This window comes from Giraffa tippelskirchi, chromosome 7, assembly GCF_054371585.1.
Source record: "Giraffa tippelskirchi isolate mGirTip1 chromosome 7, T2T-mGirTip1v1.2.pri, whole genome shotgun sequence".
Classification (NCBI taxonomy): Eukaryota; Metazoa; Chordata; class Mammalia; order Artiodactyla; family Giraffidae; genus Giraffa; species Giraffa tippelskirchi.
This window is the reverse complement of record NC_137281.1, coordinates 148,804,508-149,088,089: the sequence shown is the minus strand read 5'-3', so window position 1 is coordinate 149,088,089 and position 283,582 is coordinate 148,804,508. Positions and strand designations below refer to the sequence as shown.

The 283,582-nt window shown below is 46.6% G+C and overlaps 2 protein-coding genes and 1 pseudogene across 9 annotated transcripts; 2 read left to right on the top strand and 1 right to left on the bottom strand.

Moving 5' to 3' along the window:
- Positions 1 to 23,902: 23,902 nt before the first annotated feature.
- Positions 23,903 to 61,267, top strand: LOC145513864 (cyclin-dependent kinase 1-like; annotated as a pseudogene).
- Positions 61,268 to 151,336: 90,069 nt separating this feature from the next.
- On the bottom strand, positions 151,337 to 279,758 carry ADCK1 (aarF domain containing kinase 1). 6 transcript variants are annotated; one of them, XM_081510587.1, is made up of 12 exons: positions 279,177 to 279,451; positions 261,860 to 262,005; positions 255,818 to 255,901; positions 229,047 to 229,311; positions 225,841 to 226,044; positions 193,527 to 193,685; positions 181,948 to 182,106; positions 174,336 to 174,452; positions 159,618 to 159,767; positions 157,984 to 158,181; positions 153,586 to 153,779; positions 151,337 to 152,091 (listed from the first exon to the last, which is right to left on the bottom strand). In XM_081510587.1, exons 5-12 carry the CDS (start codon positions 225,883 to 225,885, stop codon positions 151,920 to 151,922), a joined length of 1,194 nt encoding a protein of 397 aa, XP_081366713.1. In that variant the 5' UTR covers positions 225,886 to 226,044; positions 229,047 to 229,311; positions 255,818 to 255,901; positions 261,860 to 262,005; positions 279,177 to 279,451; the 3' UTR covers positions 151,337 to 151,919. The 6 variants fall into 6 exon arrangements, with proteins under 6 accessions (XP_081366713.1, XP_081366707.1, XP_081366708.1 ...); XM_081510581.1 differs by lacking the exons at positions 229,047 to 229,311; positions 279,177 to 279,451 and adding an exon at positions 279,650 to 279,758; XM_081510582.1 differs by lacking the exon at positions 229,047 to 229,311 and having other exon boundaries at positions 279,177 to 279,494.
- LOC145513643 (uncharacterized) lies at positions 156,681 to 181,340 on the top strand. Of its 3 annotated transcripts, XM_081510588.1 has the most exons (9): positions 156,681 to 158,988; positions 161,749 to 161,829; positions 165,830 to 166,138; positions 167,198 to 167,429; positions 167,538 to 168,573; positions 174,249 to 174,471; positions 176,562 to 176,712; positions 177,456 to 177,624; positions 180,789 to 181,008. In XM_081510588.1, exons 7-9 carry the CDS (start codon positions 176,602 to 176,604, stop codon positions 180,995 to 180,997), a joined length of 489 nt encoding a protein of 162 aa, XP_081366714.1. In that variant the 5' UTR covers positions 156,681 to 158,988; positions 161,749 to 161,829; positions 165,830 to 166,138; positions 167,198 to 167,429; positions 167,538 to 168,573; positions 174,249 to 174,471; positions 176,562 to 176,601; the 3' UTR covers positions 180,998 to 181,008. The 3 variants fall into 3 exon arrangements, with proteins under 3 accessions (XP_081366714.1, XP_081366716.1, XP_081366715.1); XM_081510590.1 differs by lacking the exons at positions 156,681 to 158,988; positions 161,749 to 161,829; positions 165,830 to 166,138; positions 167,198 to 167,429; positions 167,538 to 168,573 and adding an exon at positions 170,622 to 171,685 and having other exon boundaries at positions 179,396 to 181,340; XM_081510589.1 differs by lacking the exons at positions 156,681 to 158,988; positions 161,749 to 161,829; positions 165,830 to 166,138; positions 167,198 to 167,429; positions 167,538 to 168,573 and adding an exon at positions 175,248 to 175,387.
- Positions 279,759 to 283,582: the final 3,824 nt, after the last annotated feature.

The window sequence follows — 283,582 nt, the reverse complement described above, 5'->3', positions numbered from 1 at the left end:
AGTATATACCAAGCAGAGTGGAAGATGTCTTTTCTAACTATGCTTGAAAATCCAGAAGGCATTTTTCAATAAATAAATATGACTATATAAATTTTTAATAAAAATAACTTCATCATGGCAAAAAAACCATCATGAAGAGTTAAAAGACACACAGCAAATACAAACATACATACATACATCCATATATATATATATATACATACACACACATACATCCATATATATATATAGTTTTCACTCATGTCATAGGTGGACCCTATCTTCCTAATAGTGAACTGTCAGAATCTGTAAGAAAAAGAGTGGATAAAAATAAAGGTCCACATAGTCAATGCTATGGTTTTTCCAGTGGGCATGTATGGATGTGAGAGTTGGACCGTGAAGAAAGCTGAGCACCGAAGAACTGATGCTTTTGAACTGTGGTGTTGGAGAAGACTCTTGAGAGTCCCTTGGACTGCAAGGAGATCCAACCAGTCCATCCTAAAGGAATTCAGTCCCGAATATTCGTTGGAAGGACTGATGCTAAAACTGAAGCTCCAAAACTTTGGCCACCTGATGCGAAGAACTGACTCCTTAGAAAAGACCCTGATGCTAGGAAAGATTGAAGGCAGGAGGAGAAGGGGATGACAGAGGATGAGATAGTTGGATGGCATCACCGACTCAATGGACATGAGTTTGAGCAAGCTGTGGGAGTTAGTGATGGACAGGGAAGCCTGGCGTGCTGCAGTCCATGGGGTCTCAAAAGGCGGACATGACTGAGTGACTCAACTGAAGAATAAAGACCACTGAAAAATGAGGAAAAAGTATTAGAGTTCCAAGAAAATATAATGACTATTAAATATATGAAAAGATGCTCAATCTCCGTTATAGTAAGAGAAAAGCAAATTAAAATATACTACAATGCCATTTTTCACTCATCAGATTGGCAGAACTCCAACAGTTTGATTATATACTTTGGTGATGAAGCCATAGAGAAACAGACACTCTCTTACTTTCTAGTAATTAATAGGAACTCATACAACCCCAGTGGAGGACAACTGAGTGAAAAATCCATCAAAATTATAAATGAATGAGCCTTATAGTTCTGCAGTTCCATTTCTGGGAACTTACTCTATAAATATGCTGACATGTGCAAAACGACACATATACAAGGTCATTCATCAACACAACCCTGAAGTAATAGCAAAGATCAGATGAACCTATTTGCAGGGCAGTAATAGAAATGTAGAGAACAGACTTGGGGACGTAGGATGGGGCAGAGGGAAGGGGAGGGTGGGATGAACTGAGAGAGTAGCATTGACGTATACCCACTACCACGTGTAAAACAGACCGCTAGTGGGAAGCTGCTGTGTAACACAGGGCGCTCACCCCGGTGCTCTGTGATGACCCGGAGGGCTGGGATGGGGGAGGGTGTGGGAGGCAGGCTCAAGGGGGAGGGGATACAGGTACACTTACGGCTGATTCTCCTGATTGTGCAGCAGAAACTGACAACACTGTAGCACAATTATACTCCAATTAAAGAATAAATAAAAGAGAAACGGGTAATCTGAATAGCTCTGTATATTACATAAATTGAATATGTAGTGAAAAATCTTTCCCCAAAGAAACCTTCAGGCCCAGATGGCTTCATTGGTAAACTGGACCAAGCACTTAGAAAACAAATACTATAATTATATACAAACCTTCCAGGAAATGGAAGAGGAACAAATAACTTCCTGTCTCTTCCTATCTTTCTCTTTTATTAGGCCAGCAGTATCCAGAAATCAAAATCAGATAAATACATTGTAAGAAAACTAGAAACTAATACCCTCTCATAAATGTAAGTGGAAAAATTCTAAACAAAATTTTAACAAATTTGAATCCAACAATATAATAAAAAGATAATATATCATAACTAAGTAAGATTTATCCCAGGAATGCAGGGTTGGTTTAATATTCCAAAAAATAAATGAAATTCATCAGATTAATAAACTAAAAAAGAAAACTATATGATCATCTCATTAGACACAGAAGCATTTGGTAAAATCCAACACCTATTCCTGATTTAAAAGAATAAAGCTCTCAGCAAAGTAGGAATAGAGGAGAATCTCCTCAACCTGATAGAGGACATCTATAAAAAACTCAAACTAGTATCATACTTAGGGCTTCCCTGGTGGTTCGGTGGTAAAGAACCCGCCTGCCAATGCAGGAGATGAGTTAGATCCCTGGGTCAGGAAGATTACCTGGAGAAGGAAATGGCAACCTGCTCCAGTATTCTTGCCTAGGAAATTCCATGGAAAGAGGAGCCTGGTGGGCTACAGTCCATGGGGTCACAAAAGAGTCAAACACAGCTTTGCAACTAAACAGCATCATGCTTAATAGTAGAAGACTGAAAGCTTTTCTACCAAGGTCAGGAAAAAGAAAAAGATGTCCCGTTTTAGCATGTTTTTTAACATTTTACTGGAGGTCCTAGCCAATGCAACCAGGCAAAAATAATAATAATAAAGGGCCTTTCTCAACTACTAAGGAAGAAGTCAAACTTATGCACAGAGAACATAGTTGGTGATACAGAAAATTCAAAGGAATCTACATGAACCAATAATCAATGTTACACAATACACCCATGAAATATATACACACTAAATATATAAAAGTCAATTGTATTTCTATATACTAGCAACGAATAATCAAATGTTGACTTTTATTTTTTTAAGAAAATGTTTAGGGAAGAAAAAAATCTGTGGCCCTCCCAGATAATTTTGGCTTCCCAGGTGACACAGTGGTAAAGAATCTGCCTGCTATGCAGGAAATGCAAGAGACACAGGTTTGATCCCTAGGTCAGGAAGATCCCCTAGAGGAGGAAATGGCAACCCACTCTAGTATTCTTGCCTGAAAACTTCCATGGACAGAGGAGCCTGGTGGGCTACAGTTCATGGGGTCGCAAAGAGATGGACACAACTGAGCATGCACATACAGAGCAGATAATTTTACAAAGCTCTCAAAGTCTTTAACAACAACAACAACAAAAACTGAATAAACATGGAATTTCAGGCAGGCTTCACAAGGGCAATGTTCTGGGGCACCTTTTTGCACCCTCCCTATCAAACAGCCCGGCTGGGCAGAGCCTAAGATGCAAGTTCTGATGCTGGAGTAATCTTCTAAGATCACCAAGGTGAGTCAAGGGGCACAGATTCTGGTCTCAGTAAAGTCCCTAGCTCACATATGAACTCACACATGGTTCTGTCTACAAAAATGACGTGACCTCTGCCCTCCCTCTTCCAGTTGCACTGAAAATGGCCATTCAGTGTGAAAGAATGCTAGGAAGGTAAACAAAGAAAATAAAGACCAAGTCCCAGGGTCAGGGTCAAGGTCAACTCTGCACAGTCTCTCTCAGTTGTCTCATTGTCAAATAGGAAAGTGCCTTAAGCCATGGAGAAAAGAGACTGAGGATCAAGACAGGATCTGTCCCAGAGGTCCTGGGCCAATAAGTTCCAAGAGCAGACACCACACGGAAAAGCCTGGAGAATCCAAAGAGCCGCGTCTGTTCATGGGAGAGGAAGGAGAGAGGTATGCGACCCTGTCACCTTCCAGAAGGCCCTATGTTAGTCTGCCACAGCAAAGCACCACAGACTGGGTGGCTTAAACATTTATTTTCTCCCAATTCTGGAGGCTGGGTGTCTAAGATCAAAGTGTTAGTAGAGTTGGTTTTTCTTCTAGCCGTTTTCCTTGACTTGCAGATGGCCATCTTCTCCATGTGTCTTCATGGAGTCTTCCGTCTGTGTCTTAATAAGGGCACCCATCATATGGGATTGGGGTCCACCCATATGACCTAGTTTTAATTAAATTCCCTCTCTAAAGATCTTACCTCCAAATACAGTCCCATTCTGAGATACTGAGGGTTAGGATTTCAACATGAACTTAGGGGTGACACCAGTTAGCACAGAACAACTCACATTCTTCCTCTGCCTGCCTCCACCCCCTCCCATAAATTTCCAACGGCTGAAAGATCCCGAACCCCTGCCGGTTCTTATCACCCTCACAGATCAGGTCAGAGGGAACCAGAGCTGCTCTCACACACACCATCATTCACTCCATCCAAAGCCCAAAAAGCCATTTCTTCTTCCATTCACGTAGGGATTCCTAGCCACTTACTACCAGAGGTTTCCATACACATGGGACCCTAAGAGTGGTAACCTAAGCCCCAAGCTGACCTTCCCCCTCCCTTCACATTCCAGTAAAGCACTCCTCTTTCCCTCCCCCCTGCCCTGTTCATTTCAGGATTATCACATTCAGAGAGCCAACATGACCTATTTAGGCTCTGACCCACTTACAACAGAAATACCAATCACAAACACTATCCAGGAGGAAAAAAAAAAAAAGATGACCACAAATTTAACTGATTGCAAATAAGAGGGAATGATGGAGAAGCCGCCTTCACCAATTTACCTACTGCTGATGCTACTGTAAATGTCCCGAAGGCGAGTTATTAAGGAAATTTGGACCACGCCCAGTAGCCCCTTTGGCATCAGAGCACTCTGTAGGTTTTCCAGCCTTACAAGTGTCCTAGAAATCAATGAAGTAGGTCTGTTTACTTTGTTTGGCTCAAAGATGGGACGAGCATCTCCAAGTGTCTGGAGGAAATGATTTCCTGCCAAGGGATGGGACAACCCACTGCACAAGTGTGAAAATCAGGGAATCAAGATGGATACTGGATCAGACTTTCCCATTCACTCCGAACCAAGAATGAGGGGGGATTAGTCTAGTGACCTTTGAAACAGGGGCTTTTGTAGTAAAGACATATGAGGTAGCTGCCTGACTCACAACAACAGCTTATTTCCTTTTCTCTGGTCCATTTCCCAAGGGTAGCTGTGTCTCTGCTCTGTGACTCCGAACCTTATCAGTTCCAAGAAAGACACCTGATCCAAGCCTGAGCCAATCAGATTCTCTCACATAGGAATTTGAGACTTAAGGAGCTTTGCTGTCTCAGGCTCCTGGGAAGGGGCCAACTGGGAACTCTAGGCAGGCCTGTCTCCTGCTCTTCCTGAGGCCTGGCTAGTCTCTTCTGCAGATTCTGACACCACCTTAGAATTAATTACCCATCTGGCTTATATTCGCCAGGGTCAGTTTCTACTAACTGCAATCAAAAGAATCACCAAATGATAAATTTTCTTTTTATTCATCTTTTAGTCCCAAGACCTACCACAAAATTTCACCACATGGTAGATACTCAATAACTTTGTTTTAAATTTATGAAAGTCCAATTTCCCTCTGCCACTCTACATGAGATAAGATTAAGAACAATGACAGAATGTCCTGTGGTGTGTGGGAAAGGATTCTTGGGTGCCAACCTTTCCTGAAACAACAAATTATATAAAGACTCTGCTTCTGGTTTTCCCTGAAAGGGGGAGACATGCTAAAATTTTCTAGTGGATTTTGCATAGCAAAAGAAACCATCAACAAAATGAAAAACACCCACAGAATGAGAGAAAATATTTGCAAACAAACCACAAGGGATTGATCTCCAAAATATACAAAAAGCTCATGCAACTCAATATCAAAAAAAACAAAGAACCGAATCAAAAAATGGGCAGATCAAAACAGACATTTCTCCAAAGAAGATACACAGATGGCCAGGAGGCACATGCAAGATGCTCAGCATCACTGATTATCATAGAAATGCAAATCAAAACTATGAGGTATCACCTTACACCAGTTAGAATGGCCATCATCAAAAATCTACAAACAATAAGTGCTGGAGAGGTTGTGGAGAAAAGGGAACCCTCCTACACTGTTGGTGGAAATGTAAATTGGTACACCCACTATGGAGAATGGTATAGAGATTCCTTTCAAAACTAAAAACAGACCTAGTATATGATCCACCCATCCTACTCCTGGGCATATATCTGGAGAAAATCACAATTTGAAAAGATACACGCACCCCAATGTTCACTGCAGCCCTATTTACAAAAGCCAGGACATGGCAAGTGAAAGAAAGCAAAAGGGACATCGCTCAGTCCTGTCCTACTCTGCGACCCCATGGACTGTAGCCTACCAGGCTTCTCCGTCCATGGGATTTTCCAGGCAAGAGTACAGGAGTGGGTTGTCATTCCCTTCTCTGGGGATCTTTCCGACCCAGAGATCAAACCTGGGTCTCCTGCATTGCAGGCAGACGCTTTACCCTCTAAGCCACCAGAAAAGCACCAGGACACGGAAGCAACCTACATGTCCACTGACAGAAGAACAGATGAAGATGTAGTACACATATATAATGGAATATTACTGAGACATAGAAAAGAATGAAACAATGCCATTTGCAGTGACATGAATGAACCTAGAGAGTGTCATACTAAGTGAAGTAAGTCAGACAGAGAAAGACAAGTATCATATGATATCGCTTATATGCAGAATCTAAAGAAATGGTACAAATGAACCTATTTACAAAATAGAAGTTGAGTCACAGATGCAGAAAACAAACTTGTGGTTAAGGGGTGGGTAGGGGGGATAAACCGGGAGATTGGGATTGACATATACACACTACTATTTATAGAATAGATAACTAATAAGAAACTACTGAATACAACAGGGAATTCTATTCAATACTGTATAATGACCTATATGGGAATAAAACCTAAAAAAGAGTGGATATATGTGTATGTTTAACTGACTCACTTTGCTGTACAGCAGAAACTAATTCAATATTGTAAATCAGCTCTACTCCAATAATAAAAACAAAAAACCAAAAAGAGCAGCATGACCCTTTTCCCTCTGCAGAGAAGTTTGCAAAGATTGCATTACCTGGGATTAGTGAGGTCATCCTGAAGAATTCTTCATAAATGTCAAAGTCTTGAAAAGAAAATACAATTTTCTTGTGGAAACAATTACCTGATGCCAGATGCCCAGGAAGTCAGAGAAGGGAAGTACTGGCTCCTAATCTCCGCTGACTTGTGGGCGGAATTCTCAGTGCTGGCAAGAGCAGGCTGGAGGTGACGGACACTTCTCTGTCTTGCTGGGATCTGCTTACACCAGGTGAAAATTCATGCCTGGGCATGAAGGGGGTCCTTACATTTACAGCACTGGGGGTCCTTACTTACTTTGGGTCCTTACATTTATACCTCTCTCCACACGCCTTCCATCCATTTGCAAGGCCTGGTCTAGGACTTGGGATATTCACCCAACCACTCATACTTTAATATTCCCTGAGCCCCTGGCTGGGCCTTAGACCCTACATCTAGGTGACTGTGCCAGGATCAGCAACGTTGTGAGTAGGACAACCTTCTAGGGTCACTCCAGGCCCTCCACTCACCCCTAGATTTCTAGGACACCCTTCTAAATAATCTCTCAGACCCCAGCCTTTTGCTTCTATAGTCCAACTGCACTGCAGCAATACTAGCTTCTCAAGATGCCAACTTAACCATGTTACTTTTCTATTCAAAACCTTCAATAAAGCCCAGACTCTTTGCTTAAGATTCAACAACACCCACAACCTGAACCCAGTCTATTTTTTAAACTTTTATCTTGAATCTTCCAAATTTATCTCCTGCATGAAACCTCTACTCTCACACAAGCAGCCTGCCCACCCGCCGCCCTGCTGAGCAGATGGGCACAAGCCTGGAGTTTCTAGAAGCCATGTTGCCAACATGTGGGGAAAAAGAAGCCCACACAGAGAAAGCGGGACTAAGAGATGGAGAGAAAGATTCCTGATGACATTGCTCGAGAACCAAGATTGGCCTCAAGCTACTTCTACCTCTGGAGGTTTTGGCTATAACATTTTTTTTTTTTTTTTTTTTTTGGCTTTTGCTTAAACCTTTTTTTCCATTCACAAACAAAAGGGAATACCTCCCCACACCCCTCATGGCCCATTTTTAATCCCTGACTCCTCTTCAAGGTCCTCTAGGATGTGGCCACGGCTCTTATCTCTAACTCTTATTATGTTATGTCTATTATTCACGGGAGCCATTCTGTATCCAGCCTAGTGACAGGTATTTCTTGATTCTTGAAACAGATGAAGTGCTCTTACTATCACCAGTTCCTTTCCATGGCCCCCTTCCACCCCAGCTTGCTGAAACCAACCCATGGTTCAGCAGTCAGAGGCACAAGCTAAGGCAGCCCTGGGAAACCCAGGAGGAGCAAATACTGTCCAATCCTCCTGAGCTGATGACCCAGCCTCACATTCAGACCCACTCCGGCTGAGTCTTGGATTCCAGCAGCCAGTACGGCCAAGTTGTCGGCCCACAGGGACCAGCCGGCAGGAAGAAGGTGAAAGAAGGCTTCAGAGGAGGGAGAGAGAAAGGAGAGGTCAAAGTCAGAGGAAGAGAAATCCACGTTCTCACCTAGGCTGAGACTATCTGCTCGTGGGCAGAGCCATGAGCTGAAGCCAAGGAAGATGCCACCCTGGAGTGTAACCTGCAGACCAGCTGGTATCTGGACCATCTGAGGATGCTCTGCGTCTTCTGCTTGTGGTGCCGTTTCTCCACTTAACCCTGAAGCGCTTCTGAGACCAACCTGCAAGGGGGCCTTCAGAGGGCTGACCGTCTCACAGGGGCAGGTCCCCCCAGGGAAGTGGTCGGCTGTCAGCACAAGTCTGTTCCACACCCTCTCACCTTCCCCTTCTTCAGCAAAGCCCAGAGTCTCACTGCCCAGAGAGGTGGGGTGACTTGATGCAGCCATGGTCGGTCACTTCAGGAGCCAAAGACAGACTCCTGGGAGGCCCAGCATCGCCCATATTTCTCCCAGGCCTGTGTCTCTCCACCATGGCTGCCACTCAGAACCCATTCAAAGACAGAACAATTTTTCCTCCAGTGAGAGAATTTGTAGTGTGAACAAGGTGCCTTGGGTAGGAGCCGCAGGTGACCAGGCTCCCTTCCTCCGTTAGCTTGGCAAGGATTGAAACGGTGTTTCCTGACAGCCATCCAAAGAGCTCCAGAGTTGCAGGGAGGTATCTCAGGGCCTCTACAGAGGGCAGAAAGGAAACGGAAAGTCAGAACGCAGGTGTCTAGTCCCACATCAGCCTCAGCTGCCGTACCGATAGTTCTCTATCATTGTTTCTAGATTTGGAGTATGATATTTTTGTTGGGTTGTTTTCATCTTGCTTTTTTACTATTTCAACATTTTTAAGTGTACAGTTCAGTGGCATTAATGTGAGTACACTCACGTTTGTGCAAACATCATTCCCTTCCTTCCTTCCCCAGAACTTTTCATCTTACAAAATTAAAACTCTGTCATGTTAAACAGTAATGACCCATTTCCTTCTCCCTCCAGCTCCCAGCACCCAATATTCTTCTTTCCGTCTCTAATAATTTGATGACTCAAGGTCAAACTCAAGGTCACTTCATACAAATGGAATCATACAGTATTTGTCTTTTTGTGACTGGCTTATTTTACTTAGCACAATGTCTTCAAGGTTCATCCATGTTGTGCCAGGTGTCAGGTTTTCCTCTATTTTTAAAAATGAATAATATTCTGCTGTATGGATATGCTGTATTTTGTTTATCCAGTCATCCATTGATGGTCACTTAGGTTGTTTCTATGTCTTAGCCATTGTGAATAATGTTGCTGTGAACATGGATGTACAAGTATTCATGTCTCCACTTGCCATTCTTGGGGACATATATGCAGAAGTGGCACTGCTGGATCTAATGGTTGTTCTATGTTTAATTTTTTGAGGAACTGCCATACAATGCCTCAGGGGGTAAAGAATTAGCCTGCAATGCAGGAGACACAGGTTCAGTCCCTGGGTTGGGAAGATCCCTTGGAGAAGGAAATGGCAACCCACTCCAGTATTCTTGCCTGGAAAATCCCACAGACAGAGGAGCCTGGCGGGCTATGGTCCATGGGGTTGCAAAGAGTTGGACATGACTGAGCACATAAATGCATACTGGTTTTCACAGCAGCTACACCATTTTACATTCCCACCAACAGGGTACAAGGGTTCCAATTTCTCTACATCCTCACCAACACAATTCTTTGACACCAGCTGAGTGTCCTCTGGAATTCCAGTTGAGCTATTTCAAATCCTAAAAGATGATGCTGTGAAAGTGCTGAACTCAATATGCCAGCAAATCTGGAAAACTCAGCAGTGGCCACAGGACTGGAAAAGGTCAGTTTTCATCCCAATCCCAAAGAAAGGCAATGCCAAAGAATGCTCAGACTACCGCACAATTGCACTCATCTCACATGCTAGTAAAGTAATGCTCAAAATTCTCCAAGCCAGGCTTCAGCAATACATGAAACGTGAACTTCCAGATGTTCAAGATGGTTTTAGAAAAGGCAGAGGAACCAGAGATCAAATTGCCAATATCCACTGGATCATCGAAAAAGCAAGAGAGTTCCAGAAAAACATCTATTTCTGCTTGACTGACTATGCCAAAGCCTTTGACTGTGTGGATCACAATAAACTGTGGAAAATTCTGAAACAGATGGGAATACCAGACCATCTGACCTGTCTCTTGAGAAACCTGTATGCAGGTCAGGAAGCAACAGTTAGAACTGGACATGGAACAACACACTGGTTCCAAATAGGAAAAGGAGTATGTCAAGGCTTTATATGGTCACCCTGCTTATTTAACTTATATGCAGAGTACATCATGAGAAACGCTGGGCTGGAAGAAACACAAGCTGGAGTCAAGATTGCCGGGAGAAATATCAATAACCTCAGATATGCAGATGACACCACCCTTATGGCAGAAAGTGAAGAAGAACTAAAGAGCCTCTTGATGAAAGTACAAGAGGAGAGTGAAAAAGTTGGCTTAAAGCTCAACATTCAGAAAACTAAGATCATGGCATCTGGTCCCATCACTTCATGGCAAATAGATGGGGAAACAGTGAAAACAGTGTCAGACTTTATTTTTGGGGGCTCCAGAATCACTGCTGATGGTGACTGCAGCCATGAAATTAAAAGACGCTTACTCCTTAGAAGGAAAGTTATGGCCAACCTAGATAGCATATTTAAAAGCAGAGACATTACTTTGCCAACAAAGGTCCGTCTAGCCAAGGCTATGGTTTTTCCAGTGGTCATGTATGGATGTGAGAGTTGGATGGTGAAGAAAGCTGAGCGCCACAGAATTGATGCTTTTGAACTGTGGTGTTGGAGAAGACTCTTGAGAGTCCCTTGGACTGCAAGGAGATCCAACCAGTCCATCCTAAAGGAGATCAGTCCTGGGTGTTCATTGGAAGGACTGATGTTGAAGCTGAAACTGCAATACTTTGGCCACCTCATACGAAGAGTTGACTCATTGGAAAAGACCCTGATGCTGGGAAGGATTGGGGGCAGGAGGAGAAGGGGAAGACAGAGGATGAGATGGTTGGATGGCATCACTGACTCGATGGACATGGGTTTGGGTAAACTCCAGGAGTTGGTGATGGACACGGAGGCCTGGTGTGCTGCAGTTCATGGGGTCACAAAGAGTCGGACACGACTGAGCGACTGTACTGAACTGAACTGAGTGTCCTCTCATTTGACTCTATTCTGACACATCTACCAAGAGATAGCATCAGATACCACAGGTTAAGTGCTCTGTCTTACAAAACTGTTCCCCCTCTCCCAATTTCAGACACGAGTTGCAAGCCCAGTTGTCACCTGTAATTCTGACCAATCTGCTATGGATTGAAAGTGTCCAGGACCTCCTCCTTCAGCATGATTAATTTTCTAGAGTGGCTCACATTACTTACTAGGTTATCAGTTTATTATGAAAGGATGTAACTCAAACAGTCAGACGGAGCAGGTGCTTTGGACAAGGTTCTGGGAAAGGGCACAGAGCTTCCACGCCCCTCCAGGCCCACTGTGCTCCCAGCAAATCCACAGTTCACCAACCCAGAAACTCCCCAAACCCCATACTTTTGGTTTTTACAGGATCTTCCCAGGTGACACTAGTGGTAAAGAACCTGCCTGCCCAATGAAGGAGATATAAGAGACATGGGTTTGATCTCTGGGTCGGGAAGATCCCCTGGAGGAGGGCATGGCCATTCACTCCAGTATTCTTGCTTGGAGAATCCCATGGACAGAGAAGCTACAGTCCATAGGGTTGCAAAGAGTCAGACGCAACTGAAGTGACTTCGCACGCACACATTACTTAGGTATGGTTGATTAAGTCATTGGCCATTGATGATTAACTTGACCTCCAGCCCCTCTCCCCTCCCAGAGGTCAGGAAGTAAGACTGAAAGTCCCACACGTCCAATCACATGTCTGGGTCCCCTGGCAACAGCCCCCATTATGTTACCTAGGAGCTTTCCAAAAGTCGCTCCATTAACATAACAAAAGACACCTTTCCAGCTCTCATCACACAGGAAATTCCAAGGGTTTTAGGAACTCTCTGCCGGAAATGGGACAAAGATCAAATACATATTTCTTGTTATAAACAACAATATCACAGGTCTGTAGTATTAGCATCCCCCACAGATGAAGGAGCAAACCAGAACCTAGAGAAGTAACTTGCCCAGCCCACACAGCTGTAAGTGGGAGCACCAGAGCCAGGATTTAAGTCCAAAAGTCTGGCTCTAGAGAATCTGTGCTCTTAACCACCAAGCAAGGCCAAAATTGATGTCCCATTTACAGACGAGGAAGCCCAAGACCCACATCACAGTGGCATGGCTGGATAGTAGCAAATCTAGGTCTTCTAAGGTCAGGTTACTCTCACCACTCCATCTGATTGCCAAATTCCCAAAGTATATTTGAACAAAAATGAGGACAATGAGGATCCAACTGCCTTATTCCTAGGACCCAGTTCTCACTCAAGATAACTCATCTCTATCCTCCACTCTCCAATCTTAAGTCCTCTGCTCTTTAAATAGAGTGAAATAAATTAACTACATTGAAGGGTTTTCTCCCTCTCCTTCTCCCAACCACATCGACTCAGTCTTCAGTCTGCCACCATAAATCACCGGCAATTCAAAAAATGGTTTCTGAGAAAATGGGCCTTCGTGGCTTGATGGATGTGTAAATTTCCGTCTCCTCCATACATGTCTCACTTTTCAAAGGGAAAAAAACCTTTATTGGCGTTAGCACATTTATGAGTTTAAATAAAAACAAATACATCTCTATTGACTGTAGTTATTATCCTTGGTTTCATGCAATGTAAGTACTTCAAATAAAAATAGATTGGTCAGAGTGAGTATGCATCAGGTCCAATAATGATGCAGCCTGTTTCCGTAGCGTATGTGTTTCACTTAATGTTCCCTCGGCTTGCAGGAGAGGAAGCATGTTGCTGCATGGAGCTTTTAGGCTCCATTTTCTGTCTAAATGCTCTGGGTAGGTGTGTGAATGTTTATTAGTGTCATGAAATACATCTGGCAGGCAAAGCCTGGCCTTTGCAGAAGAGACCAAAGTGCAATTGCTGAGGATGGGCCAGACCAGGCAGCAAGTGCAAACCCTGTGACATGTGAGCCCAGCACCAACCCATCAAGTGTGTGCGCAGTACCGACTGCTTGCCTGTCACTCAAGCAAGGGCCAACCTAGAACTGAATATTTAGAATTACTTTTTTTAAGCATGTCTCCTGTATGGGGTTGTAGCTCATGAAAGGGAGGACATCTCTCTGTTTTGATCATCACAAATTCCCCTAGTCAGGTGAAAGGCATCAGACTATCTGGATTCAAATTTCAGTTCCATCATTTAAGCAGTAAGCAAACATTTATGGAGCACCAGCTGTATACCAGAACTTTTTCTAGCTGCTGAGGCTACAGCAGTCTGTTTCTATGAAGCTTACAGGGGAGGTTTAACCTTGAGTAAGACATACCTGTTGAACTTCAGATTCTTCATCAGTAAGATAAGGATAATAGCACCTGCTTTGTGGGGTTGTTGTAAAATTTAAATCTGACCTGTTTAGCACAGGATCTGGCACATAAAGGGCTGAATGTCGGCTCCCAGCATTATCATTGTCAGTCAGGACACCTTGTATGCAGCACTTGAAATCCTTTTGGCCTTTCTTCTTGTTCTAGCCCCGATTGCAGCCAACAGTTCAGTGTGGCTTCTGACAGGCTCCTATGGATACAGCCTGACAGTCCGTTCACCTTAGGCCCATGTCTGACTCCTCACTTCCCACCCTAAGGCTCCTCTGCTCTTGCCAAGCCTTGGCCCCCATGTAAAGCAATCTGGAACTACAGTGGAGCTAGCGTGTTGGGGAGAACCTTAAGCTGTGGTGTTGTGGGTTGAATTCCATCCCACAAAAAGCTATACTGAAGTCTTAACCACTGTGACCTAAGAAATACATGTGCCCTGTCACACAGCTCCTAACCCCCTTGGAATCTTCTGAAGTCTTAAGTGTCTTTTTGTGTGCTAATAGGATAACTGATGGGCTGGGGTCTTCTGGATAGCCTCAGGATAGGGCCTGATTGTCAGGGGAACCAACTCGGTGATTATAGGGTTGGAACTTTCAGCTGCACCCACTCACCCTCCAGATCTCCAGGGAGAGGGAGTGAGGCTAATGATTGAGTTAAGTCACTGATAGCCAATGGTTTAATCAATCATGCCTAAGTAAGGAAGCCTCCATAAAGATCCCCAAAGTACTGGCTTCCAAGTTGGTGAACTCGTGAAGGTTCCAGGAGGGTGGCATGCCTAGAGATGGCATGAAAACACTGCACCCCCTCCCCCATAACTTACCCCATGCATCTCTTCCATCTGGCTGGCTGTTCCTGAGTACTGTTCTTTTATAGTCAACTGGTAATCTAGTAAGTAATCTGCTTTGCTGAGTTCTTTGAGCCACTCTAGTTCATTATTGAGCCTGAGGAAGGAGCTGTAGGGACCTCCAATTCATAGCTGGCCCATCAGAAGTACAGGTGAGAACCTGGACTTGTGATTGGCATCTGAAGTGGCAGCAGTCTTGCAGGACTGAACCCTTATGTGGGATCCAATGCTATCTGCAGGTAGTGTCAGAATTGGGTTAAACTGAGGACACCCAGAATTGCTTGGTGTGAGAACAAAACACCAAATATTTAGTGTCAGAAGTGAAGTACTGAGAGTAGCACTGTGAGTCCTGGGAGAAACAGAGTTTTCTCCCTTTCACTCCAGTATCTATAAATACTACCTTATTTGAAACAGGATCTTTGCAGATGTAACCAAGTTAGGATAAAGACATACTTAATTAGAGTGGTTCCCATGTTCAATGACAAGAGTCCTTATAAGGAAAAAAGGACTTGGAGATAGAGAGGGAAGAAGGCCGTGTGAAATAGCAGAAATTAGAATGAAGCAGCTACAAGCCAAGGAAAGCTAAGGATGTCAGCAACCACTAGAGGCTAAGAAGAAGCAAGGAAAGATGCTTCCCTGGAGCCTTCAGATGGAGAATTGCTCTTGTCAACTAGTTGACTTCAGACTTTTAGCTTCAAAACTGTGAGAGGATAAATTTCTGTTTTTTGTGGTAATTTGTCATGGCAGCCCAAGAAAACTAATACACATGGAATATAGAAGTGGATGGATACATGCTTCTTCCTTGCCCACCCTGGACAGATGGTCCTGGCATATGTTTCACATGGTTTCTCAGATGTCCTGTGTTGTCTATCACCCAGATACTCATAGCTATAACCAACTCAGTAATGACTCGTGTTGGGACTCTCCCACCTCCCCTGTTTTGCTCTTCCTGTTCCTTGCTCCTGCCCTCTGGGATCACTCCTCAATAAAGGACTCCCACATAAGCTATTTGCCTCAGGTTCTGCTTTCTAGGAAACCCAGGCTAAGGCAGCTGGTACCTGGAAGGCGCATGGTTGGCATTCAATGAATGTGTATTGATTGAATACATGAATGAAGATATATAAGAAATCCTGCCCTCAGCACTTCCTAAGTGGCTCAGTGGTCAAGAATCCTCCTGCAAAGCAGGCGACTCAGGTTCAACCCTTGTGTTGGGATGATCCCTTGGAGAAGGAAACGGCAACCCGCTCCAGTATTCTTGCCTGGGAAATCCCACGGTCAGAGGAGCCTAGTGGGCTCAAAAGAGTTGAACATGACTTAGTGACTAAACAACAAATCCCGCCCTCAAGAGGCTTTCAATTAAATTATCAAGAGGAAACACACACACACAAACACAATAAAGAGAAATAAATTGTAGAGGCATTTGGAGGACAAAGGAGAACTTGAAATCCCCAGCTGCCTGACGGAGCACAGGTGGTGGGCAGGGCAGCCATTTCTAACACTTTCTACAGCTTGGAGCCCTGATGCCGTCACACAAGTATCAGTCAGGGTTCTTGACTGCAAGCAACAGAATCCACTCTGATTAATTTAAGAATAGCAATTTGGTAAAGGATACTAGAGAGCTCATGGAATTTCCAAGAGGACCAATCTCTGAAGAACAGTATCTAATCACATCATAAGTGTTTCTCTGGGAAATAAAAAAGCCAGGAGAAAAATAACAGCCACAAATCAGATTCTATTGGCTGTAACCTGGAAAATCCAGGAAATCCACAGGGTGGCGTAGGCCTTGGGGAGATCATTCTAATCCAGGGGTTAGCCAAGAAGAGAGAAATGAACCATCCAAACCCCACCACCTGAGAGACCTGTCTTAAAACTCCAGGCCCTCAGGGTAAGCTGATTGCAATCTCTTTTCCAGGGCTTTCTGATGTTACTAAAACATTTGAAGCTTTCATATGTGGTAAGTAGCTAAACCAAGATTGCAGTCGGGGTCCTAGATGCTCAAACCCTTGATGTGGTTTGTGAACGAGCAGAGGCAGCATTGCTAAGCTTGTTACAAATGCAAAATGTGGGGCTCCAACCCGGAGTGGCTGAGTCAAAACCCAAGGAAGGCTTCATAGGATCTCCGGCTGATCTCTGCATATATCAAAATTTGAGACGCACTCATCTGGTTCCTTCCCTTAATTCTGATGGTTCTCAAATCTAGCTATATAATCATTAGGTAACCCCCAACCACCAGAACTTTTAAAAATGTAGATTCCCAGGCTCCACCCCAGATGAGCCTATCGAACAGGCCTGGAGGGGGCCCAGGTTACTGTGTTTTTTTTTAATTTCCTCGGAGGTTCTTTTGATCACCTAAGTTTGGGAACTGCCACTCTCCGGTAGACAGCTCTTGTCCGTCAGTATCCACCCTTTCAATCAGCACGGTGGCAATCTCAGGAAGACCAGGAAGCCACCACTCTTGGGAGTCACCTGGCGAACCTAACAAACATGCAGAATGCTGGTCCCACCCCAAAGATTCAGGTTTCAAAGAGTCTCAACAGAGTCATCATAAGACTGTTACTCTATAAGGAGCATATGAAAAGCCATTTTCCTCTCACTATAAATATAAATGATATGTACCTATGTGAGTGTGAACTGACTTGTGGTTCATGTGTTGACATAGCTGTATTTTCTAGACACTTAATTAAACATTTATTAATTTTGATTTTGCAATTTTCTTTCTATATATTGTGGCCAATACTTTTTTTTTTCCTCTTTGGGGTTCAAATGTTTGCAAAAGGCCCTGAAGAGCTTATGTTTTTCCACCATGTGCTATGCCTAAAGTGATGAAAGTATACAAAGATGATGAGTCTAGGAAGGGCTCAGGACTCTGCTTTTTTAACAAGAATGCCAGGGTGACACTAGAGGTGGTCCTCAGACCACACCTTGACCACTGGCCTTCAGAGGAGGGAGGGTGATCCCCAGGGCAAGTCTGCATTACCACTAATTGAGAAGGGAAGGCCATCTGGGCTGGTGGGGAGGAGGGATGGCAAGAGCTTTGCTGCCCATGAGGAATACCCCCATGACTCCAGAGAAGCCTCCAGGCCAGGGCATGTCCCCATAAAGGTCACCTAATACAAAGCACAAGGCATGCAGGAGATGCTTCAACTTCCAGTGCTATTCAGCATGGCTCAGACTGTCCCCAGGACCATAACTGAGCCCCTACCCCAGAAAAAAACCCAGCTGAATTGAAAGGATCACAAAAGTATGACAAAGTACGCAAGAGGACAGTTGTAGGAAACAGGATTATTGAGTTGGAAAAGAGAAGGCCAGATGACCCATGACAGTCTCCAAGCAAATGATAAATAATCATGTGGGCATGAAGCCTTCCCACCTGAGCTGGGGCATCTGAGCCTGGCACAGAGCCCAGTGGGGCAGGCCTGCCAGAGCCTCTCTGTGGGGTCTGCGGAGCTTTCTGGAAAATCTTAAAATCCACAGAAGCCCAGGATCAGGAAGAAGGGATGAATCTAGTCTGGCTCTCAGACCTAGTCTCAGCCAGTCCTCCAAGGGACCAAGTCTCAAGTCCAGGGATGGCGGCAAGGATGCCAGAAATAAAAAAGTGAAGAGAGACATCTCAAGAAAAGAGCTGAGATGCAGAATGGCTTTAGGACACTACCTCCCAGCTGAGGGTGACCCCAAAATTACATTCAAAGAAATTCTCGGCTCTTACCCTACTCCCACCAAGGCATGCTTCAGCAGAGAGGGGACAGCCTTGATGACTCAAGGACTTTCAGAGAAAGGACAGACAGCCCTGGAGAGAGGCCTTGGGAAGGCGGTGGCATCCACGGGCAAACAGTGGAGGGAGCCTGGCAAGGGAAGAGCCTGTGGACTCGGGGAAACCAGAGCAACAGCCACAGAGCGCTGAGACTGCAGACCAGCTCTGAAGCCACAGCTCGAGACCCCTGCCCCCAGATACTCCCAGACGCGTCAAGCACGGAGGGACTCTGCAGGGCTGAGGTTCCGGGTAACAGGTAAAATCAAGCAGCAGGAAGGGAAACGGGTCATGGCCATCCACGTGACCTTCTAGCACTCTCATACCCTTAAGGCCTGGGAAATAGGCCACCAGGGTTAACAGTGAGTGGTAGTGACCAGATGGCCATCACCAGATCAACCAGGGAGCTTAAAGCCACTGACCTTGATCTTTTCCTGAATGGCAGATGCCCTGGGTACCTCAAAGAGTCTGTAGATGTGAACAAAATCAAGGGAGAAAAGAAGCAATCAACACACACCCTACTGGCAACTACAGATGCAGCTGGGTGATTAATTCAACTTATCCTTCCCACACATCCCAAAACAGGCATTGTTATCCTCGCCCTCAAGGTTGGAAACAGGCATAGAGAGATTTCATCTCTTGCTCAAGGTCACACAGCCAGCACACACAGGAGCTTGTGTTTGAACCCACTTTGGTTCAACTCCAGAGCACAGGTTCTTATCCCTTGTGCTGTCTACGCAGCACTGGAGGCAGACTAATGAAAAAGACGGAAGCAGGTCCTGCTGTGAACACCTAGTGTCTGAGACTAAAAGGAACTGTGTCCATAAAGCCCTCATAATATGGTACCAGGAGAAACTCATCCTCTGTTCCACCGCTGACACTGAGTGGCACAGAGATCAGGAGACAAACACCTTCTACGCTCCACTTTCTACCCACGGCCTACTCAGCTCCCAAGGAGAGCCACTGCCTACATCCCTCTGCCAGACCCTGCCCCAGGGGACCCATGAGCCCCAGCATCCAATGGGCCGGTTATGCCAGCTGCCGAGAGGGTAAGAGGCAGGGCCTTCAATGACACCAGACACTGTGCCCTCCACCTGGCACCCTTCAGCAGCTGCTCTCCACTCCCACGGCACGTACACTACTACTGATCCCATGCTTGGCTTCTGCAGTCACCCTGGCTTCAGGACTGCAGGGCCCAGCAGCCATGGGAACAGATGTTCCCCTCGCACATGGCTAGACTTGGATCTCGGCAGTGATGGACAAGCATCATTGACCAGGTGGACGGGCAGCTGCAGAGAGTGAGAAGGCGGCCCCAGCTCCCACCCCGAGCCCATCTCCATTGGCAGCCAGTTGCTGCCTCCCCTCCAAGGGAAGACAAGGTGGGGGCACCTCAGACAGCTGTGCGTGCCCGGCCCGCCCCCTCCTCCCGGTTCCCCTGCAGAGCTCCCACAGAGCAGCAGAGGCATGGCCTCTCCCCAGCACTGCTGGGCATGTCCCTGTTGTTTTTCCCGCCCCCCCCCCCCCCCGCTCACCGAACATCTCCAAGTGCTTATTGTGCAGGGTCAGAGTGACCCTCTACTACTGCACGGTCAGCACTGTTGTGTGGATTTATACTTGTGGTTTCAAGAAAGATAAGGAGCACGTTGCCAAAAGGGCACGGAGAAAGACGCTGCAGCACGTGCAGTGATCCTCCCCGAATGGAAGGACTACACCTGATTTTTATTTTCTTTCTTTCTATATGTACTGTATTTTCCTTGTGCTACTTACAATGCTTTTTTGATTCATGTCAAGCTAATTGACATCTCATGGCTGTGGGTCCTCCTTTGGATGTTGAGAACGAGGTCCCCTCAGTGGGTCGTTCGTAATGACAAACCCTATGTGCCAGGGATGACCTGGGGAGGGTGGTACCATTGGGCCTGAAGCAAGACTTAATTAGAAGGTAACAGAAGAGAGTATAAGACAGGACAGACTCGGAGAGCCATGAGGACAAGCTGGCTGGGGTAGGGTTAGAATCTGCATGTGCTATTTGGGGTCTTAAATGCATTTTTTCCTTTGGCTTCCTCTGAATGCACTCAAAATCTGGAATCTCTGCATCTTTGGGCTGCATCAAAAAGGACTAAGGAAGATGTTTGCCTGCACTGGGACCTAAGCTTTAAAGGGGGGAATAGCACATCCCTGGGATCAGTGTTTCAGTGACCACAGGGAACCCCTGCCCCACCAAAGACAACTGAAATTCGGGGAGCCCTTGAGTTGCACCATCCTTCCTTACCTGCAAGGCCCTCCTGACAATGCTGACATTTTTGCTTTTGTATAAGGATTATGAAACTAGGATGGTTTTAATACGGAATGTGATTCATTCATGTGACTACACATATACATGCTCCCCACCGCCTCCATCCCCAAGCCCCGAAACACACACACACTCACAAGCTTCATTCAATCCAGCTGACCATTCTCTCCTCCTCAGAAATATTCTTCAGTCATCAAAAGGCAGGGCTCACTCAGTGAACCCCTCCAGGGGGCATCCTCCACCCGGCTGTCTGTGAATGGCACCTCTTCGACTACCACAGACCTGAGGTTGCACTCCACAACGTGTCACCTGGTTTTGTTATTGGCACACAGCCCCGTCCATTCATCTACGAGTATCAGCTTTCACACCACAATAGCAGAGGTGAGTATTTGCAACAGAGATTGTAATGCCTGCAAAGCCAAAAATAGCCTCTGGCCCTTTTACAAGTGTGCTGTCTGTTGCCATAGACCAAGATGTACATGGTGCTTCCTGGAGTCACGTGCTGAGCACCCCTAAGAGAGATCTGGGCAGGGGCTACCCAGGACAGAGCCAGGCTCAGATGGAACACTCACAGTTCAGGACCGCCCAAAAACCCTCCCATCACATCTACCCACATGCTCAGCACCCTTATTGGGGCTACCAGAGGCAGTGATCTTGACAGAGAAAACTCGGGAGTGTGGAGTCAGGCTGACTTGGGAATCATAAAGCAAGGCTTCTGGGATTATATTGCCTCATCTGCAAAATGCTGTTCATGATATAGAATTTCTCTAATGGGAACACCATGAGAATCAAATTAGGAATTGCATGTTACATGTTGAGCATTATACCTGCCACACAGCAAGCCTTCAACAAGTGTCAGCTCCTAGCTAAGGCGGTGGTGGAAGAATCAGTAAGAGTTGCATCATCAGCCTACAGGGTTCACTCTAGTGAAAGCACCATCCGCTTCCTACACTGCCAAAAATGTGGACATGAAAGGCAAGACCCCAGAAGGATGCCACTCACAGCCTAGCACCTGGAACCCACAGAGGGCTTGCAAGCTTCCTTCGGCTGCTGGATGCTTGCAGCAAGGTGTTAATTCTCTGGAATGATTCCAATAGGAGATTCTCTCAGGAACATCAGGTCTCCTAATTGCATAGCACACATGCTTGCACACATGCATACAAAACAAGGACGATTTAAGACGTCTTCAAATTCCTTATGTGGTCATTATGAATGGACGGGCCAGAATTATACCTCATTTTGCTATTTCCTAATGTCTTAGGAAATAAGCTTTAATTTTTTTTTTTAATTTTAATTGAGTGTGTTTGTAGACTGGCCCATATGTGGGGAGCCAAGATACCGGCCACAAATTGGCAGACACCTCATCCTTCAGACTCTACTAGGACCTCTAGGGCAAATAACCCCACAGGAGGAGACGGGCTGCTCTAAAGAGGCAGGGGGGTGACTAGAATGCAGCAAGAAACACAGGTCCTGGAGATGCCCAGATCAGAGAAGTTCCTAAATCCTTTTCTCCGTGTGAAGCTTTACAGAGTTACCTACTTTTCTGCAAACCTTCCCCTTTCTTCAATGCCACTTTCATTTTGCTCATTAGCTATGAACACAGTTTTTTCCTCTGCTAATCTCCCCTTTTAAAAAAAGAGTTATTGGCCAAACAACCCTGTGTATCACTTTAATCCAACTGAGAGCTGGGAAACAGAACTCTGACACTACGTTTTCTCAGGTCTGAGAAACTCTAAGTCATAAAAGTCATCACTGATTTAATAACAGTTCTTGGTGGAGGAGAGGAGCAAAACAACATACCTAAAGTGTACATACGGACTGCCAGACATGACATGATTTCAGATACTTTAAAATGGGGGGGGGGAGTCTTATAATAGAGGAGAAACTGAGAAAAAAATCTTAACACCCATAATAGTTACCATTTATTCAATCCCCAGGTTGGGAAGATCCCCTGGAGAAGGGAATGGCTACCCAGTCCAGTGTTCTGGCCTGGAGAATCCCATGGACTGTATAGTCTATGGAGTCGCAAAGAGTCAGACACAACTGAGTGGCTTTCAGTTCCACTTTCATTAAGCAGCTACTATATTTCAAGGACTGTACAAGGTTCTTTTCCTGCTAACTCATTGAATCCTTACCCCTTTGTAAAATAGATATTGCTATCCCATTTTACTAGTGGTAAAGAATCTGCCTGCCAGTGCAGGAGACATAAGAGACACAGGTTCGAACCCTGAGTTGGGAAGATTCCCTGGAGGAGGCCATGGCAACCCACTCCAGTATACTTGCCTGGAGAATCCCATGGACAGAGGAGCCTGGTGGGCTACAGTCCTTAGGGTTGCAAGGAGCTGGACACAACTGAAGTAACCTGGCACATCCCATTTTACAGATAAAGAAACAAACTTAAGGAGCCTCAATTCCTAGAACAACTGAGCCCCAAAATAGGCAACCCAGAGCAGCACACTCTTTTCCACCTCTCACCACTCCAAGAATTGGCTCTGGAGTTTTCCCAGAGACCTCAGCCGGAAACCAAATCCCTGAAGCAACACAAGCCTACCCTCTTCTTCCGAAAGGAGGAGGCCACAGAGAGCAGACACTGGCTGATGCTTGTGCTGTCCCTCCTCCAAGCATGCCAAAGTCCCCCTATTCAAGAAGACAGCCACAAAAATGATGATCATGGACACTAGATGGAAAAGGATTGAGAAGGGCAGGTGTCAGCCAGTCACAGTAAGATGGAGGGAAGGGGGTCACAGTTCCCTCCCTTACATGTGATGGCAGGACACGGACACACACACACACACCCACACACACCCACCCACACACACCCACCCCCACACCCCCACACCCCCACACCCCCACCCACACACCCACCCACACACACACACACACCCACCCACACACACACACACCCACACACACACACACACACACCCACCCACACACACACACAGACACACACAGACACACACACACACACACACAGACACACACACACACAGACACACACACACAGACACACACACACACACACAGACACACACACACACACACACACACACACACTCCCACCCCCAGGGGAATGCCCTCCCCCTTCTCTGCAAGCTCCCTCTAGTCTCTTGCCTTCCACCAAGGCAACCTCCCGCATAATCCTCCGGAGCAGGGTGGCAGGTCGAGCTGGAAATTAGCTTCAGTTGGTCTCCTAATTGCAGATTATCAAGCAGGTATCGGATCAATCCAGCCACAGGCAGGCAGTGACAGGATCGATCCCAGCAGGGCCCATGTCAGTAGCTTTTTCTGTGCACAGCCTGCAGGCAGTGCTGGAAGACCTGTGGCAGCAGGGTAAGGCCAGTGCTTGAAGGAGGCTTCTGGTTGCCCCTAAGTAACTGAAACAGAAGCCCCTGGGACTCGCCCTGTCCTCCGACTGCCTGCCTTCTGCCCCCTAACTGTCCCAGGGTGGGAGGCCTGACAGGGGTAGGACCATCCCCTGGCCCTTGGCCCTGTTCTTGTGCACATTATCATCCTGATTTCCCAGATGAGAAGGAAGTTATCCGCCCAGGGTACACAGGAAGTGGCAGAGCTTAAACTCAAACCCAGGTCTGCCCAACTCCTAGCCTCTTGCAGTTTAAAGATCACTGATCAAATGACTGTGTGCTGCTATGCACCAAGCCCAGGGTGAGTAGACGTGGGAACAAGAAAATGGATCAAATAGGGTGTTTATCACTAAGAAGCCTCAATCCACTTCTCTACTTCTTCCCACACCTGTCTGTATAACACGAGTCACTGGAAGAGAGTATTTTTAACGATTCCTGACCACTCTCCAGAATATTCCATCTCTGTAGGTTTAAGGAAGTAAAGTGAAATGAATTCACTCAGTCGTGTCCAACTCTTTGCGACCTCATGGACGGTAGCCTACCAGGATCCTCCATCCATGGGATTTTCAAGGCAAGAGTACTGGAGTGGGTTGCCATTTCCTTCTCCAGGGGACCTTCCCAACCCAGGGAATGAACCCAGGTCTCCCACATTGTAGGCAGACACTGTACTGCCTTTACGGTCTGTCATAGCAAACACCCTCTTCCAACAACACAAGAGAAGACTCTATACATGGACATCACCAGATAATCAACATCGAAATTAGATTGATTATATTCTTTGCAGCCAAAGATGAAGAAACTCTATACAGTCAGCAAGGACAAGACTGGGAGCTGACTGTGGCTCAGATCATGAACTCCTTATTGCCAAATTCAGACTTAAATTGAAGAAAGTGGGAACAACCACTAGACCATTCAGGTATGACCTAAATCAAATCCCTTACAATTATACAGTGGAAGTGAGAAATAGATTTAAGGGACTAGATCTGATAGAGTGCCTGAAGAGCTATGGACAGAGGTTCATGACATTGTACAGGAGACAGGGATCAAGACCATCCCAAGAAAAAGAAATGACAAAAAAAAAGCAAAATGGCTGTCTGAGGAGGCCTTACAAATAGCTGAGAAAAGAAGAGAAGCGAAAAGCAAAGGAGAAAAGGAAAGATATTCCCATCTGAATGCAGAGTTCCAAAGAATAGCAAGGAGAGACAAGAAAGCCTTCCTCAGTGATCAATGCAAAGAAATAGAGGAAAACAATAGAATGACAAAGACTAGAGATCTCTTCGAGAAAATTAGAGATACCAAGGGAACATTTCATGCAAAGATGGGCTCGATAAAGGACAGAAATGGTATGGATCTAACAGAAGCAGAAGATATTAAGAAGAGGTGGCAAGAATACACAGAAGAACTATACAAAAAAGATCTTCATGACCTAGATAATCACGATGGTGTGATCACTCAGCTAGAGCCAGACATCCTGGAATGCGAAGTCAAGTGGGCCTTAGGAAGCATCACTATGAATAAAGCTAGTGGAGGTGATGGAATTCCAGTTGAGCTATTTCAAATCCTAAAAGATGATGCTGTGAAAGTGCTGAACTCAATATGTCAGCAAATTTGGAAAACTCAGCAGTGGCTACAGGACTGGAAAAGGTCAGTTTTCATTCCAATCCCAAAGAAAGGCAACGCCAAAGAATGCTCAAACTACTGCACAATTGCACTCATCTCACACGCTAGTAAAGTAATGCTCAAAATTCTCTAAGCCAGGCTTCAACAATACGTGAACTGTGAACTTCCAGATGTTCAAGCTGGATTTAGAAAAGGCAGAGGAACCAGACATCAAATTGCCAACATCTGCTGGATCATCGAAATAGCAAGAGAGTTCCAGAAAAACATCTATTTCTGCTTGACTGACTATGCCAAAGCCTTTGACTGTGTGGATCACAATAAACTGTGGAAAATTCTGAAAGAGATGGGAATACCAGACCACCTGACCTGCCTCTTGAGAAACCTGTATGCAGGTCAGGAAGTAACAATTAGAACTGGACATGGAACAACAGACTGGTTCCAAATAGGAAAAGGAGTATGTCAAGGCTTTATATGGTCACCCTGCTTATTTAACTTATATGCAGACTACACCATGAGAAACTCTGGGCTGGATGAAGCACAGGCTGGAATCAAGATTGCCGGGAGAAATATCAATAACCTCAGATATGCAGATGACACCACCCTTATGGCAGAAAGTGAAGAAGAACTAAAGAGCCTCTTGATGAAAGTGCAAGAGGAGAGTGAAAAAGTTGGCTGAAAGCTCAACATTCAGAAAACTAAGATCATGGCATCTGGTCCCATCACTTTCTGGGAAATAGATGGGGAAACAGTGGAAACAGTGGCTGACTTTATTTTGGGGGGCTCCAAAATCACTGCCGATGGTGACTGCAGTCATGAAATTAAAAGACGCTTACTCCTTGGAAGGAAAGTTATGACCAACTTAGACAGCATATTAAAAAGCAGAGACATTACTTTGCCAGCAAAGGTCCATCTAGTCAAGGCTATGGTTTTTCCAGTAGTGATGTATGGATGTGAGAGTTGGACTATAAAGAAAGCTGAGTGCAGAAGAATTCATGCTTTTGAACTGTGGTATTGAAAAAGACTCTTGAGAGTCCCTTGGACTGCAAGGAGATCCAACCAGTCCATCCTAAAGGAAATCAGTCCTGGGTGTTCATTGGAAGGACTGATGTTGAAGCTGAAACTCCAATATTTTGGCCACCTGATGCAAAGAGCTGACTCATTTGAAAAGACCCTGATGTTGGGAAAGACTGAAGGCAGGATGAGAAGGGACGACAGAGGATGAGATGGTTGGATGGCATCACCGACTCAATGGACATGAGTTTCGGTAAACTCCGGGAGTTGGTGATGGACAGGGAGGCCTGGCGTGCTGCAGTTCATGGGGTCGCAAAGAGTCGGACACGAGTGAGCGACTGAACTGAACTGAACTTTACTGTCTGAGCCACCAGGGAAGTCCAGGTTTAAGGTTTAAGGAAGCACCCAGGAAATCATTGCTTTTTAAAGACTTCCCAGGATGGAAGTGGATAAGTTGAAAGAAAATGGTTAAACAATCCACCTGCCAATGCTGGAGACATGGGTTCGATCCCTGGTCCGGGAAGATCCCACATGCCACGGAGCAACTAAATCTACTCACCACAACGATTGAGCCTGTGCCCTGGATCCCGGGAGCTGCAATTACTGAGCCCACGTGCTGCACCTCCTGAAGCCCGCACACCCTAGAGCCCGTGCTCCACAAGAAAAGCCACTGCAACGAGAAGCCCACACACCATAACTAAAGAGAAGCCCCTGCTCGCCGCAACCAGAGAAAAACCCTCACAGCAACAAAGACCCAGCAGAGCCAAAAATAAAAATAAGTTAAAAAAAAAAAAAGGCAGAGTTGGAAATTTTTGTTTCTTACTAATACACGGAAACATATATTTAAATAATGAGATTGTATGGGTGACATTTACTTTGGGGGGGGTGTCAACAGTTATCAAATTAAAATTTTTCTAATTAAGCAAAAGCATCCCCTGGTGATTCTGAAAGTGCAGCCACGTTTGGGAATCGACACTCCAGAGTGCTGCCTCCAGCATTGCTGGGGTTGCCGCCCTCTTTGATAAGAGATGGAGTGGAGCAGGAGCAATGCAGCTGATAAGCACATTCACACTAAGATTCTAGAGGCTTAGTAAGACACCACTCTCCCAAGACACCTCCATTTTAAAATAAAACCTTACAAAGAAAGCACTGTTCACCCTCAAAAAATAAATCCCTAATGGTAAAATACAGGCACCATGGAGCTGTTACGAAGCGGGAGAGTCTCCCGACGTCTTCAAATAGCACAGCAGCTGCGTGCAAGAAAGAATCAGGGCCTAAACGAGCTCCATGAGGCCTCGTCCAGAGCTGAGGGAGGTGCCAGATGCTTCATCACTGACACAAGATGCTGTTTATGCCTCAGCTTCATCAAGTTGCAGGGAGGGTAAGGCCTAGTGATTTATAGGCCAACCACCTGGTGGCAGCTGGGCTGTCTGAGACTGCTAGCCAGCTCAGGGCTGCCTCAACCAAAACACTTGTTCATCCTCAGATCAACCAGCCAAGCCCGGAGCCCTCCACTGGGAGCAGGGCACCACGCTGGGAACAGCCAGAGCCCCCTTGAGGCCTTCCATTCGTCAAGGAGATTGAGCTTCCACCCTGCACCCAACCCAAGGCTTGGACCTAGAGATTGCAAAGAAAAAGGCAACCACCCCTATGTCAGGGGCCCTGTGATCTGGCTGGAAAGAGAAGATAAACCCATATGTCAAAGGTGAAAGCAAGACAGGGGATGGTGACCAGGCTGAGGGATTTCTGGAAACCATAACTTTCCAGGGAGGATGGAATAATTTAGCAGCAAATAGCCTAGATGACGGCTAACACCTACAGAGGCGTTGTTCTAAGCACTTCATATGCATGAATTTAATCCTCAAAGCAACCCTAGAAATATGGGCATTGTGCAAAGAAACTCGGAGAAGGCAATGGCAACCCACTCCAGTACTCTTGCCTGGAAAATTCCATGGACACAGGAGCCTGGTAGGCTGCAGTCCATGGGGTCGCGGAGAGTCAGACACGACTGAGCAACTTCACTTTCACTTTTCACTTTCATGCATTGGAGAAGGTAATGGCAACCCACTCCAGTGTTCTTGCCTGGAGAATCCCAGGGACAGCGGAGCCTGGTGGGTCACACAGAGTTGGACAAGACTGAAGTGACTTAGCAGCAGTAGCAGCAGCAGCAAAGAAACTGCACCACAGAGATGTTAACTGACCCACTCAAGTCACACAGCTACCAAGCGCTGTAGCTGAAATGGAACTCAAGTGGTACTGCAGAGCTGTGGTATGCTGGTAAGTCCCTAACAGCTGGCTTTCCTGGGGGTGGAGGACCGTTATATATGCTGATTTTCGTGGTGTAAATGCCCCCACCACGGCCGACTTCAAGCTACCTGAGTGATGTCATTGAGCACGGAGCTGGGAAGAGATGGGCAGTAGCACACCACTGTATGGTCTTGGTACCATACAAGTTCAACAGACACAACTTCAAGAGCATAGTAAGTCAGGTGTAGTAAAATAAAGTGATGAGTTCTTACCTTTAGTTTTAATAAATCTGTAAGCCATTGAATTTAGTTTTTAATCATGACTTTAATAATTGCTTCACAAAACTCCTAAAATTTGGAAATTGGCTATCACAAGCTGGTGCACACTGACTCAACCACACTACTGATCCAGAGTTACAACATTATACAAGACCAAGAAATGCAAGACGGCACTATCACTGTTTTAAGGGGATTTTACATGGAATATGAATGAGTCATTATACAGCAACTTCCCACTAGCTATCTATTTTACGTATGGAAATGTATACATTTTAATGATGCTCTGTGACAACCTAGAGGGGTGGGATGGGGTGGGAAGGAAGTCTAAGAGGAAGGAGGACATACATATACTCATGGCTGACTCACATTGTTGTATGGCAGAACCCAACACAACACTGTAAAGCAATTATCTGCCAATTAAAATTTTTAAAAATTAAAAAAAGAATGAGCAGTATGTGGAAGACTAGATTTAAAGTCATAAGGAAACTTTTAAACAGACAAAAGTGTCCAAAGGTAGAATTGACTTCCTAGGTTAGTACTGAATTCCTGCTCACCAGAGAAATCCCACAAAGGCTAGATAAGCACCTGACAACAGGATAGAGCGTAAGCTCCAGGTCACCGTTAGATTTAGTACTTTCCAAACTGTAGCGTGAAACTTCATATTGTGATATTGAGTCATAAAAGTGAATTTCGTGAGTTGTAGGGTCAGTATTTCTTAATGAAATAAAATAGAAAATATAGGCATATTAAGTGTAATTTGACCTTGTATAACATTTGTTATACATTTGTTTATTTAATACGTGTGTGCATATGTACTAACAAGTATATGCATATATACTGGGACATGTAAAAAACATAAAATTTTCAATTGTTAGTCGTGATCAAAGAAGTTTGAAAAGTATTGGAATAAATGATAAGGTCCCTCCTAATCTTAAGAGCCTATGATTTCATGTCTTATCAACTATTATCTGACAGGCACCTCCTGTCTCCCCAAAAAGTCAAGAATGGGGGGTGGGGACTGATCACACACATTTCCAGCCCCCTGGCCCTATATCTGACCCACTAAATGTCCTTAAAGACACAGTCAGTGAAGGGGACAGTGACAGAAATGAGCATTAAAAACGTTTCCTTCCAGGGGCAGGAACTCAGTTCAGTTCAGTCAGTTGAGTCGCTCAGTCGTGTCCGACTCTTTGCGACCCCAGGGACTGCAGTACGCCAGGCTTCCCTGTCGAGGGGCAGGAGCTCAGTCACATGCAATTCACTCAGGAAGAATTAAGCCTAAAATGGTACTTTTCAGGACTTCCCTGGTGGTCCAGTGATTAAGAATCCGTCTGCCAATTCATGGAACATAGGTTCGATCCCTGGTCCAGGAGGATCCCTCGTGCCACAGGGCGACTACTCAGCCAGCACTCTAGAGCCCGAGTGCTACAATTACTGAAGGCAGCACACCCAGGAGCTCACGCCCCACAACACAACGAGAGAAGCCTCTGCAGTGAGAAGCCCATGTGCACAGCTGGAGAGGAGCCCCGCCCCGACTCGCCACAACTAGGGAACAGCACTTGCAGGGCAATGAGGACCCCGTGCAACCAGTAAATAAATAAACACATTTTACAAAATTATACTTTTCTATGGCAATCTCTCCCCAGAACTGCCCCTCTAGTGGTAAAAGTGCCCTGCAGAGCCCATTCTGACCAAGGCAAGCTCCACCAGAATTTACGGGTGGAGACAGGCAGGGGAGTGACTTGAGGACAGAGATGAACAAGAGCCTTGTGTGGAATGTTTGCCTGGAGCTCCTGCTGCAGGAAGAAGGGTAAACTCATGCCCAGGGTTGAGGAAAGAAGGGTGGCCAGGAGTGAGGAAGTAACAGAGAGCTGAAGGAGAGGAGAAAGCAGCAGACAAGACTGTGGTTTAGTCAAGAAAAGCCTCATGGTGACGGAAGACAACAGTGCCCAGGATTTGGGTACTTGCAACAAACTGCTTGCTTTATGTCCGTTTTCTCTCTCTAAATTCTAAATTCTCTAAGTACTAGATTCACTGGCTGGTCTGTCCCTGTCACCTCTTCAGAAAGCAATAAATTATTTGTTCACTCAACAGACAGATGAGTTTATGAAGGTGAGACCTACTATAACAGAGTCCTGCCACATATTCTACGGAGAAGGCAATGGCACCCCACTCCAGTACTCTTGCCTGGAAAATCCCATGGACAGAGGAGCCTGGTAGGCTACAGTCCATGGGGTTGCTAAGAGTCAGACACGACTGAGCGACTTCACTTCCACTTTTCCCTTTCATGCACCGGAGAAGGAAATGGCAACCCACTCCAGTGTTCTTGCCTGGAGCATCCCAGGGACGGGGGAGCCTGGTGGGCTGCCGTCTATGGGGCCGCACAGAGTCGCACACGACTGAAGCGACTTAGCAGCAGCCACATATTCTAAACAGGACTGCCTCCCATTTTGAAAATCGTTAACAGGTTTCAGCTCCTTATAACCCTAGTGCTGAGCAAGGACCAGAATTCAGTTGACAAATGTTTCTGAGACCCAACTTACGTCCCAGCTGCATTTTTACGTGGCCACATATTACCAGCCACGCCCAGGTCTTGGTAGGATGGCCATGGGCTTCTCCTCTATTTACAAAACTGAATCCAACAGGCCAGTTTGCTCAAACACAAAGGAGAACACTCACCTCCCAATCTATGTAGAGAATTGATGGTAGAACTTTGAGGGCAGGAGGGAGTGTGTTTCACCTTTCCCATCCCTGCTCTCCCAGCTCCCAGGCAAGTGCTAAATGAGACAGAAAGCACTGGCTATCAGGGCAAGAGCTGAGTTAAAGATACTTTGCGAAAAGGTGCTAGAAGGCAGATCAAGGAGCACCACACACACACACGCATCCTGCCCGAAGAGAATTTTCAGAGGACAACTGGGAGGCACTGGCTGCAGGAGGTAGAACAGAGCAAATCTCCCCAACCCAAGGCTCGAGAGGCCGTGCGGCTCCGCAGGAAGAAGGCAGGTTTGGAAGTCAAAGAAGCCAGTTCTCAGCTTTTGACTTTGTCCATCACTGACTCGATGGACATGAGTTTGAGCAAGCTCCGGGAGCTGGTGATGGACAGGGAGGCCTGGCGTGCTGCAGTCCACGGGGTTGCAAAGAGTTGGACACGACTGAGCGCCTGAACTGAAATGAACTGGGAAAGTTCCTGACCTTCCCTGAGACTTGATTTCGCTGCCTGTAAAACAGAGCTCTCATCATCTACCATCCAGAACATTTTAAAGAGTCTTGAATATAAGTGCCAAACATATAGCAGACATGCAACACTAGTTGATACGAACATCGAGAACGGGGTGGCAGCTGTGTGCTTCACTCCCAGCCACATCCACACTGAAGAGCCTCTCAGAGCCTCTCAGGGCAAGTTGCTGGGTAACCAGGCTCAGTGACACATACACTGACATGGCTTTTTCTGAACCCCAAATACCTAAGATTATTCCCCATCTTGCTCCATATCTCAGAATCAAGGCAAAAGTGAAACTAATAAAAAAAAATGGAGAAATGTCTAGTCTCACCAGGTTTACATGCTTTTATGTATGTAATGTTCTGTCTACTTATATTAAAATTATTTTTAAAAAACCCTTATGGAGATAAGGTTGGAGATCAACAAAAAGTAGAATTGAGAAAAAAATACTTGTCCCATAAAGAATTACCTAGAAAAAGTGAGTTCAGCAAAACTGCAAGATCAATACACGAAAATCAATTGTATTTCTATATACTTGCAATGAACAATCTAAAACTGAAATAAAGAACAACTTGATTTATTAACAAGAGCAAAGAGAATTAAACACCTTGGTATAAAGTTAACAAAAGAAGTGCAAACTTATATTCTGAAAACTACAAAACACTGTTGAAATCGAAGACATAAAAAATAGAAAACCATCCCATGTTCATGGATCAGAAGATTAATATTGGTAAGATGGCAGTACACCTCAAAAGTATGTATTGATTTTATATATCAAAATCCCTACTGCCTTTTGCAGAAATTTACAAACTCATCCTAAAATTCATATGGAAATTCAAGGGATCCATAATAGCCAAAATAATCTTGCAAAAGAACTAAGTTGAAGGACTTATACTTCCCAATTTCAAAAGTTATTTCAAAACTACAGTAATCAAGACAGTATGGCACTGCCATAACCATAAATATATAGATCAATGAAATAAAAATGAGTCCCAGAATTCAGTTTTTTATGTCAAGCATATAAGCTTGCAATGAATGTTAATTATTTAGAAGTTCTCTTCCCACCATCAACCTTGGGTACTTAGGTCCTTACGTGAAATTCTTCCAATGCACTCAGCCAGGGCAACTTTATTAAAAATGAAACTGAAATTCCCTCATCAATTCAAAGTGATTTGATATTCTTCTTATGAAATGGAAAAGCAGCAAGGAAATCAAATAGAGCAAAACACATCCCTGAACAGGCACCTGAGCCAGTGCTGTGAGGGGCCGCACTAACTTCCGCCACACAAAAGAAGTGAGGTGCAAGCCAACCCACTGTTCTGAATCACCCAACATTGTTTCTAGGACTCAGGTCAAAAGTCTGGACCTCCTAAAACCCAGAAACACAGCCCCCAAGTTTATGCTTCTAAATCAATTAGTAAACTTCAGCCACGAGAGAAGCAATATGACTAACAGTGGCTTAAACTATAGAGACAAATATTACTTCCTAGATAAGAAGTAGAGGTAGGTGGTCCCAGGGTAAGGATCCCAGTTTGTCCATATCTTTGGGACCTAGTTCCATCAATAATCCTCTGCCATTCTTCTTATATTAATATTGCATTCCCCTCATAACTGTATCATGGCTGTCATATTCCAACCATCTTATCATCACACAGTGGTATCCAAAACACTATTCAAGAAAGAGAGCAGCAGCATAAACAGCTCATACAACTCAACGTTAAAAAAAAAAGTCTGATCAAAAAATGGACAGAATTAATTTTTTCAAAGAGGAAATGCAGATGGAAAACAGGCATATGAAAAGATGCCCAATGTCACTAATTATCAGGGAAATGCAAATCAAAACCACAATGAAATATCACCTCACAACTGTCAGAATGGATATCATCAAAAAGAATGCAAATAACAAATGTTGACAAGGATGTGGATAAAAGGGAACCCTTGTACATTGTTGGTGGGAAGATAAACTAGGACAGCCATTATGAAAAACAATACAGATGTTTCTCAAAACACTAAAATCAGAAATACCATATGACCCAGCAATTTCACTCATGGGTATATTTCCCCCAAAACCCAAAACCCACTAATTTGAAATATTACATGCACCCCAATGTTCACAGTAGCATTATTTACAATTGTCAAGATATGGAAGCAACCTAAGTGTCCCTCAACAGATGACTGGATAAAAAAAAGATGTGATACAAACCCACACACAATGGACTACTACTCAGCCATGAAAAAAAGAATGAAATTTTGCCATTTGTAGCAACACAGATAGACTTGGAGGGTATTATGCTAAATGAAATAAGTTGCTTACATGTGGAATTTTTTAAATGCAACAAACATTTAACAATAAAGTGGATTTAACAATAAAAGAAGCAGACTCACAGGTATAAAAAACAAACCAGTGTCCATGGATACTTCGTACTAAGTGGGGAATATAGCCAATATTTTGAAATAATTATAAATGCACAATAATCTTTACAATATATACAAAATAATTTCTTTTAAAAAGAGAGCAGCACAAATGGCTTTTTCTTTCCATACTTCTCACTTGTCAGGAAGGAAACATCTTTCCCAGAAGCCCTCAAAAGTCTTACTGTTGCGGCTCATTGGCCAAAACTTAGTCACAGTCACATTAGACCATCAGATGAGGAGAACTGAAATTAACCTTCCCTGATCCCATGTTAAGCCCCTTCTCAGATTTACTTGGCCTGGCTTGCTCCAGGAGAAGGCTCAAATCACCACTATCTTCAACTCATCTCCTGACATGACCGCACCAGTTCAGCCTCCCTGAAGGTGAGGGCTGGGCTTTGCTGTGGCCCCCACCAGACCCACCAGCAGCCCTGGCTCCCAGGACTGGCCCCTAGGGGACCACGGAGACCGGTGCCACTGTTTATGTTTGTGTACAATGTGATGACATCAGAGGTTTCTCTTGCTACGGGCCATGAGCAAAAAGAACTTGAAAGCACCTGCGTTTTCTCACCTTCCTCACCCAAATGAGCCGTGGAGACATATACCGAAAAAGGTTCCAGACCACCCACGGGTGGTACACAGGGAGAGAGAGACAGGCAGGCAGCTATGGGTCTCTCCCCACACATGTACGTTCATGTAATTACAGACTTCCTTCACAGAGCGTTAAGTTCACTGAGAAAAATTGATCCGTTCTCTTGTTTCTTGCTTGTTTTTAAACCCTCTTGACCTGTCTCAGCAGGCAGTCCCTGGCCCTTGCAGCCTCCGTGGAGAAGTATGGAGGGGGGTTACAAAGCCTGGCTGGCAGCCAAGGTCAAGTCCCGCTTACAAATCACACTCTGGCTGGGCTTGAGGCAAATTTCCACCTGGTACTCAGAGAACCAAAGCCTTTAGATTAATCCTGGATCTGTCAGCTTCCATCATGTTCACGCAGGAAAGGTGGCAGCCAGGAGGGGGGCCGTGAACCAGGTTCTAATTCGACTCACACTTGCCCTTTTTTCTGCCCCACTGTCTGCCCTTTCCCACATGCCTGGTTCCCACATGCACATTTCTTGACTCTTGGGATGCCCTTCCCCACTTCTCTGGTCTCGTCTGGTCTCTCTAGCAATCTCCCTGCTCTGCAGTTCCCAGCTGGGTGGGAGCCTGAGCTCGGGGGTCTACCAGCTGGGGGCACAAGCCCGGGGTGCACTGCTGCTGGTTGGGTTTCCTAGACAGAGTCGCTTGGCCTCCCTCTGACTTGGCTTCCCTTACGTAGAAACCAGGATGATAATGCCTCCCTCCCAGGGCTGCTGTGAAGATGACAAGGAACACTGATGGGTAACGTGTTCCCAGCACTTACCGAGGGCAGTCACCCTTCTCGATTTACAGGTTATCCCCACCGACATGGAAAAGGCTTAAAGCAGTATCTGGGATATGTAGGGGCACAGTGAGAGCTAGCCATGGCTATGATAGTGTAATTAGAGGTCCCACTCCCTCTCCCCACCCCACCCCATGGGCACTTGGGGATCACTCATTCATTCAACAGTCAACTGGTGCTCTTCCACTCTTAGGGTGGCCCAGAACTGAATGCGGGAAACATGGCACCATACCAGAGTTTGCAGACTAGCCAAGGGTCCCCCTTCTCTTGCTGGGCTCACTGACGACTGTTAAGGCCTCATCAGAAATAGAGCATACTGATGATGGAGCTGTATCATTACTCAGATGACAGTATTTTGAAAACTGACTCTCCAAATAAGCAGCAGCACAGGCCACTCTCCACGGAGCTGGCAACAAATCCTGTTGGGGGCACCCCGGACCTGTGGGAGGCACAGCGTGGGATTCTTCATCCGTATCCACCACACAGAGCCTCTCTCCTATATCTCAAGTAGAGAAGAAGAAACAAAACCCACGGGGAGAGGGGGTCCTGGGCAGGACAGACAACACTGGGCTAGAAGGCGAAAGAGCCCGAGTGAGAACTCACTGCCACTTCCCTGTGGCTTCATAAGAGGCCCTCCAGGTCTCTGTGTGCTAATCCCTAAAATGGGTACAGCAATCTCCCTGACCTCTCTCCTGAAACACTGTAAATGTTCAATGAAACATCAGGTAAAGAAAGGCTATGAAATGCCCAGTGTGCAGTGTCCATAAAAGGGATGAGCATTATTCATGTTGCTTTTCAACACAAGGCAGGTGAGTTGAGAACAGAGATTGCAGATCATGGCCCCATCCAGCTCTCAGCTGTGTTAGGCTTGGCTGTTCTCTGGGTGGTGTGTTTTTTAAATGTGGGTTTGTTGCCAGCATTTAAAATCCAGCACATTTCACATAAAAATCCAGACTTCACTCACTCACCTTAGTAGCCTGGGCCCTGTGTTTGAGATTCCACTGGCAGGACCTCAAGCTCTGAAGACGAGCAGGTAGTGGTAGTGGTTTGGTGGTTTAGTCGCTCAGTCGCGTCCGACCCTTCGTGATCCCAAGGACTGTAGCCCGCCATGGGGTCCTCTGTCCATGGGCTTTCCCAGGCAAGAATACGAGAGTGGGTTGCCATTTCCTTCTCCAGGGGATCTTCCTAACCTAGGATTCGAACCCACGCCTCTTGCATTGCAGGCGGATTCTTCACCGCTGAGTCACCAGGGAATCCCTAAGATAAGCAGAATGAAAGCTAATTTCAGCTAAGTCACTTTACATCTCACGTGACCCAGAGAATTCCTTCACCATTCTAAGTCTCAGTTTCCTATTCTGTTAAACAAGCATTCATTTACTCAACAAATATTTCTTGAGCACCTATCCTGGGTCAGGCAATTCAGCAAACAAGATAGATGAAGCAGACACTTCAGTTCAGTTACGTTCGATTCTTTGCAACCCCATGGACTGCAGCATGCCAGGCTTCCCTATCCATCACCAATTCCTGGAGCTTGCTCAAACTCACATCCATTGAGTTGGTGATGCCATCCAACCATCTCATCCTCTGTCGTCCCCTTCTCCTCCCGCCTTCAATCTTTCTCAGTGTCAGTGTCTTTTCTAATGAGTCAGTTCTTCACATCAGGTGGCCAAAGCAGACACTAAAAACAAGTGAAAAAATAATAATTATAAGATAACTGTCTGATTATGATCAGCGCTAGGAAAGAAGTAAAAACACGGTGAGGTTCTAGAGGATGGCTGATGGGGGTTCAGGTGTAGGCCCCTTTAGCTAAGGTGCCCAGGAAAGGTCTTACCAAGGAACTGGAGGAAAATGACTGCACTCGCCCCCAGTTTGGGGGGATTAAATATGAGGCACTTAAACGCCTTGTGAGAACACTGCTAGTGGAGTGGAGTGGGGTGGGGTGGGGTGGGGTGGGGTGGGGCGGGGCGGGGCAGAGGGGGGGTTGGTGGGGCAACCCTGTTTGCCCAAGCTGGGTCTGCTAAGAAGGAAGGAAGGGAGGATGGGGGAGGGGCAGCTCCCAGAAGCAGGTGGGACTTGGGCCTCCCCGCCCCCACCCACCAGCCCCTCTCTTCCAGGCTCCTTTCAAAGCCTCTGCAATTATCCCATCTATAAATACAGCCTGCCAGCAGAGAGGGGCAGAGACACAGGTGGGAGGAATTAACCCTTGAGTGGGCCTCCCCCAACTCTCATCCCCTGCCAGGTTTCTCCTCCCCCGCATCCTCCCCTCCACCCCAGAACCCCTTCCCACCAGCAGCTGAATCAATGTTTGCCTTGAACACGCAGTCGCCTCACTGTGAGCGTGAGGGATTTAGAGGAGGCAGCGGGCAACAACCTATTCCAGGTGGTATTTATCCTCCAAGCCTGCAGGGCTCAGTATCAGCTCGTCCACCAACCCCCTGCTCCTCCTTCCAGACACCCAGCGCAGGGCCTCGCTAGCAACCTCTTTCAAAGGGCACGTCTGTCTCCAGCCTCTCTCTCCCCTAGGATGGGGAACTGGTTGCTGCAGGCCTAGGATTGAGTTACACTGAAAGCAAGTCTGTGTTTCAATAAAAAGCCACGATTAGACTTTTTATTTGTCCACAGGGACCCATGAGGTGCCCCTTCGCCCCGGCTCCCAGCTCACTGGCCTTCTCTGGGCATCACAGCTTCCTTCTACCTCAGGGCACTTCTGTTCCCAACGTCAGCAAAAGCAGCCCACTGTGTCCAGGGAACGCCTCCTCATCTGTCAGATCACAGAAGCCCACCTGGGTACCCCAAACTCTAGCAAACTCCCTTATACAGCTTGATGTGCCTTATGGCTCTCTGTCCGTTCCCCTCTATCCTGTCTGGAGAGTTATGTATCTGCTGACACTCACTGTTGTATGCCTACACCAAGCACAATCCCTAGAACCTGGCTGGTACTTAAATATTGATGAACGAGGAAGTCAGTGATTGAATGAATGAATGAATGCTCAGTTAGTGGGTTAACACCACGGGATGTGCAGAACCACCAGAAAACTCCTCTAGGATGTAAGCAGGGGTAGTGCCTGTCTGTTCAATACTGCCCTCGGCTCCTTGCCTAGTGCCCGGCCCATGTTACTTGCTCAGTGAACCCCTGGTGATGGAGGAGAGTCAATGAGAGTTCCTGCTGCCAAGGAGCCCCTGTTTAGGTGTGACCAGCCCAGTGAAGGGCTTCTCAGCAACACCGCAGCACAGTTCAGAAACTTCCTTTTGGCAGCAAAGCTACAATAATCATTAGAAAGCAAGTTGTAAAGCTGGTATTTTAGAAAACCACCCAATTAATTTTAACTGTCGATAAGAAGGGAATCCACAGGTAAGTTATGATCTGCATGGGGAATGACGTTAGCAATCAGGAAGTGGTGTGATGGAAGAAGATGGCTAGTGTTGGCCAGAACAGTCAAGGCAGGACTAGCCATGGGCCTGAGTTGTATGGGGTGGCGGGGGGAGTGGGGGGTGGGGGGGGTCATTAATCTAGTTAACAAGTCTTAAAAATGAGAAAACACAAGCAAAGCTCCAAGAGCATTTCCTGTTCCAAGGGAGGGACCTGAGTCGCTCCCATAGACCCAATGGCCATCAGCTATTAACTTATATGAAGAAGCTGATGACTGTGGGCATATCACAGTAGAGGAGATAAGATCCCAGCTCTCCTGGAAATCTCATTCTAGCAGAAGGACAAGTAAATCAATTAACTTCAGAAGAGGAGAATCCTTTTAAAGAAAACAATTGCAGAGGCCAGCGTTATATAGGGCGGTCAGGAAATCCTCTGTGAGCAGGTGAGGCGAGCATGGAAGCAAGGATGAGGCAGCCATTGAAGAGCCAGGTGGGATTTGGGGGGGCAGTGAGGGGATGGGGGGGCCGTTAGGACAAGGAACTAGCCGGGCTACTCATGCAAAGGCACCGGCTATCTGGAAGAGTGAGATGGACTCTAGAAACACAAAGACCAGAATGACGGACTTGGTCGAGAGCATGATGTAAAGAAGGCCCCTTTACAATTTCTGTTACAGACCGAAGGTTTGTGCCACCCACCACCCCCCAGGTGGTTACCATAGTGGGGCTTCCCATGGCAGAGCGAACTGAGGGAAAGGTGGGTACAATTCCACCGCTTTCTTCATTGCTTCAAGCTTTTTAAGAACTTTCAACATGCTAATGGCTCTTCAAGACAGGGATGTGGATACAGTGTTTTCCAAGCTTATTTGACAAGGGAGGAAAAGCCCCTCAAAGAACTGTGCTTTGAGGAAGCCTCTTCTGAAAGGGCTGCACTAGACACTGGAAGGACATCATTCCTGGCCCTCCTGTAGAAAGCCAAGCTACTCATGAGCTTCTGAACCAAAATCTGACAAAATCCCCTCTCTGGGAGGGATCAGACACAGAAGGGAAGGAATAAAGGTTGTCCTCGATAAACCTAGCTCCTCAGCCCTCCTTCCAGCAGCCCCCACCTCCGCCCCAATTCTACATCTTCAGCTAGCTCACTCACCTTCCCATTCAGAAAGAACTTCTGTTGTTCCAGGCCTGGGCAAGGCCACAGTCACAGAGCTTCAGTCCCAGCTGCCCCATCTCCTTTGGCCTTTTTCTTCCCTGTGTGGTTACTTGGCTCCCCAACCATTGAATTCTGCTTCCTCTGATGCTTCCCTGGTGACTCAGACGGTAACAAATCTGTCTACAATGCAGGAGACCAGGGTTAGATCCCTAGGTCCAGAAGATCCCCTAGAGAAGAGAATGGCTATCCACTCCAGTATTCTTGCCTGGAGAATTCCATGGACAGAGGAGCCTGGTGGGCTACAGTCCTTTGGATCGCAAAGAGTCAGACATGACTGAGCGACTAACACTTTCACTACTTTCATACACCCTACACTCACCTCTGTGGCTTCCCCAGTGTTACACACTCCCTCGCTCCTGCATCCATCAGACATTCCTAGTAGCCACCAGCCAGATCAAACAGCCCTTGTCTGGAAACACTCTGATGTCAGCACACACAGCTGCTCCCTGTTGGAGGATGGAGGTGGGTCCTCAAGCCTCAACCAATGGGCTGCTCACATCAATTACAGAGACACCAACCAGTTTCCAATAAGATCCATTAGTAAAAGGGAGATGTACTTCCACTGGGCAGAAAAGTTATCAGTTTCAGCTGAAAAATTTGGCAGGTCTTGGATAAGTTAGTGGCTAAGCTGTAGACCTCTGCTTTATTGTCCAAGGAATTACCCACCACAACCACCAACCATATACTTTACTTGTCATTTACAACTTTTGTGCCATTAGGGTGGAGTGGTCAGTTTCAACAAACAAATAAGGAACAAAATCAGAGGGCATTTACTCCTGGGCAAGAAGGAACAAGACAATGGTCATGAAGCTTCCACTGTGGCTCAGACAGCAAAGAGTCTGCCTGCAAAGCAGGAGACCCTGGTTCAGTCCCTTGGTCAGGAAGATCTCCTGGAGAAGGAAATAGCAATCCACTCCAGTATTCTTGCCTGGAAAATCCCATGGGTGGAGGAATCTGGTGGGTTCCATGGGGTCGCAAAGAGTCGAGCATGACTGAGCGACTTCACTTTCACTTCTCACTTTCAAGAAGGAACAACAAGGCCTAGAGTTACTCTCACACCTTAAGCAACTTGGAAAACCAGACAAAACGTAGGAACAGAAGTTTTAGAGATTAGATAACAGGCAGCACAGGACTGTGATCACTGAGCAAAGAAAAACAAGCCAGATGAGCCCTCCTGTCACACCAGTCTACTTTACCATGTAGAGGGAGTTTCTGACCACAACAAAAGGAGGGGCTGCACAAACAGAGCCTGGCAGTCTCTCTCGCTGAGCTGGGGAGCCAGAAATCAAAGCTCAAGGACCCCATGGTGGCTATAATTTGTGGGGTAGAGAACCAGAGAGGAGACACTGATGAAAACTCTTCTCGAGTAATTTGCAGAGCGCCAGTATGCACCTCTATGAGAAGGAACTACCTGAGACTTGGGGAAAGACGTTCTGAAGATGTGAAGGCAAGATAATTCCTCCCAAAACTGAAAGAGTTCAGGTTCCAACCAGCCAGAGTTCAAAATGACACTCCAGGTCTCCAAGTATCAATGTCAATTGTGATCCTGTGTCAACCATCCTTCACAAGTTTAGGCCATTCTCCTTTCCCCGTGTAGTTACCTGAGTAAACAGCTGTGATGATCATCCTGCTGATTCGTTATGCAGTTCGAGTAGCATCCTTGTCAGCGGCCCTTAGAGATGCCACATTCAATTAACCATCCCTCAGCTCCACAGCTGAGGACCCCTCTGACTGCCCACGACCTTTCTGCGCACTATAGCAATTGTGTCCACCTGGCTTCTGATGGGGAGCCCTGTCACCTGGGTTCTATTGCATCAGGTTCCTATCTTCCCCATTGCTCTCATTGATCCCTATTCTGTGAAACATCTCCTGCCACCTATCCTTGGTCTCTGGAGGAGAGCCACCTCAATGATGAAGGTGTTTCTCTTAACACATTTCTATACTTCTTCCATAAATCCTCAGGGTCTTCCATGGATCGTTCATCCTTTGTGGGTTTTCCTGGCTTTAATAGTATATCCACTCTACCATGCTTATTTCTCTCAACATTTGGACCCTTCCTCCCACCAAGCACCAGAGAAATCCAGGCATCTCTTAATGTGGGCCAACACTTTTCCCAACCTTCTGGACCTATCTTAGCAGTGTACCCTAGGCATAGGACATACTCCCAAAGTGATAAAATCTCCATCAACCAACTCTACCTTCTGCCCCACCTGATCAAGCATCTCAACACTCAGCCCCAGGCATGCTCTCTTGGCTCTCATTGGAATATATTATTTGGGTCGTGCAGACTCCTTGAAATGGCCCCTTTCTTTTCTACCAGGCTCAATTTGTCCCTAACCAGGTATTGTGATTGTACCCTAATTTTTGGCCCAGTGACCAGGATAAGAGTTGGGGCATTCTTGGGCAGGCACACACCATCTTGCAGAAATCTTTGCAATGTCTTCAAGGAAAGGGGAGTGCTAACCCTTAACAGGGAGAAAAAGGTCATTCCTGCAGACTCAGAGGGTATGGGGAAATCTGTGATTCAAGATTTTCACGTATTAGACATCAATCAGAAGTCCCCATTCCATGTGTCATGGTCCCATTCTTTCCTAACCTTGATTAGACTCGACCTAAGCACTTGTGTGGGCTTCCCTTGTGGCTCAGGTGGTAAAGAATCCACCTGTAATTCGGGAGACCTGGGTTAGATCCCTGTGTTGGGAAGATCCCCTGGAGAAGGGAAGGGCTACCCACTCCAGTAAGATCCCCTGGAGAAGGGAAAGGCTACCCACTCCAGTATTCCGGCCTGGAGAATTCCAGGAACTGCCGAGTCCACGGGGTTGCAAAGAGTCGGACACTACTGAGCGACTTTCACTTTCAAGCACTTGTGTATGTTGGTTATTTAACTTTCTTTGAAGTCACTACTCCTTTCTAATGATTAAGTCCTGAGCCTGGGCCTCAGATTTCCCTGTTCTCCTTCTGCTGATGATGAGAACCTCTTTACAAAGCCACAAGGAAGTCCTCTTGTCGTCACACTTAGCTTTACAGTTGTAATCAATCACTCTCAACTCTTCAATATCTTCTTCCAAAGCGTTATTTGAGCTTAGCAACATCTATCCAATTTCACTGGCCTCATGGCTACTATTTATCCCTTATTTCTCAAATGCTGATACACTGCACCAGCTAACCCATCTTTTCCACTGGATATACCTCCCAAATCTCCACCAGTTAAAGCTTGTACTGCCGCACCTACCATGAGTAACACGGCCCTTGCAGCCAGCCAGGCAGGGAGTGGTGATTCAGCTCCTAAATCCCGTCCTAGAATCCCCTACCCCAGTCTATGCCAGGCAGCTACAGACATGGGTCAGGTTCATTATGGAGGACTCTAAGAGTCAACAACACCCGTGGAGGGGAAGAAAGGGGGAGGAAACACCAGGTGAGCCTCCACTGACCCTCAGAGGAGTTTTGAAGCTGAGATGACGCCTCCAGCTTCAAACTCACCCTGAGATGGAGGAAGGGCTTTGTACCCTGGCTTCCATCTGTCATTGGATGTAAGCACCCCCAGAAATGAGTGTAACCTTGAGCTGGGTGGGCCTTGGTAACTGAGGTCATCCTGTGTCCGGGGAGGAGGGGCATCCCTGACAGCCAAAGGCACTCAGCCACAGTGTTCCTAGCAGGTGGGGAATCAGCCCTTCATTCCTAAGGGGAGATCTGATGGTGCATCCAGCATCCACCACCCCTCCCAGATAAACTACCTATCCCCAAGTCCTGGCTTCAAACTCTGCTCTCAGGGAAACTGAAATGAAAACAACACGGACCAACTCGGATGTCTGGTTCACTCTTAAGGGAGGAGAGAGTCCCATGGTCCACTATATTGGTATTTAGGAAAAGAAGAAAAGGCGTGCTTCTCTATGAGACATGGGGTCTTCCCAGTCTCTGGAAATAACTAAGTGAAGCCTCGGAGATTTTCTTCCCTAGTTCTTTTCCAGGAAAGTCCTTTATTTCACCCACACTGGACCTACTATTCATGGAGGACTTTCTGGGACTCCAAACAACATCAATCTGTGAATGAAGCTCCGAGCATTCAGGAGCTACATTGCCAAGGCCGGGTGGAAAGCTCTGGGCTAAAGGTGAGAACAGAGCAAGACCTGGCTGGTGTTCAGGCCAGGATAGAGGTCTAGGCTTGGAGCAGAGCCACCCGCAGGAGGGCAAGTTCAGCCCAGCTGTGCCCAATTGCCCTTTCCTCCTCTTCCCGCAGCACATCTTTCCAGAGCACAATCTATCTCCAATCAACCTAAGAGCATGGGGAGAACTCTTCACACTTTCAGCGGCTGGTAGAAACTGGGAGGACTGGTTACATTGCAAGCCCAAGGTAGGCCTGGGAGGAAATCAGACTGGTGTGATGTGATGAGGCACATTCTCAGGGCTGGCCTCATTTACAGCACCATTCTAGCCAAAGCCCTGTTCCACTGGCTGTCTCAGCCCCACCCAGCAACCTCAGCCAGAGCCTCCAGCATCCATAGGTCAGCATCTACACAGACCCAGCCTCCCTTCTCCCTAGCATGGACTCTAATCTACCCTCCTTTTCTGAAAACATCCCCTCTTTATTAAAGAACAGAAAGTTTGGATGAGTGAGGCGTGGTGTAAGAACCAATACTGTTGGCATCAGACTGACAAAGATTCAATCTCTGCTCTTGGTTCTTAGGCAACTTCTGCATGCCTTGCTTTTCTCATTTGTAGATTGTGACTACTGCTTCCTAACTTATAAGGTGCTGTGAGGATTAAATGAGATCATATATTTGAACTTTGCCCAAGATGCTTAATGAAATCTACTTACTACCCCTCCCCCTCCATAGCTGATTTTGATTGCCCTAAACTATACAAAGAGCTTCCTTGGTGGCTTAATTGGTAAAGAATCCACCTGCAATGTAGGGGACCTGAGTTTGATCTCTGGATTTGGAAGATTCCCTGGAGAAGAGAATGGCAACCCACTCCAGGATTCTTGCCTGGAGAATTCCACGGACAGAAAAGCCTGGCGGGCTACAGTCCATGGGATCACAAAGAGTTGGACATGACTGAGCAACTAACACTTCACTTCATACAAAGAGCTACTGAGATACTACACATGACACATGACAAAGAATTTACAATCTGTACGCTCCACAAAGGCAAGAACCTTGTCTATTTTATTCATCAATATATACCCAGACTCTGGCTCAATGCCTAGCACATGTAGGTACTCAGAAATATTTGTTGATTAAATAATGAATGAATTGTGTAAACCGAATCTTAATATCTTAAAAAAGTATCTGTGTAGACCAGGAATGACAAATCATTTACTCATTGCCCACACCAACTGACATGTAGTTAACACCCACAGCAGTGTGTTGAGAAAGAGTCTGAAGACATGTCTGTCTTGGCAGCAGAGAGAGATGTGATCAGTTAGCAGTATCTGCCAAAAGTATGAACGAGGATCAAGCATCACTTGTGCCTATATTTACCCTTCTGGGTTCAAACTAATGTGTCAAGCAGCAAAGGCCTGATGTAGAGGACATGGAGTCCACAAGTTAGGGGGGAAAGACATACTCCAAGCAGTCTTTTCCTCCAGCCACTGTCCCAAAATAAACTTTTCTGCTCACCCCTCATCAGCAGAGGTACAAACAGAAATCCAGAAGCAATGCTGAGGGACAGCACAGACCGAAAAAGTTCAATGAGGCCCAGTGACCAGACTCCCCATTAATTCCCTCTAAGCCACGTCATTCAGAGAAGGCAATGGTAGCCCACTCCAGTACTCTTGCCTGGAGGATCCCATGGACGGAGGAGCCTGGTGGGCTGCAGTCCATGGGGTCGCGAGGAGTTGGACACGACTGAGCGACTTCACTTTCACTTTTCACTTTCATGCATTGGAGAGGGCAATGGCAACCCACTCCAGTGTTCTTGCCTGGAGAATCCCAGGGACGGCGGAGCCTGATGGGCTGCCATCTGTGGGGTCGCATAGAGTTGGACACGACTGAAGCGACTTAGCAGCAGCAGCAGCACCCACGTCATTTCCCTTTCAGGCCACTCAATTCTTCATCCACTTCCTCCTGCTTCACTTTTGGTAAGTGGCCACCCCTCCCTCATCCTCAGCCTCCAGGTTTCCTGAGTTGCAGCTCTCACTAAAGATAGATTTGTCCCATCTCTCTCAAGATCACTGCTTGGGAGAAGCGGAGAGAAGAGTAATTAGCAAATTCAGCATTCCAGTAACCCTTCTACAGGGAAGGATAATCATTTGTTAGCTTACGTAAATCCTCACGCCCGCCTTGATTAGCTGTCGGAGGTGGAGGAAGAAATGAGAATGGGCTCACTCACTGCGCCTGGGAGGCAAACAAGGGTCGAAATAATTTTTTTTCTTTTAAAACTAAAGACTCCTCCCAAGGAAGGGGAGCCTAACTTCCCACTCCATAAGTGTGGGCTGTCCATAGTGTGACTACTTTCTAAAGAGTACAGTATAAAAGGGACAAAAACACCAATAAAAACTTTACATTGGAGAAACCTGACAAACGCTGTCTTAGCCAGGTGGTCAAAGTCAGCATCATCAGTGGAAAGTCACATTGAGACTACGTGATAAGAGGGCACTTCATCTCTATGGTCTTCCTCCCCAACACCCATGACCCTCAGTTTGATCGTAAGAAACACATCAAGCAAAGCCCAACTGAGGGACAGGCTACAAAACGCCCGACCAGTGCGCCTCCGAACTGTCAAGGTCATCAAAAGCAACGAAAGTCTGAGAAATCATCACAACCAAGGGGAACCTAAATGTAGTGTGATATTCTAGATGAGATCCTGGAACAGAAAAAGAATATTAGGTAAAAACTAAGGAAATCTGAATAAAGCACAGACTCTAGTCAATAAGAACGTATCAGTGTTGATTCATCAATTGTAATAAATGTGCCATACAAACATAAAATGTTAATACCAAAGCAAACTGGATAGAGGGCATATGAAGATACTCTGTATTATCTTCTCAATTTTCTGTACATCTAACATTACTCTAAAATAAAGCTTTTTTTCTTCATGGACAGCAAGGGTCTTAATGGTCATCTCTAGGAGAGCCCAGGCAGGCGTTTCTGGTAGCACTTCTGGCAATAGGGATGGTCCACATTCTCCCTCCTCCTGGAATGACTTTTTCTCACTGGCCTCCCAACTGGCCTCTTCTTTTCCCATACTATTGGCCTGAGGTCTCTGAAACCCATAGAAAAGTCTGGAGTCTAGACTGTCTTCTCCAGCACAGCTCTCAGATGTCTCAGAGTTTTGCTTTATCAAACCTAAAGAGACCGGTAAACATGTTCCAGTCCCAAACCTTCCCTTTTAAGACAAAGAAACTCAGACCCAGCAGACAGGTCCAAACAGCCTCCCAGAGTTCCAGAGTTCTGAGGTCTTAAATTGCAGGAGGCCAGCAGAAATTCTGAAGGTCTGAAACCAAAGGAGAGGTAACGAGATAAGAGAAGGACGCCTACAACACAAGCCAGGGGAGAGACAGGTGAAGGGAGGGAAAAGGAGGCTCCTAAGAGCGAGGGGGAGAAGAAACAATTACCCTGGAAGAACAACTTTGGCTCCCAGGCACTGCTCATGATCACGAAATGCTACTGATAACGCCACATTTATTTCCTTTTTCTTCTTAATCCCACTAAATCAGAGAGGTTCATTTTTTTTTCTTTTGGCCACACTGTGTGCCCTGGGGGATCTTTGTTCCCCAACCAAGGATCAAACTTGGGCCCTCGACAATGAAAGCATGGAGTCCTAACCACTGGACCACCAGGGAATTCCCTAGAGTTTCTAAACTATAGCACTGTTGAAATTTGTGACCAGTCAAGTCTTCAGTGGGGGAAGAGGAACACCATGTGTATTTAGCAGCATCCCTGGCCTCTACCATATGCCAGAACTACTTGCCAATAGCACCCTTCCCCAGTTCTAAGAAACAAAAATGTCTCCAGATCTTGCCAAATGTCCCATAGGGGCAAAACCACCCCCAATTGTGAACCATTGCCCTAAATGTCCTTTGGCGTCCATCACCATCCCATGCTACCGTAAACCCCAAGTAAGCCATTACCCTGCAAAACGAAGACATAACCTCTTCTGGGTATTAATGCTTGGGCTTCAAGCTGCTTTCTAACAGAGCTTCACTGCTTACTGTCAGGTTGTTTGACTTCTAATCACTCCTGAGGGCCCATCTCAAACCTCACCATCTCCCGCCATGAAGTCTTCCTGTCAATTTGAGTCATCTGTGAGCTACCCCCTTCCTGCGCTATCCTACCACTCATGATACAGTACCATACAGTAGTGGTACGTGACTGACTTCAATTGAAGATCTACACATATTTCACCTTGCACTGTCCCATAATTCTTTATGAGTGTGCAAACATTGATTGAGTGTGTATGATATGTCAGACACATGCTGTGCAGTGGGATGTAAGAGACATAAGGGCATGATCTTTACCTTTAAAAAGAACACAGTCTCATGGAAAAGGCAGACCCAGATTTACAGTCCTATCGAGCTGTTTGTCTCATCTCTCCTACGGGATCCCTGAGGGCGAAGGCAAAAGTCCAGTCTTTCTTTTGTGTCCAGCACAAAGCTGAGCACACAGTGGATGCCCAGGAGACTGCACTGGACTTGAATCAGCACAGAAGAAGAGCTCCTGCGAGGCTCGGTCTCCACAAAGGCAACTGCCATGCTTCCAGGACTCCACCAGGCAGCTTCTCTTATGAGGTGATGGTCAAAGTAAAGGGCATTCGTCTTTATTTGGACAAATTAAAAGATAACAACCATACATAAGTTACCCTGCCTCTCTTTTTTTAACTTTCACTCCATAAAATCCAAAAATCCATAACCACTGTTTGAATAGTGAAAGTATAGGAAGGGAAAGGAGTGGGGGCAAGAAACACATTTAAACAGGAAGTGATGAAGACTTTGTAAAAATAACTATCAGAGACAAATAGGCTAGGGGATACTTGGAAAATGTGAACATGTACAAAATCAGTAAATCTTGCGTCTGCATTAGTAAGTCTTTGGGTGGGAATATACTAAGGCTCTCACATTTTTGAAAGGTAACGAAAAACAGAGCAACAGAAAGAGTGTGAGAAGGCAGGTGGAGGTTTTCACCCTCCTAAGCCAGAAATAAACAAGAGCCCCAAATGTCCACGATTTAAGAGAGGTAGCTTTCAGTTACAGTTGCCCAGTCGTGTCCGACTCTTTGTGACCCCATGGACTGCAGCACGCCAGGCTTCCCTGTCCATCACCAACTCCTGGAGCTTACTCAAATTCATGTCCATCAAGTCGGTGATGCCATCCAATCATCTCATCCTCTGTCGTCCCCTTCTCCTCCTGCCTTCAATCTTTCCCAGCATCAGGGTCTTTTCCAATGAGTCAGTTCTTTGCATCAGGTGGCCAAAGTATTGGAGCTTCAGCTTCAGCATCAGTCCTTCTAATGAATATTCAGGACTGATTTCCTTTAGGATGGACTAGTTTGATCTCCTTGCAGTTTAGCATTTCAGAGAAACAATGGAAGAGAGTTTGACATGTTAAAACAATAAAGATGAATCAAGGTCACCTGAACAGCAAGATGAGCAGAGATGCAGCTACCAGTTTGAATCAAGAGATAGAACTCACTGTATCAATGCTCAGAAATGCTCAGTAAATAGCACCAGCGATTGTTAGTACTATTACTGACACATTGAGTTCCCCTTGACCATGCAGCCTCTTTCCTCTCCTTTGACTTGAACTAGTAGCACATGTGGTATTTACACAGAAGCCTTGAAAAGAACCAAGATGATGTCTAGAAAAGTTTCCCAAGGATTCTGTCCTTACTGTTAACCTGGGAAAACAGAGAGTGACCAGAGACAGTGAGCATGGACCAGGGTAGCGAGTGATGCTCAGGCCCACGCTTTTTGGGAGGGCTGTCTAGAGTGTACATAGTTCTAAACCCACATCAGGACACTTTCCACCCCGTCTCTCCTTCCAGCACTCTGCAGCTCATCCCACCGCATCCCGAGCCATTAATAATTTGGGGTTTTGCTTTTTTTTTAATCCAGAAACTATATAGAAACCTTTCCACACTTTTCATCTGATTTGTTCATGCAGATTGTAGTTCTATTAAAAAATCCCTTATTTTACTTTATAGATATTTGTTGCACAGGTAGACTGCTGCATTTAGAAATTTCTATTTCAGTTCATTAAAAACTGCAAAACTAATCTGTTTCATGTACCAAACTGATTTAAAACAAATCTACCTGATTATGGTGGGGGGGAGGGGGCAGGGTGGGAATGGATCTCTTTATTATTAGTAACTGTCAAAAAAACACTTGCTTTCAAGTAAACATTGATGCGTGTGTGCATGCTAAGCCACTTCAGTTGTGTCCAACTTTTTGGAACCTTATGGACTGTAGCCCACCAGACTCCTCTGTCCATGAGATTCTCCAGGCACAAATACTAGAATGGGTTGCCATGCCCTCCTCCAGCGAATCTTCTCAACCCAGTGATCAAACCCATGTCTGTTATGTCTCCTGTCTTGGCAGGTGGGTTCTTTACCACTGGCGCCACCTGGGAAGCCCGAAACATTGGTAGAGTCTAACAAAGTTTCAGTCAAACTAATCATTCATGCATTTGTTCGTTCATTCAAATATATGCATAGAGCACTTGCTATGTGCCCCACCTCTGCTAGCACTGAGAATACAATGCATTTAATAGTCACAATAGCACAGTTTTGGTACTCTAAGTTCCTTACATACACAAATATATTAGCCCTTGAAACAAGCCTGTGAGTTAGGTTCCATTGTCATGAATATCTTGGTCAGATAAGTAACCTGCTCAATGTCACAAAGCTAGTATCTGGTAGCACTGGAATTTGAACCATCCAGTCTAGCTGCAGAATCTCTGCTCTTATCCACCAAGCAATAGGGCCCAAGGCCTTGCCCTATCGTTTCCAACAATATCTTTGTTGCAGCAATGAATTGTATTAACCCAAGGCCACAACAGATTGGACCTGTGTCACTAATTCCCCTGGTCTGAACTGTTTTGCTGGCTAATCAAATGGAGGCTTATACTTTGGCTTCCTGAGAAGTCTGCCATAAGGGACAGAACACACTGTCCAGAGTACCCACTCCTCTTGGCATTTCTTGTCACACAAATCAATGGACTGTCATTCTCTCAATTATGTGCACTCATGTCAATGAGCTTCACCGGCTGACAGGTCAGTATCTGGGGCTGCAAGTCTGAGAGTCAGTCTAGGCCACAGAGACTTCAACAAGGAAATGTACCTCGAATAGCTGTGTGCCCTTGGCCAAGTTACCTTTCTGTGCCTCAGTTTCCATAACTATGCAATATGGATGATAACGGTATCTCATAAAATTGTTGTAAGGATTTAATGAAATAGTAAATGTAAGATGTTTAGCAAATGCCTAGTATTTAGTAAAAAAAAAAAAATTATGTAGTATTTAGTAAGTGCTCATTAAATGTTTGCTAACTGTTATTTATTTAGCACTTACTAGTATCAAATTTTTCAACCAATGTGAGAAAGAACACGTAAGCAAGATCATGCCTATACAATGCTATGCCAGGCTAGAGGAGTTCAGGGAAGAGGCACTTAAGTTAACCAGCAAATTTCAGAGAAAAAGCATTATTTTGAGATGAATCTTGAGGATTGAACCAATAGGTGAAGAATGTAGGAAAGAAAATCCCATCCAGACAGAGTGAACGACTTAGCAGAGACACAGAGGACCTTCATGTGCAAAGTATACGCCAATAAATCAAAACGTGTAACACAATTTCCCCTGATGCAGGTGTACCTACATACAAATATCAGCAAAGAAATCTCCAACAAAAATTCCTGCAGCACAAGTTTTTCCAAAGTTGTTGTAGGAGCTGAAACATATATGCAATCTGCATTTCATATATACTCACTTCTTGGCAAGTGAATGGTGACCCACTCCAGTATTCTTGCCTGGAGAATCCCATGGACAGAGCTACAATCCATGGAGTCGCAAAGAGTCAGACACAACTGAAGCGACTTAGCAGGCAAGTGACAACCTCAGTCCTAAAAGAAACTTAAGGGGGGAAGCATCAGTCCCTACATACATTAGAAATGGGAATCTCTCCCAGAGACTGGACAGGCCTTAGAGAAGTGGGCCCTCTCCCCCCGACACCTGGGAACTTGTTAGAAATGAAGATTCTCGGCCTCACCCACACCTACAGAATCAGAAATTCTAGAGGTGGGGCCCAGCCACCTGGGTTTGAGAACCACTGCTTTAGAGAAATTTGCCAAGAAGGAGACACAGATAAAAGCAACAGCAGTCCAAGCAACAGCTCCTGTGAAAAGCTGGGATCCCTGTTCCCAGAACCAGGCTCAACTGAAAGTGGCTAAACAGCTCAGGCTCTCTACACCCATTGCCCGGGTATGAACCCCAGTTTTGGTGCCCGATGGCTGCTACTTCCCCTCACCACTGCATCCTCATTTGCAAAATAGAGATAATGATTCCTGCCTCTGAAGATGGTTCTCAGACTCGCTAAGACTTATGAGGCACTGCATAGAGCAGATCATTGAGTGGGAGGCAGAATGCCTAAAGGGAACTCAAGCAAACTCAGCCTCTCCAAGAGTGACAGCATCTCTATGAGCTCTGACAGCCTTTGGAACAGCAGTCTTCAAGTTGGGGTGCACAGGCTCTTGGTTTGGGGACACGGATAGACTGATGAAGATCCATTTTCAAATCCCCAGTTTTCCTACAGACTCTACTAAACTTGATCTGCCTGCAACTGGGGCATCAAGCAAGTTCTCCTCCCAGCGAGACAAAGGGCTCCCTCATCCCAAATCTTACTATGATGTATCCTGGAGCACAAACCTCCAAACAGGGTTAGGAAATAGAAATACTGAGGTTGTAAATGTCTCTAATAAGCAGAGAAAATCCATTTGCAAGAAAACAGCTCAAATGACTGCTTGCAAGTTATTTTCCAAGTCAGGTGTTTTCCACATAATCGAAGGAGGACTTAATTGAGCTGTCAGCTGATAGATCATTAAAAATAATTTTTGATGACAGGCCAGTATGTGATTTTTGACATACAACTTGGAAGCAGTTCAAATAATTCAAAGGTAATAATATTCCTTATGTTCATATTTACTATGTGAACGTGTTCACCACTTTCATCTTTTTTTTAATTGAAATATAACATTACACTAGTTTCAGGTGTATAATGTAATGATTCAATACTTGTAAATATTACAAAACGATGACCACAATAAGTCTACTTATCATTTGTCCACACTTATGTCTTAATAAACAAAAATAGGCTTGCAATTAATGCCAAACTGTTTCATTCAAGCAATAAGTAATATTAATACATAGATACATGATACAAGTTTTTAAAATCCCATCCATCTCACAGCAGATACATTTGCAATGAATTTCACTTCTGTGTTTAATAGTTCCATATCAAAAGGTATAATATATTTATATTGCTTTTCTCAATTATATAGTATAATAATTTCAATGATAATTCAATCCAGAAGAAATGTTTTAGTACTTAAAGCCTTTTAGGCACATGAAATGTTTTAAATTGCTGTTTCAACTTACGTGTATGTTTTTGTTGCAAAGAAGCATGATACAGAATCAACAAAGCAAACTTTCAAGCCTAAAAATACATTACATTAGAATAAAATTCTGTGAGGAAACCAGAATGAAAATGTGAGTTCAAGGAGAAAAAGAAAAGATATAAAATTTTCTGTCTACTAAAGGAAAACTCATTTGCAAATTTTAAAACAGAAGACAGTAGCATCAAGTCAGTATGGTATTTAGACTGGAAATTTTCAAAAGAGCAATATAAAGGGTTATTTTAAAATTTCAGTATTAACTGTGTGTGTGTGTTAGTCCCTCAGTCGTGTCCGACTCTTTGTGACCCTGTGGACTGTAGCCCGCCAGGCTCCTTTGTCCATGGGATTCTCCAGGCAAGACTACTGGAGTGGGTTGCCATTTCCTTCTCCTCAGTATTAACTACTTGCCAAAAATTATATTCTTCGTAATTTTTTATGTAACTTTATAACAAAAACTGCAAATATCAGGTTAAAAATGTACAAGGAGGTACACTGTCTCTCAAAATGTTTTCAGGGGCTATGCAGGGAAAAAAATGTGAAGACTTCTGCTCTGGAAAATCACCTCTTTATTATGTTCCTCTTTTTTTAACAGGTAAACGCATTAAATAGAAATGGCATTCTTAGTGCTATGTTGGATGCTAAGAAGCATTCCAGAGAAGTAATCATCATTATCTCTGCTTTCAGTAACTCACTACCTAGTTGAACCAACCAGAAAAAATAATGCAAAGCAATTGAGGTATGTGGCAGACACCGGCCTTGCCCACGTGGTGCTCGTGGTCTCTGGTGTCCTTGCTAAGCAAATCCAGACTGTGTTTAGGACAGCAATATGCCAGATAAATGCTCATTTTTTTTCAGCCTCCCTTCCCATCAGAGTGGCCATGTGACAAAATTATAACTGGTGAGACATATGTAAGGACCTGAGGGTTTCTGGGAAAGCTTTTGCTTTCCTAATAAAACCACATAGATGAGGCAAGCTTTGCCTGTCCTTTCTTCTTCCTAACTTGAATGCTGATGCAATGCCTGTAGCTACAGCATTTATGCCAAAACTATGAGGCAACAAGCATGAGGACAAAAGGTAACATTAAGGATGGCAATATGAACGTATGGAAAGATCCTGGGTCCCTAATGGCATAGCTGAGCAATGAACTAACACCAACAAGGGCTTACCTCTGGATCTCTCACTTCATTAAACACAGGTATACACATAATTCAATTGCTGTAAATCAGCGCTAGATGGATGTCCCAGTTACTTGTACTATGTAACAAGCTACTCTAAAACTTAGTGACATTAAAAAAAGCCATTTTATTAAGGTCACAGACTGCAGGTCAGGAATTCACACAGGGTCCATCTCTACTCTGTGGTATCTGGGGCCTCTATTGAGAAGGCTCAACCAGGTAAGTGACTCAAACACCCAGGAACTAGAAAAACTGGACCTGCGGAATCCAATTCCAAGAGTACCTCTTCATTCACATGTCTGGTACTCAAGCTGGAAGGACCAAAGACTAGACTCACGTGGGACTGTTGACCAAGTGCCAGCACACGTGGCCTCACCATAAGGTTTAGGTTTTTCACAGTACCATGGCTGTGCTCTAAGAGCAGGCATTCCAAGAGGCCTATGTAGAAGTTTCATGGATTTTTATGATTCAGCCTCATGAAGGAATCAGTGTCATTACTTCATTATTCCATTGGTCAAAGCAGTTAACAGATTCAAGGAGAGGGGACAGAGATGCTAGATCTCAATTGGAAGTGTATCAAAGAACTTGAAACCTTTTTTTTTTTTTACACACCACATTGGTTGAGGTGTTTTCCTTGTGCCTTAAAGCATTTCTAAACTGATACAGTGGAAAAGAAAACAACATAGATGCAAAGTTGAACAGTTCAGTTCAGTTTATTTGCTCAGTCTTGTCCGACTCCTTGCGACCCCATGGACTGCAGCCCGACAGGCCTCCCTGTCCATCGTCGCTCTGTCGTGTCCAGCTCTTTGCAACCCTGTGGACTGCAGCCTCCAGGCTCCTCTGAATCCCCAGGATTCTCCAGGCAAGAATATTGGAGTGGGTAAGCCATGCTTTTCTCCAGGGGATCTTCCCAACCCAGGAATTGAACCCAGGTCTTCTGCATTGCAGGCAGATTCTTTACCACCTGAGCCAGCAGGAAAGCCCAGTAAATGCTATGCATATGTTTATTCATTCACTGAACTTACCCATGTGTGAAAATTGAATGAGTATCTACCACAAAATTGGCGCAGAATTAGAATTCCCCAAACATAAATCAGAGCCCCAAAACCTCCCTTAAGGACTCAGCAACCTTTACTCACATTTATGTAGTGCAGAGCTTATATGACTTGGACCAATTTTTCTGGAGGGAAACTAAAACAGACTTGAGAATATCTTCCAATGTCCAGGCTAATGTCAAGCCTTTTCTCTGCAAAGTCCATCCCCATCATTGCTGCCAATTTGGAAAAATCTATAGCATTTCTCATGAGAGGCCAACCATTCCAATCTGGGATAAGTTTTATAAATATTAGATCTGAGTTGATTTATTTTATCTCTAACTGCATTGGGCCACAATCCTTCTGAATGGATAAAGTCAGACCTTCTATTTTTTAGCAGCTGGCTCATTCAGTCCATCTCCTTACTATAAATACCTGAGTGCACTTGTTTTAAAGTAGAACTCTTCTGTCATCTGATTGTCCCAGTCTCGATTAGAGGGGGATCAAGGAGAGAGAATGAAAAATGAGACAGAGGACAGAGAGAGATTGCACTGCTATACTCTGCTCAGCAGTCATTTTCACAGTCTCCAAGACCCACAGCTGCCCAGATGCAGGAGAAAGCGGAGAGGTTCTAGCCTTTCTCTGCATGTTGACCTTGTGAAGTCGATAGCTGTTTGGGACTTGATGGAGCCACCCAGACTCTCTTCTATCATTTTATCCACTGAAAGTATCCTTTTCAGAATCCCATGTCTCAGTCTCCCTACTCATAACATACGGACACTAACCCCAGCCTCTGAAGTAGGCCAACAGAGGCCTTTTCTGGTCTTAATGCCCTTGAGTGAAAATAAATTATCATAATATCTCATACGCATCTCCCTGGAGTCTTGAAGAAGGGGACACTGAACTCTCAACAAATACTGATCAAACTCTTACTGACCTCAAAGCACTGAAGGGACTTAGGCAAGAGTCAGAATAAGGAGTGGCTCTGCCAGGCACCAGTACATAAGGAAAGGTATGCTAAAACATCACCAGATGCTGGTATGTCACTGGAAATTAAGGAGAAGGAGGAAAACTGCAATTTCAAAACTCTTCTCAGGAAAATAAAAGATGTGTTTAAAGAAATAATGTAAAATGATCCTGAAGTTGTGGCTAAGATCCCTAAAGGCCATGATTTCAATAGTAAATATTTGTCATTTAAGGTAGCTAATATCTTAATATTCTCCCTATTTTGAGGTTTCTACCAGAAGCCCTCCTTCTCCATTCTTTTTTTCACTATCCCAGTTTTTAACTCCTCTTCCAAATTAAAGTTGAACAAACATTTTGATTGAACAAATATATTGATTCAAGGGGACAGGAAATTATCAGCAGTTTACCAAAATTCCCACATGTCTCAGTCTGGACACTTCCCTCAAGGATCTCAAACAGTTATGAAAACCCATTTATCCAAGTGTGAAGCACCAAGGAAGCACTGTGATCCCAAAAGCAGCCAATGCGAGCAGAGTCTCCTGGCTTCTCTCAGATGAAATGCAAATGTGCCTCAAACAATAGAAAAACTGGCTTAAAACTGAATATTAAAAAAAACTAAGATCATGGCATCCAGTCCCATTGCTTCATGGCAAATAGAGGAGGAAAAGGTGGTAGTAGTGACAGATTTCCTCTTCTTCAGCTCTAAAATCACTGCGGATGGTGACTGCAGCCATGAAATCAGAAGACATTTGCTTCTTGGCAGGAAAGCTATGACAAACCTCGACAGTGTGCTGAAAAGCAGGCTTTGCCAACAAAGGTCCACATGGTCAAGGCTATGGTCTTCCCAGTGGTCATGTACTGTGAGAGCTGGACTGTAAAGAAGCACTGAAGAACTGATGCCTTCCAACTGCTGGAGAAGACTCCTGAGAGTCCCCTGGACAGAAAGGAGATCAAACCAGTCAATCTTAAGGGAAATAAACCCTGAATACTCATTGGAAGGACTGATGCTGAAGTTGAAACTCCAATATTTGGGTCATCTGATATGAACAGCTGACTCATCGGAAGAGTCCCTGATGCTGGGAAAGATTGATGGCAGAAGGAGAAGAGGGCATCTGAGGATGAGATGGCTGGATGGCATCACCGATGCAATGGAAATAGACTTGGGCAAACTTTAGGAGATGGTGAAGGACAGAGAGGCCTTGTGTGCTGCAGTCCATGGGGTCACAAAGAGTCAGACACGACTGGGCGACTGAACAACAACAACAATCCATCAAATATTTTCAAAAACAATTTATACATGATAATCAAGTGGATTTTATCTCAGGAATGCAAGGTTGGTTTAACATTCAAATATCAGTCAGTGCAATTCAACATGTTAACAAAACAAAAAAGAAAGAACACAATTATCTCAATGGACCCAGAAAGATTAGTAGAAAATTATTCACAATAAAAGATCTCAAGGCTCTTGGAGTTGAGAAAAAGTGACACAGACATGGTAACTGTGTCACTGCCTCCACCACTCTTCTGACACCCTCAACCCTACTGTCCCCCACCACAGAACACTAATCCGGGATCTACCATTCCTATTGAGTAGTCATAGATGAATATTCCAAAACAGAGAAAGTTGGAGAAGGTATCTGTGGAGTTATATGTAAGGGTAAACTACAGATCAAGTGGTAACTATGAAGAAAATCAGACTAGAAAGTAAAGAGGAAGTGTTCCCAATTTGCAATTCAGGAAATGTCTCTTTTAGAACACTGTCACCCAAATACAGTCCACCTTCAAATGTGGTTATGCAGGAATCCAGGTTACATCTCATCTCTGACTTTTAAACTCTATCCCTCCAAGCCTCTTCATGGATTCTCCACTTATTAAGAGTTATCTGCACCAAACCCTACAATGGACTGTGTGTTGTCAGCCTAGGAGAATTCTTCACAGAGATTTAAAGCCTCAAAACCTACTGATAATAAAGGAACATTTAAACTAGTTGATTTTGGTTTTGCCAGAGCTTCTGGAATGCCTATTAGAATATATACACATGAGGTAGTAATACTCTGGTATAGACCTCCAGCACTACTGAAGTCAGCTCACCGCTCAACTCCAGTTGACATTTGGAGTACAGACACCATATAGAGTTAACAACAAAGAAGCCACTTTTCCATGTGAATTCAGAAGTTGATCAACTCTTCAAAATATTCAGAGCTTTGGGCACCTCAATATGAAGTGTGGCCAGAGCAACTTATAAGAATATATGACTATAAGACTGTAAGAATACATTTCTCAAGTGAAAACCAGGAAGCCTACCATCCCATGTCAAAAACTTGGTTGAAAATGGCTTGGATTTGCTTTCAAAAATGTTAATTTATAATCCCATCAAACAATGACTGGCAAAATAAAACTGAGCTGCCCATACTTTAATGGTTTAGATAATCAGATTAAGAAGATGTATTATAGCATTCTGACAAAAAGTTTTCCACATACTGTATTAAGAACAGATGGTTTTATTTTTACTGTTAACTCTATTATTACTTCGTGTATTTTTCTTTTCTTTGTGGTAAAGCTTAAGCTGTACTTCATCTTCTAATTTCAAGTATAAGTTAAAATGTAAATATTGTTCTATATGAATTTAAATCCTGTATATGTGTGTAGGTCTCACTGTAACAACTACTTTTTACCATAATAAAACTATAAATCTAGTATTGATAACAAAAAAAATGAGAGAAAAAATTTTAAACTTCTCAGTAAATTAAGAACAGAAGGAAACTTCCTCAGCCCGATAAATGACATCTCAGAAAAACCTACAGCTAACATTATGCTTATGGTGAGTGACTAAACGACTTTCCTCTTAAGATCAAAACAAGGCAAGAATATCTGTTCTCACCATTTTATTCAACGTTATACTAAAAGTCCTATCAATAAGGTAGTAGAATAAATAAAAAGTATCCAGATTTAAAAAGGAGAAAAACTGTCTTTGCCACAGATGACAGGATTGCTTATGTAGAAAATTCTAAAATATCTGCCAAAGAGCTAATTTTTAGAAAGGATGCAGAAAACAAGGTCTATCTTTACACATGTGTGTATGTGCATATATACCTATATACGTGTTGTATGTATATATACATATAAGAATTTCTAAATGGTAGAAACAAAGCGTTAGAAATTGAAATAAAATAGATGTCATTTTTTTTTTAACTACTGTAGTAGTTCTCAATTGCTACATAATGTATTATCAAGTTAGCAGCTTGAAACAACAAACATCTATTATCACACAGTTTCTACGAGTCTGGAACCTGGGAGAAGATTCAACAGGTCGCCTGGCTCAGGATTTCTCAGAAGGTCGCTGCCAAGATGTTGGCCAGGGCTGCTGACATATGAAGACTCGACTGGGTCTGGAGGATCCACTTTCAGGATCACTCATTCACGGCTTGTTAGTGTAGGCCTCAGCTCCTCGTTTATGATGGCATCTGCTCTTCACCCCATTGGACCATCAAGTAGAGCCGTTCTCATATTTCGAGAGCAAGCAATCCAAGAGAGAGCAAGGAAGAAGCCATGTTGCCTTTTTACTGCCTACTCTCAGAAGTGGCGTTCCATCACTTTGCCGTATCCTGTTAGTCACACAGACCTGGTACAATGTATGTGTGTTATAGGGGCATGAATGCCAGCAGAGAAGGAGCACTGAGGGCCAACCTGGAGGCTGGCTGCCACAAACACTACTTGTGACAGCATCAAAAAATATAAAACACTGTGAATAAATTTAACAAAATATATGCTAAACCTCCACACTGAACATGATAAAATACTGAAAAAATTAAGACCTAAATGAAGGAAGTATATACAACATTTACAGATTGTCAGATATAGATACAATATTATTAAGATGTTTAGTATTTTCCAATTTATTGGGATTCAATGTAATCTTGAGGGTTTTTTAATAGAAATTGATGAACTGATAACAAAATTTGTATGTAAATGTTAAGAATTTAAAATAGCCAAAACAACTTTGAAAAAGAAGACCAAAGTTGGAGGACTTACCCTATCTCCTACACTACATCCAGAAACAGTGTAAGAACCACACTTGGCTCTTACACTACTTTTGGATTTATCATAAAACTACAATAATAAAGACAGTGTGCTATTAACAGAGGATAGATGTATAAATGGGTGGAACAGAATAAAGGGTTCAGAAATAGACCAAATCATATGTGATCAACTAATTTTTGACAAAACTGCCAAAGTAATCCAATGGGAAAGGATTTTAAACAATTGTTGCTAGGACAATTGAATATCCCAGGAATAAGTAAACTTTGAACATTGCCTTACACTATAAACAAAAATTAACTTAAAATGATCATTGATCAAAACTTCATTGATGATTAAAGAATATACTATGAAGAAAGATAGTCTCTTCAGTAAGAGGTGCTGGGGAAACTGGACAGTTACATGTAGAAGAATGAAAATACAACATTCTATAACAGCATGTATGAAAATAAACTCAAAACGGATTAAAGACCTAAGTGTAAGACCAGGCACTATAATAAAAACTTCGTAGAGGAAAATATAGGCAGAGTACTCTTTGACATAACTTGCAGGAATATTTTTTGGATCTGTCTCCTAAAGTAAGAAGAAACAAAAGCAAAAATGAATAAATGGGATCTAATTGAACTTAAAAGCTGTTGAAAACCACTGATAAAACAAAAAGATGGCCTACTAACTGGGAGAAAATATTTGCAAATTATATGACCAATAAGGGATTAATATGCAATATATACAAACAACTCATACAACTCAAAAAAAAACCAATTAAAGAATGGGCAGAAAAACTGAATAGACATTTTTCCAAAGAGGAAATGCAGACAGCCAAGAAAAGATGCTCAACATTGCTAATCACCAGAGAAATGCAAATCAAAACCATAGTAAGATATCACCTCACACCTGTCAGAATGGTTATCATCAAAAGGAACACAAATAACAAATGTTGGTGAGAATGTGGAGAAAAGGGAATCCTTGTACACGGTTGGTGGAAAAGTAAGTTTGTGCAGCCACTGGTGAAAACAATACGGAGGCTTCTTAAAAAACTAAAAACAGAACTATCATATGATCCAGCAATCCCACTCCTGGGTATATTAATATATCCAAAAACCCACTAATTTGAAAAGATACATGCCCCTCAATGTCCATAGTAGCATTACTTACAATTGCCAAGATTAGGAAGCAATCTATGTGTCCATCAACAGATGAATGGATAAAGAAGATACAAGATAAACACTCACACACACAATGGTATATGACTCAGCACCCAAGTCCTTGTCTGAGGCTTTCTTTCAAAGAAACCCAAATCAAGACATATATACACTTTGTTTTTTCAACTTAATATATTTTGTAGGCTGCACCATATTAGCCCATGTGATCTGCCATGTTGCATCTCATATATATTCCACTGTTTGGATGTACCACAGTTTTTATAATCATGCCCCCATCAGTGGTATCTCAGGTTGTTTATAGTCTCTTGCTATTATATACAGTGTTTTTCAAAACATCCTTTTTCATGTATCTTTGTAAGTTAAATCTCTAGAGATGGAATGGATAAAGCAAAGGGTGCGTGGCAGGTCTTATCCAAGAAGCGTCCCTAATATGATTCACTTATAAAATCTTATCTGTACACATAGCTTTTCAGTCACAAATCCAGGGTGTAATGATGCACAACTCTCCCTATCAGAGTTGATGCAAGACTGTACTCCTACATCCTAAAGCCCCCTCTGCTCAACTCTCTAGCCCCCTCTTCCTTGGAGCAACCTGTCCTCTCACTGTGAACAGTCAGGAGGAGGCCTGAGACAGAAAGAGGAAGAACATAAGCCAAAACACAGAGAAATGGAATCAGAGGGAAAATATACATAAAACTACTCATCAATTGCCAGGAAATTTAGAAAGAACTCTCTTATTCCTGGGCTTCCCCAGTGGCTCAGTGGTAAAGAATTTGCTTGCAATGCAGAAACCACAGGAGACATGGGTTTGATCCCTGGGTCGGGAAGATCCCCTGGAAGAAGGCATGGCAACCCACTCCAGTAGCCTTGCCTGGAGAATCCCATGGACAGAGGAGCCTGGCAGGCTACAGTCCATAGGGTCACAAAGAGTTGGACACAACTGAAGCGACTTAGCACACACACACTCTTATTCCCAGAAGAGCACTGGACTAGCAGTCGGGGAGCTCTAGATACTCTCAGCCAAAGCAAGTGGTGTCCTTGAATAAGGTAGTCTCCATTTGCCTCAATTTCCTCATTTTTAAAATGAAGAGGTAGGCCTGAAAAATTATTTCTGGAGCCTTCCTCATCCTGATATTCGGATTTCTACAGTCAGGGCAGCTTGTAGAAATGGCTACCATATATACCAAGGTGTCAACCCAGCCATCATCTGTTTAAAACTCCTCTCTGAGCCACAGGCAGACAATAGGAAATACAGGCACACCTCAGAGATAGTGCGGGTTTGGCCCCAGAACACCACAGCACAGCTAATATCACAACAAAGTGAGTCACACAAAGTTTTTTATTTCCCAGTGCATATGAAAGTTATGTTTACACTGTACTGTAGTCTATGAAGTGTGCAATAGCATTATGTCTAAAAAAGCTATGTACATACCTTAATTAAAAAATACTGTCTTGCTAAAGAATGCTAAACATGATCTGAGCCTTCAGCGACTTCTAATCTTTTTTGCAATAGTAACAGCAAAGATCACTGATCACAGAGCACAATAACAAATATAGCAATAATGAAGAAGTTTGAAATATTGTGAGAATTGCCAAAATGTGCACAGAGTCAGGAAGTGAGCAAAAAATGGCACCAACAGACTTGCCTGATTCAGGGTTGCCATAAACCTTCAATTTGTAAACAAATAAAACACTTCACCTGCAAATAAATACCAGTAAAACGGCATGTGCCTACACTGTGTGAGCTGTCTCCCACTTTATATCACAACCAAAATGCAAATTCCTCAAAAACAAATGCAAATATCCCTAAGAATAGGGCACTTTTTTGCTTATAACCATCCATAGGAGCAGATTTACGCAGAGCACACTTTGGGAACAATGTTTTAACCCCCATGAGCAGCTGGAGCTCAGGCTTTAGAGTCAGAAGGACCCGAACTCAAATCCTAGCTCCTCCATATGTTAGCTACATGTCCCTGACTAGTTCTGTTCGGAATGAGGCAAATAATGCCACTTTTTCGGGGTGCTGTGAGAACTAGAAGAGATGTTAAATAGTAAACTTGTACCTAAGGCTGAGTGTTAGATTCCAAATTTGTGGTAAGAGAAAGCTAAAGCCCAGGTGAAGTGATTGACCGGCATGTGGGGGCCATGTTAGCCTTTATCACACACAGAGACACACACTAGTACACACTTTTAAGAGCTATATATTGAGTTAACACTTGCTATAAACTGAATGCTTGTCCCCCTCCCCATTCATATATTAAATCCTATGCCCCAGTGTGATGCTATTAAGAGATGGGGCTGATTGTGGGTGGCCACAGCCTGCAACGGCTTGAATCAGTGTTGCAGTTTCGGGCCAGAAACTGAAGTCAGGCCACCACAGTGAGAGCACTGAATCCTATCCACTAGGTCAGTGGCCAGTGACAAGGCCTTGCCCATTGACTTTGTATAAATGAATTTCCACAAAGAGATGGGAAGTAGTGAAAATAATCAAGTGTTTGTTAGGAGGAAAAATTTATGTGTGAATAGATACCCACAGGCGGCCTCACGCTCTCATGGTAGTTTGAATCACTTACATGGGCAATTCTTCTGGGCTTCCTCTGGCCAATCATCTTGTCTTGTGGGCTCTGAGTCCATATTTAATTTATCCCAAGGTCCTCCCCTGTGTGTATATGCATCTCTTAGCCAAAAAGGATTCTAATTAAGAGGCCTATAGTAGTAGACATCACCTACTCCAGGGTGGTGCTCCCTCCCTTTTTGACCCCCAAGGACCCTTTCTGTGCATGTGAAGTTGGGAAGGTCTCCTTTATCTCAAGAATGATAAATACATGGTCTATTCATCTCTCATCTGGGCAGTGCTCAACTCCTCTTCACTCTTGCTATTATCTTCATCTTGGAGTATCTGTGCACAGGGGCCCACCCCCAGCTGCTCAGCCTGGGGCCCACCATCTCCTGCTTCAAGGCTTTTAGAAGGTGATGGGTCATGAGGATGGAGCCCTCATGAACCGGGTTAGTGCCCTTATTAAAGAGGCTCCAGAGAGCTCCGTATCCCAGCTGCCATGTGAGAATGCAATAGGAAGATGGTCACCTATGAATCAGGAAGCAGGTTCTCATCAGACACCAAATCTTCCAGAACCTTGTTCTTGGCCTTCCCATTCTCCAGAACTGTGAGAAATTAGTTTTTGTGTACAAAGAACCTAGTCTGTGGTATTTTTGTCATAGTCCAAACAGACTAAGATAATACTAATCAGTTCAGTTGCTCAGTCATTTCCAACTCTTTGTGACCCCATGAACTGCAGCACGCCAGGCTTCCCTGTGCATCACCAACTCCCAGAGCTTGCTCAAACTCATGTCCATCGAGTCAGTGATGCCATCCAACCATCTAATCCTCTATCGTCCCCTTCTCCTCCTGCCTTCAATCTTTCCCAGCATCAGGGTCTTGCTATATGCTAATCTTTCACCATTATTTAATAACTTTATCTCACAAATTTAACAACTAAATTCTGTTGCTATGATTATTTAGGGTATTTTCCATTTCTATTTGTAAGAATGAATTATCTCTATACACTCATTTTTGACAGCCTCACTTAATAGATCCTAAATAGATGTCAGACAACCAGAAGCCTAAAGAGTAATTGCACAAGACACAAGTAAGCCCCAAGTTCATCTAAAAAGTATTTGCTGAGCTTCTAGAAGCCAAGCACTGTCTAGGCACACTTCCATATCTTCCAACACTTACAGTGGTACCCCAAAAGGGTACGTGTGCTCCTCTTTTTATACAGAGGATATGGCTTTGTCCTATAAACTAGACTATCAAATAGGAGATAAGACAAGAGCTGAGGTTTAGATATTACTGCATCTGTCTCAATGGGCCAGAAAGCAAGAAGAAACTTCAGAGAAATAAAAGGAGAGGACAGAGCAATCTGGAATACAAAGGACCCCAAACTGAATATGGTATATCCTATTTCCTCCAGTCATCAGAACATGAGAGTCCGGCCACCTGGATGCAGTTTCAACATAATTTATTCAACTTGTCAACTATTTACTGAGCATCAATTACAGCCAATTATAACTCAGCTGTCATTCACTGAAGCAGATTAGAGTAAGGGTTAGGAGTGTAGGCCCTGTCTTTAAAAGACTAAGGTCAATCTATAGGGAACAATCTGCAGGATAATAAGAAACTAAAATAAGGTGCAAAACTGTAGCAAAAAGAGGAGAGGGTATATGCTTGTTTATGCACTGAATATGTCTGGAAGGAATCATAAATCCTGGTGAAAGCAGCACTCCTTCTGGCCATGGTGCAGTAGTAGGAACCAGATTTACCCTCTTTCCTTATTCCTTTTTTTTTTTTTAATGACAAAAGGAAATAACAGTTTAAGACATTGTGCATCAGACAATGCTGGAAGAGTTGCTGATGGCTAAGAGAAGGGAAGCCTGGCATGCTGCAGTCCATGGAGTCACAAAGAGTTGGACACGACTGAGCGACTAAACAATAAGAGAAGGAAAAGGAAGGAAGTGGCCATACAATTGCCCCAGCTTACTGCTAGGTGGTCCTTTCCAGGTGGAACCTGGTGGCCTCCCTGAGTTAAGGAGGCAGAAATTGTATCAGGGTGTCCACATCAGCTGGATTGACAGGGCAAGGTGTCAGAGAAGAGAGAGCTCCTGCAACTTGCAGAGGGATTCCCTCTAGTTACTGCCTGAGAACTGGTCAGTACATGTGTGAGAAGCTACTAGAGGCTGAGAAAGGACCAAGGCAAAGCAGTAAGTCCAGCAGTTTCTCAACTTCACACCAGCTGGAACTAGTCTGTGTTCCTGCCAGCCCAAACAGAAAGACCTCATAATAAACTGAGCATGGGGTAAAATCCTTTGAAGCGGGAACATAGTAGATCCAGACACAGACTCTTCTGGATCAGCATAATAAAGCATAGAAGTGATGAAACCTCCTGGAGGAATCATTGCAGGGAAGAAAAGGGGAGTTGAGGACCAGGGTCAGGGCTTGAAGTATAGCTTCCTGTTCACTGTACACCTTTTTTCACTGTTTGGAATTTTTACTGTGTACATAAATTCCTTTTAAAAAGCTTGTTTTATAAGAGGGCAGGCTCTGGAGTCAGACTGTTTGAGAATCTGGCCCCATCTCTTGTAAGCTGGTTAAACTCAGGCAAATCACTGAAACACCCCAAGCCTCGGGTTTCTCAAGGATGACATGAATTTTGTCCTTTTGTTTCAGGTGACCATGACCATCCCTCAGTTCCAGAGATGGGCATAATATTATGATCTTAGGTGGTGGGGTCTCTGGGGTGATTAGATCATGAGGGTGGAGCCCTCAGGAATGCAGTTAGTACCCTCATGTAAGAGCACCTAGATTTGAAAAAAAAAAAATGAAAAAGAAGAGATACATGTATATGTATAACTGAATCACTTTGCTGCAAACCTGAAACTAACACTACATTGTTAATAAACTATTCCAATATAAAATAAAAAGTTAAAAAAGTAAATCCAGTTTGTTAATGAAATTTGATTTGTTAATGAAATCTATGTTAGTTTAAATCTACCTTTAGCTGAATTATTACTAATCATAGTTTTTTTTATTTCTGTAAAGCATTAGGTCATATATATTATTAAGACTGGATTTACTATAAACAAACCAAATACAAATTAGCTGATGATTAAAAAAGAAAGAGATGCTGGAGAGTTCCATCATCCCTTCTGCCATGTATGATTATAACAAAAGATGAGCATCTAGGAAGTATAGGTACAGAATCTACCAGTACACTGATCTTGAACTTCTAGCCTCCAGAACTATAAGAAATAAATTTCTGTTATTTCTAACCAATCACCACATTTCATGCCCCTGGGATAGCAAGTAATCAAATTGGTCTAATGACAGTAGTGTCCAGACTTTCACTGAAAATGCTGGGAAAGAGATGCCATAAATTTCAGGATTTTTCAGGGTTGCAAAGCTCCTGATGGTTATTTTCAGGGCACTAGCTTGAGAATGAAACCAAGACAGAAGAAAACAAAGCCGAGAGCTGGAGAGAGATATTGTCCTGGTGGTGTCATTTGAGTACAGGGACCCAGTGATGCCTAACGTCAATTTCTGTCACTTGCAATCAGAAGGCTCCTGACAAATTCAGTAGGGATCATTATTCAATTAATTCAACAAGCACTGAGCCCAGATGAGGTGCCAGAAACTGTGCCAAGAGCTAGACATTTGAACATGAGATCCTTGTCTTTAATAAGTTTATGGTCTAATGGAGGAGACAGACATGGAAATTGACAAATTGCTAGGATAGAGATATTCCCAGGGTGCTGTAGGTGAGGCATCTAGACCATCCTGGGAGGAGGGGTTAGACATCCAGAAAGATTCTGTGAGGAGTGATCCCTAAATGAAGGCTCAGTGGATGCCAAAGAAGTGGTCATAAGAAAAAAGGGAGTAAGAGCATTCTAGACCAAGAGGGAAGTGAAAGCAGATGTGTTCAGACATGAGGGGTCAGTGGAGACAGACAAGACTAGAGAAATAAGCAGGAAAAAAATCATGAAGCACATTATACATCATACTCTATGAGTTTGGATTTTGTTGTATCCTCATCATTGTGGTATGTCATTTGAAAACTTAAAACGGGAGATATATGATCAGATTTTTGTGTGGAAAATCGATTAGAAGGCAAGACAGATAAGGAAAATCAATTAAAAGAATGAGGGAGTAATCCATGCTGGATATGCTGAGGGCCTGAGTTAAGAAAACAACAAAATTCTGTAAAGCTATTATCCTTCAATTTAAAAAATTAATTAATTAAAAAAAGAAATTATGAGAAGGGATGGAGAGCAGTGAAAGAATGAATTTGAGCAGTTTTACAGAGAAAGAATTGACTGGACTTGATGCTGAAGGATAATGTATTTCAGTGTGGAACATTAAAATAGAAATAATAGTTAACAATTTTATAACACTTACTCCCCACCAAGTCCTATTCTAGGTACTTTACACAAATTAACTCACTCAATACTATTAAGATTTCTCATTTGAACATTTTAGGCATTTGAACATGAGAACCTTGTTTTTAATGTTTATGGTCTAGTGGAGGAGACAGACAAGAAAAATGATAAATTTCTAGGACAGAGATATTCCCAGGGTGCTGTAGGTGAGGCATCTAGACCATCCTGGGAGGAGGGGATTAGACATCCAGAAAGACTCTGTGAGGAGTGATCCCTAAACGAAGGAACTGGGTCCCTGAGAAGTAAAATAACACCTAAGCTTACACTCTCGCAAGTGGTGTAACTGCAACCCCAACAGGGGCAATGTAGGACCACACCTGTGCTATTGACCATGCAAACGCACGTTGTTTAATATGTAAGAAAAAAGTAAGAGGAGCTGGCCAAGAAAATAAAAACAAATAACTAGGGAGACAGAGGGAAGCCTGGAGAGCTCACTGTCACAGAAATAAGGAGGTGAATGCCTGTTTCTTACCTCAGTGGTCACTAAATACCCATCACACAGTTGGAGGACCACAGTCTGGGCTTAGCCAAGAAAAGATGAGAGGCAATTCCACACATACTGTCTCCTTTATTTTTCACAGTTCTGTAAAATAGGTGTTTTCATAGCCCCAAATTCTAGATGTGGAAACTGAGGGGACTCCACGAGGTCACTCAGCTGGTAACGGACCCAGCCACTTCTCAGACCTGGCCACCATCTGCAGGCTGGGCTGGGTCCACCAGAGCGCTGTCCAGGTGCCCAGGGCGGTATCAGGGCGGGAGGGGAGCACACGAGCATGGTCACATCCCTGCTCCCAGTGGGTCTGTAATCTCATTGCTCAGACGAGGCTATAACAAACGAAAACATAAATATCATCTGAAGGCAGCACAGAGGTGTGTGCCTGGCTAAATGACACAGACTCTGGGCACCTAGGGCCTCCCTGGTGGCTCAGCTGGTAAAGAATCCGCCCACAGTGTGGGAGACCTAGGTTCAGTCCCTGGGTTGGGAAGATCCCCCGGAGAAGGGAAAGGCTACCCGCTCCAGTACTCTGGCCTGGAGAATTCCGTGGACTGTATAGTCCAGGGGGTCACAAAGAGCTGGACATGCCTGACTCGCACTGGGCACCGAGAGCAGGCAAGGAGGCCTCAGAGAGCTGATGGACTTGGGCTGAGTGTTGAAGGAGAGGCTGGGAGGATATGGGGCATTCCGGGGACGGGGCCCTCAGCTGGGCGCTCTCAGGGAGCAGCAGGCGTCTGAGGTTTCCCCCGGCCACATCCCTGCTCCATTCTTCCACTGTCCTTTGAAGCTTCCTCCCCACTGGGAATCCATGTGGTGTGAACAGGCCTGACCACACTGCTCCCTCAGACGCCAGTCTGCTCAGTCACTGGGCCTCATTTCTCTCAGCAGTCTGGACCCCATCCAGCCCGATGATCTCAGGTGTGTGCTGGGACTTTGGGAGGAAGAAACTCTCTCCCTAAGACAGCTGGCTCTAGGAATGATGTCAGCTTGGGGGTGCGGGGGGCCACATTGTAGAGAGGTCTGCCTAGACACACACTGAGAAAGACAGGAGAGAGAAAGATCTGACGATAACATTTGGGCTCCTGGATCCAGCCGTGCCTGACAGTAAACTAGTAAATTCCCTATGTTGTTTATGCCAGTTTGCCTTGAGGTTTCTGTCGCTGGAAGGTGAAAGGGGTCTGAATGACACAGACCCCCAGAGGTGACAAACTCCAGGAATCCAAAGTCGGGGTCTGTCCACGTTCTCTGAAGAACAGGAGTTGGACAGGAAGTATAGTAAGTTAAGTCAATAAAAGAGACAAGGCCCATGGGCCTCTGTAGAGGAGTGAGATCACTATAGACTTCACAGAAATGGCTTTAGTTTCAAATGTGTCTCAAAAGGTGGATAATGTTTCACCACCTGGCATTTGGGGGAGTGCAGCACAGGCGGAAAGGGACGATCTCACAGGAGAAGGCAGAGAAAGAGAAGAATGCAGCATATGTTTAGGATGTATCAAAAGGTCAGATTTGGCTAAGGGATGAAGACTTGAGGAGCATTCCAAGAAGTCAGGTTGCAAAGGTGCGGTTGAAAACCCCAAGTGCCCAGAGGTGTGTTTTGGGGGTTGACTAGGGACATAGACTGCAAGGAGATCCAACCAGTCCATCCTAGAGGAAATCAGTCCTGAATATTCACTGGAAGGACTGATGCTGAAGCTGAAACTCCAGTACTTTGCCCACCTGATGTAAAGAACTGACTCCTTGGAAAAGACCCTGATGCTTGGTAAGATGGAAGGCAGGAGGAGAAGGGGATGACAGAGGATGAGATGGTTGGATGGCATCACCAACTTGATGGACATGAGTTTGAGTAAACTCTGGGAGTTGGTGATGGACAGGAAGGTCTGGCATGCTGCAGTCCATGGGGTCTCAAGGAGTCGGACACGACTGAGCGACTGAACTGAACTGGGGACATAGATATGACAGTTTCATGGGATGGGAGACAAGTTTCCTCCTCCAAGGTCTCTAGAAACGTGTGGACCCCAAGGAAACCAGAGAGACTCTCAGGATGTCATAGAGCGGGTAAAGAGCTCAGTGTCCAGGTAAGAGAGGAAAGAGGGGATTTTGTTCTCTGGCCCCGCTCTGTCTTCTGTCTGGGCCCAGATCCCCACTCCCTGCTCCGGCTGAGCCTGGGACAGGAGATGCGATGCATCCTCGCACAGGCACTGTTCCAGGAGGGGCTTCCCAGCTGGGCACCTCCAAGCACCCGGGCCCTGGGGAGGGGGAGCGGTCTGAGTGTCATGGGCTGTGGGGGGGGGCTCCCCTTGGCCTCCCCTGTGGTGCCTCGCAGAGCCTCTCAGCACCTCTCAGCAGCCGCTGCGCTGCGGGGAGAGGGGATATGTCCCCACTGCTTGAGTTAATTACAGTAATTATACCTGCTCTCTCTTCGGCTCTGGTTCCCTTTGTTCCCCGTTTCCTGCCCGCTCATTTGCAAATCTAATCGCTCTGTGGATTGATTTTTTTTTTTAAGAGAGAACGGGATAAAGAGACAAAGATAGGGTGCAGAGAATGTGGGAGAGAAAAAGTGGGGGTGGGAGTGTGCTGAGAAGTGGGGGGAGGGAGGAGGGGAGCGAGAGAGGTGGGCAAAGTGGATACAAGCATCAGAGGAGGGAAAGGATTAAGAGCACCTTGCTCAGGTGAGGAGGTTCAAGGAGCTGTGGGCAAGGGTTGGGTACTGAGGATGCATGTGTTCTTGCTTAGCCCTGTCTGACTCTGCGACCGCATGGACTGTAGCCCACCAGCTCCTCCGTCCATGGGATTTCCCAGACAAAGAATACAGGAGTGGGTTGTCATTTTCTTCTCCAGGGGATCTTCCCTACCCTGAGATGGAACCTGCATCTCCTATTGCCTCCTGCATTGGCAGGAGGATTCTTTACCATTGAGCCACCTGGGAGGCCTAGTGTAAAAGGGTGTTCTAGCAACAGTCCCAGCGGAAGGTACCAGCCAAACAGCCGGCATCAACTGTCAGATATCAGAGTGAGGAAACCTTCAGATAGTTCTAAGCCCAGATGTTGAGTCACCCCCAGCCTCTGAGTCTTCTGGTTGAGACCCCCACATTGTGGAACAGAAAGAAACCATCTCTACTTGTGCCCTGTTCAAATTCCTGATAGTCTGTGAGCAGTTATTTTATGCCACTAAGTTTTGGGGTAGTTTGTTGCATGGCAATGGATAGTCAGAACAGAGGGTGTCCAGAAGCTGGAGCAGATAGTTCCCAGGTGAAGTTAGCTTCAGTTAAGGAAGCAACCAGGTATCCCAAGAACAGAGTTAATGCCCTGAATCCAGGTCCTCAGCTATTACTTGGATTCACCCTCAGCACTTCTCAAAAGAGAAGGTCAGAGTTCAGGTAAAGCAAGAAGGCAGAAGTGGGAATGGGAGTGTGTGTCAGCCCCCCACAACGGATCAGACGATGTTTACTAAGTACCTACCATGAGTCAGACACAGAACAGCGTCCCCGCCCCACGGGAGCACAGTATAATTGGGGAGACAGACACATCCACACTCAGAAGTAATTATAATGCAAAGTTAAGTTGCTATTAAAAATAAAAGTACTCTGGGAGACTTTGGAAACAGGGATGTCAGCCTTAAATGTTTCATATTCTAGGATGGCTCCTGTTTTCTCACAGTATAAGTGATATGCACCTCCTGGCTCTCAGCTCTTGGAATCCAAATCTCTTAGTCCAATCCTTGTAATTGAAGGCCTATTGTACACCCTTGCTTAGAAAAGTCAAGGGCTTCATAAATGCCTTTTCATATTTTATATAACCCTGCGGAAGCAGATGTTATTTGTTCCTCAAAATCCACTCTCCTGTTCTCCAGAATAATATGACCTGTGATATTTCCCGGTTAATAGTCACTTGGAATGAGGAATATGTTTCTAGGCCTCCCCCTCCTTGAAGCTATATGTGGCTAAGTGACAACAGGATGTACAGTAGGTGGTGTATGAAACTTCTGAGTTATATCCTTAAAAGGAGAAGACATGCCCTTCTTAGCGCCATTTCTGCCTCCTTCTTAGCTGGAATGAAGATGTGGCATTGAGCCATTTTAGATGATGAGTGAAATGCCTTAGAAATGTCAGAACCCAGGTTCTTTGTACCTTGGAACCCCGTTTTAGCTGTGGTCTGCCTAGCAGACCCTGGCAAATAAACCTTAGCCTTGTTTAAGGAAGTACTATTTGAAGGGTCTGTTACTAAATCAAACCCTAGCCCAAAAGTCCATTAACTTAAACTATTAGCTCTTGACTTCTGTGCACACACACACACACACTTGGCCCAGTCCCCCAGTAGATACTCAAGAATTAGTTGAAGAATTTGTTGTTCGATAAGATCAACTGTGAGCTTCCCTGGTAGCTCAGTAGTAAAGAATCTGCCTGCCAATGCAGGAAACATGGATTTGGTCCCTGGGTCAGGAAGATCACCTGGAGAAGGAAATGGCAACCCACTCCAGTATTCTTGCCTGGGAAATCTCACGGACAGAGGAGCTAGCAGGCTACAGTCCACGGGGTCACAAAGAGTCAGACATGACTTAGCCACTGGACAACAAGACCAATTGTTCATTACTGGCCCCCTGCTGCCAGGGGGTACTATCTCAAAAGAGTGCAAGAGCACACTTCCCCCTGGACTCTGATGCCCCTGAGAGTACCTTGCAGTCTGCCGAGTGATATGCAAGCAGTACTTTCCTAGAGACCATTTTGCTCAAAGATTTGCTGAAAGGGGTTTTGAACTGTTTATCACTTAAAAGGTTTTGTCATATGCACAAGACAGAAGCAGCAAAACTCCACTTTCCTGTGTTAGCCCACCTTGTACTTTTCATGAATACTAGGAAAGCAGGTAATGTTTGCGTGCAGCGAGTGATTGAAAAAGTTGTTCTTTGTGTCATCAAGGAAACCTCAGTGGTATCCAAGTAGAATGGGGTATTTAGGGAGGGAAGATTAAGTCAGCCTTTCCCTAAGCATGTTGCTGGATATTACACGGGGAAAACAAAGAAAAGGTTTCACGGTCAAATGAGTTTGGGAAAAGCCAGATTAAAACAAAAAGATGACTGCTATGGGATTTCTCGTGGTTTTCAATCTGGTGACTCACATAATGAGTCTCCAACAGGCGGATACAGCACGCAGAGGTACACACAGTGCACCTTCTCATGGACAGTTCACTGTGGGGCATCTCCCAGAACTCACTTGCTGAGTTATGTAATGTGACTCTCATTGTTGGTTATGTCTGCCAAAGTCAAGGAGTGGGAAGGTGATTCTAGCCTATTAAATGCTGGAGAGAGTAATGTGCCAAACCAACCCTCTGCTATTTTGTCATTTCCCTTTCCACCCCCACTTCCTTTCTGTGATGCTTAGTTTTGTATGTCGGCGTGGCTTGGCCATAGCACCCAGTTATCCAATCAAACCCCAATCTAGGTGTGATGTCCAAGGTGTTATGTAGATCTAGTTAATATTTACAGTCAGATGACTTTAAGGAAAGATATTACCTGGGCCTCATCCAACCGGTTGAGAGGCCTTGAGAGCAAACCTGAAGTTTTCTGGAGGAAAAAGAAACTCAGCCTGTAAACTGCAGCAGCAACTCCTGTCCAACAGTTTTCCAGACTCCCAGCCTGCTCAGCATTTATAGACTTGTAAATTTTGGACTTGCCTGCAATCAAATAAGCCAACTGAGCCACACCAACTATTTTCACTTGCCAGAGCAAGCCAAAGCTAACCCCCACATACTGTTGGAGTAAATTCCTCAATAAAACAAAGTTCCAAAAATTCTGGAATTTTTCATGTATCTTTTCCAAGCATAATATTATGAAATTTGAGCTGAAACTTGGAACTGGGATAGATAGAAAAAAACCAAAAATTTGAAACATTAACTTGATAATCAGATATTCAGAACATTCCAAAAATCATCCAAGGTGGTAACTGACATGGTATTGTCCTTTAGGCTGCCACTGATGACCTTGACACTGACAGTGAGTCATAATCAACAATCCGTCTTAAAAGTGTAAAATTTACTTAGGTTCATTATATGGATTCCATATATAGGCTCTTCATATGGTTTTTTTTGTTGTTGTCAAAACTCAATTATGAAATAAATGAATCTAAACTTTGATGTTTCTTGTGTGAGAAACCCCGTGCAATGATTGCACATAACCTTCTCTCTTGCAGCAACATTCAAAAACTAGAAGCAAGCTCTGAAAGAAAATCTAAGTTTCTACACCAAAAGAAGAGGAATGCTAACAAGGATCAATATAATGAAAAGCAAAATCAAATTAGCAAATCTAAACATTGAAGTCCTTTGTGAGGTCAAGTTCAGAATTGTCTGTGAAAGTGAAGTGCATGTAATGACAGAAAGTGTGGTTCAACCTTGCTCTCTATATTTTTGTCCAAAGCTGTGTATAAATAAGCAATCAAGCTAAAAGGGGTGTTCTTATTAAACTCATTCATACAGGCAGATGTTAATAAACTCAAAAGCATACATGAACAGTTTGGTCAAGACAGTGGAAATAACTGAGATCTCTTTGCCTTAGAAGTCAAAGTATTTTTTCTGATTGTAAAAACAGTGCAGACTTCTGGGTGGAATCACCTGAGTGAGAATACAGAATCTCTCTCTTCAAATACTCAATGAAATAAAGCAAAAGAGTGAAACAAGCCAGCAAAAAGTCATGAGCAGCAACCACTGAAGAAGAGTTGAAACTTATACCATAGAATTCCAAAATGATAGCCAAGAAAAGAAACACGATATTCTGGTGTGATCAGAATGACTGCTTACATCACTTTTTACAAGAGTAGAATGTAGGAACATATTGAGTCCAAAGATTCCTGAGAATTCTCACAAATACTCTATAATTTGAGGAGATGTGACCTGAGAGAATAAGCAGACAGATCTGGGAAGAGCTGTGGGAAAATTCCAGTGAACAGCAGCCCTTCCATCCACGAGGCCTCTGCAGAGGCAGGAATGGCCACTGGAAGAGAGACAACAGGAAAAAGAAAGATTATAAACCCAATCTAACAGTCAAGGGAAAAAAAGTAACTTAAGGAATAGAACAGAGCTCCCCATGGGAGTTTTAGTCTATAAAACTCAATAGAAATATAAAATCAACAAATAGTGCATGATAGAATAATGAAATGAAATTACAAGGAATTTCACAAAGCTGAGGAGACAAATTGTGAACCAAAATAAACTTTCTACAAATCTAACAGATAAATTAGAAAGAGCTGCATGAAATGAAACAGACTCAGCTGACAAACAGAACTATATGTTTGGGGGAAGACTGGATGTAATCACAGTGAATGAGGAGAAAACAAAACAGAGATTAAAGAAATTAGGGAACTACAGGTGTAGAGGACAAAGATTGACAAGTGTAAGAATAATTGGTGCCCCTAGGTTTTAAAAAATAGGAATCAAGAAATATCCTGAAACATAATACAGGAAAATTTCATTGAAATGAAGGCAGAATCAGCCATTCAAAACGATACATATATCATAAAATATCAAGAATAATTATTTCAGAATAATAGACATCAAGATGTAGCCTATTTATACTATTGAACATCCAAGAAAATAATAATCAAAATAAATAAATCACAATAGACATCAAGAAGACACATCCTAGTTAAATTATTGGACCTCAGAGATAAAAATAAACAGAATAAGCAAGAAGGAAAACATCATATGCATACAATTATTATTCAAATAAACTTGATATGGCATTTAAAATTTTTTTAAATCTCTCTTTATTTTCAATTAAAAAAAAGAGGAGAAAACATCAGGCTGGTTTCAGACTTCTCATAGCCACACTCAAAGCCAGAAGACAGTAAGATGTCCACAAATGTCTACTCATGCATGTGAGCTCTTTGGTCCGCATAGACTGTAGCCCATCAGACTCCTCTATCCATGGAATTTTCTAGGCAAGAATACTAGAGTGGGTGGCCATTTCCTCCTCCAGGGGATTTTCCCAACCCAGCGTCTCCTGCACCTCCTGCATTGGCAGGCAGATTCTTGACCGCTGGGCCCTGGGAAGCCCACAGAGTTCTAAAGGAAAGCAAGTTTGACATAACTACAAATTACACAGATTGTTGCAGAAACATAAGGTTATAGTCAACTGTTCTCAAACATGATAAAACAGAGTCAAGCATTTCAACACCTTCTTTTAAAAACTACTCAATGAAGTAAGAAAGCCAGGGCAGTGAGTGTGTTAGAGGAAACCCTCAGGAAAACACCCTTAAAGGAGCCTTCAATCTCCGGCCCACGTGCCCATGTGGAGGTTTTCCCTACCCTGGAGGAAAAATGAGACTGATAAACCTGAGCCTTGTTTGCAGGCCCTGGGTTTCAGGTGCATCTGCGTGGCAGCAAAATGAGAGCATCTGCAAAGCCTGTAACTGATGTCTCTTTGTTTGGAATCTGGCTCATCTGGTCACTGTCATATCACTTTCTAACACAAAACAAGGCAAAATGAAGCTGTTGTTGGGTTTCACTCTGGGCCCACAATTTCTGCCCTAAAGAAAGTGACTAAAATCGTGGATGACCCTTCCTTTGGTGGGGACAGCTTCACTGCAAACCCTGCTGTCTGCTCCCAGACACTGCATGACCAACCCTAGCTCTGGAGTCCAGGACCTTTCAGACAGCTCTAGAAACAAGGCTGGAAGCAGGGTGGCTGGCAGCGTCTAGACACTGTCTGGGTGCTGCGTTTGATCAGGAACAAAGGCCATGTGAAGTTCTTTTCTCCATCTGTCTCTTGAAGAGCTAAAATTGCCACCTCACTGCAAGATAAAAAAGAATTACAGCACGTCTGGCCCAATAGACAGGCACTGCAAGCTAAGACACCCCTAGGTACCCTGAGTGTGGGGACAGGCCCCCCGAGTGTGCTCCTAGGACAAAACGGCATGCACATGACAGCTCAGTTCTCTCTGATGCAATCTGCTGCTCCCTGCCAGATGAGAGAGTGGGTGGCAGGGACCCGAGTGGAGAGGCAGTGTAGCAGGATGGTCAGGATGAGGACTTGGCACCAGAGGGCCTGGATTTTAATCGCCTCTGCAACTTTCTGCATAACTTATGGCAATTTCCTTTCATCTGTGCCTCAGTTTCCCCATCTGTAAAATGAGACCAACTGCAGTCCCTACTTCATAAGGCAGTTATGAGGATTAAATGTTAATACATGGAGTGTACTTAGAAAAGCACCTGGCATGTTATAAGCTCTGTATTAACTATGAGTAGCTCCAAACCTTTGGCCACCTGATGCGAAGAACTGACTCATTGGAAAAGACCCTGATGCTGGGAAAGATTGAAGGCGGGACGAGAAGGGGATGAGAGAGGACAAGATGGTTGGATGGCATCACTGACTCAATGGACATGAGTTTGAGCAAACTATGGGAGATGGTGAAGGACAGGGAAGCCTGGTGTGCTGCAGTCCATGGGATCGCAAAGTCGGACACGACTGAGCGACTGAACAACAACAAGTAATTCTGGGCAAGAGTAATCTTGAAGTGTTTATACACACACACACACACACACACACACACACAGACCAATGTCATCCAGGGCAAGGAGGCATCTCTGTCCAGGAGCTGGAAGCAAGCAAACTTTCCCTCTTAAGAATTCCTCTGAGAAAATAAAATTCAGGTGCAGGAGGCTAGGGTTTCCTCCTGGCTTCTGAGACCAACATATGCCCCCTACGTGGTTCAGTATGAGTCAGGACTTCATCTTCTCTCTTAAGGTCTGGTTGATATCAGGTATCATCCATTTTAACTAGCGCTTTCAGTTCAGTTCGGTCGCTCAGTCATGTCCGACTCTTTGCGACCCCATGGACTGCAGCATGCCAGTCCTCCCTGTCCATCACCAATTCCCGGAGCCTGCTCAAACTCATTTCCATTGAGTCAGTGATGCCATCCAACCATCTCATCCTCTGTCATCCCCTTCTCCTCCTGCCCTCAATCTTTCCTAGCATCAGGATCTTTTCAAATGAGTCAGTTCTTTGCATCAGGTGGCCAAAGTATTGGAGTTTCAGCTTCAACATCAGTCCTTCCAATGAACACCCAGGACTGATCTCCTTTAGGATGGACTGGCTGGATCTCCTTGCAGTCCAAGGGACTTTCAAGAGTCTTCTCCAACACCACAGTTCAAAAGCATCAATTCTTTGGTGCTCAGCTTTCTTTATAGTCCAACCCTCACATCCATCCATGACTACTGGAAAAACCATAGCCTTGACTAGACAGACCTTTTTTGGCAAAGTAATGTCTTTGCTTTTTAGCATGCTGTCTAGGTTGGTCATAGCTTTTCTTCCAAGGAGCAAATGTCTTAATTTCATGGCTGCAGTCACCATCTGCAGTGATTTTGGAGCCCCCCAAAATAAAGGGTTTTATCACTTGCAAATGGACTTCCTCCATCCATTCCAGATGGTCCTCATCCCAGGGGTGTAGATAAAGTACAGTTATTCCCATTTCCAGATGGGAAAACTGAGGTTCAGAGCAGTCAGGTGACTTTCCCAACTTCACAGAGCTTAAATAGATAAGTTAAAGTAAAAATGTTAGGGGCTCGATGGTGTCTGACTCTTTGCAACCCTATGGACTGTAGCCTACCAGGCTCTTCTGTCCATGGAATTCTCCAGGCAAGAATACTGGTATGGGTAGCCATTCCCTTCTCCAGGGTATCTTCCTGACCCAGGGATAGAACCTGTGTCTCCTGCATTGCAAGTGGATAATTTTACCATCTGAGCCACGAGGAAAGCCCAAAGCTCGGATGCAAATCCATTCTTTTGCCTCCAAATCAATGACCCTGTCCATGTGTATATGTCACTATCTCTCATTGTCTTAATCTTTGTTTTTTTCTTTCTGATGTCTGTTTGACTGTCTCTTTTCCCTTTTTTCTCCTCTGATTTTCATTTTTCCAATCCCTTTCTTCTTGCTTCCCAGTTCAGATCTTAGATTCTCCACAATCCATCTAAAACAAAAGAAAGGACTTGGGGCAAACAGCAACCCAAAGGACAAGCCTAACCAGGGACTGGGTTCTGTGTGCAGAAATGCAGGACAAGTTTGCTCCTCCTGGAATTAGAGCAGAGGGCTGCTTGTAACACGGAGAGAGAGAAGAAACCACTGCAAAAAGCAGCCCCTCACCACCCTGTCCTCTTTTCCATTTCCGTTCTACCCTCATCACAGTCCTCTATTCTGATCATTCTCTAAGAACCGACCGCTCATTCCAAGGGGAAAGAACCCCAAAGAAAAGAGGTGTTAGTGGCACCTCTAAAGGGAAAGAGCTGCAGGCCATACCCTGGACAGAGAAGTGGCTCTGACCCTGCAGAAAAGAAGCCCCACACAGTATCCTGCATCCAGGGAACTGTTGTCTGTTCAGAAGAGGGAAACAAGGGCCACTGCGTCTCAGCGCCTCTGAAACGACAGCCCAAGCAAAGCTCTTCTTTTTCCCTCCCCACAGTAAAGACCAACTACTACCAACTGGGCAGAGACAGGGCGCCACCTCCTGGCCAGACACAAGTTTAGGACCAATACAGGTGGTTGACAAGGAAGTCACACCTCCTGAAGGACATTAGCACAGTCTTCAGTGTCTTATATGACGGTCACCCACGGCCCCTTCGAGGCTTTGGAAATTAGCAGCCTCTCTTGAACCACAGCATAAGGTTGCTGCCTCCTCCACAATTAGGGTCAGCAAGATCACCATCCTTTGTATGGACAGGTTTAGCTGGAAATTATCTAAATAATGTCTTGAACTTGCTGTTATTTTTTTTTAATAACTGAGAAAGGAAATGAATAAAGAACAGATACTAGTAAGAAGGTAAAGTTCTCATAAACTCAGGGCAATAGAGAAAAGGTGAATCATTAGCCTTGACTGGCCACCCAAGTCTGTGTTCAGTCACGGAGGGAAAAATTGAAATGAAAGGCATTCTGAGGGACTTAAAACAGAGCAGCAAAGATTATGGCTAAAAAACAAGATGAAATTAGGGATGATATAGTTTGATAAGAATATCTTTGATAACATCTAAATCTATTCTGGCTTTCAGACATTCTGCTTCAATATGTGTTCAAGAGTATATTATAACAAAAGGAAACAGCAGTGTCCTCCTGGCTCATAGAGAAGAGTATGTGGGAACCATTTAGACCCTGTTTTCTCCAGTGTCAGCACCACGTGACAACATCAAAACAGCAAGACCAGAAAGGAGCTACTGGTAACATGGTGTGTGGAGACAATTGTGGGGACCAAGGACCCGAATTCAAATCCTAGCTCTCTTACTTGAAAGCTCTATGGCTTTAGGGAAGTCGGAATATACCTCCCTGGTCTCAATTTTCCATTTGTGAAGTGGGATGATGACAATTTCTGCCAAACCTACCTCTCAGAGATGATGTAAAGCTCAAATGAGATAAAGTTTTAAAAAAAACAATAGAGACAGAAACTAACATTTAATGTGTATACGCTGCAGTGGGATAAGTACCTTACATACCTTGTTTCATTTAACCATGTTATTATTACCTGAAGTTTACAAATTAGAACATTTGTAGAGGTTACCTCAATTCTCCAAAGGTCTCATAGGTTATCAGTGGTAGATAGAATTCAAATTTAGGAGCACCTGACTTTTCAATGCAGTATTTTATAAACTATGAAGTGCTAGACAAAAGGAGAAGGGGTGGCAGAGAATAAGATGGTTAGATAGCATCGCTGAATCAGTGGACATGAATTTGAGCAAGCTCTGAGAGATAGTGGAGAATAGAGGAGCTTGGTGTACTGCAGTCCATGGGATTGCAAAGAGTTGGACACAACTTAGCGACTGAACAACAACAGCTAGTGGCCAAGTGAGCAACTTCCCTCTAAGGGAATTTCCAACAGGGAAGTGGAGAAGCCTATGGTTCTGGAAGCAGACACATCTTCATAGTTAGTTCCTGAAGACAAATCATTTAAGGCTCTGGAACTTACTGTTGATATTCTGGACTGCCATGGCTATTTTTCCCTCAGTGTCCCCTTTTTCCCCATCAGAGACGGAATGCCAGCTTGGAAGGACTGGTACTGAGTCCCAGGGTAGAATTCTGTATGTTCTATTATGCATTCCTGCCAATCCTTGAATTCCTTCCCAGGACTACAACTGCCTTTCTCTACCGCTATCTGCTAGTCCCAAGTTTTAACCTGTTCCCCATCCTCTCCATCTCAACACCTTGTGTCATGAAATAGTATTAATAAAATCTTCCATGTAGACACCAAAATCAAATCCAGTATTTGGCACACAATAGGGATTCAGTGAGTCCCACACAGTCTGGCATACAGTAGGGGCTCTTGAGAGTCCCTTGGACTGCAAGAAGATCAAACTAGTCAATCCTAAAGGAAATCAGTCCTGAATATTCATTGGAAGGACTGATGCTGAAGCTGAAGCTCCAACACTTTGGCCACCTGATGCAAAGAACTGACTCCTTAGAAAAGACCCTGATGCTAGGAAAGATTGAAGGCAGGAGGAGAAGGGGACAACAGGACGAGATAATTGGATGGCATCACTGACTCAATGGACATGAGTTTTAGCAGGCTCTGGGCATTGGTGATGGACAGGGAAGCCTGGCATGCTGCAGTCCATGGGGTTGCAAAGAGTCAGATATGACTGAGCAACTGAACTGAACTGAACTGAGGGACTCAGTGAACATTTGTAGAGTTCATGCACTGAACAACATTGATGAGCATCATCAATGTGTCAGGATCTGGGGATACTGCAGTGAACAAATAGATGAAAGGCAGAGAGAGATGAAGGATACGTATCTTACATAGTGATGAGCACTAATAAGAAAGGTAAGCAGGACAGGAGGTAGTACATGATGAGTGATGAGGTGGACAGGTCTGTTTTAGATAGAATGATCAGGACAGGCTTCTCTGAGGAACAGACATTAGAGGCCAGATCAGATTGAAGCAAGAGCTTAAGACATGTCTTCATCTGGAGAGAAAGCATTCCAGGCAGAGGGAATGCCAAATGCAAAGGCCCTGGGGCACATCCAAACTTGGGAATTTGAGCCCAGACAAGGCCAAGGACACCAGAGTAAAATGAGTAAAGAGAAAGATAGTAAAAGAAGAGGTTGGAGAGACAGACCAAGTAGGGTTGTATAGCACCTGAAGGCCCTGGAAAGGACTGTATTTTGGCTTGGGCCAAAGTTGCTGAGAATTGTTCAGATTCAGATATGTTTTGAAGGTAAGCTCACAGATTTTGATGAGAGTGTGTAAAGACAGGAAAAAGACAAGAGATTCCCAGTGGTTTTGTCTGAACGAGTAGGAGTGCCGTTATAAGGATGGGAAAAACATGAGAAGAAGCAGGTTGCTGGGGACAAGACAACAGTACAGTTTTGGACGAGGAATCATAAGATCCCAGTGGAAATGTTCAGCAGCCAATTGGATATAAGAATGTGAAGTTCAGGATAAAAGTTTAAGGCCAGAGATGCAACTGCATATAGGAATATTAAAGCCATGGAAATGGATGAGATTTCCCAGGGTATGAGTATTTATAGGAAGACAACAGGATAACTGATTTGACTGTATTCTCCTCCTTTACCTCCACATTCAGTAGACTCCCACTTCATATTTCATTATCTCTCAAATGTGGACCCTCCTGTCCACTCTCTCAGTAAAAAATTTGCATCTTTACCTGATGCAGCTGCTGCTACTGCTGCTAAGCCGCTTCAGTCGTGTCCGACTCTGTGCGACCCCATAGACGGCAGCCCACCAGGCTCCACCGTCCCTGGGATTCTCCAGGCAAGAATACTGGAGTGAGTTGCCATTTCCTTCTCCAGTGCATGAAAGGGAAAAGTGAAAGTGAAGTCGCTCAGTTGTATCCGACTCTTAGTGACCCCATGGGCTGCAGCCTACCAGGCTCCTCCGTCCATGGGATTTTCCAGGCAAGAGTACTGGAGTGGGATGCCATTGCCTTCTCCGGCATCTTTACCTAGACCTCTGCAATTGGTTTCAACTGGCCTTGCTACCTCTAAGATCACTTCATTAGGTCATTCTTCATATAGTCACCAGGGGGATCTTTGTCAAACAAATCTGGTTTTGCCACTCCTGCTTTAAAATCCTGATACAAACTCTGTAACAAATGGATTAGTCTGACATACCTGAACCCCATAACCGAAGTTAACCTCACTAACTAATGATTCACTGGGAAACACACGACACCACCCATGAAGCCTTCTTGCCAAAAGAAAGTGAACCTGAGTCTGATCCAGCCTCTAGCTCCAGCTACCAGTTTACAGGCAAAGCTGGGGTTTCGAGGAGCTTGCTAAAGGGCACCACAAAGAATGAAACAATCAGCCAAATCCAAACTTTAGGGGCACCGCAGGAAAAAACTCAGTTCCCTAACAATGTTTTTAATTACAAAAAGATTTTTTAAGTCAAGAGGTGGATGGGTGGAGAACAAATACAGAGTAAGAGAGGCTGAAGAAACAAGTCATCTATATGCTGCATGCGGACTTTGTTTGGATTCTAACTCAAACAAACCAACTGAAAAAAACATTTTTTGAGAAAAATAAGGGAAAACTGAAAGGGGACTAGATTTTAAATTATATTAACAATTTTTTATTTTGTTGAGTGTGCAAATTACATTTTAGTTTTATTTTTTTAAAAAAAGAAGCTGTTGTGCTCTTGTGGTTATATATTCTCCTAAAGAAATTATTTTGAAGGCAAAAGGAGAAGGGGCCAGCAGAGTACGAGAGAGTTAGACAACATCACCGACTCAGCGGACATGAATTTGAGCCAAATATAGGAAATAGTGGAGGACGGAGCCTGACGTGCTGCAGTCCATGGGGTCGCAAAGACGTTTGCGACGTGACCGAACAACAACAACAAGGAAATGATACTGAAGTATGTATGGGTACTGCATCTGCTTCAGATATTCCAGCAATTAAAAAAGAAACTGGAAGTAATCAATAGAAAAAGTCATTGGTTATTAAAGCTGGGTTATAGGTATGAAAGACTTCCTTTATACTCATCACTACTTTTATGTGTGAGACTTTTCCATTATAAAAAGTAAAAAAAAGAAAAAAACCTTAAAATGTGTAGCAAGTTAAGCATTAGGTTGGCCTTACATATCTTCATTTCTTTGTTCTTTCTCTCACCCTCATGACATATTCCGTTCCAGATACACCAAAACCCTTGGTTATCTAATAAAATACACTCACAGCTTATTAACATATTTTATCAAGATCTTAATACTGATCTTGGTTTCCTTAAAGTCACAAATAGCCACAATGTCCACAACCAACCTGAGTGTATTGCTAGTAATGGTCTACAAGAGAGCGGCATTTCTTTTGAGTTGCAAATGTTATTGGAACACTACAGATTCCCATTTTCCTGAACACCTTTCCAATTCTCTTTAATCCCCCCAAACCTTTTCTTATATTGTTTGCTCTTTCTGGGGGGCCCTTCCCCACTTCACTACCTGGAAAACTCCTCCAGTGTTCCTCTCAAGTGCTAGCTCCCCTCTGAACCCTTCCTGGCCCTCAGTGGACCCCCTCCCCTTGTCCCCTGCCTCCCTTTCTAAGCAGTCTGTTGCTCTCTCCTCTGCTCCCCCGGTTCCTTGCACAGACTTCATCATCACTCTAGGCTGTAATTGTCGGCTGCCTCCACCGCTAAATGGAGAACTCCCTGGTGTGTTTTCTCCACAAGCATATTACCCAACTTAGCACACAGTAGGTACTCAATAAATTCTTGAAGGAAAAATGACGAAGGGAAGGAGCAAAGGCGGGAGGTGGGGGTGGGTGGGTAGGGGAAGGGAAGGATGCTTTTATTCTCTCACTTCTAATTGCAGAAAGATTCCCAAGATGTATGTGTCCCCAGAGAGCCCGGGAGCATTTTATCCCCCACTGCCCACATCAAGAATCTCAAAGAACCTACCACCTACCCAGCTCATGTCCCATCAAAACAGACAAGCCTCTAGGCAGGCGTAAACCTCCTTTCTGGATCCTCTACTCATCTGCCGCCTCTAATTCCAAAATCAACAATGACAAAATGGACAGAATTCAATCTCCAGACTTCTGAAGACCTTTGCCTTCTCAGCCCATACCCTGTAGACCACAAGGAGGATGGGCATAGCCATGTTTTTCTCCGGGCCCCTCCTGATAGTTCCCACTTGGGAAGGCCTCCAGCAAGATGCTTTGGTGTCTTGCAGGACCTAAGGTCCTGATAGAAGCAGGAAACACAGTTACAGCCACTCTCTCCAGCCCATTACCGGCTCAGGCACTGTAATAGCTCTCAGCAAAAATTACCTCTTCATCATGATGAAGACAGAAACAGCAGCCACAAATGAATGCCAACTTCTGCAGCACAAGGCTGCCGAGTTAACCCTTGGGAGCCCACAGACCCTGACCCAGAACTCTAACAGCTAGAAAAGCCCTGGGTCCCGAAAGGTGCTGGTATCCCTACCCCAGAGGATGCCCCCACAGCCCTCACAGGACAGCTGTGCCCCTTCACTTAGGTCACCACCTCTGGAATCCCTTCTAAAGCCACTCCTCCTTGGGTCAACTCCATGACCACAGGCTGAAGTTTTAGTCTTGCACTTACAGTATAATTAGGACCTAAAGCTATGACAAACCTAAACAGCATATTTAAAAGCAGAGACATTACTTTGCTGACAAAGGTCCGTATAGTCAAAGCTATGGTTTTTCCAGTAGTCACGTATGGATGTGAGAGTTGGACCATAAAGAAGGCTGAGCACCGAAGAATTGATACTTTTGAACCGTGGTGTTGGAGAAGATGCTTGAGAACCCCTTGGACTGCAAGGAGATCCAACTAGTCCATCCTAAAGGAAATCGGTCCTGAGTGTTCATTGAAGGACTGATGTTGAAGCTGAAGCTCTAAAACTTTGGCCACCCGATGCAAAGAATTGACTCATTTGAAAAGACCCTGATGCTGGGAAAGATTGATGGCAGGAGGAGAAGGGGATGACAGAGGATGACATGGTTGAATGGCATTACCAACTCAATGGACATGAGTTTCAGCAAGCTCCAGGAGTTGGTGATGGGCAGGGAAGCCTGGCATGCTGCAGTCCATGGGGTCACAGAGTCGGAAACAACTAAGCAACTGAACAACAACAACAATCTACTTGGCATGCCCCACCTCCTTCCCCAGAATCAAAGCATGGCCCCTGTGCCCAGCTAGATTTTGTCCCAGGAAAGACATTCCCCTGCATTTGGGTTTATGGGACAAACATGAAATTAATCTGATACATAAAGAGCAGAAACAATGTTAGTGGGGCTCTTCAAACTGGAAGATTTTTGCTCAAGTTGCAAGAGAAGAGGAAAGATGCCCAAAGGTCCCAAAGTTTGTGTTGAAATACCTAGTGACCTCCATCACACCATCCCCAGTCCCATGCATGTTCTAGAATCCCCAGCTAAGAGAGGCAATATAGATGAGTGGTTAACAGACTGCTACTGCTGCTACTGCTAAGTCACCTCAGTCGTGTCCAACTCTTAGTGACCCCATGGACTGCAGCCTACCAGGCTCCTCCATCCATGGGATTTTCCAGGCAAGAGTACTGGAGTGGGGTGCCATTGCCTTCTCCAGTGGTTAACAGAAGGTCTTTGGAATCAGCAAAGTGAAAGTGAAAATCCCTCAGTCGTGTCCAACTCTTTGCAATCCCATGGGCTATACAGTCCATGGAAATTTCCAGGCCAGAATACTGGAGTGGGTAGCCTTTCCCTTCTCTAGGGGATCTTCCCAACCCAGGCATCAAACCCACATGCAGGCGGTCTCCCACATTGCAGGCGGATTCTTTACCGCTGAGCCACCAGGGAAGCTCTGGAATAAGGCAAACCCAGTTCCAAATGCTGACTCCATCTCTTATTAGCTATGTGGTTTGGGAGAAGGGCTTTACACATGGCACAGTGGTAAAGAATCTGTCTGCCAGTGCAGAAGACACAGGAGACACAAGTTTGATCCCTGGGTCAGGAAGATCACCTGGAAAAGGAGATGACCACCCACTCCAGTGTACTTGCCTGGAAATCCCATGGACAGAGGAGCCTGGCAGGCTACAATCCATAGATCACAGAGAACTGGACACAACTGAGCAACTGAGCATGCATGCATGCTTGGGAGAAACTTCTCCAAGCCTGATTACTCACCTATCAAGTCTCTCTCTTTTTAGCCTCCCTCACCAAGAGTGGTAAATGATACAACATATAAATCACCCAGGGCCTTTTGTAGTAGCTGTTATGGCTCTTGCCCCTAATGAGTGGTTTTTGTGATCAGTCCAGAGGAAAAATAAAAGCTGAGCCTTACTGAGAGCTTGCATTAATAACAGCGCTGATCTGTGCCAGGCACTGTTCAGATGCTATACATACACTATATTAACTCATATAATCCTCATAACAATCTTAAAAGTATTAAGCCTCCAATTTTATAGATGACAAAACCAAGGCACCATGATGCTAAATATTCTGCCCTGATTCAAACAGCTATTAACTAATGGAATCAGGATTCAAATTCAGGTCACCTGACTTCAAAATCCAGCTCTTCATGGCCATACCACTCCCTCTGTTAGAATACACCAGCAACCTGTGTTTTCACAGTCATGTGGATATACATACGATACTTCTATTCCACTGTCACGAGAAGCCCCTGCACCACAACTAGAGAGTAGCTCCTGCCCACCCCAACCTCAGAAAGCCTGAGTGCAGCAATGAAGACCCAGCACAGCCAAAAATAAAAGTTGATTAATTAATTACTTTTTAAAATAAAAATGGTTAATTATATCTTATATGAGGGCTTCCCAGGTGGCACAGTGGTAAAGAATCCACCTGCCAATGCAGGAGATGCCAGAGACATGGGTTTGATCCCTGGGTCAGGAAGATTCCCCAGGAGTAGGAAACGGCAACCCACTCCAGTGTTCTTGCCTGGGAAATCCCACGGACAGAGGAGCCTGGTGCGCTACAGCCCATGGGGTCACAAAGAGTCAGACATGACTGAGCACGCACACAAACGTTATATGAATTTCACCTCAACTTTTTAGAAAGAAAAGACATAAAGCCTCCATAGACCCACCCTGAGGAGTTGCCCATACTACTGTGAGCTGTTGAAGACAGACAGCCCATCCTATGTCTCATCCCTGCCACAGGGTCTGGGGCAAGAGACAAAGAGCACAGCCCTGGGGCGGGAGAGACAGGATAGGGCAAAGTCTGCTGTTTGCTAGCCCACAATCTGACAATGTCCGAGAGACAGGTTCAGAGACCCTCGGGAGGGTGTTTTCAAGGGCTCCCTTCTGGATATGATCACCATCAACTGGAAACTGTGTGTGCGCAGTTGTGTCTGACTCTTTGTGACCCCATGGACTATAGCCCACCAGGTTCCTCTGTCCATGGGATTTTCTAGGCAAGAATACTGGAGGGGGTTGCTATGTCCTCCTCCAGGGCATCTTCCCCACCCAGGGATTGAACCCGGGTCTCTTGCATCTCCTGCACTGGCAGGTGGATTCTTTACCACCGAGCCACCTGGGAAGCCTGATGATCACCATAGCCGATTGGAAACAGTAGGTGGGGGGAAGAACAGGGCCAGGGACAAAGCGTTCTAAGTGTCCCAGCTCAATGCAGACTTTGCTCATGTCCTAAAATCAAGCAGGTGTCACCTACCTTGTGAAGAATCATGCCCCCGCCACAAGTCACATTCCTATGGGCCCAACACACCAGAAAGGAGAAGGGATTCCACCCAAGACATTTCAAAAGGATGCACTTCTCTGAATCTGTCCTGCCTTCCTTTCTTCACTCCTCTGATCTGAGAGACCCCAGCCCAGTGGGGACATGCCAACTTCTCCAAAGCCAGGAGTTTATGCAACATGAAGACAAGGGTCTCCATTTCTCTTTCTGAGGACCTTCCAGAATGTTCTGTCATCACTGGCAAAGCCTATCGACAATTCCCGGGAAATAAAAATAGAATCTGATAATAAAAAAGTCTAACCTTTTTTTCTCTTGGTGCTTAGCCTAGTTCCATTTGCTCACAGGGTGCCGCGTGCAGAGGCCTCCAACCCCACTTTTCAAACCAGAGTTCCCAGGGCCCAGCAGACACCTCAGCTCGGTGGGCCGTGTGCAGAAGCGCTGCTCACAACACTGTGATTCAAGATGGCGGTGGCGGGCCGTGTGCAGAAGCGCTGCTCACACCACTGTGATTCAAGATGGCGGTGGCGGGCTGTGCACTGACACTCTGCACCCGGGACCCCCGGGAGCCACGAGCAGGCGGGTATAGCTGCAGTTATACTGCATAGCTGCGGCTGCCTCGCAAGAACTCCATTTCCTTCCCTGCTGCCAAGATCCCTATAAAGTAGCACCACTCGTGGCCTGGCTCCTGGGGAAAAGGGAGAGCAAGTGCTCTATTTATTTTATTTTACTTTTTTGGCCATGCCACGTCGTACCCCTTGCAATGTAAGCACAGAGTCTTAACTACTGGACCACCAAGGAAGAATCAAGTTTACCTTTGCTTCTCAACCAAACTGAGTCTCACTCTGTTGGCCTGAGTGACCCCAGGCAGAAGCACCCTTGTCTGGGACCTACTTGGGGCATCCCCTAGAGTCCAATGTACACCAATGTCCTCTCCTCTTTAGATGCTGTTTAAGCTAGGGAGTTGGGGAAAGCAAGAAGGATGATTATAGAGCCTAGGGACCTAGACGTCTATAGTGGATACTTGCTGGTAGTCCACAGTTGAACCACCGAGCTCCTCTTTTTTCCTCCCACCTTCAGTCCACAGGACCTAGTGGACTCCCAGCAGCCAACTTTATTCAATGTAACTCAGCTACCCTGGCCACAGTAGACTGAACCAAGAGTGAGCACCTGACTTAAGCTAGCCAATCAGAGACCTCTCCTTAAGAAATCTAGAACTAGGACCTTGAGAAAGAATTGCGTCTCTCCATGATGCTGTGGGTATATGTAGAAATGTGAGAATGGAGGGAGAGCCGTGTTTCACAGCCTGTGATCTGCTCTGTGGTCAGCTACTGCTGAAAGAATCCCCGGTGGTCTACACCTCCTGGCATTCATGTCCATATATAATCCCCTCCCCTTGATTGTGGGCTGGACCTAATGACTTGCTTCTTACAGACAGACTATGGGAAAAGTGATGTCACTTCTTGAGATTAAGTTATAAAAAGCTACAATTTCCATATTGCTCCCTTTCTCTCCGGCTCTTCACACTTGCTTGCTCTGATAATAAGCGCCACTTATTATGAGCTGCCCTACACAGCACACATGGCCAGGAGTCAAGGACTGTTTCCTGCCACCAGCTAGCAAGGAGCTGAGGGCCAACAACTGTCTAGGAACTGATTCCTACCTACAGCCATGTGCTGAGTTTAGATCCTTCCCTAGTTGAGCCTTGAGGTGACCACAACTCTGACTAGCATCTTTGATTACAGCCTATGAGAAGAAGAAGAAGACCCAGCTAAGCTCCACCAGGATGCCTAACCTGAAAACTGTTGATAAAATAAATGATGTTTTAAGGCATTAAGTTTTGGGGTAATCGGTTACACGGCAACAGATAACTAATGCATGGTCTGACAAGGAGAAAGGAAAGGCAAGCTGAAGAAAGAAAGAAAGAAGCAGATAAACATAGAGAAGGAGAAATGACAGAGGGAAACTTGGCAGTCAGAGATCCCCACGGATTGGAATCGATGTGGGGAAACCCACCAGAAGCAATTGCTATTATTCGGGCAAGAGATGAAGGTGGTTTACAGTGCGTGCTAAGTCACTTCAGTCATGGCTGACTCTTTGCAACCTTATAGACCGTAGCCTGCCAGGCTCCTCTGTCCATGGTATTCTCCAGTCAAGAATACTGGAGTGGGTTGCCATGCCCTCCTCCAGGGGATCTTCCTGACCCAGGGGTCGAACCCACGTCTCTTACATTTCCTGCATTGACAGGCAGATTATTTACCTTCCTAGTAAAGGAAGCCGTAGTTTACAGTAAGGAGGATGCGATATCCCTTTCTGTGATGGAAAAGAGACGAAGGGAGAAAAATGATCAGGGAGAAAATCCATAGATGAGTTTTATTTTAACATGTGGCTGGTTAACAGCTCCTGACATAACTGAACTCTGCAAATGCGTATTGAGCTGTGTTGGGGCTCTTCCAGCGCTGCAAAGATGAGGAAGATGAGTTCCTTGTCCCCAAGGTGCTCACAATTTAGGGGAAGAAAATAAGATGATCCAATATATGAAGTGCTACTTTTGGCCTGTGAGCAGAGAGTTATATGTTGAAGAGAAAAGGGAATGATTAACCATGTCTGAGAAGACAGAGAGGCTTCTCAGAGGGGACATCAACATGGGCCTGATGACACCTATAGGAAAATGCATTTCTGTGCAGTAACAGGACATAAAAAGAATTCAAAGGAATAAAATGAATACGTTTCTAGGTTCCTGGTACTCTTCCTTGTCTTGAGGGCATAATGAAACAAGTCCTTCTTCCAGTTAGAGGAACATAGGGACTTAGATCAAACGATTGAAGGGAGATTGTGTGAGGCAATCTGGATGGTTCCTCTGCCTCACAGATGGTAGCCTCTGCCCACTTCGAAAAAAATGGATCAAGGCATGAGCTTTTATGGAAAAACAGTAGGCTTGACTGAGTCACAGCTATGAGTGGAGGCTCTGGAGACAGACAGACTTAACTGCTCCCAGCATATCCAGAACCTGCCCTGTATCAGCTATGAGACCTTGGCCAAGTTACTTAACCTCTTTCACTAAGCCTCATTTTCCTCTGTGTGAAGTAATGCGTGCATGTTAAGTTGGTGCAGTTGTGTCTGACTCTTTGCAACCCTGTGGACTGTAGCCCACCACGCTTCTCTATCCATGGGGATTCTCCAGGCAAGAATACTAGAGTGGGTTGCCATGCCCTCCTCCAGGGGATCTTCCTGACCCAGGGGTCAAACCCACATCTCTTAAGTTTTCCGCATTGGTAGGCAAGTTTTTTACCACTATAATGATTCGATTAAATAATATTCCAATGCTTCTCAATGAGGATCCACAAATACATTTTCTGAGTCTAAAGAATTTTCTAAAACTACATTTTTTAATGTGCAAGTTCTCAATTGGGTAGTAAGAGTAAAATTATAATATTAATATATTCCAGATCATCTGGTTGATTACCTCATAACTAAATCCTGCTGGGAAAGTTCAGTATCAAACTTTTTGATGCCATTTGCACAAATGTTGGCACCAGTGACCTCTTGGGCTGGTAACAAATAAGAGAGATACAGACCAACAGAGACAGAGACACTTAATATGTAAATGTTGCTTTGAGTTGAAGATGGGCCAAACAACGTCACATCACCCTGTACAAAAGGAAGCTTCAGAGTGGTACAGTGGTTAAATAGAGAAATTAGTGAGAGAACTGAGTCATGACCCAGCACGAGGGAGCAGTGATGTGACTAAAGAACCTGCACCACAGTCATCCACCACAATTCACAGTACGAACAGCTATTTAGTTTCAACAAACATCATCATCTGTTACATTAAACAAATGATACTGGTTTACATTGTTTTGAGTTGTACTTTTGTTTGCATTTAATTTATAAATTTCATTTTGTTTTATAGTTGTTTAAACATTGTAAGCATAAGAATCTGAGGCTTAGTTGTCTTCAACACATATTTATAGAACAAAATGATAAAAGCAACTTAAATCAACTCAAGGAATCCAAGAAACAGTATTTTTCCTTTAAAGGGAGGCCTTTAAATCGAGGCCTCGATTAGTTCATTGGTAGAATAGATAATACATAGGAAAGCATCAACCAACTGACAGATGAATAAATTTATTCAAAATGAAGAACAAAGATAAATAAAGTGAAAAAAAATGAACAGAGCCCTTTGTGTTAATAGAATCCCAGAGAGAAAAAATAGTATGTTGCTGAAATTTTTTTGAAGAAATAATGGCTGAAAACCCCTCAACCTGGAAAAAAAAAATTAACATACAAAGTCAAGAAGCTCAGCAAATTCAAAAAAGGATAAACCCAAAGAAATCTATGCCCAAGTGCATCAGAATCAAATTGCTGTAATACAAAATACAAGTCTTGAAGGCAATCAGAGAAAAACAACACAGTACCTACAGGAGAAGAGTCATTCAATGACTGTGGATTTGTCTTGAGAAACCATGGAAACCAGAAGGAAGCGGCACACCATTTTTAAGGTGCTGAAAATAAAGCACTATCAACTGGGATTTCACACTCATCAAAAATTATTCTTCAGAATTTAAGATAAAGACCTCCTCAGATGAAGAGAAACTAAGATGCCAACTGATACGCTCCAGAAGAATTGTTAAAGGATATTTCTCAGACAGAGGAAAGTAATACCAGAAGAAAAATTTGGAACATCAGAATGAAGGAAGAGCCTCCAAAAGGGTAAATATCTGGTTAGGTATAACAAGCTATTCTTCATCTCTTAAGTTCTTTAAAATATATTTGATGACTAAAAGCAGAATTGTAACACCATCTGGTAAAGCTTTTAGTGTATGCAGATATATTACATAAGAGAATCACAACCTAAAATCAGGAGACTAGAGGGACTGATGTGGCAAGATTCTTCCATTCCACCTGAAGTGGGAAAATGTTGACTCTAAGTAGTTTGTGAAAAGTTAAGACTGTATATTGTAATCCCTAAAGCAACCACTAAAAATAAAGTACAAAGAGATAGACTCAAAAATAAAGAAATGTAAGTGAAACACTAAAAATTATTTAAATTGTCTAAATAGAAAAAAGAAATAAACATACAAATTCAAGAAGTTCAGTAAATCCAAAAAAGGATAAACCCAGAGAAATCCATGCCCAAATGCATCAAAATCAAATTGCTGTAAACTAAATACAAAATAGAAGTCCAAAATAAAATAAAATAGAAAAAGGAATCAGAGGAACAAAAAGGCAGTACAATCTAGAAAACAAATAATAAGATGGTAGACCTAAATCAAAACTTACCAATAATACATTAAGTAAAAATGATCTAAACATACCAATTAAAACACAAATATTGTCAGAATACATTTTTAAACTCATAACACAACTATGTGCTATCTACAAGAAACTTATTAAAAATAAAAAGAAGAGGAAAGACATACAATGCAAACACTATAAAAAGATCATAGTATTATATCAATATCAGACAAAAAATATTTCAGAGATGAGAAAATTACTGAGAGTCATCCACCAGAAGAAATAGCAATTTTAAGTGTGTATCTAACAAGAGAGCTTCAAAACACATGAAGCCAAAACTGATAAGAACTGAAAGGAGAAGTAGGCAACTCTACAATTATAGCTGGAGACTTCAACACTCTTAATACCAGTAAACAGAAAACCAACAAGAATATAGAAGAACTAAACAACATCATCAGGCTAGATCTACAATAATTGACATTTACACATCACTTCACCCCACAATAGAAGAATATTCATCCTTCTCAATATAGCACTCCACTCAAGAATAGCAGAATACACATCCTTGGAACATTCACAAAGATAGACCACATCATGGGTGATGAAATACACCAGCAAATCTAAAAGAACTGAAACTATTTAAATGATGTTCTCTGACCATAAAGAATTAAATAGATTAGGAACAGAAAAATTACAGGGAAATCTCCAAATACTTGGAAATTAAACAATAAACTTGTAAATAATCCATAGGCCAAAGAAGAGTCTCAAGGGAAATTAGAAAGTATTTTTAACTAAATAAAAATGTAAACACAACACATCAAAATTTGTGAGATATAGCTTAAGGCCATAGTTCTAGAGAAATTTATAGCATTAAGTGATTATATTAGAAAACAGTCAATGTTTCAAGTCAATCATCTAAGTTTCTACTCTAAGAAATTAGAAGAACAAAATAAACAGAGCAAGCAAAAGAAAAGAAACAATAAAGATTGAAGAAATGGGTGAAATTGAAAACAGAAAAAAATAAAGGAAATTAATACAAAGAAAAGCTGGTTATATGAAAAGATGAATAAAATTGAAAATTTTCTAGAAAAAAAAAGAGAATACAAATTATCAATATAGAAATTTAAAAAGGGGCTATCACTATAAACCCCACAGACATTAAAATGATAGTAAGGGAACAGTATTAACAATTATCCACATATAAATTTGACAACTTAGATAAAATAACCAATTCTTCAAAAACCACAAACTACTCAGACTCTCCCAAGACGAAATAAATAACCCAAATAGAACTACAACTATTAAAGAATTTATAATATTTAAAATCTTTCCCCCCAAATAACCCACAGGATTAGATTATTTCACTGGCAAATTCTACCATTTAAAGAAGAAATAATCCAATTCTAGACAATCTCTTCCAGAAAATAGGAGGGAACACTATGTCTCAATTTATGAAGTTAGCATTAACCTGACACCAAAGTACTCCCTGCCTCAAAAAAAAAGAGAAAAGAAGGAAAGAAGAAGAGAAGAAAAAAGAAAATTGGAAACAATATCTCTCATAAACACAGACACAAAATTCTCAAAATATATTAGCAAATTAAGTTCAGGAGAATATAGAAAGAATAATACACTACAAACAAGTGAAGTTTATCCTGGAAATTCAAAGATGGATTGATATTTAAAGTCAATCCATGCAATCCCCTAAATCAACATTCTAAGAAGAAAAACCTCATGATCATACCAACTGATGCAGAAAAGCAGTGGACAAAATTCAGTATATAATCTTTTTTTTTTTTTTAATCCCAGCAAACTAGGAATATAAGGGAACCTTCTCAGCCTAACAAAGGACATCTACAAAAAAACCTACAGCCTATAGCTAACATCATAATTCATGGTGAAAGACTGAATTCTTCTCCTTTAAAGAAGAAGATATACTCTCACCAGTCCAATCAACATCTTACTGGAAATTGTAGTCAGTGTAACTAGGGAAGGAAAAGAAATAAAATACAGATTGAAAAGGAAAAAATAAAAATGTCTTTCTTCACAAACAACAAAATTTTCTAATTATACCATCCTGAGAAATCAATAACAATAACAAAATGCCTAGAAACAATAAGTAAGTTTAAGAAAGTCACAGGTCACCAGGTCAACAACAAAAAAATCAGTCAGAGTTTTAGACGCTGAAGGCGGGAGGAGAAGGGGACGACAGAGGATGAGATGGTTGGATGGCATCACCCGCTCGATGGACATGAGTTTGAGCAAGCTCCGGGAGTTGGTGATGGACAGAGAGGCCTGGTGTGCTGCAGTTCATGGGGTTGCAAACAGTCGGACACGACTGAGTGACTGAACTGAACTAAAAAATACATACCATTTTCATATTTCAAGAAACATGAAATACTTAGGCATAAATCTTAAAAAATATACAAAGGATATGTGTGCTGAAAAAACTACAAAGTGCGCTGATGAAAGAATTCAAATTTGGCCTAAATAAATGGCAAGCATGGGGTCGCAAAGAGTTGGACACGACTGAACAACTGAACTGACTGAAATGGCAAGATATACCATACTCATGGACTGGGAAATTCAATGCAGTAAAGATATTCATTTTTTCCAGATAGATCTATAGATTCATATAATTTCAGTCAAAGTTCCAGCAGGATTTTTTCTATAGACTTGGGCAAGCTAACTTTAAAATTTATATGGAAAAGCAAAGAAACTAGAATAGTGCTATGGACTGAATGATTGTGTACTCCTAAAATTCATGTGCTGAAACCCTAATCCTCAATGCGATGGTATTTGGAGATGGAGATTTCGGGAGGTATTAGGTCATGAGAGTGGAGCCCCGATAATGGAATTACTGCCCTTACAGGAAGAGATAAGAGAGAGCTTGCTTCCTCTCTTTCTTTCTTCCATGTGAAGAATATAGCAAGAAGGCAATCAACTATGAACCAAGAGGGGGGCTCTCACCAGGACCCAGCCATGTTGATTCCCTGATCTCAAACTTCCAACCTCCAGAACTGAAAATTAAATGTTTGTTGTTTACGCCATTCACTCTATGGTATTGTTATAGCAGCCCAAACTAAGGAAGACAAATAAATAAATCAATTTTGGAAAATGAAGAGTAAGATTGGAGAAGTCACACTACCTGAATTTTGATAAAGTTACAGCAGTCAAGACATAGAATTAGCAAAGAAATAGACATACATATCAATGAATTAGAACAGAGTCCAGAAACAGTCCCACAGAAACATGGCAAACTCATTTTTTTAAACAAAGTGCAAAAGCCATTCAGTGGGGAAAGGACAGTGTTTTCAGCAAACAGTACTGCAACAATCATGTAAAACACAACCACGCTAAAAAAAAAAAAAAAAAATTCACACCATATGAAAAAATTAACTGGATCATATATCTAAATATAAAACTACAGTGCTCACTTCAGCAGGACATATACTAAAATTGGAACAATACAGGGAAAATTAGCATGTTTGACTTAGTATGAATAGAATGCTAGATTTCTAATTAAAAATAGATGTGCAACAAGCAACAAAGGCTTACTGTATAGCACACGGAACTATGGTCAATATCTTGTAATAACATATGATGGAAAATAATTTCAAAAATAATATATGTGTATGTGTATAACTGAATCACCTTGCTGTGCACCTGAAACATTGTAAGTCAACTACAATAAAATATATCTATATTTAAAAAGAAAAAATAAAATAAAACTACAAAACTTCACCAAAGGCATAGGTAAAAATCTTTGAGATCGGAAGTTAGGCACAACATTCTTAGATATGACACCAAAAGTATAAATGCATAAAAGAAAGAAATTGAAAATCAGATTTCTTCAAAACTAGAAACTCTGGTCTGCAAAAGACACAATCAAAAGAATGAAAAGACAAACTAGAGACTAGAAGAAAATATTTCCAAATCATATATCCAACAAAGGACTTATATCCAAAATAAGCAAAAAATTCTCACAACACAACAATCAGAAGACAAATAACACAATCTAAAAAATGGGCCAAGGGCTGAAATAAACACTTCATTTAAGAGGATATATGGATGTCAAAGAACTATTTAGCGTTATTAGCCATTGTGTGCCTGCGTGCATGCCTGCTAAGTCGCTTCAGTCATGTCCAACCCTTTGCAGCTCTGTGGACTGTAGCATGCCAGGCTCCTCTGTCCATGGGATTCTCCAGGCACAAATACTAGAGTGGGTTGCCATGTCCTTCTCCAGGGGATCTTCCCGACCCAAGGATCGAACCCATTTCAATTGCATCTCCTGCATTCGCAGGCAGATTCTTTACCACTAGCACCATCTGGGAAGCCTGCTCTTTGGTGGCAGGACCCCGAATAGGTGTCTCCACATTTTCTTGGCCTCTTGGTAGTAAAATGACTGTCAAAGCCACATCATTAGTCAATGAATTTCCACTGTAGGAAGCAGGAGGGCAGTATGAACAGGGAGATCCCGCCCACCCACCAGCTTCACATCGAGAAGAAAGCAGGTGTCAGACAGAATAGAGAGATACTCTTTGTCTGCCTTCTCATATCAGGGAGTGAAAATGCCAGAACTATCCCCAACATGTTCCCTTTTCATCTCATTGGCCAGAACTGATCACTTGTTCGCTCTAAGATCAGGACCTGGGCCCACTTCCCCAGAGATCACGGGAACTGGTACCTGCACAAACTTAATATTCCCCTGGCAAAGAAGAAAATGAGGCAGTAAACACTGTCTGTTATGGTTCTGCCCAAGGTCACCCAGCTGATAAGTGCAGAAGCCAGATTTCAAGCCCAAAACTGTCTGGCAGCCAGGCCAGTGCTCTCAGTCTCTGTTCGTAGCTCTTTGGGATGCAGGTGATGTTGTGATCCGTTCCCTCCCTCTCTAAGGCAGCGTGCCAGGAGGGCTAGTAGAGATTGCGCTGCTAATGACAATGCAAGCCTTAGAGGAGAGGACAGAGCAGGGCGCTCACAGTGGACCAGCGTCCGGGTCACCCTGAACCTGCTCACCTGGCGCAGGGGGAAGCATGCTGTGAAATCTCCATCTTCCTGAGACTCTGTCTCCCTTGGCCTCTCTCCACTGGCCTCCATCTTCGTCTTTGAACAGGCCCTTAGAGACTATAAAAGGGAAACAGAGCTGGGTAAGGGAGCTGAGTTGTAAAAGTCTGCCTCTCTGCCTTGCCCCCTGACCCAGCCACTCTGGGTTGCTCCCTTGGCCCTGTTCATTCTGCTCCCTGCTGGTTTCCTCAGGGTCCCTGATATCCAAAATAACTCCAAAGTCACCATATGTGACTCTACTGCAAGCATACCCTCCCTTAAAGTGAGGGCTGCAAACTGTATTTCAATGAGAAAATAAATTAGCAAGTAATAAATTGTCCCTCCTATCTCTGTATTCCTAGTGGGCCTTGAAATTAGCCAGAACTAAATGTCACAGTAATTTCACTGTCAGGAGCCAGCACTAAGGGTGACATCATAGCATCGCCCAGGACTGGAATCCACTAGCCTGGGTGGGAGGTAGGCCAGCATGAGGCCCTGAAGTGGACCAGTGGGGAAAGGGAAGTGGACATTCTTCGTGAACAGGTCCCATGCCATGTCCTGTTGTGTTTTTTCCTGGGCTGTCTTCCAAGAGGAGAGAGCTGGGTCTCTAAAAAGTTAAAGGTATTATGGTTTCGGGTGCTGGCGTGAATAGATTTGCCCACACCAGTTATGTTCCCAACACTCTGCTTGTACCTCCAGCCCCGTTTCAGGAGGCCTTGTAGGCAAAGAGCATCTTGTGTCTAAGTGATGGTCCCTCTGTTCCCAAAGAATTTCTGCTACAGTATTGAGTGGGACAAGGAAGGATTACCAAATCCGAGGATTATCTGAGCAATAAAGATATACTGCCATAGGCCTTTTCATTTGGAACTCAGTCCTGGTCAATATCAACATCTTACGGCAAGTCGATAAATCCCGGTATCAACCGCAGTAGAAGACATGTCAGTGCCTGCTGCTGGCAACTTAGTTTATGGTGAATCAAGACCTCGAACGAGGCTTTAAATTTGCTGATGCCTTTTTCTGTGGGGTTTGTCGCGGCTCATCCAGCCAGATCGATTCGATGCGTTGTGCTGGGGAAGAGGAAACGGTTTGTGGCTCTCGGAGTATTAGCAAGTTCATTTCACGCTGATGCTGTGACAGAGGCCAGGGGAGGGCTTACAGAGTCTGGCATTCATCAAGCCGGCTGGTCTCACCCACGATATCCCTCAGGCTTGCAGCAGAGAGATAGGGAAGGGAGGGGCTGACGGCTGGCAGTTTATGGGAAAACCGTGGCTTTCTTTGAGAGGGGGGGTGTGGAGTGAACAGGGGACGGGGTCCGGAGGCTCCCGTGACTCCCCCAGCCAGGAGAGGACTGGAGCTAGTTGGGACGAAGGGCATGTTTTCCTTCCCAGAGAGTTTGGGGCAGACTGACTGCAAAGATGGCCCTAATTCTCCATCTTCCCACATCCCTTGCAACGTGACTTGGTAGTTCCCCTCATCAAGAAGTTAAATCTCCAACAAGGACCTACAGTGTAGCACATGGAACTCTGCTTAAGGTTATGTGGCAGCCTGGATGGGAGGGGAGTTAGAATGGATAATGTGTATATGCACAGCTGAGTCCCTTCACTGTTCACCTGAAACTGTTACAACATTGTTCATCAGCTATTTATCAGCTGTTGTTGCTGTTGTTGTTCAGTCGCTAAGTAGTGTCCAGCTCTTTGCAACTTCATGGAATATAGCATCCCAGGCTCCTCTGTCCTCCACTATCTCCCGGAGTTTGCTCAGATTGAGTCAGTGATGCTATGAAACCATCTTATCCTCTGCCGCCCCCTTCTCCTTTTACTTTCAATCTTTCCCAGCATCAGGGTCTTTTCCAATGATGCGAAGTTAGCTCTTCACAAAATCAGGTGGCCAAAGTATTGGAGCTTCAGCAACAGTCCTTCCAATGAATATTCAGAGTTGACTTCCTGTAGGATTGACTGGTTTGATTTCCTCTTTTTTGTTCAGTCACTAATCGGCTATATCCCAATACAAAATGAAAAGTTTTTTTAAAAAAGAAAAAGTTAAATCCATTTCCCTGTTCTTTGAATCTAGGCTGCCTTGTAACTTACTCTGATCGATAGAATGTGGGCCACAACATCTCAGCTCCAGGATAGGCCTCAAGAGGCCTCTCTCCTCCCCTCTCCCCCAGGAGAAGATCAGCTAGTCTTCTGGAGGTGGGGAGAGAGAGCAGGTGGAGAAGAGCCAAGTCTCCCCAGCTGAGGTCATTCTGGACCAATCAGCCTCTAGTCAACCTGACCACAGATGCTGAGCCCAGTTGAGCCCAGCCCAGATCAGCAGAGCTGTGCAGCCGATCCATAAAACTAAATGGTTTATAAGCAATGATAAACGATTATTGTTTTAAGTCAGCAAGGTTTGGGGGGTGGGATGGTTTTTTATGTAGCATTACTATGTCAATAGGTAACTGATACAGAGTTCATCCAATGGTTTTAGTAACCAACCAAAGTAACACCCAGGGGAAATCACCCCAGGCCCTGAACTTCGGGGTTCCTGACTCTCTGTGGACCAGAGTTCTACCAATTGGTACTAAAAACCTGAAGCATGTACACTCTACACCTGCAACAAAAACTCCACACAGCCAGTCCATGCCTTCCTCAAACAGACTGCCAGCAAAAGACCATACACATTTCCCCAGTTCAACTCAAGGCCTAGGGTGAAAGGTAACGATTTCTAAGACAACCAGGCCAGCTTTAGCTCCAGGACTCTAGACAACACTGCTTTTTTTTCTAGAATGGATAGACAAATACCATCTGGCCTCCACCTCCCCAGTCTGCCTCCCTGAGTCACTGAACTATTTTGTGTAAGTGGCAAGGGTCATGATTGGCTAAAAAAATGGGGGTACTTGCATTTCTACTGCTCCTATAAATAAGTGATCAGAAATGTAGTGTCTTCAACAATACAAATATGTTGTCTGACTGTTCTGGAGGTCAGAAGTCTGATATGGGCCTCAGGAAGCTACAATGTGGTGTGGTGTGGCGTCAGGGCTGCCTTCCTTTCTGGAAGTTCTAGGGGGAAATCTGTTCCTTACTTTCCCAGATTCTAGAGGTTGCCCTTACTCCTTGGCTCATGGCCTCTTCCTTCATCTTCAAAGTCAGCAACAATGGATGGAGTCCTTCTCATGTCACAGCTCTCTGACCCACTCTCCTCCCTGCTGGTTCTACTTTTAAGGACTTGGTTTATTAAACTGGACCCAATCAGAATGAAGTCATATATCGTATGATTCCATTTATACAAAATGTGCAGAACAGGCACATAATCCAAGGTAATAACTATCCCAAAACACAAGAGTCAGACACAATTTAGGGACTCAATCACCAACCACCAATCATATCTTCCAACTCCCATTGTAGAGTAACATAGTTACAGTGTCCAGAGATTAGGACTTGGACATCTTATTCTGCCTATCACAATTTCACTGTAACTTTGTATAACAAAGATTGAAAGATAGGAAGCTTGTGTTTTTTCAGACATCTCCATAGAACTGCTTGTTAGAAAAGAGAGGAGAGATTGAAACGAACAAGGATCAACAACACCCCGTAACTCGTCCCCAAAGTTGCAGGGCATCCCTCCCACCATTAAACAGTGGTCTTACTACTGAGGAAGCAGGATCTGGCTCCCTGTTCAAAGGCAGGATTAGACAGCCTTAGCCCACAAGGAACACAGATCTTCGTGATGTTGTAACCCCACACAGAACTGGCTGGAACTGTTGACGCCCCTTGTGGCAATTTCAAGGAGGCCATTCAGGAGCCACGGCAGACTATGCAACCAACAAGGTTTTTCCCCATTTATTGAACTCTGTGCTAAGAGCTGAGGGGTTGCAGGGGAGATGGAGAGGGTGCAACGAATGCAGAGAGTAGCAGGGAAACATACACACTACCATATGTAAAACAGAGCCAGTGGAAATTTGCTGTATGACTCAGGGAGCTCAGACCAGGCTCTGTGACAGCCTAGAGGGGTGGGATGGGGTAGAAGGTGGGAGTGAAGTTCAAGGGAGACGGGACATCAGTATACTTATGGTTGATGCATGTTGATGTATGGCAGAAACCAACATAGTATTGTAAAGCAATAATCCTTCAATTAAAAATAAATAAATGTTTAAAAACGAGTTGAGGGGTTGCAGAGATGGATCTGAAGAGATTCTGCGTGCAAAGTAACTACAGACTAGAGATTATACAGAACAGGTATTTAGTTCCCCAACCAGGGATCAAATCCTGCCCTCTGCAGTGGAAGCATAGATTTAACCACTGGACACCAGAGAAATACCAGAACAAACATTTAAACACATGACTGTTTCAGTTTTAAAAAAAGAGAAACACATCACAAGAAACAAAGACATAAAATGTGATGGAAGATCAGAGCAAGAGAAGACGGGAAGAGTACAGATAGGGAGAGGAAGAAAAAAGAATCATCTGAAAAGGCTTTTTGAAAGAATTTAAGGAAACATAAATCCAAGTTATAAACTTTATAGTTCAAGTTTTTTTGAAAAGGGAAAAACAGTAAATCTTTTAGGCTTTGTGGGTCATATGGTCCCTGTTAGAACTATTCAACTCTTTTGATGTAGTGCAAAACAGCTAAGTAAGTGTGTGAGCATGGCTGGGTTCCAATGAAACTTTATAGAAAGAGGTGGGCCAAATCTGTCAGATCCCCATTTTAAGCCATGTTGTAGGTATCCACTTGCATAATCATGAAAGGATTTGTAGACGATGCAATAATTCTTTGGTCAAGCTTTGGTGAATGGATAGAACTTGAATAGGAAGGAAGGACAACTCAGAAGAAAGTAAAATTAACAATTTTTATGGGATGTTGAAGAGACCAAGTCTTCAAGAGTTTGAAATAGAGGATTTGGTATCGGAGAAATACTTGAAACACAGCTAGTTTGAGTAGGGGTATTTTATGGAAAGGGCTTTGACTGGTGGCTCAGTGGTAAAGAATCTGCCACCAGTGCAGGAGATGCGGGTTTGATCCCTGTGTCAGGAAGATCCCCTGGAGAAGGAAATAGCAACTCACTCTAGTATTCTTGCCTGGGAAATCCCATGGACAAAGGAGCCTGGTGGGCTACAGTCCATGGGGTTGCAAAAGAGTGGGACATGCTGCTGCTGCTGCTAAGTCGCTTCAGTCGTGTCCGACTCTGTGTGACCCCATAGACGGCAGCCCACCAGGCTCCCCCATCCCTGAGATTCTCCAGGCAAGAACACTGGAGTGGGTTGCCATTTTCTTCTCCAATGCATGAAAGTGAAAAGTGAAAGTGAAGTCGCTCAGTCATGTCCGACTCTTCGCGACCCCATGGACTGCAGCCTACCAGGCTCCTCCGTCCATGGGATTTTCCAGGCAAGAGTACTGGAGTGGGTTGCCATTGCCTTCTCCAAGTGGGACATGACTTAGTGACTAAAAAACAAGGCTAGATTTTATGGGGAACCTTGATAGGCAAGTAATAAAGTTTTGATGTAAGATGAGAATTAGGGAACCGTTGACAGGTTCTGAGCTGGAAATCATGGCATGCACATATTTTTCAAATCACTGAGTCAGTTCAAGGATTGGCATCTAGGGCCATGCAAGCAGGCAAACCAGAGGTCCTGAAGATTGTCTCCACAGGGTTAAAAGCTAACCCTCTATTCCCCAGCCAACAATGGTCATGATGCTACCTGCTTCCACACACAACTGGAGCTGGTCTGCACCTCACACAGAGCTGGGCCCAGATTCCCAGAAGATTCAAAGCGCCTGTTAGGGACTGGCTTGGTTTCCCCAAAGCCTTGGGTGCTTTTGCCTTCCTGTCCTCTGCCAAGGGGACTGTTCCTCCATCTTTTCCCCTGCTGTCTGCTCTGCCTCGTGCATCCCAAGTCCCTCTTGCTGCTGGGAATCACATGTTATCACAAATGAGTTACCAAAGGCTCCAACAAGCTGCTTGTCGCTATCCCCAGCAGGAGAAAAGCAGCCACGACCTGGAGCCGGGACCTTGTTAGAGTCTGTAATGAGTGGACAGGAAAGTATTTCTCCCTGATTAGAATCCCGAATGAGCTGCTGACAACGGTGAGCAAAGAAAGGCCAGATTCCAGCTCTTTTCCCCCAGCACCTCCTTACCTCTCCCTGCTCTCAAGCAGAGCTCCAGGCAGGAAAGGGTTTTTTGCCAGCAGTTAAAACCATAAAGAACAAACACAAAGCAGCCCCAGATCCCCCTGTCCATGCCTCTTCTCCCTCACCCAGGAGGCTACCTCCCTCTTACTCATTTTTTCCATGCACCCTGATCTCTGCCACCTACTAACATCCTAACGATGCCACCTGAACCATACATAATTGGTCACAGGTGCCCCATGAGGCCTGGCAAGAGCCTCACTCAGAAAGAAATAGAAATGCAGGAGAATACAGCATCTGATCAGCCACTGGAAACATGAGGCCACAGACCAAATTCCCACTGCGACCAGAGTCAAGTCTCCAATGCAAAGAATTTTGCTCATGTTCAATTCAGAAAATTTTCTGATATCCCCATCTTCTTCTAGTTGACTGATTTTAGAAAGCATCCGGATTAGTTCCACAGTCAATTGATTCACCACAATGATGACTTTTTAGAAGGAAAATAAAAACTCAGAACATATTTGGGGGGTAGTTCACGGTTCAATAAAAACATAATATTTGGGTTCAGCTTGGGACTCAGGTTGTGCTTATGGTCAAGTCCCTGTGTCAGACGGACTTGAATTTTTAAAGCTTACGAGATATTTATGTAGCCCTGGGTTATGAATTCAAAGGAAGAGAAGATATTTTGCAGTAGTAAGAAAAGAAAGTATTCCAGGATTTGGTGAAATCCCCATGGGGGTACCTGTGCATCCTCTGTTGGATAAAGGCCAGTCTGGCCCCTCTGCTAGGCACCTGGCATTGAAGTGGGGCACCTCCCACTTCATTTCTAAGGGACCCCATCACTACCAAGGTCCCTTTGTTGTGTCCACAAGAGGAGCAGGCTTTGACTGTGGTTAGCTCTAAACCACTAAACATGAGAACTTTCAGCTCCTATTAAGCAAATCAACCCTGAATATTCATTGGAAGGACTGATGCTGAAGTTGAAGCTCCAATACTTTGGCCACCTGATGCAAACAGCTGACTCATTGGAAAAGATTCTGATGCTGGGAAAGACTGAACGCAAAAGGAGAAGAGGGTGACAGAGGATGAGATGGTTGAATGGTGTCATTGACGCAATGGACATGAGTCTGAGCAAACTCCAGGAGACAGTGAAGGACAGGGAAGCCTGACGTGCTACCGTTCATGGGATCACAAAGAGTAGGACACAACTTAGCGACTGAACAACAACAAGCAAATCAGAACAAAGCAGTGATGGTCAACGTTGGCTGTACATTGTTATCTCCCAGGGAACTTTTAAAAATGAGGATATCAGCATCCACCCTCAGAAATGCTGATTTAATTGGTCTGGGGTGTGGTTTGGGTGTTGGGACTTTTAAGTGTACATTCAGAGCTGAGGGCTACTAGTATAGAGTAACGCTTCTCAGACTTCAATGTATATATGGATAGCCTGGGTTCCTATTAAAATGCATGTTTTTATTCAATAGGTCTTGGATAGACCCAAGATTCTGCCTTTCCAACAAGCTCCCAGAGGATGCCCATGCTGGTCTTTGGACCACTTTGACTAGAAACGATCTAGCTTATCACCCTGAAGTGTTGTTCTATTTATTGGATGATATATTTGCCAGAACTCTATCAACCACAATCAGTAGAAATCCAGCTCAAATTGGAATAATCAGAAGAAGGAATTTATTGGTACATATAAATGGGGAAATCTGAGAGTGGGGCTGGCTTTGGGCTTGGATATTTAGGCAGGAGTTCAAATTATGTCACTAGGACCTTCTGTTTCTATTTTTGCTTTCCCCGGAGTGCAGGTTCTCTCCATGTGGCATCAAAGATGTTCCCAACAGTTCCAGACTTACCTCACCCACACAGCTAGCGAAACCAGAGAAAGGAGCCTGTCTCCCTCACCATCCGAACAGGCCCCTGAAAATGACTCGTAAGTCCCAGCTTAGGTCATATTCCCACTGCTGGGCAGGAACAGGCGGAGCTCCATAGTGAGCAGCCTTACCTGAAACACAGCTATTGAGGAGTGACAGTTTCCCAAGGGAGACAGGCAGAGCAAACCACACAGGAGCTCAGGAAGAGGACCACAGAACAGATTTTGCTTTAGAGACAGAAATAACATTCCAAGCACATGTTGAATCCCTCCATTTTACAGATGAGAACACTGAGGCTCCATGTGACTGAGTAACTAGTGCAAGAGCACTCAGGCAAAGACTAGCAGAGCCACAACCTAAATTCAGGTTTTCCTTTCTGGCAATAACCAGGAAGCCAACCCGACCTGTCAGAAACAGAGGGACTGGTCCCTGACTAACTCATTGTTGGGTTTGTTTTGTTTCCAGGCTGGATGCTACATGCCCCACTGGCCAGAGTCAGGGCAGAGAGATCTCCACTCTCCGGGGGCCTCGGGGTCCAGGGGTGCAGCTGCACTGGCTGGGACGCTGCGTCCTAGGACAGTGGGGTGATCTGGGCTGGCTCCCCGAGCCCTCGCCTGCCCGCCAGTCCACCAGCCGCCGCAACCCTGGCAGAGGAGGCTGCACCCGCTCTCCTGGCCCTAATGATCCGTGACTGCAGCCAGACTCCCAGGGACACTCGACCTTCCTTTGCAAACACAAGGGCCTGGGGAGGGAGGGAGAGGGCAGCAGGCAGAGAGGGCCTGCCTGGGGGCCTCCCCCATCTGTGGCCCCCAGCAGCCAGCCAGGTGATGCCCCCCACAGGCCCCTTCCCAGTGAGGCAACTGAGGAAGGGGACAGCAGGGTCGCATGCAGGAGGGGACACACACATACCGAGTCTCGGCTGTGCCTCAGGCCCAGCCACTGTTCTGCCAACCCACCCTGCTCCCCACGTGAACGACTGGGCCCCAGGCTGCACCCGCTGTTCCAGGTGGAAGGAGATGGAGGCAGCCAAGACTCGCCAACCTCCAACCATCACTGCCTGTCTCACCAATCCCCAGCTCAGAAACCACCAGGCTGCCAGCCAACAAGAAAACAGCAGGTCCCATGGCAAACTTCTCATGGTTGTGGGGCTGCCCCTACCTCCTACAGAAAAGCTGGGAGTTGTGGTCCAGAGATGGGGCGGCTGGCAGCTCTGGTGGAGGTTTGGGGCTTTGTGGTGCAGGGAGAGGCTGCCCAGCCCCCAAACCGTCAGGTCAGGTTACCTTTACTCTCCAGGTTCCATCACCTCCAGCCCGACCTTCACCCTCCCTGGCCAGCCATCATTCAAAACTCACCCTGTGTGGTTTTCTGCTCTGCACTTCTCACTGCCCAGTGTTATATGTTGTCTCTCCCTCACCTGGGCCCCTTGCACTGCTTGCCATATATGCAACACCTACAACCATCCCTGGCCTGCAAAAGTCTCAATAACGGCAACGGATGCTGTGTTAGCAATGGCCTCTGCTGAAGACAGCTGCCTGGGCCAAAGTCATGCAGGCCCTTCCCAGGTTGGCCCACATCCCTGGACTGAGGGAGGCCAAGCATCGAGGCCTGACCCCGGACCCCTCTGAAGCTCCAGCGCACCCTGTGAGGGATCTTCGGTCCTGCTCCAGAGCCCCCTGTGGGGTTGGCTGAGGCTGTGTGGTTTTCCTCTCCCCTCTCCTGCAGCTGTTCCCTCCTTTCCCCAGGTGTTCGTGCAAGAATGCTCCTTAATATTCACGCTCGATAAACTCAGCCTCAGAGACCACTTCGCAGGAAGCCAGAGCACTGCAGCACATACGTGTGGAATGAAAGAGAGAGTTCGACTCTTTACTATTGTCACTGTCACATCTCCAAAGTTCCTCAAATCTGCCTACATCTCTCCCCATCCAATGCCACCACTGTAATTAAAGCCACCACTCTCTCTTGTTCAGAGATGCTGCAAAGCCCACCCCGGATCCTCTAGCCTCCTCTAAATTCAGCCGCCCAGAGCAGGGCAGCCTGGACTGTTACAGACCTGATGGCCCCCAGGGACACTCCGTAAGAGGCACAGATGACCACCCATCCCCTCCCCAGGGAGGACCATGCTGAGGCATATTCCTTGAGATTCTCAGAGGTCCCCCATTGAAATTCAGCACCCCTTCCCTTTCACTCTCCCACCGTTTATTTATTTTTCTCTCTTTTCATCTCAGTTCTCCCATCCCTTTACTTGTGCTCCCCAGCAGAAACTAGCAGCACCTAGATCTTGTTCTCAGCACCTGCTTTGGTGGGGAATCCAAACTAATGAGCCTCCTACCTGGTTCCTGGACTTCTGCTTTAGAAGCTGCTTCGAGCTTTTAAAGACAGCGCTGCAGAGAACAGGCCTTCCAGTTTCCTCCAGGCCACAGGGACTTTGCTGTGTGACCGGTCTACTCTTTAACTCAGCGGCTCATGGTTGAGTGCCTACTGCTTCACACACTAGGATACACGGCAAACCAAAGCCGGAAATCCTTCCCTCCTGGAGCTGGCATCCGGCCCCCACCTGCCCCAGTCCCTTCTCCTCCCCAATACAGGTGCTACTTCTCCTGCCTCGCTCCTACTTACCACTGAGGTCTCAGCTCAAAGGTCTCTGAGATCTGACCTGCCTGCGTCCTTCCCCGTCTAATTCCCTCCTGAGAACTGCCCTCCCAGATCTGTCCCATTCCCCTTACCCCTGTCATCAGACCCATCTCCTCCACCCTCATACCCACGAGCACCAGACGATGCCCGCTTCACTCTCACGGTAGTTGAGTCCCTTCACACTGGGCCCGGCACCTAGGGAATGAATGGATGAACAAACGGATGACCTAGTGGCTCCATTCTTGCAAGCGCAGGGCAGGAAGAGACGTGAGAGGTTCATCCTCATGGATGGACAAGGAGAAGCAGATAAGGAGAAAACTGTCACCAATACCGGTGACTGAGATGACCACAAATTTTGGTGTCCTAGACCACTGAGTGACAGCAAGAATGCCCCTGGGACCCAGAGACAGTGACGAGCAGGAGAAACAGTGAGATGCAGAAAGGCCAGGCCACCACCAGAAACCATTTCTTCCTCTTTCACCATCTCCCAGCCATAGAATGTCATCAATGGAAGGTGTCTCAGAAACCACTGATTCTCTCATTTTACAGGTAAGAAAACCTCAGAGAGGTGCTTGGCCTAGAAAACCAAGGCTCAGAGAGGTGCTTGGCCTAGGGAAGGATCCACAATTAGTGACAAGCCTCCAGAGAAAGAGCTCACTGCTCTTGCTTGTTGAAATCTGAGCCTCAGTCTGGCCCATCCCAGGCTGCAGGCACTGCTTCCCGCATCACTGCCCTCTACGGTGAGCAGCTCATTGTCCTGCGAAAGACAGCTTCCGGGTATCAGTGAGCATGGACGTGTAGGGTGGTCAGACCCCTCTCCTTCTGGCCTGGCACTCCCACCTTCCCGTCTCTCACTAAAGGACTGCTCTGGGGAGATCCCCCAGTCTCCCACTTTCTAGAACCTGGGCTTTAGATTCCAATAGCCTATCTCAGGGTTGACCTCTCACCTTATTCCTGCATGTTCAGGACTCCAAGAAGCTCATCATCCACAGGATACTCCAGGCATCTTGATGCTACTCAGATGGGAAAGGCACGTAAAGGCAAGCTCCCCCGATTGACAGCATACTAGACCCTGCTAGCTCATTCTGGTTTTTGTCCTAGTGAGAAGCTGAATGATAGACTGTGAATGATGACTACGAAGTGTCCCAATCAAACTGTTTTTATACCGTCTTTAGTCTGTCAAAAGAATGAGCAAATATAGAGAAAAAATAATAGCTCACGTTTACTGAAGGCTTATTATGTGCCGAGAGCTATGTTAAGAATGATATTGGTTTTGATTCAGCACATCTATCCCTTGTGGCTCAGCTGGTAAAGAATCCGCCTGCAATGAGGGAGACCTGGGTTCCATCCCTGGGCTGGGAAGATGCCCTGGAGAAGGGAAAGGCTACCCACTCCAGATTATGGCCCGGAGAATTCCGTGGACTGTGTAGTCCATGGGGTTGCAAAGAGTCAGACACGACTGAGTGACTTTCACTTCCACTTTCACTTTATAAGGTAGAAGCTTTTATTATCAATCCAATTACTTATGAAGAAACTGAGGCTCAGTAAGGTTAAGTGACTTGCCCAAGGCCACACAGCTAATAAGTGATAAAACTAGAGTTCAAGCCCAGTGCATCGAATCCCCAACCATCCACGTCCTCCCTCTTCCAAAGCACTCATTCTTTCCTGGAGATCAGTGTGGTCCTAAACATCAAGAGGGGGGCCAGCATGAGCCAGGCACCATCACTTTGGAGAAAAGCATCCCAGAGCCAAGCAATTATCAAAGGACAATAAGGGCTGATGGCACACAGCTCAGGAGAAATGGTGACTATTGCCACAAGGACTCAGAATCAGCACCCTCAGATGGCCCCGTGCTTGCCTCTGAGCCTTGTTTTAGGGTCCAAAGCAAAATTCTGAGGCTTTGGAGCACTCAGGCCCCTTATCTACCCCGCACTCCTTCTAACAGCCCTATCCCACGTCCCCCAAACACACCACACACACAGACACACACACAGACACAACTCCATATCACACCTGGTCAGACTCCATCACTACACAGAGACATAGCGTGTCAGCGATATGTTATCCTTTGAGAATATTTGCAGTTTTAAAGCAGATTTAGGAAGAGGCAATAGAAAGGACTTTCCTGGTAGTCCAGTGGCTAAGATTCCATGCTCCCAATGCAGTGGACCCAGGTTCAATCCCCGGTCAGGGAACTAGATCCAACATGCTGCAACTAAGACCCAGCACAACAAATCAATTTTTGAAAAAAGAAAGAAAGAAAAAAGCAGTACTGAAACAAAGGAATAGTCCATTCTCTGGCTTACAGTGTCTCAATCAGCTGTAAGGCAGTGCCTTACTAATAACAGTGAGTCTACTAAAATTTGTGACTGAGCTACTTCTTGGAAAATTACCTTCCTTAAAACAACATCACAGTCCCTTGAATTCGATATGCATCCTCAAGGAGAAGAGAGAAGATGGCATGGCAGATAGTTCACTGGTAACTGCATAACTCACAACCCATTTTGAACAAGGCACAATCCAAGTGAATAATTAGGACTTGTGCATTCTTTGTAGTTGCAGCATTTAGCAATTATTAGAGCACTTTACTTTCTCCCATCCAAATTTTTTTAAGACTTTATCAAAACCTGAGGAGCCAGGAGAGTATATTCCCCTGATGTGGGAAGAGATGCTGTAAAGAAACTACAGGGAGAGGAGGGAGGGCGTCGAGATCCAGAGGAGGCCCAGGCAGCTTGGAAAGCATGCCCTGTCTTCATTCAGGAAGCCCCCAAACCCTGCCTCCTCCATGCAGTCTTCCTCCACCAGGGTGAGAGAGCTCTCCTGCCCTACACCAGGGCCAGGTAAACCACCTGTCTTAATCTTCACGGCTGACATATGAAATGCCACAGACTACGTGGCTTACACAACAGGAGTTTCTCTCTCACCGTCATAGAGGCTGAGAAGTCCAAGGTCAAGGGGCCGGCAGATTGGCTTTCTGGGGAGAGCTCACTTCCTGGCTCGAAACCAGCCATCTTCTTGCTGTGTCCTCATAGGGTCTTTCCTCAATGTGTGCAAGCTTCTTCTTCATAGAGGCCACCAATGCCATCATGGGATCTTCCCCGTAGCTCAGATAGTAAAGAATCTACCTGCAATGCAGGAGACACGGGTTCGATCCCTGGGTCAGGAAGATCCTCTAGAGAAGGAAATGGCAATATGCTCCAGTATTCTTGCCTGGCGAATCCCATGGACAGAGGAGCCTGGCAGGCTATAGTTAGTCCATGGGGTCACGAAGAGTTGGACATGACTGAGCGACTAACATTGCTATTACTAATCCCATTAGGAGGGTCCTACCCTCACAATCTAAACTAGCCCTAATTATCCCCCAATGCTCTGTCTTCAAATACCATCCCACTGTGGGCTAGGAGCTTCAACATGTGAATTTGAGGGAGATACAACCATTGAATGATGAGAATGTTCAATAAAAGAGATTGGTCCTCAGATGACTGATGCAAAAACTGAATCATTGAGGCTTAAAGACTTAAATATAAGACATGACACCATAAATTTCTAGAAGAGAACATAAGCAAAACATTTTCTGACATAAATTGTGCCAATGTTTTCTTAGCTCAGTCTCCTAAGGCAATAGAAATAAAAACAAAAACAAACAAAGGGACCTAATCAAACTTATAAACTTTTGCACAGCAAAGAAAACCATAAACAAAACTAAAAGACAGCCTGCAGACTGGGAGAAAATATTTGCAAATGATGCAACCAACAAGGGCTTAATTTGCAAAATATACAAACAGTTCATACAAATCAATAACAAAACCACAAACAAGCCAATTGGAAAACAGGCAGAAGACTTAAACAGACATTTCTCCAAAGACATACAGATGACTAAAAGGCATATGAATGAAAAGATATTCAACATTACTAATTATTAGGGAAATGCAAATTCAAACTACAGTGAGATATCACCTTACACCAATCAGAATGGCCATCAACAAAAAGTCTGCAAACAATAAATGCTGGAGAGGTTATGGAGAAAAGGGAACCCTCTTATACTATTGGTGGGAATGTATATTGGTACAACCATTTGGAGAATAGTATGCAGGTTACTTAAGAAACTAAAAATAAAGTTACTGCTATGATCCAGTAACCCCACTCCTGGGCATGTATCCATAGGAGAACATGGTTTGAAAGGATGCATGCACCCCAGTGTTCATTGCAACACTGTTTACAATAGCCAAGGCATGGAAGCAACTTCAATGTCCATCTGCAGATGAATAGATAAAGAAGACGTGGCCCATACATACAAATGGAACATTCAGTTCAGTTCAGTTGCTCAGTTGTGTCCGACTCTTTGCGACCCCATGAATGGCAGCACGCCAGGCCTCCCTGTCCATCACCAACTCCCGGAGTTTACCCAAACCCATGTCCATCGAGTCGGTGATGCCATCCAGCCATCTCATCTTCTGTCGTCCCCTTCTCCTCCTGCCCCCAATCCTACCCAGCATCAGGGTCTTTTCCAATGAGTCAACTCTTCGCATGAGGTGGCCAAAGTATTGGAGTTTCAGCTTCAACATCAGTCCTGATAATCTCCAGGTCCATTCATGTTGCAGCAAATGGCCTTATTTCATTCTTATTACCCAGCCATTAAAAAGAATGAAATAAGGCCATTTGCTGCAACATGAATGGACCTGGAGATTATCAGACTAAATGATGTAAGTCAGACAGAGAAAGACAAATGTCCTATGATAGTGCTTATGTGCATAATCTAAAAAAAAGAAGAATGATACAAATGAAATTATTTACAAACAGAAACAAATTCACTGAGTTAGAGAACAAACTTATGGTTATCAGGGGGAAGGGTGAGGGGAAGGGATAGTTTGGGAGTTTGGGATTGACACATACACACTGCTCTATTTAAAATAGATAACCAGCAAGGACCTACTGTATAGCACAGAAAACTCTGCTTAATACTCTGCAATAACCTAAATGGGTAAAGAATTTGAAAGAGAATAGATAACATGTATTTGTGTAACTGAATCACTTTGCTGTACACCTGAAACTAACACAACACTGTGAATCAGCTATACTCCTGGAGGGAGAATGGAGAAAAGGGAGCCTTCCTACACAGGGGACTATACTCAGTATCCTGTGATAAATCATAACGGAAAAGAGTATGAAAAAGAATATACATATATATATATATATATATATCCTCACAGTCCAGAAAGACTAGGCAGGTTGCAAACATAATATAGTAAGTATAATGCAGTAAGTTCTACAGAGTTGAACCATGACATGTGCATATAACATTTGTGCATGCAATAATACAGCAAGAAAAGACAAAATCATCAGAGAAATAACACAACGGTTCACCCATCCACCATTCCTCCCACTAAGCAATGCCCCAGCATCAGCACAAAACGATAAAGAAAAGCGATCAGACCTTCAGTTTGCACCATTCTCTCTTGCCTTTCTCGATGTGATCATTGCCCACCTCACTGACGTACATTTCTCACTAAAAACATTTTTCTTCATTCACGTTCCCTAAACTGAACCCAACTACTTCATCTGGGTCATCAGCCAGAGAGGTGGGATCAGTTTCATCACTAGCCAGGTTGAGGTACTTAAGGACTCTGATGTATTTCATGGATGGGTTGACCAGACAATTTAGCACCCAAACCAGGACAGAGTGAAATGAGATGATATTTGTAATTACACCAGAACTAGAGACATAAACTGGGGCTGTCCTGGGCAAGCCAGGCATATCACATTTCTATTTATTGGTGACTTATGGAATTTTTATTTATTTTTTTAATCTGAGTTTTTTAAATAAACATTTTGTTATACAGGTGTCAATTACAAGAATGTTTTCCAGTTCTTATTTTAATTTTATTTTTTAATAAATTAAAAGTTCACAATTATTCAAAAGAAACAGGAAAAAGTCTCTCCCTCTCCTCAGCCACTCAGTTGCCCCCAGAGACAACCTATGGTGTACTTTTTTAACACAAATAATACCATGGTACTCACATTTTCCTGCACTTACTTTTTCTCTTAGCAATATACATCAGACCCATGGCTGATTCATGTCAATGTATGGCAAAAACCACTACAATATTGTAAAGTAATTCACCTCTAATTAAAATAAATTAATTTAAAATATATATATATGTCAGAGAGAATTCATACCAGTATGAATTCCTCCTAATATACAATGCTTATTATTTCACTGTATGGATGTACATAATTTATTCAACCAGTCTCCATTGATGAGCATATAGATTGTTTCTCATCTTTTGCTGTAATTAATGACCTTGGCCATACATCCTTTTGCAAATGAGCCAGTGTATCTGTAGGATAAATTCCTTGAAGTGAAACTGCTGAGTCAAAGGGCATATCAGTTAAGATTCTGTTTGGTTGCTCGTAACAGAAAAGCCAAAACAACAGTCACTTAAACAAGACAAATATTTATTTCTCCCTTAAATAAAGACAGTCTGGACATGGGACATCCAGAGCTGTCGTGGGCTTCTAAGTGTCACAGAGACCAGGATTCTATCATTTTGCTCTGCCATCTCCTGCCTAAAGCTTATACAATTGTGGAGGCCTTCTTTAAGTGACAGAACACAAAATTGCAAACAGTTATTTAGAATGAGGGGGGAAAATCATAATGCACTGTAGCTTTTTAAAAGCTAAAATAACACACACATCACTGTATCCAGGAAAAATATAATTATTCAACTTCCCAAGATACCTTTGTAAGTTTTTTCCAACTTTTTGTGCTATACAATCTTTGATCACTTTTCCATAAGATACAATTTTGTAATATCTTATGGAAAATAAATAAAAAGATAACTGAATTTTTCTTTCAGCATGGTTCATTAAAATTTTATTTCTATTGCTGATAGTTGATATGCATAAATATATGAGATACACTATTTGTAGTACTACTGAGGGTTTTGCCCTCCAAATGGAATGCTGATAAACTCTATGATTTGTAATGCCCATCAAAAAATATCTGATATGTTCATAAATGTGTCAGCTCAGTTATTGAGCATGTTCTTGATAGGAGAAAGCCTCCATTTTACTAGGCATCAGTGAGTACCAAATTCTCCACTTACAATTTTATACATCTGGTAAGTGGAAGAATATTACACAGACTAGCTTCTGGCTTTGTACATTTCAGCCTTTTTTTCTCCTCCACCGTGGAATGCTTCTGAATTCACAATGTGATGTGACCTCTGGCCCTGCCCCTTGGAATCATAAAGCCAGGGAGTCGTCACAGTGAGCAGTAGGGGTCTTCATGGAAGCCTTTCCTACAACAGAACAACTTGCAAATGAATGCAAACCACCAAAATGGATCTCATTAAACACCACCTAAATGTTTTCCTTGGTGGCATCAGTGGTAAAGAATTGCCTACAATGCTATTCAATCCCGAGTTCAGTCTCTGGGTCAGGAAGATCCCCTGGAGAAGGAAATGGCAACCCATTCCAGTATTCTTCCCTAGGAAATTCCATGGACAGAGGAGCCTGGTGGGTGACAGTCTATAGTATGGCAAAAGAATCAGACACGACTTAGTGACTAAACACCCACACAAATGTATCCCCAGTTCAACTTCCTCTTAGCCGGATCCCCAGACTTCCCACGGCCATTCCAATATCATCCAACACAAGGGAAAGCGTGACACAAGGAAAATCAGAGTCGAGTTAGACAGCAGTCTCAACTATTTACAGTTGAAATAACTGATTTCTGAAAAGACGGTTACAAAAGCACCTTGGAAGATGCCTGTGCTAACGAAGGGCTCTGAGGCTTAAGTTCCATTACCTGCATGGTAAGAGGTCCCTGGCTGACAGGGTTCTAGACTCGTGTGATTAATTACACACCCATGATTCAGAAGATGAAAGACAGGCCTTCTTCCTTTGCCAGTGGCAGTTGCTGAAGCACCAGTTTCGGTGACAGGAATTTTTGTGATGGCCGTTAGGCTCTATATTCTATGATTTATCACTGTGTAGACCAGGCTGTGCGGGGCAGCTATGTGGATCCAGCAGCAGCTTTCTCCTGTTTCTTCCTTGCTTGTTTCAATGTAATTTCAATTCCCATTTCAAACATGCAGAAAGGAAAAGAATATAACAAACATCCATGTACCATCCACCTAGTTTCAATCATCATTCTTATTTTGCCATTTTTTTTGACCTGTGTCATTTGTTACTAAACTGAAAACATCATGATACTTTACCCCTGAATATTTCAACATATATCTCCAAAGAGCAGGGATAATTCTCCAATTAATAATACCACTATTATATGAAACAAAAACAGCAATAATCCCCTAATATCACCTAAAACTCACTTCATATTCAAATATCTATAATTATCCTAAAAAAATTTTGTACCTGTTTCTTTGAAACCAGAATCTAATAATGTTTCATGCAAAAAAATTGTTTATTATGGCTCTTAAGTTTTATCTTATCTAGGACAATTCCCTCTCATGACACTGACTGTATAAAGAGGTCAGGCCAGCTGTCATGTAGACTGTCCCAATTCTAAATATGTCTATTTTCTTGTGCTTTCATTTAATTATCCCTAGAATTTCCCATGAAATAAGATAGAGCTAAAGGCTTGGGTTTTTTAAAGCCATATTATTGAGGTATAATTTATATACGGTAGGCATCATATTTTTTAATTTACAGTTCTATGTGTTTTGACAAATGCAAACAGTAATGTAATCTAAAAGCTTGGTTTGATTCAGATTTAACACGATTGGTCAAAATAAAGGGATGCTTTGAACTTGCTGTTAAACTTTATATCACATCTACAGGCAAATGATGTCTAGTTGTCCCACAGTTCCTATAACTTTCCTATAACTTTCTGTACATAGGGCTCTGAGGCTTAAGTTCCATTACCTTCATGGTAAGAGGTCCCTGGCCGACAGGGGACTAGATTCGTGTGGTTAATTACACACCCATGACTCAGAAGATGGAAGACAGGCTTTCTTCCTTTGCCAGTGGCAGTTGCTGAAGCACCAGTTTCGGTGACAGGAATTTTTGTGATGGCCGTTAGGCTCTATATTCTATGATTTATCACTGTGTAGACCAGGCTGTGCGGGGCAGCTATGTGGATCCTATAACTTTCTGTACATCTATGTCCATTAGTAAAAGCTAATGGAAAACTACAATAATACAAGGAGAAGCACCAAGAGGGCACATTCTTCAGGAAAGAAGGCTTGGGTCATTCTACCAGATGGAGAATTCTGAACAGCTAGATGCTGTCTGACAACAAAAGGAGGAAGGGACAGGTAGCAGAAGGAAGCTGCAATCATCAACAGAGGCTGGTTGCAAAAATGTAGCAAATAAGCATATATTCTTCCTTGCTTTGTTAGCTATTTCCTTCTTTCTTTCCCCTATTATTATATACAAGGAATATTACTGGTAGCTAATCTTATAGTCTTTAGAATAGCAAATCTTATCACATTTAGAATATCCCATTTGATATTCTAAAGACTATAAGCAAGATTATTCACTATTCTGGTGACAGAACTGGAAGGGAGAAAAACCAGTCAGACAGGGACACAATGACTGATGAGTCTTTGGGTCTTTCCTCTTGGGGGAGAGCGTGGCTCTCTTCTCATTTGCATTATTTTATGTAACTCTGCTTTCTTTTAGATGGAAGCATGTTGTCCTTATTAATGCTGTTGGAAATTTAAATATGGACAAAGGGTGTTTATGGATGCGGAGAAGCCAGAGAGCTGGACCATATTAGATACTGTCAACTGGGACTCAGCATCTCTTTCTATTCCCCCCTCCCCATCCTCTCCCACGGGAAACATGATATAGCTCACAGGGACTAGAAACTCAAGAACTACATTTCCCAGACTTCTTTCCCAACCGGGCTATGAATACAGTTAGTTTTTGCCAGTGTGAGGTGCAAAAGACTGAAGGGGGCTAGAAGCCATTCACACAAGCTTTGGCCACTGTGAGTTTTTGTAGTAGCCAGTCCACCAGTGACTTCAGACTGCAAAGCAGCTTTGACTTTATAGTTTCCAAGAGGCAGCAACAGCTTTTCAGACCTCTTGATCACAGCTTTGGGCAATGTGATCAAAAGGAAAAAGAAAAAAAAACAGTGGCACAATCCTACAATCCTAACTTTTGCTATTTAAATCCCACCAGTGGTTATTACCATCATCTAAGTCCCTGTATTAAATCCCTTTCTGCCTGAAATACATAAGATGGTTTCTGATTCCCTGAACTGACCTCTGATATATTCTTCCAGAGTTTGTACCAATTTGAATTCTTATCAGCAAAGTTGAAGAATGTTTGTTTACCCTGGACCCTAAGTAATCCAGTGAATTATTAAACTTTTTATTATTATTATTAGTCTTTTGGCTAATCTGACAGCTCAAAAAAAGATATCTTAATGTAGTTTTAGTTTGCATTTTATTTATTATCAGCGAGGGTGAACATCTTTCCACTTATTTAGAAATGGTGTGAACCTCTTTCTGTGCACTGTGCACTAGCTGGCTATGTCACCTAGTTGCAACCAGAAGGCTTGGATCCCAGGTGATGTCAGGTCACCAAAGACTTCCACGTTGCCAAATCCAATGAATAATCTTTGATCATTTTATTTGTATTACAGAAGCATTTAACAAAGATGGCCAGGGCTCTTCTCTGAGATGCTTGTTGTGCTTGACTGCCGGGGCCCATAGTCCCCTAATTTTCCTTTTGTATGTTCCATCTCATCTCCCCATCTCTGTAGCACTAGATTGCCTCAGTCCTTGGGCTGCCTCCACCGACACCTATTCATGTGCGATCTCCCCTAGTCTCAGGGCTTTCAATCATTTCTACACTGAGGGTCCCAAATTTGTGTCTCCAGCTCCACCCCCTCCCTTATTCAAAATCTCCACCTGGATGTTTAACAATCTCCTCAAACTAACCATGTCCAGATCAAACTCAATCCCTTCCTCCCTCAAAAAATAAATAAATAAAATCTCCTGCCATGGTCTTCTCTATCTCAGTTAACACCTTTGTGCCAGTTGCCCGGGGCCAAAAAACCTAGCAATTGTTCTTGACTCCTCTGTCTCAGCACCCCTCATCTAATCCTTGGCAAACTGTCAGCTCTATTTTATTTGTTGTTGTTATTTTGCTTGTTTGTTGCTTTAATTTTTGTTGGAATATAGTTGCTTTACGATGTTGTGTTAGTTTCTATTACACAGCAAAATGAATCAGCTATATGTATACATATATCCCCTCCCTTTTTGGACTTCCTTCCCATTCAGGTCACCACAGTGCATTAAGCAGAATTCCCTGTGCTATACAGTATGTTTTCATTAGTTATCGATTTTACACATAGTATCAGTAGTGTATATGTATCAATTCCAATTATCAGCAATACTTTAAAAATTCATCTAGAACATCATATCCACAGTCCCTGGCTTATCGGAGTGTCCTCCAAATGACTTCCTTGCTCCCTACCAGCTACTGGTGGCATACCTGCCAGAATGATTCCATTAAAACATACCTCATATAGTCATTCCAATCAAAACACTCCATTGGATTCCCATATTTCTCTAAGTAACAATCAGCTCTGACAACAGTCTACAAAGCCCTTTCGACCTGCCTTCTCGGCCAGTCCTTCTCCAGTCTTATCTCTTCTACTTCCCTTTCATACATCCTACTCAGCCATACAGGTCTCCTTGTACTTTAAGTACACCAAGCACATTCCGGCCTTTGGGATTTTGTACTTGCTGGTCCCTCAGCGTGGAGTAATCTCCTAGAGAGCCAAGCTGCTGGGCCCTTGTCTTCTCGGTGTTCAAAGGCCATCTCATCAAGGAGGCCTTTCCTATTTAAATAGTAGCTTCTACCCTCTCTCCAGAATTCTCTCTCCAGAATTCTATCTCCTTTTCGTGCTTTCTTGTCACAGCATGTATCATGATTTGAGATCCTGTTCACCACCACCACTAGGATTACAAGCTCCGTGAGGATAAAAGAGTTGGAGCTTTTTTGAAAAAAATGTGAAAGTGTTAGTCACACAGTCGTGTCTGACTCGTTGTGATGCCGTGGACTATAGCCCACAAGGCTCCTCTGTTCATGGAATTCTCCAGGCAAGAGTACTAGAGTGTGTAGCCATTCAGTTCTCCAGGAGATCTTCTCAACTCAGGGACTGAACCAGGGTCTTCTGCATTGCAGGCAGATTCTCTACCATCTGAGCCACCAGGGAAGCCCAGCTGTTTTATTTATTGCTAAATCCCTAGCATGTAGAACAGTTCTTGGCACATAACAGGCACTAAGTAAATAATTATATGAATGAATGAAGCTAATATAAGACCTATGAGATTTTTGTGTAAACGGGACTGGGAGATATAAATTTGGGGAGCAATGAAAGTGGATGAAATTACTTAAAGGAAGTAAAGCTATAGATGGGAAACTGGGTCACAAGTCTTGTTCAGAGTTAAGTATCTAATGCACATATATATGGAATCTAGAAAAATGGTACTGACAAACCTATTTGCAGGGCAGGAATAGAGATGCAGACATAGAGAACAGACTTGTGGACACATTGAGGGAAGGAGAGCGTGGGAGGAATTGAGAGAGTAGCATTGACATATACACACTACCATGTGTAAAAAAATAGCTAGTGGAAAGCTGCTGTACAGCACAGGACGCTCACCTTGGTTATCTGTGATAGCCTAGAGCGTTGGAAGGGAGACCGAGCAGGAAGGGGATATATGTATACATACAGCTGAATCACATTGTTATACAGCAGAAACTAACACAAGATTGTAAAGCAATTATCAGTTCAATTCAGTCGCTCAGTCATGTCTGACTCTTTACAACCCCATGGACTGCAGCACGCCAGGCCTCCCTGTCTATCACCAACTCCCAGAGTTTACCCAAACTGATGTCCATTGAGTCAGTGATGCCATCCAACCATCTCATCCTCTGTTGTCGCCTTCTCCATCCGCCTTCAATCTTTCCCAGCATCAGGGTCTTTTCAAATGAGTCAGCTCTTCGCATCAGGTGGCCAAAATAGTGGAGTTTCAGTTTCAACATCAGTCCTTCCAATGAATACTCAGGACTGATCTCCTTTAGGACGGACTGGTTGGATCTCCTTGCAGCCTTCAAGAGTCTTCTCCAACACCACAGTTCAAAAGCTTCAATTCTTCGGCACTCAGCTTTCTTTATAGTCCAACTGTCACATCCATACATGACCACTGGAAAAACCATGGCCTTGACTAGATGGACATTTGTTGGCAAAGTAATGTCTCTGCTTTTTAATATATCTAGGTTGGTCATAACTTTCCTTTCAAGGAGTAAGCGTCTTTTAATTTCATGGCTGCAATCACCATTTGCAGTGATTTTGGAGCCCCAAAAAATAAAGTCTGACACTGTTTCCACTGTTTCTCCATCTATTTGCCATGAAGTGGTGGGATTGGATGCCATGATCTTAATTTTCTGAATGTTGAGCTTTAAGCCAACTTTTTCACTCTCCTCTTTCACTTTCATCAAGAGGCTTTTTAGTTCCTCTTCACTTTCTGCCATAAGGGTGGTGTCATCTGCATATCTGAGGTTATTGATATTTCTCCCGGCAATCTTGATTCCAGCTTGTGCTTCTTCCAGCCCAGCGTTTCTCATGATGTACTCTGCATATAAGTTAAATAAGCAGGGTGACAATATACAGCCTTGACGTACTCCTTTTCCTATTTGGAACCAGTGTGTTGTTCCATGCCCAGTTCTAACTGTTGCTTCCTGACCTGCATACAGGTTTTTCAAGAGACAGGTCAGGTGGTCTGGTATTCCCATCTCTTTCAGAATTTTCCACAGTTTATTGTGATTCACACAAAGACTTTGGAGTAGTCACTAAAGCAGAAATAGACTGTTTTTCTGGAACTCTCTTGCTTTTTTGATGATCCAGCAGATGTTGGCAATTTGATCTCTGGTTCCTCTGCCTTTTCTAAATCCAGCTTGAACATCTGGAAGTTCGCAGTTCACATATTGCTGAAGCCTGGCTTGGAGAATTTTGAGCATTACTTTACTAGCGTGTGAGATGAGTGCATTAGTAGTTTGAGCATTCTTTGGCATTGCCTTTCTTTGGGATTGGGATGAAAACTGACCTTTTCCAGTCCTGTGGCCACTGCTGAGTTTTAAAAATTTGCTGGCATATTGAGTGCAGCACTTTCACAGCATCATCTTTCAGGATTTGAAATAGCTCAACTGGAATTCCATCACCTCCACTAGCTTTGTTCATAGTGATGCTTTCTAAGGCCATTTGACTTCACAGTCCAGGATGTCTAGCTCTAGGTGAGTGATCACACTATCGTGATTATCTGGGTCATGAAGATCTTTTTTGTACAGTTCTTCTGTGTATTCTTGCCACCTCTTCTTAATATCTTCAGCTTCTGTTAGGTCCATACCATTTCAGGAGAAAAGGAAAGATATTCCCATTTGAATGCAGAGTTCCAAAGAATAGTAAGGAGAGATAAGAAAGCCTTCCTCAGTGATCAATGCAAAGAAATAGAGGAAAACAACAGAATGGGAAAGACTAGAGATCTCTTCAAGAAAATTAGAGATACCAAGGGAACATTTCATGCAAAGATGATTGGTGCCTCTTAGACAGACTTTAACTTATATGCAGAGTACATCATGAGATACGCTGGGCTGGAGGAAGCACAAGCTGGAATCAAGACTGCCGGGAGAAATATCAATAACCTCAGATATGCAGATGACACCACCCTTATGGCAGAAAGTGAAGAAGAACTAAAGAGCTTCTTGATGAAAGTGAAAGAGGAGAGTGAAAAAGTTGGCTTAAAGCTCAACATTCAGAAAACTAAGATCATGGCATCCAGTCCCATCATTTCATGGCAAATAGATGGAGAAACAGTAGCAGGCTTTATTTTTTTGGGCTCCAAAATCACTGCAAATGGTGATTGCAGCCATGAAATTAAAAGATGCTTGCTTCTTGGAAGGAAAGTTATGATCAACCTAGACAGCATATTAAAAAGCAGAGACATTACTTTGTCAACAAAGGTCCATCTAGTCAAGGTTATGGTTTTTCCAGTAGTCATGTACGGATGTGAGAGTTGGACTATAAAGAAAGCTGAGCACCAAAGAATTGATGCTTTTGAACTGTGGTGTTGGAGAAGACTCTTGAGAGTCCCTTGGACTGCAAGGAGATCCAACCAGTCCATCCTAAAGAAGATCAGCCCTGGGTGTTCATTGGAAGGACTGATGTTGAAGCTGAAACCCCAATACTTTGGCCACTTGATGCGAAGAGCTGACTCATTTGAAAAGACCCTGATGCTGGGAAAGATTGAAGGCGGGCGGAGAAGGCGATAACAGAGGATGAGATGGTTGGATGGCATCACTGACTCAATGGACATGAGTTTGAGTAAACTCCGGGAGTTGGTGATGGACAGGGAGGCCTGGCGTGCTACAGTCCATAGGGTCACAAAGAGTCGGACACGACTGAGCGACTGAACTGAATTGAACTGAGACAGACTTCTTCTGATGGAATCAAAAGCTCTAAGAAGGTAACTACGACCTACAGCTTGGAAAGGGGCATGAAGAAAAGGACTGGGCAACTGAAATGCACTCCCTCTACATTTTAGTTTACATTCTTGTAAACTATAAAGTCGCCTCCACCTTGGAGGCGTGTGTTTACAGAGTTCTTCTTCCTTTCATTACTATAATGATAAGCAAAAACAGAAACTCCACAACATGTCAAGGGAGTGGCTAGGAATAAAACTTAATTCCTGAAAACCTGGACAATAGAAGCCGTGATCCTAAAAAGGAGGTGTTCTTAGGCACATACACAGATCTATAAATAACTGGAAGTTTGTGTTGACTTCACCACATACCTGCCCACTTCCTGTGCTTATGTGTACATGTCTGTACACACAGTCTCATGTGAACATCTAAGGGTACATGTGTATCGATATATACCCCCAGGAGCAGCCAGATCTATATTTATATATTAGAGCCTGGCTCTTTAAAATGGGGGATAATGATGCTGAAAATTTTCTAAGCTTTCCAAAGACATAAATGACCAAACTGCCTCCTGACTCCTGAATTACATTACCCAGAAAGAACTTAATAACATGTTATTATCGCTTCTCCTCACTGACAGGATTTCAGGGCTGAAAAGACAAACAAGAAGTACGCTCGTAATCACCAGCACATTCACCTCGGCCAAGCCACGGCCACTGCTAATTCCAGGTAGGTGCTGTGGGGTGGAAGAAAGCCTGGGGCCGATAATGTGATTCGGTGCTCGGTAACTGTCACAGTTCAGTGGGACTGTCACCATCGGAGAGAGGGCTACGGGGGGGAGCTCATGGAGCCAACAGAGAACCCCACGGGTGAAGGGCAGAGGAGAGAGGATGCTTCATGGAAACCAAAGCAGAATTTCTCGGTTCGACTGGCACCATGGAGGTGAAATTTCTTGTAAACTATAAAGTGCTCCACAAATGTGATTGTGAACGGGAAGGGCTATCGTTAATGTGTCCGCTTTGAGTCATCAAGGCTGCCGTGTACAGCAGTACAGGCCGTGCGTTGCTCCGTTTCCGAGAATGCTGTGTGTTTGCGTGAATGGTGTCCCCTGGAGTTGTACATTGTTGGCAGCTCTGTTGGTGGAAGTGGGGCCACAGTGGTTGACAAAGAGCAGAATGAGGGAGGGGGCGCTGGGCAAGGCTTGAGCCCCAGTGATGCCCAATCCAGAAAGGAGCTCAACAATTCAAACAGCAAATTGCCAATGATTAGGGAAATTTGCTGCTGGGTAATTAAAAGGTGATTATAAATAAGATGCTTGAGGGCAGGAGCCACATCTTACTCACTTAGCATCCTGAGTCTTACAACGTGTTTGGTATAAAATAAGTGTTCAGAAAATGTGTGTCAAATATAAGAATGGATGGATAATGAATGAATGAAAGATGAAAACTCATCAGGGTCAGCTCCTGGGGAGAACTGGTCACAGTGCTTGCGAAAAGCATGCTTAGTTCATCAGATATGCCTGTACTCTCTGCCCCATGGCTCCTTGCCCATGAATCGGGTTATGACAAGCCTTTTGCGAAGTGCCATGGGCATGTCATGAGTTCAGCAAGGGTTTGTTCAAGATTTATGCACTGCCTCACCCAATGCTGAGTGCCGTGGGCCTATGTAGTGGTGATGACAGTGGACCCAGCAAACAAGGCACGATCCCTGCCATCAGGGATCTTATGATTTAGATGGTTTGGCCAGACATAAGGCTGTGGAGTAGTGAAATAACGCTATCAGGTGACATGAGCCCAAGGAACAGCAAAGATGGTAAGTATTAGAGAAGTTCTGGAAAGAAAGCACAGATTTCTGCTCTATCCCTTGCTTATGAGAAATGTACTTAACCTATTCTGAGCCTCCCTCTTCCAGTTGCAAGAATGGGGTAATCAGGCCTGCCATGCCAGGTCCTTAAACAGAAGATTAAAACAGATAATGTAAATACTTACAGTGCATTGCACAGTGCCTGGCACATGGTAGAAATTTCCAGGATGTTGGTTCTTATATAAGGACTCTCCAGTCACAAGGGACAGAATCCCAGATGATCCCAACTTAAGAAACAAACAAACATAAAAACTGTATGGGGAGGGGATTTTTTGATGTGTATATTTAACCCCAAAGTGCAGCAGCACGTAGGCTTCGGGCAGAGTGGGATCCAGGAGCTCAATCAATGTCACTAGTGCTCTGCCTGCATTTTCATTTCTCATGCAAGCCTTCTCTAGTGCTTTTCTAGGGTAAGAACAGCTGCCAGCAGCTGGAGTCCAGCTTAGCCTCAGAAAGAAGAACTCTCCCCCAAGAAATTAGGAATAGAAAAGTCTCAGGGAGCACTCGACTGGTCCAGCACAGCCCATCCAACCATTTCTTATCCGATGGCTGTGGCCAGAGTAATGAGATGATCTGATTAGGGAGGCCTGAGTTGTGTTCCCACTCCTAAGTTTATGGGGACAGGAGGCATGGAGGATGTTCAGTTCTATCCAAACCTTGTGGAATGACTTCCTGAGTGGAAAAGTGCTACCTATTTCTTCTACATACTCAGGAAGAAATAAAAGATACAGCTGCATGTTTCTAGAAAAAAAATAGGAGAGCTAGTATTTCTTGATGGAAGCAAAAAAAAAAAAAAAACAGATTTCTACTGGATTACTATGCAAATACGTGGAAGTGTGTAAATTCCCTTCATCCCTGGACTCAGAACTGGTACTTGCCAGCCAGGCGAGGGTGAGGGAGCTGGGACTTTGTGACCCCTGGTGAGCAGACACAGTGCTATGGTTATCCCCGCCCCCCTTAAAAGCAGGAAAGCCCTCTTGAGTGGGATCAGGAGAGGTTGGGGGAGGTCAAAAGCTGAGCTTTGGTTTGCAGGGAGACAGTGGCATGGAAGGGGGAGGGAGGCAGTTACTGAGCCCACCTGGCTGACCTCCTGGTCCTCACAGCCCCTTCTGCAGGAGCCAGGGACCGGCTGCGGAGTCAGCGTGGATTGTGGATGTGAGTAAATATTCCAGACAGGGTGCGCGGAGCGGGGGCCTCCTGGAGCCCTTGGAGCTGCCTGTGGTTAGGGCAGCACAGAGGGTTGGTCCCCCAACCATGATCAGCAGGAGGGGGCCAGGCGGCCCCACAGCCTCTGCCCAGACCAATCAGCCACTCTGAAATGCCGCAAAGCCTCCTTCCCTAATGTTCTGTTCCATTTTCTTGTCTTGAAAAATAAACAAAGCGTGGGGAGGGGGGATTGTTTACTTAACATCCTGTAACCGTGGCCTTGAGTAACCAAGCATTTAATGTCAGAGAGTGGGAGGGAGGGAAGGGGGGAGAGAGCGGGAGACAGACAGAGACATAGAGAAAGAACACAAGCATCGGCGTTATGCCATCACGCTCATCATTGTAAATCATTTATCATGCGTTTGTTTGCCAGTGCATATTTTTCTAAATTCAATTTAGGACGGGAGTCAGAGCAGGCCCCAGAGTCGGAATGCACCAGTTCACATCCCAGCCTCCTCTGTAAAATGCTGTAGTCGTGACAATGAGAGTAAGGGACGTTATAGTCACAGAGAGCTCCCGGCATATAGAGACTATTATCATCATTGACTTTATGGTGCCTTAGGCAGGATCTGCCCTCAGCAAGGTCCCCACCTTCTTTGAGTTGATATCAACTGGAATGCAGAAACACATTTTGGAGTTTCTACTTATTATATCATCTTCCAGGCTGAAAGAGACATTCTGTGATAGACTGAATTCTAAGAGGGCCCCCAATATTCCTACCCTTCCAATGCCCACACACCACCCCATACACTGTGTATAATCCCCTCCCTTTAAATGTGGGTGAGACTGATTACGATGAGATGTCACTATGTAGTTTGGGGGCATATGACTTGGAAAAGGTGGGAAGGATTTCGCAGCATCCTTGAATTGGAGGTAACCAAAACGGAGCTTGTCCTGGGTGGGCCTGGCTTAATCAGGTGAGCCCTTAAAAGCAGGAGTAGGTCCTTCCTGAAGTTAGAGAGACACTCTCTTGCTGGCCCTAAAGAAGTAAAGCCTTCTTGTGAACTGCCTATAGAGAGGGCAGCCTGCAAGAGTTGAGGGCCTCAATCCTACAACCACAAGGACTTGACTTTTGCCAACAACCTCAAGGAACCTGGAAGAGAGACTCAAGCCTCAGGAAAGAACACAGCCAGGCTGACTCAGTGTTCAGCCTTGATCACAACCTTGCAGAGGACCCAGCTAAGCTGTGGGACTTCTGACCTACAGAAATGAGAGAAAGCTGTGTGCTGTTGGAAGTGACTAAGTCTGTGATATTGTTACACAGCAATAGAAAACTAACACACAGTCTGTGTCTACTTAAAGCCTTGTGGAATTCTGTTTTAAAATGGGGTGTGCCTGAGTGCATGTGAGAGAGAGAAAAAGAAAAAGAATGATTTAAAACATGGTCGCATTATTTTTGTGTTATAATTGGCACTATGGAGTATCATTCAATCTACAATATTTACTGAGTATCTACTTACTTATGCAAGGCAATGGACCAAGAACTTAATCAGGATCAGAAACCAAAACAGGAAATTTGTTACTGCTGCTTCCTAAGAGAATTAAAGGGGAAATGCTTCATGTTGAAATGTAAGTCTCCTTAAACCACTCTTATCAGAGCTTATGCTTGACAAGGATGAGTTTCTTTGAGATAGTGAATGAACAATAAAATTACTAGCAGTAGTAATAATAATAATGAGTGCTTAGTCATTCAGTCATGTCTAACTCTTTGCCACCCCCATGGACTGTAGCCCGCCAGGGTCCTCTGTCCATGGGGATTCACCAGGCAAGAATAGTGGAGTGAGTTGCCATGCCCTCCTCCAGGGGATCTTCCCAACCCAGGGATCGAACCCAGGTCTCCTGCATTGCAGGCAGATTCTTTACCGTCTGAGCCACCAGGGAAGCCCAGTAATAATAATAATAGGTAATGTTATTAAGTGTCTAGTATGCCCCAAGACACCCCAGTATTCTGGCCTGGAGAACCCCATGGACTATCCATGGGGTTGCAAAGAGTCGGACATGGCTGAGTGACTTTCACTTTCACATGATGCCTCAAGCCTCTTCCATTTCAATCCTCATAACACTAAGAGGTAAGAAGTTGATATCTTTATTATGTTTATGTTATAGAGGAATATACAGAGGAATAGGAAGGTAAATGACTGGCCCAAGGACTCACACAGCTGGTAGAAAACAGCGCCAAAATTAACCCAGCTCTGTCTGGCAAATCCACACAAACAAACTCTTGTTGATCCACTACTATCCTGTGGGATCATCAATGGTCCTTTTTGCTTCTTACCTCCTTCGCCACCCACCTTCCAAAGGACTCCCCTCTCTTCCATTTTACTGAGACACTGGTAGACCCTCATGTCTGTCTCCCTAGATTTCTTCTAGAGACAGCAGAGAACAAGAAGAAAACTTAGTTACCCAGTAAACACACCCTCGGCATAGCTGGAAGACAGAGAATGCCTAAACTTCAAAATCACTGCAAGTTAAAAAAAAGAAAACAAAATTCCCAGTGAGTGATCTTTCATATTCCTGCTTTACCTCCGCCAGGCTCTGCTGTGCTCCGCTGAGCTCAGAAAAGCCTGCAGGCAGAACTTCTCAGGGAGAAAGAGGGCCAAAGGGAGGCAGAGGCATCCTTGGGCAGTGGGGCAGGCCTGCAAGCCAGAAAAGAACTCAGAGATCAGAAGAATCTCCTGACCTAGTCTTCACCAAATGGAAGACTCAGTGTATGGAGGCAAATTAAGATGGTGCACTCTTCAGTGATGGCGCTCTCCCCAACCCTGTTCATTCCCGTTCACCTCCCCTTTCCCACCCCCACGGTCAGGCAGCAATCAGGATTCTCTGTTTTCTGCCAGGGAAGATGCAAGGCTGCAAAATGGCAAGGGGACGGGTGCCTTTAGGGGGCTTTTGAGTCAAAAAGCCAGCTATTTGGATTTTCCCTTAGGGAATGGAGTAGACCATAGCAAAGGATTTGGGGGAAAACAGTAAGACAAAGAGGAAAGATTCTCTCTTCCCCCTGCGCCCTCCACCACTTCCCCCAATCCAACCCCAAGGACAAAAATTCGTTTTCCCTGAGGTGGTGAGAAGGGAGGCAGGAGAAAATGATGAGAGCTGAGGCCGCACTGGGTCCCAGGGAAGGACCCTACCTCCTGTTCCTTGCTCCCGATTTAGGCCTCAGGATTCCAGAGAGGGTGGGGGGTGGAGGTCGGTCAGAGGATACCTGTGAGCATTTTCCAGGTAGAGCTGCCTCCAAACTGGAGGCAAGGCCCCAGAAAAGAAGCAGAAAAGGAGCAGTCACGTGGTGTCTCTAGTTATGGTCTCAGGGCTTCCTTGTGGCCTAGCACAGCGGTCCGGGGATTGCTACACCCAGAAGTCCTGACAAAGTTGCCCTGAGGGGGATGGAGCAGAGAGGGATGAGGGTCATCATTCTGCCAAACATGGTGTTTGAGGTTCACAAGATAGATGTCTCCAGGAATGGTAAAGTGAAAGTCACTCAGTCATGTCTGACTCTTTGCAACCCCATGGAATAGTCCATGGAAATTCTCCAGGCCAGAATTCTGGAGTGGGTAGTCCTTCCCTTCTCCAGGGGATCTTCCTAACCCAGGTTTCTCACACTGCAGGTGGATTCTTTACCCATTGAGGCACCAGGGAAGGCCAAGGTAAGCAGTGATTTAAACTGGCTGAGGAGCATCGGTCCAGCCCATTGGTCCAGCCCAGAGATACCTGCACAGCCAGACAGCTTCAGGGGCAAGTAGGCCCCTCTGGATGCGTTGGTGGCCCTATGGAAACCCTCAGGAAGGGGAGAAATAACTACAATAAAACCTTTCCCTCCTGGCTTAACGGGTTCGAGCCTGAAGTGGGGAAATCCAGTGGCCTTCCTGACCCCAGCCTCCTTGTGAGAGACACAGAACGTGGATCTAGAGCACTATTTGGGGAGCCAAAGCAGGGAGGAGGGGCAGGCAGAGGCTGAGCCAGGAGGAGAAGGGGGTCCCAGGGCTCAGGGATTCTCAGGCTGATGAGACATCATCAGACCTGCTGCAATGACAATAGACATGATTACTGCTCTTCCTCTTTGAGAAATAGCCAATGGACAACACCCTTTTCCCCTTTGATTGCCCAGTAGCTAGACTGGGCACTATTGGAAGCTAAGGAGGGGTGGAGGTCAAGGAGAAATGCAGAGGTGAGTAGGAGATGGACGTGAAGAACTCGGGGAGTGGGGCGCTTTCCATTCACCCTGCTGGTTCCCAGAGGGCCCTCCAACTCAGGTTCCCAAGTGGACCAGGCTACCCACATCCCTAGTGAAGCAGGTGTACAATCACCCTGAGGCCGGGGCACAGCTGGTCCCTAGCATCCCCTGGAACAGAGCCCCACACAAGCTGCTCCACGTGGGGTACTGATCACATCGTAAGACCATGTGCTTGTTTGCATGCCTGCCTCTCCCACCCCAAGGGATATCTTTTTCCTCTGTCTCTCCCTTTTCTAGAAAATCCAGCTCCTCCAAAGTGGACAGGAAGTATTTAGTGAATAAGTCACTTCACAAATGCCTAAACAATTTCTGGGACACCATCTTCGTTACCACCTCTGAACTCACCTGGTGAGCTACTTAATACAACCACTGCTGCTGCTGCTGCTGCTCCTAAGTCGCTTCAGGCATGTCCGACTCTGTGCGACCCCAAAGACGGCAGCCCACCAGGCTCCGCTGTCCATGGGATTTTCCAGGCAAGAGTACTGGAGTGGGGTGCCATTGCCTTCTCCGAATACAACCACTACCAGGAACAATAAGAACAGATGCCCTGCCCCATAAAGAAAAAAAAAAAAACACAACAGAAATGAGAATTTGCTGTGTAAAACAGGGAGCTCAACCCAATGTTCTGTGACAACCTAGAGGGGTGGGATGGGGTGGGATGGGGTGGGAGATGGGAGGGGGGTTCAGGAGGGAAGGGCCATGTGTATTCCTGTGGCTGATTCGTGTTGATGTGTGGCAGAGGCCAACACCATACTGTAGAACAATTGTCTTCCAATAATTGTATTTTGTTCTACACTTCTAGATATTGTACAATTAAAATTTTTGATAATATTAAAAAACACACACACAGTGGAAAAGGGGGAAGTAACCTTGGTGCCATTTGACAGCATTTGTCCTACTCTGGAGACCCCTGACTGCAAACAGCTGTTTCATAACTTTGCCTTGGCTTCTCCCTGAAAGGAATGACAGCACTTGAAAGAAGGGGGATCTGGTGATTCTAGCACCTTGTGACTCAACGTGTGGCCCCTAGGCTGGAGGGATCAGCATCACCAGGGGGGCTTGTTGGAGCTGTAGGATTTCAGGCCCCACCAGACCTGCTGAATCAGAGTCTGTATTTAACAAGAATACAGATTCCAGTTTGAGTAGCAAGGCCTTCAGTTATAGAGAGAGACAGGGTTAGGACTGGGGAGACCAGTGAGGTGATGCAACTAATTATGATTCAACAGTCAAAAGAAAACCCCAGAGACCGAGTACAACGTGTGACATTTGGTGCCAAAACCAGCCTGCCTGATCCCAGAGCAGCCCTCATGAGATTTTTAGCATATAAACATTCAAAAGTGAACTAGAAGGCCAGGGGAACGTACCCACTTGCCACTTTCCCAGCAAAGCCTTGGCCACTACTCAGTGTCCCCAGGAGGCTTGTTTCAACTATCCTAACCTCCCCTCTAGCCCCCTGCTTCTCAGGAGAAATTGACCATTTCCTACTTTATTCCCAGCACAAAGTAGGCGCTCAATAATTGTGTGCAGAATAATGAAAGTGTTGTGCTAGCAGGCTTGGATCAATTAGTGACTGTAATTGAAGCTGAATGTAATTAATTATATAATTTGGGGCTGTTCAAGTTTAATTCTCCTAAAATTACATCATGGGAACGGGGCATGAGGAAGGACTACAGATAGAAGGAGAGCAGGTAAGCTTCCACGTGTGTACAATAGGTGCCCATGAACCTGGATCCCTTATGGACAATAAAAAGATCCATGTGTCTGCGTAACTAGGACATTCTGATCCTGAATTCCAGCTGGACACAGAGTCCAAAATCAAGGACTTCACCCCAATACCGGGGCCATGCAGCCCTGGGCACTCCCGGCAGCAGAGTCCACTCAACTTGAGGACGTTAATCCTTGCCTTGAACCATTTCTCCTACTGCATGTTTTCCATTATTCATTTCAAGTGAGGCTCCTCTCAACCATCACGCTCAGAGGATGCTACAGCTAAAAAGGCTCTTGGGGAACCTTTAGACCGGTGCTTATTTTAGCCCAGTCACACCTAATGCACCCTTTTTTACAACAAATATTTTGTAATGCTGCTGGCCATCCTGAAACAAAATCCATAGAAACTATAATCTATGTAGATAAAAAATTAGTCCAATTGATGCGGATACACTCAAAGGCAGGTTCTGCATTGCCATCAGTTATGTGCTTTACCAAAACAGAGACCTAAAGAAAAACAACCATGCCTCAATTCCCATGGTAATGGCATTCCTGGAAAACTCAGCAGGGCTTGAAAAGCCTTCCCCAGTGGCTCAGCGGTAAAGAATCTGACTGCAATGCAGGAGAGTGGGGTTCGATCCCTGAGTCGGGAAGATCCCCTGGAGAAGGAAACAGCAACCCACTCAAGTATTCTTGCCTGGAGGATTCCATAGAGAGAGGAGCCTGGAGGGCTACAGCCCATAGGGTCACAAGAGTCAGGCACGACTTAGAGACTAAACCACCACCAATACCATGAAGGAAAAAAAAAGGGGGGGTTGCCTTTATATGTAAAATAGTTAGGCTGTAGATTCAGTTCAGTCGGGATTATTACTGCATGAATAGCCTGTGGGACATTTGGACAGCACTCTGGTCACAGGACAATTCTTTGGTAGGTAAAGCTGCCCTACCACAGGGAGATGTCTAGTGTCCCTGACCCCACCCAATTGGTGCCAGTAGCAATCCCCTTCAGTTCAGTTCAGATCAGTCGCTCAGTCGTGTCCAACTGTTTGTGACCCCATGGACTGCAGCACACCAGGCCTCCCTGTCCATCACCAACTCCCAAAGTTTACTCAAACTCATGTCCATTGAGTTGGTGATGCCATCCAACCATCTCATCCTCTGTCGTCCCCTTCTCCTCCCACCTTCAATCTTTCCCAGCATCAGGGTCTTTTCAAATGAGTCAGCTCTTCGCATCAGGGGGCCAAAGTATTGGAGTTTCAGCTTCAACATCAGTCCTTCCAATGAATATTCAGGACTGATTTTCTTTAGAGTGGACTGGTTGGATCTCCTTGTAGTCCAAACACCACAGTTCAAAAGCATCATTCTTCGGCGCTCAGCTTTCTTTCTAGTCCAACTCTCACATCCATACATGACTACTGGAAAAACCATAGCCTTGACTAGATGGACCTTTGCTGGCAAAGTAATGTCTCTGCTTTTTCCTAGTCATTATGATAATCTAAAATGTCCCTACACATTTCCAGAAAGTGCCTGGCGATAGTAGCATGTCCCTAGAGAGCCACCCAGTTTCCTTAACTTGCAGGTAAGAAAACAAAGAGTTGGGGAGGAGATTTGCCCTAAGTGACTAGCTGGTCAGCACCCATTGGTCATTCAGTCTCCTAGGGAGCTGGGATCCCTGCTAGCTCCACACTGCAGCTTCCAGGCTGAACAGTGTGGAAGGAGGTCGGGCTCTTGGCTGGAACACCTTTGGTTCCCACACACAGATTTAGAATCTCTCCCCACGCCCCCTGGGAGATTAAAGTCCCTGCAAAAGAAAACAGCCATTCAGTGTCGAATAAAGTCCTCCAAGCTAGGGAATGACATATAAACACCTTGAAATTAATCTGCCCAAATGAGCCCCAGATGTCTCCTCCCCCCCCCCCCAGAAAGCTAGGAACATTCTGTCATTCTGAGGTTAACTTGATGGTCCTCCTGTCTTCATTTATGAGAGCCCTGAAACTATGCCAGGGAAAGAAAGGATCCTACTTCTAGGCCCAAAATAGCAACTGGGCATTCCATACCAACACTGCTCAGTCAGGAGCCATTGATGGTGTGCTCTGTTAAGAAAGATTCTGGAGCCATATCCCAGTCAACTTGAAAGCATACAAGGATCCATTTATGGAGTTGGCATTGGCCGCAGTAGGGTCCAGGTGTTTGTTATGTCTGTCTTAGAACCCTAGACAAATCCAATCTATTTTTTAGGTCAAAAGCTCATTGGTTTTGCCAGCAACAGTCTAGTTCATACCACTGGTTTCTCTGTTTCAAATCTGAGGCAAATGTCTCCTTCCTGGTGATTGACACAGTTCGATCGTGAGATAAATGGCTTTGCCACAAGTGGTAGTACTAGACTCGCGTCTCAGAACCTCACTCATTCCTTCAGGACCTGTGAGTTGAGCATACTCTACGCACTAGTCATTGACAACAGGGAGATGTAGCAAACCCACCACACTGCATATAAGAATCGTTCTTGGACTTCCCTGGTGGCTCAGTGGTAAAGAATCCACCTGCCAATGCGGGAGACGGGTTCAATCCCTGGTCCAGGAAGATCCCACGTGCTGTGGAGCAGCTAAGCCTGTGGGCCACAGCTACTGAGCCTGTGCTTTAGAGCCCGGGAACCACGGCGACTGAGCCCACGTGCCACAATTACTGAAGCCTGCAAGCCCAAGAGCCCATGCTCCACAGTGAGAGAAGCCACCGCAATAAGAAGCCTGTGCACCACAACTAGAGAATAGCCCCGTAGCAACAAAGACCCAGCATAGCTAATAAAAAAATTATTTTTTAAAAAAGAATCATCCTTTTCCGAAGTCTCTAATTCATAAAATAGTATACACCACACAAAACTCAACATTAATATCCAACATTTCCCTCTGAAATTCATGGACCCTTGTTGGGCTTTCCTAGGAGCTCAGTTGGCAAAGAATCCGCCTGCAATGCAGGAGACCCCAGTTCGATTCCTGGGTCAGGAAGATCCACTGGAGAAGGGATAGGCTACCCACTCCAGTATTCTTGGGCTTCCCTGATGGCTCAGCTGGTAAAGAATCCACCTGCAATGCGGGAGACCTCGGTTCGATTCCTGGGTTAGAAAGATCGCCAAAGGCTATCCACTCCAGTATTCTGGGCTGGGGAATTCCACGGACTGTATAGTCCATGGGGTTGCAAAGAGTCGGACACGACTGAGTGACTTTCATTTTCACTTTAGTTATGAGATCAAGGTAACCCAGTGCATAGCAATTGATTGTAATTAATGTCTTGATTTTTTTTTTTTTTTTGCTAGGACAGCTATATTTGAAGGAAAATGTCTTTAGGAAAAAAAAATGGCTAAATATTGGTTATCTTTAAAGTTAATGAAAGTAGGTATTCTAGAAAAAGATATCTTTAGGAACAGAAAACAATTATTCAAAATTGCCTGTTTAAAAGATACTCATGAGAAATATAAAATTAAGTCAAATACCTAAGTCAAATTCAAATGCATGAATTGGTTTTTTAAATATTTAATGTGAGGAAAAAAAAGCAAGAAATAATAGGAAGGTTAAGTGGATCTGAAAACATTCCAGAATACTTAATTTGAGGTAAACATGTCTTTGGGAGAACTGATCTTTGGGCAAACAGGGTTTTGGTCATGTGACTGTAAACCAGTTGGCTTTAGGTATATTGAACAATAGCCAGTTTAGAGGGACATGACAGGAGGAAAGGAGACTAATGAGGAGTTAAGATCTGAACCAGGATGGTGGTGGTAGCAAGGGAGAGGAGAGTTGGTGAATAAAAGACATACAAGAAGGTATAGTTTATGGGGCATTTCTAAGAAGGTCAAGATCCTGACTTCAAAGGCTAACTCCTGGCTTTTGGACCTGGTTGACTGCCAGTGGCACTATCCACTAAGACAGTGAATCCAGACCCTTCGGTGAACATGAAATTTGGGGACATACTTGCCTCATAGAGAAATACAGAGATGGTCTCATAAATTTTACTTCCAGATAGAGCTGCCGACTGGCATCACGGGTCCCCAAGAATTGTTGAAATCTTTTTCTCTCCTCCCAGACCACAGACTTTGGGCTCACCACCGCCCCCACCAGCAGGTACACCCTCCTTAAACAAAGTCAGGTGCTCTCATGAAAGACACCCTGCTTCCTTAAAGGCAGGCAGCATGTCTGATTCATTTTCTCTCTCCACTTCCCTCCCCAATAAAAGGGCGTCGAAGGAAGGCGTGTGATGCACATGAACTGAGGCGTATGTAATGGCCACACGGTGACCAATGAAAGGCCAACCATGGCCTCCACTGTCCTGATGTCAAAGAGCAAGCAAGAGACAAAGAAGCATTCCTTGCCCTCCGAGGACTGCACAGGGCACGTGGACAGTTGAATGCAGATGGTGGGAGCAGCATCAAGAGAACTGGGAGGAGGAGAAGGCAACTCAGCTAGAGTAGCAGTCTCGGGAAGCTCCCCGTAGAAGGCAGGACTTGAGAGATGTCATGAAGATAGAAAGCAGAGGGCTTTGCTTTGCATATAAGGAAGAGCTGAGAGAGGCAGAGTGAACACCCAGAGCAAGACCGCGGAGATGGGGTGAACTTGGTTATTCTATAAAATGTCAAGCTCAGCCTGTTTAGGAATCTCACCACCCAGACAGGCAGAAAGAGGTGACAACCCTCACGTGCGTTCTCACCTCACTCAACCAGGCTGTGATACAGGAAAAGCAGAAGAGAGAAAAGCAGAAAAGCATCTACACACACAGTCCCAGTTCCCAGATGTGTCCCTGGTTAAATATGGGCTCTGTGAACTGGCCAGCTCAGCTCTCAGGCCAACGGGGAACACCTCCACAAGCCTGTCCTTATCTTAAACGTTCCCAGGATGTCTCTTTCAAGCTAATACTGTGATTAAAGAGAGAGCTCCTGCCAGCTCTCTGGGGGTAACCTGTGTGGGCAGCAACTAGCAGAATCGATAAGAGAAATTAAGCCTATTTCAGCCAAATAGCCAGTTTCTAAATACCCTATGGATCTTCAGAAAATAGCCATGACAATTACAGAAAGTGTATCCATACAACTGGCATCCAGCCAGAATGCCATGCCCTTTGTGTTGGTTTTGACCAGAAAATGACATATAAAGCAACCAATCAGCAGCCCTTACTCTCACTGTCTCAACAACAGCAGGAACAAGAAGACCTTACTGTAATTTAACTGTTTTCTTTTACTCAGCTCTCTGGAGAGTGTCCAGTCTATAATCATCTCTTTATTTTCTATCCCTATAGACATCTCTGTTGTTCTCCTCCAGACTTCCTCTGGGCCCTCCACACCTTCCAATCATGGGTCCAGGGCCCTTAAAGATAATAGCTGCAATGATAAGGGTGCTTTTGGTTACTCAATTTCAAGATACTCACTTTCAAGTAACATACAAAACAGGGAGAGGCAGATGAAAAACCAAGGGTGATTCTGGCCTGTAGGAATGGCTAGATCTAGGAGTTCAAAAGTGAAAGTCCCTCAGTCGCGTCTGACTCTTTGCGACCCCATGGACATTGCATAGAATTCTCCAGGCCAGAATACTGAAGTGGGTAGCCTATCCCTTCTCCAGTGGTTTTTTTCTGACCCAGGAATCAAACTGGGGTCTCCTGCATTGCAGGCGGATTCTTTACCACCTGAGCTATCACAGAAGCCTGGAGTTCAAAAGAGAGACACACAAGATAGTCACTGGAGCTTAGCAACCAGTAGAGAGATAGTCATGCTTCACAGTATTAGCTGAAAGTCATAGGAATGCTCTTGGAGTCATGAATCCATACTGGAACTAATGTCTGTGGCCAGACAGATGGCCATCTGTCTATTCCTAAGGCTTATGGGAGATTCTAGATCGGCATGCTTGCAGAAATGGGTGTTACTGCAGGAGAAGGGAGTTCTGTTAAAGCTGCAAGAGATGCTGGATAAACAGTTCACTTGCAAGCTGCATTATCTGTTAGTTTCTTAGTGTTGCTTTTCCCTGTCACTTTCACCGGCACTCTCTATTCACATCCATGACAGCCCTCCAAGAAGGGTAACCTATGGACAACCACCCCATTTCACAGCAGGGGAAGTAGAGGCTCAGAGACCAAAGCAATCTGCCCAGTGATAGCAGAATTAGGATAATGGGCCTGACCTGCAGCTGCCCGGCTCAGTGGAGGCAACTCTGGCCCCTGTCTGGAGAATATGGTCCAGGACAAAGGTAGGAAAGAGATCAGATCCCACTTTGGACACATCGTGCCATCTGATTATTATAAACATAAACTGTTACAAGTCAGAATTCTCTTATAACAAACTGATTATAACATCCAGAATGTTTATGGTTCCTCTCCTAAATTCCATGGCAGTCTTATCACTCTTACCTGCACACCCGGGGGTGAGGGAGGGGGAGAGGAAGTGAAAAAGGCAGAACTTCCTCTATGTTCCTACCTGTTTGTGTGAGTGTGCTTAGTTGCTAAGTTGTATCCTACTCTTTGCGACTCCATGGACTGAAGCCCACCAGGCTCCTCTGTCCATGGGATTCTCTGGGCAAGAATACTGGAGTGAGTTGCCATGCCTTCCTCCAAGGGACCTTCCCAACCCAGGGATTGAACCCACTCCCTGGGTTCAATTGCCCATCTCCTGCATGGGCATGCAGATTCTTTACCACTGAGCGACCTGGGAAGCCCATATTTCTACTTACCATAGGGCAAAACTGAACTCCATCAATGTCAACTGCCCTTAGAGGGATTTCCCTAGGAGGGGGTTCATCCCAGCACCCAGAGTTGCCTAAGAGGCCTGCTGTGACACCTCACTGGCTGAGTGAGCTCTGGGCCATACAGGCCCACCCTCTTCAGAGAAATGACTCCTCCTGGGGTACCTCTGCCCAGCTGCACCCATTGCAGGAAGCACAGAATCCCACCTATGCAGAAGCTCACTAGCTCCAGACTGAGGAAGCTTCAGGAAGGCAGGAGGGGTCCAACCTCTAGCAGGCTTGATGGATGCAGCCACTTCAGCAGAGAAAAATGGAAAGGTAGGAGCTGAGAACCCAAGCTCTGGCTACAGATTACCTCAGCTCAAAGCCTAATTATATCGTTCACTGCTTATGTGCCTCCAGCAAGCAACCTAAACCTTCTGTGCCTCAGTTTACTTACCTGTACAAAGGGGATAAGAGTGGTCCCTAGCCTTCATAAGATTGCCATGTGCCTGAAAGGGGCACTGCCCAGCATCCCACAGAGGAGACTACATGCCCAAATAAAACATCATATTCTGCTTACCATCTCAAGATCACAAAATGGCTGCTAAAGTTCCAGACATCAAAACCACACACCAGTCTCCTCTGCTGGAATGAAAAGAAAGGGGCAATACTAACAAACTATACCCTTATCAATATCTAAAAAAAAAATTTCCCAAAATCCTTCCAAAAGATTCCTCTTCACTGGCCATGTCATGTGCTGCAGAAGCTGAGAAACCAAGACCTCACTTTTTCAGCCTCTCAAGCAGAGGGAAAGGTTGAGAAAAGGAGTAGAGAACAGGGTCTGCCATGGGGGCTAATCACAAAAACAAATGACATTTATTGAGCACTTACTATGGTTTCTCTTCTCTAAGCATTTCTGCCAGTACATTGAATATATTATCTAACCTCATCCTCTCAACGACCTCTAGGAGGTAGGTACTATTATCCCCACTATTCAAGTCTAGGAACTGAAGCCCAGAAAAGTTGTGTTACTTGTCCAAGATCACAAAGAACAGAATTTGAACTCAGGCCAGCTGCAGAGTCCAGGCTCTTGGGCTGGAGGGTATAACCTCTGTGATGGCAGCAGCCACTGTCAACAGATGTTTGCAGATACTCTGATGTGAATATACTTATATTTGGCATGAAAGGGAGCAAGCACCCAGGGATCAGGGAAGAAGACCCATCACCTACACACAGACCTGGAAACCGTAAGAGGGCAGGGCATAGCCGTAGGCCCTGACCCAATTCATCAGCCTGGAAGGACTTCATGTCCCACCCAGTGTCACCTTGGAGGCAGGCAAGCCATGCTGCTGGCACACCACTCTCCAGCCTTCCCTCTCTGTTATTACTCTCCTAGAGAAGGTCACTATCGCTTCCATCATTCATGGCTCGGGCAGTCAGTTATGGATTCGACGCAGTCAGCCACCACCCTAAGAGAGACTCTGTCTTTCCCACAGGGCACTGGGAGATGGCTGCCAGGCCAGGCTGATGCAGAGGACACAGCCCACCGCTCAGTGGTAACTGACAAGAGGGGTTCTTGCCACCTGACCATAGTGACTTCCATTTCTAGAACCGCAAATGCACTTGGAAACAAAATCACTAGTGTCAGCCTCTTTTCCAGGGAGGGGCTTTGTGCTCACGTTTCTGATAATACATCCATTTGTCACTACATTTGTGTGTCTGCTTAAAGAGTTACCATGTGGTAAACATTAAAACTACCCAGCCATTTCTCTTACCTTGTGGTGGTATATCCACATATTTGGGGGGGTTTCCTGGGAGCCTTTTAATCTGGAAACAGTCAGCCCCTTAATCTTAAAGTCACCCCCTTAATCTTAAAGAGGCTCTGGCTAACACCCACCTGTGGAGACATTCATAAGCTGCAATTTTGTTCTTTCTCCAGAAGCCACCTGGAAGGTGCAGCCTAACGCAGGCTCCCTGCCCTGGCTGCAGAGGTTTAAAGAACAAAATCAGTACATCTCCCCTGGTGATGCGATGTTTTCCAGATGTGGCACGGTGAGGGGGCACTCCTCCTCTGTGATTTTCTTCCTCAAACCCATAACCTCATTCTCATCACAAGAAAACATCCAGCTAAACTTGAGAGACGATCTACAAGTCAGAAAGAAAAACACCGATACAGTATGTTAATGCATATATATGGAATTTAGAAAGATGGTAACGATGACCCTATATGTGAGACAGCAAAAGAGACACAGATGTAAAGAAAAGGCTTTTGGACTCTGTGGGAGAAGGCGAGGGTGGGATGATTTGAGAGAATAGCATTGAAACATGTATATTACCATGTGTGAAATAGATTGCCAGTCCAGGTTCGATGCATGAGACAGGGCACTCAAAATCGGTGCACTGGGACAACCCTGAGGGATGGGATGGGGAGGAAGGTGGGAGGGGGTTTAGGATGGGGGACACATGTACACCCATGGCTGATTCATGTCAGTGTATTAGCCTCTAATTAAAATTAATTAATTAATTAAAAAACTATATCCAACCAGTGCTCTTCCAAAGTGTCATGGTCGTGAAAAACATGGGATGTCTAAGGAAGTGTCCCAGAGCAGGGACTAAGGAGACGTGACTACTGAATGTAACCATCATCCTAGACTGGATCTTGGGACATGGAGAGGACTCGAATGAGATCAGAATAGTTCAGTTGATGGTATTTTACTAAGGTTAATGCTGAGTGTTAATAAAGGTACTGTGGTTATGTAAGGTATTAACATTAGCAAGAGCTAGGTGAAGGCTATGTGGGGGACCTTCTGGGTACTATCTTTACAGCTCTACTGTAAACCTAAAGTTATTTCAAAATAAAAAGGCTTTTAGAAAACTGTTTCAAATGCCTGACCCTTATTCGAAGCAATTTAATCAGGATCTTGGGAATTCAGCGCTCCCCCAGTGATCCAGATGTGCAGGTTGAGCTAAGAACCACAGACCAGAGACTTCAGACGTGATCGTGTGCATCAGAACTCCCTGGAGGGCTTAGGAGAACAGACCACCAGGTCCTGCCCCAGAGTCTCTGCTTTGGCACATCCGGAGTGGGGTCTGAGATGTGCCTGTCGAAACAGCTCCCCGGTTACACTGATGCTGCCGGTCCCAGGGCCACACCTTCAGAACCGCTGATCAGAACCTGGCGGCTCAAAGCGTGGTCCTCAGATGTGCGGCATGAGCACCGCCTGGGAGCTGGTTAGAAATGCAGAATCTCAGGCCCCACCCAGACCCACAGGAGCAGAATCTGTGTTTTAACATGAGCTCAGGTTAGTTATTTATACAGAGAAGTTCGGAAAGCACTGCTCAGGGAGAAGGGATGAGGAGGTGGGAGCTGAAATGTTGGGGGTCAGAGGCTTATTGGTACCCATCACCTCACCACTTCACCAGCGTGGCCTTCCCTTTATACGTGGGAATGAGAAAAATCAGGAAGAAATATTGGAGGCTCTTTGCTAAAGAGTCAATTAAGCCAAAAGCATAATTGGGTAAGAAAGAGTGTGTTCTGTCCCCAGCAGGGCTGGCCAGGGGGCATGGTGACCCGGCTGGGAGGGGAGTTGACTGAGGACGGGGGCTGAGGCCACCCTTGGAGAAGTCAAGTAAACTGGGCCAGGAGGCCCCGGCTGCAGGAGAATGGACATCACAGCCCAAGGGTTAATATTTCCTCTGCTGAGGGCTGACCTCGCCCTCCCTTTGGAAAAGCAGAGAGCAGCTTTGTAATAGGCTCCACTTCACAGGAAGGAAGGAGGCAGGGAGGGAGGAAAGGAGCTGCGCTCAGAGCCTTTCTGAACAAATGAGTTTTTACCAAAAGTTTGCAGATTTCGGGCTTCAGAGGGGCTCGCCTGGTGGCTCACCTGGTAAACAATCTGCCTGCAATGAGGAAGACCTGGGTTGGATCCCTGGGTTGGGAAAATTCCCTGGAGAAGGGAATGGCAACCCACTCCAGTATTCCTGCATGGAGAATTCCATGGACAGAGGAGCCTGGTGGACCACAGCCCATGGAGTTAAAAAGAGTCAGACATGACTGAGCAATTAACACTTTCACTTCCAAGGCTTAGGAGATTGGGCCTCCCCAGTCCCCCTTGGCCAGTTGCAAACCACAGTGGCAACAGACTGCTTGGCATTCAAGGTCTCTCATTAAATAGGGCCTCCCGCCACCCACCCCCGCCCAACTCAGCCTGGCAAACCAGCAGGCCAGCCTGCCAGGAACTCGCTGTGACTTGCTTACCCTGTCTATTCAGATCTCAGCAGTCACCAGTTCCCGACTCTGACCTGGGCTCCGCCGGGCCACCATCCTAGGATCACTGAAGCCCCAAGTATCCCTTGGCAAGGCCCCATCCCACTCTTCTCACCTCTGCTTACACGGACTGTGTTAGTTGCTCAGTTGTGTCTGACTCTTTGCAACCCTGTGGACTGTAGCCTGCCAGGAACCTCTGCCTATGGGATTCTCCAGGCAAGAATACTGGAGTGGGTTGCCATTCCCTTCTCCAGGGGATCTTCCCAACCCAGGGATTGAACCTAGGTCTCCCACATTGCAGGCAGATTCTTTACCAACTGAGCCAGCAGGGAAGCCAGCTAGTGTAAAACAAAAGGGTTCAATACTAAAGTAACTGAATGCTAAAATATTAGAAATCATACAAATGATAGCTCACTATCACAAAGGTCTAGTGGGGAGATGGAGATAATATTTCCAATTAAGTGACTGAAGCAATTTGTGTTTTTTCTTCTTAAGTCTTTATCTGTCCTCTGGCATTTAAGAGGTGGGTCTTCATGATTGTCTTGATTTACGGTCTGCTTACATGGAGGGTAGTCCCAAACCTCCCAAGCACTGTCCCTGAGGATCTGTGTCTCCTGAAGCCATGTTCATTTTCTGAGATGTCAGTAGAAGTCAGCATTCTTGGAGCCTTATAGCTGTGGGGGGCGGGGTGGTGGTGGTAGTCTCTATGCCAATTATCTTGAGAGTAACCATCCCCGGTCCCAGGAGTGAGCTCGGAACACTGCACAAATTAACCTGACAATCAAACAAGGCAGCATTCCCAGGGGAAGGAGAGTGGCATGTGAGGCTTCTATATAAATACACAGGTTTTAACATCCCTGAAATAGTGAAGTAACCTCAGAGTCTAACTTTCGCATGCTTATTGAGCACCTACTACAAATAGAGACATTGCTTTGCCAACAAAGGTCCATCTAGTTAAAGCTATGGTTTTTCTAGGAGTCATGTATGGATTTGAGAGCTGGACTATAAAGAAACTGAGCATCAAAGAATTGATGCTTTTGCACTGTGGTGTTGGAGAAGACTCTTGAGAGTCCCTTGGACTGCAAGCAGATCCAACCAGTCCATCCTAAAGGAAATCAGTCCTGAATATTCATTAGAAGGACTGATGCTGAAGCTGAAAATCCAATACTTTGGCCACCTGATGAGAAGTGACTCACTAGAAAAGATCCTGATGGTGGGAAAGATTGAAGGTGGGAAGAGAAGGGGATGACAGAGGATGAGATGGTTGGATGGCATCACCGACTCAATGGATATGAGTTTGAGTAAGCTCTGGGAGCTGGTGATGGACAAGGAAGCCTGGCGTGCTGCAGTCCATGGGGTCGCAAAGAACATGACTGAGCAACTGAACTGAACTACAAACCAGGACATCTGCACTTCCTATAAGCTGGGCACATATTTGAGAGGCTAAATGGGTCATTGAGTTGGAATTCTCCTCACGGGGACGAGAAGAGGTGAGGGGAACTATAGCCATGTTGCCCAAATCAGAGAAGCCAACACCTACACAGGACTAGGATCCAGGATTAAAAGAAAAAGCATCCTTCGAAGTAAGCTGATGCTGACTCCCCAACACATCGTCACTGCTGGGGGAAGAAAATCACAGGATTTTACTCAAAGCACCAAACCCCAATCAACATATGGCAAGTTCCACAGGACAGAGAAGGGAGCGGGGCGGAGATCTGGCATAAAGGCTCACATGGGTGCTCTCTGAACTGCAGAACAGAGATGGTGGGAGCTCCCAGAGCTCTCGTTTCAGACATAGCTCCACCCGGAGGAGAAGAAGGTACAGACGAGAGGTCAATCGATAAAAACACACATCAGACCAAGTACACAGGACGAGATGACACCAGAGGTATACTTATATGATGAAGAACCTGTCTGGTCTTTGCCCCTTGGTTGCTCCTGGAAGATGACCTCTCAAACCCTGGACTTTCTTTCTTTCTTCATTTGGCTGCACCGGGTCTTAGTTGCAACATGTGGATCTTTAGTTGTGAATCTAGTTCCCTGTCCAGGAAATGAACCCAGGCCCCCAGGAGCCTAGAGTTGTAGCCACTGGACCACCAGGGAAGTCCCAATCCTTGGACTTTCTTAGTGACTGGGATATCTTTGTAATTCATGGTGCGCCCTTGAGTCATACCCAAGTTTATGCTAAATGACTCAGAATGGGGGTGATAGCAGCCCCACTTTCTCTGGGGAGGGAAGAGGGTCTGGAGATTACATTCAATCATCTGGTTAATGATTCAATCAGTTGTGCTAATACAATGAATCCCTGATAAAAACTCTGGACACTGAAGCTCAATGACGCATCTCTGTGCAAAAAGGGTCCTTCTGTGGCAAGAACCCAGAAGCTCTACACGCAGGACCCCCTGGACCTCACCTTGAGTGTCTCTTCATTTGCCTGGTCTCAAGTGTAGTGTCTTCCTGAGTTCTGTGAATCATTCTAGCAACTTATCAAATCTGGGGGGGAGGGGGTGGTGGGAACCCCCAAATTTGTAGTCAGTTGGTCAAAAGTACACATGGCCTGGAGACCCCAAGCCTGCAGCGAGTATCTGAAGTGAGGGCAGGCTCACGGGAAAACTGCGTCCTTAAGGGAAGAGAGTCTGCACTCACTCCGGGTAGTCCGCATCAGAATTGCACTACAGTATCACAGGGGTGCAGGGCCACCCTGTCTTAGGCCCGAGGAACATGCAGGACTCAGTCTGAATTTTCCAGGGCTTTTGGTCTCCTTACCCACCCACTCCCCCAAATCCACTGAAAATCCAGCTTCCTCTGAAGTCAGAGTGTTAAGAGTCACAATTCAGGCGCATATGACAGCCCAAGGAGCAGGCGTAAATCGCACGGCCAGCACTGTGGAATAAAAAGCAAAGCATGGACCCTCATTCAGCAACTGTGTGACTTCAAGCAAATGAATAAATCTCTCTGAGCCTCAGTTCCCATCTCCGTGAGATGAGGCTAATGACCCTTCGTCCTCATAGAGCTGATGAGACAAATCAATGACACAACTTATTTACAAAGAGCCTAGCATATTCTGTCACACGTGGAAGGCACTCACACATCAAGCCCTCCATTTTCAAACTGCCCTGTACCCCAAACTCTCTCAGCCTCTCAGCTCTCTCTGGATAACTGTTCTGGCAACATGCTGATGTTTTAGATCCCAAGGCAGCAGGAAGCCAACCATTAAACCAAAAGTGAAAAGCAAGTAACCATTACCTTGAACAAAAAGGACATTTATATTTACTTCAGTGGCTATAAAAGACACCATAAAATATAATATGCAGCATGCATCCTCATGATTCATAGCAGATCTTGCAAATTATTCTCTCAGGTCCCTGGGTGCATCCAACTGGTCACTAAGAACAATTAATTCAAAGGGATGGCGAACCATTTCTGGTCAGTGAAAAATCTGCTTGTTGTATTATGAATAAAGAAAACAGAAAATGAGATTCAAATTTAGGATTTTTTTTTTCTGCCCTCATGAATGAGGTGAAGTAAGATCAGAGAGATCCAGACACAATTACCATGAGCCTGGGTGCTCAGTGAGAGCTGGGACCTGCTGCATCTGGGGTCATAGGGACCTGGAGACTACAGACACAGGAGTTAGAACAGGCGTTTGCAGGTGTCCCCAAAACTGCAGCGGATGGTGGGGGGAGGGGGGAGGGGGCAGACTGGCAGCAGGCAACAAGGTAGAAGCAGCGTACAGCAGGTAACCAGCAGGTTTCAGAGCAGAAGCCCAGCCACATGACTGAGGTTTAGACAATAGTCTCAGGAATGGGGGTATCGAACGATGAATCTGAGGACTAAGTCAAGAGCCAATCAACAGAACAAGGGAGGTGTCGGGTCACAGGGAATGAGGGGAGAACCCAGGGGAAGCAACATCAGAGGTTTCTGCTGAGCCTCTGAGTTCTTGGCCTTTAGCTTCCTAACAGCGGCAACCAAGACCTGTCTTAGAAAGTAAGAGAAACATAGGAGAATCGGAAAGCGGACGCACAGTGGAAGGCTGAAAGGATTTCGGGGACAAGAAGTCAAGCAGATCACAATGGCATGTGGCATCCACGGCCATTCCTACCTCGTGGCCTGAGTGGACTCACTCCCAAGCTGGAATAAATGGCCCACTGACCACGCTCTGCCCTGAAGCCCCAAAGTGGTTTTTATTGAATCACAGTACATAAAGTCACCAAAGGAGTCACCACGACAGCCGTGAGCTCACAGCTGCAACAGAACCTGGCTCAGGAGCCAAGCCTCCCCGTGAAGGTCAGCACCTCCAGGGAGGGACGGCGCAAAGAGAGAAAACTCTTCTCCAGCAGTTCGGGGACCACGCTCCTCTCCAGCAAAACCAAACGTCTGGTGAGTTCAACGTGCCTTCAGTGGGCTCTGTGGTCCATCTTGACCACAAGAAAGATGAACAGAAGCAGGTGGGGTGGGTATCCAACCCAAAGGCACAGACGGGGAGCGGGAAAGCAGACTGCCATGCCTTCTCCCTGGGAACAGACGGAAACCTTCCCGGGACATGGCCTGGGGCCCCGAGACACAGGCTTCATGGGAGAGGACTTCCAGAGGCCGAGCATGATGGTGCCAGGGATAGGGATCGCGGGGCTCCACGGGGCAGAAACGGGGCAAGCAGGTGGAGACACAACGGAAGAGTGAGGGGGGAAAGAGGCCCCTCGACCACGGCAGGGGCCACCGCCGGGAAGGGGGCAGCGCGTCCACTCAGTGTGGAGCAGGCAGCAGCCAGCAGAGCAGAGCCCAGACCCAGCCGGTGAACCTCAGCCCCTTCACGTGCAGAACGAGCTCGTAAAGGTTGATCTTCCATAAGCTCAAGGCCTCCCTGAGAGAGATCCGGGCCCTCCTGAAGAGTGAACGGGTCTTCTGCTTCTTGTGCCTGTAGGAGGGGCACGAAGGAAGAGAGAGAAGAAGACACGCAGAGTTGAGATGTGCGGCGTCACTTAGAAAAACGGAAGGCGGTGGCTCTGCCAACTCACCACCCCGCCTCCCCCAGGGGACGGCGGCTCCCGGTTACGTGATCAGACCGCTGCTCAATCCAGGACCAGAGGAACTCAGCTAGTCTACAGGCGTTTTCCAGGTAAGTGGGGTAAGTAAAAGCAGTTGTCACACACCTCATCAAAGGCCTGGAGGACCCACTGGGTATCACGTTCCAAAGTTTCTCTTTTTCCAAAAGTAGAGTTAATATTCATCAAGTCAGAGTCCCCAAGACTCAAACGTCAGAGCTCTCCCAAACTTTCTGAGGCTAAGAATCACCTGGAAACCTAATCAAGGTGGTCCTGGGAGGCTGGGGCCATTATGGATTCAGCCCAGCTCAAGGCCTTCTGCACCAACAAAAGGGCAGGATGGAAACTGGAGTTTATGAGGATCACCTATTCAAGACTTTTATTTGCTTTCTTTTTTTGGCCACACCACACAGCTTGCAGGACCTTAGTTCCCCAACCAGGGACTGAATCTAGGCCACAGCAGTGAAAGCACTGAGTCCTAACCACTGAACCACCAGAGAACTCCCAAGACTTCGTTTCTGGAACCTCAGAGGAAGAATGAATCGTGTTCAGCCCTTCCCTAGGCAGTGTATTTTGCTGTAATCTAACTCAGTGTTTGAGAGCGGGTGCATGATGCATGTGGTCAACACTGCCTTCACCTGTTTACCAGAATGACCCACTCGCTGCCTAGGATGGACGGATGGCTTGGAGCTGACCAGTCCAGGCCTCCCCTCTTGGGTGAGAACACTCAGCCAGAGCGTGGGCCTTCCCATGTGTGTGCTACCATCCAGTAGAAGAGCCTGGGACCCCCATTCCTCTACTACTCCCTCCCTGGGGAAGCACCCTCCCCTTCCGCCTCAACACCTCCGGGATGCTAAGGCATCTGAAAAGACCTGAGATCCCGAGAGAGCCGGCTGGTGACACGTTTTCTGAGTCACAGCCACACTTGGAGGGAAAAGAACACCGGCCTCGCTGCCTGGCGGGTGCTGGGGACACAGTCCCAGGACCAGGCACGGATGAGATATGCACCAGGGCATCCTGATCCCAGGTCTGGGGACCCTCGGGTGGGACTGAGACTATCAGAAAACACTACAGACTTTACTGAGCGTAAGGGTCACGAGGAAAGCTTGCTCAGGAAGGTGAGGTCCCAGAACCCACAATTTTAACCAATAGAGGTGGCTCTCTGGACCACCTTAAACATAGCCCCGAGGTATCAGCCAGTTCCCTGGAGCTGGTTTCTGCCCCTAACTTCCTGCAGGGAGAGTTGGAGACTGGGGTGCTCAGGCCGGGCCCTGGGGGCTGGGAGAGAAAGCAGAGGCGTGCAGACCCCTGGGGCGGATCGGAGAGCTGGGGTGGGGTGGCGGGGGGAGGCCGGAGCCCACACTCACGCAGCCAGTGCCTTGATGCAGCATCGCGACATGTTGAGGAAGGAGCTGGCGCTGGCGCGGGTGCCCAGGGCGGCCTCAATGCCTCGCAGCAGGTCATTGGTCTTGAAGATGAGCAGCATCTGGCGCGGCACGCGGTTGAGGAGCTGGCTGATCTGGGGGAGGTAGTTGGCTGCGTGGTTGCGGATCTCTGAGTCCTGAACAGAAAGAGGCGGCCGGAGTTGGGGAGGGGGGCCCAGGGCGGCAGTAGACGTCCGGGCTGCCAGTGATCGGAAGGGGCTGTGGGGAGGCTCCGGGAGGGAGGGTCTAGCACAGTGGCCTCGGCAGCACTAGGAACCTTTCCGAGGAAGAAGCTCAGCCCAAGGGGTGTTGTAGCCAGACAAACCTGGACAGGATGTCTCCCCCAACTTCCAGCCCAGCACCGGACACAGCACTGGAGCCCATCAACAGGGGGGAACAGGCCTCATTTCTACTGCCTCTGCCGTCCTAGCTCCTTGCAGCCGAGGTCACCAATGCCCATCCCCCAAGCCCCCAAGCCCCCAAGCCCCCAGGCCAGTACCAAAGGGGCAAGGAGTCTACCTCCCCACCAACCATCTGATGGGTCCGGCCTCTCAGCCCAGGGGTCCACCTCTGTGTTATTCTCCAAGGCTCTGCACTGGCCACCAATTTTCAGGCCAGGTCAGGAAGGACTCTTAGAAGCTGGTACTGGCTGAGTCACCAGTACTGGCTGAGGCCCCTGTCCCTCCAGCCAAACCCAGGCTGGTGCAGTCGACATGTCTGAGCTCCTGACCCCAAACCCAAGTCCAAAGTCCTGCCCCACACCCTGCCAGACCCCGAGCCCCCACCAGACTTGCCCGCACCTGCCCGCACAGCCACAGCCCATAACTGTCCTCCAGGTTGGAGCCAGCGTCAGCCCGCCCATGCCCAAGGTCCTCAGGCCCTCGGAGCAGGATTCAGGGCGAGCCCTTGCCCCCTCCTGGTGGGTAAGTTTCAGGGCCAGTTTCCCAGCCTTTCCTGTCCCTGAGCTCCGCGTGGTTCTGGGCAGATAACTGCCTCTAGCCAGAGTCCTGAGTACAGAGCGAGGCTCTGATCCCGTCTCAGTCTCCAGGGAAGCAATGATGGCGATGGTGATGGAGATGACAAGAGTCCATGTGTACTGAGCATCACTAAGGAACCCGGGCACTGTGACATGCTTACATGTATTAACTCATCTCATCCTCACAACAACCCTATCAGGCAAGTGTATATCCCCATTTGAGAGGAGGAAACTCAGGCACTGAGAAGTAAAATAACCTCCCCAAGGTTTTACAGATAGTGAGTCAGGAGTCAAAGCCTGGTCATTCAGCTCCCAAGCCTGCACCCTCACCACCAGGCAACACTGCCTGTCATCTCACAGAGCACTGTGCGGCCCAGAGTCCTAAAACCCGGGCATGCTGTGCCCGCCTCCCAGCAGAACCCCGAGGGTCCCCAGAGACAAAGTGTGGGGGGTGCACGGGGCCGGGCAAAGTCACACCAGCGCCCAGCGGAGCTGCCAAGCGCTTCGCCCCAAAGCTGCCCTCTGCAGCGGAGGCAGGACTCTCGGCCATTTCAGACACACGTGTGCACCGTCAACAACTGCCTCACTGTGAAACCTGAAATGTCCCCCAGGCAGGAGCTATCAGACTAGAACATCTCAACATGAAGCCTGACGCCAAGAGCTTGTCTGCCTCCCCACCTCCCGTCCCCCACTGCTTGCAGGGGCTAAGGCCAGATCAAGGACCCCCTCAGCACATAGACCCCTCTAAGCAAGGTCAGACTAGCCTGGCCACAGCCCCTCTGGAACCCAAACAAAAGCCGCTGAGTCCACCCAGGCAACCCTGAGGGGCTATTTCTCAGAAATAGCTTGGCCCCTGCTAGATGCCTACCTGATTGCAAATATAAAACTCTAAATTAGTTAATATAAACAAGTATCATTCACCAAGCACCTACTGAGTGCCATGTGATCTTTCCCATCTCTGTGGCTTTAATCCCATCTATAGGCTGTGTGCGGAAAAGGAAATGGCAACCCACCCCAGTATTCTTGCCTGGAGAATCCCAGGGACAGAGGAGCCTGGTGGGTTGCCATCTATGGGGTCGCACAGAGTCGGACATGACTGAAGCGACTTAGCAGCAGCAGCAGCATAGGCTGTGTGCATGCTAAGTCGCTTCAATCTTGTCCAACTCTGTGAGAAACCATGGACTGTAGCTCTCCAGGCTCCTCTATCCATGGGATTTTCCAGATAAGAATACTGGAGCAGGTTGCCATTTCCTGAGGGGATATTCCCAACTCAGGGACCGAACCCGGGTCTCCTGCGTTTCCTGCATTGCAGGTGGATTCTTTACGGCTGAGCCATCAGGGAAGCCCGTAAGACCTGGCACGGCCAAAAGAAAAGAAATAAAAAGCAAACAAACAAAATGCATCTTGGCTCCATTCGCTTCTCTCCACCTCCACTGCTATTAGCACAGTCTCAGCGCCAAGGTCTTTCCACCTGCCTCAGCCCCATGGCTCATCTTGCCCCACTCTAGAGAGAGACTTAACAGAGGGAGTCTGAGCATATCCTTCTCCTGCTCAAAGCTGTCAAAGGCTTTGTGCCGAGAAAGAATCTGAACTTCTTGCGTGACGCTCTCCCAGTCCAGCCCTCCATACGCTTCTCAGTCCAGCACGCCCCTCACTGACTCTAAACTACCCAACCCTCTGCCTGGTTGCTTTCTCCAAGTCCCTCCTGTGGCTGACGCCTTTCTTTCTTTTATCCATTTGGCTGCACCAGGTCTCAGTTGCCGCACACAGGCTCTTAGCTTCGGTATGGGGGATCTTGTTCCTTGACCAGGGATGGAACCCGGGCCCCCTGCGTTGGGAGTGTGGAGTCTTAACCACTGGACCACCAAGGCAGTCCTGGTGCCTTTCTCGTCCTTCAGGCCTCAGCTTACATGTCGACTCCCCAGCGAGGTCTACCCTATAGCATCCCCCCACCCCACATCATCACCGCTGCCCTGCTGGTCTCTCCCTGGCACCTCTAACCTGCAATCACTCCATTTATCTGTTTGTTCACTTGTTTACCATCTGTCTCCCTCTGTCACAGTGCAAATTACATGGAAGGCCTGTCTGTCTGTCCATCACCGGGATCCACAGGCACTCAGTCCAGCGTCCAGCAAAAAACAAACGTTTGTTCCAAGAACAAATTTCAGAAACTCTGGGGAGGCCCTTTGCATGCATTATCAATAAAGCAGAATTATCCTCCCTGTTCAGCAAAGGAGGGAGATGGTCTCTCTTCTTCTGAGATGAAGCACTGAAAGCTGCGTGAGCCTGGGGCAACCGGCGGTCATCTTTGCCACCAAGTTTGCTGGGAAATGATGTCAACTTAGTGGAAAGGGGAACCAAGAGATGGCAAGACGTGGCCTGCTGGGTGACATCGTTGGAGACTCTGGACCCAGCCATTGCTAAAGCCCCCACCCCAAGGCAGGTCACAGGGGAGGACTCTGAGGCTCAGAGAGGTGACGAGAACCCTCCAAGGGCAGGCCAGCAGGAGAAGCAGGGGCCGGAATCAGAGCCCAGGACCCTCCACCGCACAAGCAGAATCCAGTCCCTCGTGGCGAGCGTGAGCCCCTCCCCACACGGACACGAGCAAGTCTGCACAGGCCTGCCAGCTGACAGCCTAGGAAGAGAGGAGGTGATTCCATGAGGAAGTGAGACGCCTGGGCAGGAGCTCACCCCGAGCCAGGAAGAGTGAGCCCTGCGTCCGGCCCCGCTGTGGGGCAGCGGTGAGGACGCATACAGAGAAGGGTACTCCTAGGGCAGGCCTCGCCCCGACCCCGGGGACTCTTGACCCCTGGGGACTCTCGTCTAGAGCCTGTTCCACCACAAACTCCATAGGATAATGGGACAAAAGCAAGCCTTTGAGCATGGCATGAGGAAGCGAAGCCCCCTCCCCACAGGACGCCCTAGAGGAACCCCGTGATGAGAGACGGCGCTCAGCAGGAGACAGCGGGCAGTGCCAGACTCACTTATGAGACAAGTTTCTGGGGGATGCCCAGAAGTCCTGCGGGAGAACGTGGCAGAAGGCTTAAGCCTTGTGAGGGCAGGTCGGAGCGAACGTCACAGGGCCTGGGTTATACAGTCCACACAACCTACTCAATCCTCCAGGTTGACAAGGCCGGAAGGGGGACACAGCGGGACACCGTTCCCTGTCCCCCTGCCCCCTCACCAGGGCACTGTTTCTCCCACCCCCCACTCCTCGGGCAGGACCTCTCTAATTCTGCCCACCTGACCTCCAGCACCCCGCCCACCAGCGTGATCTCAGACCCTGGGTTGGCAGGGCTCCACCCTCGGCCCTGCCCCCTAGCCTCCTCAGGGACAGGGCAGGACCAGGAGCAGGGGGCACCCACCTCTGTGGCAGTGACAGGAGTCTGACCGATGCCCCTATTGACCGCGTCCCATGACCGGGCCGTCAGCATGCAGGCAAACAAGGGGTAGAGGTCCCCGGCTCCCAGGCGCTGGCCGTACTTCCTCACGCTCTGCATGTCGGTCCAGATCAGCGACTGCCAGAGGCGGCAGTAGTCCAGGCGGAATTCTTCCGTGAGCACCTACAGAGGGGGCAGCGTGGCAGGTCGGGGGCCTCCTCCCTCCCTCCCATGAAAGACCTCATCCCCGCCTGGTGTGACCACCGTGAGCAGGGGCGGAGGAGACCGTGACACCTGCCCAACGTCCATTCCCCCCCTCCACAGTCAGCCAACGTTGAAGGTCCAAGCACAAAGCTACTATTTGGTCAGCCTTGGTCTTAGAGAGTGTTAGAGGCTACCAACGGCCCACCAAAATCTATAGCCCCCTCTTCTTCCCACGTACAGGCTACCACCGGGCCTTCCTTCTTTTTAGATATAGCCCTCTGCCTGAGCTCTGACCAATGGGATGTGTCAGAAGCCCCATTTCCAGGTCTGGTCCGTGAAAACGTTCCTAGGCATGTTCCTCTAAGCCTTTACCCTGCTCCTGGGGGCTGGTGGGCAAGACCCTCAAGGGGACCCGGGAGGTGCAGCCGTGGTCAGCCCCTGCCTGCGGGCTCCTCCATGCACCCGGACTGGTGTGAGAGCAGGCAATGAGACGTCTGTTGTGTCTGGGCCAGCACTCATTTAGGGGCTGTGTCCGCCCAAAACTAACATGCCCAGCATCACTGAGCCTTTTCAAAGGAAGCACAGGTTTGGGGATGTGCATGGGATCACAGCTCTGAGAGGAGGAGCAGGAGACCAGCAGGGAAACCTCCCCAGGACCATCGGCTTCATGGAATCAAACCAGGATTGGCAGGGAACTTCTCAACTTCCCGGCAGGAACACACGGCTCATTGGCACCAGCTCTCTGTCCCCAGTTCCAGAGGATGGAGTCAGGGTCATCCAACCCCTGTGAGTTTCCCACCCCCCCCCCACCCTTCCCCACTAAACACGACCTCCTCACTGGAGCTGAGTGACCCTGCCCCCTGCCCCATCTAAGCTTATTGGAGAGCAGCTCACCTCCCAGTGTCTGGCTGGCTGGCCTGGGCTTCCCTGGGGAAAAGGGATTTTTTTTTCTTTTGGCAGCTGACAAAGTCAATTCACATATCCAGGTACAATCTCACTGACCCCTCAAAGCTGCCTCTAAACGAGGTATTATCACTCTCACTCTGTTGTTGGAGTTCAGTCGCTCAGTCGTGTCCGACTCTTTGTGATCCCCATGGACTGTAGCACACCAGGCTTCCCTGTCCATCACCATCTCCCAGAGTTTGCTCAAATTCATGTCCATTGAGTCAGTGATGCCATCCAACCATCTTGTCCTCTGTCATCCCTTTCTCCGGAGGAAGCTGGGGCTCGGAGAGCTTGGAGAGCTCATGTGAGCGTGACTTACACAAAACTTCGGCCCTAGGGGGTAGGGCTGCGCCCTCTCCAGCTACCTTACCATCTGCTTCCCGTTTCTGTGGTGGACAGGGCAGTTCAGCAGGCTCTGAATCAGGCAGGAGCAGAGCCTGGGGCTGGCTGGTGGGAAAGGGCCCTCCTACCTGGTACAGCCCGTGGTCCAACAGGACAATCTCCGCCCTTCCCGTGTCTGGCTGCTTCCGCACCAGCACGTTGCCCGGGTGGGGGTCACAGTGCACGAAGCCATTGACAAAGATCATCTCGCTGTACATCCTGCCCAGGTGGCGCGAGATCTGAAAGAGAAGGGAGGCAGGTGGGAGCTGCACCATGTTACCACCTGCCTCAGAGACTTCTACGCTGGCTGCTCAGGCTGGCCACCTTCAAGAGGAAGGCCCGAGCAAGCATGGTGGAAGCGATGGCTTGAGACTCCGTAGTTCTTGAGTTGACGAGAGAAGCTGATCGCTAATCCAGCTTTTCCTAACTTTAGCTCCACGTTAGATTCAGCTGGAACTCAGAAATGTTGGCGGTGGTCCCCAGGCATCCGTAGTTTTTTAAGCGGCCAAGATGATTTTAACGGATGGCAAGACAGGTGAACCGCTGCTTCTAGGTTTCCTAAAGGCTGTAACACCCACCTCCCCACACTTCCCAGTTGTTTTTTCTCCTCCTCTCTTATCAGTCCCTCTTCACTTTTTCCCCCCAAAGCTGAATGCGAGTTGGAAAGCTGGGTTGGGGGTAGGGATCATTCTCTCTGCCCCTCCTCCAAGGCTGGGAGATGCTCAGCACCAGGGACAGGTGGCCCCAGCATCTCCAGGTCAGTTCCAGGGGCACCTGGAGTCACATGCCCCCCTCCCGTCTCCCTTCAGGCCCCTTTCCCTACTCCCCTCCCCACCAGAGCCCAATGCTAATCTGATTTATGATGTCTGCACAGAAGAAATGACACTGGAAAGGCCATTTAAATCATCCTGTCACTGCCGCTCTCCCTGCCCAGGCAGCCTCCTTATCTCTACTCCCTTTTTATTAAAGCTAAAAGCCTTTTCCCAGCTAGGGAACAGCTGCTGAAGAGAGGCAGACCCGGCCCCACAGATGGTCTGTTGATGGGTTTCCACGGGACAAAGGGATGCTCATCCCAGGAAGCTGATGTCCCGAGGGCACACGCTGCCCTCAGTATCCCTCAGCCTCGCCTGGACCCCACGGGCACTAACAAACATATCGCAGCAAGAGGGGAGGCGGGGCCCATGGGGTGAGGGACACAGAATTAGGGTCTTAAGATAAAGATTCAAGTCCTTTCCTTGGCCTTCGTGCGTGTGTTCAGTCGTTGAGTCATGTCTGACTCTTTGCAACCCCTGGACTGTTAAGCCCATCAGGCTCCTCTGTTCATGGGACTTCCTGGCAAGGATACTGGAGTGGGTTGCCATTTCCTCCTCCAGGGGATCTTCCCAACCCAGGGATCGAACCCACACCTCCTGCGTTCTCTGCATTGGTTCCTTGGCCTACAAAGTCCGCTTTGACCAAGCCCAGCCTCCCTGCCAGGTCTCAGTCTTGTACCACTGACATTCCAGCCATATTTGACCTCTTTCTCTTCTCTGATGACCCCTGTGCCTTCCTACCTCTGCTCCCTTGCACATGATATTTGTTCCGGGAGCATCATTCCCTTTCCCTCACCTGGTTCACCCCTCTCTTCCTCCCCATCCCAGCTGAGCATCGTTTCCCTGGGGAAGCCTTCCCTGACCTCCTAGATCAAATGAGGTTCTCCTGCCATACACTCTCATAGGATGCTTCGGACTGTTCCTTTTCTTTTTTTTAAACAGTGCTGTTTTTTTGTTTTGTTTTCAGTTTTATTTATTTATTTTTGGCGGTGCTGGGTCTTCGTTGGCACACTCTTTGTGTTCTTATTTGATTAACAACCATCTAGCCCACTGTTGTAAGCTCCTATGATGACTGGAACGGACTATTTCGTTACATAGTTTCATTGAGGTCTAAGTCCCATATCACAGACTGGCTCTGTTATCCATTCCCTTGCCTGTAAACAGGCCAAACGTGTGAATACAGGACTCTGCCTTCAACATGAGTGAGACCCTGGTCTCTCCTTTTTCTGAGATGCCGCGGTTCTCGCCTCTGATACTTATCCTAACCCCATTAGTCTCCTGTGAATCCGAATCCATGATAACTGGCCTCAAATTCAATCATCAAGAATAATTCTACTTTAGTAACCAAAATTGTCATCCTTATTAAAGGGCCCTAAAACTAAGTATGACTGTAATCCCCATTTTGCAGATTAGGAACCGAGATTCGTCAAAGGTTTAACTTACCCAGAGCTACCTGGCTGGAAAGAGGTGAAGCCAGAATTCAAACCAGGTGAGACCTAGGCTTCTAGGAACTGTTATTCTATACCGGCTCACACTGACTTCTGCACTTCTCAACTGAACTCTGTGACCTTAAACAAGTTAGTCATATTGTCAGCTTCAGTAAAATGGAAATAATAATAGTGCCGCTCTCACGGACGACAGTTGGGTAAATGACAGCATTGTGGTGCTTGGAACCCAGTGTGACGTCTCCTAGTGCCCCTGATGCCTCATAATACTCCCGGAGGTGCTGAAGACTAGGTTTCAATGTACCTGTTTGTTTGTTTTTTTGAAGAAGTTAGTTTATTAATTTATTTATTCTTGGCTGCATCAGTTCTGAGCTGCAGCACGCGGGTTCCAGGGCATGTGGGCTCAGTAGCTGTGGTGTGTGGGCTTAGTTGCTCTGCAGCACACGGAATCTCAGGTCCCCGACCAGGGACTGAACCTGTGCTCCCTGCGTTGGAAGGCAGAATCTCAATCACTGGACCACCAGGGAAGTCCCTCCTTGCGCCTTTTAAAGGAATGATGGAAGGAGGGTTAAAGAGGCTAACTGAGGTCCTGAGGCTCGAACTGTGTCGCCAGGGCCCTGCTACCACGCACTCCAGCTCCTGCCATTTCTCCTGGGGGGAAAGGAACCCAGTACTCGGTGTCTGTTGGCATCAGGAACAGCCTTTGCCCCGTGTCAAGTCTCAGACTCTGGCTGAGATGGGGGGTGTTTCCTGGGAGAGGGAGCCCAGCCAGAGCTGGTCCCTGGATGAGCCAGCAGGTCCCTACCTCGGCACCCCCAAGAACCCCTTTTAGGGAGGATCTTGGGAGCTCTAAGAAGCTGAGCCCTGAAGGGCTGTATCTGCCAAATCAATTGCATTTATTAAGTCATAATTCATTTTTATTTGTCAAGGACGCATATGAGGTCCAATCAGGGCTCCTGATCAGCCCAAGATAAGCAGGGCAGCCAGATGGAGCTGACGGAATTTCAGCCCAAAGCAGAGAAATGACATTTCATTTAGTTTGAGCCGACCTGTCATGGGGAGATGTATGACCTCCTCGAAGCTTTCTGAAATATTGCTGATCGCTGTGGGCCCCCTATTACAACATTGAGAGGTGGCCCCGAGGGGTCTGGGGACTCAGGCTGGGGGAGCCTTGGCCCATGAGAACTGAGCTGCTATGGGAGGACGAAGAGCAAGAAGCTGCCGACCGCAGCTCACATGCGAAGTGTTAGTCACTCAGCCGTGTCCGACTCTTTGCGATCCCGTAGACCGGAGCCCGCCAGGCTCCTCTGCCCATGGGATTCTCCAGGCAAGAATTCTGGAGTGGGTTGCCATGCCCTCCTCCAGGGGATCTTCCCAACCCAGGAATTGAACCGGGGTCTCCTGCACTGCAGGCAGATTCTTTACCATCTGAGCCGCCAGGGAAGCCCTTCCCTATCTGGCTGCCCCCACCTGGTATCTTTCCTTTCAGGGGCTGTTTCTGATGTTCATTTTAACCAGATTTCACCTGGACAGGCAGATGGGGAAGGCAAAGACAGGAGGGGGGTCCAGCCTGTGCCACTGGCTTCACCCTGGGGCCCTCCTAGCACCGCCACTGCAGGCACAAGTGACCTAGGGGACAAGTCACCGCCCTTCTCAGCCTGGGTCTAAGTTCCCTTAGCTGTTAAGTGGGACCAGCCCCATCTACTCTATTTCCTCACAAAGAAACCTTGAGATTCAAGGTCAAAATGTGACTGCATAAAAGGGAAAGCACTTTACATACTACACTATATGACACAAATATGCTTGCTTTCTATAATGAAGTGTCTTATTATTTTAAACTTGGAGGAAAATATACCCATTATCACCATCAAAGAGTAACTTTCAAAAAGTTAAAAACTTGACTCTGGTACAAATATAGACTGAACACGTGTCAAAGGTTGTGAAACTCATCAATACAGGAGCACACAAGAAGGCAGAGATGGTTCAAATTGAGGATTTTGAGGGACCGGGTATTTATGAGCATTTAAACAAGAAGGCAATGGCAACCCACTCCAGTACTCTTGCCTGGAAAATCCCATGGATGGAGGAGCCTGGTAGGCTATAGTCTATGGGGTCGCAAAGAGTCGGACACGACTGTGCAACTTCACTTCACTTTCACTTAAATAAGAATAAGAGGCTAAGATTCCAGGATTAGATGCAAAACTGGTTATTAGCTGACCGGGCAATAAGGAAATCATAACCTTCAGGTTATCTTTGCTAGTGGGGAGAAGTTATTGGCATCTCTACTGGATAAGATCTACAGGTTGACATATGACTTCAGCCTAAGACCTTAATTGTCAATAGCAAAGTCAAACAAAAGTACATTCCCTTAGATACTAAAAAATCCTCAGGTAGGCTGCTTAAACAAATGCCCAAGGATGATTTTGAAAGGACAAACTGCATACTCCCATCTCTAAATTTTAAGTAGCTTTTCCCTTTTCTGGCCACACTGTGCAGCATGCAGGATCTTAGTTCCCTAACCGGGGATTAAACCCAGGCCTCCCACATTGGGAGCACAGAGTCTCAACCACTGGACCACCAGAGAAGTACCTCAGTAATTTTTCTTATCTATCAGAGTTGCAGTAAATTGTAAACTGCCGAGAGAGGGGCAGCCAGTCCCCTTCCTCCTACTCATAGAAGCACCGAAAGTCGCAGAGGAAACCTAAGCCCATTACTGGGCACAAAAGCCTCTCTCCATCTCTTCCATGAACTTAGCTCTATCTCCTCCTCAAGAACAAACAATTCTAAATAAGGCTGCAGTGAACACGGGAGAGCAGGTATCCTTTCCACACTGATTTCATTTCCTTTGGATGTATACCCAGAAGTGAAACTCCTGGATTCTATGGTAGATCTATTTTCAGTGTTTTGAGGAACCTCCATATGGTTTTCCATAGTGGATGCACCATCTTACATCCCCACCAGCAGTGCACAAGGGTGCCCTTTTCTCCACCTCCTCACCAACGCTGTTATCTCTTGTCCTCTTGATGAGAGAGGTGATCTCTCATTGTGGTTTTTATTTGTATTTCCCTGACAATTAGTGGTAGTGAACACCTTCTCGTGTGCCCCTTGGCCATCTGTACATCTCCTTGGGAGAAACGTCAGTTCCTCTAAGGCTGCTCCTTACCCTGTTAAGGGCAGTTATCTGCATAAAGACCAGAGTCCCACCTTTTCCCAATGGTAACAGCTGACACTCTGCGCCACCAGCCATTTCAGGCAAGCTAGCTGGACTCACAGCCACCTCTGCAGTAGACAGGAGAGGGAAGAGAAATACAAAAAGAGGAGGAAGCTTGGTCACCTGGCCAACAGTTAGTGAAACCAGAATCCAACGCAGGCGGCCTGGCTCTGGGGAACACAGTTTCAATCACCAACCCCTTCTGCCTCTCCACTCATGGGAAAGCTCCTTACTGGAGGCAGAAACTGCACCAGAAATCCCCTGCAGGTCCCCACAGCCACCAAGAAAGCATTCCATTTGGAGAAAAGAGTCACAGTGGGAAATCCAAGGCTGTTTGTCTAACCAAAAATATGCTGCTAACTAAAGCCATAGTACAGCTCTTTTTAGAAGAAAAAAAAAAAATCAGTGACAAGTTTTTAACTGTTCCATGTAAAAAGAATGTGCCACTCATGTAAGTGATTTCAGTAATTACACAACCCTTTATGTTTCTAACAGTAGGCAGGAAAAAAAAACACAGAAATCTATAAAAAAAAACAAAACTGAGTAAAGAATTAAATTAGTAAATAATATTTAAATCAAAGAGTTATTTTTGGATTTTTCTCAAAACTTGAATTGGCTGAAAGTACTTTAATTATTCTATAATTGCATGGATTAATTTATTCCCACTCCCCAAGGGAAAGTCTGCTTATGTTCTTGGGGGGTGTCATGGAAGCAAGGCCAAGATCTCTGAAAGAAACAGGAGGTCGGTGTTGCAGTATATTAATAATCACATAAGTAGCCCGATATTAAGTATAAGGAGGTTAATAATTCAAGCTCTCTTTGCCCTTCCCCAGGTGGCCACCCAGGCTTCTAGAGGCAGAACCACAGCCTCCAAGGCCAGACTAGACAACTGCCCCGAGCATTTTACCCTCTGCCTCAATCCCACCCCTGGGATATATAAGCCTCAGTTCCTCATTGCTTCCCATTCAAAGAATGGTCAATCTTGGGCCAGCAAACACTGTGATGAAGTCCCTGAGAGTGAAGACAGTGGGAACTTCTTCAGCCACACGTGGCTGGGAGATGTAGTGAGGAAGAAAGAAGAACTGGGTTCATCGACAGGAACCTGGAGGAGTTTCTCTCATCTCGGAGCCTCCAAGAGCTCGGTGAGGGTTTCTCTAGACTCGGCTTGAACCAGGACAGCACTTGACAGCCAGGGCGTGGAGTATCCACAGGCCAATAAGGGCTCCTGGCTAGTGAGACTCACAGGGTCATGGCTACCAGTGGGGCGGGGAGTGGATCCAGGGGCCATGGCTCCAGGAAGACACAGATATTGACCTCTGACATCCCACCTCGGGCAGCAATTCACTCTGAAGAAATATGTGTCCACATCCATCCACCCTAACTAGGTCAGTATAAAAAAAATGAGCAAAGAGTTTTTCCCTAAATTTCCCCCTTCTTTTGGCAAATATTTTATTGCCAGAATTCCAACAAAATAGGCTGTGCTGAGCATGGATTGTGGGCCCTGCCCCACCTGCTTCACATTTCAATCATCAAACAATCCAACATTTGTTTTTTTTTTTGGCTGCACCACAGGGCGTATGGGATCTTAGTTCCCTGATCAGGGATCAAACCTGTGCCCCCTGCAATGGAAGCATGGAGTCTTAACCACTGGACCAGAGAAGTCTCTCATATCCACTTTATAGCAGGCAACTGAGGCTTCCCAAGGGTGATACGCACTCCCAAGGCAACACAGTTCTTAAGCAGCAGAGCCAGCGTAAGAATCCAGGAAGGCCCACTCCAAAGCGATGCTGTCCCCACTCGTGACACCCCTGCTGTTGGGGAAATGAGTCTCCAGAAGCCCACTTGTGCACCTAGACCCCTCCAATATCCCCGAGCTTCTAACGACTTGGTGTGAGAGGTGACAGAGGGCGGACGATGGGAGGAGATGTTTTCATTCTAGAGATTTCAGTTATTCTTGTTGTTTAGTCACTCAGTCATGTCTGACTCTTCTGCAACCCCAAGGACTGTAGCCCATCAGGCTCCTCTGTCCATGGAATTTCCTAGGCAAGAATACTGGAGTGGGTTGCCATTTCCTTCTCCAGGGGATCTTCCTGACCCAGGGATCAAACTCACGTCTCCTGAACTGGCAGGTGAATTCTTTACCACTGAGCCACCAGGGAAGCCCAGTGATTTCAGTAACTGGAGTCTTTGTGCCTCTCTAGCTTCTCCTCCCTGGTCTTCTGAGTGTCTTCTACCACAGAAGTAGTCAGAGAGGCCCACCAAATGGGAAATGATGCTGAGCACTAAGTCAGAGTCCTGAACCATGCGAGCTGAATTGGGGGACAAAAGGAAACACCTGGGCAGTATCACTTTTAGAAACAGGAAAGAGTGTCACCATTGCTCAACCAATGACCACTGATCACCCCCGAGTCTACACACTCATGGACAGCAGAGGTAGGTAGACAGGAAAGAAGTAAGAAGGTTGTCAGAGATTCTATGGAGGAAGTCATGCCTCTGTGACTAATAACATCATGAATTATAAATGACTTTTTTTTTACACAGAACCTCACAGCCTGCAAGGCCTGCACAGCCACCCCACGAAGGAAGTCCTGTTATCCCTACAATCGTATAGATGAGGAAACCCAGGGGCACGTGGCCAATGAATGGCAGAGCCACATGCACCCCCAGGGGGCCCGGCTTCGAACCCTCTGCCCCGCCGGCCACACACCCAGCCTCGGTGACACCTGGCCAGCCCAATTCTCCCACGCTCTGTCCACACCTCTCCTATGGCACTGACATGCCAGCCCTGCTCATAGTAGGTACTCAAGAAACATCTGCTGCAAAGCACATTTGAGATCTTTCCACTGCTTCTCCAGTGACAATGGGATGGAAAGACGACCGGAAAGAAGAAACACGGCAAGGGCAGTTGGCTCCATAGACAGATGGCACTACCCAGGCACTGACTGCCTTCCCTCACCAGCCCAACTAAAATGACTGTAGGAAAGACAAAAAAGGCCAAAACCCCCCCCACAACAGAGAGTGGAAGGGCCGACAATGGCAGGCAAAGAGATTAGCGAGGCTCTGTTTGCCAGAGGGGAGCGGACGGCCACTGTGAAATGGCTTAGCAGGCGACAGTGGGGAACTTGATGATGGCCATCTCGGAGACCAGAGAAGCCAGCCCAGCGGGGCCCTGGCACCTCTGAGACACGGGCTGGGGGTGCAAAGTAAGAGCTAAACCTCCAGATCCCCTTCCCATCCCGATGGAAGATAAGATTTGCTCTCTGGAGTGATAAAAAGACAGACTCTGCCACACACACCGCAGACCAGAGGGCCACCCCGAGGACAGAGGACCCAGTCCAATTCCACATAATGACCACTGCGGAGCACCCGGCCCTCTTTCCCCAGCAGGCTCCTGGGCCTCCGGAGTGGACAGGCTGGAGTCTCTTGCAAGCCCCTCATCTCTGCATCCAGCTCATCCTTCCCAGACTGTGCATGTTGGCCACCAGGCCTCCAGTCTTCACTTCATCCAATCCCAGCTCCTGACTTTGTCACCTTTCTCTTGGCTAATTTCACACAAATTCAATAGGGCCTCAGCCAGGTAGGGTCTTAAACACACACTCACTGAAATCCAATTAACCTTCGATAAAGGTCCTGCAATCAATAGTCGTCCTGTGGCTTGAGGAGGCTGCATCCAGCCCAGGCAAGCGCGCTCCTGCACAACCTTTATTCTTAATAAAATCAATGACAGTCACTGTCACTAGCTCTTAGAGTGACTGGCAAATATGATCACTGGGTCAGGCCCTCGGTAATATGCCGCTTCCGGGCTCGGAGCAGAGACAAACAAGGGCCCCTGCAGGCTGCGGGCATGGGAGGCCCCATGTTGGCCAGAAAACACATCCAGGCAGGGCAGCCGCGTGCCTGGACGCACAAAACAGTGGAGGTGAGGCCTGAGGGCCCATCTGGGGCAGCCAGGGACCCTCCAGCCCTGTGGCAGGTGGCTCCTGAACTCCAGTGAGTGTCTGAACCACCTGGAGAGTTTGTTAAAATGCTGATTCTCGCAAGCCCGCCCACCCCAGATTCTGATAAGTCGATTTGGGATGGGGCCCAGGAAACTGCATTCAGGTCTTATCTCCCAACAAGCTGAGAGCGGCTCTGCTTTAAAATATCCGAGCAGAACAGACCCTTAAGAGTCCAGCTAACCCAACACCCTCCAGTAAGTACATTGAGGCCCAGAGAAGGAAATAATTTGTCCAAGGTCACACAGCAGGCCACCGGCAGAGCTGGAGCCTGAACCCAGGTCTCTGGCCTGCTAACATGGTGTTTTCCTAGCTGAGTCTATCAGAAACTGGCCACTTAGACTGGTCTTCAGGTCTTCACAAACTCGGCCCAACTGGGCTAGGGTGCTGCAGGGTGAGGGGGCCTCTTCAAGTGCAGTGGGGATGACTAACAAGTGCTGGAGGGGTCCGTAGCCCTCCCCACCTCCCCTCAAGAGCAGATCCCTCCAGAGCCACTTCCTGCTGAGCCAACAGCTCCTGGCAGCCAAGATGCCACTAACTACCCTTCCCCCCAGGATCGCGGCGAGCTCTGCCTCTGGTCACTCCCCCCTGTCCCCTGTACCTCCCTCCCCAAGCGACACTCAGCCGGGCTGGGACAGTCACTCCAGGGACAGGCCCACTCAGGCCCACAGTCCTAGGGAGGCTTTGGAACCTCAGAAGTTTGTTAGAAACTTCCAGTCACATGGAGTCTTTCACGCTACACACAAATACACACACACACACACACACAAATACACATACACACACCATTAGTCTTCCAGGAGGCCTGTGGCTTTGACGTTGATTGGGAATTAGGAAATTAACCTAATAATAGGTTAATTTCTGCACAGCAAGGCCTGTTTCTATTCCACCCCCAGCATCATCGATGGTCAGAAGAGCACATGGCCCACCGTCCACAGCCCAGCCTAAGGTTCCTGTGCAAGGGCTGAATGACATCATCTCAGAACACTACCAAAGGGCCTCCCAGGGCACGTAAACCCTCGAAGCCAGGGGCAGGGGCTTAAGGCGAGTAGGAATTAAGACAGTATGGTATTATCAGAAGGACAGACCTACAGACCAAGGGAAGAGAACAGAGCCTCCAGAAAAGACCCTCAGAGGCTTGATGACAAAGATGCCAGGTCTAAACTACTATGTGGTATGATGCCATTAACATGAAGTTCAGTGAGGGAGAAAGTGCTCCCTGGTGACAGAAGTCAGAACAACAGTGGCTCTGGGGGCAGTGAGAAGGTGTGGACTCTGAGGGGGCATGAGGGGCCTGCCAGGGGGCTAGAAATGGTTTGTGTCTTTGCCCAGCTGGTGAGTACACGGGATGCCCACAGGACAACACACGGAGGCGTTCCACGAAGATCTGAGACTTCACGTAAGTTACCTTCCCTCCTTGAGTCTCTGATTCTTCATCTCTAGAATGGAGACAAGACCTCCCTCCCTCCTAAGATTGTGACACACAATGAGCCTGGTACCCAGAGTCAGGCAGTGGGTAAACATCAATGGTCAAAGGAGGTAACGGAGACAAGGGCAAGGCCTAGGGATGATGATAATAATAAAAAAAGCAACAACCGTCAACTAGCTACCAATTCGGAGCTTTAGCCATGCACTAGGAGGATGAACCTAGTGCTCTAGAAAATGGAACAATGCTTGTATGAACTTGATGTGAGCTAGAGAGAGGAAACTAAGATCATGGCATCTGGTCCCATCACTTCATGGGAAATAAATGGGGAAAGAGCGGAAACAGTGGCTGACTTTATTTTTCTGGGCTCCAAAATCACTGCAGATGGTGATTGCAGCCATGAAATTAAAAGACGCTTACTCCTTGGAAGGAAGGTTATGGCCAACCTAGATAGCATATTTAAAAGCAGAGACATTACTTTGCCAACAAAGGTCCGTCTAGTCAAGGCTATGGTTTTTCCAGTGGTCATGTATGGATGTGAGAGTTGGATGGTGAAGAAAGCTGAGCACCGAAGAATCGATGCTTTTGAACTGTGGTGTTGGAGAAGACTCTTGAGAGTCCCTTGGACTGCAAGGAGATCCAACCAGTCCATCCTAAAGGAGATCAGTCCTGGGTGTTCATTGGAAGGACTGATGTTGAAGCTGAAACTCCAATACTTTGGCCACCTGATGCAAAGAGCTGACTCATTGGAAAAGACCCAGATGCTGGGAAAGATTGAAGGCAGGAGGAGAAGGGGACAACAGAGGGTGAGATGGTTGGATGGGATCACCGACTCGATGGACATGGGTTTGGGTGGACTCCGGGAGTTGGTGACAGACAGGGAGGCCTGGCGTGCTGCGGTTCATGGGGTCGCAAAGAGTTGGACACGACTGAGTGACTGAACTGAACTGAACTGAGCTGCTAATAATAATTATTATTGTTTTTCCCAGACCACTCTGATATCAGCCTACCGGACTTTGCTCGTTCACACAAAATAAAAACCAACACTCTACTCCAGCCCTGCTTCATAGAGGTCAATCCAGGGCATGAGGCTGGCTTAATTTGTCTGCTAATTCATAGGATGTCCACCAGAGTCTGCTCTGCACGGAACGCTGGCCTTATCTGCAAAGCTGATTCAAGAAGGTTGGAAGCAGGAGCTGACAAGCCCAGGCCCCCAGAGGACATCACCCAGCCCCAGCTCCCACCAGCCACCTCCAGCCTTCTCCCAGGTAGCCTCACTCAGCCAGGAGCAAGTGATTACATCAGAGTACATCTCTGTGTGCACTTGTCTCTGAAAACCAAAGCTGCCTCTGATTAAACACCATCACAGCTCTGGGCTCACTGGACCCTAAGAGATTCATGGATTCAGGGGCGCGGCTATCACGAGAAGCCCACTGCTGCTGGCAGGAAGTGAATTCCAGTAACCTGAAGCCCTTGGGGTCTGACCTAAATCAGCAGGCAGAGAGACTTTGCTCCCCTTTAAGACTGTTCAGGATAAGTAAGAGGTGACCTCCCCTCTCTTCCCCTCCTCCCTGGCGCCAAAGACTCTGTATTCAAGAGTCCTGGCGGACAAAGGACAAACAACCCCTGGCTAGAGGCAGGGATGTACCCCCATCCCAACCAATGGTGCGAGAGAAAGGCGAGCAGGTCTCACTGCACCTTCCTCTGCAGGGAGTGCTGCCCAGACACCCTCCAGCCAACAGTGAGCGCAGCAGGCGTCAGAAGCCCCGAGCTCTGCTCCTGCCAAGTAACCCCAGGAGAGCCCTTTGTCTGTCTCTGGGCTTCCACCTATCTCTAAAGCAGAGGTCTGAACTGGAACAGGAGTGTTCTCCAGGAAAGCCCAACAGGCAACTCACGATGGCCAAGCTGCCCCCGGGTGAAGCAGGGCAGGGAGTAGGGGGGCCCCTCCAGCCTCCTCACCAGCCCAAGAGGCCCACAAAGTGTTTCAGGGGCCCTGTTTCCTAAGTCAGGGGTCAATGGCTGTCCCCCGGAGGCCAAGGCCAGCTGTGGCTCATCTTTCTCAGCCATGTTCTTGGCAGCCTCTCCTTTTATGAACTTCCCTGGTGGCTCAAAGGGTAAAGCATCTGCCTGCAATGCAGGAGACCCAGGTTCGATCCCTGGGTCGGGAAGATCCTCTGGAGAAGGAAATGGCAACCCACTCTGGTATTCTTGCCTGGAGAATCCCATGGACTGAGGAGCCTGGTGGGCTACAGTCCAAGGGGTCGCAAAGAGTCAGATACGCCTGAGCGATTTCACTTTCACTTTTTATGAACCAAGAAGAGTCCTGGAGTCAGAGAGACGTGGGTTTCAATCCTAGCTCTATGAGCTGTGTGACCTCGGGCAACGTACCCTCCTTCTCTGAATCTCTGATGCCTCATCTGCAAGATGGAGACATGCAGGCCTCCCTTCTGAGATGTTTATGGAGAAAAGGGCCTGGCACAGGGCATCAGGCATTCAGCAAACAGGAACAGTAAGAGAGATACGGGATAAGGGAGAAAAGGACAAGCCCAAAGAGTGAGGACAATAATCTCGCTACCATGCTGGAGTGCCCAGCACACACCAGGCACTGTTCTAAGTGCAGTGGTGCACAAACCTGCGGTCATCACAACCGTCTCACAAATGGAGCTCTCATCGTCCCCACTGATGGAGGCCACACCGGCACCCAAGGCCTCGGCTCCCAAGCTGCACACTCTCCGGCCACGTCCCCTGGCTCGTCTGCGGAGCCAAGGAGTGGCTTCGTCCTCGGCTGTCCCACCACGGGGACCCTAGGCTCACCTTTGTGTGTTGCCCTGGAGAAAGCAGGGAAGAGCATTCACTTCTAATAGCTCTGGTTGTCCCTTGCATTCCTGCCCCTCACCAGCCACGTGGGTCATGTCACTGCACCCCTCACCCTTCAGGGACCCCCCAGGACCCCGGGGTCACGGCCGAGGCCCGCACCATCTGCCTGCAGCCCCGAAGAACCTTGCCACTCCTCTCCCCTTCCTTGCAATACCCCTCTGCTCCCACAACTCCGCCACCCCTAGACGCGTGCACACACACACACACACACGCACACGTCTGGAAAATCCTCACTCAGATGGCTGGGGAAGCAGACCTGGGGCAGAGGTGAGCACTTTTCCGTGTGGCTCCCTGGGGACGGCCTCACACCCCTTGCTGCCTGAAGGATGGCGCTAAGGATGCAGTTGTGTGACCGACTCCAGCACTGGGCTGGGAACTCCTTGACAAAGGGAACTGTGTCTGTTTTCCTTCTGAAACCACCCACTTTGCACAGAGTAGGGGCTAAACGATGATGAATTCTGGTGAAAAGGTCCCACCCTCCACCCCTACCTGTGGGACCCAGTGGTGACCAAGAAGAAGGAAATGGGGTCCAGGCCCCCAGCCCACCAGCCAGTGCTCCCTGAAGGCCAGTGGGTGGCAGGCGGGAGACAGAAGCCCCTCTGTGTTCAGCTCTAGGCTACTCACCAGCTCCAACTGTGTCCTTTCTGCCTGATACCTGAGACCGGGGAGGGCAGGGAGAGGCAGGAGGTGTGTCCAGGCCCCGAAGGACAGAAGATTAAGTCCTCAGGGTCTGCACCACTGTTCTCGGGGTTTCTGCATGCTGGGGGACTCGGACGACACAAGACAGGTGGTGCTAATCCCCTGTTCCGGCAGGGCCTGCGGGAGGGGCCCAGGGCGTGCCCACACCCCACTGCCCGCTGCCAAGCCCAGCTCAGGAGATGGGCAGAGGGCTGCCTTAGAGCACCTAGGAGGCTGCTTCGTGCTCCAGAGATTTAATAACTCTTCCGAAAACAGGCCCCGCTTCCAGGCCGTGAGACCTCCCCTGGACACACCTGCCCTCGCTGGGCAGCCCCCACCTGCAGCAGAGCGCGCTCGGCTCACCTCGTTGACGTCAATCCTGTTCCGCTCCATGTAGTCTCTGTCGTTGACCTGCCCGCCGTCCACAAACTCCATCAGAAGCACCCGCTTGGTGGACAGCTCCCAGTAGATGCGGGGGACCTGGAAGGGGAAAAGGCAGGTCAGGAGGGGCTGGGAGACTGGGGGCTCTGGGTAAGGGCTACAGATAGGCACGTGGGCCAGACATCAGCACATATGCCTTCCGGGAACAGGAGGGAAGGCCCAGAGGGACCCCAGCAGAGATGGGCAGGGCAGGCAGGAGACAGGCTGAGAAAGAAGGGCAGGCTGCTCCGCCTCCCCCAGCAGGGCCCCAGGCCTCCTCCAGTGACCCTCCTGCTTGGGGACCAGAGAGTAAGTCCCCCGCCCTCCTCAGCGCCTCCCAGACACAATGAAGAGCACACACTAAATGTGCGGCTTAGGGAGAAATACAGGGCAACCTCTCAGATCTGAGCCACAGTTGGGGTTAAAAGCTATTTCTCTCTCTCCAGGCTTATTTCAGGCTCCTCGTGTGAATGTCAACACTCTGCCTCAGTTTCAACACCTGTACAATGGGTGTTACTGCTATATACGTGAATGATTGCATGAATGAATTTTGACTGAGTTATAAATTTTTCAGTTAGGAAGTCCTGAGTTTTCTCATGACCATTCCCTGCAAGCGTTCTGTGGCAGACTGTGCTGAGGCCTAATCCAACACCTATTCCCAATCCTCCTCTTCCCCAGGAAAAACGAAATACTTTCCCTGCCTGCCTTGCAGTAGTTATGGCCATGTGACACAGTTCTGGCTTGTGAGTCACAAGTGGAGGTCTGCTAGAGGATGTGGGAAGGTTTTTACTTTCTTAATAAAAGCGATGTTTATAAATGTTGCAACTCTTCTTACCCTTCTCTTCCTACCTTGAGAGTGAAGTGATACCGTGAGCCATAGCAGCTGTTTTATAACCATGAGGAAAATTCTAAGAAAATCATAGAGATGCCAGCTCTGACACTGTCAAACCACTGAGACAATATCAACAGGCAACTGCTGCAAGCTTTCTTGTTATGTGAGGAAAATATTCTTTTTGTTTAAGACACTCTAGACGGAGCTGTCAGTTCTGTACAGACAAATGCATTTCTAACTGATATACTCTCTAAGCCCCTTTGATGCTAAGGACACCCAACAGCCAAAAAGATAATAGGCTTCCCTAGAAGTAGCCAAGATATTGGGCTGCACCAAGGACTGCCAAGTTGCCATGTGAGTGAGTGACACCTATGAGGCCCACCATTGTCAGGAGGGAGGAAGGACCAGGCTTTCAGCATGCCACAATTCCCCAACAACTTAATGGGCTTATTCCACTTACAAATAAAGAAGCAAGGGCAGCTAATTCCAGTGATTAGGGGGAATAAGGTCTTCCCTCCTCCCAACTCTCAATGCTCACGTAGCAGTAAGATAGTAGGCTTGAGCCAAGATACTTTTTTTGTTCCCCACTCTACTAACAACTGTTGTGTTTGAATCTAGCCACTTAAAGCCTCCATGCCTCAGTTTTTCTCATTAAAAAGGAAACTGTGGGACTTCCCTTGGTGGTCCAGTAGTTAAAAGTCTGGGCTCCCAATGCAAGGGGCACAGGTTTGATCCTTGGTCAGAGAAGTGAGATTTGGCATGCCATGGGCGTGGCCAAAATAAATTTAAAAAAAGGAAGGAAGCTCTACCTGTTCCATCTCAATAAGGGATTCTAGGGGCGAAGGGGGCCATACATACGGGAGAACCCTCTAGAACAAAGGTTCCTACTGAAACCAAATCATTTTGTTTACTCCTTTCCTGCGGTTTTTGCCATTTGAAAATCTAGACCAATAGAGAAATCTGTGACCCTATGTTACTTTGAACTTAAAATTCGGTCTCGCTTGGCATTTTTTAAAAAGTCTCTTTAAAAATACGAGTGCAAGTTTGCTGCTGCTGTTTGAAAGAAAGTGAAAGCAGCTCAGTCATGTCCAACTATTTGCGATCCTATGGACTGTAGCCTGCTAGGCTCCTCTGTCCATGGAATTCTCCAGGCAAGAATACTGGAGTGGGTAGCTATTCCCTTCTCCAGGGGATCTTCCCGACATAGTGATCAAACCCAGGTCTCCTGCATTGCGGGCAGATTCTTTACCAGCTGAGCCGCAAGGGAAGCTTCTGTGTGAGGCTTCCAAGTAAAAGGGACATACTTGGGGGTTAAGTCTTTCTCCTGATATGTCTAGGACCGAAGCTTGACAGTGGGGTGCCTGGGGCTCTGGAGACATGCCATCAGACACCTCTCTGTGCCCGCCTGGAGCAACGTGGAAAACAGCCATGCAAGAGCCAGAGATGCAAAGAGAACACCCCAAGGCTGGAGACTGCCTGGGCTTGTTGGTAAGGGTTCTGAGTGTGCTGGGTCCCCGTCCCCTACCTTTACCCCGGCTCTCCCTCCAAACGCAACCAACCCAGCCTCACAACGGAATGTGTGTCTGCAGAGGCGCTGCTTAGCTCTGAAACAGCAGAGACAGCACCCCCGCCCCAGAAAAAAAGTGAGGCAGAGGGGTTTGTCATGGGAGCTCAGGGAGGGCTGTGGTTGCCCCTCGATGGATGGAACACAGAAATGACTGCAAAGTGCAAGAGGGCTTCCTGCCCAGTTAGGAGACACTTGGCCTGACAGGGTATACAAGGTCGAGCGACTTGCCCCTAAATCAGCACATGAGTAGGAGGATCAAGGGGCGCCAGGTGAAATGCAGTTCACCCTAACACTCACGTTTCACCACCATTTCTTTCTAAGCTTTTTCCATCAAAGAAGGGAAAATGAAGGAGAAAAATTTTGAAAGAGGCAATAAGAACCACCCTGTCCCCTGCCCAAACAAAAATCAACCTGGGAGGCTCACAGTCAAGGTGCTTGCTGACCCCACAGGCAGGGTCACGCCCGGCCCTCGAGACCTCTGGGTCTGGGGGTCTACCTCCTCACGGCAGGGCAGAGGGCCCACTCCCGTAGGCTCCATCTGCCCCCCATACCAGAGCCAATCCTGACCCCAAGAAGGAGAACAGAGAGGAGGGAAAGTCCCAGCCCAAGACCTTGGCCTCAGCCTCATTAATGGGCCCTGACCTGCACTTCCTCTTTGTTCCAGTCCCTGGCAAACACATCGGGGAAGCAAGTCCTGGCGTGTCTGGGCCAGCACTCATCATCTGGGGCCACAGACCTCCCCAAACCTGAGGCCAGTGGAACAGGGCACAGACCTGCAGTCAGACGGTCAGGCTGGAGCCCCAGCTTTGCCTCTGCCCAGCTGTGTGACTTGGGTAAGCTGCATAATCTCTCTGAGCACCGGTTCCCTCGCCTGTAAAAGGCTGATGACAATTACAATGAAAGCAACGTTCCCTGCTTCCTACAGGCATGGATGGGGTCCTGGGGCTCAACATGGCAGCCGTCATATGACAGCCACAGAGAATTTCACAGGTGGTTCTGATACAGAACCAGGGCTGAGAGTTAATGCTACAGACAGTTCAGCATAACTCAGGTTGTTGTGATTGCTTTGTGAAAGTCGCTCAGTCGTGTCAGACTCTTTGCGACCCCATGGACCATACAGTCCACGGAGTTCTCCAGGCCAGAATACTGGAGTGGGTAGCCTTTCCCTTCTCCAGGGGATCTGCCCAACCCAGGGATCGAACCCAGGTCTCCCGCCTTGCCTGTAGATTCTTTACCAGCTGAGCCACAAACTTAGATCTGCCCATCAATTATTTCAGAGGGACCAGAGGATAGTGGTTTAACAGGCGAGCTTGGGGCCAGGCTGCCTCTGCCCCTTACCAGGAAGCTGTGTGACTTTGGATGAGTGGCTTCATCTCTCTGGGCCTCATCTTCCCAAAGGCTGACATGGAGTTAATTATGGCATTTCCCTTGTGGGGTTGTGTAAGAATTAAAGAGGAAATATACAGGGACTTCCCTGGTGGTCCAGTGGTTAAGACTCCACACTTCCAGCACAGGGGTCAGGGGTTCAATCCCTGGTTGGAGAACTAGGATCCCACAGGCTGCATCCCATGGCCAAAAAAGAGGGAATCAAAGAGTAGAGAGACATAAAGCACTTTAAAAATGTCTAACACAGCATAGGCATGTAAAAAAAATTAACTGATACAGTACTAATAACTAGACATCAGTTCCTCTTAATCTTTGAGATCCTTAGAAAGTTATTTCACCAGAAGCAAGCTCATCCCGGCAGGGTTTGCCCCCAGTTTCGAGAGAGTCCCAGGCCCCTTGTGCGTTCAGTGGCTCAGCAGTGTTCAACTCTTTGCAATCCCCCACGCACTTGGCAATACCCACCAGGCTCCTCTGTCCATGGCATTTCCCAAGCGAGAATACTGGAGCGGATTGCCATTTCCTCCTCCAGGAGATCTTCCCAACCCAGCACTAGAGAACCCTGGAGGGGACCCTGCTCCAGAGACAACCCCACCCCCCCAAGCCCCTCCTCTACATATACAGACTTGCTCCCATCCCTTGCAGTCCCAAACCCTGTGGTTTTAAGGCGTCTGCCTCTATCTTGTCCCAGCTGTCCCCAAGGTCAGTCGCAGACCTCACTGCCTGTCCTGTCGCCTCCCCACACACTCTGATGCCAGATCCACAAACGCCCTGGTCTTGACCGTTCGGCCTGGCTGCACCCTCACCTTGGCCCGGTCTCCCCGACGTGCATTTGCATTCGGCGCTCATCTGAGGCGCGGCGATTTATAGCACAGGGCTGAGGTTATTAAACCCACTGGAAGAGGCCTCACACACCGAGAGGTAAACTCTGCGCTGAGGCTTAATTACGCACAGATGTTGTGATGGGGTGCCAGTGTGCAAAAGCAATCTATCTCCTGTTTGAAGAGCTGAACTGGGTGCGCAGCGCAAAATTTGCTTCCCACTTGATATGTGTTTAGGCAAAATTAATTACTCGGGAGCCTTAATTCCACCATTCTCTTAGGAATGGGGTGCGGGCTTGAGAAGCAGCAGGTCAAATCGTTACATTAATTATTCACCCATTTGGCATCCTCGTTTCAAAAATTCGTGTTATTATTATTATTACATGTCTTGGTCTGACAGATGCTAGTTGGCCCCAGCCAGGGGACGATTTTGCTGTTTCCATGGGAACAGTGGAGGAGATGGTCCTGTTTGTCTGGCTCACAGTACTGGCACCGAGGACTTACCCCTGCTGGGTAAGAGGCAACAGAATGTCCTTAGACGAGCACCAGAGTTGAAGTCAGAAAATGCTGTTTGTACCCCAGCTCTTCTCCTCTAAGACTGCCATCTGTAAAATGGGATGATGGTTCTGGGAAGGATCCCATGTCCCTGTGTCTGCCTAGTGTTCAGAGCCACAGAAGAAACATTCAGTAACTTCTGCCTATCCCCTTGCACAATCAACACTTCTTGGAAGCCCCCACTGAGCTCCTTATCTGGGTGGGATTAGATACTTCCTCTCAGGCGTCCACAGAAACAGAGATTAGTCTCCGGCATAGTGCTAACAACCTGAATGACACAACCCACTGTGTGTGTCCCCCACCAGATGGGAAGTCTTCCCAGGCAGACTTCCCAATCATCTCTGGCTTAATCTACACACCCCCAGATCCTAGCACAACCACAGGCTCAGGAAGTGCTCCATACATGTGGAATAACGGAATGAAACAAAAGGAATAGGTAAGCGGAAGAATCATTTAGACCCGACAACACAATGCTTATTAGTTAGTATTATTACTTGTGTGAGAAAGCCAAGTTTTCATTGAATTGGTGGTTTGAACCTCAAGGCAGGCAATGTTACCAGATCATCTGGATTTGCATACACAAGAAGATCTGCACAGACAATGGCATTTCCCTTGTAGGGTTGTGTAAGGACCAGCCAGTCAAGCACACCGGCGGCATCTTGCCAGACCGGACCCCCAACTCGCTCAAAGAGCTGAACTTCGCCAGTGGCTACACCTTCCACCAAATCAGTGTCTCAAGACACCATACCAATCACCAGAGTTTTGGGTCTTCGTCCCATGGACCGAGATTTAGGATTCTCAGGCAGCTAGTGTAGACACACCCTCCCTCCCCATCTCTGTTCATCAAACTGGAGAGCATAAGTATAAACAATGCCTTCGGCTTCTCAGGATGTCTTCAGAAGCCACATATACACTTCAGCCCCAAGCAAGAGACCTTCCAGTCCACGTGCTGAGACACCCTGCCCAGGAAGAGCCCCACTTGACTGTTTGCTCCGGAACTAGGACCCGGAGGGAGCCCTGCGCCCCGCCTTCCCACAATCGCCAGGCCTCTCCAGTGGACAAGCAGAGAATGGATCTCTTCCAAGAGTAGAAAGCCAAGCTCTCTGCATAGACCGCCAGAGGGGCCTTATCCTCGCATTGCTGTGATGAAAGGGGTACCCCTGGTAAATGGGTCCAAGCCCTGCCACAAAATGTGCTGGAAGAGCAAGTGGCATGGGCTTGCATCTCTCTCATTCCAGCCTCCACAGGTCCTGCAGAGAACACCAGGACAGTCCTCCAAGACCAGCTCCAAGGCCAACTCCACAGCAGAGCCTTCCCTGCCCTGCTCCCCCCAGAAGCCTCTTCTTCTGAATCCTTAAAGCAGGATCGCTCACTGAGCTGGCACTATGTGTCACTGGATGTTGTCTCCCACAGTAAGTGTCGCTTATCGTGTCAGCAGTTCCAGTAAATACTTGAAAACACAAAGCTGTTCCAATGTAATAGATACGTGAGGGAACAATTTGATCATAACACAGATTTTACATTTGTTGATGGTGCAGCACCATCCACAAGAAACACTCAGAAGCACAGAAAATTTGTATCCAGCTGATCCAAACAGGAACACATAAAGCAGGCACTCCTCAAACATCGCCATGTGTGTGATGGGTCACAGCCCCCCACATCTGACGTCACAGCTTCTGTTCAGTTTCAGATGACCCCCGCTCCCACTTCTTCACAGTAACTCCCAAGCAGCAACTCTTCTGATGCCCATTTCCACAAGCCCGTGTCCAGTAAAGTGCCGTGCGTGCTGCGACCTTCTGTATCTCTTAGCCATTTAACATGTGCCAAAGTATGCTAGCAATTCATTAGGTTCCCATCTGTTTTTATTTTCTGGATCACTGGTGACATTTTTGGGTGTTGTAAGTCTAACCCCCTTTTTGCCCATAAACTATGTGGTTTCTGCTGTGCCATTCTGCAAACGGTGGCGATTTCTAGGACACGTATGTTGCAGACCTGTGTATTCAGTGAGCTGATGTAATAAAGTTTTAGGAAACGCGTCAGAGCACAGGAACATTAGCTATCGTCACCATCACCATCATCATCAGTGTCATCAACCCATGATTCATGGAGGCTGAGGCCATGGCTTATAGGCCCTCAGGAGGTCTCAGGGTCTTGCAATTGTAGGCCATTCCATAGACATCAATTTTCTTGACGGTCAACAGTCCCCTTTGGTAATTTGCAACTTACCCTTCAAGGGTTTTAACATGCATCACCAGGGACAAATCAGTCATCTTCCGAGAGAAGACCCAAGGAGACACCCCCTGTAGTTCCTACAAGGGGAGATGCTCAGGGCTGGGACCAGTCCTCCCCTGAACTCTTCTGCCCAACCACCAGGCCCCGATGGCCCTGCCTTCTTACCTTTAAGAAGTCAAAGTGCTTCAGCATTTGGGCCACTTTCTCAGCGTTCCTTCCCTCGTTGAGGAAATCCAACTCCAAAGGCAGGTTCTTCTTGGCTTCATCCACCAACCACATGAACTCAAACTCTGGAAACAGCTGCTTCACAGCCAGGACAAGCACCTGAAACCCACAAGCACCCCATCAGCCAGTCCATGACTCCCACCAAGGGCGGTCTATTCCCTGTCCTCCTGCCTGGTCTGGGCGTTGACAAGTCCCCAGGCCTCCCCTGGAGTAAGGATGGGTGGGGAAGTGGCTCCCCTGGGGCCCATCTCTGTAATCCAAATCCTACACTATAAAAGCCCAACAACTGCCAGCAGAAACCGCCTCCACTATTTGCTGGGTGCTCCCCACTTGCCCAGCACGGGGTAAGCGCTATTACTCACCTTATTTCTCCATTTAGTCTTTACAGTGACTCTGGGAGGAATACACTCTTATCAACCCCATATTACAGATGAAAAAAGTTGAGGTTCTCAGAGGTTATATGATTTTTACTACACTTGCCCAGCAAGGAAACCCAGAGCCAGAATTCCCCCTGGGTCTACTCAGCCCCGAAACCCTTGCTCTTAAGCACATCACTGAACTACCTACCACCTTTGCTGCTCCTAGATTTGTGCATCATGGTCCTGTCGATAAAAGGCCATGGGAGGGGGCCGCGGCTGTAACGGCATTCTGTCTATTTCTTTGGCTGAGTGGTTGGTACCTGAGCATTTGTAACACCTTTTATGCTTTTTGTACATCTAAAATATTTCATGATAAAAAATTATATTGGAATACAAAACCAAGGGTGGACATGACAAGAGGTGTAAGAGATGAGGGATTTGTCCACTTGGATGAAAAGCTTGGATTTCTGGTGATCTGGGCCCACTGTGGATTCTTGAGTCAGGATGTGATGAAAGAGGGAGTTTTAGGAGACTTATCTGGCATCTCAGTTGTCAGTTTAATGATGTGAAAGAAACATGACTGGCACAGAACCAGAGCCCAGAGATATCTGCAGGGCACAGCACAGCCCCTCTGTGGGCACGGACTCAGTTCTGAGGCTACTCCACCACCAGAGCTCTGGATTTGAGATGGTCTCACAAGTTCACCAACAATGGCTCTGTAGTGAGAAAGCAAGGGTGATGATGGGGCCATTGGAAATGTTCCAGCATTGGGGGTGGGGTGGGGCAGAAGGCAACTTTCCTGCTCTCCTATAAACCCTCCTGTTGGTATTTAAAGTCAGGCCTGGGGAGAACCACTGCCAGATTCTCCCATCTGTAATTCTTGGTATAGATTATGGTCCAAGTCCTCTGAGAATTCCCATCTCTGGCCCTGGTCAGAGCAGAAGGACAAGGAGCAAGAACTCAAGAACCATGGGCCTATTGGTACCAAGAGACCTTCCTCCACTGTTAAGGAAACGTAATGCTTATGTAGCCCCCCAAATTAATATGTCAAGCCCTAACCTCAGGGAGACAGTGTTTGGAGGTGTGGTCTTTGGAAAGTAATTGCGCCTAGAAGGGACCATAAAGGTGAGGTCCCTGTGACAGGTTAGTGTCCCTATAAGAAGACAGAGAGAGACCAAAGCTCCTGCTTCTTCTCTGTGTCCAGGTAAGGACACAGAGAGAAGGCAGCCATCTGTCTACAAGCCAGGAAGAGGCTCCCACTGGGAACAGAATCAACCAGCACCTTGAGCTTGGACTTTCCAGCCTCCAGAACTGGGAGAAATAAGTGTCTGTTGTTTAAGCCTCCAGATCTCTGGTATTTTGTCACAGCAGCCCAAGCTGACCAAACCACCACCCACTCCACCCAGAAGGCCTTGCTGGGTCCCAGTCACAAGCCTTCTCTCCTGCTTCTGTTTGCCCTCGTCTCTGATATGATTCCAACACTGTATTAGGCACACACAGCACAGTGAAATAAATCCAGAGCAGGGCCATTAACTACAAGGCATTTACAGCTTTGTTTTTAAATCCTATGTCCGAGGCAATGTACCAGACGCCATTCTAACAGAATCATCACACAGGGTTATTATACTCAATTTCTCTCAAACCCTATTTAATTACATTTGGCTGCAGTCTAATTTCTTTTAAGGCTTGTCTAGTCTTTCATGGGCTAGACCTGTGACCTTACAATAATCGATTTAGTTTATGTTTTGTTTCTGTTGGTGTCACATGAAACAAGCAGGGAGAGGTGGCAACAGCAAGGGCCTGACTGTGTCAGATCCGGGCACCGCGTCTTGTCACCGTGCCCTCAGATGGCCCTTGGCTGCCACCCGAGGGGAAGCAGAGCTGGTGCCTAGGAAACAGAAGCACCTGCCCAGTCCAGGCCGAGGGCACAGCTGTCATCTGAGGCACCTGAATTCCAGGCTATAGGCTCCAAGTTTCAAGCAAGAAACCTCTTGTGTACTTTGCATGCTACATGCTAAGTCACTTCAGTGATGTTCAACTCTTGCAACCCCATGAACTGTAGCCCACCAGGCTCCTCAGTCCATGGGGATTCTCCAGGCAAGAATACTGGAGTGGGTTGCCGTGGCCTCCTCCAGGGGATCTTCCCAACCCAGGGATCGAACCCGCATCTCTTATGTCTCCTGCATGGGCAGGCGGGTTCTTTATCACTAGCACCATCTGGGATGCCTTTGTGTGTTTTGCTCCAGCCTAGGTTCCAGACCTTCTCACCCAGGAGAGAGGAGGAAGGAGCCACAGTGAGTCTCACTCATTTTTTTCAGCCAAAGTGTATTTACTGATTACCTTCTAGATAATGACCCTGGACCAGCCATAGGTACACATAGAGACACACATGTAGCCAAGTGGGGTCTGCATCAGGTGATGAGGCTTCTGGCCACATACTACCTCCTCATCGTTGATTGTCTGGTCACTGTCATTTGTGAGATTTTAAACTATCATTAATATCCAAACAGCCCTGAAAGGCACTTAAAAGATTTTTCTGTTACTAATCAATTATGTGATTAGTCCTTACTAATACTATTGGTTATTATTAATATTTTATATCATTAATCATAAAAGCAGTCAAAGATTTTATTGGTTGATATTAATTGCTAATAAGTTAGTAAACTAATTCATAACCCATGGGACTTTGCAGGACTCATAAAACTGGTTTCCAAACCATTCTGTGGTGGTTGGCAGGTCACTCCCTTGGTTACTTTAAAACGAGAGGGTCTGTTTGGATGGAAGTTAGTGGTTCACAGTTTTAGAGGACACCATCCCCTTTATAGGAAGTCACCAATTTGAAAATGTGATGCCAGCAATGAAGCCCAGAAAATGCACATACTCCCACAATTTTGTACATAATTCGGGGGTTTATCACCCCTTGAACTTCAAAGGGAGGATGAGGTCAGGATAAAAGGCATCCAGTCCAAAAAAAAAGGGTCATCTGATCCAAATCTAAAACAGTTTGGGCTGTTGCTACTTTGGACTTTTCTGGGCTTGGGAAAAGAAAACGAAATTCCATTTCACCCTCTGTTTTCATTCAGTTCCCTTCTGAAGAGCCTGCCCCAAGTTTTTCTTCTTTTAAGTTTTTCTTTCTTGACAACAGATGCAATCAACTAAAATAAAACAGGTGTTGTTATCAATTTGCCTTTTTTATTTTTCTCCCAAATTCATCTTCTCCATAAAATTCTTCCAAATGCCAGTGTTTTCACCAGTGCCTAACACGTATTCAACACTCAGCAGATGTTTACCGAATATTCACGTGAATGAATGAGTGAATAAATGAACATTCCAAAAGGTTTGCCCTCTCCCCAGAAATAGTTACATGCTCACATGTGCATTACGCAAATGGATTACGTCTGTATGCCTCAGAGATTTGGGTGGAAGAAGGGATTACCTCTGAATGTGGGGGAACCACAGTTTTGAAATGCCTGAGAATATTCTACTTGACTTGAAGCCTTGTTAATCAATCAGGGTATATTCAACAATTAATAGTTCCTTCAAGGGAGAATAATGAAATCATTTTCCTATAGGACTATTGGCTCCCAGGAAGAAAACTAAATTATGGACCATGCAGACACATAATGGAAAAATTAAGAGTCACATAAAAGTTTGAAAATTAGTGATTGCTATATATGATAGCAAAAAAATGGTAATTATCATTATTCAGACACAAGCACTGCACTATGAAGCACTTGATATACATGCTCTCATTTCTTCCTCTTCTTGCCCATTTCACAGAGAAGGACATTGGATCCAAGAGGTTAAAGCATTTCTCAAGGTCACATAGCTTGCAATTTCAAATGCAGGACTCAGACCCACTTTTTTTTTCTTTTCACTTCTTTCTTTACGCAGTCCTGTCTCAGGCAATACAATATAGGACAATACAATAGGGAGCCTGAGATAAAGCATAAAAGGAGCTTTGTAAACTGTAAAATGTAACTGAAATTCGAGTTACTGCTATCACCTTATTATATATTATAAAAGAAATAATGGTCTACGGGAAAACAGGACACTAAATAGAATGCCTGCACGGATCCGAACTGGTAAAAATGGATGTTCGACAAGGATCGAAAATCAATTCAGAGTGATGTAAATAGCTTACCATTCATGGGGTTTATCTTTGTTCAGATAAGTTATTAAAGTACATACTGTTTAGAAAACAGAATTACAGGGTGAAGAGAAGTTTCCAAGGGATGATCTACATCTCTGGGGCTTTCAAAAATGTATTTAAAAAAAATAAAATCTGCTGTTGGATTCTGTGCCAACACAAACATTACCTAGCCACCCACTGTTCAATCAACACATTCAGAAAAGAAACAAGATGACAGACAGCACGCACTGAAAATGTTGTTCAAAAAAAAATCAAAAACACAACTGTCACAGGTCTTTATTTTTAGAGACCCCGGGTATGAGCTGGAGGCCATCAAATGGTGGATGGGACTCTGGTGCTCAGATCTGAGCATCCCGCCCTAATGCTGCAGACCTTGGGGACAGGTGATACACGAAGGACCTGGTCAGGAGTTAGATTCTTTAGGATAGAGCACGGGGCGTTCATTATCAAGTTCAGAAGCTTGAGAGATAACAGGGTGTGATACAGGGTAGTGATCTTGAAACCTGGGAACGACGGTCTTAACACTGCCTCACAGGTCAACTGAGTCCTACCCTGTTCTCAGACAGGAGAATGGCAGTGATTCCCAGCCTGCTAAGTAAGCTCCCTGCTCTCGTGGGCAGGCAAGGATTGCTGCAAAGCCAGCCCGCCAGCAGACAGATAGACTCTGCCTTGTCAGTTCACCCCTTGTTGCTGAATCACTGTTCCAATCTCTGGGCCCAATTAGTCTGCCTCCGGACAGCCACTCAAATCAATAAGAGTCACTGGCCGTGCATCGAGAAGTAGAGTTGCCCCAACTATTAAAGGGACAATATCAGGTGATGATGACAAAGCTGAAAACACCCTTGGCTGTGCCTTTCTCTTTTGTGCAAAGTCACTGACACCATCAGGTTCATTCCATTTACTGAGAGTCGGTCTCTTGATTCTCTAGCACCAGTCAGCACTCTCCCCGGGACTGTCTCCTTCCCCAGGAGAAGGCCCAGGTTCACAGGAGACATAAAACACCAGGTTGGCACATGCCACTGGGTGCCAACCCACAAGCCTTTTATTTCCCCCATCTTCCTGGCCAAAAGAACCTCAACTCTGTGCACATTTCATGTCCTTCAAGGAAGGCAGACCTTAGCCTGAGAAGGTGAATCACAATTGGTCTGAAGCAGCCAAAGTGGTCCCAATCCTCTTGCCAAGACTGCTTCAGGCTTGGGCGAGTAGGCCTGCCTCTGGCCAATGAGAACTGAAAGAAATTCTACTGGAGGCCTATTCTTTAATACGAGGGAAGACACTTGTAATAGCAGGAACCCTGCAGCTGTTTGGGGGCCAAGAGGAGCAGTACCTTAGAAGGACAAGCAGGAAGACATAAAGAACTTAGGTCCTGAGAAACCACAATGAAGTACTGGGCCCTTCAGGGTCAACCCTGAAACAGTTGACCCTACTTGTAGATGTCTTGAAATGTGAGATAATATAGGTTACTATTATTTATATCACTGTTAGTTGGATCTCCTGACACATGCAGCTAAAAGATCCTAACTGATGCAGCCAGTAGTCCCCACCTCCTTATTCTCAAAAGTCTCACTCTTGTAAGCCCCTATCCTTACAGCAGATATGTGTTTGGATTTATAAGCCCACTTCGTAAACCGCAAATATCCAGAAATTAAGCCTATGAGCCACTCTCCCCTTATAATGAACTACTTTATCCAAATTTTCTTCCTCTCAAGACAAGGCTGTGACCAATCACAGGGCTGAAGAAGAGATAGAGACAATAGTGGGCAGTGGGAGAGAAGTCTGAGGACACACAACACTTGGAATTAGCAAGAAAAGAAGCACCAGAAGGCTCTGCAGAAAAGTGGCTTTGTCTCCCCTCTATCTCCAAGTTTCTGGCAGGTATGACAGTCCTAACACCTCTCAGAAATCATTCTTTTCCACCAAGCACACTCAAACACATATCATCCCTAAAATCAAGGCACCATGTAGGTCTGGGTTTAATTTAGGTCTGGAAAAAAAAGTCATACTCATTTCAGATATAAAACAAAATGAGCTTTCCAGTTGGCACTTCTTAGTTGTAAGCCAGAGAAGGGTGACTAAGTTAAGACTTTTCCCACCAGAGGCCAAGCGCAGTGAGAAGGCAGTACCACTCTGTGCTGCTGCTACTGCTACTGCTGCTGCTGCTGACGGTCCACGGAAGACCTCAGGCCTCATTTCCAGCTTCTCTCTTGCAGGTGGTGAGTGTGCGTCTCCGGTCCGCCTTGAGATCCCAGCCCCAGCCACTGCAAGGGAGCCGTCACTCTGTACTTGGTACATGGCCACAAGGCTGGTAATTTCAAGAAAAGCATCTGATGCTTATCTCAGGGAGGAAGATGTCAAATCTTCATCACCGCTATTGCTGCTGTTGACCTTACGGCCACCGTTACTTCGGGAGGGGCGAGGCTCTGGGCATAGGAGAGATGTCAGCTATCCTCCCAGCCCCCACGGGCCCTGTTGGTACCACCAGGCAGAGACAGGTTCCAGCCCAACGCAGGTGTGGCCACAGGGTCCCAGGAACACCCAGGGACCCTCCAAGACTGGCAGTGCGCTTCCATCTGTGGCTGCTCCATACCACGGACTGATGTTTCAGAAAACCCAGGTTTCCAGCTGGATGCCCGGTGCCACTGAGCACCCCCACCCCCGGGTCCTGGTCAGCTCCCTTCTCCACCGCATCCGGCAGGACGCCAAACCTTCATCCCCCTCAAGCCTCCATGCCACCTCCTACCCCCTCCTTCTCAGCAGATGGTCTTACCTCCCACTTCAGAGGAAAAAATAGACGCTATCAGGCTGGTACAACTCAGCTGCCCACTGTCCCCGCCTTCCCCCTCTGCCCCACTCACTCATCTGGACCCAGCCTCAAGAACAAAGCTCTGGCCCCAGAACAAAGGCTGCCAAAGCCTCCTGCTTCCACCTATGTCCTTGGGGCCCAGTCCCTCCAGGCGTCTCCCACACCAGCTCTACCACTAAGTCCCCAACTCCGCTGCCCCTTCCCCATCAGCGACAGCCTCCACGAGACCCCTACCTAATCCTGTGCTTAGATCTAACCACTACCCTCACTGTCCCCCACCATCCAAGGCCAAACATGGAAAGGGTAGTCTCCATTAACCGTCTCCGCTTCCTGGGCCCTCAACTCTCTTTCACCCCCCACTCACCCCATCGTCCCTGTTCTTCCCAAAAAACTCTAAGTCACCAAATCCAATATACTCTTTTCAGGGCTTTACTAATTTACATTCCACTTGGCAATATCAATTAATTCTGACAGACTCTGTTTTCCAAAACGAATGCAACAGTGTCTCCCACTCTAATGCTCTTCTGGAATCATGCCAGTCCCCCATCAAGAGGCAGAGTCTATTTCACTGCCCCTTAAGCCTAGGGTCAGTCTAGTCAAGGCTATGGTTTTTCCAGTAGTCATGTATGGATGGGAGAAGGCAATGGCACCCCACTCCAGTACTCTTGCCTGGAAAATCCCATGGACGGAGGAGCCTGGTAGGCTGCAGTCCATGGGGTCACTAAGAGTCAGACACGACTGAGCAACTTCACTTTCACTTTCCACTTTCATGCATTGGAGAAGGAAATGGCAACCCACTTCAGTGTTCTTGCCTGGAGAATCCCAGGGACGGGGGAGCCTGGTGGGCTGCTGCCTATGGGGTCGCACAGAGTCAGACACGACTGAAGCGACTTAGCAGCAGCAGCAGCATGTATGGATGTGAGAGTTGGACTATAAAGAAAGCTGAGTGCCGAAGAACTGATGCGTTTGAACTGTGGTGTTGGAGAAGACTCTTGAGAGTTCCTTGGACTGCAAGGAGATCCAACCAGCCCATCCTAAAGGAGATCAGTCCTGAGTGTTCATTGGAAAGACTGATGTTGAAGCTGAAACTCCAATACTTTGGCCACCTGATGTGAAGAGCTGACTCATTTGAAAAGACCCTGAGGCTGGGAAAGATTGAGGGCAGGAGGAGAAGGGGACAACAGAGGATGAGATGCTTGGATGGCATCACTGACTCAATGGATGTGGGTTTGGGTAAGACTCCGGGAGTTGGTGATGGACAGGGAGGCCTGGCGTGCTGCAGTCCATGGGGTTGCAAAGAGTCAGACATGACTGAGTGACTGAACTGAACTAGGCCTAGGGGGCCGCTGTGACTCTCGCTGTTACCAATAAAGGAAGGAAGAAGTAATCTACGTGACTGCCACACCCAGGTCATGAAACCATGATGAACTTTCAGTCTTATTCTCTTGGGATGCTTACTCTTAGAACCCAGCCACCAGGCTGTGAGGAAGCCCATGCAGCCTTGGAGAGGCCTCCATGGAGAAGACGTGAGGCCCTGACCCACAGCTCCAGCTGGGATCCCAGCCAACAGCCAGAACCCACTTGCCAGCTGTGTGAGTGCATCCTCCGGCTCCCCACCTGGAACCACACAGAACTGAGATGAGTCCAGACTGCAGTCAGGAGCACAGTACTCGACTGGGGTTTTAAGCCACTCCCTTTTGAGGTGGTTCAGTGTGCAGACTAGTGGTTGCATCAGTTAGGATGCTAGATAGTGGACAGAGCTCTCTTCTTGACATTGTCTTCACTGAATGCAGATGCTCAGTTCTGGTTCTCCTCTAATCCCTCTGACCACTTCTCCCTAGTTCCCTTGGAACTCATCCTCCTGGGCACAGTCACCAAACGACGATGTTCCTCACGGTTCTGCCTCTGCCCTCTCCCTTTTGTTTTAGTCTATGTAGCTTTTCTAAGTGATCTCAACTACTCCCCAGGATCCAGCTCCCATGAGTCTCCTTGCTGATAAATCCAGAAACCTGTATTCCCAGCCTGAATTATAGACGGGCTTCCCAGGTGGTTCAGTGCTGAAGAATTCGCCTGCCAAGCAGGAGATGTGGGTTTGGGAAGATTCTCGAGAAGAACTTCCTAGGTTGGGAAGATCCCCTAGAGAAGGAAATGGCAACCCACTCCAGGATTCTTGCCTGGGAAATCCCATGGACAGAGGAGCCTGGTGGGCTATATAGTTCGTGGGGTCGCAAATAGTCCGACATGACTTTAGCGACTAAACAACAAGAGAGACTCGGATAGCAATGTCTTATGGTACATGGTTGCTCCGTCACCCACTCCGTTTGTTCTGACATCCATGCCACCCCCTTACCTCATAAGAAAGTACATTCCCCAGGCTCCCTTGCCAACCAGCTTCCAACTAGCTTTGGTGGAATACAGGGGGACAGGAAGAGGTGAAACACCCACCACCTCAAACAGCATCTGTGGCTCCAATACCATGTGACAGACCCTATGTCCATGACCCACTCCCCTAAGGTGGCCCCAGCACCTGGGATCCAGGGAACCACCTCTTCTTGTCCCTCCGCTGCAAGGGTGGCGGTGGCTCCCTGCAGTGGGTGACCACCTCACCATCCCATTTGGCTTCTCAACAATTCCGTCCCCGGTGAACTCCATGTTCTGTTTTAAACTCCCTCTGAAATGCCTAGAACAAGTTCTTTTTCCCCAGCTGAACCCAGACTGATACACATGGTTAAAGGCCCCCAAGTTTAATCACGAAAGCCAGAAATGTACGATTTGTTTTCATTCTCATCCATACCGGTATCTTCCCTCAACCCATGTACACAAAGCTGGTCACAAAGTCCTGATGCTCCCGCCCCGTGAATCCATGCCTCTCCTCCACCCCCAGGCCGCTGCCTTGGTTCACACCACTGCCCTCTCACAGCAGTGCAGCAGCTCCTCAGTTAGTCTCCCTGGCTACAGTCTTTCTGCCTCCCCAAACATCCTCCAGACTGTTAACACCCTTTTATTTCTAAGGCACGTCTGATCACGATGTTTCCCTGATTAAAATTCTCAAATGGTTCCCCACTGACTGCAGGAGAAAATCAGATCTGCTTGGTTCCCCAGTAAATACGTACTTACTATGTACTCCACCCTGAATCCGAGCCTGGAACCCAAGGACCTCCATGTTCCATTCTGCCTACCTTTCCAGCCTCGCCTGCACACACGCCCAGCTCAAACCGTCTGAACCAGCTGACGCTCTCCACACGCACCCTGCTCCCCTAAGACTCGAGACATTTGTCTGGGTCACCCTTCCGCTGTCCAGCGGTCTCGTGGGTGCCTCGCCGAAGCCCCTCTGACGCCCCCATCAGTCCAGGCTCCACGGCACCTTGCCAACACCCCTTAGATAGAGCTCACTGTCGAGGACTGTTTGTGTTCAGGCCTCCACTAAACAGGGGGCTCTCCGAGGATGAAGAGGCAGGTCACTCCCTCGTGTGTCCTATGCACCTGTCAGGTTTAGTCAAAGAGCTGAAAGACTAAACTAAGTGTCCAAAGTGAGGACAGGGAACCAAGAAAAGGGAGAGGAAGGAGGGGAACATGCTGGCAGGGTCAGCAGACTGCGGACCTCCGCTGGGCCTGCTGGCTATGGCCCAAGCCCTGGCCATTCACCCTTTCCCCTTGCTCGAGGCAGGGAGCTAGAAAAGTCCAGAAGCACAGGGTCCACTAGAGCTGTCTCAGGGCCACTTTAGGGCATGCGCGTTTGCTCATTCAGAACAAATACCAGAGAAGCAAATGAGCGATCTGCATAAACATTTCTATGTGATCTTCGAGTCATGTTCAAACTTCTTGGCTGACCACATGCTCCCTTTTGTTATAACTGACCAGATTAGAATGTAGCTTTTTCCATCCCCAAGGAAATCACCTATTTGGGTCACCTCATTTCTACAACATTCCCCCCCTCCACGAGGTCTCCCCAGCAGTTGCCCACATGTTCTGAGACCATCCGCAGACAATTCCCAGGAATGAATCAAAAATCGGCCAACCCAGCCATGGGTCCCTGGGTCTCAGTGCTATCATGACACCTTTGTGATCTCAAGCTCTCCTCTTGCTCTGCGAATCAGAGGCCCACACTCTACCCCATAGGCCTTCCACTAGTTTCACTGGGACTGCCCAGAACCCAGGGAAATAAAGAATGAGGATGAAGGGAGGGGAGGAAGAAGGCTCTCACCTCCATCAGAAGAATGTCCTTCGAGCTCTGAGCCTGCACCTTTGGGTGTTGGACCTTCACGGCCACCGTCCGCCCATCACGCAGCACAGCCTTGTGGACCTGGGCCAGGGAGGCCGCTCCCAGAGGGGTGTCGTCAAAGCTCAGGAACAAATCATGAATCTGTCAAGAGAGGAGAAGAGAGGACAGGGCAATTACGAGGACTCAACTCACTTAGAGGGGCCAGGGGAGGATGCGCCAGGGCCACCGCTGGCGGTGGCGAACGCCTCCATGACAGACTTCTCTCTCAGCTGCTTTGCCTGGGTCCTTTGCAGCCATGGAAATTCACACACACCTGTCCTCACTCAGGAAGTGAGACAGAAAACACATGCGGAGGACGTGACTCACCTTGTGTTTGGGAACCCAGCGCAACTCCACTTAAAGTCAAAAAAGTGCCATCTAGAATGTCCAAGATTATGCATCACCCATCCATTTAATTACCTACCATTGTACCTCCAGGGGCTTCCCTGGTGGCTCGGATGGTAAAGAATCTGCCTACGAGGCAGGAGACCCAGGTTCAATCCCTGGGACAGGAAGATCCCTTGGAGGAGGGACTGGCCACCCATCCCAGTATTCTTGCCTGGAGAATGCCACAGACAGAGGAGCCTGGCAGACAACCGTCCATGGAGTTGCAAAGAGTCGGACATGACTGACTAAGCGATGAACACTTGTACCACGTGTGCCTCCAAGGCTCTCACAGAAGGATACGCCCCCAAAGTTAACAGAACCTGGGCCCAGGGCAGCTCAAGACAGGGCACCAGATGGAAGATGTTTCAACCCTGCCATCTTGGAAAGCTCAAGGACGCATGGGCTGGAGGCTCCAAACCCAGCAACGACCACTCGTTGCTGCCTGAGCCTTGACGTGTGCCCCCAAGTCCACTCCTGACCCAGCCCCCTGGCAGAGCTCCCAGGGCTGCAGACCAGAGCCCAGCTTTCAGTCTTCACGGGTGATGCCGTGCCAGGCGTCCTGGACAGATCCCCGTCCTCTGTGCCTCACTTGCTCTACGAATCGGACCGTGTACCCCGTGCTCTTTCATCTCTTCTTCCCTTCTACCTTCCCCCTGCTTTCCTCTTAGAAATGCCATCCCAGTTCTCCTGAAGGAAAAGGTCTGATGTGAATGGTATCAGCTAAACGGTCCAGAGGGCAATACTCTACCAGATGGGAAGGAGGGCCCCAAAAGCCTCTTGCAGAATCTCCCCAGGGCGGAAATCCTCGTCCCCTCCATTTCTTGAGTTCCCTGGATAGACTCACAATTCTGGAAAAGCCAGACATTCACACGCACACATACACACACGCCTGTGGGCACGTCTCATACACCTCCCCTCCTCCTCACACCAGGCTCTCATGCCGAGGTCAGCGCAGCCCCCGGCCCCCGCTGCTTCGCTTTGTCCCCCTTCTGCAGTGGTCACTCCACGCTGCCCCCCAGCCCCTCGCCTCTCCTTGGACTTCGGACGTTCACAGGACCCAGGGCCACCCCCACCCCGTCCCTTTGTTTGCTAGGCCGCACCATCACTCCGCTAATCTCCTCTCATAAATCACTCCCTCCAGTCCTGTCATCATTTTTGGAGCTTTCACTGACTCCATGCCATTTATCAATATCCTGCAGGGGCCAAAGGTCCAGGCAAACGCGGGGGGGGCCTCCCCTGTTCTGTCATGGGCACTGCGTCCAGACTGGCTTCCCGTCCCCCTCCTTCCTCACTTTGTACCCCTCCTTACTGCCCCCTTCCCCAACCATGCAATCTGTCTTTTTCCCTCCCTTGTGAGTTCTGGGCTCCCTGAGGGCCAGCTCCTTCCCACACCGTCACCCTGAATCACCCGGGGTCTCTCCACACAAGAACCCTTTATCCTGGGCCTGGGCGTAGACTAAGAACGACGGGACCACCCACCCGTCATAGCGCATTAGAACACCAGCTCCAAACAGGCAGCGATTGTTTTTCTGTTTTGTTCGCTGCTGACTTCCTTGCACTTAGAACAGGACCGTAACTAGTCAGTGCTAAACTAATATTTGTTGAAGGATCGAATCCACTATTCTCTCTATTGGAGAGGGGTTGAATCAACTCCTTCCTCCTTTCGACATGGCTGGTCCACCCTGCTCCCACACCCCTCCTATTCCCAAGGCCTCACGTGTAGTAGGATTTACCTGGGGGCACCCCACCTCTTACTCCAGGGTGGGGGTGAGACCCTGGCCTGCTGAGTCAGAACCCCGCGGACCTCGGGCCATCTTGATTAGATCAAAGACGGGCACATGACCCGACTGGTCCAATCAGACCCAACTGTTCTGTTTGACCTGAGGAAGGGCTTTTCTTTCTTGCTGTTCAACCTGAAGCTGAAAGCTGAACTTGAAGCCTGGAGCTACCAGGGGTCACACAGTAGAAACAAAGAGAGGAGTTGAGCCACGAAAAAGTGAATCCCGGTCACACTGGTCCTAGCCACGCCTCGGTGCCCATCCCATAATATATATATATATATATATATATATATATATTTTTTTTTTTTTTTTTTTTGCTGAAGGCAGTGTGAGTTGCTTTCTGTCACACACAACTAAAGAGGTTCTGACTGACGCAGTGTGCATTCAGGCACCAGCTGGAACAGATGAAAGAAAACTGGGCACGGTGCCCGGTGCCCCCCAAGAGGCTCAGCACGTGTGAGTTCCATCCCTTCCCCACCCTCTTGCTGGGACTGAGATCCAGAAACAGAAGGGAGGTGGAATTTCAGCAACGTTCCCGTCCGTTACATAACGGCAACCACACCACTTCTAGGAAACCCTCTGGTAATTGCTGAAGGAGCACCAAGGAGAAGGCTTTTCTGGAAAAATAGCTGTGAAATCAGACCCTCACTTCTGGCAGCTACAGGGCCAATCTCCCCACTGCAAAGAGGTCTTGAGGGTCATCGGAGCCTATCCCCACCCCAGGCCTCCGCCTGGCTCCCTGGGCACATTTTGCTCATCCTCTGAGAAGGACAGCCAGTCTTCGAATCCGTGTCATTGCGGGGACGTTGCAGAGTCACTGCAACCGAAGAGTGACATGGCATCACTAGGGCTGTGCGTCCAGAAGAGCTGCCAGGAGGGCGGGCGGGGGTGGGGGAGGGGGGACCGGCCAGGGCAAGCATAGCCCAGCCTCCGGGTAACATAGGCCCAGGGAATGGGGAGGGGGCCTTTTATAATCCCCTGCTCCCGCCAGGGGCTGGGTCAGGGGCGGTCCCAGGACCACCCAAGCCCAGGTGCCAATTCGGCACCCTGAACAAGGCCGAGCTGTGAGGACTTGCCCAAATCCCCCATTTGACTAGTGGAAGCAAAGAGAGGCGAAGGAAGTGAGGGTGCACCGGTCACTGGGCACAGGGAACCTGCTGGACAGATAGCCCACCCCACCCCACCCCTGCCCCCCACCACCTCCCGGAGCCCCTGGAGCCATCCTTCTCCCCTCTATCAGTAAGCAAATCACACACCCACACCCCACTGTGCTTACACACACACACACATACACACATTAATTGATTGCTAGTGAATGTTCCTAGCTGGCTTATAAAAAAAGGTAATTAAAGATTGGTGCTACAGCCTGTAATTAAATATGAATAAAGTATCTCTAAATGGAACCTTGATTCAAAGTGTTCGCTGAAAGTACTTTATGCTGATAGAGAATAAGGAAAAATAGACCCTGTCCCAAAAGCAGAATTGTACCCCCCATGCAGCTGAAACAAACGCCACCCATCTCCAATGAGGCCTCATCCCCCCAGCCCTTTCAGCAGAAAACCATTAGCAGAAACAAACTGCAGCATTTGCAGCAATTAGATTCAAGCAGGGCCCTCAGCTGCCTCCAGTCACTCGCAGGAACCTGTCTCCCTTTCTAAGGCTTCCTTTCCCTGTGTTCTCATTTCTTCCCCTCTGGGTCTGGCGGCAAAATCAATTAAGTAAAACAACTACATTTTAAAATGACTAGTTATGTGCTTTTTAATTACTGTCAGCCCATGATTCAAATATATCGATGTCCCTGTCTGGAAAAAGAAAAATAATCAGAAGGAAAGTTGCTCTAGTTTTGTATGATGTGTGTGTGTGTGTGTGTGTGTGTGTGTTGGGGAGTTTATAAACATCAGAAGGGCGTGTGTGTGTGTGTGTGTGTGTGTGTGTTGGGGAGTTTATGGACATCAGAAAGGCCAGAAGAAACATGTCACCCCTAGGGGTTTAGCTGACCAGGGGCTCAGGTTAAGACTTTGTAACACGAATATGTGAGATGATGGGTGTTAACTAAATTTATTGCCATGATCATTTCACAATATATGTAAGTCAAACCATCACGCTGTACTAAGTTATGAGTATCAATTACATCTCAATAAAACTGGAAGGAAAAAGATGTCAGCAGACTGGCTTCCGCTGAGGTCCAGGAATTGAGAGAACACGTGACATAATACCCCAGTCCGGGGCAGAGTGACTCTCCAGAAAATCAGCCAGGAGGAGTCCCACGAAGCCAGGTTACCGGGCAGTGTTTCCAAAATGTCACACTGAGGAGCCAAGCGCTGGCCAGGTCCTCATTCAGCCCAAAATTAGGAGGCAGGAAGTCGGGATCTTTGGAGAAGCCTCAATAATGATCCCTGGGGAGAGTTCCACTTGGGTCTCTCGGCCAGCCCCACCAGAGCCTACAGCCAGGCAGTCTCGTGAGGACTGGTGCATCAGTCACAGGGTGGGGAATGTCCCAGATTTTCCAGGATGGTCCAATAGCAAATATCCTCTCCTGCTGCCCCCATACTCATTCACCTCAGACCTCTTCTGGACTCAGAAACGACATCCCCATATGATAAAGCTAACAAACCGAACAGACCCTGAACTGGCCAGCTCTAGAAAGAAGCAAATCCAGGCCTTGATGCTGGGGCCAGGCAGTTCCCAGTGAGGAGCCAGGACGACTGCCCAGGGCACCTGAGCGGGTTACCATGGCATCAGCAGCAAACGACATCTGGCTCTCATGGTCTTGAGATGGCCCACCCCACACCTGGCTGGGTGCCAATAGCCTTTGGCTGCCGCCTGATGGGGAGAAGGACAAGTCCCCATGCTAATGAAGTGGCAGGAGTGAAGGGTACCCACCCCAGACTGAGGCAGACAGCAGAGATCTAGCTGTCTAGAACTGCAAAAACACTGTCCAAGCCTGCCTTGGATAGGAAATCCATTCCCCCATCTCAGCAGCATTCCCTAGGAGCCTGCCCCCAGAATCCCTACATCTCACAGTTGCCCCATCAACTGCTACCCCAGCTGCTGCAATTCCTGCCCCTTGAGTAGGGGCTGGACTTAATGGCCATCACTCCTAACAAAGAGCACGTAGACGAAAGGACACTGTCCAGTTTCCAAGACTGTCACCATGATGTCCTCCTTGCTTTCTCTCTTAGAATGCTTGCCTGGGGGAAAGCAAGCTGCCATGTCACGAGGTCCCTCAAGCACCCTGTGGAGAGGTCCACGTGGTAAGGAACCGAGGCCTCCTGCTGATCGCAGGCCATCTTGAAGGCAGCTCCTCCCTCCCCACTCAGGCCTTCCGATGCCTGCACCCCCGCTGACATCTTGACTAGAACCTCACGAAGAGACTGAGCCGAAGCCATCCAGTGAGTCACCCCCAAGTTCCTGACACGCAGAGACCTTAAGACATCAGATGCTTGTTGTTTTAAGGCACTAAGTTTAGGGGTAATTTGTTATGCAGCAGTAGCTGATTAATATACTCCAAGCACACCCTGCCAGACATCACTAATCAATCACAGCGTCACTCCTGCTGGGCCCAGATGATGCCTCAAAATCTCTCTCAACCCTGAGCTCCAGGCAGCCACTACCAACTGACCAGAGTTAGCATATGAGGTGAAACCAATCTGCCATTCCTTAGCCTAAGACAGAGGGTGAGACAGTTGGATGGCATCACCAACTCAGTGCGCACGAGCTGGAGCAAACTCTGGGAGATGGTGGAGGACAGGGAAGCCTGGTGAGCTGCAGTCCATGGAGTTGCAAAGAGCTGGACACGACTGAGCAGCTGAACAACAAGCCTAAGCCAATCAGTCAACAAATATATACATGACAGAAACCCCGGCAGGAGCACAGGCCAACAAAACAGGCAGTCCCGAGCCACGAGGAGACCCTGGTCCAGCAGAATGTCCTACTGGAAGAAGGCGACAGCCTCTGAAAAACACACCTGCATTCTAGCAGGACCTGCTGGAGAGGGTGCCCCCTGCCCAGTGCATCTCACCCAACCACAAGGGGCCTTCCGGCAAGGTAAGAAGAGGGGACCCCCAACATCACCATACAGGCCCTGGGGGGCCAGGGGAGAGGACAGGGCATCCAAGTGTCTCTCCCATCTCCCCACTCAACAGCTGCCCTGCCTCAAGGTGGGGGCACCCCCATCTCCAGCTGCCCACTGAGAACATTTATTATAATAAAAATCACATCAACAATAACAGCTCAAGGACACCCAGATCCTTTCATGGAAGCTGTGTTCCTTCTGGGGTTCTAAAAGATCCAAGCGTTGGTTCTGCAGAGCTGTTAGTTACTGCTACTGCCAAGCTGGGCCAACAGCAGAACTTGAGGCCCTTCTCGACAAGGGTCACCCCCAGAAATAACAAAACATCGTCCCTGTCGAAATTCTTGCAAGGAGGCTGGCACAACACTCAACTCTTACCAATTTGCTGAAGAGCCTCCAGGTACAGGGTAATCATGTATCGGGCTCTGCCAAGGGCATCACAGGTCAGACTAGCTTCTTTTCTCCCGCAGGATGGTGACAAGTAGCTGACAGAAAGAGAACCAAGAAGCCAGGAGCAGCCACACCCTAGGAGAGCCACGGTGTGTTCCCATGGGAATGCCCACCCGCTGGCCAGCTCAGTCAGATCCAATAGGCAGCAAGGCATAATGATTTCAATGCAAGCTCAGGGTCAAACTGTCCTGACTCAAATTCTGGCTCCAAGGTGCATCAGCTTGGGCAATGACATAACCCCTCGGTGCCTCAGCTTTCTCATCTGTAAAATGGGAATTTTGGTACCTACCTCACAGTATCGTATGAAACAACATACATAAAGAGTCTAGGATAGAGCCAAAGAAGACCCTCCAATACTTGTAACAGGAGTAGTGGGTATCCCATCTGATGCCTCCATGAAGAGGACACGGTCTAATGAAAAGGGCATTGGAACAAGGAGGCTGTCAGGTCAGCTCTATCAGCAAGTAAGAGCCACCATGCTCTTTTACCCAAAGACTCCTAACTGGTCTGCCCATTCGTGTTCCTTTCTCTGCCAAGCCCTCTTCCACATACAGCTCAGGTGAGTTTTCCAAACATAAGCTGATCATGTTATGTCTCCCTGCTTCCACCACGTCACCAGCTTCCCAGGGTCAAGATCCTTAGCACGACCCACAGGGTCTGACCTTGCCTACTTCTCCTGCCCCTTCTCCTCTTTCTGGCCCCCTCCAGCTCTCTCTGCCCTGAGCAGGTGGCCTCTTTTGATGACCAGCGCACTCCCTCCCTGCCCACTGCAGGGCCTTTGCACATGCCATCCTCTCCACCTAGAAGGAATGAATAGGAATTCCTCATCGAGGGAATTCCTACTCACCCTTCAAATCATAGCTCGACGGTCACCTCCACAGGGAAACCGCCTCGTGTACAATCTCAGAGCTCACTGCCCTCCTCAATAGCCATCACACAGTTGCCCTCTGCCTCAGTTTATATTTGCTGCATCTCCCTCTTCCCGTCCAGATGACACACTTCTGCTCCTGCTCAGCATTGCCACCAAGGCGCCTGGCACATAAATGGCAAATGAATGGAGGTGAGGTTTTAATGTCCTCATTCTCTTCCTGGCGAGGGGACTCCGGGCCTTCCAGCTGATCCGGGGCAGCTAAAGTGGCTACAGTTCCCTCAAGGTGGCTGGGCACCTCGAGCACTGCGGGTGGAGGGACTCTATGGAAATATTGTGATAATAATGATTAATAAAAAGCAGATAAACACCCAGTGTGCCTGGCCAGCCCCGGGAAGCCATCCATTAGATCTGTCATTCATTAGCGGTTGGAGGGAGGGTGCAGTCCAATCAGATCTCCTCAGTTTAAGCAAACCTTCTGTAAATTGTAGGCTGCAGGCGCTGACATTTGATAAATTATTCTTCATAATCCACCGTGGGCTGTCATAAATCTAATCTTTCAACGTTCCCCATCTTAATAACTTGTCCGGCCTCACAGGGTGACAGGTCTATGTCTCTGCCAGTGATAGAGATCTCTGGGGTAACGAGACCAGAGATCCCAGGCAGTGCAGTGTGACGTTGAGGACCACCACCCGCCCCCACTACAGCCAGGGCAGGTATCCCCTAGGTGATCAGGGCGCAGAGATGATGAGTTGTCTGGGGAGATGAGAAGTGTCTGGGCGGGGGTGGGGGTGTGTGGGGTGGGGTGGTTAGGGCTGTGCCGAGTGTTCACTCCCCATCACAGCGCCCAGACACAGGGGGTGCCAGGAACTCAGACCCGATATCCAGACAGGCTGAGCTCTACGCCCTCCGCTGCAAGCCTGCGCATGTGAGGACTCACCACTTCTTCCTCGAACTCCAGCTTGGTGGGAATAAGGGATGTCACAATATCTTTGCTCCGTGGGGGCTGGATGTTTAACCACGGGAAATCCCTTGTATTTGCATAAACTTTGCTGCTCTTATGTGATTCCCTACCCCCTCTTGAGGTTAGGCAGAGGAGATGCCACCGCCCCCACATAGCCCCTAAAGGTCACTCATTTCTTCATCCAACAAAGGCTCACCGAATGACTGCCATGTGCAGGGCCCCTGGGCGAGTCACTGGGGACCCAATGGGAAGAGTGAGTCCTAACTGCGCAAGGCCACCACCCTCTGCAGTCACTACTGGAACGTCAGGTCCAGTAGGGAGACAGGAGTTAATTACAAAGTCACAAAGAAAGGTAGACGAAGGGAGAGGGAGCTAGTGCCATAAGAGCCTGTGTTCAGGGGGTTAAACCTGGACTGGGAGAACTTCTTGGAGGAGGTGACAAAGAGCTGAGCTCTAAAGGATGCAGAGCCAGTTAATCAGCTGAAGAAAGGAAGCAAGAGCCTTCTAGGCAGCGGGGCAGCCTGTGTGAACCATGAATAAGGGGAGTATGTCGTGGCAACAGGAGACAGCCAGAGAGAGGAGGACCTGCAGCCCCCAACCACATGTGGCGGAAACAGCACGCAGTCCTGGCTGAGCCCAGCTACAGGAGCAGGGGTGAAGAATGCCAGCCACTGCCTGCTTTGGTAGCCCACAAGCAAAGAATGCTCTTCCACATTTTTAAATGAGGAAGCTCAAAAGAATAACACTTTGTGTCATGTGCAAATTACATGAAACTCAATTTCCACACCGGTGAATAAAGTTTTATTGGGACCCAGCATGCCCATTCATTCCTTACTGTCTACGGCTGCTGTCATCCTGCAACAGAAGAGTTCAGTCATTGCAACAGAGAGTATGTGGCCTGAAAAACCTAAGCTGTTTACCATCTGGCCCTGTAGTAGGCAGAAAAATGCCCCCCTCTAAAGATGGACAACTCACCAATACAATGTATGTGATCGTGGGCAAACTTCGGGAGGCGGACAGGGAAGGACAGGAAGGCCTGGCGTGCTGCCGTTCATGGGGTCGCAAGGAGTCGCACACGACTGGGCGACTGAACAACAACAAAGATATCCATGTCTCAGTCTCCAAAGATGTGATGAAATTAAGGCTCTTGAGATGGGACAGTGTCCTGAATTCCCATGTGGACCCAGTGCAATCAACATAAGGGTCCTTATATCAATAAAAGGGAAGCAGAAGGGCCAGTGTTAGAGCAGTGATGTTAAAAGGAAAGGATGAGAGTGAGTTAAATTTAGAGATGCTTCGCTGCTGGCTCTGAAGATGAAGGAAGGGGCCACAAGCCAAGGAATGTAGGCAGCTGTATAAGCTGGAGAAAACAAGGAAAGAGAGTCTTCCCTCAAGCCTCCAGAAGGAACGCAGCAGCCAGCACCTGCATTTTAGGGCTTCTGACTTGGTTGGGAAGATCCTCTGGAGGAGAGCACAGCAACCCACTCCAGTATTCTTGCCTGGAGAATCCCATGGACAGAGGAACCTGGCGGGCTACAGTCCATAGGGTTGCAAAGAGTCGGACACAACTGAAGTGACTTGGCATGATGCATAGGACAGTAATGTAATAAATGTATATTGTTTTAAGCTACTAAATCCAAGGTAATTTGTTATAGCAGCAATAGGAACCTAAAACAGGCCCTGAAATAGAGCATTAGTGTAACACTCTCAGGATATGTCAGTTGTTATTCTTTTCCTGCATTTCCCAGGTTAGAGGTAGGGCTAGAACACTGAAGACTGTGACAAGGAGCTGCACCAGATGCGTGGGGAACCCAGGTCAAGTGCAAACCCTGAGATGTGAACCAGGAAGGGCACATCACGACTTCCGGTTCTGCTGCACCGGGGGACACACCTAGAACCAGTCATGTCCTCACCAGCTTTCCAGGGCAGGGCGCTCTCTGCTCCCCCAGCTGCCTCCGACGTTCCCTCCCACCCCCCAGGTCAAACCCTAATACCTGAACCAGCCTCCTCCCTTCCTCCCAAGGAGCCTCAGACCTCACACAGAACCATCTGTCAGCTCACACACCAGAGACAGGAAGAGCAGTGGGGGCCCTGAGCGACCCCTTATCATCATGCTGATGATGCAGGAGCTGTCCCCACTGTTGAAGTTACAGCCCCTCCTTCTATAAAACCCGTTTCACACACACACACACACACACACACACACACACACACACACACACACACACACTCCTACAGCTCTTGTCAGATGCAGGTGCTGATGACTTTTTAAACATCTGGAAACCAGGAACTCAGTGCTAGATCCCAGCCTCTCCAGGCTGAACCCCAAATTGCTCAGTCTCACGTGGACTCTCCAGCCTTCTCTGACCACCAGCTTTAAGGAGAGCTCCTGAACATGCCCGGCGCCTCTCCAGCCTCACCTTTCAGAGGATCTCTCTGTCCAGCCACTACACCTCTTTTCTTCCCCCAGACAGATCCACACTCTCCACCACAGAGGCGGTGTCCTGCCACCTCTGCATTCTCTTTGTCCCGCCTCCCCCTCCCCTAACGTCCCTCTGGCCTCGGCTTCATCCTCACTTCCTCAGAAAGGCCACCCAGGCCCCCACACGAAGAGCACTACTCTTCTCTTGCGGCCTTTATCACAAGTGCCAAAAGCTTTTCATTTTCCCGAATGTTTGCTTAGCATCTGCCGTCCCCACAACTGGATCAGGAGTGCCCGTGACAGCAGCTTGCTCGCACACATGACCCCCAGCGCCCGCACAACAGAGCTCAGTAAACATCTGCTGAGCCGATAAATGAACAAGCCCAAGATGGGTGAGGTCCTGGGAGGGAGGAAGGCTGCAGAGGGTCCACATGGGAGCCCCAGCCCTTGGGCCAGCCACGCCACCCAGACCCAGCCCCGGAGGCCCCAGCCCCGCAGTGCGGCTAGGGTTCAGAGGTCTCCCCGGGGTCCTCAGCCCTGCCTCTGCCCGTCAGCTCAGGCCGCTCCACCCATTCTCTGGGCCTGTCCGCTCATGCTTCTTTTATAGCACTGAAGTCCTGCCCGGGTCTGTCCCCCTTCAGAAGGTGCCCTAACTCACCCCTCCCTGCATTCCTATTTGTGGATTCCGAGAACACCGGAAAACTTGCCCAAAGAACACCTGAAAACTTGCCCAAACTTCAGAGAACTTCCTCTCATCCTGTCTCAACCTCTTATTAAGTTACACCTACAATGGCACCCTACTCCAGTACTCTTGCCTGGAGAGTCCCATGGACAGAGGAGCCTGGTAGGCTGCAGTCCGTAGGGTCGCAAAGAATCGGACACGACTGAGCGACTTCACTTTCACTTTTCACTTTCATGCATTGGAGAAGGAAATGGCAACCCACTCCAGTGTTCTTGCCTGGAGAATCCCAGGGACAGCAGAGCCTGGTGGGCTTCCGTCTATGGGGTCGCACAGAGTCGGACACGACTGAAGCGACGCAGCAGCAGCAGCACAGCTCACTCTGTATCCGAAACACAAGCTCCTCCGAGAAGTCAGTTGCGTGATGTCAATAACTTGAGGAGAGCAGCCCACACGGCACCCTCCTCTGACTCCGCCCCGCCCGTTCCACTGTGGAAAGTGTTGCGCCCTCCAAGTTAGGGGGTCTAATCCCACCCCTGCCACCAACTGGCAGCATGGCCTGAAGGAAGCTGCTTCACCTTCTCTCGATCTCAACGCCTCCTCGCCTGTAAAAGGAGGTGTCAGGGCACGTGATCCTTGATAGCCTTCCCAATTCTGTGATCCTGGAACACTTACCTTCCAGCCAACACTCCTCTAACTGTGCCTCCCAGCCACCTTCTACACACACACACACACACACACACACACACGCATGCACACGTACACACTACATCTGCTTCTCCACCAGGAGTCGGCTTACCCTCTCTGGTCACACACATCCCCTAACTGTGCCTCCCAGCCTCCTTCTACACACACACACACATCCGCTTTTCCACTAGAAGTTGGCTTACCCTCTCTGGTCACACACACACACACACTCTCACACTCAGAGTCACTCCCAAGAGGCACAGGCAAGGCCCCTAAGGGGTCCCCCTTGAAGCAGAGCCCGCTGTGGGCAGAGATCACCAAGGGTACCTGGCCTGGGACATGGGCTTGTTCCTGAAGCTCCATGAATAAAAAAACAGGCACAGCTGGCCTATTCATAATCAGCATAAAAAATTGATTAGCCCTTTCCAGATTAAACATTATTGTTTCAACGAGGAACATAAATCAGGTGGACGTGGAGGGCTTGCCTCCCTCTGCTGTCAAGGAGCGGCGTCGGGTGGACGGCAAGCAGGGCCAGTGGGAGGAGAGGAGGGCCCCCCACCTGCATGCACAGAGGGGCAGCTCCTTGTCCAGGGGGGAGCTGGAGAGGAGAGCCCGACAGCCCCCTCCCCACCGTCCCCAGGCTCCTCAGAGCACCCGCTGAGCCATCACCCGGTGGGGCCAGCCTGGGGTTGAAGGCAAAGGCAAGGACTGGAGTGACCTCACAGGAGGGAGCTTGGCCCCCAAGGGCTAGACTGGGTCTCAGAGGCCCAACAGCATGGCCTTCTTTTTTTTTTTTTTTTCTAATTTATTTATTTATTTTAATTGGAGGCTAATTACTTTACAATATTGTAGTGGTTTTTGCCATACATTGACATGAATCAGCCATGGGTGTACATGTGTTCCCCATCCTGAACCCCCCTCCCACCTCCCTCCCTATCCCATCCCTCAGGGTCGTCCCAGTGCACAGGTCCTGAGCACCCTGTCTCATGCGTCGAACCTGGACTGACGATCTGTTTCACATATGGCAATATACAGTTTCAATGCTGTTCCCTCAAATCATCCCACCCTCACCTTCTTCCACAGAGTCCAACCAAGGAAGCCAGAATTGAAAGAGATACGTGTACCCCAATGTTCATCGCAGTACTGTTTACAATAGCCAGGACATGGAAGCAACCGAGATGTCCATCAGCAGACAAACGGATAAGAAAGCTATGGTACATATACACAATGGAATATTACTCAGCTATTATAAAGAATGCATTTGAATCAGTTCTAATGAGGTGGATGAAACTGGAGCCTATTATACGGAGTGAAGTAAGTCAGAAAGAAAAACATCAATACAGTATATTAATGCATATATATGGAATTTAGAAAGATGGTAATGATGACCCTATATGCGAGATAGCAAAAGAGACACAGATGTAAAGAACAGCATGGCCTTGAACCAGCCCCTCTCCTCCATGAAGCAGGCTGTGTAACTGAAGTGTGTGGGTCTCTGGAGTCAGACATCGCTAAGGTTCAGTCGCCAGCTGAGCCACTGTCCTGCTGTGTGACCCTCAGTTAAGTTACTGAGCATCTCTGAATCTCAGTATCCACACCTGGGAAACATGGGGCAAGGGATACCCACCTCGCTGAGCTGCTGTGAGGACTAAATGAGACCAAAACCTCCAACACATGCCGAGGAAGGAGAAAACAAGCACTTCATCAATACTCAGTTCCTTGACCTGCCAGGGTTCCCCATCTGCCTGCCCCAGCTCCCACTCAGCAATGCTAGGAGAGGCCATCAAACGCCAGAATATGAAACCTCATGAAAAGCAGGGTGCTCCTTACAGAGAACAAGGGAACTCAGGAGTTAAGAGCTTGGGTTCTGCAGCCGGTCCCGGCTTTTGCTGCTTATGCTGCCTGATACTCTCTGTGTGACCTCAGGCATGTGGCTCAGCCTCTCTGGTCCTGGCTTGCTCCTCTGTGAAATGGGAATAACTGCACTCCCCCCGTCAAAGGGCAGCTGTGAGGGTTGTAAGAGGTGATGTCTGCAAATTGTGCAAGGGTCCCACACATTCCCTCTGGCCTTTCCTCTGGTTCTGGCCTGACTGTCATTCTACATATTTGCATCTGTGCCTGAGGACTCTGCCTCCAAAGCCACAGGAATTAACAGCCCTCAGGAGCAGCCCTCACTCAGGAAGTTAGCTGGTGCATAAACACCCTATCTTCTCCCTGGCTGTTGGGCGGGATAATTCTAAGGCAGCTGTTCGGCACCATTTCCCAGTCTCCCCTCAGAGTTACCTTCATCCACCCACATGGCAGCTGGTTTAAGAGCACACAGCCACCACTGCCCTCTCTGCCCTGGACCACATTCCCACTTCCCTCTGGAAGCACCTGCTGTTTATTGCTGTTGCTTAGTCGCTCAGTCGTGTCCAACCCTTCTGCGACCCCATGGACTGTAGCCCACCAGGCTCGCCTGTCCATGGAATTCTGCAGGCAAGAATACTGGAGTGGGGTTGCCATTTCCTTCTCTAGGGGATCTTCCCGACCCAGGGATCGAACCTGTGTCTCCTGCTTGACAGGTGGATTTTTCACCACTGAACCACCTGGGAAGCCCAAGCACCTAAGCTTCCACAAAACCACTTTCCCTAGAACCCTTTTCTTGGAGTCATTTTCTCAGAGCCCCCAAACAGGATGGGCACCTCTCATGCCATTAGCACTGGGCCGAAGTTGGCATTTACATTCCCTGTAGGATGGGGCAGAACCTGGGACTCCTCCAAGCCATCGCTTCTACGCCGGCCATCACCAGTAGAGACAGTTGTCTGGCTCACATGGAGACAGAAACTACTGCAATCACATCCACCCTGCCTGTACCACCAATCCCAGCCCTGAAAGATGCAAGTAGAGACCCTCTTTCCACGGGAAGGGGACAAAAGGCCACAGTTTCATTCAAGGAGAAGATGAGGGCCCTGCAGTCCCTTCAGCAGCCCAGAGGACATGAGGCCACCTGTCCAGGCAGCTCCTTCAAGGGCAGAGACTATGGCACTCATCCTCTGGCCTGTAGCCATCTGACTCACTGTCCAGCTTAGGGCACTTGCTCGGAGCTGCAGGAGGATGGATGGTGAGGGAAGAACGTGGCCCTGCCTCAGCCCCAGGAGACAGCTAAAAAGACGTGGCTCAGGAGTAAAGAATCCACCTACCAATGCAGGAGACACAGGTTTGATCCCTGGGTCAGGAAGATCCCCTGGAGAAGGGAATGGCAACCCATTCCAGTATTCTTGCCTGGAGGATTCCATGGACAGAGGAGCCTGGTGGGCTATAGTCCGTGGGGTCACAAGGAGTCAGACATAACTGAGCGACTAAACGTCAGGGCGAGTTCACCTCTGCCAGACGTGAGTGATGGACAGAGCCCCCGCCCCCTCCCAAGGTTCCTGCCTTACGCCGCTCCATCCATCCGGCACTGTTGACTGACTCTGCTGAAATGTTTCTTCATTAGTCAGGGGGGCTTGCATAACACATGTCCATGCTCGTGCCCACACACACACACACACACACACACTGTTAGCTGATTTAATGTAATATTACTCCCAAGAGCTGGAGCCTGGGGCCACTCCCTGAAGCTTACACATCAAGGCCCACTCTAACACCTATTCTAATGCCCTCCAGGAACCAGCTCCTCTTCAGGGCTAGCAGCTAGAAGGCAGGAGGGGTGGGGCCTTAGGCAACAGAGTTCAAAACCTGCCTCTGCTTCCTTTAGCTTTGTGACTCTGGCTATTTCTTAACCTCTCAGGGCCTCTGCTGCCTCATATGCAAAACTGGAATGGTAAAACCTACCAACCTTGCAGAACGACTGTAAGGGTTAGAAACAAAATCTATAAAACATCCAGTCAATGTGTGCTATATAACATGTACCAAATACACAGAAACCGTACCATTATCATCTGCTGACATGAACATCTCTGGTTCTGTTGGCCTTACCCTCTTCTTGATGCCTTTTTGTGCCTTGCTCCTTCCACCTCACCCCAACTGTAACCTTGGGGTTTGAAGAGGGGGGAGTGACATCTTACGGACCCACCTCCTCTGACCACAGTGACCGGTCTGTACGGAATGGACACCGTGTTTGCTTCCTAGGGCTACCACACCAAATCACTACTGACTGGGTGTCTTAGAACAACACAAATGTATTGTTTCATGGTTCTGGGGACTAGAAGCCTGGAATCAAGGTGATGGCAGGCCTGGATTCCCTCTGCAGGTTCTAAGGGAGAATGCTTTCTTGCATCTTCTTGGTTTCTGCTGGTGTCTCACAATCTTCCGAGTCTCTCAGTTCATCATCGTTACATCACTTAGATCTCTGCTCCCATTGTTTCATGGCCTTCTTAGAAGGACAAACCAGTTACTGCGGCCCACCCTAAGCCAGTATAAACTCATCTCAGGTTGCCTGATTACATCTACAAAACCTCATCTCACAGTCTGAGGTTCCAGATAGACCTGAGTTAGGGGGATGATGGGGAACACTTTATTCTGTAAAGTGAAACTAGAAAGGGGTGGAGAGTCTCTCCTGGGGCCACAGCTAGGAAGAGGTGAGGCCAAGAGTGGCTGGTGGCCAGTAGTCATGGAGGGAACCATGAGGGAAGCTGACCTTCACTCCTGAAGGTCATGAAGGTCACTCAGGAAGAAGTTGAGAGATAGAAGAATCTGGGAAGAGCTCCCCGAAGGCCCGGTTCGACTCCAACCCTTGCTAAGATGTGGTTCCATGAGCCAAGACATCTGCCTTTTTGCCTCCGCTAGTTCAAGTTGGGGTCCTGATCCTCACAGCCAACGCACCACCCGTGATGAGTTGATTTGTGTCCAAATATCTGTGTGTTAAGCCCCAGCGCTTAGGACATGAACTTGCTCGCAAACAGGGTCCTTGCAGCTGTAATTAGTTGAGATGAGGTCGTGGTGGCATAGGCTGGCCCCCAATCCAACAGGACTGCATTTATGAAAACTGGAAATTCAGACACAGAGATAGACACACACATACAGAGGGAGAACGCCAGGTGAGGGTGAAGGCAGAAATCAGGGTAGTGCTTCTGTAAACCAACAAACACCAGAGACTGCCTGCAAACCTCCAGAAGGGGAGAGGCATGCAACAGGGCCTCCCCAACACCCACAGGTGAACCATCCCTGCCGACACCGGGATCTTGGACTTCCAGCCACCAGAACTATATGACAACAGGTTTCTGTTACATAAGCCACCTGACTTATGGTACTTCATTACAACAGCTCTTGCAAACTAACAGACCCTCAGCCAAGTTCCCTGTCATTCCAGCCCTTCTGGCCTGCTCTCAGTGAGAAACAAGCTGTGGTCAGCCCTGGCCACCGCATTGCCCAGCTTCACATGCCCTCATATCTTCCTCCTTAAATCTTCCTCATCCTCTGAGGGCTAGTTCATGGCCCACCTCATCCAAGAACCCCCTTCTGAACTTGCCCCACAAAGTGAAAAGTGAAAGTGAAAGCCACTCAGTCATGTCCTACTCTTTGCAATCCATGGAATTCTCCAAGCCAGAATACTGGAGTGGGTAGCCTTTCCCTTCTCCAGGGGATCTTCCCACCCCAGGGATCAAATCCAGGTCCTCCTGCATTGCAGGGGGATTCTTTACCAGCTGAGCCACAAGGGAAGCCTAAGAATACTGGAGTGTGTAGCCTATCCCTTCTCCAGCAGATCTTCCTGACCCAGGAATCGAACCGGGGTCTCCTGCATTGCAAGCAGATTCTTTACCACCTGAGCCCTGCATTTCTCCTGCATCAGCCCCACAGCTGAGCACTTAATTCTCTAAAATTACTCCCTCTGTGGAGTATTCTATCTGCCTGGTTTTGGGGTTGCAGGAAGAAGGGACATGGCTTTGATGCTTTCTGTATCCTCCATAGTGCTGTCATAGAGGTAAGAGCTATCAGTCACTCAACAAACCTGTATTTTCTGAGTGAGCAAAGTATCAGTCCAAAGTATCAGTGGGGCCAGCATGAGCCGATGCTCTCTCTTCACAGAACAGCCTGGACACAGCAGCTCAGCAGAGGATGTGGGCATCCCTGTAGGCCAGATGCCAGGGACGGGGACCACCCCAAGCATGGCCTGCAGGCTGAGGGCGAACTGGTGAGCGCATGGGTAGAATCGCCTCAAACCACAGATGAGGCTGACAGAAGGATACAAAGAACAGAATCCTATCCCCTTGGTGGGTGAACTTGGGAATGTCGAGCCTCCTCAAAGGCCACAGGGATCCCCAAGGTCCCAAGCAAGGTGGAAGCTACCTGAGGCCCTCTGGGTTTCGCTGAGAACAAGAATGGCCTCGTTTCCTGTGCCAGGCCCCTCCTGCCGGGCACAAAGCTTCCAGCCCTGAACAGAAGAGTCCAGGAGGATGAGCCCTGGGTCAGGAGTCAGGACACCCGGTTTCTACTCCTGCCTTTACCACCAAGCAGCTGTGCCACTCTGGGCAAGTTACTTCCCCTCTCTGAGCCTGTTTCCTCACCTGCAAAAAAAAACAGGCTTGGACAAGATGATTTCAAAACCCGTATAACCCATGAGTTAGTGACACTCTGGGATAACTTGTGTCTAAAGCAGCTGCCTCCGGTCAGGGAGGGCTCGATGAGAAGATACAGCGTTCATCAAGCCCCAGGAAGGTCCAGGCACCAGGGTAAGGTGCTGGATGTACATGTGATGATCCTGTCTCACTGCTTCATTTCTTCCTCACAGCCCCATACCCGACAACCACAGCTAACAGCTGCTGGGATTCACGATAAGCTGGGCACTGCATTCTAGACGGTCTAGTCTTTCAGTCCTCATCACAGCCCGATTAATGCAAAGGTTCTATTGTCATTCCTGTTTACAGATGAGGAAACTAAAGCTCAGGAAAAAAAAACCAATGAGGGACTTCCCTGGTGGGCCAGTGGCTAAGACTCTGAGCTCCCAATGCAGGGGGCCCAGGTTCCATCCCTGGTCAGGGAACTAGACCCCGCATGCCACAGCTAAGACTAGGTGCAGCCAAACAAATGCAATAAATAGACTTTTTAAAAAAAGAAAGAACTAATGATACAGTGAGAATATGATAGATTCAGGGTCTGGGCAAAGCCTGCTGAATCTAGAGCCTGTTTTATTAACCTTTATGCCATGCTGCTTCAGAAATGATCCTTTTGGTCCTTCTAGAAGCCAAACCCTGGCCTCCCGTCAGCCCATCATTTAAATAGCCCCAGACACACCCTCATACAGCACTCTACGGGCTTGTACAGGAATGTCCCAGGGAACAGTGGGACCAAGACCAAGGCGGGGCAGAGCTGGCCTCCCTGAGAACCCCAGACCCCACAACCCTGAGCCATGATGCCCTGCCTCCGCTGGAGTGTCTCGGCGCACGTTATAACCCATTATTAAGCACCTTCTGTGTGCTGGGCACTGGACAGAGTCCTGAGGAAACCCCAAGACTAGGGGGAAGGGACCTGCCATCCTGGGAACACAAACTGCCCTCTGAGACGACCAGACCACCAGGCTGAAAGAGAAGGCCAGCCTGTCCAAGGGGACGGGGCATCTGAAATAGCTCAGCAGTCAACCCAACCATGTTACAACACCTACTATGTGCAGAGCCCACACTAGGCCCCACTGGGGATTCAAGATGGGCAGGCAACCGATCTCAACACAACAGACAACTGCCTAAGAGCAGCAACAGGGGGAGAAACACAAAGAGGCATTAATCCTGACTGGGGGGTACCTGGGGGGGCGCAGGGGGACCACTTCACCAGACACTGCACCTCAGTTTCCCAGCTGTAAAGTGAGTAATAATAATAGTACCCATCTCAGAGGGTTCTAGTGAGAAGTGAGTGGATCCATGTGAAAGCTGTAAAGCAATGCCTGACACCTGACAGGCATTCACAATGTGTGTGTGTGTCTGTCTGTGTGCGTGTCTGTGTGTGTGTGTCCATCTGTGCATGTGTCTGTGTGTGTTTATCTGTATTTGTCTATGTGTGTGTGTCTGTGTCCGTGTGTGTGTGTCTGTGTGTGTCTGTGTCAGTGTGTTTGTGTCTGTGTCTGTGTGTGTCCATCTGTATGTGTGTCCATCTGTGTGTGTCTCTGTATGTGTGTCCATCTGTGTGTGTGTCTATATGTGTGTCTGTGTGTGTATCTGTGTGTCTGTGTATCCATCTGTTTGTGTATCTGTGTGTGTGTGTCCATCTGTGTGCATGTCTGCATGTGTCTGTGTGTGTCTGTGTGTTTTGTGTGTGTGTCTGTATCTATGTGTCCATCTGTGTGTGTGTCTATGTATGTGTCTGTGTGTGTGTCCATCTGTGTGTGTGTCTGTGTCTATGTGTGTGTGTGTCAGTGTGTGTTTGTGTCTGTGTGTGTGTCCTTCTGTATGTGTGTCCATCTGTGTGTGTCTCTGTGTGTGTGTCCATCTGTGTATGTGTCTATGTGTGTGTCTGTGTGTGTATCTGTGTGTCTGTGTATCCATCTGTGTATCTGTGTGTGTGTGTCTGTGTGCGTGTCTGCATGTGTCTGTGTGTGTATCTGTGTGTGTGTGTCTGTATCTATGTGTCCATCTGTGTGTGTGTCTATGTATGTGTCTGTGTGTCTATCCATGTATGTCCATCTGTGTGTGTGTCTGTGTGTTTGTGTCCGTGTGTGTGTATATGTCAGTTTGTGTGTGTCTGTGTATCTGTGTGAGTCTGTGTGTGTGCCCATCTGTGTGTGTGTCTATGTCTGTGTGTCTGTGTGTGTTTGTGTTGGTATGTGTGTCTGTCAGTATGTGTGTGTGTCTGTGTATGTATGTGTGTGTATGTCTGTGCATATGTCCATCTGTGTGTGTCTGTGTGTTTGTGTCCGTGTGTGTGTCTATGTCAGTTTGTGCGTGTCTGTGTATCTGTGTGAGTCTGTGTGTGTGCCCATCTGTGTGTGTGTCTATGTCTGTGTGTCTGTGTCTGTTTGTGTTGGTATGTGTGTCTGTCAGTATGTGTGTGTGTGTGTGTATGTGTGTGTCTGTGCATGTCTGTGTGTGTCTATGTCTGTGTGTGTCTATGTCTGTGTGTGTCCATCTGTGTGTGTGTCTGTGTGTGTCCATCTGTGTGTGCCTGTGTGTGTCCATCTGTGCATGTGTGTGTATCTGTGTCTGTGTGTGTCCATCTGTGCGTGTCTGTGCGTCTGTGTGTTTGTCGGTGTGTCTGTGTGTCCATCTGTGCGTGTGTCTATGTGTGTGTGTCTGTGTGTCTGTCTGTGTGTGGGTGGTGTTGCTGTTGTCGCAGCGGCGGTGGTGGTGACAGTGGGAGCTTGAAGGAGGAGAAAGCCTGAGAAAGAAGGGGGGGACGAGAAGACCGCCCTGAGGAGCAGAGGCCGGCTGACGGGAGACACCCGTGCGGTCAGGGCGCAGCTGTGCGCAGGCTGCAGAGAAGGTGGGCGCGCGGGGGCGCCCTGCTCCCCGGGGCCTCCGGCCCACAGGCGGGGCGGGAGGCGGCCCAGGCTGTGCAGGGTTCACCGAGGCGGGACGGGCGCCCCCGCCCGGGGGAGGGGCGCGGGGCCCGGGGCCGGCCCAGCGCCGGCAGGGGAAGAGCAGGCGGCCGCCTCGGTCTCCGCCCGGTGACTAACAGCGCGCCATCCGTCCCGGCTGACAGGGACGCCGCCCGCCATCCGTCTCCCGCTCGTTAAATTACCATTTTATGGCCCAAATCTCTCTCCCATAATTGATAAAAATCTCCTGTGGATGTTCGGCATTATTGGGGGGGAAATGTTTTTCTATTTTTCATTACGTTTTTTAATATAAATGTGTTTTTTATTGAGAGCTGCTGGGAAGGCTGGAGGAGGGTCACCTCCCCTCGCCACACCGGGTCCTGCCCGCACTCCAGCTCCCTCTGCTCCCCTCCCAGAACACTTGGGCGGGAGCCTGGGGCAGGTGGGGCGCTGTCTGGGGAGAGGAAGGAACTAGACGCCAGAACAAACTCCAAGGTTGTGCTGAAGACCGAGAGAAGCAGGTCTACAGACAGCTGAGGCCCTCGACGTGGTCCCCAGCTCCAGGCCAGCAGAGCAGCCCTCGGGGTGGTATAAAGGGCGCGCCGACCTTGCCCGGCCCCGAGCCGGGGTGTATGAGAACCAGGCAGGAGCACCTCGCCACCCCGAGGGCGGGGACCCCCAGGGGCTGACACAGAGGAGTGCTCCATCAATACGTGTGAGGGAAAGCAGAGACACACAGGGAGGAGTTGGGTCGGCCTTGGAAAGAAGGCAGCGGGGAACACGGGGCCACGGAGGCGGGTGTCATCAAGGAGGAAAGCTTTCCTCCCAGGGGTATCTATCCCAGGGGTAGAAAAGATTCCTTTGCAGTCTGTCCTACGCTGTTCTCCACCCCTAGTTCAACCCGGGGCATGCTTGTCCCTGCACACATCCCATACCCAACTCCTACAGGACAAGGGAAGTTGAGTCCAGCTGCCATCCTTCAGGTGAGGCAGGCACGAGGGGGCCTAGTGAGAGAGTCAATTCCTAGGCAGGTTGATGAGAAGTCCGGAGTCTCAGAGGAGGAGAGAGGAGTCTGGGGTTTTCAAGGAGGAGGAAAGGACAAACTTTTTCCTCTATATTCCTTAGTCTTAGACACACAAAATGCTTTTTTTTCCCCTTTAAGCCTGGAACTGATGATTACACAACTCAGTTTAAACTCTGTACTAGGGATTATGTAACAACAATGTATCCTGCTTGAGGACAGTTTCTCCTTCCTGAAAACCCTCTGACTAATCCTGATATCTTCAGTCAGTTTAGTTCAGTCAATCAGTCGTGTCCGACTCTTTGCGACCCCGTGTACCACAGCACACTAGACCTCCCTTTCCATCACTAACTCCTGGAGTTTACTCAAACTCATGCCCATTGAGTCGGTGATGCCATCCAGCCATCTCATCCTCTGTCATCCCCTTCTCCTCCTGCCCTCAATCTTTCCTAGCATCTGGGTCTTTTCAAATGAGCCAGCTCTTCGCATCAGGTGGCCAAAGTATTGGAGTTTCAGCTTCAGCATCAGTTCTTCCAATGAACACCCAGGACTGATCTCCTTTAGAATGGACTGGTTGGATCTCCTTGCAGTCCAAGGGACTCTCAAGAGTCTTCTCCAACACCACAGTTCAAAAGCATCAATTCTTCAGCACTCAGCCTACCTTAGAATGTATATTATAGGAGTGGTCTGGTAGGATCTTTCTATTGTTAAGTTCTAACCCTGTTATCCTAAAATGTAAATTGTGGGAGTGGGTCTGGTAAAATTTTCACAAACCTGAGACATTCTTTTGATTTATTGTAATAACTAATTAAAAAACGATACAGCTCCCTGCTCACACTAGCAAGGGGGGCACACCCCCTCTGATGTCTGTGTCAGATGCTTTCTCTGTCTCTTTTCTTACTTTAATTAAACTCTGTTACACAAAAGCTCTGGAGTGATCAAGGCTGGTCCCTGGTCCCGAAGTTAAATCTTCTTCTTTGGAGATCGCGAATCTGACATTGTTCACCGTAAGCTATCACTAGACACAGCACAGCTACCAGCTCCCTGACCCCGGGTACTCATGGCTCTATCTCATCTGTGGAGTCAGTCCAAGACCACACCGCAGGTGCTGCTGAGTGGCCTCAGGAAACTGCCCAGTGAGCCCCCGGCAGCCTCCCAGGGTGGAGGGAGGCTCTCAAGAAGCCCCGGGGACAGGCTCCAAGGCAGCCTGCGGGAGGCTTCTACCAGTGAGGGCAGGGGCTGGCCATGAGATGGAACACTGGGTACCAATGGGAGGGGCGGGGGAGGGAAAGGCAGATTCTTCCGGCAAAATAGCATCGGGGACAGAGAACCACATCTTGTATCAGAAAATCTGGCTAAAGACCCAACTCCACCATTTCAAGTCCCTCAGGACCTTGGTTCCTCACACACCGAAAGCATCCAGCACAACACAGAAACGCTAGCTAATGTTTGCTGGCCACCTGCTCTGTGCCAGGCGTGGGCTCCATGCTCCATGTACACTGATTCATTTCATCGCCACAGCAAGCCGAGGAGGTAAGGTACCGTTATTAACTCCATTGTACTAAAGAGGAACCTGAGGGACAGAGAAGATAGTTGCTCGTCCAAGGTCGTGAAGTTGCTCAGCCGTGTCTGACTCTTTGCGACCCCATGGACTGTAGCCTACCAGGCTCCTCTGTCCATGGGATTTTCCAGGCAAGAGTACTGGAGAGGGTTGCCATTTCCTTCTCCAGGAGATCTTCCCAACCCAGGGACTGAACCAGGGTCTCCCGCATTGTAGGCAGATGCTTTATCGTCTGAGCCACCAGGGAAGTCCCGGTCATGAGGCCAATAAAGCCAACAGGCAATTTCTGGCTCCTGCCCACCTCAAAGGCTCAATATAGGAGCTTGTCGGTCAGGTGAAAGCAGGACCCAGCTGGGGCACCTTGTCCTCGTTCTCACAAAGTTCTCTGCACGCCAGCAGAGGTCCTGCGTGCAAACGCGCGGAAATGATAAGGGTCACCCTAGGGTTGGCCACTCACTCTGCAAGTCCCCTCCCCCGGCCCCGAGCCTGCAGCCCGCCCGAGTTCCCCCCCCGTCAAGCCCCTGCCCCAGTCTCTGTGCTGTCTCCACCTGGGGCTCCCTCACCAGGACCTCTCACTGGGGCCGAGAGCACTCCGCCCTCACCTCCCCCGTCTTCTGCTTTTGCCTCCGCTGCTCCTCATGTCAGTAGGGCCTTCTCTCTGCCACCCCCACCAAGCTCGATAAATGAATGATGTTCCTGGGAGCAGGGCTTCTTTCTCTCCTTTCTGAACTTTTGCTGACACCCGAAACGTCACCCTCCACCTATCTGTAGGTGCGTGTGAAGCAATGGGGGGTGCGTTTTCCCATCTGAACCGCAGTGGTTCTTGTCTGCATTCTCACAGCCACTTGGGTCGGATGGTCCCTCAGAAACACTTGAGCACTTGTCCCTGGGTGTCACGAGGGGGTTACGAAACCAGGTCAAGTCTAGAAGCCCCACCCCACGGAAGCTCAGCGGGGAAAAGACTGATAAAATGTGTTTCGGAGGACAGAAGCCAAATCCCAAGCCTTCAGCACCAGCACAAACAGGGCCCCTTACAAAGGTACTTCTGTGCTCCGGCCTCTGACCTCATTTCCTTCCATTTTTCGTTGAGTTTCAGAGTTGGAAAGAATATCATCTGATACAACTATGTTCCAGGACAACAGACGAAACTGGATCACTCACTGAAATGTATTATAAGGAGACTGGACTTGTCCATGTGTGTTCTGGGAGGGCGGAGGGATGTGTGTGTGTGTGTGTGTGTGTGTGTGCGCGCGTGTGCGTGTGCGTGTGTGTGTGTGTGTGTGTGTGTGTGTGTGCAACCAAAGATAACTACCAATGTAGCTGAAAATTCTCTTATCTCTTCCTGAGTCCCACTGTAACTCCTACCCCCAAGCTCTCCAACCACCTCAAACCTCCAGCCTCACCTCCCACACCTGTGAAAGATGACCTCATCTCCCAGGTTACTAAGGAAATTCAGCTCCACTCCATCCCTTTGCTGAGTCCCTCTCCAAGCCCTCCTCTTTCAGGCTCACCTTATGAAAAGAACATCCAAAGACCTTTCGTAACGTAACTTCAGCCCTAGCTTTACACCTCCGCCCCACTAGTCACCAGCCTAAACTCCCTCTACCAGTCAGCAAGACTATTCACCATGCGCTCCCTCTCTGTGTTTTATGCTTTCCACCACCTGCCTGCATCTTTGGTCCATTTCACTAACTGGTGACCCCCTCCTCCAACCTCCACCTCCCCCAACCCCACTTATCTTTGAGAACCTAGATGAGACACCATGGGCTTCAAAAAGCTTCCACCCACCCAAATGTAATCTCCCTCCCCATTTCTCCCCCCTCCCCACAGGACCAGGTATTACAGTGATGGGTATACCTCCTGATGATCCTAGACTAGGTGGGCCAGAAGGTTTTACCCATTTTGACTGTAGCTACAACTTCCAGCTCTGTACCTTTTCCCCTAAATACCAGCTGCTTAGACAACAGACAGAATGAAAAAAAAAAAAAAATATATATATATATATATATATGATAATGAAGGAAAAGGTACTGAACCACAGAACTGAAGGCTGTTAGAGCCTACAGGGGCCTTAGAGAACTCCTACTCCACATGAAGAAGCTGTAAGGATGGGTTGGTGGTCAGCCCAAAGAACCCAGCCAGGTCCTCCAGCACAGAGACAAGAGCTCCTAAGACCCAGGGTAGTCAACAGTCTCGTAACTTAAGCTTGCATCTGCCCCATTCAGGGTGCAGAGCTGTCAGCCCAGGCTCGCTCCACAGCAGGCACCATGCCCAGGAGTAGAAAGAACCAGAGTCTCATCCAGCCATCAGGGCTCCCCTCCGTAAGGAAGGACTGAATGACTTCAACACCCCTCCCTGACGCTCAAGCTCAGGCGCCATCTGCTGGTCAAGGTCAGCACTGCACCTGGACCCGCGGCCCCAAGGGCCGTCAGGAGACCAAGGCTGAGACCAACCTCAACCCACTCCAGATCCAAGTCACTTTGCAGGCAGCAGCAATGACCCCACCTTCTACAGCTGTGAGTGCTGACTGTTCAACCTGTCGTGCAAGATGTAAGCCTAACATTCAAAATAAAAGGAAAAAAGTAAGCTTCTCCTAAGGCACAGACACATAAAAAAGTGATTCCTAAAGGGTTTCTGCCAGACAGAAGTTCTGCTACATAGGAGACAAAGCACTGGCCAGAAGATCAGAAGATCTGAGGTCTCATCCCGTCCCTCACATGCTACTCCCTTAGCTACGTGGTCCCCCCACTAGCAGCACCCCACCTTCCAAAAGAGGCCAGTCCCTGTGCCAGGAATGGGATCCCTTCACCTGCCCTCACCTCGACACTGACAGCAGTGCCTGCTGTCCAGGGATGTGAACTGATCTGACATCAAACGTACATCACGGGGTCCAGAAGAGCTGCAACCTCGTCCTCATGCCCCACGCTGGGGACGCCCCCTCACGGCCAGCTCAATTCTCCAGGGACAGGGATCAGTCTGAGAGCACTAAGAGCTCTGCTCTCGAGGCAGACACGGAGCCAGTCAGGGCAGGCTGGGGCACACCAGCCTCCAGCTCCTCTCTGGTCACCCCTCTCCTCTCCTCGGTGTGAGATTTAGGAGCAGCCACGTGACTGGTCTTTGGGGGCTTCTCTGGTGGCTCAGTGGTCAAGAATCTGCCTGCCAATGCAGGAGACACGACGTTCCATCTCTGGGTCGGGAAGATCCCCCTGGAGAAGGAAAGGGCAACCCACTTACGTCATCTTGCCTGGAAAATTTCACGGACAGAGGAGCCTGGCGGGCTACAGTCCATGGGGCCACAAAGAGCGACTGGACACGTGTGCAGTCTTTGAGCTCCTGGTGACCTCAGGGTCCACCGGAGGACTCGGACCCAGAAAGAAGACAGTGACGCACGGCAGACTCGGCTTCCTTTAACCGCTCCTGGAACCAGGGACGAAATGGAGGGTCCCAGGGCGGGCGTGGCGCTCAGGATTAGAGCAGCCGGCTCAAACGTCCTCCTCGGGGGGAGGGCGGGGAGGGCTGCTCCCCAAGAAGCATCAGGGGAGGGGCTGGGGCAGAGTGAGTGACTTTCCCCGCCCTGACTCCCCCACACCCGCCTACCCTGCTTCCCACACGGCCCCCTTTCCCCTCCCTCCGCCCACAGGCTGAGAAAGTGTGTCACAGGGAACAAATGCCATCTTCCAGGGAGGGAGGGGGAGGAAGGGGCGAGGGAAGACTTTGACTGCGTGTCTGTGGGGGCCGGGGTAAGAACCCAGAGGTTTCTGAGCTTCCCAGCCAGGAGGGACGCCCCCTCCAAGCCACGACCTTGACATTAGTCTCCTCTCAGCGGGCTCGAGACCAGCTGTGGGGCAGGAGACACAGGCCACAACGCTCAGGACAGCTTGGCTGGGGGGGTTGCCTAGAGAAGGAGCCCTGAAGATGCAGGCGGCGTCTCCCATCCCCAGACACCCTGCAGCTAGCTGGGCGGGTGGGCACACCATGACTGCTGACACCCCAAGCTTCCCATCTCGCTCCACCCTGGCTTGGAGGAAAGCCGCTGCCCTGCTCTCGCCTCCCCCTCCAGCTCCAAGGGTTAAGCTGCTGCCTTCTCTCCCTGCCTCCGCCCCCACTGAGCTGCCACGGTGCCCAGCATTGGTGTACTTCACACTGCTATTACAGTGACTTATTTAGTGTTAATTTGGGGGTGCATCTCAATGCTGTAGAAGCAGGACGCCAACCATCTTGGCAAGAAGCACAGGCGCGCGAGGGCTGAGCCACACCACTGCTGTCTCCTCTGCCTGAAGCCCCTCCATCCTCACCCCGCTCTTCCCAGCCTGTGGCCTGCTCCTGACTCAGCTTTCTCTTCACTCGATCTTCCACCCGCCCCCATCCCCTTGGAGGAGATGTTCCTCCATAGGAAGGAAGTCCACAGAGGTGTCTATGCTCAGACATAGACATATTTATCAAATAAATTCTCGTGCTGCTGAGAAAGTTCTAGGACCCATAGCAGATTTCCCAAACTGGGGATCTGGCAAAAGGGACTGAGAACACCCAGGGAATTTGACTTCAGAGGCCAGTGGGATTCGATTACAGAGCTTACACAGGACTCGGGAGACAAGACTTGTGGAGGGGACAAACAAAACCTTGTGCACACCGGGACCCAGGAGAAAGGAGCCCTCCTGCGTGATCCAGTCCCCACCCCCTCCCAGAGAGCCAGATAATGAGGCCAGGCCAGGCCAGGCTGTCACTGAGGAGGGGGACATCTCCGGAGGGATGCCAGGCACGTGATGCCAGCTCTACATTAAGGGACCAACAGTCAGGGCCAGCTGCACGCAGATCAGCAGAAACGGAACAACTGGGCTTTATGAACTTCTGCCCCAACTCTCCACCTGGCCCGCAGTGGCCTAAGGAAACTGTCACTTATCAGTCATTGGTTCACTAAACAAACACTGGCGCCCACGATACACCACGTGCTATTCTGGAACTGCAGACAGAAATAAAAGGATCATCGTGGCGTTCTTCCCCAGACTTCACAATTTGTGGTGCAACCACCTGGACACAACTAACCAACCCACGAGAAGCACAGCGGAGGGAGCAAAGGTGTGCAGAGGGTCAGAGAAGACTTTGCAGGAGAGCTGGGATTTGGCCAGGACCCCCAGCACCTAGCACAGTGCCCGGCATTTGGTAGATAGACAGACAGATGGGCCAGTGGCCTAGGAACACAAGGAATGACCTCACAGGGAGAGGGTTGGGTAAGGAAATTCCAGGCAGACAAAGACCATGGCAAGTTGAAAGTGGACGGGGTGGACCTTGAAAGCCCAGCTAAAGATTTTATTTGGGGAAATTGGGAAGTATCAGAGGTAATAAGTAATTTCAGGAAAGGCATCAGCTGATCTAGGCTTGATGTTTAAGATTATTTTGCTCAGAAAAATCCTAGAAGATCCAAAGCATTCTCTAAGAGGAGAATTGCAGGGACTTCCCTGGTAGTCCAGGGGTTAAAACTCCACATTTCTAACACAGAGGGTGTAGGTTTGATCCCTGGTCAGGGAACTAAGATCCTATACGCTCTGCTTCATAGACCAAAAAAAAAAGTTTTTAATTAAAAAAGGGAAAAAAGAAATAAAAATAAATTTTTTAAAAAAGGAGAATTTCAAATGTAGTAATAGGTGAAGGGAGGAAAACTTTACTGAATAGAATTCTCTTGGGTACCATGAAATTCTAGCACACAGTCTATAAGGCAGGGCTCGCGCTGTAGATTCCTGCAGATGGCTGCTCCCACCCCCCCTCCTCCCCAGAATCACAATGAGTGGATCAGGCCAAGGGTCCACACCACTGGGCCCAGTCTGGGTTCCACACATCCCGCAGGTCACTGGCATGAGTCTAAAGTAGTGTGACCAGGGCTATGCACAGAACAGCCCTCAGCCCCTTTGTCTGTGGCTCCAGGGGCAGAATGAAGATCAGGGAAGTTTGAAGAGGCAGGCATCAGCCCTTAGGAGGAAGCACTTATTACAATTAGAGATGATTGATAATAGAACAGACCATGGCAGGCAGCCTGTAAGAGAATAAGCTTCCTGTCACTGGAAGTAATCAAGCAGAGGCCCAGAGATGTCCCGGAAGTCACTGCATTGAATGATTAGGACAGCTCACTGATAGAGCAGGGTGCTGGAATCACATACTAACAGTCCCCTTGGACACTTCACCTGATCACTCTAAGCCTCCATCCTGCATCCGCAAAACAGGCTTATTGATAGTACATGTCTCGTAGGTTTGCCATAAGGACTAAGTGAAATAACCTGTGGGAAACAACAGAGCTGTGAGCACACAGCAAACCCTCAACAACTGATAGCACTTATTAGACTGAAGCATATGAATTGTACTAGGTTACAGGTTGAAAGGCAATGCCAAAGAATGCTCAAACTACCGCACAATTGCACTCATCTCACACGCTAGTAAAGTAATGCTCAAAATTCTCCAAGCCAGGCTTCAGCAATACATGAACCGTGAACTTCCAGATGTTCAAGATGGTTTTAGAAAAGGCAGAGGAACCAGAGATCAAATTGCCAATATCTGCTGGATCATCAAAAAAGCAAGAGAGTTCCAGAAAAACATCTATTTCTGCTTTATTGACTATGCCAAAGCCTTTGACTGTCTAGATCACAATAAATTGTGGAAAATTCTGAAAGAGATCGGCATACCAGACCACCTGACCTGCCTCTTGAGAAACCTGTATGCAGGTCAGGAAGCAACAGTTAGAACTGGACATGGAACAACAGACTGGTTCCAAATAGGAAAAGGAGTACGTCAAGGCTGTATATTGTCACCCTGCTTATTTAACTTATATGCAGAGTACATCATGAGAAACGCTGGGCTGGAGGAAGCACAAGCTGGAATCAAGATTGCTGGGAGAAATATCAATAACCTCAGATATGCAGATGACACCACCTTTATGGCAGAAAGTGAAGAACTAAAGAGCCTCTTGATGAAAGTGAAAGAGGAGAGTGAAAAAGATGGCTTAGAGCTCAACATTCAGAAAACTAAGATCATGGCATCTGGTCCCATCACTTCATGGGAAATAGATGGGGAAAGAGTGGAAACAGTGGCTGGCTTTATTTTTCTGGGCTCCAAAATCACTGTAGATGGTGACTGCAGCCATGAGATTAAAAGACGCTTACTCCTTGGAAGGAAAGTTATGACCAACCTAGAAAGCATATTAAAAAGCAGAGACATTACTTTGCCAACAAAAGCCCGTCTAGTCAAGGCTATGGTTTTTCCAGTGGTCGTGTATGGATGTGAGAGTTGGACTATAAAGAAAGCTGAGCGCAGAAGAATTGATGCTTTTGAACTGTGGTGTTGGAGAAGACTCTTGAGAGTCCCTTGGACTGCAAGAAGATCCAACCAGTCCATCCTAATGGAGATCAGTCCTGGGTGTTCATTGGAAGGACTGATGTTAAAGCTGAAACTCCAACACTTTGGCCACCTGATGCAAAGAGCTGACTCATTTGAAAAGACCCTGATGCTTGGAAAGATTGAGAGCAGGAGGAGAAGGGGACGACAGAGGATGAGATGGCTGGATGGCATCATCAACTCGATGGACGTGGGTTTGGGTGGACTCTGGGAGTTGATGATGGACAGAGAGGCCTGGCGTGCTACGGTTCATGGGGTTGCAAAGAGTCAGACACAACTGAGCGACTGAACTGAACTGAACTGAACTGAACAGGTTGAAAACAGTCTAAACATGTCAACTATTTCATATGGTGCAAGTAATATTTTTTACTGAGGGCCACTCAGGTTCCTTCTAACCTCACTGATTTCACACTGAAAGTTTCCATGCTCCCCACCTCTGCTGGATCCCCAGGACATGGGCCCAAACTGAGAACACTGCAGGGTCTTTCTGGAAACACACTGCACAAGAGGGGACTGATCCCTCCTGGTGGAGGTGGGTACCTCTTTGCCCAGGTCCTCGCGGATGACCTGGCGGACTTCCTTCATGCTGCTCTGCGGGGCCTGGCTGTGTAGCACCTTCAGTGTGCTGGTGTACTCCTCCGGCAGCAGGTAGTCCAGAGCCCCCAGGTGCTGGCCGACCTTGATGAACGTGCCCCGGTTGGCACAGCAGAGCTCACAGAGGCGCCTGGCAGAGCGGAGGTGCACCTGCAGGGAGACAGTCGGGGCCAGAGAGACGTGAGTGCTCATTGCCCACTGGGTGCTCTTCCCTTTTCTTGCCCGCGCTGCTTGGACACCCTGATTCACCCCCCAGTGCACATGCAAGTGTACATGCACGTACACACACACACGATCATTCACCTTCAGTCTCCTAGTACACACACACACACACACACACACACACACATACACACACACCATCATTCACCTTCAGTCTTCTGGTACCCAGACCAGTCAATTCCAACCTCCAACTGCAGCCAGGCTCCTGACATGGCCCGACGTGGCCCGATGCTTCTGATAGCCTTCCTTCAAAACTTACCTGGTCTGAGTCCCACTCCCATGAAAACAAGCATGTGTAAGGTTTTCAACCAGTTCTAATCCACTTATGATTCATTCAAGGATACGCTAAGTTCACACATTTGCCACCCACCCCTCAGCCATACTAATGATACTGTCTGTTTGTTTGGAGGTCTACAATTTTCAAAGATGTTGAAGTCATTATCTTTTTAATCCTTCCAGCAATTTAGGGAGGCAAGTACAGATATCTTCAAGGACAAGAAACTCAGATGTTTTGATTATAAAGAAAAAGCTAATAAATGTCAAAGGAAGGTCCAGAAAGCACTTCAATCCTAGGGCTCTTTAACTCAGCAGACTTTAGCAGGGATCTCCTGTTAACTGGAAGAAAACTTCACAGCGGGGCATTAGGCACATAGGGTGGGCGGCAGAGCAGGCGGTGCAAGGCAGGCCAGCCTTAACTCCCAGCCTGAGGCCCACCTATCCCTCTGGAGTGGGAGGTGCCCCCCATCCACCCCCAGGCTGCACATCCCCAGTCACCACCCCAACTCAGCTGAGGATCTTGGAATTTTGAGGGTCCTGCCCTCCTGGAGCTATAGTTCCTGAGCAGGATGGAGCCAGGGGCACACACAGAAGACAAGGGAGCCCAGGGCTCTGTGGGAACCTGGTACCCTCTTCCTCCCATAAGTCAACCAGGAGAGTGAATATTTATGATGGACTTACGCTCTCAAGTGCTACGAAGGATGCTGACATAATTAAGAGCATGTTGGAGGCAACAAACCAGGTGAAGAGTTAAATAACGGTAGGCAACAAAGATGGAAGAAACGTTCAAAGATTCTACATGATTAGTTGCCAAGTGAACCGCACAGAAAACTGTTACCTTAAGAATTAAAAAGAGAATGCTGCAGCCCCAAATACTCTGGTCTCAGCAGCCAGGGAGCCCACCTACCCGCTCCCTCTATTGCAAAGTGATGCCCCGGACCCCAGGGACTCGGAGGCTGTCCTTAGGCCCTGCCAATCCACCGTTCCTTGCCAGGCGCTGTGATACTGCACTGACCCGGGGTCATTTCTCCTTTGTTAGATGGGTCACTATTAGGCTTGGTCAACAGCGGGGCTTGGAGGCTGCGGGGGGGGACACTGCAAGACCAGAGCGTCACAAGGAGGCTCCCTTACCGTCCCCACTGGGCTGCTTCCAGCTCATCAGCCAGTGGGACAGGGGCTTGGGGGGTTACCCCTTCAGTGGCCCTCATGGACAGCCCACCCTCACTACCTAGTGGGCCCCTTCTGTGGACCAACTCAGGCCCATACGCTCCAGCAAGTGCTCTGACCGCCCAGCAGGCAGCTCCTACACACTAGTTCTAGGTTGTCTTCTCCTACAAATCTCTCTGCCACCGGACAGGCTGTGACCATGGCCCATGTCTCCTTGTCTCCAGGGCAGCCTGGCATCCCAGCCTTGGGGTCCCAGCCTTGGAGGCCCCCAGCCAAGTCTTCAGCTCTGTTCTTATTCACCACCCCGAGCATTAGAGGAAACAGGTGCTTTATGCATTTACTACCTCTATCCCCTTAGATTCTTCTTTTACTGCTTTTAGGAGTTAACTACCTTTTCCTAACTAATACGTTTTTACATTTAAATTACAAATATGAGGACGTCTCTGATGGTCCAGTGGCTAAGACTCCAAGATCCCCGTGCAAGGGGCCCAGGTTTGATCCCTCGTCAGAGAACCAGATCCCATATACCACAACTGAAAGATCCCGCATGCTGCAATTAAGACCCAGCGCAGCCAAATACACAACTATTGGGACTTCCCTGGGTGGTCCAGGGATTGGGATTCTGCCTTCCAATGCAAAGGGACACAGGTTCAGTCCCTGGTCAGGGGTCTAGATCCCACATGCTGCGTGGTGCAGCCAATAATTACATAAATTAAAATTTTAAATAAATAAATATTTTTTTAAATAAAATAAATTACAGGTATGACTAGTCCCTGGCTGATACAACCCCTGCAATTGAATTTGAATAGATTAGGATGAAAAAGGAGAGCGCTTCAGGTCAAGAGAACACACAACATGCATCTGTGTGTGTGTGTGTGTGTGTGTGTGTGTGTGTGTGTGTGTGTGTGTGTGCATAAGACCTGCTCCACCATTTTCTTTAGACTAGATTCACATCTGCATTTCTCTCAGCCGCTGGAAGAACTCAGAAAGCATTAGCCTCACGCCAACAAGGCTTCCGACCAGGGAGCAGAGTCAGGGCCCTGTTGCCTCCCTCCTGTGCCCTGAGCCATTGCCAGGTAGGGTGACAAAGTAATGGTCACCTTCACACTGTCTGGGCAATGCAGGGAGCCCTCTCTGGTCACACAAGCCCAGGAAGGCTGGTCTACCTCTGACTCACTGGTTACCTAGCACACCAGCCATTGGGAACAGAGAGCACGTGTGTCCCCTGTAGACTCTGTGTACCCCAGGGCAAGCCATGCATGAGCCGTAAATGTAGACTGATGACAACCATGGGTCATACACACACAAAACTATCATCCATGAAACGGAATCAGCATCCTACTGCAAATGGCACCCATATTTCAACTAGCGTCTTAAATAAACACACACACACACACACACACACACACACACACACACACACACACACACACACACACACACACACACACACACAGTCATATGGGGGTGAGGGACATTCCACTCACCAAAAAAATGTAACTGCTCTTTGAAGGTCAAAAGACACAAATGCTGAATATCAGAGCAGGCATTCTAATCTCCAGGGTCCCTTTTCAGCTTCAGCTCCTAGAGTTCCACTGTCCCTTAAGATCAGAAGTCAGGTCTCATTCAGAATTTCAAGAAACTGCCGGCTTAGTGCAAAGTCCCTCTTTAAGCATTCACCTCCTGCTTGCTGGTGACTTGAGACGGAGGACCGCCCTTCTCCTGCTCACTGAGCATCTTTGCTTGTGGGATCTGTAATAATAAATCTTGTGACTCTATTTCCTCCATGTGGATGTGTTTAAACTGCACCTTCAATCAAAACACCCCAGTGAGTTTCACTTCCCCAGTGGGAGCTTGGCTGCAGAGAGAGCAGTCTGCAGACCCCATGTGGGTAGATTGTGCCCCACACTCAGCACGTCATAATCTGCACATTCTTAATTGAATACACCAGCTCTGGCTTCTCAACACATGCTACTGCCCTAACATGGCGCACCCATTTGCTCATTGGCCCCAAGGCCTGCTCTTACCCAGCACCTGGTTTCATGAGCTGGTTGGGTGTGTGTTACTGCGGCATGTCCTCACTGCAGAGTTCCCACACTCCCAGCTCCATTCCTGCCAAAACAGGACAGGAACAGCTGGCACAATCTCTCTGCCCCTCCTCCAACTTCGTTTTCACTCCCAGCCCAGTAACTTGCCTTATGATGATCTCATTACCAATAACCTTGTTGTAATGAGCTTTAATCTGCCTCGTGTTAATTAAAAGCATTGTCATTAGCCAGCTTGGGTTGGGATTTGGGGGGAGAGGGGAGTAGACAGTGAATAGCTAATAAGATCAACTCAGTACTGATTAATTATTGATTGGGAGGGATGGAGCAAAGGCCTAAGGAGGGCAATCCTTTACTCATGCCTAAACCCCGAAGAGTAGGGAAGAAAGGTACCAAAGCCAGCCTGAATCAACAGGGCTCCCCTGTCAGGACTGGGCAATTGAGCAGTATCTCCAATGGGGTTTCAGGGTTTGAGTGTGAGACACAGATGAAAGAGACAGACACACATACAACCCCACACATCACAGGAAGAGACAGCACAAGAGAAGGTCACAGACAGACCCCAAAGCACACAAGCCCCTTGACAGATTCTTCCACTCAAAGACTCAACACCCAAAGGAAATGCACTGACATTCATTGTTATCTCTGGGCAGTGAGATTACAAGAGTACTTTTCTTTATAGGTCTCTCTGTATTTCTCAAATTTCCTAAAACTAATTTTCATCATATCAATAATGGAGGAGAATTTTTTTTTAAATAATCTCTTCTTTAACATCTTCTGGAAATAGAAAAGTCCAGCCCCAAATTCTCTACCACACAGACTGGACCAGCTTGGTGCAGAATCCAGCACTGTTTCCCCAATTTTGCAGGGTTTCATTATGAAACCCTGCAAAATTGTGTGTTTTTCATCATGAAAATGGAATTGCAACTCCCCCTTCATCCCCAAGAAATCAAGCCAGGACTGTCTCCAAAGTCTCTTTTCTGAATGTCACCCTTTGCTTTAAGCTTTTACTTAATCACCAAAGTAAAACTCATCATGTCTTGTGGGGGAAAAAAAAAAACAAGTTGCAGCTTATAAAAGTTTTGAAGAAGCCTGACCACAGATTTAACCACCACTACCCCTTAGCAGTGTCCTCTGTCCCTCCTCTGACTGACTACCTGTCGGGTAGATCCTGGTTAAACTGCAACTCTAAACTTGAAGTTGCTGAAGCCATAATCTTGATGTCATCCTTAACATCTCTTTCCAAACGGGGACCAAAATTACCTTCCTCATCTGAAGTAATAAAAACTGGACATCAAGAAAGGAAGGAGAGTGATTCCTGAGAGATGCGAGACAAACACAGTGAACCTACGCTAAGTTGCTTTAGTCGTGTCCGACTCTGTGCGACCCCATAGATGGCAGCCCACCAGGCTCCACTGTCCCTGGGATTCTCCAGGCAAGAACACTGGAGTGGGTTGCCATTTCCTTCTCTTTTGTGAACCTATGGTTGCCCCAATTTACAGCATTGAGTGTTTCCAGGCCACAGGGCAGGGAAAGGGAAGCCAGACAGCACCCAGAAGACTTTGAGTTGAAGACACAGAGCTGAGAGTCCAGGAAGACCACAGCAGCTAGAGTTCACAGGACAGAGTGCTGGAGAGCATCGAGCCACACAAAGAAAGAACCCTGAAGAGCTGCCTAGGGTCCGTCTCACGTATCTGGTTGAGTAACAGTCAGCACATACACACAAGAAAACTACATAAGCCAGAAAAATAACAACCACGAAAGACTAGGGTTAACAGTACCCCGCATTCATATAAGTCCACTAGCCAGACTAGAAAAATCTCATAATTCTTGAGGCATTTGTTATAATACCCAGAAGAGGGGAATATCCCAAACTAAACACCATTCCATTTCCAAGCAATAAATACTAAAAGACTTGAAAAAAATCAAACTGTTTCCAAGTAACTTAACTGTGTCCCAGAACAAAGCTCTAGAATATTTATAAAAATACAAATATATCTAGTACCCAAAAAGACAAAATTGCAATGTCTAGCACCTAATAAAAAATTTACCAGGTATTCAAAGAAACAGAAAAATGCAACACATTATGAGAAAGAAAAAAATCAATATCAAAACCAACTCAAAACTGAAACCTATATTAGTAAAAGAGGACAATTGTTATAACTATTTCATATGTTCAAAATGTTAAACAGAGGCATGGACAATATTAAAAAAAAGAATGAGATCCAAGTGAAACTTCTAGAGACTGTAATTTTTGATATGAAAAATACACTGGATGACACTTCCCTGGTGGTTCAGCGGTTAAGTCTCTGCACTTCCATGGGGGGTGCAGGCTCTATCCCATATGCCTGGCAACACATCCCCCCCAAAAAAAATACACTGGGTAGGATAAATAGAAGATTAGACTTTGTAGAAGAAAGGTTAGTGAACCTCAACTCCTAGTAATAGAAACTATTCAAAATGAAACCAAAAAAATACTTTTTTTAATGAAAAGAGCAGCAGTGATCTATGGGACAACTTCAAGCAATCTTATAAACACTGGAATGTTGGAATCCCCAAAAGAAAGGGCAAGGAGAGAATAGGGGGAAAATACTTAAAGAAATAATAACTGAAAATTTTTCAAATTTGATTTTTAAAAAGTTATAAACCAATAGATCCAAGAATCTCAATAAGCCCCAAGCATAAGAAAGAAAGAAAACTGTGTAATGAAGTTGTTCAAAGTCAGTGATAAAGAGAAAATCCTGAAAGTATACAGAGAAGAAAAGACACATGATAGAGAAAGGAACAAAGATAAGACTGACAGCAGATCTCTCACTGGCAACAATATAAGCAGAAGTTAGTAGAGCAACAACTCTGAAAGCACTGAAAGAAAACCTAGAATTCTATACCCAGCAAAAATATCTTTTAAAACCAAAGGTAAAATAAAAGCTCTTTAAGACATATAAAAGCTGATAGAATTCATCTCCCTACACTATAAGAAATTTTAAAAGATTTCCTTCAGGCAGAAGGAAAATGATAGCAGAAGTAAATACAGGTCTAAGGATATATAAAGGAACAGAGAGGTCAGAAATAGAAACTTCATAGGTAAAGGTACAAGATTTCTTTTTTAGTACATAAAGAGTAACAGTATAACGTGAAGTTTATAGCATATGTAAAAGCACAATGTATTACAATAGCATAAAGGCTGGCAAGAAAGAAATTAAAGTATATTATTGTAAGATCTTTGTGCTACTCTGTGAAGTAGTAGAATGTCACTTGTACGTAGACTACGATAAGTTAAAGATGAATGCTCTAAACTGATGAATTGCTAAAATAATAAAAAGAATTACAGTTCATAAGCCAACAAAGGAGACAAAAATGGAACCACAAAAAAAATTCAATCCAAAAGAAGGCATGAGAGAAAACAAATAAAGCATAAACAGGACAAGTAGAAAACATGTAACGAGGTGAAAGATGTAAATCTAACCATATCAATAACCTCACCAAATATAAGTGGTCTAAACACCCAAATTAAAAGCCAGAGATCGTCAAGTTGGATAAAAAAATAAAAGACTCAAGTATATGTTAACTGTAAGAAACTGTCCTCTCAATATTAAGACACAAATAGGTTAAATGAAAAGAATGGAAAAGGATATACCACGCCAACATCAATTAAAATAAAGCTGGAATGACTATGTATGTTACAGACAAAGAAACTCTGACTCAAGATGGTGTCAGAGTTGAAGGACACCACTTAAGAAAGAAATATTGCTCTTCCAGAAAATTAAAGATAGAATACCTCCTAATCCATTTTATGAAATCAATGTAATGCCAATATCAAAACCAGACAGAAAATACAAGGGGGAGAAAAAAGCTATATACCAATATTCATAGTGAACACAGATGCAAAAATTCTTGTTTTAATTTAAAGTGTTAGCTCATTGAGTTCAATTTATAAATAGGCTCTGTTCTCATTGCAACCTATCTTACGTGCACAATTTTGATTTGTCTCCCCACAGGCAACATTAATTTTGATGGTTATCCACCTAACTTTCTCACTTAGTTGTTTCCTTTTTATAATTAAGTGTTGTATGAGGAAGTCCTTTCAAATTGTATAAATAGCTATTTCTTTACTGAAATTTCAATTTATTCATTTGTTTATTTATATCAGTATGGACTCATGGATTTCTAATGTTTTCAGTGGATCAAATTCATTACTCTCATTGTTTGTTTAACAGCCTCATTGAGATATTTTGACATGATAAACTACACATATTTAAAATGTACAACCTGATATTTTTGACATATGCATACCCTTATGAATCCATCACTATAATCAAGCTAGTTAAACATATCCATCACCCTCAAAAGCTTTAATTTCCCTTGGTAATTCCAGTCTCTCCACATACCTCCCATCTCTCCAGAAAATCACTTATCTGCTTCCTATCAGTATAACCTAGAAGTTTGTAGAGTTTTATATAAGTGGAATTAAACTCTTTTTTACCTAGCCTTTTTCCCTTGACACAATTTTTCTGAGATCCATCATGTTGTTGCATGTATCAACAGTTTATTCTTTTCTTCTTACTGAGTAATATTCCATTGCATAAATATATTAATATCACAATTTCTTTATTTATTCATCAGCAGATATACATTTGGGTTGTTTCCAGTTTTCAAGTACAAATAAAGCTGTTCTAAACATTCATGTTCAAGTCTTTGTGCAGACATGCTTTCATTTCTTATGGGCAAATACTTGGGAATGTAGTGGTCAAACTGTATGGCAGGTATATGCTTAATTTTTTAAGAAATTAAGCTGCTTTCTAAAGTGGTTGTACCATTTTACATTCCCACCAACAGTGTATGAGAGTTCCTCCACATTCTCCCAATGCTTGGCATAATGTCTTTTTCATTTTAGTCATTCTAACAGATGTGCAATTGTATTTCATTATGGCTTAAATTTGTATTTGCCTAAGACTAATGATGCTGAAAATCTTTTCATGGGTTTATTTGCCACCTCTGTATCTTCTTTGGTGAAATGTCAATGTTTAGTCCATTTTTAATGAATTGTTTGTTTTCTTATTATTCAGCTGTAGGCATTCTGTATATATTCCATATACAAGTACTTTATCAAATATATGATTTGCAAATATTTTCTCCCAGTCTGTGGCTTGTCTTTCTTTTCTCTTAACAATTTCCAAAAAAAAATTTTTTATTTTAATGAACTAAAATTTACCACTTTTTCCTTCATGGATCATGCCTTTGGTGTTGTATCTAAGAAATCTTTGCATAACCCAAATTACAACTATTTCCCCCTATGTTTCCTTCTAAAAGTGTTCAATTTTCAGGTTTTACATTTGGTTATGTGATCTATTTGGAATCCATTTTTCTACATGGTGTGACATACGGATCAAAGTTCAATTTTGCACATGAATATCTAACTGTTCCAGCACTGTTTGTTGAAAAGACAAACCTTCCTACACTCAATTGCCTTTTCCATAGATCATTTTGTCTCTTTACACCAAAACCACACTGTTTTGATTACTATACTTTTATAGTGTCTTGAAATCAGATAGTTTTAGTCCTCAACTTTGTTCTCCTTTTCCAGTGTTATTTTCTAGAATTGACTCTAAAACCCTCCGCATTCTGATATAAACTTGAGAATCAGCCTGCCAATTTCTATTTTAAAAGCCTGCTGGGATTTTGATTGGGATAGTTATGAATCTAAGCTCCAGGAGTTGGTGATAGACAGGGAAGTCTGGTGTGCTGCAGTTCACAGGGTCACAAAGAGTTGGACACGACCAAGCAACTGAACTGAACCGAAATTTATTTGGGGAAAACAGACATCTTAACAATATTGAGTCTTCCAACCCATGAACATGATTGCTGTTGTTCAGTCGCTAAGTGGTGTCTGACTCCTTGCAACCCTTTGAACTTGCACCATGCCAGGATTCCCTGTCCTATATCAGGAACATGACATATTTGTCTATTTATTTCTCTCTAATTTCTCTCAGCAATGTTCAGATTCATATACATCATTTCAGGAATTCCTCCTAAGTAAATAATCAAAGACATAGGGAAAAACCCTTTGAACAGAGACATTCAGCACAGTGCCAATTATAATAGAAAAACATATATGTAAATAGATGCTGAAGCTGAAGCTCCAGTATTTTGGTCACCTAATGCAAACAGCCAACTCACTGGAAAAGTCCCTGATGCTGGGAATGATTGAGGGCAGAAAGAGAAGAGGGTATCAGAGGATGAGATGGCTGTATGGCATCACCGATGCAATGGACATGAACTTGGGTAAACTTTAGGAAATGGTGAGGGACAGGGGGGCCTGGCATGCTGCATTCCATGGGGTCACAAAGAGTCAGACAAGACTGGGCAACTGAACAACAACAACAAATAGATGTATCCTAAAAGTAGAAAAAGGGTTTATTATAGAACAGTCACACAGTTCAGGATTAACTAGCCATTTTAAAAGAAGATCATGAAGATTATTGTAACAACATGGAAAATGCTAAAGATAACAGGCAAACGACATAACAGGAAAGAGTTAGAGAGCATATCAAAATCATAATAAGTGTAAGTTGGTGAAATTATATTTTTTTCTTAAATCTGTAAATTTTTATCACTACTGCTTTAATAAATTTTTTCAATTTTTAATTGATCTATAATTCACAAACCATAAATTTCACCATTTTAAAATATACAGTTCAGTAGTTTTTACTATATTCACTTAAGTAGTATAACTATTAATATCAGTTCAGTTCAGTCACTCAGTCGTGTCCGACTCTTTGCAACCCCATGAATCGCAGCACGTCAGGCCTCCCTGTCCATCACCAACTCCCAGAGTCTACCCAAACCCATGTCCATCGAGTCAGTGATGCCATCCAGCCATCTCATCCTCTGTCGTCCCCTTCTCCTCCTGCCCTCAATCCTTCCCAGCATTAGGGTGTTTTCCAATGAGTCAACTCTTTGCATCAGGTGGCCAAAGTATTGGAGTTTCAGCTTCAACATCAGACCTTCCAATGAACAACCAGGACTGATCTCCTTTAGAATGGACGGGTTGGATCTCCTTGCAGTCCAAGGGACTCTCAAGAGTCTTCTCCGACACCACAGTTCAAAAGCATCAATTCTTTGGTGCTCAGCTTTCTTCACCGTCCAACTCTCACATCCATACACGACCACTGGAAAAACCATAGCCTTGACTAGATGGACCTTTGTTGGCAAAGTAATGTTTCTGCTTTTCAATATGCTATCTAGGTTGGTCATGACTTTCCTTCCAAGGAGTAAGCGTCTTTTAATTTCATGGCTGCAATCACCATCAGCAGTGATTTTGGAGCCCCAAAAAATAAAGTCTGACACTGTTTCCACTGTTTCCCCATCTATTTCCCATGAAGTGATGGGACCAGATGCCATGATCTTAGTTTTCTGAATGTTGAGCTTTAAGCCAACTTTTTCACTCTCCTCTTTCACTTTCATCAAGATCATCACTATCTAATTCCAGAACATATAAATTGTTTTATTTTTTAAAATCTTATTATATTTTAGTCACACTTTATATAAATATCTATCTTGAGTCTTTGAAATAAAAGTCTGTCTTCATTCAATTTATCAGTACCTATTAATAGCTGATAAATGTTGTGAGTGCCCAGTATGTATGAGCTTCCTATTTTATGTTTTACTAACACTCAAGTTCAATGAATAATTTCATATTAAAATGAGAATCACACAAGATGCCAAATGACTTGTCAGCACAATGCAAGTACAAATAGGTCCCTGATTTATAATTTTCACATACTCTATAATCATTAGCTTCGGTTTCAACTGTTGATTCACTATATCAGCATACGATATAAGCTGCTGGAAAACAAAGTCTTGTTCATCACACACTCTGTAACAATGGTTGGTCCTCAGCAACCATCACAATCCTTTACAGTATTCACATCATCTCACCTGGTCCAGGTAAGAGCCTCAGGTAGGTATCATCATTTTCTACATTGCACAGGTGTGGGAACTTCCACTGCTCAAAGGAAGTTAAGGGCCTTGCTAGGGTTACTCAGCCAGTAAACGGGAGATCCATGGTTTGAGTCACGGTCTTCTGACTCCAAAACCTATCGCTTTCTGCTAGACTTTGCTGCTCCTCCAAACACACTGTTAAACCTTCTTCACAAATGAGAAGGGAAAGGTCCAGGTGTCCAGTGCCTGCTATGGGCCCTCAAAGCTGCCCTCCCGTATGCTCATAACACCTCCACTCCTACCCCCAGTGATTTCCCACACCCGGCAGGTCTGGGGCCCCAGGAGTCATTCCGATAAGCCAGTTATTACCAAGATGGGGAACAAATCCATGAGTACACAGGGGCCTGGAAAACACCAGTCACACAAAGTGCAATCAGGGAGCCACTGGAAGCAAGACATAAGGGAGTCCCAGGAGGCATAACAGGTCTCACTGCAGACACTGGACAAGACCCCAGGACTGTACAGCCCCGGGAGGCAGGTCACGAAGGGGCAGGACACTGGCCGCGGTAGATAAAGGGACACAGCCTTCAACAGAAGTGAAAGCACTAGTCACTCAGCCATGTCCAACTCTTTGAGACCCCACAGACTATATATAGCCCACCAGGCTCCTCTGTTCGTGGAATTCTCCAGGCAAGAATACTAGAGTGGGTAGCCATTCCCTTCTCCGGGGGATCTTCCCAAACCAGGGATCAAATCCGGGTCTCCCACGTTGCAGGCAGATTCTTCACTGTCTGAGCCACCAGACGGTAATCCTCCCAAAGTCCCCACTGTCCTCGGTATGAAATCCACACTCCTAGCAGGCCCATCACAATGCGACCCAGGTGTCCTCCAGGCTCATCTCTTACCCTCCCACTCCCTCCCCCTCCCCAACCACAGGGATCAGTCCTGCACCAGCCCCTGCCCCCTGCCCACCCCTCCCCCAGCCTTTGCACAGGCAGCTTCACAACCTCACCACCCATCTCTCTTTCTCACCTGTCAAAATCCTTTTCAGCCTGGACCCTGGCCTCAGTCCCCTCACGTCTTCCTAGCCCCAGCCCGGCCCCTGCTCCCGTCCTCCCCGTCTCCTCTCCCAGATGCAGCTGCTGCCCACCAGCCCAGAACACAGGGCTTCATCTCCAGGGAGCCTCCCCATCCTCTGATTTTCCGAACCTCCCTTGGAAAACAGAAAAACTAAGCTCCCACGTGGGCTGCAGCTCTGGGCAAGACCACCTGCTCTGGGACCAGACCACGGAAAGCAGGAAGATGCCGCAGACTTGGCCAGGTTGCAGCCATGCTTGGCTGTGATCCAAGGTGAAAGGCCCAGAGCGATAGAGCTTCCGGATGTCACGGACGATGATGTGACCATCCTCCAGTGGGGATGGCCCCCTTCCCACAGCCCCCTCCCTTGCATTTCTCTGTAGGGAATGGACAGGCAGACCCTAAGAAGGACTCCATTTGAGCATCCAGGGCAGAGGCTTTTCCTGCACAACCAAGGACTGGAATCACCAACGATTCACTCAACAGAAGCCACATGGCCATCACAATACCCAGAGAGACACCCCACCACTGCAGCCCCCCACTTCCCTACACACTCCAAGAGGAGCCACCAAATGCTGCTCCCATGAGGAAGGCTGAGCAGGCTACCAAGAGGCAAAATTGAACAAGGCAGTGGGCAGACCATCGTCCTAGAGGATGTCGCCCTAGGCCAGATATCTGGGGCAATCACGGACTCCGCCTGGCTCTCAAGGCCTCCCTGGGTCCCCTCAAGGTCACCCAAAGGGACCACTGACAAGGGTCTGCATGGCTGGACAAAGACATAAAGAGGACCCCAGCACAATTCTGGGTCTGGGCTCTGCCGGGACCCTGCTTTCTAAGCCCACAGGACAGGCTGGCCTGAGGGGGAGGGGCTGGCACAGCTGGGCACTGATGTCCAGTCTGCAAACTAGGTTGGCACTCGGGGGGCACATACTGGCTCAGGGAAGCAAGGGTGGTCTGGGGAGATGCTGTTGTGATGTCCTGGTCAGAGGAGAGACCCAGAAAAACGGCCACTGAGGCCCCTTTGGCAGGTGGTCCTTAGGAAACCCCACCAGGCCTCCAGGGGTTTGTCGATGCTCCAAACCAAAACAAACTCCTGTGGAGTGTGAAGTGTGACACCCCAAACATGGACATTTATAGACCCAGCACCATCTCACACTTGGTTATTAGTACTGTGGGACTTTCCATCACCAAGGACAAATTCCAGGAGCACATCAAACACAGAAAATCCCAGGGCATTCAACAGGGAAGGAAGAGGAGCAGGTGTCTGAGGGGCAACTCCACGGGAGACTGCAGAGCGAGCTGACCATGGGGAGGTTTGTGTCCGTATCCAGCAATAATCTAGAAGGACGATGCAATGAACATTTTAATCCCATTACCAATGCTTATTAATACTTACTGTGTTTTGGCCCTAATCCATACACTTTTTATGGGTATTATATCTCATTTAATCCCACAACCACCCTATAAGGTATGCACAATTATTATCTTCTGTTTCAGTGATGAAGAGGCAATGCCTCAGAAAGGTTAAATATCTTGGCCCAGGGTACTCAGGTAAGACCTGAGCCCAGGCAGTCTGGTTGCAAGACTGCCTGCTCTTTAACCACAGTGAAAAGTGTCTCAGGATACCTGGATACTACAAATGAAAAGGCTTTGAACCTGGATTCATGGTACCTGGATCCTGAGCCAATTCTGCCCCTAATTTATCACCCCTACTTAATGTAATCCTGAACAAATCATCTGAAGTTTCAGGACTTCAGTTGGTCCATACATACAAAGACAGGTTGCAGAGAATCAGGAACACGTGTGCAGCATACATGCCTCCCCTCTATCACCATGGCACCTATCAGACATCACTAATCAACCACAACACACTGAGCCCAGGTGAAGACTCACTCATTCTCTACCTTGTACTCAACCACTATGTATCAGCTGGAATTGACAGATGAAATGCATTTGCTTTCCCAGAGTTAAGCTTGTTTCTAAGGTGTCTTCTGACTCTAAAATCTACAACTGTGTTACTGGGGTTGTAAAGACAAAACTTTAGCCCCATTCCAAACAGATTTTGTCCTAACGCTTCCATCTTCCTTCTGCAAGATGGACATTATGTTACACGTGGTCTGCTCCACTGTCTCCCCAACCTGCGATGGATGAACTGGACGTGGCGGCCCTCTCTCTCCTCTGTCTCTCCAAGGGAGCCCAATAAAAAGGAGATCTAAGGCCAAAGCCGCTGACATAATAAGATGAAGGGGTGCAGGTTCCTTTGTGCTAAGCGTTGTGTTTCCAGAAAGTTCCACTTGAAATACAAATACTCCCTAGAGATGGTAACATGGGAAATTATTATCAGTCACTGACACCTTGGCATGAGTTTCTGCCTCTTTTTCCAGCTTCACCAACTAGTTGAGAGCCCAGTTCTGTGGGATGGGATAGATTCCAAACACAGGTTCTATTTCAGAGAAGGTCATCCTAAAAAGAAAGTTGTGGGAGGGGGCGTTTGGGGAGGGCAGCCACTAGTGGCTGAAAAAGCTTAATGAATAAAACATGCTACACAGCTGCCAAGGATACTTGCATTTTAATAGGGAACAGTTTGGGGCCAAAAGAATTAATCTCTAATGGTGGAATTACAAGCATCAGCAATGATTTAGGGAGGTATTAAGTAAAGCAAGTTGTTCCAGCACCCCTGAAATCCCAACAAATGAGCTGACGTGAGTGCGCAAGCCCTCAGCAAATAGCAAATATGCTGCAAATTTAAGAGACTAATAATATTATTACTGACAACTTCTGACTCTGCCTGCCAGTGACCAAGCCTGCCACTACAGAGACAAACCCGGATGCTCATGGGAGCCCAGGACACGCACTCTTTGGCCTGGAAAGCATCCATTCGGGAACTTAGTTGCCAGAAAAACTGAAGAGAACCCTTCCCTCCATCTGCCACTTAATCACACACACTGAGAAGATGCATAATTAATTTGTTCTCAACAGTTGCTCTGTGGCTGGAAGAGTGAGGGCATTTCTGGAATGGCAATTACAGGCACACACAAAAAAATGTCATGTAACAAGCAGAATAACATATCCATTCAGCTTGCTTCCCTTCCCTTCCCCATCAACCCTGTTCGGGCCATGGGCCTGGGTGTGCAAAAGGAGTTGGAAGGAACAAAAAACCAAATCCTGAAAGATACAGGGAAGGAAGACTGACTCTAACCTCAGAAAGGGGAAAAGGTGCAAAGTTCAGGTACAAGGTGAAGATCAATGAGCAGGGCATTTGAGGCACAACTAAACACACACAGGAATTCAGTGAAGTTAACGAATTTTGTTAATTTCATTCACTGTGATAATGACATGAATACATACAAAAATGTCAGTTGTGAGAGATGCCCATTGAAATTACAGGTGAAATGTCCTGATTTTTATAATTTAAAAGTCTTCAGCAAAATAAATAAATGAAGGATTTATGGCAAACTATTTTAGATCTAGGTGCCAGGCACAGGGTTCACCATATTATTCTTTTTTTTAATACATCTGAAATTTTTCATATAGAGTTTTTGTTTGTGCTTTTAAGATTTAAGGCACATCCCTACCTGTTGTTCCTAACACTTCACTGTAGCCCAGGAGGCCGCATGTTCTAGACCTGGGCCAGCCTTTCTTGTCTCATTGTGTACCACGTGCCCTGTCATCCACCCTAGTCCATCATGTCAGACTCCTTTTGGGTCCTGGAACAGCCATGCTCATGCCCATCTCAGGACTCTTAGGTTTGCAGCCTCCTTTTCCTAGGGCCAACTTCATGAGCATGTGACCAGTACTACAGTCAGACTGCACCCCACACTCAAAAGGGCTCCACACCATGGTTTAACATGAAAGACAGAATAACACCCCCCAACAAAGATGTCCACAACCTAGTCCCTGGAACCTGTGAATATGTTACCTTCCTTGGCAAAGTAGGATTAAGGCTGCAGAAGAAATTGAGGTCCCTGATCAGCTGACCTTGAGATAGATTAGCTTAGATTATCCAGGTGGGTCTAGTGTAATCACAATAGTTCTTTTAAGTGCAAGAGCGGGGCACAAGAAGAGAACCAGAGATGTGGCACCATGGGGACCCAGCCAGACATTGCTGGCTTTGAAGATGGAGAAAGAGTGCTTTGAGCCAAGGAACGCAGGTGGCCAATAAAAGCTAGAAAAGACAAGGCAGTGAACTCTCCCCCAGAGCTCCCAAAAGGAACACAGCCCTGCTGATGCTGACACGTTCATTTTAGTCCAGTGAGAACCATTTTAGACTTCCAACCACCAGAACTGTCAAAGAATAAATCTGTACTGTTACAGGGTCTTCCCTGATAGCTCAGTTAGTAGAGAACCCGCCTGCAATGAAGAAGACCCTGGTTCGATTCCTGGGTAGGGAAGATCCGCTGGAGAAGGGATAGGCTACCACTAAGTTTATAGTAATTGGTTACAGCAGCAATTAGGAAACTAATACAGCGTAGCTGTCTTGAAATTCTTAATTTTATCTTTGGATGTGGGTTTTACAAATAAAACTGAATGGGACAATGAAGCAAGCTCACATGCAAGGGTAGATGGAAGGCCTTAACGCAATTAATAAAGTTGATGGAAGTTCACATGCAGCTCACACACAGTCCCACCTCCCCAGTGGGTTCTTGGCTACCCTTTTCTCACCCCAAGTCCAGTACCCCGGCTCCATCTGGCCTCCCTACCTCCTCCCCACAGTTACAGCTGCTCTCCTCCCAGCAAGGGAACCAGGTCATGTTGGTGGGGGAGGCATAGCTTCTTCCATTGCCCTTTGTGCCCCCTGGGGGCCTTGGTATAGGCATAAGAAGGGTCAGGGTCACTTCATGCCCAGTTACATTCCTCTTCATCCCAGCAGTGAAAACACAAAATGAAATGGGAGGTGTCTGGCTTGGTTGACTGGGGCAAGTTGGAATGAGTTTCTTCACTCCTGCATGTATGTTGAAATAGTCATTTTCAGAATGCAAAATACAGTTGCTATTTTTTTAAGGGGAGTGATTTTTTGCAACTGGATGACTTAAGGTTAAAAGGACCATGTTATGTGGGTTACCCTTTAGTTTAACAGATGAGAATATAACATTTAAACATCTATCTGCCCATTTCTCCATATGTTTTTCTCCATGTTCACATTGAACTTGAGATATGGAATGAATTTAAGAACCATGTCTTGAATGAATTGTAAAAAGATACACAAGTTAAAATTTTTTAAAAAAGAAGGGTCAAGGTCATACACCTGTCAAGCAGTATCCCTCCACATCCTAGACCAGCATCACCAAGACAAGCTCAGCAGGTGACTCAGCAGGAACTTCTCACTCATGCCCAGTCCATGGCCTGAGCACCTCCCAGCACAGAGGCTGCAGCCTCTTGGGAGCTTCCCATCCACTGTGGGCTGGGGCAGCAGGGCTGCGGGAAGGAAAGACTGACTCCCCACCCAGCCAGAGGCCTGCACGGTCATTGTGCACTGGGTCCTGTGAATTACATAACCCGCCCTGTCTCTTTCATATCCCCTCAGCTTTTCACCTGCTGGTTCTTTCAGCACTTCTCAGCTTCATCTGGAAAAAAACCCATGTCAGAGAGCGTCTTCTAAGCCCAGCTTCAGTCACTCTTTATCCCATGACAACATTTTATCTCTTTTAGGGCACTCAGCAAGAGCTGACATTATCTGGTTCACTTACCTCCTTGCGTCACTAAAAAGTATTCACCAAGCCCGTTTCATGCCAGGCACTGTTGTAACTGCTGAGGGTACAGCAGCAATAAAAAACAGACTGAGTCTCTGCCCCCCGGACCACGCACTCTAGTGAGTGTCATCAATTGCTAACGATCTGCTACCCCCTCAAGAGCAGACTGTTGTACACCTGGCACCTCACACAGTGCCTGGCACATAGTAAGTGCTCAAAAACATTTGTGCAGGGACGTCCCTGGAGGTCCAGTGGTTAAGACCTCACCTTCCAATGCAGGGGCTGCAGGTTTGATCCCTGGCTGAGCTTCTCTGGTGGCTCAGATGGTAAAGAATCTGCCTGCCAATGCAGGAGACCAAGGTTCGATCCCTGGGTCAGGAAGATCCCCTGGAGAAGGGAGTGGCTACCCACTCCAGCATGGCTGCCTGAAGAATTCCATGGACAGAGAAGCCTGGCAGGTTACAGTACATGGGGTCACAAACAGCTGGGCACAACTAACAGATTTTCACTTTCATACTTCTTCTTGGGAAGCTAAGATCCCACATCCCTTGCGGCCAAAAAAACAAAACATAAAACAGAAGCAATTTTGTAACAAAGTCAGTAAAGACTTTTAAGAATGTACCTCATCTCAAATTTTAAAAATCTAAAAAGAAAAAACCACACGTTTGTTGCACAACTGACTGTATGAGTGACGAGTGGCCCAGGGACTTCGGGCTGTGACTGGGTACAGCATGGAGACAGCCTTCTTCATCCTATAGAGGGTGGAGCATAAAGACGTGTCCCAAGAGCAAGAAATTGGAGGGCAGGAGAGGCCTGCAGACAGACTGGGAGTGGAAGAAGGACAGTGCCCCATTCCCAAAGCATGTGGGCTTCAATCAGCCTCACATATGTCCCGCCATTATCTGTCAACAGTTTATTTGTATATTTAAGCGAAGTTATTCTGCTAATTGGACATATGTCTCATGGTTCTACAAGGAAAAGTCTATTAAAAAGTCTTGCTGTAACAGGCAAGAGCTTTGCGGGTAGTTTTATTCAGGAACAGGAAGGGAGCTGAGTGGATTTTAATTTGGTAGAGAATAGCTGCTTGGGGCCAAGACAGTGAGAAGCAGGAAATCAAGAGCAGGCTATTAGATTATTAGTGTTGTTAACAAGCGCCTCCATCACCCGTACAGCTGCAGAACGCCTTCCATCAACTTTATTAGCTGTATTATGGCCTTCCATCTACCCCTGCTATTCCAGCGATCCCCATTTTGGAGAGACGTGGCTACTGAGGCAAGAAAAATGCATCTCGCCCAAGCCAGAGTGAGCATGGCCTCGGCCCCTGAAGCCTCCCAAGCACATCAAGGTGTGAGAATTTCAGAGTCTGAGATGAACAGCCCAGAGGGTTTCAGGAGAAACGATGGAGGACTTGGAGGATGGGAGAGAGGCAGAGGGAAAAACCCTGGACTGTCAAACTCCCTGAAACAGCAAGTTCACCCACGCCTTGACTGCTGGCTGAGAGGAAGCCTGGAAGCTCATCCGGTATAGGAGAGAGCACCGGGGAGTCAAGTGGTTAGAGACACAGGCTTGGGAGCCACATTGCCAGGGATTAAATTCAAGACCCTACACTGAGGACTTCCCTGGTACCCCAGTAGCTAAGAGTCTGCGCTGCCAATGCAGGGGGCCCGGGTTTGATTCCTGGCTGAGAAGTTAGATCCCGCACACCACAACTAAGGAGTCTGCATGCTACAACGAAAGATCCGGAATGCCACAGTGAAGACCTGGTGCAGCCAAAATAAATAACTTAAAAAACAAAAAAACCCTCTTAGGGGGTTGAATGGTGGCGCCCAAAAGATATGCCCACGTCCTAAGCCCCAGAGCTTGTGATTGTGACGTTCGGTGGACAAAAGGGTCTTTGTAGGTGTAATTAAGTTCAGAATCTTGAAATGAGATCTTCCCGGATTGCCCAGGTAGGCCTTAAGTCCAATGACAAGTGTCCTCAGAAGAAAAGAGAAGACGGAAGCAGAGACTGGAGTGATGCAGCCACAGGAAGGCCTGGAGCCACCAGCAGCAGCAGCAGGAAGGGGGTGTCCCTGGAGCCCCCAGGACTGGCCCTGTCTGCACCTTGTCCTCACAGTCTCAGCCTCCAGAACCGTAAAAGAATGAATTTCTGTTGGCCACCTTGTTTGTGGCCATTTGTCATGGCAATCACAGGGAACTAATATACCTGCTTCCTAGCTGTGGGGCCTTGGACAAGTCACTTAATCTGTGCTTCAGTCTGTCTATCTGTAAAGGAGGGATGATAACAACAGGATCCACCTCGGGGTCCTTGTGAAGTTATAACACAGAGAGAGCTCTTGGCACAATGCCTGTCCTGTGGTGTTCAGTTGATGTAAACACTTACTCTTAGCATCAGAAGCCACCTGGGGAACCCATTTTAAAAAATGGGTTCTCCAGGCCTCAGCCCAGAATCAGCAAAAACAAATTCTAGACTATAAGGTCTAAGAGTCTGTACTTTCAAGCCTCCCCAGGTACCTTTGATCATCTGCCAGGTTAGGAACCATCTGTGAGCTGTCACATTCCCCGCTCCACAACAGTCTCTGCTGTTTCCAGGAAGCTGTCCTTCTGGATGCCGATTTCACAGCTGTACTAAACTACCCAGTCCAGCACTCAACTACCTTCGCGGTAAGAAGGTCTAGCTTTTGCCGAATCCCCCATTGAGTAGCTTCACCCCGTTTCCCTGTTGAGGTAGAAACAGCTTGGTCAGACCGAAAGCACTCAATCCAGGGTGAGAAAGGAAACTGCAGGGAGACTCTCAGTGGAAAAAGCAATCAGCAGTGAGAAGCCCAGCCACGGTTAGTCTGGGATGGACTCGGAGACGAAGAAAGAGAGGCTGACGCTGGGGTTTCTCCAGCTCCTGCCCCATTGTTGTTGTTCAGCCGCTCAGCTGTGTCCAGCTCTTTATGATCCCATGGACTGCAGCACGCCAGGCTTCCCCATCCTTCACTATCTCCTGGAATTTGCTCAAACTCACGTCCGTTGAGTCAGTGATGCCATCCAACCATCTTATCCTCTGTCATCCCCTTCTCCTCCTGCCTTCAATCTTTCCCAGCATCAGGGTCTTTTCCAATGAGCCACCTCCTCACATTAGTGGCCAAAGTACTGGAGCTTCAGCTTCAGCATCAGTCCTTCCAATGATTATTCAGGGTTAATTTCCTCTAGGATTGACTGGTTTGATCTCCTTGTTGTCCAAGAGACTCTCAAGAGTCTTCACCAGCACCGCAGTTTGAAAGCACCAGTTCTTCAGTTTGGTCACAGTGAAAGCATCCAGTCCAAGGTGAAAAAGGAAACTGCAGGGAGGTTTTCAGTGGAAAAAGCAATCAGCAGTGAGAAGCCCAGCCATGGTTAATCTGGGATGGACTCTGATATGAGCAAAGACGGGCTGAAGTTGGGGTTTCTCTAGCTCCTGCCCCATCAGCACAACACCATCTCTGGGGAGCAGGGCCCTCTGCCCTCTGCCAGCTCCCCCACAGAACCAGGGGGCAGGGGCAGTTGGAGAGCAGCAGCAGGAAGCCAGCCCAGAGGATCAAGGTAGCCCGTGTAGGCAAGGGAGCTGCAGACACTGTACACGAGGAATTGGCTGACGGTGATAATCGTGCTGATCAGAGTGGAGAGATGCCTCGCGCAGGCAATGGCCTCCCATCACCAGAAAGCCAAGGGCTTATTTTGTTTCATTTCAGTTGTGGCCTTTGGAAAGAGATCACTGCTTCTGAGCAGCAGGAACAAACACCATCCCATCAAGCAGCTTCAAGCCCGAAGCAGCCCTAACAGATAGACAGGGTGAGCTGGGGGGAGAGAAAAGCCAGAAAGAGAACGGCCAAGCCCAGCAGGGGAAAGACCGAGGCAACAGTGGGCGCAAGCCAGAGTTTGGCCCAGCATCTGCTACAGATGGTGCAGCCTGTGTTTTCCCAAGTGTGACCTGGTACCAGTGATGGTGTGCAAAAAAGTGGTACAAGAGGCGATTTTGGGTGGTACCCAGAACACCAGAAAAATAAATCTTATTTGCATATGCATTAGACCCACAGAAAGAAAGCTAGTCTATCAAATCTGTGATTTCACAGATATGTTTGCTTAGAACAAAACCAAACAAAGGAAAAAAGAGTCAATAAAATGCAAAAGGTCATACCAATACATGAATAGTGGGGTATAAAGAAATGAGTGGGAATGATAACCAGTGAATTCAAGACAATGCTTGCTGCTGCTCATACAGAAGGGAGGCTGGAATCAGGGAAGAAGGACTTAGGAGTCTACAATTGTATGGGTAAGGTATCACTTCTGAAATTGAGCAGAGAGTGTAAGGGTGGTCACTAAATTATTTTATACCTTTTTTAGGTCCTATATTTCACTCGTTTTAAAAAGATAAGAGGCATGCAGACATGGCAAAATGGGTACTGTATTTGGCCATGGTCCACAAGTCCCTGAGAAGTTTAGGGCAACCAAGAAGACAACTTGGCATTTGCATGGTCTGCCTGGGAACCACAGAACAGCCACGCAGTGGGCCCAATCTCCAGGGGAAGCACAAAGCGTGCCACATTCTCCCCCAGGGTCCCCACTGATGGGAATGGACCCCCAAAAGGCTTTCTGCAGCTCACACCAAGGCCCGACAGCCTCCTGCTATGGAATTCTCTCTGAATCAGAAAGAGGCTGGGGTCAGGGCCACTGCAGAAAGTCATGGAGGTTTGCAAGTACTCAGAAAGATTTGCATATGCAGAAAACTGAAAAGGAGGTGCTAGATTCAATAGCAGACTCTGGTCTCCCTACACCACAGGCCTGGTCCTCAGATGACCCAACCAGAGCAAATTAAATGCAGCTCATGCTCCTGCAGAAATTATCACAAACTCGGAGAAAGCCAGTCATCAAGACGGCAAGGATTCAATTTCCCTCCCGCTCTGCGCAGCACACTCTGAGGCAAAATATTCCATGATGACAAACGAAAGCAGCAAAAGGAGTCTGCGGGACAGAGTCCATGAAAACTCACTGAAAAGCATCCACACCAGGTTGACAGACACCATGGAACAGTGCCATGGAACAGTGGCACCATTAGAAAAGGCAACCGTGGAGGAGGCCATCCAGGCAGGTACCCGCAGCCCCAGCTGGGTTAGCAGCCCCTCCCATGCAGGGCTCCTGCCCCCAACCTCTTGGCTAGGAGCTAGCTGCTGTCCGGGGCCAGAGATAGAATGAAAACACATTGATCTTCTGCAACTGGAGATTTCACGCCTGCTCCCCACCACCAGGCTGTGAGCAACTGAAGGGCAAAGGTTGAGCTTTATTTCCCTTTACATCCTCTGAGCCTGAGCCTGACACAGCACCTGGCACAGAGCAGGCTCGGTTAACGCCAGTTAAAATAACAGGTGGAATGGTGAAGGCATGCACTGGTTTGGCCAGGACAGTCCCAAGTTTCAGAGAATATTCCTAAAGAGCCAGATGCTGCCACTGTCCCCCTTGCAAAGCAAGAGGATCTTTAAAATGCTTATTGAATTATCACACCCTCACTAAGCTGAGAATGTGAAGTGAAGTGAAAGTCGCTCAGTCATGTCTGACTCTTTGCGACCCCATGGACTATACAGCCCATGGAATTCTCCAGGCCAGAATACTGGAGTGGGTAGTCGTTCCCTTCTCCAAAGCTGAGAATGTGGTTATCCTCAAAACGAGCAGTTGTTCAGCAGCTCAAGAGTTGAAACCCTTTCCCAAAGCCAAGAGCTAGCATCTACTGATTCCTCTGGAGGGTCTACACTCCCCTCCGCTGGGGAATGCAAACCTCCCAATATTTGTTGAATTAACAGCTCTTTGGTTGGTGGACTAAATAAGTAAAGGGATCCCAGGGAGAAAGCTCTATTGCCCTTCTCTCTCCTCCTCCGTTTCCCAAGCCCACCCCAGGCAGAGCCACAGCCCCGGGGCTCGCACCGGGGGAGAAGCCGCACAGACATCTTTGGCTCCACTTTTTATCCAACGTGGTGCTTTCCCCGAGGTTGCAAGCGGATAAAAAGGGAGACAATCAAGTATAGAGGGCAAAGAACCTGGAAATGGGCAAAATCTGGATGTCCAAGCACAAGTCCAGAATCTGCCCACAAACCTGTGTGGTCCTGAAGAAATCACAGCCTGCCTCTGGGCCTCCAGTCCCACATCTGTACATTGGAGCCTTGAGCGGCCTGATGCTGAAGATGTCTTTCAATGGATGGAGTATAAACAGCCATCGCCTTACCTGAGACACTTGTTCTGCTCCTCTGACCAATAACCACTAGTCAGAAGTAGAGTCTATTTTCCCCTCAAATACCTCACCATATGCCGTAGTTCTAAAGGTTGACAGAGTATGACTCCTCCCCCTAAAATGTAGAGTTCAGTAATGCCGAAACTGGTCATCCCATATTCCAGCCCGAAGCAGCCTGTGTCCCTAAACAAAGTCAGGTATTAAGGTTGGCAGGGTTTAATGAGCACCAAAGGGTCTTACAGCAAATTTACAGCTACCTCCCCTTTCGAGGGTAAGAGTGGCAGGTGAACCTCCTGTCCCCAAGTTTCAGGCAAGCACTTGGAGGGAGCCCCCCCAGAGGTGTAAGGCTCCTGACCTCTCTCTCCCTTCTCTCACCCTCCCCGTGGAAGGAGCAATCATCAACCGGATTAGTGAGTCTGGCTCACCTCTTCCTCTCTCCTCCCTTTTGGGATCTGCAACTGGGTCCACCATCCCTTCCCTGTCCTAAAAGGCAGGACCTCACTTGAGAGGCTTGTCCTGCCTCATCTATACCTGGGGAGGCAAGTCTATCAAATTCAGAGGCAAAGTCCACCTGCTCCAACCCAGCATTAATCAGTAATAAAGCTGACATTTCTGTTCTCCACTTGGCAGAGTCCTGCGTCTCCTTGGTTCTGCTTTTCAGGCCAAGAGGAAAAGAATATTTATATCACTACCTCCTAAGCTCAAATATTTATTAACAACTATAGTAATTAACATGATACACACACACTGAGGACCTGAAATATCCCAGGAAGCAAACCACAGGAGCCCAGTGACCAGCTCCGTAACAAGAAATTGAATTCAGCTAAAAAGATTCTCAGTCACAAGAGCAATCAAGGTCCCCTCCCAATATTAGGACTCTGATCAGGAAGGAAAAGGCATATCTGATCCCTCTCACTCTCCTGCTCTTCCCACTCCAAACACACACACACACAGATCCAGTATGCGTCCCCAAGAATATATCAGGACTCATTAGGCCACAAGGAACAGGAAACCACACTCAAACCATCTGAAATAAAAAGAGAATTTCCTGGCATAAGTAAATAAAAAGTCCAGTGGTCATCTAGCATCAGGCCCAGCTAGATCTCAAGATTCAAATGACACATCTCTCTACAATACTGATTCCATTCACCGATGGGCTTTCACCTCATGATGGCAAGATGGCTGCCAGCAGCTCTAAGCCAACATCTGACACTCTCAACTAATCCAGCAGAAAAGACAGTGTCCCCTGAGGGACACCCCTGAAAGTTCTAGAGCTGACTGATGCTCACTAACCAGAACTGGCTTAGATACCCATCCTGGAATCAGAGGGATGGACTACACTGACAGCCCAAGTCACATGTCCACCCTGAGCGTGGGGTGAACCCCACTCAAACCTCATGGCATGTATATATGAGATAGGGGTGGTTCCCCAAAGGAAAATTTAGATGCTGCTCCCTAAAACAAGAATGATTCCTGCACTGCAAAATTAACATTTCTCCACTACACCCAGACCCCTTGGTCAGAATCAAGTCAGCGCTGCCTCCTCCAGCCCACTGTCTGGAGGTCTGGACCAGCAGTGACTTCTTTGTGCTTTGCTGCTGCTGTTGTTTTAGTCGCTAAGTCTTGTCCCACTCTCTGGGACCCCATGGACTGTAGCCCACCAGGCTCCTCTGTCCATGGGATTTCCCAGGCAAGAATACTGGAGTGGGCTGCATTTCCTTCTCCAGGGGATCTTCCCGACCCAGGGATCGAACCCCACGTCTCGTGCATGGGCAGGCAGATTCTTTACCACTGAGCCACCAGAGAAGCTCTCTTTGTACTTTATGCACAAGCAAGTTCACATCCGCCGTCTCTGTTTATAAGCATTCGGGGCATCAGGAGCCTGGTTCTCCAAGGTATCTGGGTCCCGTCCTGTGCCCTCACTGCCTAGCAAAGTGCCCCTGCGCTCTAGAAGACACTTCTCCACCCTGGTTCCCACCTGCTCCTGATGCAGAGCTGAGTCACTGCGGTCCCCACCAGCTGAGCACCAACCTTGAAAGTACTTCCCAAAGTCACTGCCAGCCAAGCTCATCTGGCGCCCGCACACTCCGGGACCTGAGGATGCTGGCTTGACAGGTGAGATAATTATGTCTTCCCCTTCACTCACTTCTCTATCAGTCTCGCAGACCAGAACAGATAAGTGTTCCAATGGAAGAAAACACTCCTGCGGTATTTAGTTGTGCTCTTTCGTGCCACCCGGCTCCCCCTTCCCAGGTACACCTCCCAGGGTCCAGCCTGCACCCTGTTATCTGGTGCCAGCCACCACACGCTGCTGATCTCTTGTCAACTGCCAGGCTGAGCATCCCTTATTGCATCCCCCCAGCTTCTCCTTGACCTGAAGCCTCAATGCTTTCCAGATGACTTATACCTGAAGGCCAACTGTCTTCAGGACACCCGTTGCCCTGCCCGCTCTGCAGATTCCCCAAGGCAGAGGGCTTGCCCCTGTTCCCATGGCCTAGACTTCTCTGTAGAATGTGGCTCTGGTGGGTTCCAAGGCCTATAGCACTGTTTAGTTGGAGAAAACAGGGTAAGGGAAAGCAGGTGGCATTGAGTCTCAGAGACAAGGACTTCGAGATCTTCCAATAAAAGCTAACATTTCATTCATTCAACAAACCTTTATTTAGGACCTGCTGTGTCCTGGATACTGTAATAGGTGCCGCAGATGTGAAGATACACAACATAGACCAAGTCTCTGTCCTCACGGAACATACCTTCTAGTAGACATCTGATTTATTTTTGATAACCTGTTTTATATTTACATTTATAAAAAACTGGCTCAGACCCTGTCCATATAATCCTCACTAAGTGGCACAGCCATCTGTAGCCCACAGACAAGGAACATTGCACTCCAAAAGGTTGAATGACCTTCTTAAAGCACAACCTCAGGTCTTCTGACTACAAACCTTACTCTTTCTGGGGCGTCTCCCAAGGCAGGGAGCTAGCAGGTTACAGCCCGGCATTGAAACAGATGTTAACTCAATTTCAGGCCTCGTGGATAGAAGTAGAAGCTGCAAAAAAAAGATCAGTCCCTGATCTAAAGGAATTTATGGTCTAAATAGAGAGAAAGACACATAACCACCTATCGTGTATGGCAGAAACAAAGATACAGTGATTAAATCCAAATAGGAAGCTATTTCTAGAAAGATATCCAGGAAGCAATGATTACCTCCAGGCAGGAAAATTGGGTACCTGAGCAACAGGGAGAGGAGGATCATTTTGCATGTTCAAATATTATATATTTTGAATTGTGTACCACTGAATTTTCTTCCCATTTAATGACACTTTGAGGATGCAATCAGCCAAATCCTGAATGTGGGAAATTTCACAGGCTAAATGATCTGGCTTCTTCAACAAGCAAATAGCTTCTCAGAAAAGGAGGGAGGGAAAATATTCCAGACTTGAAAAGATATAGAAAACATCAATCAAACATAATATATGCACTTTGGGTGGATACAGGTTTGAATCAACTTGAAAAAGAAATTTTGGAGGACAACGAGGAAGACTTGAATATGGACTAGCTATTAGAGGTATTAAGAAATGTTCATCAATTTTGTTAGGTATGATGAAAGCTGAGCACCAATGAATCAATGCTTTTGAACTGTGGTGTTGGAGAAGTCTCTTGAAAGTCCCTTGGACAACAAGGAGATCCAACCAGTCCATCCTAAAGGAAATCGCTCCTGAATATTCATTGGAAGGACTGATGCTGAAGCTGAAACTCCAATACTCTGGCCACCTGATGCAAAGAGCTGACTCATTGGAAAAGATTCTGGTGCTGGGAAAGATTGAAGGTGAAAGGAGAAGGGGACGACCGAGGATGAGATGGTTGGATGGCATCACCAACACAATGGACATGAGTTCAAGTAGCCTCCAGGAGTTGGTGATGGACAGGGAGGCCTGGCATGCTGCAGTCCATGGGGTCGCAAAGAGTTGGACACGACTGAGTGACTGAATGATCATGGTCCTGTAGTTAAGGTGTTTTTTAAGGTCCTTATCTATTACAGATAGATACTGAAGTTTTTACAAATAATATGATGCTGGAGATTTGTTTTTAAGTATCTCAGCAAAAAATAGTAAAAAATGAATGAAGTAAATGAAGGAATGAATAAAAGGGACAGTAGATAAAACAAGACTGGCAAAATGCTGGACAACTTCTGAAGCTGGATTAACAGTTCCATAGGGGTTCATACTACTTTACCCTTGTGGATGGTTGAAATTTTCATAATGAAAAGTTTAAATAAAAATTTTAAAGGCAATTATTCCAGCTGGCTAGGATGACTGAGGAGGAAAGCATCACAGAGGCAAGGTGTCTGCGCTGAGTCCTGAAGGATGATGAGGAATTTTCTGAGGGGCAGAGGGCCTTCCAGGCTGAGCAAAGATACACAGATCTACCACACACCTCTTTCTGTCTATCACATACCTCTCTCTGGAAGAACCGAAGATATCTATCGTGTTCAGTCATTCAGTCATATCTGACTCTGAAACTCTCTACGCTCTAATCCACTAGGCTCTCTGTCCATGGGATTCTCCAGGCAAGAATACTAGAGTGGGTTGCCACGTCCTCCTCCAGGAGATCTTCCCACCCAGGGATCAGACCTGCATCTCTTGTGTCTCCTGCACTGGCAGGAGGATTCTTTACCACTGTGCCACCCCCAGGTATCCAAAGATATCTATACTTGACCCCAAACTCAACTTACATCCCACACAAGTGCCCTGTTGCTTAATCCCCCCAACTCTCTGGGACATGTAGGCAGAGCACCAAAATCAACTACTATCTTCCAAATGAGAATGGAGTGTGTGGTCAACAGCGCCACTCAGAGGCCTAGAGCAGGGGTGGCCTTCAGAGGACAGGAAAGCAATTAACCTCTTTCCATTGGGTTTTGCCTGACAAGGCAGTTTGGAAGCCAGCTGAGTTATCAGAGACAGCTTGCCTTCTGCCCTCCTGAGTCATCGCAGACACTTGCGTTCCCCAGGAACACACACTAGCCTCCCCAACAGCACCTTTTAGTTTATAACCTTGGAACCAGGGGGTCCAGCCTCATGGCAGCCTGGCAGCCCAGCCCCTGGACGTTAAAACAGCTCCCCTCCTTCCTCCCAAGCCACCTGCCTCAATCCCCAGCCTGTCCCCTGCCCACCTCCAGCTGCACACCAGAAGCTTGCTGGCTTTGCCGTCACCTATGGACTTATCTGGCCCGGCTCAGATGGGTCCCACAGGTCCTTACCTTGGATCGAAGCTGCAAGTATTCCTCTGAGCCATAGGGGACACTCCTCAGGGATGTAAGATAGTCATAACTGATCACAGCTGTCTGTGAACCAAGAAAGAGGAAGACTTAGCACCAGACATCAAATATTACTCTGCTATCCAAGGCCCGCATCTACAGGCCCCTGACACAGGTGGCATGTCCAGAAAAGCAATCCCATCTCTTAGAGGCCCTGCCCCCAGATTCTTGTCTGGCTCGTTTCTCCCTGTCAGTCAAAGCTCTGCACAGATACCACCCCTGCAGAGACCCTCAATCTAAAGAGACCCCCACCCACCAGGAACTCCCAAATATTTATCATAACAAACCACCATCCAAGGTTACCTTGCTAATTTGTTTCCTTGTATATGGACAGTCTCCACTTCACTAGAAATTAAGTTCTATAAGCACAAGGGCATGTCCTTCCTATTCATCATTGTATCCCCTGCATCTTTCACAGAGCCAAGTGCATAGGTGAGTGCTCATTCCATTCCATACTTACTGAATACCAACCACTAGCAAGACCTGGCCTGAGTGGTCCACAAGGATAATTAAGACCAGAGCCCTGCATTATGCTCAGTGAAGTAAGTCAGACAGAGAAAGACAAATATTGAATGATATCACTTATATGTGGAATCTAAAAAATACAACAAGCTAGGGAATATAAAAAAGAAGGAGACTCACAGATACAGAGAATAAACTCAATGATGTGGTCACTCACCTAGAGCCAGACATACTGGAGTGTGAAATCAAGTGGGCTTTAGGAAGCATTACTATGAACAAAGCTAGTGGAGGGGATGGAATTCCAACTGAGTTATTTCAAATTCTAAAAGATGATGCTGTGGAAGTGCTGCACTCAATATGCCAGAAAATTTGGAAAACTCAGCAGTGGCCACAGGACTGGAAAAGCTCAGTTTTTATTTCACTCCCAAAGAAGAGCAATGCCAAAGAATTGTTCGAACTACCGTACAATTGCTCTCATTTCACATACTCACACAGTAATCCTCAAAATCTTTCAAGCTAGACTTTAGCAGTACACTAACGGAGAACTTCCAGATATACAAGCTGGATTTAGAAATGGTAGAGAAGACTCTTGAAGTCCCTTGGACTGCAAGGAGATCCAACCAGTCCATCCTAAAGGAGATCAGTCCTGGGTGTTCATTGGAAGGACTGATGTTGAAGCTGAAACTCCAATACTTTGGCCACCTCATGCAAAGAGTTGACTCATTGGAAAAGACCCTAATGCTGGGAAGGATTGGGGGCAGGAGGAGAAGGGGACGACAGAGGATGAGATGGTTGGATGGCATCACCAACTCGATGGACATGGGGTTGGGTGGACTCCGGGAGTTGGTGATGGACAGGGAGGCCTGGTGTGCTGTGATTCATGGGGTCGCAAAGAGTCGGATACGACTGAGCGACTGAACTGAACTGAACTGAGAGGAACCAGAGGTCAAATTGCCAACATCCACTGGATCATAGAGAAAGCAAAGTAGTTTCAAAAAAACATCTATTTCTGCTTCAGTGACTATGCTTAAGCCTTTGACTCTGTGGATCACAACAAATTGTGGAAAATTCTTAAAGAGATGGAATACCAGACCACCATATTGTCTCCTGAGAATCCTGTATGCAGGTCAAGAAGCAACAGTTAGAACCAGACATGGAACAACTGATTGGTTCAAAATTGGGAAAGGAGTAAGTCAAGGCTGTATATTGTCACCTGTTTATTTAACTTATAAGCAGAGTACATCATGCAAAATTCTGGATGAATTCCAAACTGGAATCAAGATCGAAAGGAGAAATAACAACCTCAGATATGCAGATGATAGCAGTCTAATGGCAGAAAGTGAAAAGGAACTAAAGAGCCTATTGATGAGGGTCAAAGAGGAGAGTGAAAGAGCTGGCTTAAAGCTCAACATTCAAAAATTGAAGATCATGACATCTGGTCCCATCACTTAATGGCAAAGAGAAGGGGAAAAAATGGAAGCAATTTTTTTTGGAGCCCAAGATTTTATTTTCTTGGGCTCCAAAAATCACTGCAGATGGTGACTGCAGCCATGAAATTAAAAGACACTTGCTCCTTGGAAGAAAAGCTATGACCAACCTAGATAGAATATTAAAAAGCAGAGACATTATTTTGCCGACAAAGGCCCATCTAGTCAAGGCTATGGTTTTTCTAGTAGCCATGTACAGATGTTAGAATTAGACCATAAAGAAGGCTGAGCACCGAAGAATTGATGCTTTTGAACTGTGGTGTTGGAGAAGACTCTTGAGAGCCCCTTGGATAGCAAGGAGATCAAACCAGTCAATCCTAAAGGAAATCAGTCCTGAATATTCATTGGAAGGACTAATGCTGAAGCTCCAATACTTTGGCCACCTGATGCAAAGAGCCGACTCATTGGGAAAGACCCTGATGTGGGAAAGACTGAAGGCAGGAGGAGAAGGAGGCAACAGAGGATGAGATGGTTGGATGGCATCCCTAATTCAACAGACATAAGGTTGAGCAAACTCCAGGAGATAGTGAAAGACAGGGAAGCTTGGTGTGCTGCAGTTCATGGGATTGCAAAGAGTCAGACACAACTTGGCAACTGAACAATAGCGGTGGGGAGAGGGAAATAGGGAAGGGCAGAATTGGGGTAGGGGATTAACAGGTACAAACTATCAGGTATAAAATAAGCTACAAGGATATATTGTACAACACGAGGAATATAGCCAATATTTTAAAACAACCATAAATGGAGCATAGCCTTTAAAAACTGTGAATCACAATGTTGTACACCTGTAACTTATCCAATATCATACAGCACCCATATTTTAAGAAGAAAAAATTTTAAATATCAGCACCCCCCTCAAAAATAAAAGACCAGAGCCAATCTTTAAAGAATATATGGCCCAGTGAATCTACAATAACCTCAATAAAAATTTCAAAAGAAAAAAAAAAAAACTAAGCCAAACAAAAACAAAAGTCAAGTGCCCTAAATGCAATGTGATATCCTGGAGTAGATCTAGAAACAGAAGAAGAATAAAACTGATCAAATCTGAATAGAACCTGGAGCTTAGCAAACAGCAATGTACCAATGTTACTTTCTTCACTTCACTTCAGCTCAGTTCAATTCAGTCGCTCAGTCGTGTCCGACTCTTTTCAACCCCATGGACTGCAGCACACCTGGCCTCCCTGTCCATCACCAACTCCCGGAGTTTACTCAAACTCATGTCCATTGAGTCAGTGATGTCATCCAACCATCTTATTCTCTGTCATCCCCTTCTCCTCCTGCCTTCAATCTTTCCCAGCATCAGGGTCTTTTCCAATGAGTCAGCTCTTCGCATCAGGTGGCCAAAGTATTGGAGTTTCAACTTCAACATTAGTCCTTCCAATGAACACCCAGGCCTGATCTCCTTTAGGATGGACTGGTTGGATCTCTTTGCAGTCCAAGGGACTCTCAAGAGTCTTCTCCAACACCACAGTTCAAAAGCATCAATTCTTCTGTGCTCAGCTTTCTTTATAGTCCAACTCTCACATCCATACATGACCACTGGAAAAACCATAGCCTTGACTAGATGGACCTTTGTTGGCAAAGTAACATCTCTGCTTTTTAATATGCTGCCCAGGTTGGTCAAAACTTTCCTTCCAAAGAGTAAGCGTCTTTTAATTTCATGGCTGCAATCACCATCTGCAGTGATTTTGGAACCCAAAAAAATAAAGTCTGACACTGTTTCCACTGTTGCCCCATCTATTTCCCATGAAGTGATGGGATCAGATGCCATGATCTTAGTTTTCTGAATGTTGAGCTTTAAGCCAACTTTTTCACTCTCCTCTTTCACTTTCATCAAGAGGCTCTTTAGTTCTTCACTTTCTGCCATAAAGGTGGTGTCATCTGCATATCTGAGGTTATTGATATTTCTCCCAGCTATCTTGATTCCAGCTTGTGCTTCATCCAGCTCAGCGTTTCTCATGATGTACTCTGCATATAAGTTAAATAAGCAGGGTGACAATATACAGCCTTGACATACTCCTTTTCCCATTTGGAACCAGTCTGTTGTTCCATGTCCAGTTCTAACTGTTGCTTCCTGACCTGCATACAGGTTTCTCAAGAGGCAGGTCAGGTGGTCTGGTATTCCTATCTCTGTCAGGATTTTCCACAGTTTATTGTGATCCACACAGTCAAAGGCTTTGGCATAGTCAGTAAAGCAGAAATAGATGTTTTTATGGAATTCTCTTGCTTTTTCGATGATCCAGCGGATGTTGGCAATTTGATCTCTGGTTCCCTTGCCTTTTCTAAATCCAGCTTGAACATCTGGAAGTTCACAGTTCACGTATTGCTGAAGCCTGGCTTGGAGAATTTTGAGCATTACTTTACTAGCATGTGAGATGAGTGCAATTGTGTGGTAGTTTGAGCATTCTTTGGCATTGACTTTCTTTGGGATTGGGATGAAAACTGACCTTTTCTAGTCCTATGGCCACTGCTGAGTTTTCCAAATTTGCTGGCATAGTGAGTGCAGCACTTTCACAGCATCATCTTTTAGGATTTGAAACAGCTCAACTGGAATTCCATCACATCCACTAGCTTTGTTTGTAGTGATGCTTCCTAAGGCCCACTTGACTTCACATTGCAGGATGTCTGGCTCTAGGTGAGTAATCACACCGTCTTTACTTTCTTAGTTTTCATAAATGTATCATGGTCACACAAGATTTTAATATTAGGGGAAAATGGATGAAGGACATATGAGAACTCTGTACTATCTTTCCAACTTTTCTGTAAACCTAAAATGATCCCCAAATAAAGCACTTATTTAAAGAAGAAAAGAACGCACAACCCAGTGTCTGGTTCATATAGCACTGACTTACACCTTCGTCCCTCCTCTCTGACTATGCAAATCCCTAAGGTTCCATCCAAATCCACTCCCCCTAAGACACCCATCCTGACTCCCAGCCCACAGGACTCACTCCTGTGTCTGAGGTCCCACAGCAGCCGTCACCTGAGTCACACAGCTTGACACAACCCCGGGCTTCAGACTGTTTTCCCGACCCATCCACGTGTAGACACTCCTCATGCATAAGCTCCTTCAAAGCTGTACCTGCGCAGGACAGTTCATTTCTACCCCTGAAGCCTATAAGACAATGTTGGGCTCAGAAAGGGCCCCTAGCAAGCATGTGGGAATTGTTGCATATTCCATGGCCTGTGTATCTATTTGCTTATCATGAGCTATGATAAGCTCCAGTTTACCTAGAGGAGCAGGCCCCATGTCTGAGCCAGGCTGGGGAGAAGACGGGACAACGCTGACTATTAAAAGAAACGATTAGACAAGAGCCCAGACAGACGGTGCTTCGAAGTATATATGTACACCAAGGGGAGGAATGCATGAGCTCATCCTGCAGCAGACCAAGGAGGAGAGAAGGCGTGAAGCATGTGGCCACCTGCCCAGCATGGAGCAATTACACAGCGCTGTCTGGAGGAGCCGCCTTCAACAGAGCTACAGAGGGCACCATCACACCAAAACGATGTCCCTGAGCTGCTAGAGAAAACCTCCAACAGTCAAATATTCAGCTCAGCTACTGTTAGGCTGCGACTCGGGGCACATCCCCAAAGTTCTTCCAGGCCCAGATACTCTGAGTGTGAGCCCTGCATCCATCATGAACCGTTCCCAGGAGCTCACTCGAGGCAGACCAAGTTTTCGGCCAGGATTTAATCAAAGCTGCAAACGCCTCTTTCCCTGTGTGTTTGCTGAGGAGACCGCCTGATGAGTCGGTCCCTAAAATAAGATACAGAAGGTTCTGTAAAGGTAATGTTTTCAGATAGAGACCCCAGGCAATCCCACTCTATGTTTAACTTCCCAGGATGGCAGACGTTGAATGAACAGGGACGTGGGAGGGTGCACCTCCTCTTCAGTGCAACTGTGTAGTGGGAGCTTCACACAGGTCACATATGTATCGCTGCATAAGTGTGCCTGGCGTGTCCATCGGCTGTATGCATGAACATCTGCAAGCAGTGCTGCAGTTCCTCTGCCCCTCCTGAAAGGAGAAGAACCTACCGTGGCCACTGCTCGGCCCACCCTGACAGCACCAAAGTCGTTGGGGTCCAAGTACTTGTTGCTGTAGAGGCAGATGCCAGAGGCAGCAAGAGCCATGCTGGTCCACGAGGCGAGCTTCAGAGCCCTTCTGGCCATGTCCCCAGACCCTGCAGTGGGAAAGCAGAGAAAGGGGAGCAGTTAAAGAGTTTCACACGGAGCCAAATTCAAATTCGGGCTCTGCCACTTAATAGACTGTACGATTTTGGGGTCATTTTCTCAACCTCACTGCATCCACATTGCCTCATTTGTGAAACGTGATGATACCTACCTCAAGAGTTGCTGGGGAAGCACTTCCCTGGTCGTCCAGTGGTTAAGAATCTGCTTGCCAATGCAGGGAACAAGGGTTCGATCCCCAGTCCCGGAAGATGCCGCATTCCGAGGGGCAACTAAAGCCCGTGCGCCACAACTACCAAGCCTGTGATCTAGAGCCCCAACTACTGAGCCCACAGGCTGCAACGAGAGAAAGCTCACGCACAGCAATGAAGACCTGCTGCTGCGGCTGCTAAGTCGCTTCAGTCGTGTCCGACTCTGTGCGACACCATAGACGGCAGCCCACCAGGCTCCTCCGTCCCTGGGATTCTCCAGGCAAGAACACTGGAGTGGGTTGCCATTTCCTTCTCCAATGTATGAAAGTGAAAAGTGAAAGTGAGGTCGCTTAGTCGTGTCCGACTCTTAGCAACCCCATGGACTGCAGCCCACCAGGCTCCTCCGTCCATGGGATTTTCCAGGCAAGAGTATTGGAGTGGGGTGCCATTGCCTTCTCCAAATGAAGACCTAGTGCAGCCAAAAAAGTATAAACTAAAAAATAAATTTCAAAAAAATATAGTTGCTGGGATAAAATGAGATCACGTGTATGAAATGCTGAGCACAGTATTCAGCACAAGTCAATGCTCAAAGCCGTTCTTCCTTTCACAGTACCAGGCACTGTGCTAGGCACTAGGCAAAGAGCCAAGAAAACAAAGTTGTTACACTCTAGAGGGGATGACAGATCAAAAGGTTATATATTAGAAGAGCAGCAGGTAATCAGTGCTGAAAAGAAAATCAAAGCGGATAAGAGAAAGGATGACGAATATGTGGTCAAGGATGCTGCTTTAGATAAGAAAGGCCAGAGCAGGGTAACTTCTGTTACCTGAAAACTATTATTATACCACTAAGCACGCACAGGCATCATCAGCCCTCTAGGCCCAGGTTGGAAGGGGTCACAGCCAAAATGGCAGTTGCTCAGCAGCAGCCAGGTAAGCCCTCCACATCTGATTGATTTTCAAACTATTTCTTTTGGATAGAATATAGACAGCCCCTTTTCTAGACTGTAAGCTCCTTCATCCACTCCCAGTTCCGTAGGCTGCTTTACAGTTGGGGGCTCAAGGTCCCCCTGCAGATATGCTCTGTTTAACCAAACTCACAGTTCCGTTCAGCTGCACCAAGTGGGCTCCGAGCCCCCTGACACCTTTCCCCACCCTACTTGTACCGCTCAGTCCACAAGGTGGCTGCAGTCTTTGAGGCCACTGTACCCAATAGGCAGCTTCCTCTTCAATTCCGAGGAATACTACATCTAACATCCTTGACCACAGCTGCAGCTGTCGGTGGAGAAGACCCACCCAGCATAAGTGCCACCACCAAGCCACCTGCAGGTACAAGCCCTGAACAGACTTGTAGAGGGAAATTTCCTTGCAGCAGGAAAATTTAGGTCATCACCCTGTTTGTTTCTGCTCTGGACTCAGTCTATGACCATCCCCTCCCTGATCTGTGCCTCTGATTCCCCTCCATATGGAGACAATTGCTGTAAATAGCCTTGTCTCCACTTTCTTTAAAGTCAGTTTTGACTCATGCCTCATAATATAGTCACAGATTTTTTTAAAGTATCCACAGGGACAGCTTTTTCCATTCTTTTACTTTCAACTTACACTTTATACTGTCTCTCTAAATAGTATATAGTGGATTTTGTCTGTTTACGTTTAATATAGTCACTTATGTATTCCGATTTAATTTTACTATCTTCTGTGCTATTTTCCTACCTGTTCTGTGTCTTTTTCTCTCCTTTCTTTACTTTTCTGGACACAGTTCTTTTTATAATCCCATTGTTTTTCCCTCTGCAGTCTTCTTTTCCTAGCCAACAGTTCTAAAGTGTGCTTAGAAGAACACTTGCAAAAAATATCAATCTGGGTGCCATTTCAAAAATGCAGATTTCTGCTAGACTCGCAGACCCAGAAAACAAACTTATGATTACCAAAAGGGGAAAGGGTTGGGAAGGGCTAAATTGGGAATTTGAGATTAACAGAGACACACTACTATGTATAAAATAAACAACACGACCTACTGCATAGCACAAGGGACTATATTCAATATCTTATAATAATGTATAATGGAAAAAGAATCTGAAAAACAAAAATATGTTTAAATAAATCACTTTGTTATACACCTAAAACACTGTAAATCAACTATATTTCAATAAAACTTAACAATGATAATGATGTAAACAGTTAAAAAAAAAATGAAGATTTCTGAAGTCCACCCCTTGGCAGCTGAATCATCAACACTGGGGGTAGGACTTGGGAATCTGCATTTTAGTAGGAAACATAATGAGCTATTTTTCACAAAGTTTGAGAACCATTCTTGTTAATACTTGATTTCTAATAGAGTCTTCATGTGTTCAAATTCATCAGTGAAAACATGCCCCCAAAACAAGCCTTCCAAGTTTATCCTACCCATTCACACCCCAGATGACTGCATTCACCCCAGCAGGATGACTGCAAGCAATTATTTTTAAAGCGATAATTTAAGAAACTCATTTCTTTCACTAAACACAAATGCTCTGGCCCAACTCCTGGGATCAATTCCTAACTCTGCAAGTAAAGGGTTTGTATATAAAAAGAATAAATTAAACCATGCTTGCAGTGTCCTCTTTATTTTCTTTACATTTATTTTGTTTTATGAAAACCTCCCTACTCCTATCCGTTGTTGTTGTTCAGTTGCTCAGTCCTGTCCGACTCTTTGCGACCCCATGGACTGCAGCAAGCCTGTCCATCACCATCTCCTGGAGCTTGCTCAAAGTCATGCCCATTGAGTCAGTGATGTCATCCAGCCATCTCATTCTCTGTCATCCCCTTCTCCTCCTGCCTTCAATCTTTCCCAGCATCAGGGTCTTTTCTAAGGAGTCAGATCTTCACATCAAGTGGCCAAAGTATCGGAGCTTCACCTTCAGCATCAGTCGTTCTAATAAATATTCAGGGTTGATTTCCTTTAGGATTCACTGGTTTGATCTCCCTGAAGTCCAAGGAACTCCCAAGAGTCTTCTCCAACACCACAGTTCAAAAGTATCGATTCTTCTTTATGGTCCAACTGTCACATCTATACATGACTACAAAGCTAGTGGAGATGATGGGATTCCAGCTGAACTAGTTCAGCTGGAAATAGCTTTGACTATACAGACGTTGGAGAAGGCAATGGCAGCCCACTCCAGTACTCTTGCTTGGAAAATCCTATGGACGGAGAAGCCTGGTGGGCTGCAGACCATGGGGTCGCTAAGAGTCGGAAACTACTGAGCGACTTCACTTTCACTTTTCACTTTCATGCATTGGAGAAGGAAATGGCAACCCACTCCAGTGTTCTTGCCTGGAGAATCCCAGGGACGGAGGAGCCTAGTGAGCTGCCGTCTATGGGGTCGCACAGAGTTGGACATGACTGAAGCGATTTAGCAGCAGCAGCAGCATACAGACCTCTCTGGGCAAAGCAAGTCTCTGCTTTTTAATATGCTATCTAGGTTTGTCATAGCTTTTCTTCCAAGGAGCAAGCGTCTTTTAATTTCATGGCTGCAGTCACCATCCACAGTGATTTTGGAGCCTAAGAAAATAAAGTTTCCCACTGTTTCCACTGTTTCCCCATCTATTTGCCATGAAGTGATGAAACCAGATGCCATGATTTCATTTTCTGAATGTTGAGCTTTAAGTCAGCTTTTTCACTTTTCTTTTTCACTTTCATCAGGAGGCTCTTTAGTTTCTCTCCACTTTCTGCCATAAGGGTGGTGTCATCTGCATATCTGAGGTTATTGATATTTCTCCCGGCAATCTTGATTCCAGCTTGTGTTTCTTCCAGCCCAGCGTTTCTCATGATGTACTCTGCATATAAGTTAAATAAGCAGGGTGACAATATACAGCCTTGACGTACTCCTTTTCCTATTTGGAACCAGTCTGCTGTTCCATGTCTGGTTCTAACTATTGCTTCTTAACCTGCATACAGGTTTCTCAGGAGGCAGGTCAGGTGGTCTGGTATTCCCATCTCTTGAAGAATTTTCCACAGTTGTTGTTCCACACAGCCAAAGGCTTTAGCATAGTCAATGCAACAGAAGTAGATATTTTTCTTGAATTCTCTTGCTTTTTCTATGATCCAACAGATGTTGGCAATTTGATCTCTGGTTCCTCTGCCTTTTCTAAAACCAGCCTGAACATCTGAAAGCTCTTGATTCACATACTGTTGAAGCCTGGCTTGGAGAATTTTGAGCATTACTTTGCTAGCATATGAAATGAGTGCAATTGTGCGGTACTTTGAGCATTCTTTGGCATTGCCTTTCTTTGGGATTGGAACGGAAACTGACCTTTTCCAGTCCTGTGGCCACTGCTGAGTTTTCCAAATTTGCTGGCATATCGAGTGCAGCACTTTCACAGCATCACCTTTGAGGATTTAAAATAGCTCAACTGGAATTCTATCACCTCCACTAGCTTTGTTCATAGTGATGCTTTCTAAGGCCCACTTGACTTCACATTCCAGGATGTCTGGCTCTAGGTGAGTGATCACACCATCGTGATTATCTGGGCCGTGAAGATCTTTTTTGTACAGTTCTTCTGTGTATTCTTGCCACCTCTTCTTAATATCTTCTGCTTAGGTCCATACCATTTCTGTCCTTTATCGAGCCTATCTTTGCATGAAATGTTCCTTTGGTATCACTAATTTTCTTGAAGAGATCTCTAGTCTTTCCCAGTCTGTTGTTTTCCTCTATTTCTTTGCACTGATCACTGAGGAAGGCTTTCTTATCTCTCCTTGCTATTCTTTGGAACTCTGCATTCAGGACATTCCATCCAAATGCAAAAGAATACACCTTCTTCCCAAGGGCACATGGAATATTCTCCAAGACAGACCACATCTTGGGTCACAAATCAAACCTCAGTAAATTTAAGAAAACTGAAATCATATCAACCATCTTCTCCAACCACAATACTATGAGACTAGATATCAGTAACAAGAAAGAAACTGTAAGAAACACAAACACATGGAGATTAAATAACACATTTCTAAATAACCAACAGGTTACTGAAGAAATCAAAAGGGAAATCAAAAAATCTCTAGAAACAAATAACAATGAAAACACAACAACTCAAAACCTATGGGATGCAGAAAGAGCAGTTCTAAGGGGGAAGTTTATGGCAATACAATCCCACCTCAAGAAACAAGAAAAACATCGAATAGAAAACCTAACTTTACACCTAAAACAACTGGAAAAAGAACAAATAAAAAAAAACAAAATTAGTAGAGGGAAAGAAATCATAAAGATCCGAGCAGAAGTAAACAAAAAATAAATGAAAGAAACAATAGTAAAGATTAATAAAACTAAAAGCTGGTTCTTTGAGAAGATAAACAAAATTGACAAACTTTTAGCCAGACTCATCAAGAAAAAAAGAAAGAAGAATCAAATCAACAAAATTCAAAATGAAAAAGGACAGGTTACAACAGATAATGCAGAAACACAAGGATTATAAGAGACTATTATGAACAAATATATGGCAATAAAATGGATAACCTGGAAGAAATGGACAGATTCTTAGAAAAGTTCAATCTTCCAAGACTGAAACAAGAAGAGATAGAAATTATGAACAACCCAATTACAAGCACTGGAATTGAAGCTGTGATCAAAAATATCCCGAAAAACAAAAGCCCAGGACCAGATGGCTTCACAAGAGAATTCTATCAAACATTTAGAGAAGACCTAATGCCTATTCCTCTAAAACTCTTTCAAAAAATTGCAGAGTAAGTAACACTTCCAAACTCATTCTATGAAGGCACCATCACCCTGATACCAAAACCAGACAGAGACAACACAAAAAAAGAAAACTAGAGGCCAATATCACTGATGAACATAGATGCAAAAATCCTCAATAAAATTTTAGCAAACAGAATTCAGCAACACATCAAGAAGCTCATATACCATGATCAAGCTGGGTTTATTCCAGGGATGAAGGATTCTTCAATACATACAAATCAATCAATGTGATACACAATATTAACAAATTGAAAGATAAAAACCATATGATCATCTCAATAAATGCAGAAAAAGCCTTTGACAAAATTCAGCACCTATTTATGACTAAAACTCTTCAAAAAATGGGCATAGAAGGAACCTACCTCAACATAGTAAATGTCATATATGATAAGCCTACAGCAAACATTATTCTCAATGGTGAAAAACTGAAAGCATTCCCTGTAAGATCAGGAATAAGATAAGGGTGTCCACTTTCATCACTATTACTCAACATAGTTCTGGAAGTCCTAGCTACAACAACCAGAGAAGAAAAAGAAATAAAAAGAATCCAGATCGGAAAAGAAGAAGTAAAGTTCTCACTGTTTGCAGATGACATGATACTGTACATAGAAAACCCTAAAGATAGTATCAGATAATTACTAGAGCTAACCAGTGAATTTAGCAAAGTTGCAGGATACAAAATCAATACACAAAAGTCACTTGCATTTCTATATATTAACAATGAAAAATCAGAAAGCAAAATTAAGGAATCAATCGCATTCACCATTGAAACAAAAAGAATTAAATAACTAGGAATAAACCCACCTAAGGAGACAAAAGATCTGTACACAGAAAATTCTAAGACACTAATGAAAGAAATTAAAGATGACATAAACAGATGGAGAGATATTCCGTGTTCCTGGGTACGAAGAATCAATATTGTGAAAATGACTACACTACCAAACGCGATCTACAGATTCAAGGCAATCCCTATCAAATTACCAATGACATTTTTCCCAGAACTAGAACAAAAAATTTCACAATTCATATGAAAACACAAAAGACCCTGAATAGCCAAAGCAGTCTTGAGAAAGAAGACTGTAGCTGGAGGAATCAACCTTCCTTATATCAGATTATCCTACAAAGCTACAGTCATCAAAACAGTATGGTACTGGCCCAAAAACAGAAATATAGATCAATGGAACAAGATAGAAAGCCCATAAATAAATCCATGCACCTATGGGTACCTTATTTTTGACAAAGGAGGCAAGAATATGCAAAGGGACAAAGAGAGCCTCTTCAACAAATGGTGTTGGGAAAACTGGACAGCTACATGTAAAAGAACGAAATTAGAATGCTTCCTAACACTATACACAAAGATAAATTCAAAATGGATTAAAGACCTAAACGAAAGACCAGAAACTATAAAACTATTAGAGGAAAACATACGTAGAACACTCGATGACTTAAATCAAAGCAAGATCCTCTATGACCCACCTCCTAGAGTAACAGAAATAAAAACAAAAGTAAACAAGTGAGACCTGATTAAACTTAAAGGTTTTTGCACAGCAAAGGAAACTATAAGCAAGATGAAAAGACAACCCTCAAAATGGGAGAAAATACTAGCAAATGAAACAACTGACAAAGGATTAATTTCCAAAATATACAAGCATCTCATACAACTCAATACTAGAAAAACAAACAATCCAATCAAAAAGTGGGAAAAAGACCTAAACAGACATTTCTCCAAAGAAGACATACAGATGGCTAACAAACACATGAAAAGATGCTCAACATCGCTCATCATTAGAGAAATGCAAATCAAAACTACAATGAGATATCACCTCACACTGGTCAGAGTGGCCACCATCAAAAAGTCTACAAACAATAAATGCTGAAGAGGGTGTGAAGAGAAGGGAATGCTCTTGCACTGTTGGTGGGAATGTAAATTGATACAGCCACTATGGAAGATGGTATGGAGATTTCTTAAAAAACTAGGAATAAAACCACCATATGACCCAGCAATCCCTCTACTACACATATACCCTGAGGAAACCAAAACTGAAAAAGCCACATGTATCCCATTGTTCATTGCAGCTCTATTTACAATAGCTAGAATATGGAAGCAACCTACATGTCCATAAACAGATGAAAGGATAAAGAAGTTGCTGTATATATACACAATGGAATATTACTCAGCCATAAAAAGGAACACATTTGAGCCAGTTCTAATGAGGTGGATGAACCGAGAACCTGTTATACAGAGGGAAGTAAGTCAGAAAGATAAATATTATATTCTAATGCATATATACAGAATCAAGAAAAATGGTACTGCAGTATTTATTTACAGGGCAGCAATGGAGAAACAGACATAGAGAATAGACTTATGGACATGGGGAGACAGGAGGAGAGGGTGAGATATATGGAAAGAGTAACATGGAAACTTACATTACCATGTGTAAAATAGATAGCCAACAGAAATTTGCTGTTTGGCTCAGGAAACTCAAACAGGGGCTCTGTATCAACCTAGAAGGGTGGTATGGGGAGGGAGATGGGAGGGAGGTTCAGGAGGGAGGGGATATATGTATACCTATGGCTGATTCATCTTTCAGGATTTGAAATAGCTCAACTGGAATTACATCACCTCCACTAGCTTTGTTTGTAGTGATGCTTTCTAAGGCCCACTTGACTTCACATTCCAGGATGTCTGGCTCTAGGTGAGTGATCACACCATCGTGATTATCTGGGTCATGAAGATCTTTTTTGCACAGTTCTTTTGTGTATTCTTGCCACCTCTTCTTAATATCTTCTGCTTCTGTTAGGTCCATACCATTTCTGTCCTTTATCAAGCCCATCTTTGCATGAAATGTTCCCTTGGTATCTCTAATTTTTATGAAGAGATCTCTAGTCTTTCCCATTCTATTGTTTTCCTCTATTTCTTTGCACTGATTGCTGAGGAAGGCTTTCTTATCTCTCCTTGTTATTCTTTGGAACTCTGCATTCAGATGGGAATATCTTTCCTTTTTTCCTTTGCTTTTCGCTTCTCTTCTTTTCCCAGCTATTTGTAAGGCCTCCTCAGACAGCCATTTTGCTTTTTGGCATTTCTTTTCCATGGGGATGGTCTTGATCCCTGTCTCTTGTACAATGTCACGAACCTCTGTCCATAGTTTGTCAGGCACTCTGTCTATCAGATCCAGTCCCTTAAATCTATTTGTCACTTCCACTGTATAATCATAAGGGATTTGATTTAGGTCATACCTGAATGGTCTAGTGGTTTCCCCTACTTTCTTCAATTTAAGTCTGAATTTGGCAATAAGCAGTTCATGATCTGAGCCACAGTCCGCTTCCAGTCTTGTTTTTGCTGACTATATAGAGCTTCTCCATCTTTGGCTGCAAAGAATATAATCAATCTGATTTCAGTGTTGACCATCTGGTGATGTCCATGTGTAGAGTCTTCTCTTGTGTTGTTGGAAGAGGGTGTTTGCTATAACCAGTGCGTTCTCTTGGCAAAACTCTATTACCCTTTGCCCTGCTTCATTCTGTACTCCAAGGCCAAATTTGCCTGTTACGCCGGGTGTTTCCTGACTTCCTACTTTTGCATTCCAGTCCCCTATAATGAAAAGGACATCTTTTTTGGGTGTTAGTTCTAAAAGGTCTTGTAGGTCTTCATAGAACCGTTCAACTTCAGCTTCTTCAGTGTTACTGGTTGGGGCATAGACTTGGATTACCATGATATTGAATGGTTTGCCTTGGAAACGAACAGAGATCATTCTGTCATTTTTGAGATTGCATCCAAGTACTGCATTTCAGACTCTTTTGTTGACCATGATGGCTACTCCATTTCTTCTAAGGGATTCTTGCCCACAGTAGTAGATATAATGGTCATCTGAAATAAATTCACCCATTCCAGTTCATCTTAGTTCGCTTATTCCTAGAATGTTGACGTTCACTCTTGCCATCTCCTGTTTGACCACTTCCAATTTGCCTTGATTCATGGACTTAACATTCCAGGTTCCTATGCAATATTGCTCTTTACAGCATCGGACTTTGCATCTATCACCAGTCACATCCACAGCTGGGTACTGTTTTTGCTTTGGCTCCATCCCATCATTCTTTCTGGAGCTATTTCTCCACTGATCTCCAGTAGCATATTGGGCACCTACCGACCTGGGGAGTTCATCTTTCAGTGTCATATCTTTTTGCCTTTTCATACTATTCATGGGGTTCTCAAGGCAAAAATACTGAAGTGGTTTGCCATGCCCTTCTCCAGTGGACCACATTCTGTCAGGACTGGAAAAGGTCAGTTTTCATTCCAATCCCAAAGTAAGGCAATGCCAAAGAATGCTCAAACTACCACACAATTGCACTCATCTCACACACTAGTAAAGTAATGCTCAAAATTCTCCAAGCCAGGCTTCAGCAATACGTGAACCGTGAACTTCCAGATGTTCAGGCTGGTTTTAGAAAAGGCAGAGGAACCAGAGATCAAATTGCCAACATCCGCTGGATCATCAAAAAAGCAAGAGAGTTCCAGAAAAACATCTATTTCTGCTTTATTGACTATGCCAAAGCCTTTGACTGTGAGGATCACAGTAAACTGTGGAAAATTCTGAAAGAGATGGGAATACCAGACCACCTGACCTGTCTCTTGAGAAACCTGTATGCAGGTCAGGAAGCAACAGTCAGAACTGGACATGGAACAACAGACTGGTTCCAAATAGGAAAAGGAGTATGTCAAGGCTGTATATTGTTACCCTGCTTATTTAACTTATATGCAGAGTACATCATGAGAAACGCTGGGCTGGAAGAAACACAAGCTGGAATCAAGATTGCCGGGAGAAATATCAATAACCTCAGATATGCAGATGACACCACCCTTATGGCAGAAAGTGAAGAAGAACTAAAGAGCCTCTTGATGAAAGTGAAAGAGGAGAGTGAAAAAGTTGGCTTAAAGCTCAACATTCAGAAAACTATGATCATGGCATCTGGTCCCATCACTTCATGGGAAATAGATGGGGCAACAGTGGAAACAGTGTCAGACATTATTTTTCTGGGCTCCAAAATCACTGCAGATGGTGACTGCAGCCATGAAATTAAAAGACGCTTATTCCTTGGAAGGAAGGTTATGACCAACCTGCTGCTGCTGCTGCTAAGCCGCTTCAGTCATGTCCGACTCTGTGCGACCCCATAGACGGCAGCCCACCAGGCTCCCCCATCCCTGGGATTCTCCAGGCAAGAACACTGGAGTGGGTTGCCATTTCCTTCTCCAATGCACAAAAGTGAAAAGTGAAAGTGAAGTCACTCAGTCGTGTCCAACTCTTAGCGACCCCATGGACTGAAGCCTGCCAGGCTTCTCTGTCCATGGGGTTTTCCAGGCAAGAGTACTGGAGTGGGGTGCCATTGCCTTCTCCGGTGACCAACCTAGATAGCATATTAAAAAGCAGAGACATTACTTTGCCAACAAAGGTCCGTCTAGTCAAGGCTATGGTTTTTCCAGTGGTCATGTATGGATGTAAGAGTTGGACGGTGAAGAAAGCTGAGCACCGAAGAATTGATGCTTTTGAACTGTGGTGTTGGAGAAGACTCTTGAGAGTCCCTTGGACTGCAGGGAGATCTAACCAGTCCATCCTAAAGGAGATCAGTCCTGGGTATTCATTGGAAGGACTAATGTTGAAGCTGAAACTCCAATATTTGGGCCACCTCATGCGAAGAGTTGACTCATTGGAAAAGACCTTAATGCTGGGAAGGATTGGGGGCAGGAGGAGAAGAGGATGACAGAGGATGAGATAGCTGGATGGCATCACCGACTCAATGGACGTGGGTTTCGGTAGACTCCGAGAGTTGGTCATGGACAGGGAGGCCTGGCGTGCTGCGGTTCATGGGGTCGCAAAGAGTCGGACAGGACTGAGTGACTGAACTGAACTGAACTGATGGCTGATTCATGTTGAGGTTTGATAGAAAATAACAAAATTCTGTAAAGCAAGTATCCTTCTATAAAAAAATTTTTTTTAATGCTCTGGATAGTACCTACCTCATAGGGCTACTGCAAGAATGAAATGAGATGCTGCTTTAACAAAGGCTCAGTAAATGAGCCTTCCTCTCCTTATTGTTACTTTAAGTTTCATTTCTCCTTCTCTGCAAAGCTGAAGAGCTTATGCAGAAGAACTGCTAAATCTCAGGGGCAAGAATTCAGCATGACCTCATACAATTAATAAAGAGGGGTGGAGGGAAGCCCATCACATCTTGCCTGAGCCATTTGACCACTCCCCATTCCAAACACTTTCCCACATCCCAGCCAACCTTCACTCTGCCACTCAAGTCACCATCATCCCAACACACAAGTACATTCTTATCACTCTTGCGTGTGTGTTCAGTCCCTTCAGTCGTGTACGACTCTTAGTAGCCCTTGGGCTGTAGCCCGCCAGGCTCCTCTGTCCATGGGATTCTCCAGACAGGAATACTGGAGGGTGTCACCATGCCCTCCTCCAAGGGATCTTCCCCACACAGGGATCAAACCCACATCTCCTACAGCTCCTGCACTGCGGGCAGATTCTTTACTACTGAGCCACCAGGGAAGCCCTCTTATCACTCTTACCTCCCCACTATCTACCAAAAAGTCCAAATTCTCTAGCAAGGCATTCAAGACCCACCCCACTGTCATCCCAATCCACCTTTCTAGCTTCATCTCCCACAGCCAATCCCCCATTAACCTTCTATGAAGCCCTTTGTCAGTCAACCTCCCAGCCTTCCTTGCTCCCTCCTCTCTGGTTTTATTGTGCGCTGCTTTTACCTCTAATAATCTGGTCCAATGTCTGCCTTTTCCACTAGATGCAAAGGGCAGAATTCACTAACAAATAAATGAATAAGGAACCCACTGAATGAATGAAAGAGTGAAAATATCCCAGTCTATCTTCAACATGGAAACTTAAGTCCAACTATGCCTTCCTCAGCTCTAACTCTCCAATGGCTCCCACCTCACTCAAAGTGAATCAGGAGGGAAGGGGGCAGGGCACAACCTTTAAAAGAATGGCACAGTCGTTAAAGACATGAAATAAACCAGTTAAAATCGATTAGGCCCAAGATGGCAGAAGATTTGACTTCCAGTAGACCTTGAGCCTCATTATACGCTCATTGTGATACATTAGCACATGCTAAGTGACACACCCACAGGTGCCATGACAGTTCTGAGGCTGACTGTTAAAGGCCAAAAAGTGGGAATTTCCAATTTCTGGAGATCCCCACCCCTTTCCTAAAATAGTCAGAATAAATCCTCCCACTTATTAGCCTATGAAATTACCTAGCCCATAAAAAACTAACCATCCCATATTTGGGGGCTTTCTGAGATGGATAAACTACACCCTGTGAGACCTGTACTGAGTCAGTAAGAATCACAAACTCAGGGCTGCCATCCTCCCCCAGTTATCCCCGGCCCCACCTCCCAGCCACTGGCCCCAACCCCATCCTCCTGAGGTTGCACCATCCTCCAGGACTGTCTCTCTAGGCAACAGGCCTCCCCCAGCTTTGAGACCACCTCTGAGTGGGGAAGCAGCATTGAAGCAGACACAACTCCCAAGTCCCAGTCTTCATGCAAATGTCCTCAGTAATAAAAGAGATGGAAATTGAAAAACATAAAATAGATGATATAGGAGCCCAACTGTGTCTAAATAGACTGGAGCTGGAGTTTTCCAAAAGGTGTCAGTGAGTCTTTAACATGTAAATGAGTTGCTTCCCTCGGGGTATTTTAAAAGACTCTGTCAGCCGTGAAATATGTCTGTCGATGAAAAACACCTTTCATTATTAAACCTTTTGCTAATGAATCACCTGCCCTGTTCTATTTACTTGCCTTTTTGACTTTCACCTGAGTTGTCTCTCATACCATCACATCCTTTTTCAGTTGAAGGTGGGAGGGGGAGTGCCTGAGGACACCACACCCCAAAACCTAACCATCAGATAATAATATTGGCAATAACTGACCTTTACACAGCCCTTTGCACTCATTATCTCATTAGTTATTCCACACTGCTGCTGCTGCTGCTAAGTCGCTTCAGTTGTGTCCGACTCTGTGCGACCCCATAGACGGCAGCCCACCAGGCTCCGCCATCCCTAGGATTCTCCAGGCAAGAATACTGGAGTGGGGTGCCATTTCCTTCTCCAGTGCATGAACAGGAAAAGTGAAAGTGAAGTAGCTCAGTCATGTCTGACTCGTAGCGACCCCATGGACTACAGCCTACCAGGCTCCTCCGTCCATGGGATTTTCCAGGCAAGAGTACTACTGGAGTGGGGTGCCATTGCCTTCTCCGTATTCCACACTAGCGGTCCCCAACCTTTTTGGGACCAGGGATCGGTTTCATGGAAGACAATTTTTCCATGGACTAGGGAGAGGGGTGGGGATGGTTTGGGGATGATTCTAATGCATTACATTTATTGTGCACTGTATTTCTATTATTATTACAGCAGCTCCACCTCAGATCATCAGGCATTAGATCTCAGAGGCTGAGGACACCTGTCCAACACATCCCCCTCACCAGTGAGGTGAGACAAATATCACTGCCATCTCCAGGTATAAATGAGGACACCAAGAAGCAGAAAGGGTGAGGGATTTACCCCCAGGTGGCTCAGCTAGTAAACGGCAGAGTAGACAGAACAGAGGAGCCTGGAGGGCTACAGTCCATGGAATCGCAGAGTCCAACACCACAGAGCAACTAACACACCTAGACACACAAGGGAAATCCCTTCAGCCTTTTCTCTTTACGGCATGTGACCTCCCTGATGCGGACTCACAGACATCCGATCACCATCGATCTCACCTCCATTCTCAAGTAACTGCATCAGTCACTATGACTTCTAACCCTCTACCAACCCCAAACAGAGCCAGCCACAGGGAAGTCGCTGCTTGGCACCCCAGAAATCAACAGCATGTCAGAAGATCAATCAAAGCACCTCACTAGAAGCCACCAACCCCAGGCTATGAAACATTTAGGAGAGCTATGTTATTGTCAAGTCAAGGATGAGAATGGTATCCATCTTGCTGAACCACATAAAACATACCAGCAAGTCATGAGATAAAGCAAGAGCAGAGTCTGATAAGTTGATGGTCAAATGCAATTCCATCCCCTATCAAACTAAATAGGGAACCAAGCACTTCCTGTTCACTGGGCTGGGTCTTTTCAACTACCATCCATCTGCTGCTTCTTTCCCAAGCCATATTCCAGGACAATAAGCCTAGAATCACTGCATCCTGTTTGGTTGCACAGGTGAGAATGACCACAGAGGAAAGAATTTAAGGCTCTAATCCCATTAATCCCATAAAGTGACCACAGCAACCCCTCCCATTTCCTAGAGAGACTGTTAGACAGATGAGCAGTATTTCTTTTGGTCTGCTCCCAAGACTGGAAAAGACCCAATAATACCTTTGGAGAGAGTGATCAGGTTTTCAGGGAAATTTGGTTACTGATATAGACAAAAAGTGACCAAGGGGATGATACTATCCATTGACTTGATGTCTCAAATCAATGCTGAGGAATCCCCAACTGATGCCAAAGTCCCAGAGTAGACAGGAAAAATAAATCTCACCCAGGCAAGGAGTAGAATTTACCACTCATTTCATCCAGAGAGAGGGGGACTCAGGAAGAACAGTGAGCTTAAACATCTCATGTAACTCACACAACTGCATTCTGGGGTGCATCCTATTAGAGTCTTATCCGACAGAGGAAGATGAGTTTTAGAAAAGGTAAGAAACCTGGCTGGAAAGCTACTAAGTGATGCAGCCAGAACTTGAATACAGGTGTGTCTGGTCCAAACAAGAGCACACAGGTGGATGAGAACAGGGTTTGCTGGGCGCCTATGAAATAAACCGAAATAGTTTATTCAGTGAGTTGTGGAGGGGAGGGGTGGATGCCTGAACCAGGCACTATTCTTATCTTACAGGTCCCTTGTGTGAGAAGAAAATGTGTATATCAGAAAGGAAAAAAAATGTAAACTCTACCAGCAGAGGTCAAATTTTACATCCTGAGGGCTGCTGAGAAATGGCCAAGCAAAGAGACAGTAAGATAAAATATGATGTAACTCAGGAAAACTGACGCATGTAGACCTATACATGAAAATCTGTATAAAATGTGGGGAAAGTTACAGTGAACAAAGTAATACGTACATGCTTACTAGCACTACCCAAGTTAAACAGGCAGCAGCATAGAAAGGCCCAGGTCCAAGAGTGAAGAGTTGGTGCTTTAAGTTCACAGGATTTTTTTCCCTACAAAACAGTGATGCTCAAAAGTGTATCCCCAGACCAGCATGTTAGAAATGCAAACACTTGCTCCCCACCCTAGAACTATGCGTGTGTGACTGCTCAGTCATGTCGGACTCTTTGTAACCCCATGGACTGTAGCCCTCCAGACTCCTCTGTCCATGGAATTCTCCAGGCAAGAATACTGGAATGGGTTGCCATTTCCTACTCCAGGGGATCTTCCCGTCTCAGGGATTGAACCTGCGTCTCCTGCATGGGTAGGAGGATTTTTTTTTTTTTACCACTGAGCCATCTGGAAACCCCAGACCTACTGAATCAAAAGCTTTGGGGATGTGGTCCAGGTTTCTGTGTTGTACTAATCACCTATCAGGTGATTCTGATACACGCTGAAGTTTGAGAACTACTGCTTAAAGAACACGTGTGAAGGCACAGATAAAGTCTCACTCACTTTCAACTCTGCAAATATTTCCTGAGCACCAGGTGCCAAGAATCACGGAGGTGATCAATAAGTATTTGTTGAATCGAATGACTTCCTAGTCAGTACAAAGTAAATGTCACTTAACCTGGGGAGAGAGCTGTATTCGGTAGGTGTCTTCTAGAGGCAGCTCTCCACACACCGGCTGTCATCCGCACAAGTTTACCTTGCAATCCGTAAGCTCAGAGCCCAGCAAAGTGAAAAAGTCACTCAGTCGTGTGCGACTCTTTGTGACCCCGTGGACCGTAGCCCACCAGGCTTCTCTGTCCATAGGGACTCTCCAGGCAAGAGTACTGGAGTGGGTTGCCATTCTTTCTCCAGGGGATCTCCCCACCCAGGAATCGAACCTGGCACTCCTGCGTTTCAGACAGATAAGATTCTTAAGGGGACGACAGAGGATGAGATGGTTGGATGGCATCACCGACTCAATGGACATAAGTGTGAGTAAACTCCGGGAGTTGGCGATGGATAGGGAGGCCTGGCGGTGCTGCAGTCCATGGGGTCGCAAAGAGTCGGACACGACTGAGCGACTGAACTGAAAATTCTTTACCATCTGAGCCACCAGGGAAGCCCCAGCCAGCGCTACCGATAAGGCGAGCTGCTGGGCGCCGCAGGCCCAGGCGGAGGGCAGAGATAACCGCGCGCCCCTGCTTCTGATCCACACCGCGCTCGGGCCCCGGGACGCCTGCGCCTCGGAGGCCACAGACCGCCCGGGCCAGAGGAGGTCTGGGTGAGCCACCGGCGGCCTTCCTCCAGCCGGCTCCACCGGACACGCGGGACCGCGCCCCACTTCCGCCCACCGGAGAGCCGGCGGGAGTGGCCGCGGAGGAGGCGGGGCCCCTGCCAGTCGCCCGAGTCACGTGGCCGCGCGCCAGGCCAGCGGGTGCCAAGGGCACTCGCGCAAGGTCCCCTCCCAACCGGCGGCCCGGGCGGAGGCGCGTCCACAGCGGCTTCCCCGCGCTCCCGCGGCCCCTGGCGGCCCGGGCTCGGCTCCGGCCTCCGAGGGGGGCCGCCCCTACTCACCCTGGTGGGGAAGCCGAAAGACGCGGCGCTCGGCTTCCAGCCGCAGCCTGGGCGGCGGGGGTTCGCGGGCAACTTTGCCGCCACCCCCCAGATTGCGCTTGGTTAAGCCGGGGCGCTGCGCGGCCTGCCGGGAGTTGTAGTTCTTTGATGCCCTTACCGCGGGGACGAGGGCCGGAGAACCACCGCACTCCCTCTGGACCGCTCCACCTCGGGAGGCCGAGGGGTCGCAGACACTTGACCTGCGGGTAGCAGGTAGCCTGTTTCTTTGCCTGCGCTGCGGACACAAGCCTTCCTGAAAAATTATCTCCAGGAGGCTTCCCAAACTGGTCATAAATTTATGTTCAGTAAGAGGATGGAGTTGTGGCTTTGCGTATTTAAAATAAGGTATTAGAACAGGCAAGGAAAAATTTTACACAGTTGCTGCTCCATCTTAGTCATCTTTGTCCCTGATCCATTCATTCACTGACCTCTATTTATGGAATGTGTGTTTATAAGGTGAATACTTCGTGGCGGGTAGACATGGGGTGGAAGATTCATCTATCAATTCAATGCAATTCTAATAAATTTTCCAGCAGCATTTTCCGTGGACGTTTACAAGCTAAGCTAAAATTTATATGGAAAAACAAAGGACAAAGCATCGCCTAAACACTCTTGAAAAAGAGTAACATGTTTCAAGGACTTGTCCTTCTATATATCAACATTGATTATGAAACTATAAAAATTAAGACCATGGGATATTAGTATAGGGATAGGCAGAGGAGGGGAATGAAACAGCCTAGAGAGCTCAGAAACAATCTAGGCATATGTGGAATCTTGGTATATGACAGAGCTGGCATTATGTTAATAGATCAACAGGGAAAGATAGATTATTCAGTAACTGAGCTGAACCAACTGCTTGTCTATTGGACCCCTTAAACATGCCCCCAACACAAAACCCACCTCTAAATAGATTAAAGAATTTAAAAGGAAAAAGTAAAATCAGAATTTGAAGGAAAATAAAGGAAAAATTCCTACTGATTATCTCAGGGAAGGAAATGGAGAAGGAAATGGCAACCAACTCCAGTATTCTTGCCTGGAAAATATCGTGGACAGAGGAACCTGGAGGTCTACAGTCCATGGGGTCTCAAAGGGTTGGACACGACTTAACAACCAAGCATCTCAGGGAAGGGTTTACTAAATAACATCAGCACAAACCGTATAGAAAACCTTGGTAAATGTGGATGACATGAATGTTAAGAACTCCCTCATCAAAAAGCATGAAGAAGGGACTTCCCTGATGGTCCAGTGGTTAAGACTTCGCCTTCCAATGCAGGGGGTGTGGGTTCAATCCCCAGTCAGGGTACTAGGATCCCACATGCCTTACGGCCAAAAACAGAAAGTAGAAGCAATATTATAATTAATTCAATAAAGACTTTAAAAAAAAAAAAAAGCATGAAGAAAAAGACAAGCCCAGCTGGGAGAAGACACTTGTGCTACTAAGCCGCAGTATGGAACTAGCAGTAGTACAGAGGTGCCTGGTACAGCCCCCACCACCTCGAGTTTGCCATGTACAGGTGTTTTTTTGTTTGTGTTTTAAATATCTTGGTCACACCATTCGGCATATGGAATCTAGTTCCCTGACCAGGGATCAAACCTGTGTCCCTTGCATTGGGAGTGCAGAGTCTTAACCACTGGACTGCCAGGGAAGTACCAATATATAAGTGCTAACACAAGAAAATGAATAATTTCCAAATGGTATTAGAAGCATTAAGATAGAGTCATGAACACAATAGTATAGAACACGAAGAAGGAAACGTTAATTTTGCCCAAGCGATTTTGAAATATTTCGTAAACTAAGACCTGATAGGCTGAGAATCAAAGGCTGAACAGGGGTCCCCCAGGAGAAGGATGTTAGGGAGCAGCCGAGGCACAGGAATAGTCATATAAAAAAGCATGGGGACTTCCCTGGTGGGCCAGTGATTAAGACAATGCTTCCAATGCAGAGGGAGCAGGTTTAATCTCTGGGATCTAAGGGAACTAAGATCCCATATGCTGTGTAGCATGGTCAAAAAATAAAATAACAATAATAAAACTAATTTTATAAAAAAGGATAAAGATGCAGAACACGGTAAAAGGCATAAAGACATTTCAATTAAAATGGAAAATTTTAAACTACAGAGAGGAAATATATTAAAAACAATTACTTTAATTGAACTTTAACTATGAAATTGTTACAAGCAGGCTAGCAGCTAACCCTAAGGAATGGGAATGGGGAGGGTGAGACTGAAGTACTTTCAGTGTACACTGCACCCTTTTGTAGTATTTGATTTTTTTTTACAGTGAATGTGCATATAATTTTTTGTTTTGTGTGTGCATATAACCTTTATAATTAAAATTTAGTTGTTTGTGAATCCCCTGATGGTCCAGTGGTTAGGACTCCATGCTCTCACTGCCAAAGGCCCAAGTTCCATCCCTGGTCAGGGAACTAAGATCTTGCAAGCTGTGCCGTGTGACCAGAAAAAAATTTTTTTAAATTTTAATTTAGCAAATTTCCAGTTCAACATGGGATGTTTGGTATACGCATTTAAATTCATGTCTTCCTAAAGTCCCACGAAAATGACAGGAAAGGAATAAAAAGGCGTAAACCCCAAAAGGAACAATAAAGGAGACAAGAACAGACAGGAAAAATTAAAAAATAAATGTGGGTAGCTCCAAAGCAGGTAGGCACATACAGTGCTTTTGAACAAGCTACTGCCTGAGCCCCAACCCCAGAAATTCTTTTTTTTTAGCCTCTTAGTGTGGCATGCTAGATCAACAACCCCCACCCCTTGCCTCCACCCACCAAGCCCCGCAAGAAAATTCGGAGTCCTAACCACTGGACCTAGAGGGAAGTCCCTACATCCCCAGAAATTCTGATTTTTAGAGTCTAGTCTGGGGTCTGGGCCTCTGTAATTCTTAGAAAGCTCCCCTGTGATTTTAATTGGCAGCTTAGTGGAAAAGCTCTGTCAAGCTGGCAGTTTATATAGTGAAAAGTGGGCAGATTGAGAGCAGTGGTTTCAGCCCCCGTAGAGTCACCTTTAGAGCCTTAACAATCCTCCTGGGCCATGCCCTGGACCTCTTAAATCCATTTTCAGGGAACAGAACCCAAATAGAAGGATTTTGCAGAGAGCTCTCCCAGAGGAATTCCATGCACAGCCAAGGGTAAACACCACTGATTTAAAGAATCTTGTATGAGGGACTTCTCTGCTGGCCCAGTGGCTAAGACACCGTGCTCCCAATGCAGGAAATGAAGGTTCAATCCCTGGTCAGGGAACTGGTTCCCATATGCTGCAACTTAGAGGTTCACATGCCACAACTTAAGAGTAACTTAAGAGTTGAGTTCACATGTCACAACTAAGCCCTGGCCCAGCCAAATAAATAAAATAAATATTTTTTAAAAAAATAAAGAATCTTATTTGAACTGTGTGACTTAAGTTTTCTAATTTGGTAGAACTTTGTTTTCTTCTTGATAAAATGATCAAATGGTGGTTTCCTTCTTGATAAAAGATATTAACTATCATCCGTTTTACTTAACCTCAGAGGTTCCTGTGAGGATCAAGTGAGACAGTGTGAGTGCTTTGGAAATTGAATATTGCTGTACAGACGTGGCCCATCACAAAAGCCCAAGGGTAGAAAAGAGCTTGGCACGTTTGAGGAACAGAAAGGAACCCAGTGTAACTAAACAGAGAGAATGGTGCAGGAGGAAGTAGGAGAGGCAGGCAAGGGCTGGGCCGCAGGGGACCTTTGGAGGGCTCCTCAGTTTGGGTTTTAGTCCAAGTGCACTAGGAAGCCATTGAAGGTTGTTTTTTTTTGTTTGTTTGTTCATTTTGTGGAGTTTTGGGGTTTTTTTTTTCTTAATTAGAGGATAATGGCTTTACAATGTTGTGTTGGCTTCTGCCGCAGAAAGTTTTGTTG

Bases quoted from the DNA above. Each gene is read 5' to 3' on its own strand.
- LOC145513643 (XM_081510588.1), top strand. From the start codon at position 176,602: ATGCCATCAGACACCTCTCTGTGCCCGCCTGGAGCAACGTGGAAAACA. The intron at 176,713-177,455 runs GTAAGGGTTCTG...TCTTTGTTCCAG, and splicing joins GAGACTGCCTGGGCTTGTTG to TCCCTGGCAAACACATCGGG. The intron at 177,625-180,788 runs GTAAGCTGCATA...CTCTCATTCCAG, and splicing joins TGCCCAGCTGTGTGACTTGG to CCTCCACAGGTCCTGCAGAG.
- ADCK1 (XM_081510581.1), bottom strand. From the start codon at position 261,994: ATGGCCAGAAGGGCTCTGAAGCTCGCCTCGTGGACCAGCATGGCTCTT. The intron at 226,045-255,817 runs GTAAGGACCTGT...GTCTCCCTGCAG, and splicing joins ACTTGCAGCTTCGATCCAAG to GTGCACCTCCGCTCTGCCAG. The intron at 182,107-193,526 runs GTGAGAGCCTTC...TGTGGGTTTCAG, and splicing joins AGGACATTCTTCTGATGGAG to GTGCTTGTCCTGGCTGTGAA.